The 243,793-nt window shown below is 40.1% G+C and overlaps 12 protein-coding genes and 1 long non-coding RNA gene across 23 annotated transcripts; 4 read left to right on the top strand and 9 right to left on the bottom strand.

Moving 5' to 3' along the window:
- Positions 1-1,723: 1,723 nt before the first annotated feature.
- Positions 1,724-21,060, bottom strand: LOC113158550 (protein FAM53B-like). 2 transcript variants are annotated; one of them, XM_026354525.1, is made up of 6 exons: positions 20,893-21,060; positions 20,326-20,535; positions 11,905-12,174; positions 10,759-10,813; positions 8,283-9,121; positions 1,724-2,914 (listed from the first exon to the last, which is right to left on the bottom strand). In XM_026354525.1, exons 3-6 carry the CDS (start codon positions 11,983-11,985, stop codon positions 2,567-2,569), a joined length of 1,323 nt encoding a protein of 440 aa, XP_026210310.1. In that variant the 5' UTR covers positions 11,986-12,174; positions 20,326-20,535; positions 20,893-21,060; the 3' UTR covers positions 1,724-2,566. The 2 variants fall into 2 exon arrangements, with proteins under 2 accessions (XP_026210310.1, XP_026210309.1); XM_026354524.1 differs by lacking the exon at positions 20,326-20,535.
- Positions 21,061-21,773: 713 nt separating this feature from the next.
- Positions 21,774-27,317, bottom strand: eef1akmt2 (EEF1A lysine methyltransferase 2). Its single transcript, XM_026355049.1, has 6 exons — positions 27,154-27,317; positions 26,755-26,820; positions 26,498-26,612; positions 25,990-26,097; positions 24,386-24,602; positions 21,774-23,643 (listed from the first exon to the last, which is right to left on the bottom strand). The coding sequence occupies exons 1-6, from the start codon at positions 27,261-27,263 to the stop codon at positions 23,546-23,548; spliced, it is 714 nt and encodes a 237-aa protein (XP_026210834.1). The 5' UTR covers positions 27,264-27,317; the 3' UTR covers positions 21,774-23,545.
- A 9-nt stretch (positions 27,318-27,326) lies between these two features.
- On the top strand, positions 27,327-36,372 carry abraxas2 (abraxas 2, BRISC complex subunit). Of its 2 annotated transcripts, none has more exons than XM_026355048.2 (9): positions 27,327-27,443; positions 28,653-28,743; positions 30,110-30,146; positions 30,682-30,748; positions 31,224-31,414; positions 31,956-32,075; positions 32,554-32,638; positions 32,770-32,887; positions 33,081-36,372. In XM_026355048.2, the coding sequence occupies exons 1-9, from the start codon at positions 27,372-27,374 to the stop codon at positions 33,656-33,658; spliced, it is 1,359 nt and encodes a 452-aa protein (XP_026210833.1). In that variant the 5' UTR covers positions 27,327-27,371; the 3' UTR covers positions 33,659-36,372. The 2 variants fall into 2 exon arrangements, with proteins under 2 accessions (XP_026210833.1, XP_026210832.1); XM_026355047.2 differs by having other exon boundaries at positions 31,953-32,075.
- Positions 36,373-37,138: 766 nt separating this feature from the next.
- On the top strand, positions 37,139-53,676 carry zranb1b (zinc finger, RAN-binding domain containing 1b). The gene is made up of 10 exons (XM_026355448.1): positions 37,139-37,511; positions 38,621-39,687; positions 43,840-44,027; positions 45,108-45,261; positions 46,144-46,215; positions 47,438-47,636; positions 48,270-48,390; positions 48,774-48,903; positions 50,550-50,779; positions 51,814-53,676. Exons 2-10 carry the CDS (start codon positions 38,715-38,717, stop codon positions 52,030-52,032), a joined length of 2,286 nt encoding a protein of 761 aa, XP_026211233.1. The 5' UTR covers positions 37,139-37,511; positions 38,621-38,714; the 3' UTR covers positions 52,033-53,676.
- On the bottom strand, positions 50,724-55,770 carry LOC113159002. The gene is made up of 3 exons (XR_003298594.1): positions 55,493-55,770; positions 51,782-51,994; positions 50,724-50,811 (listed from the first exon to the last, which is right to left on the bottom strand). It is a non-coding gene; the product is annotated as an uncharacterized LOC113159002 (long non-coding RNA).
- Positions 55,771-55,955: 185 nt separating this feature from the next.
- On the bottom strand, positions 55,956-110,246 carry ctbp2a (C-terminal binding protein 2a). Of its 4 annotated transcripts, none has more exons than XM_026356466.1 (10): positions 109,960-110,246; positions 91,874-92,030; positions 64,876-65,030; positions 62,552-62,696; positions 61,573-61,779; positions 60,816-61,030; positions 59,479-59,609; positions 59,253-59,380; positions 59,050-59,173; positions 55,956-57,722 (listed from the first exon to the last, which is right to left on the bottom strand). In XM_026356466.1, exons 2-10 carry the CDS (start codon positions 91,929-91,931, stop codon positions 57,554-57,556), a joined length of 1,332 nt encoding a protein of 443 aa, XP_026212251.1. In that variant the 5' UTR covers positions 91,932-92,030; positions 109,960-110,246; the 3' UTR covers positions 55,956-57,553. The 4 variants fall into 4 exon arrangements, with proteins under 4 accessions (XP_026212251.1, XP_026212252.1, XP_026212250.1 ...); XM_026356467.1 differs by having other exon boundaries at positions 110,074-110,246; XM_026356465.1 differs by lacking the exons at positions 91,874-92,030; positions 109,960-110,246 and adding an exon at positions 81,388-83,629.
- Positions 110,247-117,693: 7,447 nt separating this feature from the next.
- Positions 117,694-119,079, bottom strand: tex36 (testis expressed 36). Of its 3 annotated transcripts, XR_003298618.1 has the most exons (5): positions 118,873-119,079; positions 118,649-118,789; positions 118,486-118,560; positions 117,993-118,398; positions 117,694-117,894 (listed from the first exon to the last, which is right to left on the bottom strand). XR_003298618.1 is itself a non-coding variant. In XM_026356017.1 (4 exons), exons 1-4 carry the CDS (start codon positions 118,921-118,923, stop codon positions 118,087-118,089), a joined length of 579 nt encoding a protein of 192 aa, XP_026211802.1. In that variant the 5' UTR covers positions 118,924-119,079; the 3' UTR covers positions 117,694-118,086. The 3 variants fall into 3 exon arrangements, 2 of the variants coding, with proteins under 2 accessions (XP_026211802.1, XP_026211804.1); XM_026356017.1 differs by having other exon boundaries at positions 117,694-118,398; XM_026356019.1 differs by having other exon boundaries at positions 117,694-118,398; positions 118,486-118,557.
- A 140-nt stretch (positions 119,080-119,219) lies between these two features.
- On the bottom strand, positions 119,220-122,002 carry si:ch1073-143l10.2 (autophagy-related protein 16). Its single transcript, XM_026354311.1, has 7 exons — positions 121,915-122,002; positions 121,761-121,824; positions 121,581-121,665; positions 121,194-121,267; positions 120,145-120,396; positions 119,959-120,038; positions 119,220-119,780 (listed from the first exon to the last, which is right to left on the bottom strand). The coding sequence occupies exons 1-7, from the start codon at positions 122,000-122,002 to the stop codon at positions 119,701-119,703; spliced, it is 723 nt and encodes a 240-aa protein (XP_026210096.1). The 3' UTR covers positions 119,220-119,700.
- Positions 122,003-122,751: 749 nt separating this feature from the next.
- Positions 122,752-132,626, top strand: edrf1 (erythroid differentiation regulatory factor 1). Its single transcript, XM_026356445.1, is given in 27 exon segments — positions 122,752-122,889; positions 123,018-123,222; positions 123,980-124,188; positions 124,876-124,942; positions 125,028-125,153; positions 125,309-125,433; positions 125,533-125,680; positions 125,862-125,969; positions 126,074-126,195; positions 126,553-126,664; positions 126,872-127,019; positions 127,124-127,235; positions 127,420-127,531; positions 127,824-128,102; positions 128,231-128,302; positions 128,413-128,560; positions 128,680-128,871; positions 129,191-129,391; positions 129,569-129,787; positions 129,994-130,046; positions 130,048-130,221; positions 130,401-130,559; positions 130,655-130,804; positions 130,983-131,136; positions 131,275-131,390; positions 131,489-131,661; positions 131,761-132,626. Coding segments are annotated over 26 exon segments (3,747 nt in total). The 5' UTR covers positions 122,752-122,889; positions 123,018-123,117; the 3' UTR covers positions 131,924-132,626.
- A 425-nt stretch (positions 132,627-133,051) lies between these two features.
- Positions 133,052-138,299, bottom strand: dhx32b (DEAH (Asp-Glu-Ala-His) box polypeptide 32b). The gene is made up of 11 exons (XM_026355964.1): positions 138,018-138,299; positions 137,672-137,865; positions 136,707-137,082; positions 136,388-136,624; positions 136,122-136,215; positions 135,884-136,033; positions 134,924-135,115; positions 134,659-134,799; positions 134,372-134,562; positions 134,055-134,245; positions 133,052-133,487 (listed from the first exon to the last, which is right to left on the bottom strand). The coding sequence occupies exons 1-11, from the start codon at positions 138,297-138,299 to the stop codon at positions 133,313-133,315; spliced, it is 2,223 nt and encodes a 740-aa protein (XP_026211749.1). The 3' UTR covers positions 133,052-133,312.
- Positions 138,300-139,293: 994 nt separating this feature from the next.
- On the bottom strand, positions 139,294-202,109 carry adam12 (ADAM metallopeptidase domain 12). Its single transcript, XM_026354735.1, has 23 exons — positions 201,607-202,109; positions 192,455-192,576; positions 190,423-190,496; positions 173,521-173,599; positions 171,129-171,205; positions 170,151-170,340; positions 169,258-169,323; positions 168,399-168,470; positions 167,891-168,060; positions 167,274-167,358; positions 165,023-165,171; positions 157,296-157,473; positions 154,807-154,896; positions 153,814-154,009; positions 153,605-153,713; positions 152,920-153,118; positions 151,488-151,565; positions 148,760-148,868; positions 148,255-148,393; positions 147,392-147,500; positions 145,777-146,028; positions 141,633-141,808; positions 139,294-141,285 (listed from the first exon to the last, which is right to left on the bottom strand). The coding sequence occupies exons 1-23, from the start codon at positions 201,716-201,718 to the stop codon at positions 141,234-141,236; spliced, it is 2,883 nt and encodes a 960-aa protein (XP_026210520.1). The 5' UTR covers positions 201,719-202,109; the 3' UTR covers positions 139,294-141,233.
- A 3,370-nt stretch (positions 202,110-205,479) lies between these two features.
- LOC113158666 lies at positions 205,480-219,161 on the bottom strand. Of its 4 annotated transcripts, none has more exons than XM_026354739.1 (10): positions 218,893-219,161; positions 218,622-218,811; positions 216,071-216,083; positions 215,242-215,327; positions 213,296-214,364; positions 211,523-211,695; positions 210,314-210,494; positions 208,683-208,746; positions 208,038-208,137; positions 205,480-206,151 (listed from the first exon to the last, which is right to left on the bottom strand). In XM_026354739.1, the coding sequence occupies exons 4-10, from the start codon at positions 215,299-215,301 to the stop codon at positions 206,122-206,124; spliced, it is 1,677 nt and encodes a 558-aa protein (XP_026210524.1). In that variant the 5' UTR covers positions 215,302-215,327; positions 216,071-216,083; positions 218,622-218,811; positions 218,893-219,161; the 3' UTR covers positions 205,480-206,121. The 4 variants fall into 4 exon arrangements, with proteins under 4 accessions (XP_026210524.1, XP_026210521.1, XP_026210522.1 ...); XM_026354736.1 differs by having other exon boundaries at positions 216,071-216,131; positions 218,893-219,160; XM_026354737.1 differs by having other exon boundaries at positions 216,071-216,131; positions 218,622-219,160.
- A 19,605-nt stretch (positions 219,162-238,766) lies between these two features.
- LOC113158180 (indoleamine 2,3-dioxygenase 2-like) lies at positions 238,767-242,975 on the top strand. The gene is made up of 10 exons (XM_026353903.1): positions 238,767-238,932; positions 239,722-239,817; positions 239,961-240,080; positions 240,530-240,648; positions 240,741-240,755; positions 240,876-240,975; positions 241,145-241,262; positions 241,374-241,425; positions 241,679-241,827; positions 241,965-242,975. Exons 1-10 carry the CDS (start codon positions 238,843-238,845, stop codon positions 242,333-242,335), a joined length of 1,230 nt encoding a protein of 409 aa, XP_026209688.1. The 5' UTR covers positions 238,767-238,842; the 3' UTR covers positions 242,336-242,975.
- Positions 242,976-243,793: the final 818 nt, after the last annotated feature.

Raw genomic sequence — 243,793 nt, 5'->3', positions numbered from 1 at the left:
CATTTTTTTCTTCAAACAACAAAAATAGCAACCACACACACACTTTTTCAACCAGGAAAGGCTACGATGAAGCTTAGAGGCCTCGAGCTTATCACTGTTTCATATGAACATGAAGAAGCATTCTTCTGATGTTAAGATGGGCAAGGCATTATTCCCAGTCAGTTGAGCATAAACACTAGATTACGTCTCAAAAGGCTGACGAAAAAGATCATTCTGACCTCCTCTGAAGTTCTCAAAGTATAGTTCAAGTGATTTTGCTGACAGAGTGAAACCCAGTTTTCTTTGAAAATGCTGCCAATGTTTTCTCTCATGTAATCAAGTGTGAGCAGTCCAGGCTGCTGTAAATTTGTGTAACTTGGCCTTTCCTGTCTCCCTTTATCCAATGCCCACATTTGTGAGGCGTAACTACAATGCTCTCTATTTATAGTGCTTTTACTTCAGATATTAACTCTCTCTCTCTGGCTTACTCTGCCACTTCCTGCCAGAGAGGAAACATTTGTATGTGTTTGTGTGTGCGTGGCTTACTGACCTTTGGGAGAAGCGAGAAACCAGACTACTGTTGATAGCAACAGGATTTTGTGTTTCCAGCCTTTTGTGCCACGTCGAAGAAGAGAGGTGTGAACACATCAGACCCTTTCAACAGCCTGTTTTTGTTTTCCCATCCTCTAAATTTAAGCCATCTGCATTCTCTTTATCATTTTGTCCCCATTGTAGCAACATCCAGAGACAGAGACAAACTCTCACCCACTGGGAACGAAAAAGAAGATCATAGTTACTACAGTTTTCCGGGCTAGGTGACAGGTTTTCTGCACATCACACTCCGTATCCATTTCAGTGCCTTTGAATGAGAGTGTGTGTTTAGTATGTGCGTGTGTAAAACAACACCTCTGAGCTGAGATGTCGGAGTTCACCTCCCTTCAAGGCTATGATCGAAGGAAAAGCTTCAACTGGCTGGAACGTCCTGTTTTGGACGTAAACACCGTTATGCAGCCAAGGTTTTCCTCTCTCGTGTTGGAAAAAACAATCTGCCCTATCACTTTATTTTAGTCCTCAACCCCTCCGGTGGCCAATAACAATGACGACGCAAGCTTTAATTCAGCTTTAAAGAGAGACGTCTATAGATGAAAGTCTTAGAAAAGGCAGGCAGGTGGTGCAAGTTTGTTTCAGCAACTTGGATAGAAATTAGAGAGACATGATAGGAAATCCCGGGGAGGAACAAACTTGCCCGGCCAACGTGTCTGTCTGCCTCACAGTTCCAGGGACATTTTCTCCTGACATCACCTCCTCGGGTCAATGGGTTACGAGCCAGGGATATTCCATGTCTAGACTTCCTGCCATTTTGTTTGGGCCTGGTGAGCAGCATAAAGGCGTTACACAGATACAGTATTTACCCAACTGGCTCAAAATAATAAAGAGAGATCCAAATAGATTAGGTAAGCCCTTAAAAGAAAACAGTGAATTTATTTGGTCCCTAAAGAAATTACATCAAAAAAGATCTATGGACATTCAAAACAATGAAGTTTGAATGACTGAGCTTCAATAAAATGGTTCTGAAATGTGATGCAGGAAGTGAGTGTGGGTGAGTGAGTACAACTTCTAAAGAGTATCTGGAAACTTTGCAGGTTATTCAGACTTTTGATCTGCCAAAGTGAAAATCTGTCTTGCACAGCAATACTACTTGAAACTATAAAGCATTCATTGAGCTGAAATAAAACCAGACGAATGAGAGCAGGATATAAATTTATTTCATGTCCATTCTGTTAGAAGAAAGTATTCTTGCTCCTTCACAAACAGTTACTTAGAAAAATATACATTGATATTAGAACTGAAAACTTGAGATTCAGTGTTTAATTCAAATATACAATTTGCATATTAAGAAACTACAAAAAAAAACAACTGGTCAGAAATGGTGGCTTCGATTGAAGCTAGTTTCTGGAACAGAACAGTGAGAGTAAGCATTCAAAAGAAGGCACTGCCATTTTCTGAACTCCTTGTAAAGCTTATTGAGCCTACATTCAGCACAAAAAAAAAAATAAAAAAAAAAATCAGATTTTCATGTGTGCACAAAAGATGAAGAGGAAGGTCAAGTCTGTGAAAATGATACCTCTTCCTGCTGCACCCCATCCTTAACGCCCCCACTTTGAAAAACAAACTTGAGCTAAATACAGAAGAGCCCAGCTACTGCTACAGTACTACAAACCTAAGGTTAGCCAACTTTGGAAAGGTCATCAGGTTGAAAACACAACGGGGGCTGGGAAGTTTCCTAAAACTAACCCTCACTTTCCCCAATCCTGAGTTAAGCTGAATACCCAATTTAAAAAGAGCATCTAAGGTCACTGATCTTTGATTCAAACAGTAAGAACGTTCAAGGCAAATGTGTCATTATGAAGCCATTAACAACATACTTAACCCATCTTTAAACACTTTCTTTGTCTTGCCTACATTTTCCCTTTCATATTTGACAAAGAAACTTATTTCTTTTCCCTCACAGCTCTTCCTATTAGCCATCATTTGGTACATCTATGTCCAATAACCTTGCACAACAGTCCAGCATCCTCCAAAATGTTCAGTTTCTTTCAATCTGGTCAAGATCCAGCTCCCCTCCGAGCTGGAAAATGTCCCTCTGTGCCCCACAATCACCCTTCCAGAGGGTGTGTTTACCACCCATGATTCCTACAGGAGATCCAGGCCGCGAGTCCATGCTACAGGCTGAGTCACTGTCAAGCTCTTCATAGGACGAATCCTGTTCCTCATCATCTCCTGGCACTTGCTGCTGTGAGTCCAATCCCAGTTCAGACACAGCAGTGACGTCTGATTCTGCTTGGCTATGGAGGGACGGTGGGGGCAGGCTTGATTGGCAGCCCTCTGTGGCTAAGAATCCAGGGCAGCTCAAGCTCTGAAAAGTCTGAAGGTTCTGAATAAAAGAGAGAAAGAGGAAATGTTCACATTTTCACATTAACTAATGATGTTACAGGAAAACAAAAAAAAAAAAAAAAAGAGGGTTTGTGATTTTGAGTTTAGGGATTTCCAGAATGCCAGTTTGTTTTGTTGGTTTGGGCAGTCAAAGGCTGACCTTCCCTTTCATTGAAGGCATGTGAACACATAAACATGCAAGCACATAAATACATGCACAAGTCATGAAAGAATGCACACAGAACTCTAAACAAAACACTAAAATGAGTTACCAGCCACAAAGGTATCGTGTTTCAAACTGTGTTCTAGGCCTATTTACCACTGTGGAAGCCACTGCGAAACACACACATCATGATGAAGATGACCCAACACAGTACAACAGAGGACAATCCCTATTTAAGCCCATTTTATTCAGTTACGTTTTGTAATTCTGCGCTGCTGAGGATATATGTACATCTACACGTGGTTGGGTTTCTGCACTAAATGTGATGAACTCACAATTTATTTTGTGGTTTACCTTTGTGCTCTCTTTCCACCCCGAATTCCCCTCTACAACAAAGAAAGGCAGCCGTGCAGTGCAGTGAAGGGGTTAATGATCTCTCGAGTGCCCCAGCAGCAGATGTTGGAGGCACTGAGGTGAATAGAGATGAGGTTCTCTCTATAGAGCCTTGTCTTACATGACAGACACCTCTAATGTTCTCTAGCATGTGTTAGGACATTGCTTTTCCTGTTACAATGAGGTGGGAGTCTCCTTTTCTTTAGAATCACTTTAGTAGGCTCACTTTTTCTCCCCCCCCATGTCCTGATTTAGCGCCGTCCAAAAGCAAAGTATACCACAGGATTCTGGCTGTCTGACTTAAAGGTCTGCTCTCTTTTGCTGGATTAACTTTATATGTAGGCTGCCCAAACACAGGAGACTTCATCTGCAAGTGCTTGTGGTGATCATGTGAGGAATGGGAGGCCTTTGCTGTAGCTACCCCATTGGAGTGGAAAAGGGGATTTCTGAGCCCTCACTCTCTCGGTACCACCCCCCTGTATTACCCCACTACTAATTGTCACAGCAGAGAGGGAGATGAAAGGAAGCAAGAAAAGTGGGGGCCACAATATGCTTTCTATAAAATCTACCGAGTCTGACTGAGATGACGGTGGGTGTGGTGGCTGGCTGGGAGAGCAGGATTAGATTTCTGGTGTGTACCCAGCTTTGTCTGTGCATTTTCTTCCATTTGATTTGCTCATTCTGATTTGCCTTACAGAATTATATGCAAAAACATATAGAACAAATCCCCATTGAGCAGCACTAGATAACAGTGGAGAGAAAAAACTCCCTTTAACAGAAGAAACTTGCAGCAGATCCAGGCTCAGGGAAAGAAAAGAACGAGCAAGAGACAAACACTGGGCTTGAACGTGGGCCAGAAACTGCACACTGGAAACAGCTCTGAGGCTGGGCATACCTGCCCTACCCTAAGGAAGAATCACAACTAAAGCAGACAGAAGACACAAAGTAAATGATGTGCAATGGTGGCAGAAGAGCTCAGCAATTGAAGGGAGGTCCCCCAGCAGTGTAAGTCATACAGCAACATAAATAGGAAATCCTCAGAGTCTCATGAGCCAGCTCTGACTACAAGTTTTCAAGTAGGAAAGTTTTGAGCCTAGTCACCTGGGACCCTGCGTCCTTATATGAGGATCTCACATTTTAGGCAAATGCATGTGAAACCAAAGTTTAGGCCCTAAAAGGCCAGTCTTAAAAAGCAGAAAAGACCTCCTTCTTGCCAATGCTACTCTATTCCTTTAACCTGTTAAATACATTTTTTATTATCCTAAGTGAGACATAAAGTCATAAAAAAATGATTATTCTGTACACATAATAGTCAGTATCTGTTGTTATGCAGAAACCATGATCAACACAACCAGAACTTCCACTGTAAAGGCATTATCTACAACATGAGTCTGAAAGGCAGCTGCTGTGGGAGAAACACAAGCCAAGAGGTTAGGCAAATATCCTCCTGATAATTAGGGCAAACAACAAACAACACACTGCTAAATACCATGGCAAAGGTCCTGCAGTGCACTTGTCTAAAAACATACAGACCTAAATAAGCAAACATACACAGAAAGAACTATACAAAAGTTTGCAGGTACTTCACAATGCACTATGTACAGATTCCAAATGAGAGTATATTACTTAAGATTAGCTTCTTTGCTGATAAACAACATCCTGCGACACAGTGCTCTGAAGAAGACCTCTTACAGCAAACAACTGTAAAACTAAAGAGAGGGCAGAGGTGCAAGCAAAGACAGAAGTTAACCCATTCCTGTCAGCCAGACTACAGACTCCTTTCATTAGTATTAGCATTCATGGAAATGCCTGGAGGCAAGATGAAGAAGATAATTACTGTATGTTTGGTTAGGTTTAAGCAAAGGTTGAATAAGCAAATGTAATATATGTGAGTGCATGCTGGCGTTTGGTGATGCTTTACACAGTACCTTCGGGACAAGTCAGAACATGTTTTTATACGTCATACATGGTGAACACCACGCCTGAAGACGCCTACCTAGGTGCTCCCACAACCCTGCGGGGCTTGATGCTCAGCTATGATCACCATTCGTGCCATCCCACGAAAGGAGACAGATGGAGAGGGGAGGGGATGAGCGGAGTGCTCGAACGTGGGCCAGTAGGAAGATATTAATAGAGAGGAGTGAGGAGTGTGTCTGCCAGCTTCCCTGCAGAAATAATACCTCCTTTCTTCACACTGCTATTTCTCTTCTGAATGCACAGGCAATCAAACACACACTTTCAAGCACTTGCTCAACACACCCCCTTTTTACCACCTCTACTGTTACCACAACTAACCCAAAGATACTCTAATTTTTCTTCAAGTGTAGTTGTCGACCAGGACTACTTGGCAGACTTAAAACAATAAAACTGGTTCCTCAAAAGCAAACCATAAACTAAGTCGACAATCATTCAGCAAGTGACCTAGAATCAAGAGGTGACATTCCCAGTCTGACAGCATGCTACGCCCACAGTGCAGAGGAAAAAACAAAGAAGGGCCAAAGTGGTAGGGCAGCCAGGGATAAAAATGAGACAGTGGACAGAAGAGTGTACAGATACACACGGCTGATGGAGGATATTCAAGGAATTATGGGGGTGGCTGCACGTAAATCCCTACGGTAGTCGAGTTATAGCTGATTAGCATGACATGCATCCCTAGAATTCACACCCGCCTTCATTGACGCGGTTGAAGAATCTAGAGGCCAAATTACACCATGTTCCACTGACAACACACACTGGAGACTTGTTAAATACTGAGCCTCACAAACCTCAACCCCCCAAAAAATTGCACCAGACTTAATAACAAAAAACTTGTGCATTTAATGTCCAGAAAACCTAAGCATAAACTTGTAAGTAATCCTACAAATGTCACTGAAGTACACAGATTGCCCTGAAAAATATGCAGGGCAATAATTTTTTTCTTACCTGAAGTTCACACAGTATTACTCAATCACAAACCTGTAAAATGGACTGGGGAAGGTGGCAGTTGTGTGTAGGTGGGATAAGAATAAACAGCTCTCAACTAGACTCCTAGACATTGCTTTTTACCCTGTGACTAAAAATGGTCGCTAAAAATTACAGTGATCTGACATCTAATGAGCCCTAAAACAGTCATGAGCCAACAGTCAAATGGTAGAAATATGATGTGATTAAGCCATTTAAATCTGTAGTGCAGGAAGTTTGAGGTTATTTCATTTAGCCTGACATAGTATAGCCCTGCTTGTATGTGCTTCAGGACAGAGTAGAGGAAGCCTTCAACCAATGTTGTCATTGACAACAACATTCGTATCAAAATAAGTTTGAGATGGCTAGGAAGAGAAAGAGAAGTGAAAGATGAAGCATTTGCTTTGTTACTGCATGCAGTCATGCAAGTCTTGTGAAAAACAAGAAAAACTAAAGAGAAAAATAAAAACTGAGGTGAAAATCAATGGCTGCTGGCTCTGGTAATGACTGAGAACAGATTCTATGTTTACAATTATGTGCAGAAGTGTGTAGACTGCGCGTTTAAGCATTCCTGCAGACACAGGTCACATAAAACTGACCCCATGTGTGAGTTTCTGCATCTGAGCATGTGTGCGTGATCACAGTGCTTGATTTTCCTGTCTTAGCAGCTGGCATGACTAGAGGAAACATGTTTGCTAGGCTCCATTACCAAAGCCTTGTTGATCCAACCCTGGTCCTGAGGGTGACTGGCTGGGAACATGACTCTTTGGGAACAGGAAGGGAGGGCATAGGAATAAATTGATGGGACTTTCTAATCAGAGAACAGGAAAAGGACAATATATCTGTGATAGGAGGTATGATGATGGAGGATTTTCGTGGATTGTATGTGTGGGGATGAATAATCCAAGCTCTGAGTCATCACATCATATCTGAGAACAGGTTAGCTTTGCCATCAGTGGCTGCTGCTGATGCTATACATTGAGCTACTATGCAGAATGTCGACAACTTTCAAATGAATAATGCAGAACAATGTGACACAATAATCAAATGAAGATTTTTCTGGTCTATGCAAAAACATCACATCACTGCCAAGAATCAAAACAGCATGTGTCATTAAAATATTTCTACGGTTCTATTTTGGGTCTGGTTTTGCCCAGGGGTCATTTATACTCTCTGGCTGTTCCACTCTGACCTTACATATGAACAAACAAGTTGTCATTGGAAAAAAGTTGTGTGCATCCAAATCTGTCTAACTGCTTGATGGTAGAAACAGGGACACAAGAAAGGGATGAAGCAGGACAGTGACTGCAGGAGGGAAATACAGGGCAGGGGTTGCAGAGAGGAAGCAAATGAACGATGAGGGGTCCAACCTTTGGAAGGGCTGTTTACCCAACAGAATAAATGAAATGATAAACCGGAGCTGGGCCTGCTAGAGCGTGGCACTAGGCAGCGTGACCGAACATGAGGAATGCTTCTTTGGAAGCACCACTCCCTAGTAGAGGGAGGTCTGAAATCACTTAGCCCTAAAGGCTCAGACTGACGACCCAGAAAACTTAATTCATTTTGATTTAATTCAATGCCTGATCAGACTCAGGGATAGACAGGACCGGTTATATTTGAGGATGTCTTGACCTTCCCCTTAGTCTAAGAACAAAAAAGCATTTGTCTGTGTTGTGTGTTTGGACCAGAATTAAATTAAAAGGACATATTTCAGCATTAAAGCCAAACTAAAAATGAACTGATGCTGGTTAATGCTCATTGAACACAGTGATTCTAAACTCTGTGAAATGGGTCAAATTATAATATTACACATGATTGTAAGTGTGTGTTCTTGTCTGTGCGTGCCAACCTGTGTTCAGCAATTCCAACTAACCTGAGTCATCTTTGCCAGGTCCAGGGAGGGCCGCTGCTCCTGGACATCTTCCTGTCTCCTGCGCTTCATACCAATCTTTTTGTCATTTAGCACACAGGGCTGGGACCTGCTTCGAGACAGACAGCCAGTACCTCCGGCTCTCTGGCCAGCTCGCCTTCCCATTTCTGGGGTGGACTCTGGAGAGCTGTCCTCCAACGCCTCTTCACTCTGGAACTCTGGTAGGCTGATCTGCTCATGGGAGAGGGAGAGAGGTCTGAGGAAGTGGTGATGGGAGGAGTGGTGATGTGAGGGAGGAGAGGTAGGGGACACTGGAGAGGCAGTGAACTCCGGGTGGAGAGGCAGTCGCTGGTTAAAGAATGGCAGGTCCAGGGCTCCATCTGAAGGAATGCTGGAGCGCGAGGGCAAACTGAAACTCGAGCTACGTTGCATGGTTGGAAAATGGCCCCCAGAGAAACCCACTCCTCCTCTGACACTTCCTCCACTGTGACACCTTCGTTTCTCCACCGTTGTCCATACTCGAGAGCCTTGGGGCCTCCAAGATGAGCGGAACCCGCTGAATTCATCAGATAATGATAAGGAGCGACACTGACGCTTGCTCGGGGGTGCTGTAGGGGCTTGGCTGGTGGCTGTAGTGGTGTAGTGTGAGGTGGCAGATGTGTTGTGGGGGCTGGCCATGCCACTGCCACCGATGCTGAGATCCCTTATCAGACTGGTGATTGCTTGAGTGCTCCCTGGTTCAGGCATTGCATCCCACAGGCTCTCCAGACTGGCACCAGACTGGCAGTGAGCTCTCTGCTGGATGGCACAGCTTCGCCCCAGGTCCAGCCACCTATCCGCCTCTGCAACATTGAAAACACCCATTCTCACACTCATTGATCATAGCTGCAGCTTTTATGTCCCTGTGCAGCTAGCTTAAGGAAAGGTAATAATATCTGAAAAGAACAACTAAACTAAACCTTAACACAACAACAAAAAGAAGCAGAAATAAGCTTAAGGCATGATGGAATGGTTACTGTAAGGACAAGCTGTGTGAAAGAAAAAAGGAGGTTATTGTCTGCTAACTGCAGTTGCAAAGTATTTAACTAAGAAGAAACTGAACAGACACTTAAGGTCATTTAGGGGTGTAAACCACAAATGGCAGCAGAAAATCATGAGCTTTGATGCATTAAAAAGACAGCAGCAGTTCTTTGTCTAATGGAGGAAAAGATTAACCCTAAAGCATACAACACAGCTGCAATTCAAACCAGTGCCGAAGAAGTTGACTGCGTTTAAAAAAAACAAAAACAAAAAAAAACAAAACAAAACAAAAAAATTGTTAGCCTTTCTTTTTGCGTGGTTTAGTTTCTGCCAGTGTGACTAAACAAGATCACTATGTGCTACAGTATGCAATTATTTTTTGGCTGTTCCTTCACTCCAAGACTTGTCAGGCCACATAATGTTACGGACGTTGTTTTTGAGGGATGCAGAAAACAAACAACTAAAGGAAACCACATTCCTCACTATTAAAACCTGGACCTGCACGAATTCAAAGCCAACAAACATAAACTGCATAATATGATAAGACTCAGCCAGGGCAACTGTTGGCAAGTCACTCCCATTAGTCAAGTGGTTAGTAAGATATGCTTTGGAAAGCAGTATGACTTGCCAGCTGTCTCACCACCGGCACAAGAGTCCATCACACAGCTGTGGGAGATAATACACCTACAGTAAAGTGCCATAGTGGAGTGAGCTACTAAGCCAAGTGGTTAAGTTGTGAATCTATTGAAGCTTTTGGCAAGAAAGACCCTTTACTGATCCAAATCCTGGCCTTTGGCGATGCTTCTTCCTAATTTTGGCATGATCTCTCACAGACTGGTGGACGGAAATCATTGTTTTGGGAGGACAAACAATGTACGGGGGCTACAGTGACGACCTGACAGGAATGTTAGGAAAACAACTTGACAAAGGGAGAAAGAGATGAACTTCAAAAGCCCACCCTTTGAAACCAAGAGACAAAGCGTTGGTTGTACTAACAAGACGTACAAGACAATGTGAATGTCAACATTAACTGTGGACACAGTAAACCGCACTCCTGCCTGTGACATCACCATCACCTCTTAAAAAGAGAAATAAAACAGTGAGGTGGTCACTGGGGTTTGTATTTACTGTAGCATAGTGGGTAATTACTGCAACACTAACAGAGCCAAAGGGAAATTGTTGACATAAGCAACAACATATTCAATTGCAGTTCACTCCCAGGAGAGTGGTGTGCAACGTAGTGTTGCGGCAGGTGCACCCTGAGCATGAGAGGGGGGTGACTGACAAACGGCGAAAGGGAGAAGTGAGACACCAAGAGCAGTAGAGGGGATAAACAATGAGACAGTTACAGCAGGAGGGGTCATTGACCTTGATGGTTCAACTTAAAAAGAGATTCAACTGGAAATGCTTAACTTTGGTGAACAGGAGGGAAAAAGATTTTTGATTTCAGATAACTTACCCACAGTCGCACAGGAGAAGAGGGTGGTCCCTCTGCTCATGGTGTGGAGCTCACGCTGTAAAGGACAGAAAGAGAAGCAGGCAAACAGTCAGGGAGAAAGAAAAAGTGGAAAAGTCCCTTTGTTTGTCCTCATGGTGCAATCATTAGGTGAAAAAAGTCTGTACATTTAATTAAGAGCAACTCAAAGTGTAAAATGAGTATATGGCAAATACGTAACAACATGACACTGCAACGTCGATACGAAATCTGTTGTTACAGGTTTTCAATGCGTTTTCTACTTTTTACTTTTATATGAAACATGTTCTTCATATAAAACTCAGACTTGGTTCAATATTTAGGCTACATTTAAGTTGTACGATGATGGCACCTTACACACCACACCTCTTTTGTGATGTAGTTAGTTTATAAGCACAAAGGTTATTTAGGGAGTGTAAAAACTATTTTGTGTTTGCATGCTTATCTTCTAATTGGACACTTATCCCTCTCTCACAGTTCATTTCTTACGACAGGGTGGAAGCTGTCTGCACTAAGGACAAAAGGAAAATGTCACAATACATTGCTCTGGTTCACCTCAAGCTGGTTATTACCACAGCAAATAAATGTTTTCCCAAGATACGAGGTAAAGAGTTCAAAATAAAGGCTATGTTGCAGAAGACCAACAACACAATTACACTAAACATCTCAGGCCTTTAACTGAAGAATAAGAAGGTAATATTAAACCACGTAAAAACAATGAAGCGGTGCAAAAATCCTCACGTATTAACTGACTTAGTTTCCAGCTAAGATCTGCAGTAGGTAATGTTGAAAACTCTCGTCCTTTATGGAAGCTTCTATACATTTTAACCACTTATCTGCTCTGTTTGTTTAAGAAAATGAAAAGACTAAAAAACGCATTACTCACCAGCAGCACCATCAGTTTACTTGATTGTGGCCTGTTATGCTTACCCAAATTGTACAAGTAAGCACTGTACGTGACTGCAGGTAGCATCTGGGGCATGCATCATGCACTGATGTAACTCAATCACTGACCTACTCATTTTGCTGATTAATGCCTCGCACATGGAGCACAGTGCAGAGCCTTGACTGCAACAATAGTTAACAACCGGTTTGTTTTGTTAGAGACTCAAAAGGATAAACCTTTCTCACCAGCTGTCTCTGGATGTTCTTGGAGCTTACATCATTGACACCCTTCTTCTTTTCCAGTGTTTTCGAGAAAATGATCACCATGGTAGCACGCAGCCCTGCTCCAGTCTGTTCAGGTGCAGATGAAGGTCACGGGGTGCCATCTTACACGTGGGCGGAGGGCACATAGTGCGTTTGTGCGAAACGAACACACGGTTGATGACCTCCCATCTGTAGAGCCGATCTCAAGTCCTGATGATGGTGGAGGTAGGAGGGTGTCTCTCACACCGAACCCTGTGTCGACAGAAATGTGATCCGGGCAAAGAAAAAAACAAATAAATACTCATTGAGGTTTCTTGTGAGGTTTATATTTAGGACACAGTGTTATCTCAAAACAACAAACATTACAACACAGATTTTCCACTGGGCCCTCTACATCTACGGGTACAAAGGTTAGAGAAAAAAACAAAAATCCAGCTCTACCAGTTCTTTCTTTTTATATTTGAAAGGTTTACTACAATAATACATCTTAATCTATGTGAAGATAACACAGTGTAAGGCTCAGGTGACCCACTAGGTTTTCTTTGAGGTAGGAGTTTGATGCCTAGCAGATCACCTTTTAAAAACAAGCATTACTTGGATATGTAAAGATTATACATTCTTCAATGAGAGAGACAAGAGAATTTTTACTTTAACACACTTCTGGTCTCCATTCTGAAAACATGTTTGAATCAAATTGCTGAGCTGTTCTGTGTTCACAACTGGGGTTCACCAGTGGGTTCAGTTTTACCAGCAGAAACCAGATGAACGGCATCATTTCAAAGTTGATTTCTGTCTTTGCATTTACTGTACACTTGTAATAACTAAACAACTCCTATACACGCCCATAACACTAGTGCATTGCTGCCATATGCCAAATTGTTTGCATATCCTTGTGAATAATGATACACTGTGCATATAAATTAATCCACAGAGCTTAAGGGAATATTACTATGATGTGACAGAAAGAAAGGTTCAGCTAATCCAGGGGAGAAGAATCCCTCACATCACATCACATCACATGACTACAGATGTGGGTAGAATAACATATGGAGCTGTGGTTTCCTTGTTGACTGCACACACCAGCACATGGTAAAGAGTTACATGTAAGACCAATGGTCCATATGCTTTTATCTGACAAACATGTCTTGTCGTGTCTGCTCTTCTCAGCTTTTTTTAATAGTACTTAATGCATGAGAAAGATCTAGGTTAATGACGGGCAGGTTCAGTTACGCTTACTTTATCCTTAGTATGGGAAAAAATAAAAGTTGACATAGCTACAGTGACCTTGGTCTTGAGCTTCTCTCCTTCATTAGCTAACCACCAAAGACACCGACAGCATCCAATTAGTGAGTACGAGCATGATTCAGATCCCCCAATCAACTGTTGGCTAATGACAGCTTTCTGCTGTGGAGCAACACTTGAGGCTAATGGATCTTCCAGACCTAATATGTTTTCCAGCCCGTGTAACATGTGGTTTCATGTTAAGTAAGGGTTGTTGCACTTATGCAACATGCTTTAAAAGAAATAGATGCAAAAGCACAGTGGGTATTAAAAGACTTGTGGGATGTCAAAAAGGGACACATAATAAAAGCAGAAGACTGGGAGGTTGTTGATAATGGGATTTAATAAAGCAATTGTATCTCAGTGTAGTAATGTTTTGTTACTTTACTGTGTCATCTCCATCACTTCTCTCTTCTCAAGCCTCATGACTGTATGAAGACTATAAATGTTTCATGTAGGCCTGCCTCAAACCAACTGCAAGCATATGACTCCCATTATCTCCATTTATGCCGGAGACTCAGTGGAGCACAACTGGGCCTCTGCAGGCAAGTGGCACTAGTACTGGTAGGAGTCAGAGGAGAAGGGAATGGTCTTCTAGATCAGTTATGCAGATTACTTTACCGATTAGGGCTGACACTGAGTAATGGGAACAGTAGTGTAACAGCATTTGTGTGTGTGTGTGTGTGTGTGTGTGTGTGTGTGGGGAGTGGCAAAAGAAGCATGATGGTCATTTGTGTAGGTTGTTACAGTGAGCTGTTTGACTAATGCAGTTAGGAAGTGTGACATGTTCCTACGGGGTGAAACAGCACATCAACAGTGAGAATGAGAAGTGTGCATGTGTGTTTGTACATGTGTGTCTGTTTATGCTAACCTGCACTTGTGTGCATGTATACTATAGTGAATGGCAAGTGGGGTCATGGGAGAGGGCAGACCGAGTGTGAATTCAACCCCAGAGCTATGCTTACTTAATGAACCGACTCCTCATGATGGGAAAACCAGGGCTTAATGGGTAGAGCACTGTAGAGCACTTGTGTCAAGCTTCTACTGATCAGATCTGACTTTCACCATTTGAAAATATTTTGACCGGTTGTCATACTAAAAAAAAAAAAGAAAAAGAAGAAGAGCTTGGTTTGCCGGACATCCCACCTACAGTACTAATGTGACAAGTGAAACTCGCTTACACACAGACCATTTCCTTTGTGTGTTAAATAAATGTATGATCACAGGACCAGGTTTACATCCTTTCCTCACTACATGTCAATATCTAATAACGCATCACAGCTGCCATGTTTTTCCAGTTTGAAAATGAACAAAAAAGTGGTCAGATATAGAACTGGCTACCAATACTGTAGTGTCCTGCAGTCTACTTTCAATACATCCCACAACAACAACAACAACAACAACAACAACAACAACAACAACAACAACAACAGCAACAATGCCAAATTTCTACTAGACCTTGCATGGCAAGAAGAAGATTTAGCCATGTTATTTATGCAATGTTATGTCACATCTAGTCTGTGCAATTGTGAAGCCCACATCACATTTGATTAGAAACAAACTGAGGGAAAGAAATAAAACATTCTGTATCTAAATGTCCACAGGGGCCTAAAATCTAGTGGTAATTCTAGCTAAGATTTGTGTGCGCTGGGGTGCAGACAGCCGCTCTTGGCTCACAATAGCCAATGACTCAGGAGGGCACTAGAAAGGGCAGCTAAGATAATATGGCTCTTTGCCCAGGCTGTGATTTGTACAGGCAGATGAATAGAAGCCTATTTGGGGCCCCCTAAAGATCTGTGACGGGGTGTTTGGTGTCTATCACCAATTGGCTCTGGTCACCGCATACTTGTGCGGAGCGCGTCTGGTGTCAAGACTTTGATCAGTGGCTGGGACCTGAAAGAAACCAACTCATTTCATACTAATGAAATTAGGACCAAACAAACATACTTCACTGGTGGTGCAAGTGAAAATCCCTGTGTATGTCAGATTTGTTTTTTAAAATTTTTAATTTAAGTTTATCCCTAACATCTATTTATTTTAAAGAGAAACTGACAAAATGAAGCTGAATGGTGACATCTTTTTTATAACACATCACAAGTTGTAGTAAGGGTTTAATACAAATAAGAGCCCTTTTGTGGACACAGGGATTTTTAAATTCAGGGTGAACACACAGCCACCTCTCTCTCTCTCCAATATAATGCAGTCAAGGTTGTAAAATGGTCCTAGGGAGGTCAAGACATACCACCGAATCCTCTGGCCATCACCCTAGTACCCACTTGCAGAGGAACGCTGGCCAACATCACTAGATCTTAAGAAGTGCATTAATAATGAAGTGCTCATTCAGTCAAACTTCATGCGCTGTCAGGTTCTAGGCTTGTTCAGCTGATTGTTCGAAAGGAAAGACTCCGACCATCAATCTGTGCACCAACTACTAAAAGAACAATATAAAAAGATTGCTTAATTTCTTACTTTGGAATAGGTGTGGTTATCTATCCAACAGGTCTGAAGTGAAAACAGAAGCAGCCATCACTCACAACAGTCAACCTGAAAGTCCAGTTGACACTGGCGTTTTTCTCACTGCAAGGGTGGCACGAAGTCACACTAGCATAACACACACACACACATAAAAACACACTTCCCTTTGCATTATACGGGTTCTGCTTCCCTTGTGGTCACATGCTGCTGCTGAATTGGGTGTGGAGCGCACAGACTTCATTACTAAATACATGCAGACAGAAAAACCCAACTGATTAATCATTGTGACACTAAGTTAACTTCACATGTGCTCCCGTGCTGACCCACCTTCTGCTTTCAAAGAAGAAACACAATAAACTAGTGCAACAAATACAACCACATATATTAACATTAGGATTTACTGCAAGTAAACTGCATAATGCGAGAGAGTGAGAGCAACTAAGAAAAGTACAATGGTTAATGTAAAATATCTAGACACACTGAGGATTGAAAGTTCCCCCCTGAGTAAAGACTCATCAACTCAGTAAGATGTTGCTGCAGGACAGTTTCTGTCCGACTTCCTTCATATAACAGTTTCTAAGCAAGTACACTGTTTGAGGGAATGTAATGGGTAGCCATAGCAACCAAACAAAAAACAAAGGTTAACAGTGACAACTGGTGATTTCAAAAGGCAGGCATCACCCTGGTCGTAAAGAACAATATCGTCATTGCTTTATCAGTGAGTGTGTTTGTTATAGGAAGCTGAACCACTGAACACGGCCAGCTGACTAAGCTGCAGCACGAAACTCGCAAAAACAACAGCTTCTCTATTCATGCAGCCTCAAATTTATTCAAGGTCGACCCCTGTGTCTCCGACCAGGACTTACTTGGGTGAGAACTTAAGAAGCTTGACAGGCACAGGATCAGGTGTATCAGTTTGAGTAAAGGAAGGTATGGGGCCCCTTACCCCATGGGGTGACCCTCACATGCCAAGATTCTCTATACATCAGGCACCCCCAGTAATTACACTGCCCCCCGTCAATCCTTTCCTTTCCGCCTGTGGCTTCGTCTATTATCCTGTGAGCGCCTGTTCTGTTCTGTGCACAGTAACCAGAGCCCTATGTCATCAAGAATACATTACATGGGAGCCTCCAGTGCTGCAGCAATCCCCTGCAATTGCTCAGCTTAATAAGGGGGATGACTCCTATGCTGTATAAGCAAGTGATGTTATGCAGGTGTCGCTACCAATAAAGTGACATAACTGCTATTACATAATACCATCACATTTTTGGAAAGGTATTAGGGTTGTGCTGGGTGTGTGTGGGTGGAAAAATGTCAGAAAGAAAACCGAGTAGCTTTCCATGGTTCCATTTATTCATTCACCAGTGGCTCAGCTCACCAATGGACAACGACTGCTCGCCAACACACAAACTGCTCTATTGCAATTCTAGGGTTAGATCTTCATCTGCACCATCCTAAATCTACTTCCAGACACTGTAATGAATCAGCAGATCTGCTGCCAGTGAGCTAATTGGTTGCAAATCTTGCTGATTTCTGGTGTTCAGTCTGATGCTGTTGTTTGGAATGACCTGCAGGTGTAAAACACGCTGACAGATTCAAACCCAACTCTTAAAAACCAATTAGAATATTTCATTGAGGCCTACGGCTGGAAGTTATGACATATGTCGCCATGATAATTGGCCATCTCTGTGCAAGCAGGATTGTCAGGACACACTAGCTTTGTTCTCAAGCCTAGGCTTGCACAAAGAAACACTTTTAGAGGATGTAGCACATTGAGTATCAAACCTGTCTGAGGAAAAGCTATTATGGACAACTGTCAGAGTCCTATACCTTGGGGCAGAAGCTGGATATTGTTGTTACAACTGCAGATAATAGGTTCTAAATATACTGCAAAACAAATTTGGCACTGTGCCGAGCACTAACCCAAGTTTTCATTTCTCTTTTTTGCCCCACTTGGGGGAGTTTTTCCACCACACAGAATCTACAGAAACTCTTCCCAACACATGATTCACACAAGAGCTATGTAATAGCTGACATTTTGAGGAGAAGCCAAGACTAAGCAGCTGAGAAAAATAAACAAAATACCAACCACTGACATTCACAACTGAGGTGTTATGAAGACATAAAGGCAACAAAAGACAAAAACAGACATTAGCTCACCTAGTTTGTGGAAGACAGAAAGAACACAGGCTATATATGCAGCTCTTTAATACCATCACATATGACAAATGAAGACAAACAAAATGAGTTAAGTGCTTTCTATGTTTTTTTCAGTAAAGGTACATAGTCACTTGAGTCAAAAAGCCACACAACTATTTTATAGAATAATGTCCATCTAATATAGGTAATTAAGAGTAAGCTTAAAAACAAAGCACTTTAGTATAATTCAGTAGAGTTCAACATGTCCATACATCTCAACCCACAGGTGTGCAGCATTTTCAAATAGGTATGTCTGATAAACTACAAACTGAGATGTGAGATGTGTTTAATGGAGCAGTGCTATTCTATCCCAGAATGCCTTCCATTTCAAAGTAGAGTTTGGTGGCTGTCTTGGGGGGTTGGGGGAGTGCTTCTCTGGTGTATGTGAGAAAGCCTCTTTTCTTTTCTTTTTAGCTGCAGGTCTTTGGCTCTGTGGGCGTCAAGACGCCAGACTAACAAATCTATCATGTTAATGAGGGAGGAAGATACAAACCGAGGAATAACAGCAGCAAATATACTATTTGTTTTTAACTCCCCGAAGCCGTAGTTAGGTTTCAGTGGGTGTGAAGCAGCAACAGCTCTGACTGTAGATCACAGAAAAGAAAGGGAAGCTTCTGAAATGAATAGACTATAACACAGAGACACAGCCAGGCATGGCTAACAATCTTTTTCTGGTAGCTTTGCATAATGCCTCAGGCCAGAGGGCGAGTGAAAGGAGGCGACCCACAGTATTAGAGAAACGAAAACATAAATAACAGAGAAATACATGCAAGTAATGATGCTGAAATATACAGAAAAGAAATAATAGAAACTGACAGGAAAAGGGAAAGTGGCAGCATGTGTGTGTGTGTGTGTTGGCTGAATGAGAGTTGTACACACAGACGGAGAATAGACCAGTGGCTTGCTCACTACACAGGCCCACAGCTGCCCACTGAATGGAGCCCTAATAGGGCCTTTTGCATGCAACACAAAGACGTTGCAAATGTGTGCGTCTTCAGCACACACTGAAGCGAAGAGCGATCCCCTTTAAAAACCCACCGGCCTTAATTGCGTCCATAAATTATGCCTATAGTATGCTGAAAGCAATTCTACACACTAACAATATCCAAAATGTTGTCAAGTACAATTACAGTGCATCAACTTGTGCTGCACTAAAACGATTGAAAAGAAAAAGTGATTACTGGCACCAGTGATGAGAATGTGTTACTAGCTCGTTTAATGTGCTACATTTCCAGATTAAATAATGTTGCTAAATTTTGCATTTCAAAGTTCATATAAACACAACTGCATGCTGGATTTGATAAAACATGTTTATGTTGATCTGTCAAAAGCCACAGTTATTGTAGTTCCTTAAGTAATGGCACCAGTATAAAAAAAAAAAATCTACCTGATGAATTAAATAATAATCAACAGTACAGTAAAAATCACATATGCAGATCAGAAATGCTTGGAAAAGTTATCTGTGAGACGAACCAGTATTTCTAAAGGCGCTCTTATCAGCATCTCCTTTGGATGACACCAGAACTGACATATGATTAAATCTTTGCCCAGCTCTTTGTTTCATATCCAAACTGAACTTTAGCTACACCTCACATTTTTGAGAGGGTTTCAAGAGAAGGACTCTTAATTCAACTGCTGACATTTCCTGTTTAGATTCTAACCAAACTAGCCAGCCAGCCAGCCCGCCCGGCGAGTCAAGGGCAGCCGCTGCTATGGTGGCATCAAGAAACATTTCCAGGGATTTTCAATTCGAGTGCCCTAGTATCAAACCAGTTCTTCATGGTTGTGTGTTTATGTATCCACAAAGACCAACCAACGGCCGTGAGATATCAGAAAGGGCGAAACAAGCACCAAAAAACAAAACGGAAATTACACAGACAATAAGTTTTAGTGCTTTGCTGCCTCTGTGCCCCACATTTGTGACCAAGTGGTTTTCATACTGAAATAAGGAGGCAATAAAGGAAAATGATTATGAACCCTGTCCTGTGATTAGCACAGCCGCCAATACGTTTATGGCTTTATTCACTTGACAATACATGGTCCCCATATGCCTGCATGTAATGAGTTTATTTTAAGTGTTCTCACCACCTCTTATCAGTGTGGGTAAGCTCAGTTTCAATTTCATTAATGCGTCATTTTGTAAATTTAGTGTATGTCTAAGCAGAATCGTTTGGACTCAGAGACGCAGCCTCTGTAGCCAAGGATGAGTAATTTTTGTATAAGACGTTAAACAGAAACAAAATTGAGAAAGACCCACGTGGCTCACAGTTTCAACCTTTTAAGCATTTACCACGAAAACAACTTTTTTTCCTGACAAACTCTGATCTGCAAAGCACAGAATTAGCTATTACAGATCACTGTGTCAAGAGGAAACAAACCCTTCATGTGTGGTGGAGATTGGTGAGAGATATGAAACCAGCCCTTATGACTCAAAACACTCAAACTTACAATCTCTTCTTTGAGATTGTGGTGAGGAGCCGTGTGTCAATAGGAGCTGCAGAGCAACCACACTGCCTCTCCACCTACAGGTCCTGTCTGTGACAACAGCCTGAGCTTCATTGCCACGGTTGATAGCTGGAGGGGAGTTTTGTGGCTTATACAGCTTGTGTGCAGCACCTCTACAGCAGATACATTCAATGCAGAGAAAACTTGGTCAGCCTGGGGGAGCAAACAAACATCACATTCAGATGCTGGGACTCACTTGCAAAAGCCACTGCATCTGATTCAGTCCAGATCTGCTGTAGCCAACTAAGCTGATTTTTTAATAGGTGACATCCACAAAGAGTGCCACAATAACACAAACTGCACTTTTCTTGTGTCTAATCTCGATGATCTATAAAAGAAAGAGTTTTCTTTGTGCTCCAACGCAACCTAACGATGTTGTCATCTACAGTTTGAGGCAAAGAGGAAACCCCAGCATGAGCAGACAAAGTAAACTCCAGAGCAGTGCGAGAAGAAACACGATGATGCATGGCTGCTACAACAATCACGTATCTTTAACAAATGCCCTACTACCTGGCCTGTGGAGGCTCTTTCGGAGGTTAGGTCATCTTCAACAAAAGGGGAGGCAGGGGAAAAAATAAAAATAAATCATGAAAGTTTCTCACGGCTGTAACAGCCGCCGGGTCAGCGTCTCCAGCGCAGGACTGAGCAAACTGCGTGCAGCCGAGGGATCGCTGCTGATTTCAGCCTTCAGCGGTGATTGGAACTATATCCGCGTTCAGACCAACCACGCAGACGGGGGGGTGGTGCACAGCAAGAGGGACCGGCTAGAAAACGTGTTCATCAGTAGAAATACCTGATTACTGCACAGCATTATCTGTAATAATTAGTTAAATCTATATAAACAAAACTCCACAATTGCATGTCCTCATACAGGCTTACAGTTTTATTTACAACACACAATCCACCCCTTGCGATTTGGTACATTCCTGCAGTGGTCCTCCCAGGCATTTACAACACTCATGCTTCTACTTTGTGTTACTATGTTCTTCATTGACGTTAAAGAAGTAGGTGTCAGCATCTCAGTATCATCAGAGGGAAAGTTACAGCTACACCAGTTGTCGGAAAGTTACCCACAGCCCCCTTGCTTGTTTCCTTTTGTGCTAGAAAAAAAAGTGAAAACCTGGCAGAAATGCTTTGAAATGCTTCCCCACTTCCACATTGGCCCACATGCCATGGGAAACTATCCTTGTACATGGTGGAGTAATTCAATCAGTCCACAAAAATCCTATTAGGAGACCTTCAAACCTGTTTCCAGGGAGATGTAGGAGGAAAAAAACATAAATATTTGCAGTATCACACATGAGAGGTTAAAATGAAAGCATGGCATTCATGCCGGTAGGGCAGCCAGTGGGCTATGGCATTAAGCCTAAACCCTTATAGGTTTATATTATGAGTGGAATAAAAGTGTAGCTTCAAACATGTGCCAGCGAAAAGCAGCGAAAGTGCTGATGGTAGTAAATGCACTGTACAGCTCAGTTTCACAGTTCTATGTTTTATTTTACCCCGTGGTGGAGGATAATGAAATGCTTTAACAGATTACACAAAAAAGACTGTAAGAAAGTGTAACTTCCTGAAAAGATCTTTTAGAGCACAGGGTGTGCTTAGTAATCATGCTCAAGGTACATCCACTGTTTCAAAACAACAAAGAGACGGAGTACTAGCAGTAATTCACAGTACGTCACTGTGAACAGTGTCTAACTAATGTTATATATCATTAACTTCAGGGCTCCTATCATTATGTAACTTTGTAAGCTCTTTACAAACAGTATGTTTAAAGCAACAATCTAAAAGAAAAGATATTTATGAATGGCAACCCCTGTAAGTGCAGGATCTGGTGTTAGGAATGATGCTTTGTGGACAAACTGACAATGGAAAAACACACATATATATTTGAGACAGCAAAAGTGAATGCTGATGATATTCCACTGAGGTGGAGCTCAATGACTGTTTAACTTCATGGGAAAACCTGTGTGAGTGTGGGCATAATGTGCACATCCAGGCAGGATATCCAGACTGCCTTGTAAAATTCCAGGCAGTAATTCTTGTAAAGCTTGCATGTGTTTACCCAACAGCGTGCCTCAACATCGATGGCTCCCATTGGGCCGCTGGCCCAGCTTGCAATTAGGATCCAGAGTTTTGCAGTTATTAATGATGCCATTGAGAAAGGAAATGGCAGACAAGGTTCTCTGCTGACAGATGACATGGCCTTTTGTTTATTCATTATGTCAGAAGTTCTTAATCATGGTCACTGGGACCCCAAGCGCTGCTGGATTCCAGTTTAGCCAATTAGGGCTGGGGCTATTTATCACACAAAATATGGATGCAATTAAATACCTGGTAAGACTGAACAGTGGATGTCAAACCTGTGGGTCAGGGTCCCCTGCAAAGTCACTTGCGGAGATATGTGACTCGTGGAACAGAGGAAATCATCTGTACAAACATATATTTTCCTTTTAAGAAACACAGAATACACTTGGCCAGAATGCCTGTGCTAAATAATCCCACCAAAGAAAAACATACTCATTGTGGGGCTTACTTTAACACAAACAAACTCAAGGAACAATCAAGTGTCAGTGGGTGAAAGGTGAAGAGTTCACATACAAAGGCCTTTTAATGCCACAAGACACGGGAAGTAAAATTAAATCAAGGACTGGACCTACCTTGTCTAAGTCGGAGGTATAATGTTTCTATTGTGAACACAGCAAATCTTCTAAAATCAAATTGTGTTACACCCCAATCAGTTGTTTGTGTTATTCAGCCTTAAATATTTGTCAAGCTAATTTTAAACACCTCTACTTTATTATTAATTTGCAATGACAGATTAGAGCTTTGTTTGGAATCCACAGGGAGGACAGGAGTTAGTATGTATTACAACAGTTTGAAAGCAAAGGTCTATTTCACCTAACTACCTTAACAGGAGTACTGTTAACTGAGCACCATGTTTGAGCAGAAGTCAGTACAACAAAACAAAAATTGACTTATTGCAGGACAGTTAACCCACCTAACTGTATGCCTGCTTTAATACACAGTTTTATATATATATAAAAAAAAAGCATACAACATAACCAGGTGTTTAATACAAATATCTTAATGTACGCTAATAAAAAACACTACACTACAAAAAAAAAAAAAAAAAAAAAGACAACCATGGTGAAGCTGTGAATTAAGTTACTCGCTTGAAGATGAGTGCTGACACACTGTTGCCCGTCTTGCCTCCAAATTGGAAACTGGGTGTAGGCAATTCCTGTACAAACTCAAATCCTGTGAAACAACAGACAGGATTTGCAGGTTAAGAAATAAGCATTAATCTATCTACCAGAACAGCAATATCCAGACTTGAACACAGATGTCTACTACTTTTCTTGTGGACTATGGCTACCGAGGGGTTGGGAGGAAAAACTATGAGTCAAGAAATATCCATTCACCATCTGTGCTGCTTCCTGGGGCGCAGCAAAGACAATCTGTCAGTGTAACAGATGAGCTCTCATGGCCCTTTGGCCCCCTGCAGGCTCCCCAGAGTGACTACACTAAGACAAGTGTCAGGTAATGGAAATTTTGACTTTACTAGCCTGTTGTTGCCTGCTGCTTAACAACCTGCCAGGTAACTGCTAAAGCTGTGGAATTGTGTCTATGTTTTGGCCAATGGTCGCACAAAAAAACACAAATACAAATGTTAGATGTTAGGGAGACAATTATAAATCACACTGATGCACACTTTAAAGAGCAACATGTCCTTCCCAGTGTTTTAACTCCTTTGTAATATGACAACATAAGGAAAGACAGATTTTAAATACCAATGCATCATCTAATCACTGACAACATGAAAAAAAAAAAAGATTATTTGGCTCAGACTGCTTTTACATTAAGGATTATTATGAATAGTTACTACCATGTTACAGCATTCCCTGACAACTTGCAAGCAGTTCATAAGCAGCTCTCTAATAAAAAAAATGAACAAAGATCAATCAGACACTCAATAGTTGATTGCAGTATTCCCTCTCACCTTCGTTAAATCTTTCTAGTAGCTGCGTTTTTGTCCAGTTACAGGAAGTGATTGCAAAAAATCCTTTGTCCTTCAGAGCACCTTTTAGAGCTTGGACATAAAGTTTTTTGCCCTCCTCTGTGTTTGTTGGGTTTAGACTTATTGCATCAAATGTTCCCTTGTCGATGCAGACATCAAAATCCTTTAGCTCCCCTTGACATTTTAAGAAATCCATCTCCTAAAATAAAGAAATAAGATGTTAAGGATACGTTCATCTGTGGATCAGTTCAAATGCAATATACAATATGGTGCCTACTGTTTAGCCTGAGTCTTTAGCTGTAAAATGCATAGCATATAACTGCAGGAGAAATCTTTCAACCAAAATGAATTGTGTTTTACCTCAGTGGTTCACTTTAAAACTAAATTGCAACTGCTGACATGACGGTGGTTAATGCTATTGAGGTTGCTGACCTATCATACCACAAGTGAAAGAACCCCTTTATCTAGTCAAGGGGCAGAACAGCCGATCTCTGGGGCGAGCTCAAAGGCCACATGTGCACAAACCACAGGTCACAAAATTTGTGAAATTTATGAAGGGGGATCAGCACAAATGTACTGGACACAGAATGTCTATTTATTGTTGAAACTGACCTGAGTTAAATTCAAGTGTGAGTCTGTAAAATGGAAAAACTGTGAAGATATTGAAAGAATGTATGAAGAGGAAGTGTTAAAGAAGGACTAGACAGTGACTAATGTGAACAGAGATGGGGCCTGACATAGTTTCAGAGAAAGAATTATCTTTGACATAAACGGTACTTTAACCATGTGTCCCCCTCACTTCAGACTACATATGCACACAGCATGGACACATTCACACAAATTCTGTAGTATTTAAGATGCCAAAATACCATTAATCTCTCAAATATACACACTCATACACCCACTGTGCTCCCCCCGTCTAGCTAAGGTCAATATTGACTTCAATGGTCGACTTTTTGCCAAAGCAAAGCACACACCATCACAGATGTGTGTGTGTGTGTGTGTGTGTGTGTGTGGTGTGATGTATATAACATACATCTGTAATATACTCTCAGGAAAAAAAAAACAATCACCTTTCTTAAACACTGTTCAGTATTTATAGTATATAAATATAGTTTTTCTTGAATACATATATGTTAGCAGCTGTGTTAATTCCTTGCAATACATTTGAGGGTTGAGTTGGGTTCATCTGAATGGTGGGCAGACCTCCATCACTTCCAGGGCCTTCTTCCCATCCATCTCTGCCACATGGCAAACACAGGAGAGTTTCCTCTAACCTTCCCAGGCCCAGACTGGCTCACAGTATGATGAAAGCTACACTGCATCATTTGTATATAGCAATGAAGGGAATTCATTTTATATCAACAGCTCATTTGTGCACATTGAACCCACTAGATACACTAAAATACTTATGAAGCACTTATGTCAAATAACTCCTAGATTTTGCAGAAAATGTTCATTATCATTGTTACCATTAGGGACATTCAAATAGTATACCACTAGTTATTCCATAATCCAAAATATCCAAATACCCTAATAGTATTTACTACAAACCCCACAAATGTTTAAATGGCAAAATAACTTACCTTAACACTGACATCGGCCAAGCCCTCTGCCTGCAGAACATTCTTGGCTAATTCTACAGACGCTGGAGAATAATCTATTCCCATCAGATTCTTGTAGCCATGATTAGCCTTGAAACAAAAAACACAGAGAATAAGCTTTGTTATGTTTGTCAACTATTTAAGAAATATTTGTGATAATTTCTTACAAAGTTCATCTCTGTAACCCTTGTTGTCACTTACAAATTAGTAAACAAAACATTTCCATTTAACCCAGAGTGGTAGTTATGCAGACTGTATTTGATTCTCTTTTTTCCTTTAATATGGAGGTCAAAGTAATTCAGCTTCTAGCATTATAACATTTGAAAAACACAACATCGAGCATCTGGTTTATGCTGGATAATTCACAAGCCTTCTGTGATTCGTGAACGAACCATTTAAGAACACTCACGTAGCCATGATAGCAAAATATAATAATTTTATATAATAGTAATTTAATAGTCATCATAATTCATTTTTACTCTGTTCACACCAGTTCAACTAAAAAGGCCCCATTTCCAGTGCCAATGTCCAGAATGGCAGCATCTTCTGGGATTTTAGCTTTATCCATCCATCGCAGCACACGGCTCATGCTTTCCTCACCAAACCTTACAACACAGAAACATACAAACTTCAAAAACATGACAGAACGTTTCTTGTTCACATTTTTGGAGGGCAAATAACACTTGCAATAAAAAAATAGAAAGGAAAGTGACCATGCAATTTCAAGTCTATACTCTGCCTGATTACCATATCTCACCAACATCCCCAATGTCTTTGAATGTCTCAAGTTCTTTTTGGTATGCATCTTCCCAGCTGCAGAAAACAATGCATACCACACATGTCACTGACATCAAGTTAAGCACAAATGGTACATAGTTAAATTAGAAACTGGACATGGGGTAGGTAACAACAGTGCACATAAAATGAATAACACCCTTGTTAGATTCTATCAAAAAGCATCACATCAACGTGCATTTAGCAAAATCTGGGACTGTAATAGTCCGAGCGATTAAGACATAAAGCCTTAAAAAAGTTTTGAATGAGTTAACGTTAGCATTTCAGTTAGCGATGCTAATAGTAGCAGTCTAAGGAAAACAACCTGTCCAGCCATCATATTTCATAATAAAAGCGAAACAAAACACTTACTATTCTTTCGTTCCCAGTTTTGACGGCCGAAAATCGCTGTCTGCATATCTGTCTTCCTCAGGTTCTGACACATTTCCACTGCCATGTGTACTTTCTGTGGCGTCCTCCATGCTGGAAGAGGCTGTCAGGTTTTTGCCAACAGTTCCCACAATACATTGCGTTAGAGGAGCGTGCTTGCGACCGCGGGGGACAACGGGATTGATAGGGATGTTTCCATCATGGCGGCGTCCATTTCAGGTTATACTTTTAGTTCTGTGTGTTATCACAGCGCTAACAGCAACTCCGATCATGTAAGTATTCAACATGACGTTGACAGACTAATGTGCAGTGGTTGTTTACGTGTGCATAACTAGGCAATGTGTCTGATCATTTAATATCGTCATTAGTTTGTGTTGTTTTCCAGTGTCATCATCCTGTTGCTGGCTAGCTAGTTTTGGTTCCGTCTATTTACCGGCAGTTATTATTTAATTACAGTGTGTAGCTACAGCAAATTAAAGACAAGACTAGTAAATTTTAAATTATGTTACGTGTTACAGCTGCTCACGTGTTTAACATTAAGCTGTAACATTAGCTTTAAAAAAAAAAAGCCGACTATACAAATATGAGAACCGTTAGCATGTTAGCTAAGCTACCAAGTCAAGTGACTTCCGTGTGTCTGTGTCTCTAATATCCACAGTAACCCATACCTGCTATGTGATAGCAGTTTGGCATGTCTTTAAAATGTAACACCAATTCAGTGTTTTTTATAAAAAAAATATGCAAATAAGCTCATTTTGTTTTCCCGTTTCCGTATTCCTAACGTTAGATTATTTCTGTTAGCCACCTAGCTAATCTTAGTTGCTTTTAAGTCAGTAACGTTGACATCAAACAAAACAACAACAAATAACCAAATGACGAGCATGCATGTTTCTTTTTGGGTTTGGTTTTGTAGAGGCGCAATCACAGAAATGTTTTGTTATCATGGCAAACAAACTTTTCATACAGGAGTTAATGCAAAGTAAGCTAACTCTGTTTACATCTCTTCCTTCTTCATAAAACTTCAGCAGTCAAATTGGCCAGGTGCATAGTCACTACAGGTTTTTCTGCATTCCTAAGATAATCAGAAAGAGCAAGGCAGGGCTGTTGTCACTTCTCTGTGAAGTAAATTGATTTGTTCCCAGAAGAAAAAGTTGAATAGTTATTAAACTGAATGAATGCCTTATTGTGATTCAGTGACTCACATACTTTAGTGTTACACAGAATTAAATACAAACCTCTTGCATAACATTATTAATCTGACAGGTCTTTATAGGTGGATGTTTTGTTTTTGGTTTATTTTACAAGCAGTTGAAAAATTAAAAATTATAATCAAACACTCAGATTTTACAAGATGTAACTGGAATAAGTTTGGCAATTTGTTTATAAATTGTGTTTAGATTTATGTTTAATTGGTAATGGAGCGATTGTTTCAGGTCTACATAAATGGCCTAACCAGAGTTTTGTTGAAATAATTTGCATAGGAGGGCTTCCTAGTAGGAGAAGTAAGGCAAGAAGAGACTGTCAGCATCAGTGACACACAGATCAGCAGTGCAGAATTGCTCCAGATAGTAGGTAAGTCCAGAAACAGACAAAACCACAATGTTGTGCTATCTTTCCATTTGTTACAGCAGCCTTTAGTGAAAGTTGAGAAATTCAAAATTTAATTTTAGCTGAATTCCATTTTGCTTTTTTAGTTTCAGGGTTCTTGTATTGTTAATAGTATCTCATTGGCACAGCTTCCTGGGTCCATGATATTCAAAACCGTGGAGCCACCATTAATGCTGTTGCTAATGCTTTTTCGACACTGAAGTGTCTAAATGTGTCCTACTGTGAAAAAGCCCTTTTACAGTTTGGTTCTCTCACACCTTTTTTAAAAGGCACGGCACTACACGTAATACTGGTTCTTTTAAAGACGCCTACACTCATGGTCTGCCCACATGTATAATTATTTAACATATTAACTTATTCGTCTGTCCCTCTCTCCTCTGTTAATTTTATTGCTTATCTATAAAGGACAACTTTTACCATTGTACTTTGTACATAGCTACCACCCAGAATTAACCAGCCTTAACCTGAGGGAGGAAAGGTTTAATCAGACACATGTTTTAGCCCCTGCACAGGTGTGCATGGCCATATATAATATACCGTAAACAAACTGTTCATGTTGAAAAGATCGAATAAATAGCATAATGATAGGAATCTGTATTAAATTTCATCGTACTTAAATGTGGCCATAAAAATATACACAATGGATTATATGTACTTCCGTATTTGAATTTCTCCTCTGCTGTTTTAGTCCTAATAGGAGAAATGTGCTTTGATGTAAACTAGAACTCCAACCTTCCCCACAGTCCAAATACATTAGTTAGGTGATTCTAAGATGCCCACAGGTTTGAATGTGTTTGGATTTCTGTCTCTGTATGTCAGCCCTGTGATAGACTGTTGATCTGTCCAGGGTGTAAACTGGTTCTTAATGGCAATTGGCATAAGCTCTGGCAGCCCAGAAGACGTGATTAGGATAATGAATAGATGAAAGGATGGAATTGGAAAAGAAATGAGCACTCATCCCTATGTGTCTGTTGACTCACTGACCTATGGTGATGATCTATGGTAATGACCTCTTTTTAAAGTGGAGTAAGAGTTTTCTTGATATGTTGTAGTAAAATTAAACAAAAACAAATTTTAATTTAATGTGGTAATCAGCAACAGGACCATTTCTGCTTGTGAGTTTAGAGCTTCTGTTTTTGGGCTGAAATAATAGCCCAAAATATCTTTTTGGATATGCTGACATTACAGATATCTTAATAAATATAAAGAATACCTCAGGTTGGGAATGTCAGTTGTGGGGCTTTTATGTTTCATGATTAGATTATCTCTTTAAACATTTGCACAAATAATGTTATATACCTGAAATATTTGTCACTTTTTTCCCCAACAGAAATCCACAACCATGATCCTTGTGCACAGTTGTTTAGGTAAGATATTAACTTTTTAATCTTAACAAGCTATGATTTTCATATGGTGATTGTCTATACCCAAGAGATCTAATGTGGCTAAAATGTCACCACATATAAAACTGCAGAACATCATCAGCCAACATCTTTGGTCATGATTGTTAAATTAAGGAAAATCTGACATAAAATAATATTGTACAACATGCATAGGAAGACACAGGTTCAGTAGGACTTAATTGTTGCTAGGTAGATATTTATTGAATATGTTGTTGCTAAGATCTGTGAGCCTTTATCATTGTTGTTGTTTTGCCCTTAATAAAAAACGTGCCTCTCTGCAGAGTAGAATCTAATATCATAGTTTTAAATCACTATTAATGTACCACCAATTGAAATGGATACCTGGTATACCTCATCCATTTAAAATACTCTGAATTAATTTGACACTGGACAGCAGGTGGCCCCATATGACAAGATTGAGTAATAGAAGTAGGTTAAGGCAGAGGCAGAGCAGGGGCATGATACATCAAACTTACTTGTTTCTTCTCCCTCTCATCAGCTTTTATGACTACGCAGGCAAAGTCAATGAAGAAAATCTCAACAGCATTCTTAAAGATAGGCGGAAAGTGAGTGATTTTTTTCTTCTTCTTTTTTTTTTTTTATTGCTATTTAAACATATAGTACATTGCTGCTTAAATACTATAAAATGTTGTTGATGCCCTCTTACTATTTTTAAACCAAGGCTTCACTAAAAGGATTAATTACATTAATTAAGGCATTAAGGGATTGATTTTAATTAAAATGTAACCTTGTGGAAGTTACCCTCAAAGTCCTGATTTCAGCAATTTTTGCATAAATCATAGCCTGACAAAACAAACTGTACATATGTAACAACATGAAGAATGGTATGCTTTCTCACAGAAGCATTTCAAATAGCTATGCATGTTAAAAAATGATTGGACAGTACAGTACATATTGTGTTTTGGTCACTCATATACGTACAGACATATAGACATATATGTCATCCTAAATTGTGTTAGATTACTGAGACTTCATGGGATGAAATGCATTTTAAAAAGATTAGTCTCTTCCATTGTGCAGAAGGTCATTGGATGGTATCGGTTCCGAAGGAACACGCAGCAGCAGATGTCGTTCAGAGAACAGATCATCCACAAACAGCTGACTCAACTGCTTGGTGTGCCCGACCTCGTCTTCCTTCTTTTTAGCTTCATCTCCACCGCCAATAGTTCCACACATGCACTGGAGTATGTGCTCTTCAGACCTAACCGCAAGTAATAACAACCACACACAGTCATGTCGAACTACTCTTGGGTCAAAACATATTTGCTGTTCTACAGTTTTTTGCTTTCTTAGAGAGAGGTCTTACTTTGTCTAAGTTGCTGTTGGACAATCATGTTCAAATGTGATAAATTCTGTTGACTTTTAGGTTTTGTGAAAAAGAAAACACTGGGATCTGGAATTGTTTTCTGATATGTAACTGGTATCAAAATAAAAATACCTGATTGCATATTTTACACGTACAAAAAGAAAGTAAAGAATTATATTGCATATTAACATATATAATTGTTAAAAACATATCATATCATTATCAATACTCACAAAATACTGTAATGGTATCTACAGAGATTATTTTCTCCCATTTTTTTTTATCCAATTCACTTTAAAAAGTGGGATTTGTAAAAGCAAAAGTTTGTATTTATGTTGCAAAAAACTGAATTTGGTATACTGCTTAAATTTAAGCAGAAGTATTAATTTACTATCTGATTTATTGTATAATGTTTTCAGTGCTAACTGGTCATTTCTACTCAGTAGGTACAACCAGAGAATCACCCTCTCAATCCCTAATCTTGGCAACACAAGCCAGCAGGAATACAAAGTGTCCTCAGTGCCCAACACCTCACTCAACTACGCCAAGGTCATCAAAGAGCATGGGTAAGGTTAGAAATTTTTTGCACTACACCACTGCAACTGCTAATTCCCATTTTTGGCTGAGAAAAGATTTAGACAGCCACAAGTATCCTCTTATATTGTACAGTATGTGTGGAGTTGCAGCAGCCACCTGTTTTCATCTGACAAAATACAAGACAGCTTCACCTTGAAAGCATAACACATGGGTGTCAGCAACGCTCAGACACTGCTGGGGCTTTAGCCAGAGCTGTTTGTCCAGCTTCTGATAAGATCACTCTGTTTTCATCTCAATTCATTCAGCTGAAATCTTTCTGTGAAAGCTAGTGGAATACGTTAAATTTAGCTTTGATATACGTAGAATACATTCATAGTTTAACCACTACAAACCTTTACTGCCCTGATGCCTTTGTGATGTATGATCTTAAATAACAAGTTGGGTGAGCTTATACATTGTCATTGTTTGATATATCTTGGATATATCTATTGGTAAATATCTTTCCAGGGCTGAATTCTTTGACAAAGATGGTGTGATGAAGGATATTCGAACAATTTTCCAAGTCTACAGTGCATTACAAGATAAAATGCAGGTGAGTTGGATGATGGATGGCTAGTGGAGTTTTTCTAAGATATGTAGTGAATTTGTTTGCTCACTGAATGAATGGGGAAAAGTCTTTGACTTTGTTTTCTAGGTTTAAGTTTTTGTTTTCCTTGGTTATAGGCTGTGTGCGGCGAGGTAGAACAAAGTGAACGTGTGAAGGAGAAATTTCAAGAGGATGTGAACCAACTCAAACAACAAATCGCCCTCAGGAAACGCAAGACAGCAGAAGAGGAGAGAAGTATGTGTTTTGGACTTTATAAGCTGGACTTTTGTATTAAATCACAGACGTGTTAGCTTGAAAATTTTAAAACATAAATTTAAAACATAAGTCTACAGCAAAAAGGGAATAAATGTGACATTGGAACAGGTTCAACAAGCTTCACCCTGGAACATTGTCCATTTTACCACATAAACCTTTCTTTGTTTCACAGGGCTCCGTGAGGCCCAAAATGCAGACTCCCATTCCACTCCAGAGGAGAATACAGAACCTCCAGAGGCTTCCCTTCTGTCCAGGATAACTTTCCACACACCCTCTGCTCCAGAGCGGCCCAGTACCTCACCTAACCCACCATCTTATACTGATCTCTTGTCCCAGGATGACTCACTGCTCTCCTCTTCTTCCCCACCTACCAGTGCTGCTCTGCTGCCCCGACCCCAAGCTGTGGGCTCTCCAGGACACCCAACACCTGGGTCCCTGGGGATGGGGTTAGGCCTTGGGCTAAGCCTGGGCCTGAGTACCAACTCCAATCCTGTTACCACTCCCAGCACCCCATACCTTGGCAATGGTGATGGATCAAGCTCTGACTCATTAGATAGACAAGCTGCAGGGCAGGAAGATGATGAAGAGGATGATGAGGACGATGATGATGAAGATGGGGACAGTAGCGAGTATGAGAACTTAGTGAGTGAAACTGCTCATCTGCCAATGGTCTCTGCTGGCATTTTAGCTCAAGGCCGACCTGCTGCCCTCAGTCCTGATGGGGACGCTCGTGGCTCACAAAACACATAGAAACATGCCACAGGGTGTGTAAGGGACACAAATAAGTGACACACCTTGAGAGGTGGGCATCTCAAGCAATCAAAGATAGACACATATAGACAAAAGAAGTGCCAGTCCTGAAAGTGAAAGGCATGCACAGATGGTGTCCCGCTGTGTGTATTTCCTCTTGTCTTAGTCTGATCTCCATTTTAAGGGGAAACCTTGCTAGGCTCTGCAAGCATAACTGGTATGTCTCACTGAGGTGGAAAAAATAATTTGTTTTAATTTTTTCTTTTTAGAACTTGGTCTGTCCAAGTCCTGAATTGTGGGTTTTGTCTGGTTTCAGGTTTGGAACTGGGTATTACAACACAGATCATGCCAACTGATTGGCTGGCTCCTTTAAAGACAAGCCCTCTTTCCCGCTTTTTGCTGTAACCTTTGGTTTCACGTTTGCATCACCAAGTCTGAGCACCCACTCTTGCATTACCTCTTGCACTATTTTTTTTCTTTGCCTTCTTTTAAACAAACTATCAAAGAAAAGCAAACAAAATATTGTGCGGCCTTCAAACAATTTTTAAAGGAAGTAGGCAAAGGGTTGTAAACTTTATTTTTTAATTTGGAAAAAATATATATACCATATGTAATTAGAATTTCATGCACATTTTTCTTATTTGATTTTAGACTTAAATAGCATTTTCATTCATGTTTCAGTTATTAATTAATCATACAAGTTGCCTAATTAGATGATGACGAATAGAGTCCAAACAGAATTTTCTCTGCCACTTCTATAATGGGTGCTTTATATATACATACCTATATAAATATATATATTTTGTCAGATTACCAGTTAATCTAATTTGATTGACAAGAATGTCAATGTCTAGTTCTTCTTGGTTAACACTGAAATTATATGCGCTTTGCTGCACTTAACAAATTTAAGATTTCTTTATTGTGCTATACCAATGCTGTCATATTGTGCCACTTGAGTAGTCGTCTTTGACCACCCTGAGCCAAACTCAGCTCAGCATCTGCGTGTTGTGTGGGGGTTCACAGGGCAAACACAATGTACTGTAGTTTTATTAACCAGATTCTTAAGGTTCCCTTCTGCTGCTGCTGCAACACTGAGAGCTACTATAGAAAAACTGCATCTGTCTATTCTTATTAATATAAAAACCTGGCTGCTACTTACACTTCACAGTGCTGGTTGTCTCTAATACTACTGACCGTGATCATATAACCACTTCAAGCTCACTTCTCACTGACTTGTTCTCTATTAAAGTCATAATGGAAGGCTGACACCTCCTGTAGTGTGTGAATTGTAACCATTGGAAAAAGAGCAAGTGATCACCTTCCTGTCTTGGCATAGTTGGCAGCAGACCTCGTGTTCTGACCTGGTTGGTTCAGTGTTATGTGTTTCAACCCGGATAATGTGATGAAAACATCATGACCTTGCTTCAGTATACAGTGCCTTTCACTCAGGGCAGTTTCTGTCTGTACACAGATCTCTCTTGAGGGGTACAATTCTAACAGACTGTGTTTTGATTGCAATAATCGACTTTAAGCCTTTTTTGTTTTCCTGGAGCTACATGTCTCCCATTCCACAATGTTATGTTTTATCTACCTGAAAAAAATATTTCCTGCTTCCTTAAGTTAAATTTGCCTGCTTTATTATTTAAAACTGGAAGCATACCTGTAAAGTCAGTGGCAGTCTGTTTAGTAATCAAATGTCCAGCAAGGCGACGTTGGTATGATTAGCATAACTGACATGCAGATGGCTTTTTAACACATCTGGTCCATTTGAAGACAAATGACTGAGGTATGGATTGATTGGTTACTGTAGGACCCCCCCCCTCCTTGCGTGAACCAGTAAATTCCTGACACTTGTGTTGAGCATGGATAGACATCTGCACTGTACATGGAGGATGTCTAAAATAGTGATCAGCAGGTGGCACACATTTGGAAAAGAATGATGTGATGAGAGATGATTTGCCTGTGAACAACCTTAGCTTTATTTACACAATCTGTTTGCATGTTGTGTTTTCTGCCTTAGGGTCATTTCACTTGCCCTATTTTGCAATGCCAGTGCATCACTGATCAGGATCTGGCACTCCAAATGTTACTTAATAATCACCCAGAGTAACACAATCATAATGTTAAAAGAAGTGACTAAATCAGTTTGTTAGGAGTATGGTTTTCTTCGAGTACTGGAACAATATATGAACATAAATAATGAATGTATAGTAGGGTAAGGGATGGGGCTTGCATTTAAACTGCACTTACTGTATAAGCTTGTCTCTGAGTGTTATGGTGGTATAGAGCAGCAGTTGTCAATGTCGGCCCTCACTCTTGATCCTGGTCCTCTGCTTCTAGACGATTGCTTTTATTTCTTTCTGGCATGCCCATATGTAATCCTGACCTCTTAGTAGCCAGAATGGAAACCGGCAGAGCTCTGGAATTGAGAACCATTGGTAGAAAGCGTGAGACAATTAACATCCTATACCTTTAATTCCCCCACATTATACACATACTGTACTTACCATATGGGGTGGCCCTTCCCTTCCCTCCTAGTATGGGTCATTGCAACATGAACACCTCCCTGAAGCACAATGTTCAGTGCACAGCTTTGAGCTTCTCAGCTTTATCTGAGTTTGTGTACTTGATGAAAGTAGACCAAGGACTTGCTTGGTTTGGCACAGATAATGTGGTTCTTAAATGGGGATAATAAACGAGACATGCATATGTGATATGATGTGCTTTTGCTTTCTTCTTACAGTAAATGAAATGGTATTTAAACTGTGTTTTTTTCCATGCTTAAAAATATATAGGGTTACATTAATACTCATTTTGAGCTAAACCTGTTACATGACAGTACAGTTATTCTATATTCAGAGTCTTCTAAAGTGGAAGACTCAACCATACATTTATTTTGCATGTGTATCTATGCGCAGCGCATACTAGAGCTTGTCTCATGTAATTGGAGCAGGACAGACTTTCCTTTATAGAGTTACATCTATGCATACATGTTCGCTTCCGAAACAAATGGCTTGGAAAGGTATTAATCATGGTGCAAATTCAGTGTCGGCTCGGGGGTGTGTGGCCGCGCGTCGATGATAATGATAATTTAGCGGCTGATAAGTGTTGCTCAAGATGTCATGCATGACTGCAGCCTGCTTGCTGCAGTATTTTTACGGTGACATCATCTTCTTATCCATTTTTTGAGGGGGATACCACGTGGTTGCTTGTCAGAGATGCAACAAATTGCAATGCAAGAATTAAAAACAAAACATTATCCACAGGAACTAAGTCGCCGTTGACTGAAAGAAACGAACATATTAAGCACAGTTGTCGCTATGATTAATTTGACATTCACAGCCTGTTTTGGTTTCACGGAGCCTTTTAACAGTTGGAGTGAGAAGCGTAGAAGCTGATTGGTCGGTGTCAGGGGGATACACAGAAATGAGCCAATCAGAAGGCTCGGCTGGTTCAGGTGGTACAGCCCAGCCTGCCTCTGACTGTACACGGCCCCACAGCTCTCTGCTCCCTCGTAGTTTATTTTTTAGCCCAGCCTCGGTCGCTTCCTTTCCCCTGAGCCGCCATTACAGCCCGTCAGCTTGACGTTTGGAAAACAGGACAAGGATAAAAAAAATGATTTAAAGCGTCAAAGAAGCCGGGCGAGGGACGGGACTAGGGGGGTTCTTGCACCGTGGCACATATGGACCTTCTGCCAAGGGAACGGCGCCCCGGAGAAGTAAATATGCGGCTGGAGTCGACCAAGTGAGAGAAGGTCTGATTGGAGTGGGTTTCTCTGGTCTGGGGGGAGAACTCCGGGAAGCTCCATTTGTTTGGCTTCATCGGGGAACAGAGGAGTGTAAACACAGCAAAGGTAGGAGTTTCACCGTTAACTAGCGGGCTGTCTTGTAGAGTCGATTACGGGCCTCGCAAACCGTTAACGTCTTGTTAGCGAACAGCTAGCTAGGCTGAGTGAACGTCGCTAGCTTAGTTGCCATGAAACTGCTACGATAACTAATAGCTAGGTGCCTCGGTGGATCTGTTAATGCGCGTTAAGGTTAAAATAGCTAGTTTGTTTGCTAACGTTAGTTAAGTAATGATAGCTATGCAAATAGAGTCGAGACGAGTGGACTGCTTATTTGAATTAGTCATTTTCTATTATAATGTTATGCATGAAAACATGCACGGTTTGCTATTAAAGCTACAAGTCCACCAGTTGAACGTGAGGACGATGGTTCCCTGTCTGCACAACCTGCAGCTTGTTGGGGGGGAGATCGTGTCTCGTCAATGTGTTGAATTTCTCACGCCGTGTTGGTAAACTTGGAGGCGTGGTGTACACACAGCACCACCGACTCTTCTCTGACCTGCTGAGTGAGCTAATGTTAACTTTATTTTATCTCTAGTAAATAATGTTCTGAGTGCAACAGGACCACACGTGTTGTAGGATGTTGAGTTGAATATGTGGTTAATAGGCTTTAGGGCGAATTCAATTTCAGTGCATCAGTAAGTGTCTTAACCGGTCATGCGCCTCCCTGCTGGGTGTCTGCTTTCATCTGCCCTTGTCTCTTGTTACCCAGCTCGGTTGTAGGGCACATTTGCATGGTGTGTATAACTCGCTCACTGTATGTGTTAGCCAGTGTCGGTTTTAATAGGAGCGTGAAATGCAGTTCGCTGTGTCTTGGCACTTTACTTTGTGGGTTTCCAAACACTGCTGCCCTGGATTTTTTCCACCTGCAAATTAGTATCCGATCAAAAGCAGGCAGTGCCGTGGATGTTTCCTGAAGTGTTTTCTAGTAAAAGCTGGGCGGTTTGTTTGTCTTGGTGTTTTAATTCTTCCACAAGTGTTTGGCTTTGAGTAGTTAGATATTTTGGCTTGTCTTTTTGTCATGTAGTGTAGTCAAGTTCAGGATGTTTATTGGCATAACATGAAAACGTTTCCAAAAAAGTGTGCTAAAATTTCCTGTATGTTTCTTTGTACCTTAGTGTACTGCTTGCTGTGTGATCTCCTTGAGAGTGGATCTGCCGAGCTGAGAGCCCCTCTGAACGGCAGGAAGCCTCCCTCAGTGGTGGAGCGACGATGACCGAGCTGGCTGCCAAGTGGGCCTGTGAATACTGCACATACGAGAACTGGCCGTCAGCCATCAAGTGTACCATGTGCCGCGCTCAGAGGCCCAGTGGGGGTGCTATCATTACTGAGGAGCCCTTTAAGAGCAGTCCTGCCCTGGATGCCAGTCTGCACCAGTGGGACCCTGCAGGTCTCAGCAACAGTCCATCGCAGGGGGGCTCCACCTTACTTATTTGTCCAGACTCCAGTGCCCGACCCCGTGTCCGTGTTGCTGATGTACCTGAGACTAGTACCAAGTGGTCGTGCCACATGTGCACCTACCTGAACTGGCCTCGGGCTATCCGTTGCACTCAATGCCTGTGTCAGAGGCTGCAGGCTCAACAACAACAGCATGGGCGACATGCACCCCATCAAGGACATCTCACTCAGCAACCACGCAGCCCCACAGAATCACCCCAGACCTCAGGCTCTGGATGCCAGCCTGCTCCCCCAGTCACCACTACAGACCCCTGTGAGGAATATAATGACCGTAACAGGCTCAACACTCATGCACGGCACTGGACCTGCAATGCGTGCACTTATGAAAACTGGGCTAAGGCTCTAAAGTGTGTGGTGTGCGACCACCCCAGGCCAAATAGTCTGCTAGCTGAACCCATTGAACTGGCATCAGAACCTGAGAGCCAACAACCTTCCTCAACACTTAATGAACAGGACCGGGACAACAGGAGGGGTGTTGTGGGGCATGTGGTTGGGCAAGGAGTTGGGAGTGTGGTAGGTGGGCTGGGAGGTTGCAGTAGTAGCCAAAGGAGGTCTCCTCCAACCTCAAAACGGGAGTCAGAGGTGAACATGGACTTTCAGAGGATTGAACTGGCATCAGGGGCTGGGATTGGGAGCAAAGAGGAACTGGAGGTGGATTTCAAAAAACTGAAGCAGATTAAGAACAGGATGAGAAGGATCGATTGGCTTTTCCTCAATGCCTGTGTTGGTAAGTTTCATGAAAAAGAGTTTTACTGAATTATATTCAACTTGTTCTCCTTGTTTTGTTCTATTATAAGGTGGGTAATGAGCCAGCAGAATGATGTGAGACAGTCCAATATGGTGAAATTGGATTTCCCTAATTTTGTGAGACTGTTTTTTCGATCTGCAAGGTCATTAGTTGCAGTCTAGTGTATACAGTGGCAAGAAAAAGTATGTGAAATACATTTAAAAAAAAAAAACCATAAAACATGATCTGACCTATTATTATTTACAAATATTATGTGCCTAAAATAATAACACACACACACAAAAAAAAATAATCTGATCATCCATGTCTTTGTTTGTTTCTTTCTTTATCATGTGATGAGAACAACCATAAAAACCTCATAGGGCTACTGGAAAAAGTAAAAAATGTCAACCCTTGGAATTAATAACTAGTGGACTCCAGATATGATAGCACCTGACTCCCGTTACCTCTATGAGGCTTTTATGGTTATTCTCAATAAAGACGTGAAAGATAAAAATGTTTTAGGTGTTATGATTTTAGGCAGACCATATTTGTTAATAGTCTTGACTAAGATGAAGATCCGATCACATTTTATGACAAATTAAATCAGAAAACCATGAAATTCCGAAAGGTTCACATACTTTTTTTGCCCCTGTATAGCCAAAAGCAGGTGATTCAGTCATATTCTGATGCTGATAAATTGTATATGCTTACAAATGGAATAGAAATCCTCCGAATCCAGCTAGTGTAAAACTTCCCTACACAAGCAGCAAGTGTTCAGCCACCCACACTGTAGACTGGTGAATGTAGAGTGGGAGAGAGGATGGACATTTGAAGAACAACTAGCGATTGCTTTTATTCTCACTCTTTCTCCTTCTTTTGCCATGGCTATGTACACCCACACAACCTGCACGCTTTTTCCCTATCTGTCTCTTTGGCAGGTTTTTAATGCAAATTTGACAAAAGCAAGTTAATCTTTGGGTCTCAATGTGAGAAACATCAGCAGAGGCAGTTTTCTTGTGGTTCACACAGGCTCACTCTCTAACTGGATCTGATATGTTGAATTGTGTCTATGCACCTTATCCCCTTGGGGGCAAGTCAGAGTGTCTGATGTGAGTGGGTGTGATTTCATAGCATCAGAAATTTCTTTTAAGATTCAGTAGTCTCTTGAAGAACATTAAACAAAACCTAAGCCTAAAATCACTCCCTATTTTTTAAATTAATTATATATTTTGGGAAAGGATATGTATGCAGATAATTTCATTATTGACTTGCTGACATCGGTCAAGTCCCTCAATTAATACTGTGGATTAATTGTTTAGGTCTGGGACCAAGAAACTAAAACCAAATAAATATTCACTGATGATGACAGCCATTAAATATTCATATCTGAGGAGGTGAAATAAAAAGAGAACTTGATAGATGATTGATGATTAATCAGTTATTAATTATCGCAGCTCTAAAAATTTTGGGTTTTGGAATTCTTTGCCCCCAGGTATTACTATTACTTTACATCTCAGGAGTAAAAACAAAACATTGCTCATGTTGACACAGATGGCACAGTCACGCAAGATGATGATTCACATGTATTATAAATAAATACATTTTTGTAGTATGGATAACCTGAGGCCAACCCGCTAAACACAGCTAATACTGCTTACATATGTATTTGGTGTGATGTTATTTAGGCCAAACACTGACATGTTGATTGCCTCTTTCATCCTGCAGCAATTTATTTCACAAATCACTAATTGCATTAGGAAAGGGAGAGAGTTTATTATTATGCACTTGCCACTCCTGAAAGTACAGACTCTGGGCTTATGTGTCCACAAGTTAAGTAACTATAATGAGTGCAATAACTGTTTTTGATAGGCAATCATTTTTACAAGAGTAATTTGTATTAGAAAAGCAGTGTGTTTCCAGCAACCTGGAACCTTGCTTACGAACTGAGAAATGTCCCAGGCAAGTTGTCAGTTCCTTACAGTGATAACAGAGATATCACAGTCACTCATACTGCAAAGAATAACTTTATGTAGTTCAAAGTCTCCAGTACTCCTGACTTAGGAATGTGAAAGGAAATAGGATCATGGTCTGGGAAGTCCATGTGAACACAGGGGGAATGTGCAAACACCAAACAAACCCATGTAGGCTACTACATTCTGTAAGTTGAGATCTCGAACTAGAGCTGAGTGATACAAGACAGAAAATCCTATACCAGAATTTTCAACATCTGGCTTTATGTAACCCAGTAGTTAAACATTATATGTCAAAAGGCTTACAGTAGATTTTATTACTCAGAACCATAATTTATAATAATGCTTTCCTGAAGTCAGTCTGCAACATAAATTTTGCAGACAAATTTGTTAAATGCTTCAGCTAGTGTTTATAAAAATAACAAAAGAACGTTTAAGTCAACACATAAAAAAGACACATAGAAAATAATTTTAAAGATCTACACATAGTTTTATAAGGACTTGGGGTGTATATTAGTTGAATAGTTTAGTTACATTTCATTATAGTGACATTTGTGCTAATAGCAGGAATATTTTATTAAAATGTCTAATATCACAGATGTGACATGCAATTGTTAACAAGTGTTAACTCTTTGATGTGTAAACCGTCAAAAAACAGTGGAAATGCACCTTTGTAGTTTAGATGTCCCTTTTAAAAATAATTTTGTCCAACAAACACTACTGTCCAACTAAAATCCAATTATATTTAAGGTAAAAATGAAAACAATTAACCATTTATTCTAGAAAACAGTCTGATCTATATTGATGCCGAAAGGATCTGTTAGAGCAGAAAAAGCACGGGGGTAACTAATACCCTGGCTCTAGTTCATTCACTACATGTCAGTGAGCCAACACACACAATATACACACAAAGAAAATTGCATTTAATTATCTTTCATATTAGTGACACTGTCCTCGATATCACATGAAAATGTCTGACATGAAATTGACATATTATTTTATTATGATAATTTATGTTCCTGTAAATATATAAATCCCAGAAGATTGTTTGTCTTATGATTGCAAATGAACTTTAAACCCTTTTGTTTTGGAGTGTTTTGTGGAAAGTGGTTGTGATCTCGCTCTGTCACACTGCGCTGCTATTGTGTAGTTTCTCCCCTCATCTCACAGTGCTAGCCAGCTCCACATGGCACAGCGAGTCCTTCCACCCACTCCATGTCTCTCTCTCGGTCTCACTCACACAAAGATTGTGCAGCTGAGCATTGTGTGTGGTCCTTTGACGTGAGAACAAAAGCTCAACAGTGTTTAATGCTGCCAAACGTACGAGAGGATAGAATGGGCTTTCACTGTATATGCTAGAAATGGAAAGAGAAATATAGTGAAGCTTTGCCATAATTACACACTTCAGTTTAGTCTCATTCAGCACCTAATAACTTTGACTTAGTCTCATGGTGTTTGATCATAGTAACAGTGGCTGTCATTAATGCTGCTCACAGTCAAGTCTTACAACCATTCATATTTAATTTAGTCGACTTTTATTAGTTTGCTGTGATTTAGGTCTTTGACTAAAAAGGCCCTCATTCTCATCTTCAGCTCATCTTTTTTTTACTCCTTATATAAAAACACAGAACTGGTTTATGATTGAAAATTGGTTCATGTCCAAGCAAGTCGATCGTTGAATATAAAATATTAGTGCTTTGTACCCAACAAATGAAATACAAGCAAACACCTGCATCTGTGTGATCTAACACATCCTTCAGCCCTCATGCTAAGATATAAGACTGAAGATTAAAAGGGGGAAAATTCACTGACAGATTACAGCGACCTCCTATTGTCTTTTCCCCTTGACTTCAAAGTCGGTCAGGTCTTGAAGCTGTTACAGCTGCAACAGAGATAAAGCGCGTTATGATCTGTTTTCTGGTTTTTGGTTGAGCACAGAATGTCCTCCGGCCAAGGTTGTCCTTAACTTATTTTTTTATCCATTGTGCACAGTCATGATGTGATTTTTAACCCCAGTGATGTTTGCCAGTTTCCACTGATTTGTCCACAGAATCATTTAAGGTCAATGGCACAAACAAAATGTGATGAACTTCTGTTGCATATCCATAAAAATGTTAACTTTCAAAAGTATCAAAACTGATACTATTTAGTAATCTGACCTCTTCTCTTTGTCTTGAAGGTGTGGTCGAAGGTGACTTGGCAGCAGTAGAAGCCTACAAGTCATCAGGAGGAGACATTGCACGACAACTAACATCAGACGAGGTGCGCCTATTAAATCGGCCCTCAGCATTTGATGACGGCTTCACACTGGTTCACCTAGCCATCCGCTTCCAGAGGCAGGATATGCTGGCTGTGTTACTCGAGGAGGTCAGTAGAGACAGCCAACAGATTGATAATCTTTCAGAAATCACCTGGTTAACCAAAGTTTAAAATGTTGAGTATTATGATTTTGGGTAATGTCATATGCAGGGCACCACAAGCCAAACTCTATTACTTGCTTCAGAAACAAATGTGATTTATATGTTAATTATTTGAGGTGATCAATGAGGAGATCAAAAAAGCATAACAATGTGAGGGTGGAAATTACACCCTGAATTATGTGATCAGTGTGATGCATGTTCGAGTCGGAGATGATGGAGCTTTTCTTGTAAAGTCTTTTAATCTCAACATCCAGTGAGATCAGCCAGGAAGCATCGTAGGGTCAAAGGGTTTGTACAGAGGAAAGAAGAGAAGAGTTTACCCACACACACACTAAACTCTGCTTGCTTTTTGTCACAAATTTCTTTAAATCAGATGAGTCAATGTGTCTGTTTGCAAAATTTGTAATCATTTATGGTAATGATTTTCATATTTGGTGTTTTCTTAAAAAAAATCATTTCCCGGTGTGCCTCTGTAACAAGGAGCGCCAGTGAGCAAGTGTGTGTGCGCAGTTTGAGTGTACTGAGGGTTATTGTAGCTCACTTGCCATCAGCACAGTGATCCCAGATTATCCGTACACACAAGTCTCCTCCCACACTCAGCCACTGTCCCAGTTTCTTTTCTGAGGTTAGTGAAAAACCACTGGATCATGCCCCAAAAACAGAAACCACAGAAGCATTTCTTTTTTGCTTAATCAGAGGCAGTGTTAGATTAGATTCGTGAAAGTAAAATTCACACAGATCAGAGTCACCTAACTAAACACACAGTAACAGCTTTTGTAAATAATATACTTCCATCTATGCTAGAAAAGGGACTTCACTTAGTGGTACACTGTCCCTACTACAGCGCACATGTGCAAAACTCAAATTCACATTCTGCAGCCAAAATGCAGTGTGGACACTGTAAATCTTTTGTGGTTCTACGTGAAAGACAACTTTCTGCGATTGTTGAAAGATGCTCTTTATCATACACTTTTTATACACTGTAGAATGATTTTAATTCCTTCTCTTTATCGTCTCCTCTCTGTAGGTGTCCCAACAGGCAGCTAAATGTATTCCAGCCATGGTGTGTCCTGAGTTGACGGAGCAGATCCGTCGTGAGGTAGCAGCCTCCCTTCACCAGCGTAAAGGAGATTTCACCTGTTATTTCCTCACTGACTTGGTGACCTTCACCCTGCCTGCAGGTCAGTGCTTCATCAGCAAAGAAATATGACGTACGATAGTTTGGACGGTTCACTTAAATTTATAAATGTGTATATATATAAAACACAGATGATATCAGGGTATACTTTGTGGTATGAATTAGAGGACCTTACAACTCTGTAGCTGAAGAAATGCAGTCTAGCCATCCCCGCTGAATTGCTGTGTGTGTGATAGAATACTTTTTTGTTTACTTGTGGCATGTGAAACTGCTTGTTTGGATGCTGAGGGGACATAATGCTTTGGTTGTCGTTTTCCATCTGCCAGAAGACGAAGGCTACATGTGGCTCACTGTTTGAGTATTGTTCTTGCATACAGAGTATACCAAAGCATTAACGATGCATCTTCCTTGTACATAACAAAACTATATTTAGCATTTTTGCCACTGTCTCCTTGTAAAATATCATGCATTTAGAGCTACTTCCATTTCTTTTCATTGTGTGGATTCTCTATTATGGTGTAGTCTGTTGCTATAGCTAAGCTGAGGATTTTTGTTGTTCATGACAATTCAGATCTTGGCTTCTGGCTACTATAGAAGGCCATTCTGTTCAGTTCCACAAAGTCAATACATTCATTTATTTTTGCTAAAGAATGAGCTGCTGTGTTGACAAGAGCTCAGAGAATGCAGTGAAAGCCAGTGTCTATTGTGGAAAAAAACAAAACATGGTGGCTTTGGTTTAAATGAGGCACAACAGAAAAATGTTCTAGTTGGCCTTTTCAGTTATTTCTGTATTATGTACAAAAAATGTGGCTAAAACTAAGACTTGACTTTCCCTGCACTTGCAATACTGATCAGCGCATCAGTTAGCCAAGTTAGTCATGTAAATTCATATGTTATTATATTTATTGATTTTTTTCTGTTTCAGACATTGAAGATTTACCCCCAGCAGTTCAGGAAAAACTGTTTGATGAGGTGCTGGACAGAGACGTACAGAAAGGTGAAGTAAAATCTATCATTTGCAGGACTTGCGTAGCTTTGAATGAGAGAGAGATAAATCTGATCCACAAACAATAGTGGTCTTGCAAACAAAAGAAGCCCCCAACCCCACACCCACCCACAAACTGTAAGGTATAACATGCATACTGCCAAATTTGGGCAGTGTTAAATTACTAGCATTTTTCCTCTTTCTGACAGTGTTTAGCCTGCTTGCTTGTCACTCTGCCAGGAGGTCTGTCTTTATCGTGTGTACCAGTTGCCTGCCCTAATCAGCCTAATTGAGTTTTAGGGATTTCTTTGATCCTCACTGAATGATTATCCTTCCTCTCAGCCCATACACTCACAAATGCAAACACACATTTAAAAGGCATTATTTGCCTGTTAAATGCTTTGCAAGTCTTAACTCCTATTTATTAGTGTTTCCTCGGCCCAGTATGACAAATATTAGACACCATAGTGTAGGTATAGAAAGACTCAAAACCCTTATTTATTTTAAAGGTGCATGGTTTGAACAAATGTTTATTTGAATACATTTCAATTTAATAGTATAAAACTAAACTATTTAGATGTTTTTTTTTCTCCAATCAATCATACAAATGACTAAATAAATCAGTTTGACAGCTAAACAGCAAGAAACAGGGCACAGAGACAAGCAATGTAGTTAACAGATTTCAATTGATCTATCAATGGAATGTATTATTTATACACTTAAATATTACTACTACTGGTACAAACATATTGATGATAAATATAGTAGTAATAATAATAATAATAATAATAATAATAATAATAGTGTAATTACCGTGTATACAGTCGGTAGAACTGACTAAAGAGTCAAGTTTGGCTTCAAAGCCTTCAACCGACTTCCAAGTTAAATTTAAAAAACATCACACTGATGTTAAGCTACTGTAAAGATTGGGGAAAAATAAAACCTGTGTGCAGATATATGTACATGTTATGTCATTCAATGTCATTTTTACACCTGTGAGTAGTCATTAGCACTCTCCAAAACAGTCCTTTCAAATGCCATCACCTGTCTTGCAACTTGGAAAAAATACACCATGGCCTCCAATACAACCCTAACCCTGACACTGTTACATTCCTTGGTACATTGTGTTCTCTCTGAGGCCAATAATTACATTGACATTTAGGAGGAAATGGTTAGTCCCAGTGAAAGGCTTTGCAGAAATACAGCACTTAGTCTTTTCTCCCCTTTTGTTCAGAACTTGAAGAGGAGTCTCCCATCATCAACTGGTCCCTGGAGCTCGGCACTAGGTTGGACAGTCGTCTCTATGCGCTGTGGAACCGCACGGCCGGGGACTGTCTGCTTGACTCCGTGCTGCAAGCTACATGGGGCATCTATGACAAGGACTCAGTGCTCCGCAAGACCCTCCATGATAGCCTGCACGACTGTTCTCACTGGTAAGGCTCAGAGTATAGGAATACAGATTACAGTGTGTTCTACTGTACATCATTTTAACTTGCTTTACTTACCAGCTGACACCGTAAGTTTGGCAAACAGGGTGATTGTACTGCATTTTTGTATAAATATCCCACAGACTATATTCACAGATATGGCAATGGTAGTGGTATGGATATGGTATGGTAAGGTTATGTTAGTAACAAATCATCCTTATCTCCTTCATGTTTATCCTTATGCTTTAATCATTTGTGAAATGTTTACAAAACGTGAACAGGATGAGTTTTAGTGCCTTATTTAAGGTCACACTAAAACGGCTAAGACTTGACTTTTAACAGTCTCAAGTTACATTTTGTTTTCTTTTAGCATTGCACAACTATGTTCAGAGGTTGGGATATGTACCTGCAGTCTAACATTTGGACGTAAGGCTGATTTTCGACTATTTCTAAGAGACTGCAGGTTTTTCAGTGAGAAAATTAGTATTTCATAATTAATTGACATGCCATCCAACCTAAACCACAATAGTGATGGGGAGGAATGCGGTCGAAAGCAGTCACACCTCTGTCTGCACTGAGAGGTCAAATGATGTCATATACAAAACTGTGTGTGTTTACATGTGCGTGTTTGGGATGCAGGTTTTATACGCGCTGGAAGGAGTGGGAGTCATGGTATTCTCAAAGCTTCGGCCTACACTTTTCACTTCGGGAAGAACAGTGGCAAGAGGACTGGGCTTTCATCCTCTCCCTGGCTAGTCAGGTATGTGCACATGAAAGCAAAGGGATAGTAATATAGAGGACATGAGCTTGATGTGTTTACAGTTTGACAGTAATGATTTATGAAGTATTCAAGAAACTTTACTGCTCCTGTCACACTATACTTAACATGTAATGCTATTTGAGAGTGCATCCAGGCTGTTATGAGCAGAACTCTGCTTGTCACTCCTCAATGTGACCTCATAGAATAATTATATGGGTGGCTTGTTATTATATCTTATTACAGCTGCCTGTGAAATTATAATAATATTTGTAACATAGTAACTTGGTAGAGGGAATGTAAAGCATTGAGGAATCCTTGCTTTTGTAGTTTCACCAGCCCTTGCCTTTATAACTTTTTTCCCTTTGTGTTGTTTTTCTTTACAGCCGGGGTCCAGCTTGGAGCAGACCCACATTTTTGTTCTTGCACACATACTTCGAAGGCCTATTATTGTTTACGGAGTGAAGTATTACAAAAGTTTCCGTGGTGAAACACTTGGGTACACCCGTTTTCAAGGTGAGCTGACTAGTTGACTGTTTTGGTCAAATTCTGATAAATGTGTAGCTCTGTTCCAGTGGGTGTAGGAGGACTAGACTTCCTTTGTGAAATAGCTCCAGCCTAGTGTCTGCATAGCTGACATAGCTGACATAACTGCCCCTCTGATGAATCAGTAATTGCTATTTGTGATAGGTAGCACTCTAGTGTGTTTCATATAAGGGTTATTTTAGTACTGTGTGACTTAATAACATTTACAACATAACAAAACACCACCTCTGTCTTAGGGGTACATTTAGAAGTGTACTGTGATGCAGGAAAATGTTCCACTCTCACATCCAGATACATTTGAACATATGTAAGCCATCAGAGCCCAGACACTCCTATAAGCATGGAAAGTAGGGCCCACCTTTACAGCGGGCAATAAAAGCCGTCTGGATTCAGTTTGCCTGCTGAGCGATGCTGTACAGGGGATGATGAAAGTGCTCTGTAATGGCCAACTGCTTGTGGTTAAGCTTGCCTGATGGCTCAGTGATTTACTGTTGTCAGGAGCCAATGCAAAACACACAGAAGGAGGCGTGTATATGGGTGCCTATAGAGAGGGGAGGAGAGCTCGGCTTAAGTGGTGACCATATGAACCCAGTAAAAACACAGTGGTTACTTGGAGAAGAGAGTAGCTAAACAGATGCCTGTCAACTGTGGTGTCAGTTACACACAAAGGTGAGAGAAATGCTTTGTGTATTGCAAAAATAATCTTGACAGTGTGTTAGGATGTTCCCAGTGGTGGAATGTAACTAAGGACATTTATTCAAGTACTGTGCTTTTTTAAATGCAAAAATATAATTGGTTTATCAAATATGATTCATTGTTTATTGCATTTATGCACATTAGTATATAAAAATACGCACACGGGGCCGATTCTACTACGTAGTGAGCTCTTTTAATGTAGATACATGTAATTTCCATACCGATATATACATATAGGACTTTTATGCACTTAATATTTTCAATGCATTTATTGGTATGAGAAATTACATTGTGATAATGCTACATTTAAAAAAAAATTAAATGGTCTAATGTTATATATTTCTTATAGCCACTCTTAAATTTCCTCTAAATTGTCTTTTACTGTCATTTAACAATAGTCATTTCATGATCATTGCATGAAGATAAGAACATTTATAACAGACATCCAGCTAGAGCTAATCCAAAGGTTGATTTTTGTTCACTTTCAATTCAATTCAATTTTATTTGTATAGCGCTTTTTACAATTGACATTGTCGCAAAGCAGCTTTACACAACCAAAGAACACTTTGAGAGTTTAGTTTAGAGTCATTGGTAATTCATACTAATTAAGCTGATACTAATCATGCTACATTGCGAGGGATTAGACAATGATGACAAGATTAAATAATTTAAAGGTTTGTGATGAAGATGGCCATTAAAATTAATTCAGAGAACTTAAATTAATCATAATTTAAAAAATTAATTAATAACACTTAATGTAATCTTGATATTTGTTATAATTTGACCAATGTTATATCTGTAAAATTGTTTTTAAATAGGTTGCACAACCAAGATGGTCACATAATAGTGAACATCTCTTCCCTTATTTACATTCATGGAGTGTTATTAAAACTAATTCTCTCTGTGTCCTCTCCTTCTAGGTGTGTACTTGCCCCTTTTGTGGGAGCAGAGTTTCTGCTGGAAGAGCCCTATTGCACTGGGCTACACACGGGGCCACTTCTCAGCACTGGTGGCCATGGAGAATGACGGCTTTGACAATCGTGGCGCAGGCGCCAATCTCAACACAGACGATGACGTGACCGTTACATTCCTGCCGCTGGTCGACAGTGAGAGGAAGCTGCTTCACATTCACTTCCTCTCAGCGCAGGAAGTAAGGAGCTTACTTGCTTTGTCTGTTGATTTCTGTTGGACATACAAGAAATCACTTTTATGTTTATGTTACAAGTTTGACACTTTGTCAGAAACTATTGTGCCAGCCTTAGTTTAAGACACTTCAGACTTACAGTGAGTTCACAAAGTATTCAGACCGCTTTTGCTTTTTTCAGTGTTTTAATGTTGCAGTCTGATACTACATCTCATTAAGTGAATTTTAGAAATGTTTGCAACAACACTTGAAATCTAGCTCAGATGTCTCCAATTTCTCCTTTTAAGTGCTGAGTTTCTACACTTAGAATGCACACCATGATCTGGAAAGGCACCCACCTCTCCGTAGAAGGCTTCACAGCTGACAATGTGTAGTATATCAGAAACCAAAAGCCATGAGGTCAGAGAAACTGCCTGCAGAGCTCAGAGACAGGATTATTGCAAGGCACAGACCAGGGGAAGCCTACAAAAAATCTCTGTTGTGCTAATGGTTACAAGAGGGCACCTATGTGTTGATGTACAGGCCCTTCTCCCCTGATTGCTCAGTTTGGCTTTTTTTTAAGAGACAAATGACAGACATTTGAGAATTATGGAGGCCACTGTGCTCTTGAGAACTTTGGGTGCATTCGAAATTTTTGTGTAGCTTTCCCCAGGTCTGTGCCCTGCAATAATTATGTCTCTGAGCTCTGCAGGGAGTTCCTTTGACCTCCAAGTTTTTGATAAAGTATGCATTGCCAGCTGTGAGGCAGGTGTACTCCAATCAAGGTGTAGAAACAGCAGTGATCAAGAGAGACCTGAGCAAAACAAGTGCTGTTGCAAAGGGTCCGATCAAAGGGACCAGTCATTGTGATATTTCAATTCAGTTACTTCATCATTATTGGGTATGCGTGTTGATTATTGATTTTAGTATTGGACTCTAACATAACAAATTTAAAATTTAAATTTAAGTGTTTGAATACTTTCTGTATGTGCTGGACACGATCCTGAATTTAGAATAGTGACATGGTACCTTCTGAATCATTTGTTCCCCTTGTCCATCAGATGGGTAATGAAGAGCAACAGGAGAAGCTGCTGCGGGAGTGGATGGACTGCTGTGTGACAGAGGGCGGCGTTCTGGTGGCTCTTCAGAAAAGCTCCCGCCGCCGCAACCACCCGCTTGTCACCCAGATGGTGGAGAAGTGGCTGGACGGCTACCGGCAGATCCGACCCTGCGCATCTTTGTCTGATGGGGAAGAAGAGGAAGATGATGACGATGAGTGACAAAACTGAAGAGCAGGGAGGTGGTCTGGGGGGTAGGGGGCTGGACTCCTCCCCCCTCCCCTCTCTTGCAATTTGTTTTTTTTTTTTTCTCCTTTATATTTGTTTTTTTCTTTCCTTTCCTGACACGGACAAGCTGTGAAAGCCTTCAGGAGAGGATTGGGAACCACAAACCCCCACCCAACTTTCACCTCTGACAGAAGACACTCTTCTAGCACATGCAGGCACTCAGACATAAAACACATTCAGCACTTCACTCTGACAAACCTGAGACTGACAAACTCCGCTGCTGCGAAACACAGATCTGTGGAGAGAATAAAGGTTTACGAATGCAAATGATCTTTCAATTTGTTGAGTTTCAAATGTAAAGGAAAAAAGGAATCTTTATCCATAGATGTAAATGCATGTGGTTGTTAAAAAAAAGTATAAGGAAATATACCAGCATTGATTCAAATCAACACTTTATATTCGTTCAGTATGAGCACTGACAAAAGCACACTTCCAAATTGATCTTTTTGATGTTTTTTCTTGTTTTCGAATGGGCAGGGACGAAGCCAATGAATATAATTATCTTTAGAAAACCAGAGATTGTGTAATAATAAATGACTTTAATCCTTATTACTAAGCACTGCACATTTATTAAAACATTTCTATATAAATACAGTATCATTGCTTGAATTAAGGTCATATATGAAGCTCTTGAAAAGGGAGATTTTCCCTTTACAAGTCAAATCTACACTCACTAAGGTTTAGCACACAAACATTCATGTTGGTATTTGGTTTACCTTTTTTTCAGACTGACTGAACTGAGAAGGTGTGTGTGTGTGTGTTTTCTTCTCTGAACTTACTCTACATATTTATTGTTTGGAACTTATTTGAGCTAATAAGAGCTTTGTGTATTTTTTTCTTTCCTTTTTGTGTTTTTTTTTTTGTTAATTATACTCAATCTTGATAAAGACATGTTGCACAGAAACACTGTTGCTGTGAGGAAAGAACCAACCGTGACCATCAGTGAAAAGTTTACTTAATTTGTTGCGTGTGATTTTTAGTACCTCATCTGGATGCCTAAAATCTGGTGCTTATTTTTAGGTGGGGGGCGATTGAGGAGACGAGTGTGGGAGTGAGACGCATTCAATGTCGACATGAACCCCGAGTCGCACTTTGTGTCACTGTTGTCACTTACTTCCTCTTTGTCCCTTTATCCTTATAACATCTGTTGTCACGGTCACCCCTGTGGTACATGTCAGTTCACCTTCTCTGTAATGCCTGTTTGTTTTCATTTTGTGAAGCCATCTTTAAGTTTTCGATTAAGATCGTTGTAAGACACTGCAACATATAAAACCAAAGCTGACAGGAAAAAAAAAAAAAGAAAAAAAATCATGAGTTGTCGTTACTTTTTTTGCCGTGAATGTTTGCATTTTGTTTTTCTTGCCATTGCGTACCGTTACCTCTTTCATGTTCATTCAAGTCATACACGTTTTGAGCATCACCTGTATGTTGCTTTGTATTTATGCAATAGTTGCAGTTGTAACTATGATGGTTTGTGGATTTAGACCTGACTTCACTATACAGAGTGTAACGCAAAGAAAAGGCAAATGAGGAAAAAAATAAAAAATAAAGGAAAACCTTTTTGAATGTCAAACTAAATTGTCTCTTGCTTAATATTATTGAGTTTCTTAATCTGTCGGTTATTTAACTTAATTTTTTTTATTATAATGCTTAACACATTTACCTTGACACTAGATTTAAGTCCTTTACTTTAACAGTAAGTAAAACTATGACATTTCTAAAGCACCTTCTTAATTTTACATCCAGGTTTGTACCACCCTCTAGTGGTTTTAAAGCGGGAATTGTTTTAGTACAAGCAGCACACTAAAATGTTCAGTAATGATTCTCTCATTAAGCATCTGTAACTGGTGTATAAATGGTTAACAAATGATTTATAAACTAAAACTGTTTATACAACTTCAAATGATTCTCAGTTCACAAACCTTCATAATAAATGATTTATTTATTTAAAACTTATTGAAGAAATATTTTTAACAAATAACTGCACTAAATAATAGTAAAATAAATAATGTTTATCAAAATGAATTAAAAGTTCATTAAAATAATTCTACAGTTTTCATGGAGATGGCATTTTTCAAATTAATATGTCATTAGCAAATAAATATCTAAATGAAAGTCTAAATATTATAATTATATTTAATCACGCAACATTATGTGAGCTGGGTATGTTATCTCTTTAGTTTGCATCATATACATTAAGGAAGTTTTACAATTACTTTTATTTCATGGCCTGTTTGGACAATATCCAGGGTGCTAATGAGAATCATATTGATGTCACAACTAGAGGAGGTACAACACAAATGCTATGGCAAGGGGGAGCCAGGACAGGTTGGGGGGGAGATATTACCATCATCCCCAAATGATGGTAATTACATTTAAATAAATTAAAGTTAAGTTATTCTATTTCAGTGTATGCATTATATTATATTTAAAACTAAATGCAGGGAGTGTAGAAAAACTCTGAAAATTTAAACAAAAATTATAATATCACTTGAATTATTAACACTTGATATGTTTGAAATCTAATTATTAATTATTTGTTTGATGTAGAATTTATATAATCTGATTTAACCCAGTCATGAGGTCAACAGTGAATAAACCAATTATCTCTGTCCAGACCAAAATGAATTGGTCCAAATAAACAAACATGCTGATTCAATGGTTTAACATTTAGCATCCATCTGCATCATTTTCCGAATGTAACAGCCAAAAAGTAAACATTGACTTCTACTATACTGTATGTCAAGGGGGGAATTAGAGTCTACATGCAGTGAGACTAACTTCAGTTAACTATACCATGATGAGGCACAGGAATGAGTAACACACACACACACACACACACACACACACACACACACACACACACACACACACACACACACACACACACACACACACACACACACACACACACACACACACACCCACACCCACACCCAAAACAAAGACCAAGCACTGAATTTGACATTTGATGCTGCACCTGAAATAACCAACTCAAGCACAGGGTGAACATAGAAACTGCACATAGAAAGACCCCAGACAGCCACAACTTTAAACCAAGGACCAACATTTTCTTTTTACCTCAGTGCCCTGAAAGTTTTATCATTTAGTCTAAGAAAAGATCCGAATAAGGTGAAGAAAGAAGAATGCCACTTATTATTTTTAGCAGCAGGTTTAACACAACATGACGCTGAACTTTTACACAAACTTGTCATCAAACGTTTGCATAGAGAGTTGACTCTGATTTGGTTCATCAGCTGTTCGGTGCAGAAAGTTGTTCATATCAGAGGTCTTTAAACTTTAAACATGCTCCAACACCAACCGGTTATCGGTTTCACTGAAGCATATGAACGCACAAACATAATTTGACTGTTAGTAGATTAGTGTGAGTTACATTTTAAGAAGATATAATGGTCTTTGACGTCCAACGCGTCCACGAATCCCCGTGGAAATAACTGAGAAAACACGTCTAAAAATCGGCACATTTTAAAACATTAAAATGTTCTCCAATGCCAAAGTATACAAGTGACAGTTTTCTTTACATCCAAGGATATATGACAAATATTAACTGCTAATACTTAATTCGGCATATTTTTAATAACTCCAGGTTGCCAATTTTTAAACAAACATCGTCTTTGAACAAGAACAAACAGCCCAAACCATAATTCTGGAGTCAATCCACTTCCTGTTTACAAGCATTATGGGAAATATGTTCCCAAACGCTTCCGGTGTATGTAACACTAAAAAAACACATGACTATTATAATTATGGGCTAAAAAAACTTTGAATATTATTAGGAATTATTTGTAAAAGTAAGTGAAAACAAAATCCCACAAACAGAGCCAATCACGAACCAGAACAGTAAGTTTTATTTATTGTTTCCAGCTGCACTGTATGCTATATTGTTCACCTTGTACAAGAAACAAATACAAACACTCACACTAAAAACCAAACAATCTGCTAGCAGCCGTCTCTTGCTAACGTCACGGGGCTGAAGGGATGGATGTGGCTGCTGTTGTTTCAGAGAGGGCGTGATGCCTCCAAGAGCCACAGCTGGCTTTTATTAGAGGAAACAAAAAATAAAATAAAATAAAATAAAAAAATAAAAAAAACAAGAAAGAAGGAAATATGAGGAGAAGAGAGGGGTGAGGTGTGGGACTGATCACATGAGACTATGATTATAAGAACATACGGCAATACAAAGGCATAAAATTCAATACAAATCTAACAGGACTGAAAACCTTGAACATCAAAAACATACATTTGATATATATAAAAAAAATACCACAATGGAGAAAGAAGTGGAGACATGAAAAGCAATAATCCAGACTTGTTTTTTTGTTTTTTTCCCTTTCCTGTTCAGATTTGGATAGATTTTAAGTTAATCTTTTTACTTTCCTGAGTCAGTAAGAAATTTACTTTTTTTCCTACTTTGCTAGCTGGTGCTGCAATTTATTATAGGTCCTTAAGATGCAAACATACCATGTTTGGGACACTGTTTGGGACAATAACCAAATATTGTAGATACCTCAGTTCAGCAGACTTACAGCAATATTTTACTGAGCTGACACACTCATACTTTACCTAACCATGAATGGTCATTTCTGAAATTTTCTTAACTTTTTTATATTTTTGGTTTAAAGAGTCACTTTTACCTTATAAGACAAAATTTTTCTTCCTGAAGCTGGAAACTGCATTTAACTGCCTCACATCTCATCTCTACATTCAGGAACCATCAGCTACAACGAAAAAAGAAAAAGAAAAAGAGCAAAGACAGTGTCCAGATTTGATTGAGGCCAGATCTGCGAAGGTGTAACTGTAAGTGCATTCATTTTCACACACCAAAGAACAGAAATACAGATATTCACTTGCAACAGAAACACAGATTATAGAATAAACAGAAGAAAAAGAAAACACACACACACACACACACACACACACAAGACATGTTTTCGTTGAAATGGTTGAAATTGTGGGAAAAGGACAGGAAGAGAAGGCTTGAAGAATCCGTGGTCCTTTCAAGCTCTTCCTTTAAACCAGGCAAGGTGAGTCCGCTTTTCCATCCTGCACGTGGGAGTGTCAGCGTGTCCCAGAAGTCAAGTGGAATTCTCCTAAGATATACTCAAAAATAAAGATAAAAACAAGTATCGCTGAAATCAATGAAGAACAAAAAACAGAAATGGAGGGAGAAGAGGTTGCAGATCTTCGGTGCATGAGTTTCGACAGTCAGTCCCATCTCAGTGTGGCAGCACGTGTGTGTTTTAACATCCACTGTCCTCACCTGGGCTTAGTGGTTCCATACAAAAAGTAAAAGTGTGAAACGTTGCCCGGCAGGCAGTCTGCTGGTACTTTCAGATGGCTGAAATCAAACGTAAAGTTGGATGGTTCAGTTGGTCGGTTGCTGGGTTTTAGTTTACAACGGTTTTTAGCCCTCTGCTTGTTTATAGCAGCAGTCCTACGGCTCAGTCATGTGCTCTCTCATGGGGTCGCCATGTTTGGAGGGTTGATTAGGAGAGGTGGCCTGTGACGGATGGGTACCAGGGGGCAGGGTGTGGGCGATGGGCACTCCCCCAGGCACCAACCCCTCCATAGGTCCAGGAACACCCACCAAAGCAGGAGGGAATCTGAAGATGGAGAGGAGGTGATCAACATGGTAACTGACAGACTCATTTTTTTATTGTATAAAATAACAAATCAAGAGACAGTCTGCTGCTGCTCAGTGGCGATAGCTACAGTATAGTGTACACTACTGTGTGACAATCAAAATTAGAGTAGAAGAAATACAGAAGCAACACATTTAATCTGAACATTGAGCAATTCAGATTACATTTCTTGAGATATAAACTTTTCATGTACAAATAAACTCATTAAGCATCATGTAAGCAGAAATGGCAAGGCAAGGAGAGCAGCATGGAGGCAATAAATGGGAAGGGGTGTAGAGGAGGATTTTAAACAATCATTCACCTAGATAAAAAAATATTATCTCTCACCTCCCCCTCTGGCATTTAACGGTTCAGATAGCATCCATAGTGGATGTCAGTGTATTTTTTTTATGTTTCATGGTATTGAGAAATAATTGCTGAAGCTGAAAGGAAAGCTCTTACTGCAAATACAACATCTGATAATATCACAGGCTCATTAGTAACAAGGGTTTAGGATTCAGTGTCTTCCAGGGATGAATACACCAATCCTGGGCTTCGTGGACAACTTCCCTACCAACTGATCACAACCATCATAAGTTTAGGTTTTTACTTCATAAGCTATGATGTGAGGCTCTCATCCCATTTTTCACTATCCCTAAAAATATAGATCCTTATGCTCACTACAGTTTTTTGCTTATAATGCAGATGAAGGCATATTCTGTAGTTTCTGTAGTTTGTGTCTCAGGGTGGGAGTGGTGGTGGAGGGGGTACTGGGGAAAAATTGATGAGATGCTGGGTAGTGTGGGAGGAGTTACAGGACACATGAGTGAGAAGAAGAAAAAGGCTACAGATTTCAATGGGAACTGTTTTTTTATTATTATTCGTTTGCCTTGGCCGTGAACCAACAGTGGTAACATTCATTTACCTGGTTGAGAATTAGGTATATAATTTGTCCTGCATTCCCCCCGTTGCTATGGCCTGTACCATGGTTTGGTTCACTCGGCTGTGTGAGAGAAGCAGTTCAGTCTGGTTGAAACAATATAGAGACTGAGAAACCAAGTGCCTAAATGTAACAAGGGATAAATTCACTTGGACCACGATCTATGTGTACATATGCCACAAAAAGTGGACCCAGTCTAATGTTGAGATTGAGGTTATCAAAACCAGCACTGTGAAAAACATACATATAAAGATCTTATCTATCCCACCCCCATGTGAAAAACCTCAGTTATTGTAGGTGTTGAGATGACACAGGTGAACTCTGAGCAACATGAGTAGCCTTCTGCGTTCACATAAATCCACCTCCTACCTGTAGGCGGCACCATTGATCTCAGGGTGAACTTGAGGCTGCTGCTGCTCCATCACTCCCCAGGGTGCCGTAGTGACAAAGAACTCTTTGTTGACGCAGTTTCGGAGGCTGTCAGGAATGCGGCCTGTGTTGGGGTAAAATTGAACATCGGTGAGCTGAGAATAAATGTGTGGGAATGTGTGTATTCAAAGGCGTCTCCGTACCAGTAATGGCTCGGCGTATTTCTGTGGCCGCGGCCTCTCTCATTTCCAGTGATGCCTGCTCGCTGTACCAGGCGGTGTGCGGAGTGCAGATCAAATTGGGAGCGTCTTTCAGAGGACCCTGGGAAAAACTACACAACAGCAAATAAGGGAAGAAAAAGAGGAACTGACAGTTAAACAGTGAAGTGAATCAAGGAATAAATTGTGGTGACACTGTGATCGAACACACCCGAAAGGCTCCGACTCATGGACGTCCAAAGCAGCTCCCCGTATCCTGCCCTCTTTCAGGGCCTGAGCCAAAGCCTTCTCATCCACTAGACCTCCCCGTGCCGAGTTGACGAGAAAAGCACCTTGACGCATCTGCACAAAAGCACACGCACACACAGCAGGACAGCATACATTTAAACTCTCTCAATAATAATAATTCCAGCATTCAACATGGTGTTCGTTGGTGCTGTCATTGCATCAATGCTGCGTGGGAAGATTAAAAAAAAGGGGGGGGGCAGAAAGAACCAAATACTTTTCAAATAAAGAATGACAACAGAATAAAAGGCTTTTGAAAGGAGGGGGACATTTAAATGACACTAATCCCTTTATCTTCACAGAAGCTCTTATTCAAGGTATATACCAAACTAGCATGTAAGTGATGATGCAGATGAACATTCATAGACTGAAGCTAATAATTAGTGAAAACATATTCAGTTTTTAAGCAGCTGTCAACTGCACCAGGTGTGCATTGTTCGAATAGTTACAAAAACACTGTAGTTAACAGAAGCTGCAGTGTCAGTTTGTGTCCTCCAGGTGGCAGCAGTGATCTGGGATAAACTCAGATTGTGTGCATTTAGATCAATCTAAATAATAAATCTTTTCCCAGAGAGACATTATGAGGAATAAGCTACCTTAAACCATGTTTAGCTTAGCAGCTGATTCACCGAGGCTGGTTAACTTGCATGCCTGGCTTGGCTGCCCACTTAACTGGCAACGGTGACTTGGCTGGTCAGCAGCATTCCTTGGCTCGTTACTGACTGTTGGCAACTCACAATAGGTGTAGTGTGCTGTTCAGAATGTCCACAAACATACCATGGACTTAAAATACAGAATGTCGAATTACACTGCTGGGAAAATACATATTTACAAAGGGGGAAGCTACATTCATTTTCTAAATACCTGTGTTTTCTAGCACATACTTGTTCTGAGCATCTCACCGCTCATTAAATGATTATATAAACAGCCTGTAATTGGAAATCGCCGACAAAGGAACGCTGGTAGACGAGCAATGCCAGCGGCCATCCAAATCAGCTGCCAGTCTGCTGGGTTAAAGCTGTTCTCCCAACCTCGGGGAATCATTAGCTTGGTGAGGAGACTGTGCAGTCTGCTTTGGAGGGTAATGAAAATGAGCTCCTGCCAGTTGACACACTTAAGCTGTAGGTTGTGACACATTCTTAGACCACGCCATGTGTTTAATGTGAGATGGGAAATCTGTATCCTTTAGTGTCCATCGCCTGATATCACCTCATGCATGAGAAAAATGTACAATTGAGTTCTTCCGCACTAAAGGCCTCCTACCTGTTTGATGGTGAAGTCGTTGATGAGGTGGTGGTTGTGTTCATTCAGGTTGCAGTGCAGGGAGACGCAGTCGCTCTGGTAAAGTAGGTCCTGGAGCGTGTAGACTCGCTGAACGCCCAGCGAGCGCTCCAAGCCGTCCTGGAGGTAGGGGTCGTAGAAGATCACGTTGAAGCCAAACGCCTTGGCCCGCATCGCTACCGCTTGGCCTGTGCGACCTGAAGGAGGTGTAGGATAGAAAATAGATTAAATGTTTGACAGAAAAATGAATCACAACAATTCAGATTATTGAGCTCGTTAGCATGAACATTTAGCTCAACACATCCCATTTTAACCTCATAGAGCAACTAGCATGGTCATATGCTTTTATACATTTTTTATACTAAATTTAATAATTATAATCGTGTACAGTAAGCGGATCATTTGCTTGATGAACTGCTTTGAAAAAGTGAAAATACATTTCACCTCATGGTGTGAAAATGGGCAGGTATAATTTTAATGATCTAAATGTCTCAGTAACGTCCTACTGACTACATACAGTGTTTAATATCAACCAAAACTAGCAATCCACTGCTTAAGGATGACTCCCCACTTTCCCTTGAGTAAAACAATAAACATGTCAAGTTCACACATTCTGAACTTCTGCCTCCAGCCCAAACACCCACGTGTTGCTACAGTATACTTGCATTAACTCTCTACACTCTGAATACCAATGACTAGATGGCATCGTGGCAGTGAGGCCACACTAAAAGGTGCTCACCAAATCCGATGAGGCCAAGCGTCTCTCCTCGGATCCTGGCTGCCCCTGATGCCACCTCACGGATCTGCTCCACGCTCTGGACTCGCGTGCCCTCCCTGAGAGCCTGATACAACCAGGTGTTTCGTCGGTACAGGTTGAGGATGTGACAAAGTGTTGAGTCTGCTGTTTCTTCTACAGCCGCTGAGGGAATATTACACACTGCAATGCCTGGGAAAGGTAAGACGGGAGAGAATCTCAGAAGAAGACACTGAAACAGATGCTAAATGACTAGTAAAAACGAACCGCTTCACAGATTTAATAGTTATAATAGTTGGTTATAATCGCTGGGGCTGTTTTCATTCATCTAATTTATCTGTAGTTTTTTATTTTGCAAAATAATTAGCATGAAACTTATTTTCTTAATGACCTACAAAATAAAAATGCACTGCATATAAAATTGAATTGTGTAGTAGAAGAGCATGATTATAACTGCTAATTATGCAAACCAAAAGAACATTTCTCCAAAAATCCATGTCAGTGTAGTGAAATGCATTAACACAAACAACAATAATTAGGATATCACACAAAATCTTGCTCTCATACCAAACATATGCTGCAGGAACCAAATGGGAATCCGACAGTGTGGTTCATATCTGTTGGAGCATCTGCTCTGCATATGCAATCAGTTTCATTACATATTCTGTTTACATTATGTAATAATTCATGTTACATATGTTGTTTATGTTAAATCAATACAGCCATCAGAGTTTGGTTTGGCTCACATCCAAAGGTGCACTATCCTCATCCATAATGCATCATTTGTTGTTTCTGTTTGGTTATTTCTTAAGTTTTCTCACATGTTAGTGAAAGATTGAAGCATATGGGCAGCTGTGACCTTCCTCATTCATTATTCTCATCAGATCACTGCTGTCTGCTTTTGAACAACATCACTCTTTATATCCATCTTCCTATTTTCCCCGCCTCTGTCCCTCAGTCTCACCGAGCTCGCCGGCAGCCTTGATGTCTATGTTGTCATAGCCGCTGCCGATGCGGATGATGATGCGCAGTGCCTTGAACTTCTCCAGGTCCTCTCTGGTCAGGGTGATGGTGTGGTACATCATGGCTCCTACTGCCTCGTTCAGCACCTGGGGGACATTTGGGAAGAGGAGGCATCATCGTCAGTGTCTTATTAAATCAGTGTTTTCTCAACAGTCATTAGCTGTGGGCAAGATGGAATAAAACAGACAATTTTCATCCTCATCATATTATGATCACAGTGTCGTTATTGCTCTTAATCACTATCGACCCGACACTGATATTCAGATGGAGATTTCATAACTGAATGTATGAGAAACGTATTGTGGTGAAAATGAAAGAGTGCTTTCACCTCATCCCATTTTCCTGGACCTGGAAGTTTATGCCCACTAGTCTTCATCTAAATGCAAATGGACTGTTCATGTGTGCTCTAAAAGATGAGTAGTTGTCTATGTCTTTATAATGAGTGCTTGCCAAAGCTGGTTTTTGTCACAATCCATTAATTCAGCCTGTATGAAAACAAGGTTGGAGTAGATGCAGCAGGCAGGAGTGTAAAATAGACTGACAGCTGCTAAAAAAAAGTACCTGCTGCAGTCACAGCTCATCGTAACAGGTTTAAATTCACAAGCCGCTAACTGAATCAAGCTAACCAAACCAGATTATAATAGTCACGAATTTCCATGCAACACTTTCTTTTTTTTATTGGCAACAGGAAAACAAGCTGCAAGCGACTTTACTTAAAGTGGAAAACATTTGCAAATGGGTTTTGTATAGTGTTAATGGAGGTGACATGCCACATTGCATACACCTTCACATTACTTTGTGCAGGGCTGTTACCTCCAGCAAGGCTTCGTGATTGCTGCAAAGTACAAAACACCAAACAGTGGCGACCTGCTAAAATCTACACCAGTGTAACAGCACATTGACTAAACTTTTAAAAAAAACAAAGAGATTAATTTGTGGTTTTTGAGAAACTATGCAGCAAAATCGTACTGTATACTGGTCTACATCAGTCCAAATCCAGAGCAATCATCAGAGATGTGGGGGGGCAACATTCCCAACACTCCTTTCTTTCTTTCAAAAGTTCCTCTTTGTCAAGGATACTTCTGTATCAGTAAATAGACCGTGAGGGCTTTCTAATAAATATCTTTTCACATGTTCTTGACATAATGATTGCAGGTCATCACTGGCTTCCAGTTGCACTTGCTAGAGCTCACATTCTACAGTTTACACCGATTAAGTGACAAATTCCTTAATCACAGCATCTGCTCATTCCCAGACAGTGCATGCAAGCAGCGTGCTTTTGTTTGCTTGCTTAGTGTGTGTGAGTTTGTTTGTACAGTGGTGTGTGAACAGTGCTTCGCTACAAAAACTTGCAGTGCAGATGTTGGCGAGTGTGTGTGTGTGTCTGTATGTGCGTAGAGTGCCCCATCTGTACCCTCTGCTGTGTAGTTATAGTTGTGGGCTTGCTGCCAACATTTACACTCCCAGATGGGTCCTCTGGACAGAGGTTGCTTGTGATTACGTGAGTGTGTTTATCAACTAGGGAACAAGGGAAGAATTTTAGCAACACGAAGAGAAAAGACCGGAAATCAATTTTTTGTTGTGCATTTCTTCTACTTTAGCCTCCAAATTCATTCATATGGTGAACTTGTCATAAAAGTAAAACTCATTACTTGTAAATGAAGGGGTTTTACAATTCAGTACAAGGAAGCATTTTCACTGGAATGTATATAATAAGGAATAAAACCCCACAGCTTAGATTTTAAAACTGCTCCGGTGTATAGCCAGTAAAATAAGAAATGTTTCACCCACTCTGGCTCAGAACAATTATACCACATTTCTATTACCAGCCTCCTCCTTCTTATTTAACAAAGCCGCACTTGAGCACCCAGTGGGATTAGAGTCAGTGATGAAACCATTATAGTTGAACTGGGAGAGTGTAACAAGCCAGTGGGCTGCAATATTATTAAAACATTACATAGGAGGAAAGGAATGGGATGATTCTTGTGTAATCAACTAAAGCCACATTATTGGAAATAGTTCAAACTATGTCGGGATCCCAGTGTGTGCCTGATTAGAGTTTCTCCAGGTACTGCTTCTACATAGTACTACTACTAATCCTACTACTATAGTAATAATTTATTTAATTCCACTGAGTATATTCAGCACTTTATACAGCACTGTGTGATGTTACAATGTGCCATGTAAATAATAATAATTATTATTAGAATCTAGAGGAGATGCCAATATTTCACTTCTCTCTCCTCTGAAAAGTTATTTTAGTACCTTTTCATGTATCTCCTGTGTGGACTGGGCATCACAGAAAGCCACAGTGGCCAGATCTTTGAGGATGGGCATCTCCACAGTGCAGTCGCGCCCATCCAGCAGCGCCACCAGAGGGCGCGGGTGCATAGGCCCATTCATAATCTGGGGCCGGATACCTGCAGTGAGACAGAGGGAGAAGAGACAGAGTTAATTATTTATGTTGGGCACATACAGACAAGCGTGCTGCAGAAGAAGCAGTAAAATGTGGGAAAGGCACCCAGCAGCAGGAAGTGTTTCTGCTTGGACTGAATGTTTTACCTGTGCGACAAGACAAATCAGTGGCGCGTGCACACACACACACACACACACACACACACACACACACACACACACAGCTACACACACCTGAGCAGGCTCAATACTCTTAAACTGGACTAAGCCACTCTCTGCTTTAGACCATCATCATCTCTCTTACCTGGCAACACATACACGCTGGTGATATGACTACCCCCCACAACACACACACTGTTACCAGGCAACAGGTCCTTTCACCCCATGAGGTCATCACCTCTATTATCCTATCACCATACAGAAACCAGCAGGCCTTCAGCGTGTGCTCATGTGTACAGTTTACCTCCTGCACACACTTAGAAACAGCCTTGTTCAGACGCTGTATTAAATCAGCAGGCTTTCCGTGAGTTAATTCAAACTTGAGGTTGTCTCCAGATTTGTCCTCTTTAAGTGGCTTTCTGCTTTGACACAGTGGCAGTTCGGGGACAAAAATGGCAACAGCTGTCAGAAACTATAAATGCGATGGTATTGATGGACTCTAAGAGTCTTACTTGACTGTCAATTAATGCCAGAGTCTGCCAATTAACCTACTCTCCCTGAAACACATGTGATGTATTCATTAGGTGATAACAAAATAGTGAAACGCCGATATACAAATATGATGGTTTGGACCCAAATTCCACTAAAAAGAGGGAAAAAGAGGGAAAAGACAAGGGAGAAAGAGGTGGGGGGCATCCACACACCACCACTCTGGCTCCCTGCTGCCTGTTGTCATGGTGATTAGAGGATTTGGGCAGGATTATGAAATATTTTATTTAGTGGCATCTGCGCTGGAGAGGACGTCCAAGCCTTCTCGTTCTGTGCCTGTCGTTTTAACTCCTCTAGTTTTTGGGAAGCGAGGACAGCTTGTGACCTGCACACCTACAACATACTAACATAAACACATCAGATACGGATCATGTAAAAACGAGAGGCGCATGTAGATGTAGCAGAGCTTGTGTGTCCATTCTACACCGCTACACTTGTTTCCTGTTGCTGCACAGCTAATCAGCTAATCGAAAAGGTCACATTGATTATTAAACCACATCTTAAGATGCTTCGCACTGAAATGTTTCTCCCTTGTCTGCCACTTAAAAGGCCTTTAAAGCGTTACAACAAATCAGATGGGATGGGAACAGAAAGCAGTTGCGCCATGTGATTCTATCAAGCCACCAAATAAGATGAACAACATTTAGATATTTAGGCAGCAAACTGAGTTCACTACTCGGTCTTGAAGATGAAGAACTGGGATAGGATCGAACTGAGAGAAAGAGAGGACAAGATGACAGTCAGATGATGAGGAGTGTGTTTGTGTCTTCACTGCGTTGCATATTCAGCATCAATCACTTTAAAAATGTGGATGAGCTTTTATAGGGGCACTCTAGCACTTCTCATCTTTTTAGAGAAAGCCTGAGTTACAAACTGGAGGTGGAGGGTTTGAATGAAAGGGGCATTCAGGACATAAGGAGAGATAAAAAAAAAAAAAACCATAAAACTGCATTATGGGGAATGGATTCTCAAGTGGGGTTTTTTTTTTTTTAGCTTGACCCTCACTTAGGACTAAAAGTCAGGATCCCTCCTCATCTTCTGCTTCAGTTTCAAGCAAGAAGGTGGCCGATGTTATTTCTATTGTTGTCTTGCTTTTATGTCTTACATTAGTCTCTGCACTAATTCTAAGGGTTTTCTAACTTCTGTATTAGCCACTTTCTAACTGTATTATATAAAATGCTTCAGGAATGAATAGACTGTTTTAATTAGGAGCATAAATAGACTATAAATATGAGAAAAGGGGCATATGAATAAAAAGGTTAACAGGAATAATGTAGAAGAGACGACCTCTGACTCTGTGTTCCTTTTTCAGAGTATAAGCTGAGAGTCTGTATTATTCTCACTGGAGGGATTCTGTGTGTGTGTGTGTGTGTGTGTGTGTGTGTGTGTGTGTGCGTGTGTTCGTGATTCTGCTCTGGGGAGGAGGAGGACTGCTCGCCAAACACACCTGTGGCTCCACAGCTCTCGCTGCGGCTCCTCATCACACTCCTGCAGAGTTCATTATCACGTCTCAGACTGACTGAGGAGGAAAAAATAAAAAAAAACCCAACAACTCCTTCTATCATCTGAGGGTCACACACAAGGAAAGACACTGCTACTCCAACAGACACAGCGCCGCGCTCGCACGTAAAAAACACACACAGACTCTGAGATGAAAGAAAAGAAAAACAGCAAACACAGAACGCACTTGCTTACACTGAATACACACAAAAACAAGAAGCATCTGGTGGAAGAAGCAGCGTCACTTGTATGAAGTAGGTCAGAACGCTGTTGATTAATTATTTCCTGGTGGCTAATTGCCTTCTCCAGTCTAATAAGACAGCACGTGGCAGCGCATTAACACATGATAATTAACACCTAACAAAGCTGTAAATGAGGATCTCAATGACTTGGATACCTGGTCAGTGATCTGAAGGAACTTACTGGTTTTGGATAGAAGGAACTGAAGCTTCCTTTGGTGACTTAGTCAAGTACAAACCTTTAACTTGTGCATTCTACAAGTTTAGACCTTTCTGCTGGGACAATCACGTGGTGCATTAAAAAAGAAATAAACACGGTCTGCTGGTAAGGTGTCGCTGACTGTTAACCCCATAATAGTCTTTAGTCATTTGTATCAGAGTTAATGAGTTTGAGGGTTTAGTCTCTAGTCTCACCCTGTCAGAAGTTCACTAATGCAGGTTTTTAAATCAATCACAATCATCAATGACAGACTTTAACTGTACAAACAGTGTCAGGAGGGAAAGGCTTTTTAAAAATGGGGCTGAACTCGTGACATGTGGACATTAACTCAATAACTGCAATAAATGAAAATAAAAACATAATTAATACAAAAACATGTGCAGGATGTATTTTTAATACTTTCACGATGCACATCTGACCACAACCAAACATAGTTGGAGTAACAGCTAATGATTCTTTTCAGCATCAATTCATCTGCTGATTATTTGACCGGTAGCCCATAATCCAAATGTTGTTAAAAAAAACTTTATTAAATGTATTAAAGAATACTATGCTGTCGATTAATTAATTGACTAATTGTTGGAGCTCTAAAAGCTAGTTAAAGATGAGCAGTATCACTTATAAAAGGAAGCGCCTACGCGGAAAATAGTGTCTTAGTTTAAATGTGAGAAAGTGTGCTCAGTTGTAGATTATTCTGATTTAAAAAAAAAAAAATTTTTCCACCACTGGCAGTAAAATAACAATATTCCATTTATTTGGTAACAACAGGCTTCAGTAAACTGTTGATTACCATACAGATATTATTGGTACTGGATTCTACAGAGACTCAGAATTAGCCCGCAGCTGCAAAATAACTGTAACAACAGTTATTTCTTAATCTTAAGTAGTAAGAAAATTGGCAACGGTTGCGTTCATGTGTGTTCATTGTAGATTATTAACATGTGAAAATCAAGCACATGTTTACCTCTAATGACAGCATGAAAACAGTTTGGTTTATGTTGACATGATGAATGGGTTATTTCGTAATCGTGACAAAACAGAGCTTGATATATAGAGATTGTGAAATAATTATACCATAATTACAAGAAAACAAACCACTACAACCTACGCCCTCATTTGAATTCAGTCGGCAAGTTATGTGGGGGCTCAAAAAGGACAGCATGCAGTAAAAGTCTTTTCCCAACATTTGTTATGGCACCTACTGCTCAGACACACAATCCATGGGCCAAAATTAAATAATCCCATCTGGCTCTTTATCTTTACTTCACTTAACTCATGTCTTGCCACTTTCTCTCTCCCCTCTCTCTCCACCCCTTCGCTCCTTCCCTCCCTGTTGGGTCGGCACCAGCCTTGGGAGGAAACAAAAGCAAAAGCCAGAACTCTCCCTGTTCCGAGTCCCACCCAACACCAGACTCACGTTTAACTAGGACATTAATGCACCACGGAGCCGTTTTTCAAGTGCCTATTTGCTGGTACGTAAATCGCTGCGTGCAGTAAAAACAACAAAACTAAAGACGGTTTACTCTGGGGTTGGATATTTTGGCTTGTCGTCTTAAATAAAAATACTAATTGCTTGTGCCAATTTCCTGTTATTGTGCCGAAAGTGTTTATCATAGTGCAACAGCAAGCGTTGTCTGTAGGCCAACGACTAATAAAGCAACAAAACCAACAGCGTGTTTGACAGCAGATAGTGTCGGCCAGTGGAGGTCACGCTGTTAGATTCCTCAGGGAAAACTAAGGTTGATATCATCCTTTAGCCAACGCTGATCGCAAACTGGATGATTCTCCAGGAAGTATGAAAACGTCTGGCAGAGCTGGCAACAGCGTGCTGTCAACCACAAATGGATTACAGATGTTGCTAACTAAAAAGTCTTTCTGGATTGTGACAAGCAGGAATAGAAGTCAGCTTTTCAAACGTCAGAGGAAAAAGCAGAACTCATATCGTAGAAATATGTCTCCCCTTAGTGAATACTCTGTGGTGTCTAATTCTCTCATTTGAAAAGGACTGATCCTGGAAAAGTAGCTCAGAAAACTCTGCTGCCAGATGCTGTGAGTCAGAGTTTTCAGAGGGAGAAGGATCATTTCCTAAATAGAGCGCAAACAATCAATGAAAGAAAATAAACCCCCACTCAAACCTGTATTTCTCTCCCTGGTGTCTTTAAATTGGTATTTAATAACACTGGGCTACATCAGTTAGGTTACTTGTTAAGCTCTGTTTCTGACAGATCGTGTGCTCTGGTTTTGTGGTTTCATGGATCTCCAACGTGCCTCGGTCGGTTTACAAAGAGAATTCCACTTGGAAGTTAATGCACTCCCCTTAGATTTAGTTGTGGCTTGTTCCTGAGGTAGTCACACACTTTGAAAAGGTAAATGGTCCACTTTGGGACTGCAGAGTCGTATTAGTTTACCTGCACAGGAGTGATTTCCTGCACAATTACACTGTGTCCTCTGCCATCTCAAATCTCTTTTAATAAACTCCTGAGACAGTTCACCTACACAAGTATCATACATCATACATTTACAACAGATAAATAAAAGGTGACTTATTCTAGCAATGCATTTTCAATCTCACCTTGCCCCTTCTCAACCTAGTTCTCATCTATTTTTCCCCCCTGTGAGTGTGAAAGGTGATGAAATGCTCCTGAATCGCTCAAACGGGGTGTGAAACATGCCATGAACGTCCCCACACCGGTCCCCGCATCAGTGGAACAATAAAATTGCAAAAACAAAAGGAAGTGAGAAAGATTTTCCATGGCATGATGATGTCAGGGCCACAGCGTCGGTCGCAGAGTTCATACTGAGCTTTCAGAGAAAACTACTCCGCAGTTGATGCAGAGCCAAAATGGGCTCAGTGGGCTCAGGACCAACAGCTGGTTCTGGTTACCTAGCAACTCCCTAGCTGGGGGCCTCACTGATGGGACAGTCCCAGAAAAAAGACGAGCGGGGGGGGGGAGCAAGCCTACAACCCAGCAGGCTTTCTTTGTGGCAAGTGCAGCAGTGAGAAAGCAAAAGCTTAATTTCACAATATCAAAACTTGCCCCCAAATGGCCGCACGCCACAGGCCACCCAACCTGGCAACCCAAACATGGAGCGTGAGGTTTGAAGAGCTGCGTCCCAGCATAAGTGGTACAATTAGTGTTTCTCTGCAGCATTTTCCAGGGAGACATCAGGAGCATGCTCGCTGTGAGCCAACATGGCTCAGTGCTGCTCACACACACACACCGACACACAAAGTTTGGCTGCACTTAGCTTCACACACACCCACAGACGATAACCATTAATGATCAGTGATTATCAGCAATGTCAGATTTTGTTAAATAACATGTGCAGGGGCATTCACAGCTCTCAGCACCCGTGCTCCGTACCACTCTACGTCTGTTTTAAAAGCTTTTGCGTATGTCCACCTGCACGTTACTTACAATAAAAAACAGCAATGTTACGCTTTTACAACAGTGCAAACAACAATCTGGCGCCTGTATTCTTGGGAGCGTCTACTTTCTTCAGCATGTTTACAATCCCCTGGCATGCGTAGAAAAGAGGGGAGGTGTAATCTTTTTTTGTATTTTCTTTGGCAAACCTGGCTCCTCCAGGCCCATGCCGGACCCTATCAGCGCCTGGCTACACCGCCACCACCCCAGCCTGTCTCTTCTTCCACTATGTGGACACACAAAGACCTTGTTTGTCCTCCCCTCTGCTTGCCCTCCTCCAAACTTATCACCACCCAAATGCCCAGCCAAGAGGGGGGTGAAGGAGGGACGAGATAAAAGGAATGACAGAAGAAGGGAGTGGAGAAAGACAGGAAAGGATGACGGTGGAAAACATACGCTGACATCAAGGTGTCACAGTTGAGGTCAGTGGTAAACACAACATCACGATATCATGTTTAAATGTCGCTTCTCGTGCTTCACTAGCAAACCCCCCCCCAAAAAAGAGCCAGAGTCCTGAGACAAAAGCAGCTGTCAGTGAAAGATGAACAGCGAACAGAGCACTCCAGCTTTACTGCACATAAGCAAGTGTGTGGTGAGAAACATGACCACACACACACACCATGGACACAAATAAATTAGCAACAAACAAATCTAACACATCACAGAGGTGAATGGTTGGGTTTCAGCTGGGTTTTTTATAATAATAATAATTATTATTATTATTATTATTCTGCCTTGTCCACCTAGCTGCTGCCTGATGACACAACGCTGATCAGAGTTAACTGGAAATGTGGTATTTTTGCTACATTAACACTTCTGCTTCTGGTAATCCGAGGCAACTTGGATCGTATGGTTATTTCTATAAACTGTATTTTATGCTTCAAATTATATTTTTATTCAATATTCACACTGATAAATAACAATAAATATATTTTTTTACATTCTAAGCATCAACATGTGTACTGATAAATACACAAATTAAAAAAAGACCCCAAATACATGTTTTAATCCACAGTACATGCCTAAATAGACTGCGCACACACACACACACACACACACACACACACCATTAACACTCTCACACAAAGCCACTCGTTCGCCCATTCTACTGTGACTTTTTAGCCTCCATAACCACTGATCTAATCGCCCCCTCCCCTCACTGCTCCATGGTTTCAAAACCAAGGAAACACTGACACACTCAGATGGGTGCTTGCCCTCATGTGTGCACACGCACACGCACAATTTTCATGACACACTTCATTGCAAAAACATAAGAGGCTCATTAGCCTTGAAGCATAACACAACTCCCCCCCCCACCCTCCCACCACCCTCTCACTTCTCACCATCACACATGAGCATAAAACCCCAGCATTTTTTTATTATCATTATTATTATTATTACCCTTCATGAGTACATGCACACGCACGCACACGCACACACACATGTGCACAAGACACCGTGAAACATGCTCCTTGCCTGGAAAATGCTGTCGCCACATCCTTCAGATCAGGAGCTGCACATGGCAGAAGAAATGAAGTGAAGAGGGATAAAAAAAAAAAAAGAAGAGGAGAAAGAAAAAGTGGGCGTTGGGGGATTCTCACACTGAATACCCCGGGGGTATCCTCTCCTCTCCTCTCCTCTCCTCTCTACCTCCTCCTCCAGCCTCCCTCTCTCCTTCCTTCCCTCCCTCCCTCTCTCCTGCTGCGCGTTTCCAAAATCAGTCCCTCTTCGTCACCTCACCTCCTGAAGCTCCATTCCTCTTTCTCAGACGGCCGGTACGGCTGAGGGGGCTGAGGGGGCTGACGGGTGCGCAATAAGTACAATTGTCACCCCCTACCCGGTGCAGTTCAAGCAGTTCCTGCAACTCCGTTTAATCTCCACAGAAGATGTCTTTTCGTCTTCCGCCAGCAATGTGCACTTTCTGTCTCCTCAGACCACTTGTATCGTTTCTCCTCAGCCTCCTCTCTCCCTCTTGCTCCGTCTCCCTCGTCGCCCCCTTCACGGCAGGTTTGGGCTTTTCATCCAGACGTCAGGCTCCCTCCGTCAGCCTTTTGTTGCGAGTCAGAGAAAGACAGAGAGAGAGAGAGAGAAGGAGAAGAAGGAGGAGAAGAAGGAGAAGGGGTGGGAGGAAGAGGAGGAAGAGGAGGAGGAGGGAGAGAAAAATGGCAAATACGACCAAAAAAAAAAAAAAAAAGGCTGGAAACAAGCTGGTGCCACAGCGATGGAGGAGAATATGAAAAGAAGAGAGGAGGTTAATAAAAGCGATGAAAGCGACGCAGGAAACAAAATCCTTGAAGAGCACCAGTCGCGGCGAGAGGCGCAGCGCTCCTGGCACATGTGCGTCTCCCTCTCCCGTTCTCGCCGACCTTCCCCTCCGCTCAACATATTTTCCTCCACCCCCCCCACCCGTCCCTGCCTGCCTTTCTGTTTTATTATTTGTGATCTGGCCTTCATGGTCCTTTAAGAGTGCCAGCCCACCCCCCCTGTTTTTTTTTGTTTTTTCCTCCGTGTTGCTCACAAACTCCGCTTCATGATCTCAGTCTGTGATTTCTTATTTCTCATGAGTGGATCGGTTCATCACTTGTTGTACATGCAAAGCCACATAATCAGATGATGACTGGGACATACTGCACAGGACAGGAGCGAATATACATTTAAAAACAGCACAAACACCCGTGAACACTGATTTGAATCCATAATAACGCTGTTGCAACATTGATTCCTAGATATAAAAATAACCATAGATGTCCACACACACACACACACACACACACACACACACACACACACCTGCTACTGAACTCTCTGGAGAGGTGTGTTTCTCTTTCAGTAAATCGTCCTGTGCGCTCTCAGACGCACACTAAGCATCGTCCCCAGTTTTTCTTTCTTCCCGGTGAACTTACAGCAACACTTAGGAAAATCCTTCCAGGAGTCAAACTGATCCTGAGATTTCAAAACAAAGCACGGGAGCAGCAGATTAGTGTGTTTACCACTACACCGGTCTCCACTGAGCCACTTTGTCTCTGACAAACGCCTGAAAAGGATTTTGATGATAAAGGTTAAGAGGTCTAAGTTGCTCCTAAGTAATCATAAGCAGCCACAGCATCTGGTTTGTAGAGGAAACAGGCATGTTTAAAATGTGTTAGAGCTGAAATGAGTTAGTCAATCAATAGTTTGCTGAATTGATGTAGCTTCTCAAAGACAGATTTGTTTCTTTTCATGGTTTTTCGTAATACTAAAGTGAAAATCTTTGGTTTTGGACTGTTGGTTCAACAAAAAAGCAATTTGGGCTAATGTTAAATTAGGCTTGAAAATGTCATCTAAGGAAATTCTGTCCATTTTTCACAAATTACTTATTCTACATAATCAAAATAAATTAATCAGCTAATTTAATTGAGTATTAATATCTTGTGTAATTTAAAAAGCAGAGTGCTGGAAGCGTCCAGCTTCTTGAAATTCACTTGTTATTTGGCTTATATCATTATAAATATTAATATATACACTGGAAGGAAAATAACCTACAATTCCCTAAATATCTAAGGTCAATGCTTAGTCCTATTTGAAATGATCTAAACAGGAGTAAAATAGTAGTTTAAGTATATTTCAGTAGTTACATATAATCTGAAGCATGGTATAAAAACTTAGATGAGATATTAGAAAAAGAACATTGATCAAAATTAGACTTAACACTTTCAAATACCTCCCAGTTATTGGTGTTAATTTAGCACCTGGTGCTAATTTCCATAGTTATCTGACAAACCCTATTTAAGTGGCAGCTTTTCAGTTTTCACTGTCAGTGGTTCTGAAGTGACTGAAACCAGCAGTAGGTTGTCCAGATGAAACCAAAGAGATGACACTATCAACCATAGCAAGAGAAGTTGGTCGTTTCAAATAATAATATTGCATCTTCACAACTTCACAAATTCATACAAGTCCCCCAAGAAGGCTGGAAGACAAAGACAAAGAGAGGACAGGATGATGTGAGGGACGTCAATGGGCTTCAATCAGTTCAACACTGTAGCTGGAAAACGTTGTTGTTCTCTAATTTAGATCATTGTGTTATATGCCATGATAAATAAGTGCTTTGGTTATTTAGTAAAAGACAGTTGTAGTAGGATGGTATCAAACATCCTTGAAATGTGGAGCAATGAAGATTATTTATAATAAAAATCAACTGTTCAGAAACTATTTTAAAGTGTAACCAAACACAAAGGAGTTTTCTAAAGTGCTGATGACAGGACAATGCAGTACATGTAGTGTGGTACGCTGCTGTATTGTGTGTAGAGGAACACATGTATTTACTGTGAGCTCAAAGGAGAGCACTGAGTTTAAAGGGCTCCATTGAGGAGGTTTGGTTACAACATGTAACCAGAGCCCACAAACCATGCCTGGAGTAAAAAAAGCCTCATTCATGAAATCAGAGCGCTGGAGGGAGAAGGGCCTACTGTATAATTTGACCTCTAAAATTCACCATCCCATCTGCCTCCTGTGATCTACACGCTGAGCTGCTGCCAAATGACTGAAGCCCAAACGAGGTTCTGGGGAGAAGAGCAAGAAGAGAGGAGAGGAGAGGAGAGGAGAGGAGAGGAGAGGAGAGGAGAGGAGAGGAGAGGAGAGGAGAGGAGAAGCCGTGCGGGAAAAAATAAACGAGGGAAAGACAGAGATGACACATGCAGCTGCAGGTGGACGACAGATGATCAGAGTTTTTCACAGCACAAAATTCTTATTTGTCATTCGTTCCTCGTCTGTGCGTCGCCCCACCTTTCCAGTGTCTTCACCCTCCTCCTACACCTTTATCTTAATCTGTGACTTGAGCCAACTGGCCTGAATAGAGAGCGACAGGGATGTAAAGAGGATGTGAGTGAGCGAAAGTGGTGGGAGAGAAAGGCGCTGCATATTACACCCATCATGTATGCTGCAGGCTTAGACAAACAGTGTGAACAGGCAACCATGAAAAATGAAGCGCTGAACAAATACAACGACGAGCGCGCATACTGAATTTAACTGTAAGACACCTACTCACCCTGCCGTCACTTTAACTTGCTCAGAAATGTGTTTTTTTCCTAAATTCCTTACAAAAAACTACATTTAGGATCAAAAATGTGAAAATGACTGCTTGAAATCAGTCAAACACACACACACACACACACACACACACACACACACACACTTTTCCCTGTGTGAGACTGAAAACACTGTGAAACACAATCCAATTTAACAACCCCGTATGATCTTGAACACGACTGACATGCCTACTGAGAAATACATAATATTTTCTTGGGGTGCAAATGAGATTCGTCTGCACCTCTAAACATATCTCTCCCTCGCTTTTGTTAAAACACACAGGCCAGCAAAAGTGTCAAGTTCTGCAACTCCCGGGCTCAAACACACACACACACACACACTAATTTTGTATACAGAGAACACGGTCTACCTTGCCTCTTCTTCGGTCGGGCTTAACACCCGTGAAGATTTGATTTTCTCAAAATGAATAATTCAGGGTGACTCCCGGGCTGGCATTGAGGAAAGAGTAGAGGACAATGGAACCAGAGAGACAGTAACAGGACTTCTGATTAGGAGTTTGGTCTTCCAGTTTTTCATTTCATTGCCTTCTTTTCTCTTCGAGATGCAAATGTTTGAGAGTGTGACCTCCTCTGTCTGTCCTTCCCTCACCTCACTGGTTGTTCACACAGCCGGTCATTAATCACTTCGAGTCTCTCTTAAAAGGATGCAGCAACAGAAAGTGCTTTATGCCTACTTGGTCAGACTTTAAGTTCTTTAAGCTCTTTAAGTTCCAGTTTTGTCCGATGGTGCCTGTAAAGTATAATATCTGAATGCTTTATATGCTACTACATGATGTATGGTGTTTCCAAAATAACTTTACTTCTAGACCTAAAGAGAAAATCCTCCATGAGTGTGTGCAATAAAAAGTACAAATTAAATAAATCAGAACTATAAGGAGCACTACGTGGATCCCAAATGAAATGACAGAGCTACCATTTACATAATCCCCCATTTGCACTCCATTCATTTTTGAGATTCACTGCTTCTACAGAAGTCAATCTATTGCTATCTAATCTAAAGTGGCCCTGTGTGCTTTTAATTCCAGTCCTTGGTTTTTCCTGCTCAGTCTTCTTCTCTGTTCTGCTGTCTTTAGTTTGGTCCAATCTCCTCCTATCTTCACTGTCCTCATTTCCTTCATTTTCCTACAGACAGTCTCTGTAACCCACAACCACAGTCGTGAATGAATGTGCTGAGCTGGGTATGACGTTTCTTTAGAGACATATTTCTCTGATTACTTCAAGCCCCCCTCCCCAGTCTCTTACAGAAGAATTGTTTCCTACTAAGACTAATTTTCTATAAAATGGAGGATAAACAAACGAGACCAAAAAGAAGAAAACAGAGAGAGAGAGAGAGAGAGGAACTGGGATCAATTTAAAAAGCAAGGGAGAAAGATAAGAGTAAGTGTGTACTGTACTGCAGTGTCCTGACACAGTGAGAAAAACAGAGACCACAGACTTTATTCACTCATGAGGGAAAAGGAAATCCCTGCTTGATATTAAGAAGAACATCTGGCGGGGAGAGCAACTCTGGACTGTGTCTTTACAGACATCACCACTGCCACCTGCCAACGCCAGTTTGGGCTCACACACACACACACACACACACACACACACACACACACACACACACACACACACACACACACACACACACACACACACACACACACACACTATTCCCTGAGTCTCAGCTGTACTATAGGTTCATCATTTGGCCATCAGCTATTACTATTTAGACTTTTAAATAGTTATAGCTACTAAAGATGCAAATTAGAACAGAAAATATAAAAAAATGAATAAAAGTGCTTTGTAATGGCAATTCTTAATAAAATCATGTGTCATAGTTCCTCAAATAATCCAAAAATGAGCGTGTACTATCAGCTTTCTAGAAAAAAACTTGCTGATCATTTATAAAGATTCAACCAGAATAAACAGTACTTCTACTTCTAGGAAGGAAACCAAGACTGAATTTCACAGACTGAAACAATAGAGGCTGTGTGTATCCTTGCTCTGACAACATCCCTTTTTAATCCAGTGGTTGCATCACTTAAGGTCATTGCATTGATAACCTAACCACTCAAAATATAATAACTATAAAATATATTACTGTACGCAAGAGAGCAACAAGATTAATGCCAAAGTTTGACTCCCACAAAGTCTATAAGCAAGATTTGACAGCTTGCCTCACGTCCACAGCGAGTCCAAGGTTGACTGACAGCTGTCAATGACCTGATTCCCCTCCCCCACCCGACAAGCCATGAACATCTATCAGCAGTAGGATGACAGTGAGTCTTTTTCACTCCCTCTCTCTCTTCCTTAATCCCTCACTCAGTGTAACAACTGCCCATCGCTTTGACCTGGACCCTGTGAATACATAATCTGCCATTTCCAAAACTAGCATGCCACAACCCTCCCCCATCATCATCATGCCAGGCCAGAGCAAATAAGGAAACTGCAGCTAGTGTGTCACGCAGAGGAGAAACGCCCTGAGGTGGCATCAGGTCACCCAGAGTGAGTCAACTGGCAGGAGCTTACACACTCCACAGGATGCAAGAAAAGAAGTTTAAATTTGGGACATGTCACATATGGGACGGGGAGATGGGGAGTGAATCATCATCTCATAAAGGCATGGTCTTCCTCAAGGGTTTTTCACAAAGCATGCTAAGTTTACACAGTTCGGAGGGAAATTCTTAATGATTAGTGGCCTCACTGCTCAACTAATGCATTGTCTGAGGCAGTCAGACTATCAGGTGGTATCATACACTCAAAACTAATTGGAGTTTAAAGATTGCAAAATGTTACTACAATATAATGTTCACAGTATCAATATGCGAGCTTAGCTGAAGCTCTGATTATAACTTTATTTCGTTGGCACTAAAATAATGTCTCCCTTTGAAAATTTGCAAGCAAAGCATCCTAATTTTTATTTTATTCCCTTCTGTTCCTAATATAAATCTGACTAAGTCATATTTCCTTCTTGATGCAGTAGCTCAGCCAGCCATTTTGTAAAAGAAAAAACAAAAAGGTAACGAGTGAATGTGCAGTGTTTTCTGACAATAGAACAACCCTTTAACCAGAAGCAAATCTGCCCACAATTACCACCAAAATGCATGTTGCCTAGCAACATACAATTTAGGAATATGCTTTCAGAGCAGCTTTGCATTTGTGTCCATTAACACATGAAATTACCAAACCAACAAATGTCAGCCACATGCAAATAAGGTCTACTCTGCTGACTGTGAGTGTACTAACAATTTGATGTATGTGTATGCGGCAGACTTGAAGAAGCCCTTTCCAAAGCGTGTGTCCATCTGTGTTAAGAACAGCAGCAGCCTGTTTTGACAGCCAAGCAGTGGGGATCTTTTAATATTTGCTCTCTTGGGCCTACAAAACACAGAGATGACAAGAAAACTGTCTCAGTTAAACCATTTGTTCCCAGTGTGCTTTGGCTCCCATTAAAGTACATTTCAACTGGCTATGTGCTGTGTAGTTGATAGAGTCTCACAGGAAGCCAGGAGGCTGGTCTGAACAGAATTAGAGTATCTGTGGATTAGTGCAGCAGTGGAAATGGAGGATCTGAAGGATTAAACCCCCCTGTTCTCATTACAACCTGCACAGTGAAAATGACACAATCACACATCGGCCATCAGCATTGTAATTCGATTTTATCTGTCCAGTGATGCTGCTACTCAGCCTCTAGTGAGTGTGTGCTGGTGGAGAAATAATTCCTTATTGCCTAAAATGTCTCAGTTTTACTTTGAGCAAGCCATGGCTGTGAACCATAGTCCAGATAATTAATTTTATTTAGCAGCTTTTATCAGGCTGAATTAAAGATCTAACATGGGCATTGTTCTAAATAAATCATTCAGGTGATTCACTGAATTTCATTTTGAACTGGAATCACACCATGAATTCAAGAAACTCACAAGTTTACATGTAGTCTGATCCCAATGAGCAAATCTGTTCAAGAAAAACTAGATAAAGCAAATAGCTATTTCATGCAGGATTGTTTTGTCTGTGTGCCTAGCTTTTCCAGGCTACTCCTATGCACCCCTATTATCATAATGCAATAAGAGATTGAAATTTACAACAACAGGGGCTTTAGAACTGTGAGTAGATGGTGCATGGCAGAGCAGAAGGGCTTCATCAAAAACAGCTGTAGTTACAATGCTACCACATCTGACGAATTACATACAACTAATGACCCACAAACACCACAATCATAATGCAACTTTCTAAATGCTGCATATCTGAGGCAGATTACAAGATTTTTAAAAAGTGGCCTAGCCTTTTTGCTGCAATACAGCTGATAAGAGCTAAATAAGAAGAAAATTCTTTGCGAACAGCCTCACGTATTATACACAGATGTGCATTATTGCAAACTAATACAGACATGGCTTACCTCATTTTCCATGCAGTTTAAACTACTGCATACAGTTTCTGACTTTCCTGGAAGCCTTAAATGTGAACTATTGATACGTGAATGCAGGCTGTGCATAGTTGCATAAATTTAGTAGTTACCAAAATGGGTACTGACAGCTCTGAAATCCTCTATATTTCACCTCATCAATGTCAATATGACTGTATAAGGAATTCTTATAAATCTTGCTGTCATAGAAATAAGCAAATAAGAAAGCAGATCAAGAGTATCATTTTAGGATCATAGCAAATGCAGAAATCCAAACTAGGACAGGGAATGGATTTCCATAGTAGCAAAAGCCATCCTTTCATGATATTAATTCATAATCCTGACAGTAGTTTTGGATAGATAGTAGGCAGTAGCATTTAAATTTCACTCCACTGGTCTAAATAAAAAAGCACATCAATTATGTATTGCTGATGCAATGCAGACAAATGGGATAAAATTATTTTATAATATATGTTCTATTAATGCTTATTAATAGAGGTAATGTTAATAGAACTTAAGTTGAAGCACTATATATTACACATCAATAGTACCTCACTTAATACCCAGTTGATGTTTCTTTAGCCAAAAGGCTCTAACAAAAATGGTGAAAGCATGATATGATTCTTAAGAATGCAGCAACACTGATATGTGGAGTTATGAGAGAAATAAGAAATGGTTTCTTAAGTAAACCATGCAAAAAGAAACATACTCATAGCACATGAAACAGCAAATGTATCAAGAGATCAGACAAACAACAGATGATAAAGATGGATGGAGAGAGAGAAATAAAATGTACTTGTATCTGGAGACGCCATAGTGGATACGATGACTGGTGGACCTGTGCGTCGACTTAGCTTCTGGTTAGCAGCCATGGCACTATGTCCTTGAATGGGTGCTCCCACTGGGACGAGTGCATTGTCTGAAGCAGGTCCCACACCCTTACGCATCAATTGAGGACTGGGGTGAGGACTATGCATGGGTGACAGTGGCATTAAGTTCCTGTCCCGCTTCATCAGCTCCATGGGTACTGTATAATTGGTAGAGTATGCTTTTGGTACCTGCTGAGGCGGCTGCGGTAAAGCTGGCAGGGACACAGGCATCTGCTGTGGAATACCTGGTACAGAGTGAATAGATCCTGGTATGGCAGGCATTGACCCAGTCATCTGCTGTGGCATTATCTGCATACCATGTATGGGCAGGCCTGAAACTGTCATTCCAGAAGAGTAGGCCGACATGGGTCTTGACTGGACAGGCATAATGGCCCCAGCATATGGTCCCGGGGAGCGAGGTGGTTGGCCTGGGTAACCACCAGAGGCCTCAAGAAGGTGATGAGAGGGGGCACTGCTCGGCCTCCTACCCATTACTTCTCCCATCCTTCCAGAAATAGTCTGCATTGCTCCAGGAGTTGGTGGGGGAATAAGCTGGGGGTCCACAGTTAAAGCCTGTGGGGGATGTGGTGGGTGGTGGTGTGGCTGCTGGTGGTAGATGTCTGACCGATGGCTAAAGCTGTTAGAGCGGCCTCGCATGGGTGTCTGAGGTTGGGAGAGGACTGCTGGAGCCTCAACAGGGCGCTTGCAGTTGTGGACTAAGCGAGACAGAACACGAGCTTGCCCAAGGTTGGGGGCAACGGTGCGGACATCGTTCTCTTCCATAACAGCCAGCATGCTAGTAGAGTCAAATCCCTGCTGGATAAGTGAAGAAATTGTGCTCTCAGAAAGGCCCTCATTTCTCAGCAGGGCAAGGAATTCAGGATCAACTGTCTTCTTGGGGTCCACAGGCAAAGGGGTCTGTGGGACAGTCGGGGGAGGAGCAGGAAGAGGAGCTGAAAGTGGAGTGGTTGGGGGAGGAGGGACAGCCTGTACAGGAGCAGGTATGACCGGTGCTGCTGCGGCAGTTGCTGCAGTCTGGACTTGGGCAGGTACAACAGGAAGTGGAGCTGCCATAGAAAGGTTAGGGTCAGAGACAGGCATGGCAGGTGGGGGCGGCAGGGACTGTTGTTGCAAATGCTGCTGCAGCGGTTCTTGCTGAAGTTGTTGTTGTTGTTGTATTTGTTGTTGTTGAAGCTGTTGCTGTTGTAACTGTTGCTGTATTTGTTGTTGCTGAAGTTGTTGCTGCTGTAACTGCTGCTGCATTTGTTGTTGCTGTTGTAATTGTTGCTGCTGAATTTGCTGTTGGTGTTGCAACTGCTGCTGTTGTTGGATGGTGTAAGGTGAAGCCGTCTCTTGTCTCATAATCACACCTTGACTGGCAGGATCTATTACTAGACAGGTTGCAGCCTGTTGCTGTGGATCTAGTGGACGGCCATTGACATCAGTATAGACAGACTGACTGGTGAGAGGTGGCGGCTCACTGGCATACCGAGGCTCCATACTATAGTGAGCAGGAGATGGGTCTCGTGAGGGTATACGCTGTTGGCCATCTGGCATTATCTTGGCACCAGGTTCCCTATAACCTCGATTTAATTCATGAGTCGTGGGAGGAGGAGGTAGAGGTGATGAAGGAGCCTGAGGTCCTGCTCTGCTTCCCTGACCTTGATCCCATGCAGCACGAGGGCCAGGTGAAAACCCATAATGAGAGCCTGACCTACTCAGAGGATGACCATGAGGCGGCAGAGGCTGGTTTTCTGGCCGGTAAAAGCTCTCAGGTGGCCGGGGAGTCACGGCAGGGTCATGGGAATAGTAATCCTGATGTGGAATGGATCCTCTATGAGCCATCGGCACTCGATCGTAGTAGTTTAGATCTGGCACAGAGCCCTTCCTCAGCCCCCGCGGGTCGTGCCGCTCTGGGTAAGCCTGCCCGTAGAGAGAGTCTTGGTAGGAATATGGGTCGCGTTTCAAATCCAGGTCAGGGGGACGCACTCCTGGTGGAGGTTCGTACCAACCTGCTCCCTCTCCGTATGACAGAGAACTCCGTCGGCCCGCTACTCTTGCTTGCTGCTCGTAGACACTCTCAGCCCTGTCCCACTGACCCTCATTCCCTCCTAATGTATCCCAACTGTGGGAGCGACCAAGGCTCAATTGTTTGTTAGGGACAAGCATTGATAAAAAAAAGCCAAGAAAGCATTAACAGAGACACAAAACAGAAAAAACTTTCCCCTTTTAGCAGAGTTCGTTAAAGTCCTCTTTCAAGTCCAGTGGCATCAAAAAGTGAAGCACACAGGCGGGAGGGAAACAAGCAGAAAGGTAGATGAAGCAGGGTCTACCGTTTCACCTCATCTCAGGTTGTAATATTGTAAGTCCGTCCTATCAGGTGACTCCCCCTTTGGCAGTCCTTGAATAATTAATCTTTGGTCATGCTGCCTTGTTGTGCACGAGGAAAGAGGACACCACACATAAACACATCACACCAAACCACGCAAACACAGTCCACTGCAGAGGTATCAACGAGAGGAGGGGATAGGTTGGGTTATAGGTTGGGATGGGTAGGGGCTTGTACTAATCCAATAGGATTTATCGTTCCCTTCTCTGGGACATTTTACTCACTCTGCTGATTGCGGGATGAGGGATTACATCTAAATAAAGCCTGTTTAATTCCACTTCCCACTGTGACGTCATGTGAACCAGATTCAAGCATATCTGGTGATGGTGATGGTGATGACGATGATGATGGTGATGACAATAATGCCAATGATTAAGAGTCAACCTCCAAACCTATCACCTTCTCCTGAGTCACCTACCTGAAGCTGTTGCTGATGGGCTGTCGTCAACAGGTTTCAGTTTTTAGCTTGCCAGATTCACAGAGCAGGGAGGGGAGGCCATGCAAGGCGCACAGCTTCAGTGAATATAAATGAAATACAGTTCTCTCAGCTAAGTCTCATGCGCTGTCAGTAAACATCAAATCCACTCTGATTGGACACTAATCCTCCAGGCCCCATGCTTGCAGCAGATCCACCACGCAACTGCTGCCCAACTCACTCTGAAATGTCCTTGATGCCTCCATGACACCCACTGTCACTGCCCCACTCCTCTCGATTCGACATCACTCAGACCTGCTGTCTGTATTTTAACTAGAGGACATTGAATATTACAGAACACAGATTGCATTGAGATTGCAGAGCGCATAATGAAATCCAACTGCAATGTTTGTTCCCCCAGCGCTTGTCATTTCAAACAATGATGCAATTTATTATCAATATTACTGCATCTCTTGTTGAGTGTATACATGTAATAAATCCATCACTTGCACAGAAACAACCTCAGTATTGTTTCATTTGATAATTTATATTACTAGATAAAATCCAACCTTATGCATCTTACAGGCTGGCTCTGTCCCAAAGCTTGTCTGATCTCCTCTACTCAGAGAGGCTTCATAATCTGGATTTGCCCCTTTGTAGGGAAAAGTGAAACACAGGGGGGAGTGCGTTGTGTTTGCATCTCAGTATGTGTGTGTGGTAAGGGGGAGGGTTCTTTTTGTAGAAGCAGATAATCCAAAGCACCTACAACCTTTGCCTTGCAAAAACACTATGCTTGCTGAGCTGCAGCACAACAGGAGCTCATTCCACTTCATTCAAATATGTCACAGTTAAAAAAGCTCTTTGCAATAATGCTGAAATATTTCATATGGTGCACTGGCCATGACCCATACATGAGGTAATTAATGCTTTAAAATAATCATTTAGTTTAACCCACTTGATGTTTGATATATGGTTCTAAGATTGTACCTGTCTAGTGGCCTGCAAGTCTCACCTCATGTCAATGTGGCTGAAACCTGATCCTCTCTATAGAGGATCCTTGTTTATTAATGCATGAAAACAGATGTAAGGTGAGGAAGCATCCTTTTCCAACCAAATCTAATCTCACAGCTACAGTAAACATCGCTAAAGGTAGTTATACATATTTTAGACCGGGTGGAAAGTCTTAACATTAGCATTTTGAAAAAATGTTCCTGAATATTGCAGCCTGCCTGTGGAAGCTGCACAGGAATGTCCGTTGTCAGCCCTAATATCTTGCTTAATAATAGTTGTGTAATTAAAGCAGGAAGAGACGAGCGAGGGAGCGGAGTAGTCTGCTGTTGGCTCAAGACGACATGAGAAAGGCTGATGACAGTGGCTCCAAGACCACTTGAGCAGATGACTGAAAACCTCTTTTGGTAAGGTCAGAAGAACATTAGTCAGCTTCATCTTAAAAGAAAATTCAAATTGGAACGAAGCAAGCCGTCAGAGAGATTGAAAACCATATGAAATATTAAATCAAATCTAAGAGTAGGAAGTAAAACAGTCAGGGTTTTGCTGTAATTTCAGATACTTCATCACCTAAAGGTGAACAGAGGGGTTAACCAAGGAGGCCTTGAATTTTGAATTAACACAGTACACAAACTGCTTCTCTAGATGTAAATGACCGTTCATTTTTCAAAGGTAAGGTAGCATCTCTTTCTAAGTGAGACTCTAAACTGCTGCTTAGATTTAATCACTAAAATGTTTTTTTATCTTCCTGCTAATGTATTTACACAGGGTTAGGGTTACAGCCTTATAGAGCTTATGTGTGATCCCTTGGCATCTTTCCTCAAACTCGTCCACTCCTCTCATTACTTCTTCTACTCCAGTCTTCATGAGACTTTGGCTGCAGAACAGATCACACAGCCCGTAAAGTCAACCTCAAACACAGAGACAGGGGCAGAGGTGTGTACTCAGGGTTTGCAGATCTAATCCCGACAGGAAAGTAAATCACAGACTTCTGTTTGTCTCAAACTAAATAATGTTTGACTTTCAAATTTTAATGTTCCTCCATTTGCTATACTTACCAGACTGTGCATGCAACGCCAGAAACGCTGTAACAGAGGGATTTAGGAATTAAGCTGGGGATTTTAGAACAAATATAATACTACCACAGCAGCTTATAAAGACTTTACATTCAATAAAACTTCACTGGAGAAATGTGTAAATTGACTAAAACATATAGAAACCTCAAGTAAATTAAATCTACCGTATGAGTGTAATTGTGTAGTTCAGGGTTCTTTAAGCTTTAATAAAGTTTTTTCCTTTTTATTTTATTTTTTTTACAGAACAGGCATAGTACTAAGGAGCAAGTAACAAGACAGACGTGATGTACAACTGTCAGCTCTGTCGGCTCTGTGGCTAATCTGTCACACAAGATGTTTGCCATTGTTTAATAAACACTTGGCATCTCCGTGTCACTCAGCCCTCTCAAGTCTCTGCCTCCACATTAATATTGCAGCTAAATCAGCAGGAGAACCGGAGGTGGTTCACTGTGTGTGTGTGTGTGTGTGTGTGTGTGTGTGTGTGTGTGTGTGTGTACACAACCTGATTACATTGTGTGGACTAATTTTTCTTTCAATACCATTGCTATTTGGACTTTTTCCAGTTTTTACAACCTAAAGTATTTTTGTAAGGGTTAACGCTTGGTTTAGATTAAAGGGTAGAAGTAGGTTGAGGTTAGTGAGTCTCTCTGCATGCATATGTGCACTCGTTAGCTTGTTTTAACACTGTAAAATGCGTGCTTTACCAAATGCAGCAAGCACAGGGTTCACATACAACAAGCCCATTAAGACATTTGCTGTCTCATATCACCCCCTCCATGTATCCACCCACCCACACAGCTTGCACCATCCTGGATCCCCACTCGCACTGCGACCCCGCTCTGACGTGCAGCACAGACAGCAGAAGCCACGGTGCTTCGTTATTGTCTCCTTTCATTCACGCACGCAAACTGCCACTGAAGCCTTGGCCTTGGTCCGACGTGCATACATGAATAAAAATCACACGCTAACTCAAAGTGAATACTGCAGTGCAACAGAAATAAAAACACACTGTCTCTTAAAGTGTGACATGACACATACTCAAGGCATGATTTGAATGTTAAACACACTTTGGTTTATGCATGAGCCTCAGGCAGGACACATTAACTGGAAATGGGATTACAATGCCAGGGCCACAGCAAAGAATTATGCTGTCAGATCAATTGTAATGCAAACAGAGCAGACGTTATGTACATGGCTGCCTTATATGTGATTGTAGTGGAACATTTGTTTTTGAAAGCATCTCCACAGGCACTAAATGGAGTATAAAGTAGGGGTCAATAGCAATGAAGCTAGTACTTATAGTACCTAATGATAATCATATATGTACTTGGCCCACACATACCCCCAAATTTCCTCCGTGTCAGCTATACTACGACGAGAACCCTCTACCCACAATCCACCTCCTTTGGGTGTATACCATCACCCATCTCTCCAACCCATCTTTCATCCAGTCTCCAGCCTGATCCACAGAAGCCACAGGTCATTATAATACTTACTATTGTAGCTGAGGGGTTCAGTTTGAAATGTTATTTTTCCAGGAACTCTTTCAACTTTTCAATAACCACGAAGCTACATTCCAGTACAAACAAACGCAAATGAAGATGTAAGAAAGAGAAAAGTGTATCAGAAAATCCCATTGGAACTGTGTCCAAGAGGCAGTCACTACAATAACGCAACGAGACGTTCCAGTTTGCTTCACATCATCACTGGAATTTCCTTCCAACAACAACACTTTCCACCATTTTTATATCTGCTCTTTTCCATTCTCCTTCCCCCAGTTCTCCATGCCCCTCCCTGCCTCTCCACAGAGCCTGTAAAGGGGTCTTGGTTTTTGGTGAGGAGCCCGGAACAAGCCCGAGGGGGGGTCAGACTCAGACACCGCTCCGATGACTTCATACCAGAGCTGGATGCCAGAGTGTGGAGAGGGCTGGGGGAGATAAAGGGGAGGGATGAGAGTAGAGAGGTGGATGCAGTAGATGTGAGTCTGAGCTCCCCCCATACACCCTGCAGGGGATGGATGGCGTGAGGACACCCCCACCCTTTTCCTCCACAGCCTCCCTGGTTGACCCCTCTTTTTAATATGAACAATAAAAAAAAAAAGCTCTGTTAAATGTGAGAATATGAATAATTCAGATATAAAACTCGATGGTGTTTTAGCCTGACTGGCCACATTATTATTTACTTCACTGTTAAAACATTTTCCCTGTTGCACACAAGACAAAACAAGACACATTATCGAGCATTACCATGTTTATTTAACTGCCAACTAAAACACTTGGATTCGCCCTGACAAATTCCACTACCCCACCTTGTGGTGTTTGCATTCAAGCACAGATTCACGACTTGTAAATCAACATTCAGGGACATGCTGTCACTGCGACCTAGTTCACGTCGCAATGCCGCAAACATCCCATCTCTGCCCGGATCAGTCAGTTAGCTCTGGCTAAACGGCAATGGCAAAGACTTGCGCTGCTGCCCAAGCCAATGCATGCTGGGTACACAGATGGAGCAGACAGAAGGAGACACGGAGAGAGAGAGAGAGAGAGAGCGAGCGAGTTAGAGAGCGATAGAGAAAGAAAAGGGGGGAATGAGAGGTGGAGTATGGGAACTGATGCTCACAACAGATGTTTGCCACAGTTCCCTTATTGCAGCTACTCTCTTTTTGGCACTTTATCAAACCCACAACAGAAGGAGCAGTTGTACCATATACATCTGAAAGCTGATATCTAAACTAAACAATGTGTTTCGACTTAATAAAGAAATAAGTGTAGCCATTTGTATTAACAATTAAAACCTACGTTAGTAATTAAAAAAAATCTAAGTCCTCTATTTCTCAGCATTTTATTAAAGTCAAAAAGCATCAAGTGCAGCCTCTTTACCTAATTTGATTATTGATTATTAATTAATAAAGAAAAGGCCAAGCACTCTCTGTTTTCAGCTCTTTTTTTACTTTACTATGTTATAATTTGAATATCTTTAAGTTTTGGGTTGTTAGTTGGTCAGAACCAGGAATGTCAGGATGTCACCTTGGGCTCTGGGAAATTGGGACGAGCATGTTTGTGACAGACTGGACAATTAATAGATTAATTAAAAACAGATAGACAGGAGATGAAGCCCCAGTTTCGACCCCGTGTATCTAATCTGCAAACAATAACAAAAGAAATCCAACATGAAAGCAAAGGACAGTGACTCACATCAGATATGCTCAACGGAAAAACATCCACTGTTCCGGTAAAATCTACATTCCAGCACCGTGACTTCTTTTGATGGGAGCAAACAGCCACACTTGATCAGGCATTTCGAATTCGATTTAGGCCACAGGCACGGCTCAGTTAGGCCACTCATCACAATGAGTAAAGATGTAATCAATGCACTCCGCTGTGAAACAAGTATTGGATTGACACAGTTATCCAGAGAAGATAAATGGAGATTAGGGAGGCTTCTCTCACTGTCTTGCCAAATGCAGCCCACGACGGCAACACAGTCACAATCACTCCATAATGTTCTTGTTTTTGTCAATACACATTATATCAACTTTGATTTCTATTTCACGCCTCAGTCCCAACACTCTGTTTATAGATAATAGTGGGTGGCTTTGACATTATGGTGCAGAACACCCCATGCCTCTGGTTTTGAAATACCCTTTTTATATGATTGAGCAGATTTAACGCTACCATGAAAATGGCATGATTCACCACCCTCTGATCTTTTAACTTCCTCAATATGAATCACCCTCTTCTTCACATTTTTTAAAAGCAAGCTGGAGTGACTAACTGCAACAGAAAAAAAATTTTTAAAATTCACCCTCCATCTTTGGAATGACTTCATTGTTGATAAGCAGAGGAGACATGGACACTGCTCAACATGTCTGTGGGACAAATGGAGCAGATCAGAAACAACTGCTGCAATGTTTATTGCCATTTTAAGCAGTACACAGTTATTCTTCTTGTGTAAAAAAGAGCAAAAGCAAGCAGGCTTGGTGGTTTGGAGACGTTTGACATGCTACATGTGGCTCTCATTCTGAGGCTGGAAAACTGCTTCATTTAGGAATCTGGTACATTGTGTTTCTCAATCGCCGTGGGACTTTACTTAGAAATGAGGAAAGACTAATGCTGATGCTTGATATAGAATTTTAATATAAAGTAATTTAACATTACTTAGAAAATCCTATAGGTTCATTTACAGGGAGCTGACGTGACACTGCAACATACTACTGTTGTAAATGTTCTTTTACAAATGAAACTCACTGTATTCAGGATGCTGGAGTGATTTTTATAATAATACTGTCACTAGTTTGATAGACAAGCCCCGTTGAGTGACAGGCTTTGAGAACAGAGCAGTGTTTTAGACAGCAGACATTGTGAACATGGGAGAAAACACTCACGGTCATCAAACAGGAGCTTGAACCGAACAAACTATGTTGTATGACTTTAAAGACAGTCCAAAACATCTGTAGCAGTTTTGAATAGCCACACTCTGGCCACTTTGGATAGTCTCTCCAAAGGCGACAATTGTGGTGTGCACACAAAGACCGACAAAAGTAGTCATTTGAATAATTAAAAAAAGAGAGAAGATCAAATACAGGACTCTCGCTGAAAACACACCTGTCAAATTGCTATGTGAAGTGGGCTTGAATGTTGCATTGTGAGTTTCAAAAATGGTACAACAATCGCCAGACAAAGCTCCTTCAATATGTTTAACTTAATCAGAATCACAAAGGGCTTCAATTCAAATCAGAGCTGCTGCAGAAGTACAGATAGAAATGTGTTTCACTTTTTCAGATAATGAAGGAAACCACAGATGAGAGATCACAATGAGTTAAAGAAGCTTGAAGAACAACAGCTAGTGTTTATACCCATTACTGATCAGAGATGACAATAGAATAACTTTGCACCACAAGCTCTTGAAATGTCTTTACCTGGTTCTTAAATGCAAACAGACACAGACGCACAGACACATATAAATGCACATAAGCACACAAATCAATCCCATTACTCACAATAATCAAGCCCAGGACTCAGATGAGTGCTTCACTTTATTATAAAACTCCCTTCGTCATCTCTCTATCACTCTGGAAACATCGAACTCAAGTCTCATTCAGTCATCAACCCACACACACACACACACTCTCACTCTTTCGCTCTCCCTAAAAAGCCTTGAAAGCTGAAGTTTGGAGCCTTGGCTCGTCCCAAGGCTCCCTTTTGACACACGCAAACACACTTATGCAAACGATCCCACTGGCTTTTCACTGAATTTGCAGAGGGAGGCTGAAAAGCTTAAATACTGGTGGTAACTTAATTTCCATATAACAGTGGAAGGAATCTTTTTCTGGCAACAACATAAACCTGTGGAACTAACGACTACACACACTCAAAGTTACACACAAAGACACCAGCATCCTATATGCTAAACAATCAGCTTCCACTGACATGCACACATGTAGCCAGCATCTCAAATTTACATCTACATAAAAAGCAGAAAGACAAAAAAAAAAAAAAAAAGAGAAGGTAGAGAGTGTTTCTCACCCTCACAGATCCTGTCCAGCCGCTGGCGTTTCACTTTATGTTTGTCGACTAGAGCCATTCTGTTGCAGCTTGAAATGCTCTTTTCCCTCTTGATTTTCTATCCACGTCTCTTCCACAAAATCTCCAATCCAGAAGTTAGCTAGCCGATGTTTTACACCTGAAATTCAAGAAAGCGTGGATAGTGAGTTAGTCTGCTAGTGATGCAGATTCAGTGCATACAAAATACAAAATAGTTTGTCGCTCTAGGACAGAGACAATGTCAAAACTTAATTCTGTTTTCATGATTTATAAAAGGATGTGGAAAATATTTAACATAACTACCGCCACATGTGTACATGTGCAGACCTTTGGCAGGTCAAACTTAAAAGATGCTGTAAAAACTATAGCAAGAAAAAGGACATGTCACAGGTGAATTATGTAAATTATAAACAAAGGAATGTGCACTCAGTGCAAAACCGGATAAAATGCAGAGTTAGTGGTTTCAGTGGGGCATCTTTTAGGTAGATCTTGTGCAACTGTTTTAATTATGTGGTAGAAAGGACCAAGGAGTTGTGGCCTTAATACAAATGGCTTTTAACTTCATGTTCATCTGGAAGCTGAGAAACTTAACAACAGGCACTCACATCTGTATAACCTTATACTAGTCATGATTTCTTGGAAGTGCATCAGAAGAAACACAAAAATTATCATGTGAGGGGAATCAACACAATGCATCTGCCTCAAAACATGGGCAGAGTCACTGAACTGTCTTTAAAAAAAATAAATCTGACATGTGCCTCTCAGAGAGGCGACTCTCCACTAGAGGGAGCCTTAACTCATACAGCTCTATTTATTTAATTTAATGAGGAAATGTCACTTGTGCAACTAGAGCCTTCCAAAATGAGTGGAGCACAGTGAAAACAGACAAACACACAGTGAGTGAGTAAGTGAGGCGCTTTACTAATCATTTATGTTCAGTGACTGATTTTCCTCTAAAGAGCAATCTTATAATTGGCTCCTGTTGAGGCCTGAGGGACATGGCACAGTTTTTTTTTTTTTTTTTGGGGGAGGGGAAAGGCAGACATGGAGAGAGACAGACAGAGGAAGGCACAAGAATGCACACACACACAAAGACACACAATATGAAAAGCATAAATGTAGGTTTGCATGCGCACACACACACATACACACACACTAAGGCCAGGGAGTCACACAAAGGAATGTGGGTCAGTTAGTCAGCAGATGGGAGGAGGTTGTATCAGCAGAATAAAAAAACATAAAAGGGGGTTGGTGGGAGGCAAAGTACTAGAAAAACATCGTCTAACCGGATGAATACAGTGTGACACCATCCTCCTACATTTTAACTTAACTCTTGCATTTATAACTCTACTTCTGTTTCTTTCCACACTCGCCTCTAGGCCCAATCCTAGAGAGCTGCACTGTTACAACAGCTCTCACTTGACTATTTATATGATGATATATTGATATTTGCTCTGCAGCTGCAATTATAGCTGTTGCATTTTGGTGGGGTGGACGACAGACTAAGCAATAAAGCTGAATAATGAATTTATGTTGTTTGGGTATTTTCCAAACCGAGGAAGAAGGAGGGGAGGTGGTGCATTGCAGCTAAGTGAATTTAAAAGAAACACAACTGTACAAGTGGTGTTAGATTCCACACACATTCAACATACAACAAAAAGTATGTGAACCTTTTGGAATTTCATAGTTTTCTGCATTAGTTTGTCATAAAATGTGATCTGATCTTCATCTAAGTCAAGAGCATTAACAAATACAATGTGCCTAGTAGTTCATGTCTTTATTGAGAACAACATAAAAACCTTATAGTGTGAGTGGAAAAAGTATATGAACCCTTGGTAATTACCTCAAAAAAGATAATTTCCATTGTTAACATAAATTAAGAAAATTAGTTTGTAGGTGTGGACTAGAACTACTTTAACGGACAAAAAACACTCTAACCTTTTGATTTTTTTTGTGTACAAGAAGAATATGCTTATGTGAGCCATACCTCACCTAAAGGAGCTTTCAGAGGATCTACGATCAAACATTTATGATTTCAAGTTCAAACTATATTGAACTATTTGAAAAGAACACAAAACACTACATCTGGCATAAAAAGGGCACAGCATGAAAACATCATCCCAACTCTGGGCCTACTTTGATGTGTCAGGGCCTGGCCAGCTTGCAGTGATTAGGAGGGGAAGATGAATTCCCAAGTGCATCAAAAAATTCTTCAGCATAATGTGAGAATGTCTGTACGTCAGCTGAAACTCAACAGTAGAAGTTGAGTGATGAAACAGGACAATGGCTCAAAAACACACAAAAGAATGGCTTCAGAAAAAACTCAATCCACCTTTTGGAGTGGCCAAGTCGGAGCCCAGACGTCAAACTAATAGAGATGCTATGGAACAACTTAAAGAGTGTTGTGTTATGTTTTTATGGTAAAGACATGAAAGAATCCTCAGAATTTTTTAATTTAATACTCTTGACTTAGATGAAGATCAGATCACATTTTATTACAAATTTATACAGAAAACCACGAAATTCCCTGTTCACATACTTTTTCTTGCCACTGAATGTCTTTATCTAACACTGACAGAAACACTGTGCGGTTTTCTTTTCAACACTGGTCAGCTGTGCTTCAGCTTCCCTCCTCCACAAGGTAAGTCTTCCTGCCAAAGAGCTGAGGAGCCCACATGTGGGAGTCAGAGAAGTAATTGAGCAAGAGGAAAAGCAGGAAACAGTCAGTCAAAGATGGGGGAGTCACCGCTGTGGCTATGAATAAACCCGAGGAGACATGCAGGGGCATCTCTGACTCTGTGCCACGGAGCAGTAACAGTACAGGTCATGAGTGCATCTGGCCATTTAGTCATCATTGATATAGCCTTCACTTCACTGACAACTGCCTCAGAGCACAAGCAGTGATATAGTTGGCTTTAGGGCACAGGCGCCTGCAAAGCAATTTCTCAAAATCAAGCACAAGAACACATGGTGGTTGTACAATTCAACGACAGCAATGTAAAGATGCTTATTAGAAGGATCCTAAACATGTTACTAAAAAAGTGTAGTTTAAAAAATACATTATGCTTTCTGATAAACCACTAAGAATATTAACACCTAGAGTCGTGTCAAATGTGACATCTCATTACTCCTCACTGGTGGTCTCAGCTGATGGCATAGCAAACCCTGCTGCATTGAAACAGGCTGCTCAGCAGTTTGACAGCTACATTTTACCAATAAGCCAAAGTTATGTTCTGCACAGCTTCATTTCCATAAACTAATTGCAGAGACTTGACTCATGTAAGTAAGAGTCAACTCCACTAGATGTGTTGAAAAGTCAACAACAACTTTGAGCAGTGCTCTCTGCCAGAGGAGTGCCAGACAGGAAGTACAGTTATCCTGCAGCCCTTTGCACCACTGCTGCAGGATTGTTACTTGGCTAAGTGCTGTTACGTAACTTAACAATGAGGGGATTGACCTGAGAGAATATATGTGCTCAGTGCTGGAGGAGAGGAAGAGAAACAGAGGAGAAAGTCACACAGAGACATGCACACTAAACGCAAGTGCAAACCACAGAAATACTCAACTCCAGAGACGCTGTCTCAGTGTAGAGAGGGCAGGCTCTCTGCTCGGCACACACACACTGTTACTTGTGGCAGGGTAGTCATGTTCGCCGGTTCCCTGACAAGTCTGGTAACGTAACAAAGTCAGCTTATGACCATAGCTACTGTTGTCTGATCTGACGAGTGATGCAAACCTCACAATATTCTTGGTAATACAAGATTTCTTTTTGTCTTTTGATGTACCAGGGCTTTGACTTTGTGCTCTGAGAAAAGCATGTATTATACCAGTATGTGAGACTTGACTTAGCTATAACACCGAGTACACAGTGTAATTCTATGAATTCTCTAATTATATTTTGCCGTTGCGCTTGGATGCACTTCATGCACAGTTTAAATCTGTGCTGTGACTATATCTTGCAGAATGCTGTAACAACTGATTGAAAACATTTCTTGGTGCTGCGTATGGATATTAATGCTACTACATAATAGGTCCATTAATTTGTCCTGTAGCCTCCTGTGTTATGAGTGCAGCCTGTCATTCCTGTTTTACATGTGCCCAGTCTTAGTGCTTGTATTTTCTTGCACATCAGTGTAACTAGCATAATTACAGTGTAAAGTTTAAATAGTACAAGTTCAAATTGAAAATAAGAATGGGGAAAAAATATGCTTTAAATGACTTTGAACACGGTATGGTTGCGTGGTGCCAGTCTCGTGACTATTTCATAAACTGCTGATCTGCTGGGATTTTAACTCACAACCATCTCTAGAGTTTAGAGTGGTAGCAGTAGTTCGAGTAGCTTGGATCTGACAGAAAAGTCAAAGTTATTCAAATAACCACTCCTTTTAAGAAATCATAATAAAGTTTATCTTAACTTATCGTTACATAAGGTTCACGGATTTAACGCCGACAAATCTGCAGCAACAATGTAATGCTATGATGTCAATATGGACCAAAACCTCCAAGGAATGTTTCCAGCACCTTGTTGAATGACGGGGATCATTCAATAAGGCTATCAAATGTCTATTACTATCAAATGTCAGTGAGTATATAAGAGTACATGCTTGTTCCAGTTTCTCCAGTGGCCACTAAAATAAAAGTTTGAGGATAAGGTTTATGGTAATGGACGCACAGTGTGAAGTAAAGCTACAGCTTTGACTTCCTCATAACGTGTGTTTGACTGAAATATTTGTGGAGGCATTTACTACAACAACTTTTCACCTTGAAAAAAGAACATCTCGCTCTCTCCTTTTTTAAAAATCCTCACCCGGGCCAACAAGGGCTACTTGTAGGAGATGCTGTTTCAATAGACACCAGCTGCAGGAAAATCTCATTTACACAGCATATCACTGGACAGGGATACCTTCCAGTCAACATTTTGAGTACAAAATTGTGTAGCAGCTACCTAAACCTAAAGTGACTGCTTAACAGTCTATAATTTATGTCCCTGAAAAGTGCAAGATGGCAGAAAAAGAAGAGGCAGAGCGGAGAAGGTGGCTAAGGTTTCTCTTCTCTCATTAATCCGATAGCGAGGGCTCAGAGGGGCACGTAAAGCTGTCGCTCACACTGCTGATTTACACCTTCCTCCTCCATGCCAGCCTTTTTCTTCCTCCAGACCTCCCTGTCTAAATACACCAGTTAGTGACAATTATGGCTATGTCCATCCGTACCTCTCCATGTATCCTTTTACCTGCTTTTGCATGTCTTGTCACCCTCTAGAATATACCGTCCTTTTCATTCCCTATTTTTTCTTTACAGTGCTTTTCTCTAAACCACTCTCTTTTCCTCTCTCCCTCCTACATCTTTCTCTCCTCTCAACTCTAAACAAAATGAGACTTCAGCAGTACTAACTGCTGACCTGGGCTAATGCACAATTTTGTAATAATGTCTATTCATTTAAGTCACCCAGGAAATGCATAATGGTGACATTATTGTGCACGGCAGCCTGTTGGCCTAACCCACTGAGGCTTTTGGCGTGGCCTGCATTCACCCTCTCTCCAGCTCCTTACATCTAATGAACTAAAACAAAGTCTGGTATAAAAGTCCTCTGGATAATGGGCAATTTATTTATTTTTTTACAGCACAGACCAACAAAGGCTAGAAGAATACATGTTTGAATTACATTTTTAAATCATGTCTCTAAATTATACTGGACGTTTTGCCCCTGTTTATCCGACAGGCTACACACTGAACACATAGAGCACGGTGCAAAAGTCTTAGGTCACCATTAGATTTGTTGTTTTAGCAATGCTATTATCACCGTACGTGTATTTCTTAGTATCTTTATTAGAATACAACTAAAACATATAGGAAATGTGTACACAGTATGAAAGCTTAAACATATAATATATAAATATGAATATTTATATATTATATATATCTAATATATATATATATATAAACTACAACCTCTGTAGGCTAAAGTGACAAATGTTGATTGTGACCTCTGTAGAGGAATACAGAGAGATCAAGGACAAGAATAAGAGTGGAGTTTCAAAATCTGATGAGAGTTTCTTCCTTGAAAGAGCAGAAGATGTGCTGCAAGGACCTGGTTCAGCAGCTGGCAGCGTCATCTGCCAAGGTGATGCTGCCGTAGTCCAAAGAAGCTTGATCGGGAGTAGTTTTTGTGGAAGGATAGCACTCAAGAAGCCGCTTTTTGTGTTTCTAGTTGCTCTAATGTAAAAAGTGAGAAATAAATATATATGGCCACCATCGCACTGCTAAAAAACTAATCTACTGGTAGCCTAAGACTACACATCACTGTATTTACTTAACTTACTGAGCACCCATTGATATAAAAGCACAAAACACACAAGCAATCATTCCAAAACCTGTGGTACTTAAGCTGACAGCTAAAAGACTATGTCCAAGATGCTTTTATTGTGGTAATAAATGTCTTTTCCACTTTCCTGTTCCCATTTTAGATGACTTTAATGACCTCAGACCATTTTCTCTGAGGGGTAAAGAAGTACTGAGAGCTTAACAACAGAGACATGAACAGCACACTAAGGTGAAGACTGAACTAACTTCTCTTCAAGGTCATAAGGTAGAAAGCAAGAAAGCATGTTCAGGACACCACATGATGTTTGCTGTTATGTACACAAGGTTGGTTAACAGATAAGTCCCGGAGGCTGCATGGAAGAAATAAAAAAAAAAACTAGATGTCTTAGTAACAAGAAGAGGTTGAGTTTCTCTCAACTTATAATCAATGAATTCTTCATAAGTCACAAAGAGAAGATAAATAAATGAATAATGCACAGTAAAGTGCTACGTGACTGCATTGGACCTCAGGATGACTAGAAACCACTTTGTGGAAGCTAATGGGAATCTAAATTAACAATAAAAAAAAGCATGATTTGCAATGTCACGGTTATAGCTCATATTTCATTTGCAAAAAACTCAAGTGTTGCTCCAGGAGTGGTAAATTATAGTTTACAGACTGTGGGAAACTGTAAGCAGTTGTTGTCTTCAGCATCTCACCTTGTCTTTCTCAGCTCTTTATCACCTTTCCGTTCCTCAGCAAACACCTCATTAGCACAAGGCTGGAGCAAAAACAGTCAGTGTGTCTATTATGATTTAGCTCAGGTCTAAACAATTTAGCTCCACTTACCCAAAATATCCAACCTCGTGCTCACTGGTTTCATACACCTCTCTAGAGTGAAATGCATAAAACCATTTTACTGTAACATAATAAAAACCCAAAGCAAAGAGTGACAAAAGAGGGGAGCATAAAAAAAAAAAAGCAATTATATTTTAGGGCTATGGAATGATTATCCATCAGGGAGATGGCCCTTCAAATTATTCTTTAAGAAAAAAATGAAATGAAAAAAATGAATGCATTGGAACAGGGCCAATCTTGTAAAAACTCCTTCAACCAATAATAAATTAATACATTTATTTATAGAGCACTTTTCTAAATATGTATTACAATGCTTCACATAAGAAACAAAAAAAAAACAACAACAAAAAAACACAGGTAACCCAACAAATCCAATAGCTGATGGAGGAACGAAGAGTCAGGAGTAAATTTAATATTTTCAAAGAAACACAGAGCATGACTAATGAAGAGATATTACAAAAAGGTCTGTTTCTGGGTCCAAAGAGCAGAGTTAGCGTTGGTGGAAGCAAACACACGAGGAGGAGGAAGACAGATAACCACACATAACTCCTGCTCCATGTGATCGTCATCACTGTCAAGAGTTTACAGCTAAATGTATTAGAATGATGCTCATCAGGTACAAGTTTACTGAGAAAAATCTAGTTTCCACACAGTACATAATTATAAATCATTTCCACAAAATCCCATCAGAATAGTTTTAGTCTAATTAGATACACTTGTACATTTTTGTGTTCAGGTTAGCCAAGTGCCAGTTTTAATTGTTGAACCCGATGATCTGTCTTTTCCCACCAATTAACAACTGAGCATCTGATGCATATGCAACAACTGTAAAAGCAATTAAACCACAAATTAACTGTGGAGATTAGTTCGCCATGTGAGTGCAAACACTCATTTTGAATGAGATTTTGGTTCCCACTGTTACATTTCTACAAGAGCTAAATCATGATACACACCAAGAGAGCATCTTGAACCCTTACGTATCAGGCTACTTCAACTCATAGCTCACGTCAACACAAACATTTGTATATTTTTATTCAGCACAGAGTTTTAAAATATATTCATCTACTAATTATGTAAAGCAATTTAACCCATGGATCACTACTAGGTTTTGAAGGGGGGCACATTTGCACAGTTGGACTGGGTGGGTGGGTGTGTTGCCTAAAGTAGTCTAAATTATGCATTAATAGCTTTTCCATATCATCACCAGATACACAGTGTCACGGACAGTGTGTAACCATTATGATAGTCGGGTTTTCCTACAGCTCAGCCTGTATAAACTCAAAATTAACTCCCTACTACCACACAGTTCCTACAAATGACTACAATAGGACAAAATTCACTAAGTAGGCTGTGAGCTGAACATCTTGGAGTATCGTATCAAGGTCGCTCGAATGGTGTAAGCCATCTGGGCTGCTAGGAGAAGCCGCTGCACTGACAACAAAAGGCCAGCTGATCAGGTATGGTAGTAATCTGCCCATCACCACACGACACAAACATCTTGTTAGGTTCTCTGACAGCAAAAAACAGTAAGTAGACTGCAAAGTAGCTGAGTAAATGGGGTTAAGGAAAGGCCAAGCTTGCCCAAGAGGCCGATTCCCCGTGAGCTGAACGCCACTGACCTAGATTAATACCAACCACAGCAGCGCCAGGACTATTAACACACGCCGGTTTCCTGTATCCTGCCTTTCTGTCTGCGTGTGAAATGATTCCATCTGTCAGTCTCAGCTGGGTTGTGAGAACACTGCTGAACACTGCTGCCCACACACACAGACAGACAGACACCAAAAAAAAAAAAATCCACACATGTCGGCTGGGAACTGGGGCCAAGGTGGGTGTCTGGCTGCATCCAGCCTCTAGAGATGGGAGAGTTGGGGCGTGGGGGGTCCTGAAAAACTGTACCACATGAAAGGCTCAAGGATGGGGAGTGAGATACGAGATAGTGACTGTGGTTGTGATGGTGCACAGCAAATCATCACACAACACACTCTTCATTTAAGAGACTATATAATTACAGCTATGAACACAAACTGCTCAGAACATTTTGTGTCGCTGCAACCTGAAAAGACCTCTTTTCAATGACGGCACATTTTGTCTCTCCAGCCCAACTTTTATGAGTGCCAGGCTTGTGATAGTCTTTTTTTTTTTGGCCTCTATGGTGAAATTATAGCTTGCTCAAAATAAGGCAAATTTATGTATGTGTTGCGTTTATGTTCCTATGTCTGTGTGTCGTCCTGTTTTTATGTGTATATGTTCACACCAGGCATGTTTCCCCGACCAAGGACAGTAGCTAGTATTCAATAGATATCTAACTGGAGAAACAGAGAGCCAGCACACCCTTCAGCCACCTGTGAGCAAGAGCACACAGAGATGAATCAGAGAAAAAAAATGAAACAAGACAAGGGCACAGACAGATTAGGAGACACAACTGATATTCAGAAGAAAAAGAGCTTAGCTGTGGAGGAAAAAAATAAAGGAGAGAAAGGTCAAGGATGAGGTTTATCCAAGGGAAAAGACACAGACAAGTGGGTGAAAAGTGGAACAAAAAGCTATGTTATGTGAGTTATTTGAGATATTTCAGTAGTTCAAACTTCCCCTGAGGCTGAAAAGACCAGAAAACATATAACCTCGGTTCAAGTTTATCATCATTTCATCTTGCTCTGTATGGTGAAATGAAAACACTTCCCCTCATGGCGCGCTGAAGATCAAAACAAAAAAGACAAGCCCCATAAGAGCATAAAACTAATAAAAAATGTGCAGTATTAACAATACCAACATAAAGTGACTCGTGCACACATTCATACACTATTCTTCTTGATACATCGACCTCATTGAGTGCATGTCGGAACAGGATGATACGTACTTCTGACTTTCTTCACATTCAAATTTGGCTATGCTGTTTTTTTCTCTAAGCGACAAGTTTAAAGTATGGCTGTAAAACATAGACCTTCATGCACGAAAAATCCCTGACAAGGCGATTCCAATGAACTGTAGCTCTGGCATCGTACTAATGCACTCTCCTATCTCCTGATGGCACAAAACATTACTAGAAAAATGTTCACCTTAGGTCAAAAGATGTAGGAAGCAAGATAAATAAAAAGCAGCTTGCACTTTTAGTTTGGGAACAAAATCCTGTTCAGTAAAGTACATTCATATATATATATATATATATATTATAGTATAGCTCTGCTTCATATGCCAGATGTGCATTACAAAGAATATAAAAAATGTTTTGCAGCATACAAATGGATAATGCTTTTAAAAAGCATCTCTTAAAATCCTGGGGACACCTGATTTCTAAACTCACACATGGTCCCGAGAGGAATATTCACAGAGGACTGAGTAGGAGGGACTGAGAGTCTGTGGCTTCTCTCGAGCTCAGTGAAACATTAACCCACAGTAAATCCTTTTTGTTCGGGATCAGGAATCAAACATTTCCATATGGGTGAAAATCAAACACGTCTTTGTGCGAACAAGCTGACGAGTTAAAAAGCCAACCATCCCACTGAGCTTCTCAGCAGCAAAGAAACTAAGAATTAGCCTCGGGCCTGCCAAACATTGGTAGCATCCATATTCATAATGGAGATAGCTGAAGTGATAATGCTCCATCACTCAGCTACGCCGCTCACTTTTTCAACATTTCCATAACTGCAAGCAACGAGTTGATAATATGCCACTTTTCACCACAGATGAGTGATGAGAAGCCCAATTACGGCGCTCTCAGTTTAGCTCTCTTTACGGCAACAAGTAGATAACCGCTTTTGTGTGATATTGTGCAGGCATGTGTGCGCACGTGTGTGTGTGAGTGCTGGTGCACCGTCTCAGCAACCACGCCGATGTCCGCTTTTCACTTAAATCAAAGAGGAGTGCAGTACCTCACTTAACAGCGAGGTTTACATGTCAAATGGTTTCATGGACATCTGCCAGGTTTATGAATTTGAAAATTTGCCAGTATTTAAGTAAAGAGGCTGACGGATGTATAAAAGTTTTAAAATGCAGTATAAGGACAGACTTCTGGAATAAAAAAAAAATAAAGGTTGGATAGTCACAAGAGCAATAACCACAGTTAACACTGAAATTAATTTGTCCAGCTAGTATAATCACCACAATCACTCGATTCACTTGCAGAGGAAATGAGTCTGGGAAATCTTCCACATGCGGATTTGTAAGCTGACTTATAGAGAGAACAAAAAACTGAAGAGCTCACAATAACGGAAGCTATTAAATGTGTCTCATTAGCTGTTTAAAGGTTCTCCGCAAAACTTAATTGGTTTGCTGACAGTAATGACACAAGCTAACTTTAATAAACGTATTTAGCTCAGAGAGCTCTTTTTTTTTTTTTTTTAAAGCAAACAATGCACAATCCAGAGAACAAAGTAGCAGAGACAAGCAGGAGTAGTTTACTACTTTACTAAACCCCAGGGGTGGTTCTAGACTCTTTTCAGGGGGGCTTCTCCCCCTCTGTCTGTCACCCTATAAAGGTTTAATTATCTAACCATCAAAATTTATTGAAAGTATAAATATATAGTATAAAAAGAAATCCAGCACATGTCATTTAAAACCTCTTTGCTATTCGTATTCTGCCCTCCCTGAGTGTGGGCATCCAGTTTGGCTGATAGGTGAACAGTTTCCCAAATGAGAGACAGGAGTTGCCAGTATCATATCACATATCAAAATTGATATTGATTTGCCATGATGTGAGTGGAATAGCCTATTAGCTCAATGCTAATAGATAATGGAATTCCCTATTAACACGTTAGACAGTGGATTAGTGATGTTACACAGTAATGAAATCCTAGAACCGCACCTGCTAAACCACGTAGTTCCTGTGATCCTCCACAAACAAATATTATAATCACTCTACAACAACCAAAAAAGAACAAGAATACTTTTATTAACTATACACAAAGTCTTATCTAATCACATCATCAACTGTGTCGTCTCCAGACAATGTAAAACCTACAGAGCAGAGCAAACAGGACAATAAGACCAAATACTCCACAAGTAGGTCAAAGTCCATGGAAATCCATGGCACTTGTGGCTGATCACTGCTAACAAACAGCTCATAATAAACCAAGGACCTGAAACCTTACTACAGAGCTGCCTAGCCAGAACCCGAGGGGCCCTCGTACTCTGCCGCACAGCATCAGCAAGCTTGTAAAACAAGCTGTTAAACTTTATCTGCATCATAACCACTGCGATAATGCACCACAGATGCCAGAATTTCAAAAACAGATTTCCCTGAGGGTTTTTTTTTTTTTCTGGATATAAGCCAATTCTCCATGCTCGTGTGTTGGGACGATCTCCATGCTACCATAAAGAAAGAATGTGATCATTTAAATAATAATAATAAAAAAAAACGCACTCCATGATCAGTTAATAAAGTAAGCTGATGCACCTTCCATGGCCATTAGAAGTAGCACACAGACAGTGTGGCTGTATACTGAAAATATACATACTGCAGTACTTCAGATTGAAACATCCTATTAGGCCGCACATTCACAGACCCATTAGCATTTAAATATGCAAGAGCTGTGCTCCTTTCAAAATGCCATTTTTACTCTGCAGCAAGGAGAGTTCTCCAGTTGTCATAAACAACTTTTTTTTTTTTTTTTTATTCAAGGACCTTTTCAAATGTCAGGGCCAATCAAACACAACACGACAGGTCTCTGGGTGGAGAAAAAAAAAACAGCTCAGGGCAGAGAAGAAAAGCGGACTTATCATGCATATTCATGTGGTTGGAAGGTTCAATGACTGCTGTCTCTGAGAATTGTGAGCAGTGGCAAAACAGTTTGTGTGGTAAGAGACAGCCGAAGAAAAAAAAAACCCTAATCTTTTAACTCTTTTCTCTCCCTCACCATGTCCAAATGTCAATGTCGCAGGTCCACAATGGCCAAAGCTCTGTGTGCCCACAAGTCCCAAAACCCCAACTTCAACTGCTTTTTTTTACCCCTTTTCTCTCGGTCAGCAAATTCAGGCAGAAAAGTTTTCTCTGTGAAGTGGTGCTCAGCAGAATGGCAAACAAACAGAGCCATCTCTCCGCTGGCCGGGCCCCGCTTCAGCATTTTAGACATCTCTTTCAGTTTACAGCTTGCCTAACATCAGCAGGATGGATCCTCCTGACACAAGTCTATGTCAGCTGGACTGGAAGTGAGGCTCTGCCGAGACACAATGGGACCCTTCCTCCTCCTCCTCCTCCTCCTCCTCATGCCACCTCTCTCCTGAGATGCTTAGAGTGGAGAGCAATTCGGTAGGAAGGAAAATAAAGAGGAAATAAAACACAATACACTTGCTTGTACTTTCTGTGTGTGTGTTTATGAGTAATCCTCTTCAGGAAACTTCAGCATTAGTGAGTTGCACGGCCCACTGGTATCTTCCTCTCTATCTGCTTCTGTCGTTCTCTCCCCTCCACTTCCTGCCTCTCTTCATTTGTCTCTGTCTCTTCTCTCTGGCTTCAGCAAGGCACAGTCATCCACGAGGACATTATTAGCTGTCAGCATTAACAACCAGCGTAGCAGTAACAGCAGCAGCAGCAGACACGGTTTTATAACAATGCTCACAGAAAGCCTCTCCTCTGCCCCAGCGAGAGGAGCAGGCAGTCAGGACAGCCTGCTGCGTGCAGATGGTGCTTTGTCTCTGCTAGATCCTGCAAAAATGACACGCGGACACAAACACGAGCGCACATGCACATGCACACACAGTTGGAAGATAGTGCCACTAGTCACTCCTGAATCTCTGTGGTGTGCATGAAAGTTAATGGCAGGTGTTTAAAGCTCTGGCTATGCCAAGCGAAGGAGGGGAGGTGAGTGGGAGGAGATCAACTCACCCCCCCCCCCGCTGGCAAACACATACACACACTTTTCCATGCTGGAAAGACAGCGTATTACATCGCTGTTAGATCTCAAAGCTGCACCCCTTCATCCATCCTCATCCTCCCCCTCCTCACTCCATTTATCATGTCGATGCATGTAGTTGAAAGCAATTAGGACTTCTTTGGAGGAAAATAGCCAGTCATTAAGGAGGAGCGGGGACTCCACAGTGTGATGCTTTACGCCAGGTGGGAGGCTATTAGACAGCCAAGTGGTGTGAGCAACTCCCCTGATCATAAATACAGGAAACAGCAAACCTTCTCCAATGCCCCCCCACTGCTGCCAAGAGCCTTCCTACAATCATATAATGAGTTGTTAATTTAGAGACATGCTCTTTAATGCATCTGCAACAAACCGCATCCACACTCACCATACTGTAAGCTATGGTCATTAAAACCAGTGTCCTTGTTCACAGCAGACCTTTTTGCACAGGCGTCCCTGGTGATGTTCTATTCAAGTGTCCCCATAAACCATGACAGTGTGACAACATGAACAATACCAGGACCTTAAAACAGAAGCAGTTAAATAGATTTCAGTAATGATTTATTTCATTATTTACACCCATGCTTTTCCTACTGTGATATCTTAAAATGTGTTCACTTAAAAAAAGAAAGTATTCTCATTAATAATGTACAAATATCATAGCTTTAACTCCTCAATCTGAACACTAACACTAACATGTCTATAGTTATAGCACAATCAGTTGCAAAACTGAAGTTGATCAAGGGCAGATCATAGGTTTCTACACCAGCTGGAAGATCATATGTACACAGTCACAGTCATTAAACATTAAACACTAGCATCATGCAGCACTGGTCACAAACAATATGCAAAATAATGAAGCAGCATAAACAACACAATAAGTGCAACTTATCAGTTAATCACTTTGGATCCAATGTTTAAGATTTGGCAACAGTGACTGTATATGATTTTGCAGTTTCGTGTTTGTTTCAATTAAAAAGTTTAATGTGTTCAAACACAACAGTGGAGTATAATTTGTTTTGTTTCCAGCCACTGTGCCAGCTGAACTGGGAGTGACTATTAAATACATTATGCTGAACTGGCAAAACTTACAAACAAGCTTGGAGGATGCCAGAGTGGCAGGAGTGAGCTACAGCAAAAACAGCTGTGAGAGTATGAAGCTTGACGTTGGCTGCATTTACAGTAAGGGCAGATGATTGGGGAGGTGTCTATAGCCGTACTGTATGTACTACTGTATGTCAGCAGCAGACAAGCCAGCACCCCCACCCCGCACAAACACAAGAACACAGAGACTCTGTCTCTTTTATGCACATTGGGTAAACAGGCCTTATCAGTGAAGAGAACCAGACACCTGCTGCTGTCTTGTACAGTCCACATCCCTTCTCCCAAACTATCCAACCACAAACAAAAAGGAGAGAGACACAACAGAACATGTTAGAACAAGCAAGAAGCAGGTGCTGAAAACTGGCGTGTAACAATTAACACATTTTAAGATGCTCTCCGAGAACCAACCTGCATGAGATACAGCACAAAAAAAATGAATAAAGAAACAACTGAAGTACAACTGTCTCCTCATGATTGTAGCAGTTCTCAATTTGCAAAGTGCACCACAGCACAGCATAATCTTTTACAACATCAAAGTCTCAATGCAATCCGAGAATTAAGTTTTAAGATCTCTAAAGATCTGTGCAACAGAAATTCAGCAAATAACAAAGAACAATGTTTTGCATTCATAAATTCTATCATGAGACTGTGAAACTTTTAAGAGCCAAACTAATTGGCTAAAGTTAAATGAGCGTCTTTTTTTTTTTTTTAAACCTCTAAACAAGAGATGCTAAAACTGAGATTTTACTCCATAAAAGATTCATTGCCGTCATGTCAAAACACTTGCAACATAAATCCAAAATCCTCCACGCTCTGTGATTTTGCAAAGCAGAGTAAAATCAGCCTGTTCGTTTTTCGTCCCTGTGCAGATGGCACAGTGTAATTTCACACCCATTACCTCCACTTCACAATGCATAGCACAATCACATGACAGTAAAATCCTCTCAAACCAACTCCTGTGGGAACTTTTAGAAGCCGTTAGTGGCCTGGCCATTATGGGAATTCTCAGAAGAGTTCACAAGAGCTATTTCAGCGGCGTCCAAATTACTGTGTTAAATGGAGTATTAGGCTCTGAGAATATGATTAACCAATTGTAATTGCTGTGCTTCTGTGACTTCAAAACAAGCAGGCAATGCATGATCCTCTGTTTTTTTTTTTTTTGTCCTGTTGCTGTGCTTCTAGCTTGTCCCCTCTGTAAAGTAATCATATGTTTAAAAAAAAAAACAAAGAGGCATAGCAGCAACGCGAGGAAGTCGTCTCACAGAATAAACACAGCATGTATTATCTGTCCAAAGATGCCAGATGAGTGACTGGTGAGCAAACTGAGAGACGGCACCTGTGCTTTCAGAATACCATCGTCTCTTCCTGCTTCAGCACACTCGCTGCCCAGGCTCGTCTCTTCGCTATCCAACGTGTTACAATTCAACGGAAACACACAAATGAGTCCCTGCACAAGCATGTTGTACAGTAGATCAGCCGTGTACGACAGTGCTCTCTACAAGCACAAATCATGTTCATAATCACAGTACACTGACTCCGCCAGTCACAAGGGGATATCTGCTGAGGCAAATGAGACTCCTGATTTCCAACACACACACACACACACACACATTAGCACTGATCGCTACCATCAAGCACAGCGCATGACAAATGTTATCATAAATATTAAAGCGCTACATTTGCATTTTCTTGGCATTTTCCTTCTTTAAAGATGAATCAGAAAAGCCTGAGAGGAGTTGCCGTGATGCCGCCTGTCACGCGTTTGCCTTGAGAGGCCGGCTTTCACATGTGAACACGAGCAGGCCACAAAGCTGCGAGAGGAAGTTCAACTCCCAACAGAGTTAGAGGCGGCACATGAGGGGAGGGGATAGCGAGGGGCAAACAGGGAGGGCCAGAGATGCAGGTGGAAGTGGAGGAGCTGAGAAAAAGGAAACCCCAGAATGGTAACCAGTTGTATCTGTTGCATCACCACTAACTGATGTATGTTTAGGGTAAACACGCTGTCTGTAATCTCACAGCAGATCACCAGAGATCATCAGATGTTTCAAACGTGCTGTTTGCGAATGCAAACGTTGAGCCATCTCTGGAGGGGTGCGGGCCACGGCCTGCATATCATTAGCAAAGGCCTTTTCTCTGCAGAGAGGCTCCACTCTTAAGTTCTACTGCCTGTTGTGACAATGCCCACAGGGGGAGAGCAGATGTCCGTTGCCAGCAGCACATCTGCATAGCCTCAATCCCCACCCCTTCAGTGGCCAGACAATGGAGCCACCCTCCTCCTCCTCCTCCTCCTCCTCCACTTGAAGCCTTCTTCTTTCACTGGAGCCTCCAAATGCAGTAAAAAAAAAAAAATGAGGAGGGAGAGAGGAGAGAGAGAGAGAGAGTTGCCTTTTGTAAAGCAGAGCCCACTGCGCCTGTCAAAACTCTGAAATGCAAGTATTCTGTGTAAAAAGTGAGCAGGTGCTGGTGGTGGTGGTGGTGGTGTGGGGGGGGGCTGATTGGGTCACTCATTAAGCAGTTCATTGATTAATAGACTTCACATGACTAGTTCCAACTGGATTTGTTTGTTATCCTGCCAAGAGACTGTTCAAATCTACACTTGAACCAAACTTTGGATCAAACTCGCATCAAAGTAGCTCAATACTGTTCACGATTACGCGCGTATTTTTAAATAATTACTCCACAAATCGCTCCGGATCGATGTTAATTGGATGTTTAATACGCTCCCCATTAGCCTATTATTGCCCCAGCTCATTAGGAAACGGACTAAAGCCTGTTCCCACATCCCTGTGAAGTGGAGTATCGGCTCACGTCTACACCCACCCTCCCTCGTCCCTCCTCGCTGATGGCGCAGGGACACATGGACGGCGACGCGAGTCCAGCTTTCGGAGCCACACACCGAAACATTTCACAGCAGCTTTTTTTTTTTTTTTTTTCCACTGAATAATCTTGAATCCTACCTCGAGTGGATGCTCACTGAGAGTTCAAACGCCGGGTTTGGGGGCTCCACAAATAGCATCGCAGGCTACGCATTTCAAATTCGCTTGTTATCTCGGGTATAGATAATGATCCACCTTTAGATGACATCCAAACTTAATCCTGGACGCAGCGGGGACAGTCTCCGGCGCCGGGAAGCGGCGGCTGCTGTCGCTTTTCACGGGGGGGGGGAAGTAGCCTCGGCTCTCGGTTCTCCGGCTGTTTACTCACACGCTTCATAAACACTCCTATTCTTTTCCTCCTGCCAGAATTGAGAGGTGTGTATCAGTTTGCTTTTCCTTTTTTTTTTTTTGAGTGAGGCGGAGCCTTTGCCCACTTCTTCCTCACACACACACACACACACACACACACACGCTGAGATGAGACGCTTCTTGCAGTTGATGGAGATGGGACAGTGGGAATTTTCGAGAAAGGCGATGTGTGATAGTGATACCTGTCCTGTCCTCTCATCTCCTCCTCCACCCTCTGTCTGTGGTTTTCTTTGAGCTGATCCGATGCAATAGGATTTGTTGCAACATGTGATTTTAGGAAAACGAGTCAGATTAAGGTTTTAAGTCTGTTTTCAAGGTGGTTTTGGTTTCTGTAATCAGAATATATTAGAATATAATATTTTTCCTTTCAGGGCTGGGGGTGCTTGAGTGCACACCTCTTTCTATTCAATTAAAGCTTGATAATCATAAATGCAACTATCAGCTTATCAACTCCATCAAGTTACTACAGCCTGCTCGTCTATAAAGTGTGTGTGTGTGTGTGTGGCCTGTGAATTTGCTTGTTTGGTGTGACTAACAGTCAGAAACCCTAAATATAGGCCTATTTAACATGCGGTCCTATAACAAAGAACATCTCACTTTTCAGAAGCTGAAGATTTGTGCTTGAGAATAGCAAAGACATTCAGCCTAATAAATTATTATCAAAATAGCTGATGATTAATTTCTATAAATCCACTAATCTGTAGGATAAATACTGCTCCAAATGCACAGCACATTGGCTGGAAGTGAAATAATCTTATTATTAATTTAAAAGCCATAAATCAAGTTACTGCAGCATCGAGTATCTAATGTAACCATAGTAGTTTCAATACAAGTAATAAACTACAGTGAAATATAAAATATTAAAAATATCAATTATAATCAATTATAGGCCACAAAACAAAGGTGCTTACAGGGAGGGGGGAAATGTTACTAGCTAGTGTTAGAATTACACTAAAAGCTTTCTGGGAAAAACAGAAACGGCACAAAAACCAAATCCTTCACGATAAATAAAATTAAAGACGCTCGTGAAAGACTCGAGGGTGCACACCGCAGGTTCTCACAACACTGTAACCTTGGTTTTGTTCATTTCCATGTAGATTCACCAGAACTCTCTTCTCAAATCAATTTTCCAGCTTTTTAGCTATAACCTCTGCCGTCTCTCTGCTAAAAATGTTTACAGCGATTGTGGTGTTATAACAGACATGTCTGACCTACGTGTAGCATTTCAACATGCCCATGAACTCATGTCTTTGCCTGATCTTTGATATTTAATAATAATAATAATGTCATACTTTGTTGTTGGGACAGCTGCAGTAGATGACGGTGTTTTGTGCAAGGACATCTCAACATGTAGGCACGAGGATCCAGGAGTCGAACCACTGACCCTGAGCTTTATAGACAACTGCTCTGCCAACTAAGCTACATGCCACCTGTGAAGGACTAGGGAAGTTGTTAAAAGTAATAGAAATATTAAATAGATTTTCTATTTCATTTTGCAGAATTATTTGCAAGCAGCACAACAAAGACTCTATTTGAAAGCTTTTTTAGTTACACTTCACAGCTCTCTACTGTATTCTTGAACTGGCTAACAGCTATTCCAACCATCTCAAGAGGGAAATTGCATCCTGCATTTGGAAGTTACATGTCCTGGGCATTTTACAGGCTGATTGCAATATTTTATAGACTACCTATGAATGAAAAAAGATTTAGTGAATGATGAATGGAAGATTTTTTAATGGCACCCAGAAAGAAACTACCAGTATTTAGACATTTTACAGGAATGGTCAATATTTCTTAGAGAGAGGTATAGTTGTGTTGGGCGGGACATGACAGCCACTATGTGAAATCTTGTCTACAGTCCTGCCTGTAATTGTTCCTCTTGTATAAACAGACATACACAAATCCTGTGGATAGATTCCACGTTCAACTGCATGCTCACTCGGTTCATTCCTCTGCGCCGTGCCACAGGTGCTGATAGCAGCAACTGCAGCTGCGCCTTGATGTCATGCTTAAAACATGCAATCTGTTTTCCTTCCTTTCTAGTTTCCGTCTCAGCAGTAGAATAGTGGTGCACCCTGCATTCATTCGTACAGTAGTAGTGGCCATATAACAAGGCACAGATGGCAGAGAGCATCTTTGGATTTCCCGGTCACTTCGTTCTCTGGGTAGTTTTCCAACCCTTCCAGTGTTGCAGTGTTTGAATGGAGCTTTCCACAAAGGCAAAGGAAATCACCACAAGCACTACATAAATCATTTACATAGGCTGCCCTCTACTCTGTGGCTTTCTGTAGCATCTGCACCATCTACCCTCTGTGTGTGGTCCTAGGCCTGGGGGTTCTTGGCCGAAGAGCATCTTTCCCTGTGGTCATTTTGTCTCCAGCACAATGTACCACTGGGCATGAACCCAAATACTCCAAAGACCAACACCAGCCAACAGGAGACACCAGAACAGAAGCATATGTTTGCAATGGCAGAGGAGGGGATGGATCACAAGAAGACAAAGAGATAGAGGTTTCAAAGGAGACTGTGAGGTTGTAGATGTAAATCAAAACTTTTTATTAGATGTAGGCTTTTGTTTTGCATAAATAAGACAGCAAGGACACGGGACATCACATCCACATCAAAATAACAGAAAATGGAGTCACATGACTAAAGCTCTGTTCATTATTAATTTCTTCATCACAATATAGTATAATATTATGATTTACTTTTGTTGATTCGGTGATGACAGTCAACACACACACACACACACACACACACACACACCTCTAATCTGTTCGCTGTACAGTGGGTATTTGAGAGGATCAGTAATGTGCGACTGTATATTTCTGCAGAGAGACATTATTTCTTCCCTCAATTCCTCCTGGCAGAGATCTGAGTGTTTGGCCTTTTTAAAATGCAAAGCGATTCTTCTACTCCAGAGAGTGAACGGGAGGTTCATGATTGTGCTACTAAATTTTCGGGACTTAATGCAGTAACTCACGGAGAGGGAGAGCTGCTCTGCACCTGCTGAAGTCTTGACTTGGTTATGGGGATACAATAACACCTCTAAGGGTTATGTTAATCTTTAAAGACGAGGTTATTCTTATGCTGCTCTTCTCTTCGCCTCATTTGAATGAATTTTTCACTGCAACCTTGAATCATTTTCTCATGCTTACATTAACTTAATGCATAGTATTTCCAATTTCTGGGTTCCTGCATGCTTCCTATAACCCCTAGGTCTTTTGCTTTGCAGTCACACTGTGAATATACCCTCGCTGGCCACTTTATTAGGTACACCTGTGCAATCTAATGCAATCCAACACAGTGGCTCTTCTACTTTTACAAGGATATTAAGAGGTGTTTCTAATGTTTTGGCCACCGTAGGGCACCTTGTAAATGTAGAAGTCATGGCAGAGCTGCTGTGTTGTGTATTTTATACATTCAGTCAATCCACTTGACTCCAACTGTTATTCCATAAAACAATCTGCTGCTGTTCGGGGTAATCTTGTGTAAATCACCGTGGATAACCCAGCTACCCATGTGGTGACATCAGCTATGATTGTAGATTAACATTTCACATCATTTCTCCTTCCTGGGAAAGGGAAGTGCGGCTAAATTAACATCAACACGGCCACCAGAACACTTCTCATCGTCATTATCAGCAACTAAATGGTAAACTGAGAATTTAACAACTTATGACACACTCTATATGTGGGATTTTGTAATGAGCAGCTCATGGAAGCGTAATTTACATTTGATAATAATGTCAGATTGTTATGAGTTTGCCATTGTACTATACAGCTTATACCTCCTCCGCACAAGTGTACATACAGTTTAGCAGTAGACTGTCTTTTAACACTGCTTTTCAGATGGCACAATAGAATTCTAGCTAAGTCACACAATATCAGTCTGACCACATTCACATCTAATTATATTCCACCACATTGAGACCTTTGACACGTTCACAGCAGCCTTTACGAGACACTGGGACGCTTTCGTAGCTTTATTTATATCTATGCCTCCAATAGTATGCAAATGAGAGAGAGAGAAAGACCCCTTTGACTATAGACTACGTGTGAAAGCAGATAATTAAACTTGCTGTGAGATCTCTGGGTGTTTTTGTTTCCTGCTACGGCAGGAAATAGAATATTGTGAAAGTTTATGAGATGTTCAAACAGTTTCCAAGGCCGACTACATAATCCTATGACACTATACGTAATGAGCTAAAAGCACAAAGTTATACAGTCACATCTGTAAACATCAGCAGTGTAAACCATCTATAGCACAGAAACGACCACCTGGAGGAAACGGAATTGAATGAGCGACAGTGTAAAGAAGCATATTCTGCGGTGTGTGTGGTCCTTATCTGGAAATTGAAATAGATGTATTCATTTTACCCAATTAGATTTGAAAGCTGTAATGGTGAGGTTATGAAGGATGAGAACAGACGGAACTAAGACGTGGAGCTTCTTAAGTAGTGATGAAATACTTGGTAATACTGTACAAAAGTAGTAAAGCAAACCGAGCCACTGTTTGAGCTTGGAAGTGAGTATCTGGGCAGAGGATAGAAGTGTCGCCTCTGAATTGTTGTGTCTTACTGCAAGTTTACAAAGAAATGTTAGATCAGAAATCTAAAAGACTGATTCTGCTAAAAAAGGAAGAGGAAAGACAAATTAAACCAAGTAACACAAGTTTACTCTTTACTGTACAGTAGTAACATCCAACAACTTTGCGTACAAATGACACTGTCTGGAATACAATTTTCTACATCATAATTATGCATGATAAATTCATCCAAAGCTGGAGAAACTATTTTCTTGTTCTAGCTGAGCTTTGTTTACAACAAGCCTAATGTAATTATACTCACCACCTACACAGAAATTAGCATGCACACTGTGTCGGAGGGTTGAAAAATACATGAACCAATGTGATTTAGTACAAGGAGGGGTCTGATCTTCTGAGGCAGGATTTCTGCAGCACTGCTTGTTGCCACGATGCAAGGCCAGAGGACCTCACAGCTGCAACATGGGAGGCACGTCTGAGCAGGACTGCAGCTAACAAGCTCTGGAGTACTCAATTTTTGCATACATGTGCAGTGCAAAGACACACCCGGAGAGCCTTTTAGCCGAGCTCTAGCTGGGTAGCGCTTATCTCCACTGAACAAACTCCTCAAGTGATGGGAATGTTCTCAGGATGTTATCGTGTCCTCTGTGGAAATAAGATAGCCGGCCACCTTTATCACCACCCTCACACTCTCGAGGGCCCCTGACCGTTACAGGAAAGGACCACTGGGCTGCCAGGGGACAGTAACCAACTGGCTGCCTGTAAAAGGAGACAGTCAGGGAATTGGAAGTATTGGAAAGTGAAGTGACTGACAGGAGATTGGAGGAAACTTATAGTTAGGTGGTTTAACCCTGTAGACTGTTTCAGACTTCACAGTCGGACAGGATGCTGAATGTTTGAACAAGATAAAATGTAATGCAGAAGAAGAAGTCATGCTGTGAGCCTTGACATCTTATTAAAATGATACAGAGGAGATGGAGAATCCAAAGAATTAGGACAAACTGCACATTACTTATGATTGGCAAAAGAATAAACAAGAAAAAATATATAGATATTGAGATATGTGATTTAAGTGCAGCATCTCCATGGCAACTCTCCTTTTAAGTCACGTCTTTAATGAATAGGTAATGGACAAAATGCAAAATGCACAACTTCATAGCCGGAGAACAGGCGAGAAAACTGACGGGAGAGAGAGAGCAAATAAAAAAAAAAAAAAGAAAAAAGGTAGATATTTGTTTGACAAAACGTGATTTTGCTGTGCACACAACAGCGTATGTCAAAACAGCACGGCAGCCTTTTTGAAAAGAGAGAACACACACACACACACACACACACACACACATATGCCACGATGCAGCAACAGCAACACAAATCTTCCTTCTGTTGCTGTTATTTTGACTGTCTGGCAAATCCACCTCTTGTTTCCAAAGCTTTTTTTCCCCCCTCTAACAGGTGCAAAACCTCTCAACTCAACACATCAAAGAGACACACATGCACCTGCGAATAAATCACAGCAAATGGTAAGAATCCAGGGGCCTCCTAACACCAAAGAGGTAGGATTCAAAGTGTCTGATTTAATATTCATGAAGTGCACGGCTTTGGTGGTTGAATGCTTGTTTACTGAGATGCGTCTTTTGTCCTTGGGAGAAGGTTTCGTATTCCACCAAGCAACTGTATTTACATACACTTGCAATTCGCCTCTACATGATATAACACATATCTTTCCCAACGCTGCACATACAGTATACACACACACACACACACACACACACACTGACTTATGATTGACGCACCACTTCAGTATTAAAAGCCTTACTGCTATTCTGACGCCGCTAATGAGAGTTTCCGATTATGAAGTGTGGCTTCTGTGCGGAGGAGTTGTTCAAGTTGTGGCAAGTCCAAAGGGAGGTGTAGTCTGCAAACTGCACCCGCAGGGACAGAAGTGGCAGACAACCAGCTGAGACCAGACAGAACCAACTGTCAAACACAAATCTCCGATGTTTTTGTCTTTTTCCAGTAATAAATACTTTTTCACCCCCATTGTCAACACTACTCTTTTAGCTTGCTGTAGATACTGTATGATATAACAAGCAGAAATGTTTCATGACTATCTGCTCTGAGCATCTGTTGCAGCTAGATGACAAAGATAGGCCCAGAGCTGATATCCTTTTATTTTCATCTGTGCACCTGTTGTCTTCTATTTCATCCAAGGTATAGTCATTACAAACTCCTCGCCCTGCAGCTCGGTGTCAGTCGTGCACCTGCATTCAAGGATCACATTTGTTTTTTTTTCCTTTTTTTTTTTTTAATTTGGCAGTGATGTGTGAAATAATCTCAAAGCAAAAATCACAAAAGGCCTGCGGTCCCAGATGGATGTTTCACAGCCTTCTTGTCTTTCTGTATAAATGTGTGAGATCTACTTCACCTTTTAAAAGTGAAACAAACTCCTACAAGGTCGGTGCCGTATGTGGAATCAGCTAATTACCACAGCTGAAAGAAAGCTGGTGAGAGAAGCCCATCTCCCTGACGGGTACTTATAGAAAGAAGGCAGCTGGTCATAACGTACTCTGGAGAAAACATCAGCTATTGGAGAGAGTGGTTAGGGATACTCTTCACTTAAGTGCTTTTCTCTGAGCAGTGTTCTCTGTCATTCGCTCCCACGCTTCCTCCTCTCTTGTAGGAGTGGTATGTGTACACACACACACACACACACACACACACACACACACACCTATCCTTTTCATCACCGGGGATGAAACAAACTCTTGCATTATGGCTCAAATCAAGCTTAATTTATTTCACATGCTCTAGTTTAATGTCTTCATGTTGATATGAGTTGAATAAAAATAGCTGGATTCTTTTCTAATCATCCCACCCTCCCCCCCACCACATTTCCTCTCACAGACCATGCACATTACACAGGGGTTTTTGGTTATTACATTTCTCACACAACTCTGCTTTTGAAACAGCACTTGTGCATCTTGTGGACTAAATGTTAACACACAGAGACCTGCTGCCCTCTGCTGGGAAATCTGCACACTACAAAGAGTCTGTGCAGGGAGCTTGAATCTCTGCTTGAGGTTAGTGGCTCCAGGCTACGACCTGTCATGTCAGTCAGAGATAATGCTGATAAATCATTCTGATAATTTCAAGTATGAATAAATACAACTTAATGTTAAGCATTAAAGTGGGAATGCTACCTGGTGTTTGGACTTCACTCCTTTAATTGAGCAGGACCTCTTTCTGTACTATACCCTCAGTGATGCCATCTAGTGCCTTACATGTATGCATCTATTAGGGCTTGGAAAGGTTGGTAGCTGCCAACACTTGCAGAGTCTCTGAGAGGGCAGAGTCGTGTCGTCCAAACCACATAAATTGCTCCCCTGTCTGTGCCAAAGCTGCCTCTGCAGACTTCTGCTTGTGGTTGCGGGGGAACCGCCTGGTGCTGGCTGGAACATGAACTGCCTGCTTCACCTTAAAGTCAGTCTGGTAGGCTGTGAAGTTCCCTTTGCTCTCTTCAGTGGTGCCGTCAGCTCCATCGTGACACAGGCAGAAGTGGGAGTTGTGCTGCCTTCGATCATCAAGACACTTCTTGCGTCCCACACCCTGAAAAACACCAACGTGAAGATGTGGTCGTAACGTGGTGACAGAGCCGAACATTACATAATGACCTCGATTTCACCTCATACTCACACAAGTGAAGACAGCAATGTCTTCCTTTAAGGCATACTTGTTATCGAGGTCTGACGACAGATAAGTTCTGGTCTTCTGTGAAAACATCAGTGGAGAAACTCATTGTGGGAGGACAGTGTGACACAACTGAACACAGTGGAACTGTTTCTTACACTATACACACCTGCTCAGTTTTCCTTTTAGGATAGCGCTCAAAGTTCAAAGCCTGAGGCAAAGATGAATTAATCTGAGTCAGCATGATTTCAGTGCTGGTACACATCTCACGAGTCCTTGTCTCATTTTCTGGTAAAACTTCATGAGCAAACTGTGAAGAACATAACGTCTTGTTCAGGCTTGAATGTTATGAATTGCATTGATTTAATTATAAGATAAAAATCAAGTCCTCACCCATTTTCCATCATTGTTCATGGACGAATACCTCTTTCCACCTTTTACCATTTTAATTGAGTCTGAGACGTTCACCGAGTCCACTGACTGATTTCACTGATACACCACAACCACTGTCCAACCTAACAACTAATGCAAACACTGGCAACTATGGAAACATCCAGCACACAAGCTGACATCTGATCTCAACTTGCCATAGAGACATGGAACTGGAATTCTGAGAGTAATAAACACATTTTAAATATAATATTGTATAAATACAACACTTCAAATCAAACTAAAGAAATCATTCTATTGTGGGATTGTTCCTGCAACAAAAACAAAAAAAAAAATGAATATAGGCAACTTTATTTCGAAGAAAACACTTAATCAAGAATGACATGCACACATATATTTATAAATATACACAACTCACATTATCACCAGGTGTCGTTAGAATAAAAAGTGTTATTTAAAAAGTGTAAAAAAATAGAAATGAAGCTTCCAGTTCCAGGTTATTTATCTCTTTTCAATGAGTTTATGAAATAGGAATGGCTGACATGTCCTCCTTGACAAATAAACTGATAAAAATTGGAACAGGCACCAATACAAAGCTCTGGCCGAATAAAATCACCAACTCCTGCAATTGAACTGATGTCAATCAGATGAGCAGAGGATGTTTCATACAGTGAAGGTGAAAAAATTATGAGTTTAGTTAAAGCGGTAAATGTGCTGTGGAAAAAAGTCTAACTTCAATAGTATATTTAAAAGATATGGTGGATCAGTCCATTTAAATGAAAGATTCAATCATGGTAATTATTCAGGCCACTGCACAGTATGGTGCTGCCTTCAGGGTCCTGTGAGAATATTAGACTCCGGCCACAGGTGAGATATGTGGTGTTCCTGTGTACTTATTGTGCGATTGATTCCTGAGGACAAAATAAAAAGCAAATTAAATGTTGTAGGTTACATTTAACAGCACAAATGGATTTTTTCTGATTCTTGTTACACATTTTTATATAAGTAGGATTTTTAATGCAGGATGTTTACTTGTCATGTTTTGACAGATTCGCTGATTTTTACTCTGAATGACTGATTCTGTTTTACCACTTTCCAATATAGGAGCGTGCTCTTTTCCCATTTCCTTATGGAGGTGCTTCTTCAGCTGTTTGGCCAGACGTTGCCACCTGGTGAAAAACAGTAGTAACTGACAACATCAAATCTCCAGAACTGTAGTTATGTTGCCATTTTTAGCATTGTCTTGTCATCCAGAACACCTATTACTTGTTTTACCTTTCCTGTATGTCGTTGTACTCGTTCAGCCTGTCTGCTTCCTCCCTCTTCTCCTCCATCCATCGCTGCAACAGTTCTTCTCTCTCTCTTGAAGCCCGAGCCAGCTCTTCCTTTAGTCTTCTCTGCTCCACGCGTAGAGCTCCCAACTCTTTAGACTGACACTCTATCGTGAACTCAAACTCATCGAGGGTCGCCTTCAGGCTGTTACTTCCTTTAGCCAGAGTAAGGGCCTCTTGACGATACTGGGACACACTGAAACAACCAAGTAATCACATAGTGGTGTAATCGACCTCTGAACACCTCTTTGAAGAAGCTACTTTACACTTTGTGATGTTGGATTTAAGGCCACAAATCACACTTTTCCCTTTTAAGGTTTAAGGGTTAAAACAAATCCTTAAACGAGTATATCTCTGCAACACCTTCGGTGTCATAGTAAAGAGAGACCTTTACTCAACTAGTGATTAGTGCATTGTTCACACTGTGTTTGCTTCTCAGGGTCATTCAATTGGGGGCTTTAGGGCTCAAAGGGTTAAATACTGAAACAATAAAGTATGGTTATATATAAAACATGTAGTTTGTCAGTGACACATTTACACTGTCTACACTACAAAACAGTCAGAATCATTTTCTTTGACAGTTTAACTCATAGCAGCTGTAATTCTTGGTTGTTGGACAGATTTGTTCTACGTTTCCACTTTAAAACAACATCAGATGCTGTGAACATGTCACTGACTCATCTTAAAATTTAAAATGGACCTAGTTCACAGAAAGTCTTGCTGCTGAATATTAGCTCCTTTTGTCCTACATCGTTGCAGTTTTATATTTTAATAGGACTCATTCCTCAGAAAACTCTAGGACCATAACACCAACATCTCACGACAGTGCACAAACAACAAACATGAGTAAGTAGGCTATTACAAGTAGTATTATGTGACCCAACATCCAATATCCATGTATCTCTTGTATTATGCAGTTTTCTCAATGGAAAGCAGTCAGTCCCCACCGAGTACTATTGTACTGACAGTGCTGTGTTGAAAACTTGAAATTACCGTGTCTGCCAGTGTTGCAGCTCAGCCTCTTTCACATAAAGGACGGCGGTCAGGTCAGAGACAGTCTGGGACAGCTGGGGACACAAGAAGCTAAGTATGACTAAATGCTGAGTGGATGTATAGATGGATGGATGGATGGATGATGGCAGGATTGTAATCATTCAAAATGTCAACACAAGAAGACAGTCTAGATTAGTTTCAGTCCCTGGTGTAACCTAATTATTTCCACAGGACTGGTTATTCATACATGGTCAAATTCACTCAAAGCTATCTATAAATGTCAATCAAAGTATCAGACTTAAGACATGCAACATATATTTGCTTTGAAAGGTCTTTCCCATAGCTGGAGACTGTGTTTATCAGGACAATACTGTTCATTTAACTCACCTTTTCTGCCAGGTGTTCACTCTCTCTCAGTTGGAGCTGAAGAAGTCTGGTGGTTTTCAGAGCTTCCACTCCACCTTGTTCCAAACTGAAAATGAAAACCAGTATACTGCTCTAACATAAAGTCATGATATGGGTCATCTAGATTAATAAAGGACGAAATGCAATTAAGCTTTTTCTAACCTCTTAGACTGATCATCTTCCAAAAACTGTTTGCGTATTTCAAAGCGCTCCTCCAGCTGAGACACTGAGGGGAAATCAGACAGAGCAGAACAATGAGAACATCATCGACAGCTGCTGTTCAGTGTGAGGTGAGAAAGGAAAATACTCAACTCACAGTGGGAGAAAACGCCAACAAAGGGAAGTTTCTCAGTTTGGTCTCTTTGTTGAAGTCGAGCGCACACGTGATTCCTCCAGCTCGCCATTAGAAATATATAGATGTACATATATATATATATATATATATATATAAAAACGCCACGTTTCACGCCAAGTTCCCAAAATGTTCCCAAAAGCGGATTGGATACGTTTTCTACTTTCACTCTGATTGAGGAGAAGCCGAAGACGAACTGATCAGCTGATCAGTGAAAATCACCAAGTCAGGAATAAGCTGCTGGTTTGACAACATCAACTCGATCCCACCCCCTTGTATTATATTACATTATATTATATTATATTATATTATATTATATTATATTATATTATATTATATTATATTATATTATATTATATTATGTTCACAGTCACAAATAGTAGGTTTTTTATTGTTAAGGTTAAGTAATTCAAATGCTATATCAAATGCACTTTATATTTATATTTTATATTGAATACAAGTTTCATAAATGTTATCTAGTAATACGATACTTTATTTGTGTTTTATTTAAACGGGTTAATTTAAGTTAAAGTCAAAATAAAACTTGGTGCAGTAAATTTCAAAATAAAATACACGGAACAGAACAGAAGCTACTCAACTTTTCTAGAAACTGCACCCGTCGCTAAGTACTTCCGGTTCATTTGTTCTTCTGTACAACTCGCTGCAGCTAAAAGACTTTCCGCGACCTAATTTAAATATTTAAAAATACGCTAAATTGCATGAAATTGATTGTGCTGTCGTTTATTTATACCTTTGCAGAATAATAACGATTACAGAAATAAGAAAGACGAGGGGTTGACTTTATGAAACAGGAAGTAGTTCCCTGCTTGGTCTCTGTGCCAACAGACTGATGGACAGAGGAGAAGCTGCAGGGCTATTTAACTGGTTCAGTAATGGCTAAGTGTTAACAAGGTTAACACAAAAACAGTGGCCTCTCATGTAAGTATCGGTTAGTTTTAGTTACTTTAACTTTTTTACAAAGCTACCGGTCACCGTTGGTCTTCGAGAAGCTAGCCTGTCAAGCTAGCAGCTGACATTTGTAACTTTATGCCTCTCTTATTTCCTAGCTAATGTACTCATCACCCGTCACTGTCCAGATCATGGATAGACCGCCTTATTGTTAAGAAATCGTCAGTGTTCGCTGGATCACGACGTACTGTGTCCAGTATGAGTGGATCTGCTGCGGACAGGGAGCCTGGGATCCCCTTGGAAAATGGAAAGGAAGAAGCCAGTGGTCCTAACATTACCTGTGCTGGAGATAACAGCAAACATGTAAGTAACCAGACTGAGCTGAGCACAGAAAGAAACTACAACAGTGATTCTAGATGTATAAACATGGTGTATTTATTATAAAGCATAACTGTCTTTGCTATACACCAGTGAACTACACTTGTTTTTGATTGATTGCTGTCACATGGAGTCACATAAAATACTCATGACAACTGTTGAGCAGCCAAGGATTCATGTAATTGTTGTTGTTGGACTCCTATTGAAATCCGCTGTACTTAGCTGCTTCGTTAATTCTTTATATATCCAGATACCAGCCAATGTTAAAGAGCTGAATCAGTTATTTAAGAGAAATTGAAGTGACAACACAACATGTCAGGTAACTAGTTAACTAGTTTAAGTCAAAAACAGTTTATGTCAATAGTTTAATGATGCCAGATACTCAAATGTCAATTTCAAGAGTGCGACTTTCAGCTGTACTAAATTTAGCATCATCTTATCTGAATGGTGAATCTGGGACATTTTCCACTATTTGCTGACACATTCAACTCTCAGCAATGAATAGGTTGGACCTGCAGAGTAGATATGTACTACGTAATGAACAAGTTGATTATTTTACTTAAAGTACAAATTAAAAATGATGTTAGAATTTATATGGAGTAAGCCTTGTATAGTATTATCAGACTTATAAACCATGATCATTACCTGATATTATTTGGCTAAGGGAACTCTTAAATAATAACCTCAATGAGTGTTTTCTGCTCGACCTCACTAGGTTATGTTATAATGCTTTATTTTGTAGGACCCAACTGTATGCACAGGAAACACTGAAATAAAGAGCCGTGCTGTGGTCAAGTACTCTGCTGCCCCACCTCCGACCAGCTATGCCCTGCTGCAAGAGAAGACAGACCTGAAGCTGCCTCCTGCCAACTGGCTGAGAGAAAACCCTCAGCTGGGCAGCGCTGGTACCACTATATTAGGGTCCAGCAGCAAGAGCAAGCCCTTTTCCAGGTATAATATCATGTAAAATACTGTATGGTACGATTACTAATGAATTAACTAACTGTTGTAGTTTGTGGTGATGTTGAATTGTATTTTGTATTGCATTACACTGACAGCTATTTAAAATATTTCATGCACCACATTTGTACCAAAAATGCAGAATTCACTATTAGAAACAGCTGTAGTTAGTTTGATAAATCAAGGTGTAATTTAGTGTCAATGGTCACCTGTTTAATACAAGGTCAAACTTTGTATTAGAAGTTGAAAGCATCATGCTGTGTTCTGCTTAAGTGGGCAGATGGCCCCTGTTGCAGGCCTAAATACATGAAGACTAGATTACTATGATCTGGCCTGTATGCAATAGGCACAGTACATAATGGACTTGATGCTTTCTGCCTTTTTACACCAATGCTATAAAATGGGTTGGAAATAAAGTTTAATACTGTGCAGACACCACTAATGACAACTGTTGGATAACTTCTCACTGCATATCTTAAAGTGCTAATGACCTCAATCAGCTGCATTTATACAGTGGTTATCAGTGGATAAATCATAGATACTGACTCATTTGTATTCATTATTATTTCACTTATTTGCTAGTGATTATTGGTACATTATTATTAATTCTGACCCCAATATACAGTACATTACCACGTGTAAACACCCTGTAGTCATTAAGTTCCTTTTCTTTTGTAGTTTCGGGATGGCCTATGACTTCATTGACTGCATCGGTGATGATGTTGATGTGGTGTCAGATTCTGAGGTTTGTCAAGCTGCTGCAAAGATAACATGTCTGTTTTTGCTTCACACATACAGCTGTTGTTAACACTGTTTTTTGTCACATTTAGAACATCAAGAAGCTTTTAAAGATTCCCTACAGTAAGTCTCACGTCAGTATGGCAGTTCACCGCGTGGGGAGGACCCTGCTTTTGGATGAACTAGACATTCAGGAGCTCTTCATGAGGTCTTCTCAGGTACAGCAGTCTCAGGCCTTTAGTGTTGTGCTCATAAATACAACTTACACTTTGCTATTATCTTACCTTTGTACCAATAGATATTTTTTCATGACAATAATGTTTAAGCATGTGGTTTAAATGATTGTTTACTCCGTGCAATGTTTTCATTAAAGACTGGAGATTGGACATGGCTTAAAGAGTTTTACCAAAGGCTAATAGATCAGAAGTGGCAGAGAAAAAAGAAGAGTAAAGAGCACTGGTATCAGAAAGCAATACTGTCGAAGTTCCTCTACTACAGGTGAGTGCTTGTTACTTGAATTATGAAAAAAACAAAAAACAAAAACAAATCAGTTAGGTCACACTTCATTATTTGACTCCACCCTTGTGTTTGTTACAGTATAAATGGTAATGGGGCTGCAGAACCTGTACCAGACAACCTGAATGAAGGAGAGGAGGAGAATGGCGGAGAGCAGTTTAGCTCTTCATGGCCTACCGCCTTTAACAGCACACCACCTGACGCAGAAGAATCACATGCTTCCAAACAGGTACAAGAAATATAAATCAAATGTTTGACAATGAAAAGTTGTGATGTAATTGTTTAGAGATGTGAAGAGATGAGTTTCTGTGTTTAGTGAGATGAAATGGATGAGTTACCAGTGTTTTTATAATTAGTGTGTTGGGGGGGTTTGGTTTGCACTGACAGTATTTCTATTAATAAATGTGCAGGAAAGTGTTTCCGTTGACAGCAAGTTTGCTCTGGGCCAGGTGACGTCTGTACAGAACGTACAAGAGCAAAACCTCCTTAAGCTCTTTGACGAAGGCGAGAACAGTCAGGTAATACAAGCTTATACCATTTGTCAAGGATGTGTCACTTAAGTTTTCAGCTTATGTCTAATAAATATACACTTAAATACACTTTGATGTCACCTGTTTGACAGGGCCTGAGAAACGACTTTGTGCGAAACATCATGTGGACGTTTGAAGATATTCACATGTTGGTTGGGTCAAATATGCCTATTTTTGGAGGTGGACGCTATCCTGCTGTCAGTCTGAGACTCCGGTCAGAATTTTAATGCATTTACTCCAAGTTAGGATGTGATGTCATTTAAAGAGATAAGAGAAATGTATTCTTGTAATTCTAATTGTATCACTTGTCTTACTTTCCCTCTTCTGTGCTCTTATGTTAGCAAGATAAGGTGCTCATTAAACTATACATGATAGTATAGAACATGAAGGGTGACATTCAGTATGTCTGTGCACAGCGATTATGAATAGTAAAACTTGGTATTAGGTCAGTTTTAAATTTAATTTGTGAACTCAACAGATGAACTAGAAATTACATTTTAGATGCTACAATCACATTGGATTTTGACTTCCTTATTTTCTTGATCTAACATCTCAGGTTTTTTTTTTTCAGTGACAACAATAAACCAATCAACATTCTGACAGGTATTGACTATTGGCTCGACAATCTGATGTGCAATGTCCCAGAACTTGTCATGTGTTTTCACGTCAATGGAATTGTTCAGGTAAGTTACTGTTAGCAGTAGTCCAGTATTACACAAAGTAGTATAATTATTATTTGTACAGTGATTGCAGTTGTTAGTCTTCACCGTAGAAAATCAATTTTAGTTTCTGTATTGTTGTTTTTTCTTTATGGCAGCAATATTTTCAGCTTTTATGGTGAAAATGTGGTGATACATTTCTTCATTTTGCCTTAATGTGTTTTCCCACAGAAATATGAGATGATAAAAACAGAAGAAATCCCTCATCTAGAAAACTCAACTTTCTCCACAAGGGTGGTGAAAGACATCGCCCAAAATATCCTCTCCTTCCTCAAGTCCAACTGCACCAAAGAGGGTCACACCTACTGGCTTTTCAAAGGTAGCAAATAAGTGAACAGGATTTTTCTTAACTAAATCTGTACTATAGTATTTTTCTTATGTGTCTAGGTTGATGTTTTGAAATATTATTTCTTAAATCCATAGCTAGTGGGAGCGACATTGTGAAGCTCTATGATCTTACAACTCTGTGTGAAGAGGCTGAAGAAGAAAAATGTCAAAATCCATTCACTCTTCCTGTGGCTGTTTTACTTTACAAGTAAGTGTCTCAGGGGAAAAACTCAGGGCTGGAGTGTATTCATGATTTATGTTTCAAGAAGTTAAAGAGTAATACATTAGAGTTAATTATTGTTGGCAAAACAAGTTACATAGTAAGTCAGATAAAATTAGCAATGATAGTGAGCTTAGCTGTAATGAGTTGTCTTTTCTGTTTTGTGAGGCAGAGTGGCAAGCAACTTGATGCTGAAGGCGAGGCAAAACAGAAAGCCTTATGGAACAATCAGAACTCTGCTCTTAAACTGTGTCAAACTTCTGGATCAGGAGAGGCATCCTCAGGTAAGAAGAAATCAATCAGTGATATGAAAGACTTGGAACAAGACAAGATGATGTGCAACAAAAGTTTTCAGCTGGATTGAAACCCACATCCTGTATTTAAAGGATGAATTACCAAATAAAACCATTAACAAACTAGTACCTATGTTCAAAATGAATGATTATATGTCAGTCATCAATCAGATCATGATCTTGCAGTGAAAAAGAAAGTTAAAAAGTGAAACTCCTTAAATCTGTTTTAGATTTGATTGAACTTGACTTCAACTCTAACCTTCTCCATCCCCCGTCTGTTCAGATCATTGCATCAGCCCACTACATGCTGTCGGAGTTGTTCCAGCTCGACGAGCCTCCAGAGGAAGATGGAGAGGAGTCACTCCGGGCTGGTGGCTCAGAGGACAGCTACAGCGATGAAGACAGGGAGGAGGAAGAGGAGGATCTGATAGAGGACAGTGATGAGAATGGCTCCTACGCTAACTGCTCCAGCCCACAGAATGACAGTAAAGCTGTGGCTGTGATCCGCTCGGTAGGGGAGTTGTCGGTCCCAGAGAAATACACATCCACCCATCAGATTAGAGTGAGTGCCACTCTAAAGGTCTTTTCTACCTTTTATTCTTCACCAACCACAGGGGAGAGAGTTGAGTATAGTAATACATACAGTATGTTGTGTTAAACAGAAAAACATAATCTTCCCTTTCCCCGCAGCCAAGTTGTACTTTCCCTGTATCTCAAGACAAAGAGGAGAGATGCAGACATGTCCTGAGCTACGTATTAAAGGCGAGTCTCTGCATGCTGTTTGTTTAGTCTACAGACAATACTAATAACATGTTGTGTCCCAAGAAATCCATCATTTATCGTATTAATAAGTGCTGCAATACACCACACAGGGGCTGAAGGCAGTTGATGGCAGCCTTAAAAAGGAGAGTGATCTCCCAGCTGCAGACCCTAATATACCCATTCCTCTTCAATATGAGGACAGAAGTACAATGGGAGCATGTGCTGCTGAGAAAGGCATATCTCTTCTTCTTGAAAGAGGTTAGTCGAGTCCTGAGGAAAGTGCTATAATAAAATAATACTACAATAAAACAGGAACATACACTACATACAAGTCACATCTGGTCTTCCAATATGTGTGTGTGTGTGTGTTTCACCAGCGGGACCAGTGCAGGCAGATCAGAAGCACCCGACACGCTCGGGGATGATCCCTGGCTCATGGCAGCACCGCATGAAGCTTCAGCTCTTCCTCAAAGCCTCCAAGGCCTACTACGTCCTGTCTGATGCAGCCACTAACTTGTTGAAGTATGGTCGAGCCTTGCGCTACATCAAGCTCTCTCTGCAGTGCTACGGTAAGATTTTGTAACTCATCATGTTACAGTATTTTTTTTATGACTGTGGCTGTTTTATCGTTTTGTAATTAAATCAAAAGACAACAACATAATGAAACAACCTGCTGTTTTTAAAAACATCAGGGACTTGCATCACTCTCTGCCTGAAACTGTTCTAAAACTTTGACTAGACATTCACCATACTCTAAACTCACAACACATAGAGTGCCTGGAACAACACAGCTAATTATAGTTACGTAAACATTTTGTGAGGCGGTACAACAACATATTTACTTCTCTTTCCCCTCCCTCTTTCTTTTTCTCCTTCTGTTTCATCCAGATGCCTATTGCTCAGTGAGTGGTACACTGAACCCACAGGTACTGCAGTTTCACAGCCAGTGTTTGTCTCTGTGTGGGGACATCCAGCTGATGTTGGCTCAGAATGCCAGCAACAGAGCAGCTTACCTGGAGGAATACAGTTACCAGACCAAAGAAGACCAGGAGATCCTGCACAGCCTGCACAGAGAGAGCAGCTGCCAGGGTCAGTCAGTAAAGACGGTCACAAAAAGGCCACCTTTCAAATCGGATGCATTAAATAATTAGAGTTAGAAAACACAACACTCATCTGTTTCAGTTCCTTAATAACGTTGACAAGAAAGTTTTATTTTAAAGTGCTTTCTTTATTTCTTGTCTCATCTTTTTGCTCTGTTTTCTCTAGCCTTCAACATGGCAACAGACTTGGCCATGGACCCAGAGTACCAGCTGTTTGTCAGCAGTAAATGCTACGAGGCAGCGTATGAACTGCTTGTGTCTGAGGCTTTGAAAGATCAAGCCCCGGATCAGCTGGCTCAGGTGCACAAGAGGCTGGGGAACATCCGCAACGAGATGGGAGTCTACTATATGAACCAGTCTGCAGCCATGCAGACTGAGAACGAAGGTACACTCGATAGTAACTAGTATAATTTAGCACACAGCAGTTGTTTCATTGAACTCAAATGTGGATTTTTCAAAATGTGTAGTCAAGATATATCGGAGTAATTTTCTTTACAGCATAAAAAGGGTTATGGTTAAAAAGGAAAATCAGTGGATCAGTAAGGACAGACTATAAAGTGTCTAACTGGCTTTCTTCTTCTCCCCCTGCAGTAAAGAAGTCTGTGTCCACAGCAGAGCAGGAGATGTGGAAAAAGAGTTTTGCCTTTCTTTGAAAAAGGCATGAAGGACTTTGAAGCCATTGGGGATAACACCAACACGGCCTTGCTGCTGTGTAATACTGGCCGGCTGATGAGAATCTGTGCACAGGCCCACTGTGCCGTCTCAGAAGACCAGTGCAGAGGAGAGTTCTCACCTGAAGAGGCCCTCTACTATAACAAGGTGCCATGTCAACGCCTTTATATCTTAAGTTCGGCACTGGGTATTCACACTGAAGCAATAGAAAATGATCCATTTGAATCTTGTTAATCTACGTCTGTTTATCCATATTTTTACTCTGCTGTATATTTACCCTTCTGCTCTTGATTTATACATCTTTTTAAATCAAATTTTGCCTTCAGGCCATAGATTACTACTTGAGGGCTATGAAGTCACTGGCGAGTCGAGAGAGCCACCCAGCTGTGTGGGACAGTGTAAACTGGGAGCTGTCCACTACCTATTTCACCCTGGCCACACTTCTGCAGGACTATGCTCCATTGTCCAGGAAAGCCCAGGAGCAGGTGGGACTAAATACTGTCACATTTCACAAATGGAGTAATTGACAAACTCACTGATGAACAGCATTTAGATGATCCATCCGTGTGTGTTTTTCCAGATTGAGCGGGAAGTGACTGACGCAATGATGAAGTCCCTGAAGTACTGTGACCTGCAGACTGAGTCGGCCCGTCAGCCGCTGTACCAGTATAGAGCTGCCACCATCCACCACCGCCTGGCCTCTATGTATCACAGCTGCTTCCGCAACCAAGTACGGCATCGGTAGACAATACCAAAAATCCTTCAAGTTTTTAAAATGTGCTTTACACTAAAAGAAAAAACAACTGTAACAGATTAACTGGTGATTGGATGTCTGTATTTAATGCTTCCACTAGCATAATAACAAACTCTGAAGGATGTCTGCGTTTCTGGCTCTAATTGTGTGACAGGTGGGGGATGAACACTTGAGGAAGCAGCATCGGAGCCTGGCAGAGCTTCACTACAACAGGGCTGTCTCTTTATTCATCAGCCTCAAAGATGCACCCTGTGAGCTGCTCCGAACGCTTCTGGAGAGGGTGGCCTTTGCAGAGTTTACTATGGCAGGCGAGTAACTATTCATCATGTTGAATGGTGCCACGTTGCATCTGTAATGTTTTGTCAGGAGAGAAGGATTGAACTGTAGAAGATGGCATTTCTGTCTGTAGCCTCTTACAGTAACTCTAACATATTGTGTTTCCACAGGTCAGAGCAGCAGCGTAGCAAAGCTGAAGAGCCTGACCGGAGCTCTAGAGATCATGACAGACACTCGCTATGCCTTCAAGCTGATTCACAAAGAGCTGCAGGAGGAGCAGATAGAGGTGCTGTTCAGAGCAACATATCAGAATGCACTCTCTCATGCTTATTCATCTTTGCAGAGCACCCACAATATCTTTTCCTTTCACTTCTCATGTTGCAGTTGAGTGGACCAGACCAAGCTGAATCAGCAGAGACGTCTGATGTGGCCACCGACCCTACGTCAGGATTAAACCTCGAGGAAGTAATAAAGTTAATTGGCGTGTTTGAGCCGAGTTTCTCCTTCCTGTTGCTGCAGATCATCAAACTGTTGACGACTATGAAGCGGAAACCTAGGTGAGAATCTACAGTAACGATCCTTACTGTATGTTTAGCTGTATGTGCATGTGATTTCCTATACAGCTTCACTTCTCAATCCTGCCGTGTTTATTATAGCAAAAAGGACGAGGAGCTGCTGAAAACCTACAAGAACGTCTACTCCAAGCTGCTGCGAGCTGAGAAAAATGCGCCTCTCATCAGCCGAGTCAAGCTCTACATGGAGCTCCTGCAGCAGCTGACCACAGAAACAGAAGGTGATGACGCAGGTACAAATTCATGATAATGTCATAAACCATGACAAAGAAGACTTTAGTCTGCTCTCTGTACCTCACTGGACATCCAAGCTACATTGTGAGGAAGACTTTTTACTATCTTGATTCATAGACACTTTACTTTGGATTACAGTTTCAAAGCTAATTTCACCTCCTGCGCCTTTAAAACAAAGTAAAATATTTCTAAGGATTTGAATTGTACATTTTTGTGAAAAGAGCTATTAATTCATAAGGTGTTATACTGCTTAAGCAGTCATGTGTCACAAACTGTAAAAAAAAAAAAAAAACTCCTCTGTGTAGGATTTGTTGCTGACTGTACCAAATATCACCTGGATTCTTTAATTTTTCTACAAACAAAAATATACAATAAAACAACCACATTTCAAAAATGGGAATAATCTTGTGACTTCTACACATTGTGGGTTCAAAAGGTAATTTGAGCAGTAATTCAGAAATATAAATATGTAGTAATGGATGTTTCTGATCATCGGCAATACCAACAATGCTGTGAATGAAGTAGGGGAAAAGCATGATTAGACAAGTTGAAATAAGTTTAAATGTGTGGTTTTCCAAAATAACGGTGTGCAATAGTTTGCTAACATTTAGCGCAAACTCAGAGCCTAGTTTGTTCACATTTATATGTATAAATGTGACTTTATATTAGAATAATTTGCTGTGACATGAAAATAAAAACACATTTTTTATATTTTGCATCGTGTATTGTTGTCAGCTTGTGTTCTATCTTAAATTCTCCCCCTAAGGAAACGTCTTTTACAGGTGTTTTGATCCAATCTTTAAATAACACAGACAGTTATGTTTGATCTCTACTAGCCTGTCATTTCAGTTGATTTATCCTGATATTCAAACTTTTTCTCAAACCATATTTTTCACAGCTAGTTTTCTTTGAAAAAGGCATTTCACAGTAAAACACTTTGATATGTTTTTTGTAGCCTGTGGGTTCTGGGATTGGTTTGCAGCCCAGGTCACCAAAGAGGGGACATGATGGTTTTAATATGGTGTCAGTGAAGTGGGTCACCCCACTGTTTACTGAACTGCATCCACACCAGATGGAGCTGCAGCCAGATCCGAACTGTGGCTGCACCTCATTAATCAACTGGACCCTCTGTGCTGCAGGTGACTGACAGTTACTGAAGGGAACTGGTGTGAAGAGGACAAGCAAGATGTGGAGCAACAGAATTAAACACTTCAGCAGCTTCATAAATTAGTGCACGGTGTGTAACTCATCAGACAGAAGCCCAGAACATGATATTGTGACAAATTTGACAGATGAAACCAAACAAATTAAATTATACAACTGTTTCTATACAACATAGTGCAACACTGCCAACTGGTTATTTCATCACTAATGCTGGGAACACTGGGTCAGACTCAGTCGCTCACTGTATGATACAGCGGTCGTAGGTCTGGTCGTCCTGTGGTTCCTCTCGGGAGGTTGGAGGTTTCTCCTCTTGGTAATGAGTGGCTCCATGGTTTAAAATGTTCTGGAGGATTTCTTTGCTCTCACTCTGTGGAAGGTTATAGTAGAAATATTGTGGTGCCATCTGAATAAACCTAGTAGGGGAGAAGACAATGTCAAAAACTCACTCTGTGCTTGTAATGCAACTGTTACAAATTCAATTTAAATCTACAAGCTTATGTTCAACTCGGCTTAGTTGTGAATGACACCCCGCGTTGTTGGAGAGAAGACTCACGGAGCAGCAGCGCCTCACATTATTTGAACTGCAATGAAAAGATTCACACTCTTCAGGATGTGGAGCCTAAGAGAGCATGACAAAGGCTGCAGAGCTTCCTCCTCCTCCATTAAGCTGCCGCTCCACATTCACAGGCATCTGTACAATTCGTAATCCCTTCTCTAACTAGCTGATCCTAGAGAGCAGGATTATGATACCTCCCCCCACCACAACCACCATAACTACTTTCTGCTGAACTGGGTCTTTACATCTGATTCAACAGAGAAAATGTGTTTGTCTGATAACCCTGAAGCCTGGAGTACTAGGTGATTTTAAAGAATGCATTCTAGTTTCCAACACTGTGTGTGGTCAAGTTAGTGAATGTAAAATGAGAATACATTTTAAAAAAACATACAAGTAATAAAATATTTACAAATCTAGGACTTACTCCTCTGGTGTTATACGGGTGACGGTGCGGAGGCAGTTGTCCTCTGTAAAGGAGTGCTCATGGAACAGCAACCACTCCGGCAGGCCCAGTTTGGGGCTCTTTGCACCGTAGCCAGACAGAGGATGAATCTGTGCAACATGTTTATGGGTCAAAATGAAGTAGTTCCCTGATTCGTCCACATCTCGCGCCACCTGGAAATCAAAGTCAGATGGATTTAATACTTACGTACAAGCAATAGCATCTAAATATATGAATGTATCTGTTAGTATGTAATAAGTTATACCAACAGACAACAATAGAAGATTTTCTTATCTGACCTGCATGAAGAAACCTGCCAGCAGGGCTCTCTTAATGTTGAGGGTGTTGCTTCGCGAGCCAAAGGCGGGCAGAGAGACGGGTAGTTCGATCCTCTTCAGAGTGTCGGTCAGCTCAGTGCGAAGAGCGTCGGCCATCAACAGAGCAGAGTGGTTCATGGAGAAATCCTGACACCACTTCTCTACATTACACACTAACATGAGAACAAGACAAAACATGTCCTTTAATATCACTGTCTTAAGGCAAACTTGTTTTATGCTCTCTCTTGTTTTATGCTCTCTCAACTCACATGGATTCTGCTGGCACTGTTTGAAGGCTTTGTAGATATTGATAAGTGTGAAGTGGTCTCCCTCTGGGTGCTGGAACTTCATATGACTCTGGGTTGCCTCTGGCCTCAGGTCCACAGAAGGAACCATGAAGCAAGTTGGTGCTACAAATGAGTGGATGATGTTTAGAGTAAACGTTTGCTGCACCTGATAAGAAACATGTTTGTGTACATGTACACTATGAAGTCTTGTATATAATGAGTTTATTCCAGTAGCAGTACATGTTACCTGTTAGCATGGCGGCAATGATGACCACCTCGCTGACACAGTCAAACTCACAGGAGGCGAGCAGAGTCTTGGCCAATTGGGGCTCCAAGGGGAACTCAGACATGATAATGCCCATCTCAGACAGATTGCCATCATTATCCAGAGCTGCTAGGTAGTCCAGCTCCTCCAAAGCCTGCATCAGGCCTTCAGGATCTGCATTAAGAAGATGTTTTAATTGTAAAACTAGTTTTTCGTAATGTTAAAACTTGGTAGAAAAGGATACTGGAAACCACTCAACTACAGAGAATGAAACACACATCATTAGGATATAAACAGGGAAACTCTTAATTACAGACAAAAACACATTAACTACCACTGTTATGAATTATCTGTTTTCATGTTGACTAAACTGTAATTGAAAGTGGTGACCCACTGGGATGATCAGCACACAGGCACCCTGGTGGGCATGCTCAGATTGAAAAAGCAGCAGATTGGGATTTTATAATCCTCATCAACATCTGCCATGCATCACTATGCAAAATAAAAACTCGCTACAAATGAGATTTTCCATCCTATCTGTTGAACAAACATGTTTTTCAGATGAACATTACGGTGACACAGAGATGCACAGAAGTAGAGACAGTGAGAGGGAAGGATCTGCACCCCCACACACTAACCCTGGTATGACTGTGCTCTAATCAACAAATGGGAGTGTGTGTGTCTGTGTGTGTTAGTGGGGGTGAATAAATCCGGGGAACAAAAGCACATGGAAACAGGTCAGCTCTAAAAGGATGCTCTAACAGGAGCTGTCAGTTCAGCTGAGGCACGGCTCACTGCCCCCCAATAAAAAAAAGTTCCCGTCTGTTGAAACAAAAGTGAACTCAGCTGACCGACTGACTCAACCCAAAATTCATGTAAAATTTAGGCCACAACAGGGAATTGGGGTCAAAACAAACTCTCTGTGTTTACTGGAAATCTCACCTGGTCTGTCGATAAAGTCACAGTGTCCCAGTCCAGCGATCTCCATCCTCTTCAGGAAGAGCACAGTGGAAGTGATGTCAGACTCTACAATATGTGGGCGTGCGTCAGCAGGAAGCTTTCTGTCCTCTGGGTAAAGACAAAAACACTTGCCTGGAGGATAGAAAGATCTTTTTAAGCTATAATAGCAGCAGGGAATCAGCAGCCAAAGACTCAGTGTTGTAACGGTTTAACTTCTCACCTGTTGGACCCGCCAGCTGTCTGCGACTCTCAGCTTGGCCGACACTGATTGGCTGAATGATGACAGAATTTGTTCGGATTCTGGGATTGTAAACCTGCAACATCAACACAGTGATTATTTACATTGGTCAGATGTGAACATTGTGAACAATACAATATGTAATAACAGTCTTTCAACCCTACACTTGCAACATTAAAATGTTTACTTCACTAACCATCAAATAAGTCAAGTGTTCAATGAATACCAACATATAAGGATCAACTTACACATCTTTTTTCAAGCCCAGCATCAATAACAAAACATATTGAGCTAACAGCCCAGAAGAAATCCTCATTTGGGCTGGATGTGAGGAATACTCTGCGCGTCCGACCGGACTCCTCCTCCCCAAGGACCGGTAAGCTCCCAAGCTGACCAGGGTGCACAGCAACAGGCAGGAGCTCCCCAAGATCAGGGGGTAAGTTTTGCCCTTCATGACACAGGATGTCACAAGCCAAATCTATCTCCTGGAAAACAGTGAACATGGACCAAAGTCAAAAGGAGGACATTGTTTTTTAGACTTATCAATCAGGCGGTTCTGCTTTTTACCTGCGTTGTCACCAGAAACACAACCACATCTCCTCTTTCTTCAGACTGGTGGAGCTCCAGCACCAGGTGGAGAGCAGAGCAGAAGTAGCCATCACCTGTGCCGCTGTACACTACCTCCCCTCTACCAGGGTTCTCCAGGCGAATCACAGGCACCGCCGACCCGGAGAAATGTGCCAGCTGCTTGGCTGGAGGCTCAACAGCAGTGAGGAGGACCACACGGAGCGCGGGCCTCTGCAGGGCGATGTCCTTCAGCAAACCCTGGAGTACATCAGTACTTACGGTCCTCTGGTGGGCCTGGTCCACGACTATCACACCATAGCGCTCAAGCAAAGGGTCTGACATCATCTCCCTCAGCAGCATGTTATCGGTGCAGTACCTGTGGTGGATAATAAAGGGATGCTTGACATTAATGCACACGGCCACTTGACACATTCTTTATTCAAATGCATAAAAGTCTTAAATAAATCCTCAGTTTCTTTTTAAATCGTAAGCCTCTAGGCTGAAAGAGTGGAGCAATATATTCAAGAAATCCATTCAACACCCGTCAGAACGGCATACTAATGAAAGCCACTTTATCTACACTTCAGCTTTGCTCCTATTAGTGTAATTTACTCTGATTATTAGTCTGGGGAGTGGATCCTTTAGTACTTGCTGGCTGCCTGTTTATCTTGGCTCCCTCTCCTCAACCTGCTGAGTTTCTTTGTTCCCTTGCTGACTTATGAGGGACCCACATGGGGGAGTGTGACATATGGGCAGACAGGGAGCCGGGCAGCTGTGGAGAAGCCCCTGAAAAGAGCCCCCCTCAAGCCTTTTGTTCACTTCCCTCTTGAGAATGAGAACAGGCGGGCTGATTTAGCTGTGTGTGACTACGCATTATTGTAACTCAACATGAGGAGAGAAAGAATCGGTGAGAGAAACACCGGCTATCTCTGCGTTGGAAAGTAGGAAGTGCTGCTGTAGCGTACCTGAGAACTGTGTCATCAGCGCAGCATGTCTCCAAAGGGATGCTGTACCCGACTTCATGGCCAATGTTGACATCCATCTCATCAGCTACTCTCAAAGAGAGATCGATTGCCTGTTGTGCATGTGTCTCGGTACAAACCACCACGCCGTGGAGGAACTGGACTGACAGGCAGAATTCAGCACACCACTGGGGAATCTGTTTGGAAACAAAAGTGTGATAAGTTGTTTACATCAAAGGTGCCTCCCCCCTCCCCGATAAGTGGATAGTAAGAGGGTTTCAACATTTGCAAGTAACAGACTTAAATCTTCTGAAGTATGAATGAAATGTACAATATTTTCCTCACTCACTTGAGAACTCCTCCCAGTTTTTGCTGAACCACTGACAACTACAAACTGAGTTTTGGCCAAAGTGTCCATGAATTCACATTTAGCTTTCCACACGGGCAGCTCTTTCCTTTCTTCCAGCAGTTTGTAATACCTGGAGGAATAAGGCAGTCCATCAAACGCATTGATTTCCAGAATGTCATCATGTTCTTTGTCTCCTCGACTTGAAGCTTCTGTGTCTGAACAACACAGGGGTTTTCCCTCAAAATAGTCCTCTGCAGTTAAACTGGTGCAGTCGTGCGCCATCACAAGTGAGCTCCTGGTCTGTCTGGTTTAAACTTCATTTACAAATCCACAGGAATGATGTCTGGAAACCTCCAGCTCTCAGTAAACTGTTGGACAGCACCGCCTCTGCCAGTGAAGCCAAATGAAAGGCTCTCTAGGCGGCCAGCCCAGTATTGTCATGTGGCTGCTAATCCCATAGAAGTGCAGTCATTAACAGATGACACACACACACTCTGACATAATGCATTCTCCAGCCCCCTACCTTAACCTTTACTGTCACAGGCTTAACTTTAAGCAAGTTCTACCCTAAACTATAAAATTAAGTCTTTGCCCTTAAACACGCTCATCAAAGATCTGTCAAAAAATGAGCACCGGTCACAATGTGTAGCCACACAAATCTACCAAAAGACAACAAAAAGAGAAAAATGTCCACCGGGAACAGAAATATAAAATAAAATCTTCTTTAACAAATGTGGCTTTGTGGATTAAATCTTATTGTTTTGCTCAAAGAAGAATTTAGAGGTCAGATGTTTTTTCTGGTTTAGTTTTTATTCCTAGTAATGATCTTAGCTGATCCTTTAATCTTGAGGAAGCATGGTAAAGGAAGACAAAGCTGTAGAGGCCCTTCAATTGTTGTAATGACCACTGTTGCCTGACAGGTGGCAGCGTTACACAACTAGCACAAGAGACCCTCAGTGTGGAATAAGAAAACAAATAAGTGGGACATCTCATACAGCAAATCACTGACGTGTCCTCTTGATGCATTTATTGTATTATCTGTGTCATTGTCAAACAGCAAATCACTATTTATTAGTTGCTGCTTATTAGAGGAAAATGTGAACAAGGCATCTTAGTTTGCTTGTTTTCTTTCATTGTGTATTCAATAGTGTTGTGGTGTGTTGGGACTTTTTCCTTGTTTTCATTTTGCACACTCTTCCTCTCTAAACCAGTGTAGTCAGTTTATTATTTATGTTCATCATATGTTGCAAATTCTTCACCCTATGAACCCGTGTTTTTCTTTTTAACAGATTTGGTTTAAACAACCCAAAACAATTTGTTATAAAACAATCATAAGGGAATTTATTTGGCTCCAACGTCATCCATAAAATCTCTCAGTTTAAGTGATATCCTGAAACATTTGTCTCTGGTCTTACATGTATAGGTTAAAATGTTCAAAAGTGTGTTTTCACCATGTAAGTGAGACTGTGGCACAGCCTCGAAGCAGTTCTTGTATCACTGTGCTTGCAAAAAAGAAAAAAGAAAACAAACAAACAAACAAACAAACAAACAAACAAAAACCAGCAATGATACCGGACATACAGTATTTACACTTTACAATGGCTTTTAAACATGTTACAGTTATGCAAATCAACACAGTACATTTACGATTTACAAATGACATAAACATTTAACGACCAATCCACACAGCACTGACAATTTTTTTCCAGCAGAGAACAGTTCATCTGTCTGTCAAACACATCTGCACATTTCCAAAATGAGAAAAGCGTTACTTGCTCTCTTAAGTACACAAATACAAGGCAGGTGTGCAGGGCCTTACCAATTTCAATCATTCTGCAGTGGTAGTGAAGGGACAGGCACTGCATTTGGATCCACTGCAAATACAAAATGCATGATCCAAAGTGAACACTGACACGGGAAAAAACAACTGCGCTATTAAGTATTTAACAGTTGAAGTCCCTCCTTGTGTAACAGCAAGTCGACAACAAATAACATCAAGGAATGTGCCTAACTCAAAGTGCAACGCCAAGCTCTCAACATAATGAACAATGCTGTGAATGCTCGAGTCAAGTCCAAATGGAATGTTAAGAAGGCAAAAACTCAAATCAAACAAATAGACGGGACAGATATGGTGAAACATCGCGTTGGACGCGGCTGAGGAGAGGCTTGGAAAGCTCACAGCGCTGAAGTCATCGTGCCTGGCTTGTGCAGCGTTAATGCTAAACATACAAACACCAGAGTTAATGTTGAATTATTGGGTGTTGGTGTAATTCTCTGGAACACAATCAACCTGTCAAATCTGTTGAGACTCCGCAGCGTTTGCCAGCATTGGGAGAACATGCTGAGCGTCCAACACACGCCCCGAGCAGTGTGTCAGAGCCAGTTGAAAATGTGTGAAAAGCGAGTTTTTGTTGTTTGTACTTTTCCCCAAAAGAGGACTTATAAGGAAATAACAGAGCTTGACTGTGATACTTGTTTAAAATGAGCAAATCAGATTAATCCCACAATAAAATGAGTCTTTAACATGAGTGAGTTCAGCTGTTTTAGTCTGGCTTTGTGATGATGCATCTACAAAACTTCTCAGTTCTTCCTCTGCGTTTAAGAAAAAAATTAAATAAATAAAAAAGATCTGATTAATATCTATTTTTCAGCTCCGTGGCGGCATGGGTATAAAAGATGCATTTGGTATTGAATAGTTTGTAAAAATATGAAAAACTAAATAAAAAGCACTGCCCTATGGCCCAACTTGCTGGGTTGTGCTCCAGTCCAAAGTCCAAAAACAACTTTTTTGCACTTCTATGATTCAACTGGTTATAAAAACAACATCATATCATATATTTCAGCATTTCATTTGAGAAAAAAAAAAAGATAAAATCACTAAAGGATTTACACAAACATCCTAAATAACCATGTGCCTTTCTTTTCTGATCTCTTCCGTGGGGAAAATCACTCTTGATCAGTGCTCTGTGCACAAACTGTCAATACTCAAGTTAAATAGTTAAATAGATAAAGTTCAGTGGTACCTGAGCGAGGACAACAAAGCACCTTTTAGAGGCGAAACACTGTGGTGTGATGTTAGCCCCCTTTCATTTGAAACTGAGTGACACTTTCAATTTTTGAAAGGTCTCTGAGTCTCTGTAATTAGTGCAAATCAAGACAAAAGAAAAAAATCTCCATCTGCTGTCAGGAGATTTGCTCGTCCATGACCAATAGAGCTCAGCAGTCCTGTTGAGTTTTTGGTGGTCTGTAGGGCAACACTGGTGCAGGTCTGAAATGTAAACACAAACATGAGCACACGTAACTGCACGTTCCCATTCAACAACGTGTGCACAACTGAATAACACTGGCTTACTGTCAAGCTTACAGCCATATAGACATAGTTCAACATGGAGCATTATTACTGTAAATGCACATCTTGTTTGCTTCATGACAAGCAGTGTAATTAATGTATTAAATGTTAGCTCCTTCCTCAATTACCATGAGTGAATAAAACTGTGATATTTATGTAGCAGACAGCCAAGTTTGAATGTTGAAAAGCTGTCACTTTAGCAGACAGATGATGTCGGCAATGTGAACAAAGCGTTACAAAGACATGACTCCTGACATGTGACTGACCTGCTAGGTAAAGGGATGGAGGGTGGAGGCCTGGGCACAGTGGGTATAGGTATGGGGAGAGGTCCAGTTCCTGGGATGTGAACCCCTGTTGCTGTGAGACTGTGACCAAACCGAGTTCTCCTCCCTATTGGGTCTGCTGGCAAGGGTTTCTGGGGTGGACTGGGCTTCTCTAAGTCCTGAAGAAGAAGACAAAATTCAAAATCAGCCCTTCAGGTCAATATCCTCAATATTCTAACATTAATTGTAAAGAGCAACACAATGCAAATTATTTAGCTGAATGGAAACCTGAATAATACAACATGTCACCTTCTACCTCTCTTTAAATATGGATTAGCTGTGTAAAAGCTATCAGGAGACAAAAGCAGACACGTCTCACTAGAGGGCACTGTGTTATCAGTATCTTCTTTGAATTCCCACAGCTAACATGAGATGAATTCCAACCCTCCTGCTCCACGTCTCCACCACCTCGGTGGCAGTGCTGTGTGAGTGTAGAAGGTTATCAGAACGAGGTGCCATCATGTGTTACTAATCTACAGTGAGGAGGCGAGGCACTGATAAACATCTGCTACCAGATGCCTGGCTACCATCAAACATTCACGCAGTTCAGTCTATGCACAAAATGTCCACACACACCCACAAACGCCACAACACACACTCAGAGGAATACATGGACAAACCAAAAGTAATATGCACACAGAAGGAAAACAAGTTTTTCACATCATGCATGGATAAGACTTAGAGAGGTGGAAGGTTTAAAACATTCATGAATCTGGCCAAGACGTGGATGAGTTTGTCACATCAACATACAGAGTGAGTGTTCACTGCTGTGTGAGTCAGAAGGTTCAAACATAAGGTTTCACCTCAGCAGAACTTTGCACGAAGGACATTTACATAGACACGAGGGTAATGAAATATGCTGGCTTATTATCAGATTCAATTATTTGTGTTTTTTTCTATGGTCGCAGTACTGTTTCTTGTCAAAAGTTTGTAGATATAGGCAAAGTTAGATGCTCTTCTGGCTGCAATAATTGGTATCAAATCTTTGCAGCCAGGTCTCAAAATCATAATGAGTGCAGGTTGCGCCAGCAGATGTACCTTCATCAGTAATCAGATGTGGACGTAGTGTTAAGAAGTTCATGTACTTTGTTCGGGTGCCCACATACTGGCCATATAGTGCATGTCAACGTGTTGCTAAATAAGTGAAGCAAATATAAAAGTAAGGGCTGCAACTTGTGATCATTTTCAATGCTCATTAAGCTGCTGTTTATTTATCATCTTGGACTGCAAAATGTCAGAAAATAGCTAAAATCCCAACAAAAATATTCACAAGATCCACTATCAACTATGACAGAGCACAGAGAAAACCAGTAATGATGCACATCTGAGTAGTCGGAACAAGAGAAGTTTCAGCACTGTGGCCTTAAAGCTTTAAATGTCATAACGTTCTAACTTCGACTAATATACAGCAATCGTACTGGAAAGACCTAGTCCTACTACAGAATCACTTGCAGACAGTAAAAGGTGGATGACATAAGAAATAACTATTTATTATATGATTTCCTTTAACTAAGATGTGCACAAACAACTACTAACAGAGAAAAAAATAACTTTTGCACAGCAGAAAGCTCTTCAGATGTGGTTAAATAAGAACTGTTCTGATGCTTTAACAAGACTGAACTCTAGCACTTCAGGTCTGTGTTACTCTGAATCAGCATCACAGCCCCATGTGGACACTCTTACTTGCTGAGTTTAGCGTAATAAAACATACACAGCAGGGGATTCCTGTGATCCCATTAGAAGAATCTGTGTGAATATTAAGTGAAACTAACAGCATTTCACAGACTAATATGAATTCGGAATCCTGTATGTAAAACTTATGGACGGTTCAGCTTCAGTGAACAATAACATCCTCTCGTGAAGGAAGCAAAATCAGGCTGTTTTTCAAATGAGTGCACAGAGGAAAACAAAGATGTAAATGGCCAGATGCATCCACTCAAATGCAGGAATAATCCAGGTCCCATGTGTATTATAATGCAGCTCTTGGCAGAAAACCTCACATTGTAACTGCGGCCTTGGTGGTGTTCACATGTCTTAATTCAAAATGAAGGATTGCACCATCCTCTGTGGCCTGAAGAAGATCTATGAGCCTTGGGCTTACAAGCACCTTTCAAAACCCACAGGAGGAACTGAAAAATGTGCGGTCGTCTGACCAAAAACAAAGCTATTTTTCTACGTTCCTAAAAAGACGACATCTGGAAAGGCATGATTTCCGCTCCTCAGCATGTGATGCTACAGTGTATTTTTTTGCAGAACACCTGAACAGGGTTATAGCTTATTTGCTTCACATTTATTTTGGCTCTACAGGTATCTGATATGTATTTTTCCTTCGGCTGAACAAGGCAATAACAAGCAGGTCTCAGCTTCCACACTGTTTTCTTTTTATTTACTGCCTCATTGTAATAAATGCAGGCTAGAGTTTATTCCTCTTCCAACATATCTACATTAATGGGGTGCAGTCAGCGTGCAGGCATAAGACAGCCCGTGAAAAAGTCTTTTAAAATAAGACACGTTGGCACAGACAGCAGGGGAGGTTGTGTCAAGTATTACAATGATCTTGTAATACACTTTCTCTGTGAGGATTGATGTCCTGTATGTCCTTGCTGGCCTGTTATTAAATCTCGCCTGAATCCTTTCTGACCTACATGTGCTGTATCTGCTCGTTCCATCTGTTTCATTACAGCAAAATGAGCTGGTAGATATTAGCAGGTAACAAGGTTTCATTGTTTTGGCAGGCCAGGAGCAGCCTATTTATAAAGCAAGCAGTGGCATTTCAGCCAAAGTGCGTCTTTGGTTGGAACATGTTCATAGTAATCAAAGGTGATACGCTGGGCACCACAAAACCAGACAGACCTAGATGTGATGCCAGTTTCTCACATCCTGTAAAAATACCTAATTATACCAGTATAATAATAATAATAATAATAATAATAATAATAATAATAATAATAACCTGAAGATTGTACTTACAGTAGTGGAGGTAAAGTTACTTTCCAGCATTGTTGATGTTTAACATTGGAGGTATAAAAATAGGATCTCTATATTATTCCCTCCATGTCTTCACATCTGTGATAATGTTCTATTCTTTATCTAACAGAGAAAAAGTGTAATATCATAACGCTAATGTCCTTTTTTATGCACATCGGCTAATTTTCCATGCCCCCTGCTGTGGCTCACAGAGTGCCAACATCCAGTACAACTCCCCTTGCTGCGCTGGTACACCAACGGAACAGGATTTGGATCCGCCACGGAAGCAGACAGATGGATTTACTATCTCTCCTGAATCCAATAAGGCTGGCTCAGCACAAAGCAGTGCCTTACTCAGGAGTTGGGTCACACAGAGGGAAACAGATTGAATTATGCTGTCGATATGTGGGCAAGCAAACCGACTGCAGTGTAGAAATACAATGAGTTCAGGTATCCAGAACTTTGCTACTTTTAAAAATGACCACACAGATGGCTGTGCAAGTTTTAGGTCATTAACTACAATTTGCATATATTTTACATAAGTGCTGAGCATTTTAAAAACCTTTTATTTCATTCTACTAATTTCTTTCAATATGGTCTAAAAATCACAGATTTTATATTTGCTTGAGATAGATAATCCATCATAGTGAGCATTTCTTTTGCTTTATTTGTTGTTAGTTAGAGTTTAAAACTCTCCTTAAATGTCAACTAAGAAATTTATCTGAGAAATTATATTCGCCTGGTGTTAATCTGATTTCCAAAAAACGCATCTCTTCTCTTGGAAAACAAAAACAAAAATACTAAAATGACTGCTTCCAAAGTCATGAATGAACTTTCAATCTCAAATTGTGAGCCAGCATGGATGAGAAGTCTTTGTTTTCATAAAAATGGAAATTGCATTGTCTACAATTCAAGGAGTACAGAGTATTAAAATATTAATTGGCTATACTGTACAGTATATATGGTCCAGTAAAGTTGTGGACTACAACAATAAATAATCATTTTGAACTACAAGACAATTTATGTCCAAGAAAAAGTTTGCAGAGTTTAGCAATTTTAACATGCAATGATCTAAATGTGTTTTAAAGAAAACATTAAATGGACGTTTTTACAAACCAACCTGGTCTACTCTGTATATCGACTGCTGGCGAGGCAGACTGAGAAAAGGTGGCACTCGAGGGGGTGACAGCGACGTGTGAGGAGGCAGGACCCTGTGGTGGCCCGGGAGGGGAGGCAGGGTGGGCTGGCCCACACTCAGAGACACCGGCATCGGCTGGCTGATGTGCAGGGGCTGATAGAGGGGCAGTCTGCGCAAGCTGTGAGAGTGGAAGTTGTGCGGAGGGAGAAGAGGCTCTGCGCTCAGGAGAGACGGCTGAAAAGAGGATGAGAGGAAGATATTTTCACTAACTCCATCATTTATGTGTTGTCAGTTATGATAATAGCACAGTAGGTCTTTGTCTGATCTGATCTGATCTATCCAAGTGTACCAATAAGTCATAATAACAATAAGTTGGAATGAACAACAGGACACTGAACTAAAGCAGCTCAAAGGAAAATATCCAAGTGAATCTAAGAACTTTATGAACCTGGCTGCTCATTGTGTTGTTGTGTGTGTCTTGGACCCATGAAAACTTCTCTGTAATTTGAAGGACTTGAGTAATGTTTGCTGAAAAGCTTTCATATATTTCAGGCATAAAAAGTAAAATCCACTTCAGTCATAAAGCTCTCATTAGTGTGAAAGAGCTGATGTCAGAGTCAGTCATAAAACTGGGAAACAACATTATTTGATATGACGTTCTGAGATTGTTAAAACAGAGCCTCACCACATGTCCTGACCAGATGTTACCCCTCTGCTCCAGAAAAAAACAAAATCACCTAAAATGGCTAAGATGGATTTGGCCACTGGACAACCCCCCCACACACACACACACAAACACACAAGCACACACACAAGCAATGCAGATGCATTCATAGAGAAGCTGCTGTGATGCTGAGTGACATCTGGATATCGGTAATTGGCTGAAGTGGTCTCTATAACTAGAATGGACAGGCCTTTTCAAAAAATCACTCTAGCGGACAGTACTCTACTAAATACTGTATAACTCTATAGACTTCTAAACTCAATTACAATACTGGATTTTTATCCACATTTGCAGTTCAAACACAGATCAGATCCACATACACTTATGCATATAAATGCCTGTACCTGCCTGGTTTGTCATAACCATATAAATGATAGATAATCTCCCTCTGTGCTTCTCATTTCCAACAAATAAATCAAAGTTTATTTTCTTCCTCTGTTGAAATGAATAAACTCTGCTCCATTCAAATACAAAAAAAAAAATTAAAAAGGGTTCGAATCACAACATCCAAAGTCTCTTTTAAATCAAGCAATCACTCAATTGAAGTTTTTCTGCCTCCCATCAACAGTAGCATCTCGATTAATATTTCTTCAAGAGAGATATAATGAGGCTGAATTAATTACCAGGCTTGCCGTCATCTTGTTTTGCCATCTAAAGGCATGACAGTTCGAAACTGAGGCTTGACTATAGCTTGGTGAGGGCATCTAATAAAGTATTATTAGAAAATAAATCAATCTGCCTGTGACAGAAACGAGAACACAAAAGAAGAATAGTAAAGGTATAGGTGTGTATAAATGTACACTACACAGTCATACACACATCTGTAAAGTCGTTTGACAGATGCAGTGACATAAATGGTAGTGAGGGCCTCACCTTATAAATGTTGGCTCCAGGGGGTTTGGGCGGAGGTTTGCGTTGAGGTGTGGGCCTGTATGTGGACTGAGTCCTGATGGGGCTTGTTGGCCTGTTGGACTCCACAGATCTAGGAGCACAACAAAAGTACTTATTGACTGTCAAAAAGCATTTTCTCAGCTTCTCGCTGTGAGTGATGGGGTTTCAGATGAACACACAATGTTCTGCCAACACTGGAAGGGTCTGGGTTATTTCTAATGACAGATTTATGTTTGTGTGTCTGTGTTTTTGCTCAGTGGTTTGAAGTAGGATTGGAAAGAGATGACACATTTCTGTGTACCGTTCAGAGCGTAGGCACATTTTTGGGTTTACACTGTTTACGTTGCCAGGCCACTGTCAATCGAAAGTGATCGAACAACCTCACCTTAATCCTCATGAAAGTGAGGTTACTTTTTTCTTTTACAGTATATGTTATGTTATCACTAATAATAATTGTGAGGAGTGAGTTTCTTGGCAAGAACTACAGAATTTGGTACTGCTTACGGAAAATGTCTCAATGTACATTTACCCCTAACAATATAATGTCGAAATTTAAAATGTGGTGCTTGTATTTACATTTGGATCATAAATTGTACCTTGAAACAGTAACCAGCACATTTATGCACAGTATTTGAGAAATGTATGCAGTCAAAGAAGTTAAAAGAGCAAAAAATATCTCTTTTCTATACAAAAAAGCATTAACCTTCTATGTTAAATGTTTTCTACAGGCACCCAGGTGAGCCAAATTCAAATATCTCAAGGTGTCTTTTCTGCTATAAGCTCTCAAAATGTCACCTAGATTTAACCTCACGGCTTGTGTTTTGTTTTTCGTGGAATGCCGTTACCTGAGTTTCTCCAAAGTGCTCTTCCTGTTTGTGAAGAGGAGGTGTAGCAGAGTCTTCCTCTTCAGAAAGACGAGTACTGTTCCTATCAGAAGGCTGAGCAGGGTAACCAGGATTGCCACAGTAATGGCCACACTGTCGGCTGTTGCCATATATGACAACACGCACATTAATACACACACACGCACATCTACAGCACAGAACAACAACAGAACATAATGCAAAGACCATTACAGCTAGGCCATGGTCAGCGGCACAGTTTGTCTGATCATTTCTGCTGTTTACTCTAGGGGCAAAAATTAATTTTCTTTCTCCATTAAAATCAAACAATAATGCATTGCTGGGTAAATGGGGAGCTGTGTCGTTACACTGTTCTCCACACATCACTCTGTGAATGAGATGTATCAGTTGCAGCTGGTGCTGCTTTGTATTATTGCTTAATTCTGGGTTAGTGCTGTTGTCATTGTGTCTACATGTGTGAGGACAGAAATTAAATAGTCCATGCTACCTGCCAGTCTCATTGGCCCGCTGTCAATGCTCCCCCCGAAACCTGCTTTCTCACAGAACGGAGGAGCCCAGTGTGCTTCACAATGACAGTTCTTCTTGTTGTTGCACACCTGCAAACAAAGTTAGTTTTACTCTATAAAGCACTGATACATCAACATTTGTATTACTAACAGCTAACCTTCAGATGTAAATGATGCATTCTCCTCTACCCTAACAAGGTCAGAAGTGACATGGTTTATTTTTTAAAAATAAACCGTTCTCATTCAGTTAGTCTTTTAACATGAGAAGACACTGACTGTGAATGCATGCGTTTGTGTCATAATAGATAAAACATGTGCAGGGGAGAGTACATCTTGTAAAGCCTTAGATTTCCAGTCCAGGAGTCTGATCCAGGAGGATTCCCTTGTGAGGTAAGGTGGTCCAGCTGTCAGTTGGAAGGAGGATGGAGGAAAGAGGGAGTTGCAAAGGGAATTGTGCAGCTGTGGGGGATTTACATTTAGCACAGACGTACAGTCTAGTGTCTTCCCTGCCCCCAGGCGACGGACACTCCTTCGCACTGGGTGACGGGGTTAAGAGGCACTTGGGGGCTAAAAAGAAGTTTTAGATTTGGAGACGTTTTATGTGTGCATGGTGGGCATTGACTCTTATATAATATGAGCAATCACTACCAGAAATTGAATCAGAGGGAAATGGTAACATTTCTCATCTCTTATCGCCCTATGTAATTCAAACCTAAAAAATCCTGTTAAACTGAAGATGCAAATTAAAAACAAGTATGGAGGAACAGATGACATTCACAGTATGTAGTGGAAATGAAATCCATTATTAAGTCTGTCAATGGATTTCTCATGTATTTAAAAGGTTCACAGTGTGGTAATGCAATCACACACTGAATGTAACAGCTGCATTTTCTTATCAGTGCATTTAATAGATGATAAAAAGTAATTGTTCATATTTTAACCTTGAGCTGGTTATATCTCATTAGATATCTGGTGCATATGAAGGACAGAAAAGCAAAATCATGCTTTTTGCTTGCTTAATAAATAAAAATATAGACACCAGTGTACCTGCATGCAGTCAATACATGCCGTGACTTAGGTTGCTTTCACACCTACAGGATTTAGTTCGATTAAATCGCACTCAAGTTCGTTTTCCCTCTTGGTTCGGTTCGTTTTGTCCGGTGTGAACACGGTAATCGCACTCGAGTGCGCACCAAAACAACCGCACCGAGACCCCCAAAACGAGGTGGTCTCAATCCGCATCATCTAGCGAACTCTGGTGCGGTCCTCCTGGTGGGAACGCGTACCGAACCAAAACGGGACCAAACGCGATGAATCTCATGATTTGAGGACTTTGGGTAGTGTGTAGATTCACATTTCTTTCGTTTGTCCAACAAAAACATGCAGCCTGATTAATGGAGGACAAATGTGGAGACGTGAGGAGGTGAAGTGTCTCACAGACACAGGTCTGATGACTCTGCAAGCGATGTAACGTAATAAACAATAATGAACGGGATGATCGATCTGCATTAACATTTATAGTTAAAAATAATCTCCCTACTGTCACACAAACGTACAGTAGAACAAGACTTTATCTTCTTCCTATTATTATGTATTTACTTATTATTTCCAGCGGCAGAAACAATCTGACCAATAAACGGAGAGGACGTTCTCACGTAGTTTGAAGTGACGTGTTCTGGTTCGTTTGGATTTTTACTCAGTGTGAAACGAAACCGAACCGAAGAGAAACGGATACAAAGTTACAAAGTCATCAACTGATTCGGACCAAAGCAAACGAATTAAGGTGGGAAAGCGACCAAAGTCAGTTGGCGTGTAGACAAGTAATAATCTTTAAACTCTTGCAGTGAATTCAGAAAATTACTACTTTTTCAGTCAGGTCTCGTACTGTGCGAGGTGTTGGAGAATGCTAAATTGATTTAGCAGATATTTCAGCAGAAGGGAAGATGTAGCTCAAGCCCATGCGTTTAATGGGAAACTGTTCTTCTATAACTCTAATTTTCTTGCACTTATGTGCAGACTGTTGCAATAGTGAATCTACCGGCTTTTCTGTTATTTTTTTTATTGACAGGCTAATTTGCTCCAAGGATGTTAGGTCAGTTATACGATGATGAGAAAAGTTTAATTTACAATTCAAGAATATTAGATTTGATTTCACATTTTATACGACCTATCTGCCATAAATAGCCATGATTAACAGTAAAGATTAGATTTTACTGTAAACTAATGTGGCCTCCGGTGAGTGTATGATTCACACAATCAAACAACTAAGTAAATAAAACACTGAAGTACACTCTGCTGCATAATTTATAAGTGAGAAAGGTGAATATAAATTCCTGGTAGAAGTGTTACTTTTATACAGCAACAGTGCTACTGTTGTGGTCGCCTTCTGCAGTGCTGTGCTGTATCTTTTCTCTCTGTATTGTCAGAAGATGATAGACAACACTTTAAGTAGGCCATAAATGCTGTTGTTAACTGGGATTGATTTAACCTCAGTTGCATAATGAAGATTGATTGTACAGAATGGGAGCAGCTGCCATATCTCACATGCTACACTGTAAATACACTGTTCTTCTGTTACTGTTTGTAATTAAAAGTCAAAAAGTGACTAAATAGATAAAGACAGACTCCTTACAGAATGTAACACTGTTTCCCAGGCTATGGTGCATAATTTAACACTAAATATCGAGCTAATAGGTACTTTGCACTCACCCCACGTCCATTGCACTTCCCAGAGCACTCAAGCACACCAAAGACACTGACATTCTGGCACTGGCGATTTAGACAGACCTATAAGGGGAAGAGCATCAAGCATTTTTAGGAGGTAAAAAGTTAGAAAGCCAACGAAAAGGAAAACTAACAAGATTAGAAAAGGAGAATTGTGTTCTACCGTTCCACAGCACAGTAGGTTTACTACTCAAATACATTGAAAATACATAATGACCAGTATAGATGGTTGGTGGACATGTACCAGATTGAACTAGCTGAAAGACACAGATCCTTAATGTAGTTCAGGTGAATAAGCAAGAGGCACATTGTGCTGTGTATCCTCTAGAACTAACAAAGAAGCCACACTGGAAAAAGCCAGCTGTTGCTTTTATGTAGAAAATAAGGCCTACATTAGGCAAAGCAGTTTTTAGCTCTAATCTTCCCCAAATTGCCACTGTTGTGTGGGACATGTGCTGCCAATCTATGTCCTGATTGGCATAGAAAACAGAAAACCTCTTTGAGAAGAACAAAGGCCCATGATAAAGACCCACCTTCAGGCCTTCAACATTTCATGTGTGGAGCTAACTCATGATTTGGGAGACTGTAGCCAGGAGAGAGGTTGATATGGCAGACAGCCATTTTGCACACAAAAGATGCTCAAAGGGACACAAAGGCTTTTTTGCACCAAGAGCAAGTCCACTAAGGTAACACATTTCAACCACACAGGCAGGGCTCTGGCCTCTCACACCAGCTGAATATAATAACACTGTTTTCTGTCATGGCGCGGACACAACTTGATATCACGAACTCAACATAATTCTTAAATATTACAGGGAATGTAACGTGCAGATATATTTTTATTCATCTATCAAGAGAGACCGAGAAGTGCTAGACTTTGGAGATCTCAGACAATAGGTTTCACTCAACAACATCATCGTCATCATAATCATCAGGTATCATAATAAAAAGTAAAGAGGTCAGAGGGTGCCACAAATTTTGCATTACTGCGTGTCTCAGTAGCAAAGATGATATTCAAAGTCTGCACTGGTGCTTTGTGCTTTAAAAATGTATGGTTATCCACTTTATCAACATACTGATATGAAACAAAAGACAAAGGTGCTGACACAGGTCACAACACCCTCATATCATTTGCTCTCACAACCAGTTTGCCATTAATGTAGAACTGAGAACAGAGCTGTACTTTATTATTCTATATGTTTCAAGAGGGCAACTTGACTTGAGGGCAAAGAGAGAACTTGTACATACATTGTGAACAAAGATGAAGACAAAAAAGCAAGGATGACCTTAGGATGATAGATAGATTTTGGGTTCTATAAAATACTTAGCCACATGTACTTTAATACTGTATTGACCTAATTCTGACTCATAATATTCATTCTATATTACTGTTTAAAGATACACTGTGATTACCCACCATGCCATCTCCACACTTTGTTCCAGCCAGAACCAGTCCAGGGTCCGGCATGTCGTCACCCAGGTAAACATGTGTTCCCCGACACAGAATGCGCCCTCCCTCTTGCAGCGGGATGTTGGTTTCAATGGAAACAGCATTTGTTCCAATCACTGGCCGGTTGGCTCCTCCCTGACACTGAATTTTACCACACTTTGCATCCCTGCATACAACACACATGGAGACACATGTGTGCACTCAAACATAAAAAAAACATATAATAAAACACTTTATTTAAAACAAACAAACAAAAAAAAACCCAACATAAAACACAAATGCCTGCCAATCCGAGAGAAAGATAACTAAGAGTAGAGAAAGATGAAAGTCTGCTGAGAGCTGCAGCTCTTCAGTCCTCCGGTCATTAAAGCAATTACATAAATTAACAAAGAGCTTAATTCAACCAAGGGGGGAAGATCTTTAGAACAATTAGGCAACAAGAATAGCATGAAATGATTCATGAATACTTTCTTAGACCGTAATTAGCTCCTATCTTTCTCAAATTACATTTTCATCCATGTAAACTTCTGTTTGAAGATCATGTCATATTCCACAACGTAATGATGATTGCTAATGACAGCACTTAAGCTAATCAGTTGTGTTTGTAATTTCTCGGTACCTCTACTACATCAGTGCAGCTGCACAGTCTTACCTTGTGTCACACTTGGCAAAAGAGCCTTTGGAGTCCTTCCCACAATTCCCGTAAGGATCCCCTGCAGAGTTGACTCTCTCAAAGCAGATTCCTGGGGCAGGCTTTGCTCCTGTAGCCAAAGACAAACACAATCATCAAAATGAAGGAAAGATTCCCGTAGTCTATAAAATTATACACAGAGTCTAACTTATTTGCAGCCATTGATTTACCTGGCCCCCACAGTGTGATGCATTGTTGCTCATGATTCTGGCAGATGCCATTGTAGCAGTAGCCATCAGTGTTGTAGCAGGCGTGGCCATCATGCAGATAAACATTGGCTGGGCAGTGAGGGTTGGCACCAGTACAGAACTCTGGCAAGTCACAAGAGTTACTGGACTCTCGACATAGGGTGCCAGCTGGTTTGAGCTGTAAACACACACAATGCAATACAGTACAGTAAGCACTTTCAGCCATAGAATCTGTAACATTACCAAATTCATCAATCTGTGGGCTTTGTACATGTTCTGTTACAATATGTCTTCATTCATTGGTTCAGTATCTTGTCCAGGGACATGTAGCCATGTGGCCACGAGGAAATGGGAATCGATCCACTGACCCAGTGGACCGCACCACGAACTAATCTACAGCCTGCCTCCACATGTAAAACTTTTTACAGTGCCAATGTCTCAGGCTGTCTCGTGCAATGAACTCAAAACTTGTGTAAAGCCTGGGAACAGACTAATTTATGTTAAAATGGAGGTCTGAGCAGAACCATGTATAAGGACACAATGAGCAGACTCATCCAATTTAATCATCTTCAACAAATGTTTCTTTTCAAAGAGGAGACACGTCTGAGAAAATTTCCATGTCAAAGCAAAAACCACTAATAACTAGGTGGAGGTAAACTCTATGCAATCCAACTTTCTTTGGACTGAAACCTGCCTACGGAGATAAAATATACAAAATTGAAATTAAATTACCTAAAATTTTAAATTAAATACGAGGGCAGGCTATTAAGAGTCTCTTAATAACATACCCCAACAAACAGTTTCAGAAAGTTTTAGGCCTTGTACTTGAGTTTGTAATCTTTAGATTACAGGTTTGAAAATACAGTTTTAGAGATTTTCCAGCTATTATAATAGTACAATTGTACTTAAATTGGGAAAAGGAGAAGTAGAAGGGAATGCATGAGGCAGACACACATTGCACATTAAAATCCTTACCCTGCAGTCTTCACAGCACTGTCCGTGGGCACACACAGCATCTCCCTTGAGGGTGCATGTGGTGGCGTTGCAGCATGGGTTCATACATTCCTGGGATAAGGGGAAGAAAACAACAGTTAACAACATGTGAACAAAAGGAGTGCTCTGGGAAAACTGCTGCTGGGTCCTGTCAGATCATTTTCAGGTCAGGGGGACACGTTTCCTGTCTGGGGATTCCCATCTAACTTACTCTGACCTTTGAGTCTTTGAGTGGAGAACTTAACTGAAGCTTGTGTAAAGGGGGGCTTGTTTAATGCATTGAACCATGCGGGAGCCTTCAGCCAGAGAAGCAAAAGATAGAAATCAGGTGTAGCAGTTGGGAGAGGGTGTGTTAAGTTGATTTAGATAACAGAAAGATGTGGCAGAGTTGACTCTTATGGTATCGTGGGCAGGAGCAGGAGTGGGATTTGAAAGCCCTTAAGAGATGGAGATTGTAGCCATTTCACCACAATGACAAGATCAGCCAGCTGCTGGCAGAAAACGACAAGAGGAGAGAAGTTGAAATGGAAGTAATGCAGGAAAAGACTTCAGGGATGTGTTGCAAAGTTTATCTCTTATTAGATGCCAAAACACATCAGCTTTATTTTAAAAGTAGTGTCACGCATCCCACTATCATGCAGAAAAAAAACAACTCCCACTATCATTTATCTTCTCTCAGCGAGCTTGTTTTTCTTGTGGGTAAGGTAATGACAAGATGTGTTGAAGGCTGGGAACTGGATACAGCTGGACGTCTAATTTTCAGGTGATGTGTGGTTTTATGAGTTTGGCTGTTTACTGCTTTGCCCTGACGTAGGCTTATTGTTTAGAAGTAAGAGAAAAGTGTGCTTTCATCTCTCTGTGTAAGTGGGTCAGCACACCAAACAAGCAGACCCTCTACTGTGACATCATGAAAGTTACAGAGGGGCAAGCTGGCAGAAATGGGAGTTGGCAAAGTTAAGTTATACAGTTGATTCATTGTTGGTCAAACACAATTACTCTGGTAAAACACTACCTACAGTTGCCTCGAGATGATGGAGCATAATCAAAACAATACTTAACTAAAGAATCAAACACACGGTTGAGTCAGTCAGATTTTAAGCATTAGTTCACTGAAACTATCAAACAAACAAAAACTGTATTATACCCAAAAAGTAAAGTTTCCCATATTCCCAGTTGGCAATGCACAAAGTTTTGATAAATAAACTTTTCTCTTCTCTGTCTCATTCAGATCATGTTAGGCTAATTTCACCAGTCAAAATGACAAACATCACCAACAGCAGATCATGTCAGCTATCGATAATGAACATTATTTTGGAAATTGCCTAAATAAAACTTGACTGTTGTTTGATTGATGTACTTTCTGCAAGTTGGTGTTGGTTTACAGTACTTGTCAAATATCTTTTGTAAAGGAAAATAAACAATTCAACAATTAAACACTTGCTCACAATTGCATTAGGACCCCCAGCACTTGGCCTAATTAACTTACAAAAAACAAGGTGTAAAATACAGGTGGCTACAAATGGTATTTAAATCAATCAGATACAAATTTAATCAACATTTCATATCTTGTGCTGATTTAGGTTCTAACTAAATGCTGTAAATGTAGCAACATGGCATCAATACAATTTCTTTTTTTTACATTTTTGGCCTTTCCACACGTCATTCTCACATCACTTCCCAAAAAGCCCTGTGATGTGTTTCAACAAAAACAAAGCATGCATGGGTGGATACGATGCATTGGAGTGTGTCCAGTTATTTGGGTGGCACAGCCAAAGAAACCTTACCTCAGCTTTAACCCAATTACACTTTCTGGCTTTTTTTTGTCACAAAGTTGGACAGTGGTTTGATTAATGGGCCTTCACCAAGCATATAAAATCAACATGGGCGTCTGTCAGAACTCTGTTCAGCACATGTGGGAAACAAGGTGTGATGTAAATAAAGCACTTATATCGGAGGCCTTGGGTGGTTTCCTGAGCTTTTTGTTGCACAGCAGGTTTGAGTACAATGCCAATGTCAAGGAAATGTTTAAAGTTTTGTTGTTTGTTTTGTTGTGGTTTATTCCACAGCTGGGTGAGCTGGTTCTGTATGATAGTTTGCAAGAGATTTACTATTGCTTTCTTTGGACATGGTTTTAGCAGAGAAATGGCAGCTTACAAAAGTGCATATCTGGTCATTTTTTTCAAAAAACGTATTTCTAACCAGTCTCTCCTTACTTTTGAATACTAGTATCTTGGCTTAAAGGAGATTATTACCGTGAATGTAAATGAAAAACCTGAAAGAATCTGGAAAAAATCTATCTACCAATAGATTTTTTCAAATTCACATTAATTACACTTCACAGAATCTTTATTCACCAAAGACTGGTCTGTTTCCTATTGTCATAAATAAAACTTTAGTACAGCTACAGTGCTGGAGAGAAATTCACTCCACTGGAGCAGATAAGGATGAAGGCATTTGCACTCAAACTTTACCTCCAGCTCTCCGCAGTCACACTCTTCGCCCTCCTCAACATAGCCATTGCCGCACTTCTGCCCACCGTAGAGCACCTTGACCTCAGGCATGTTGTACAGACACATGCCCACACCTTTATCCAGACTGGCTGCAAGGTCCTTTCTACTGCATGTACTGAACACTGTAGGGAATGGATACCTACAAGATGAATGGGAGAACAGAGTTAACTCAAATGAAGGTATGAAGAGACACATCTATACATCCATCCATTCATTCATTCTCTTACCTGCCTATCCCAGCTATCAGTATTAGTAAATCCACAAATTTACAAGACACAGAAATAAGTGCTACTTTATGTGCTTTTATTGTTCTGAAACCAAAATCATCAAGAAAAGTGGCCTTGGCCATTCTGCTGAGACAGAATACAGACAGAGCTCTCAATGAAACCTGGTTAATCTGGGCATTCAAGAGGCCTTACCGTACAACACACATTAACTGCCTACTCCCATTGTATGAGGCTCCAGTTCAATTGATTTTCAATCCTACTCAATATATAAATGGGACATCTAATGTCCATAGAAAGATTTTTGTCCTGCGGCTGCATTTTCAACAGGGACATCCTAGCTAGAGCAGGACAATTTAAACAACTGACCGGAGGGATGTTCAGTGTGCACATATGTGTATGTGGAAACCTTGATAAAATAGCAAGCCCAAAACCATATAATTTCTAGGGCATTAATTTCACTCCCTGGTATGGCTTACCTGAAGTGCTGACTAATGTCTAATTTAGTGAGGAAAGAAATTGGATTTTGTATTGAAAATGAGAAAATGTTATGACTTTAAAGATAAAACTCTGTGATATGCCAATAACAGCTGTGAAGCCAGAGGGAATGGTCTCCCTGCTACAGTGAGCTTCTGTGAATCTATGAACCGAGGACCAGAAATAAATAGGCAGAAACAAAGAGACAGAGAGCAAAAAAACAAAAATAATGTGAAGGCAAGTAGGAGAGGGAAAACAGAATTATACAGAGTGGTGACAAGGACAGACCACAAGAGAGAAAAACAGCTATAAAGTGAAAAAGAAAGGAATAAAATCATGGAGGACAAAAAAAATTTGGTTGTGGCCAGGCATCTAGGATCCACAGGACAAGCTGCAGTACATAGACAGTGCACGGCAGTAACATGACCAAACCTTCACCTCATGCTTGTCACCTAATACACAAGATGACACAGCAGAAACCAGGATTTGGGGTGTAAAATGAGTATCACACAGCTCACACAGGCATGGTGGGACAGTAGTCTAGCGTCAACACAAGAACGTGGAGGAAGTGGGGTGGCAGCGAGCTTTGGTTAGCAGACAGGATTGGCAGACATACTGTAGCACATAGAGAGGCAGCTGGCATTGGTTGCTTGAAAAGCTTGACTTCAGACAGAAACATGTCATACACATACTTATGCAGTGATAGAGTGACTGAGGTCTTCAAAAGCAACGGGGCGTGGAGACCGTCTGCAAAGCTTGGGGCTTGACAGGCCAGATTTGTGAAAACTCAACATTACACAGAATTTGTTTGTGAAGCCTAGTGCTGGGCAGAGGTGGGGGGAGGGATGTGTGATGCTTTGCCTTTGCCTAAGGGGGATTTGGCTGCTGCAGTTGCATGGATATTACACTGCTGTTAGTTGACTATAGTGAAGCTCCTCCTGAGGGGACTTGAGATAACGGTGGAGGCATTCAGTGGTAAAGAAATCTGTTTGTGTTTCTCCAAAGGAACACAGATTTCCCAAGAACACAGAAAACATCCTCTTCTAACAGCTACCCTTGGGTGAAACCATTGCGGTCACTTCTTTCAGACTGTCCACCTTTGAGTCCTTTGAATGTCGGCTGCTTTCATCTCTCGCTGACCAAAAGCCAATGTGTCTCAGTCTGCTCCCATAATCCACTTGAGTCTTTTCTACTGCAATACATAGTGGGAAAAGGAACTATGCTTCCTTGTGCATTGGAACCATGAACCTAAATCAAAAACAGACACACTGTACAGATCAAACTACAGCACAGAACAAGCCAAGCCCCTTGTAAATAGCAGGGGGTTGTCACTGATAAAAAAACACAAGCATGCTTCAAGAACTGCAGAGGTGGATGGAATATGCATGTGGGTCTGTTCTCAATACTCTGGCCTTAATTGTACAGTCTGTATTGATATGTTTTTCAGTATGAGATTTCTTTAGTGAGGACAATCTGTCTTTTTTGGATCAAATTAGACTGACATGGAAAGTATTAGCATTCCGCAGGCTGCGCATGTATGATAAAAACCAACATGAACTCAGGGCCTTTAACCATCGCTACGAACAGCCATGCTTTGCCTGAAGCAATAGCAAAGGGGGCATATGCTACTTCCCGTTCATAAACTACAGTGGACCAAAACACATCACCATCAGCTATCCAAGCATGACCATCATAATATGCTGTGCAGCTGCCCATTGTTCTTAAGTTATAAAATAAGAGTTGAATACTGAATAACAGAAACTGAGCAGCTATACCAACGGCGTACACTGTTCAGACAAAGGCAAGCAGAAAATGCACATTAAAAGACAGAATTCGTTGTGGTGTTTTTGTTCCACTGGCTGAATGTCTGACTTTTAGGAGGACGGAAATTAATTTATTTGAACAGGGGAAGACAAACAACAATGTACAACTATGTACTTTGTTGTTTTGTTGATTTGCTGCAGTGAAAACCACACATTCAGCATCACAACAATCACGTTTTGGGAATGTAACAAACGAGATGAGTTCAGTCAAAAGAAAAATACAAACACCTGTCATGAGAAATAATCAAAACTGTGTGGCAGGAAATTGTGTCTTCACGCATGACCCCATCTCTTATTGCGAGAAGCTGGATGAAAATGTTTTATACAGTCAGTGGTTTTCAATAAATCCCATAGAAAGACATCATAAATCAGCATTAAATTATGTAGGAACAGCTGCAAGGTGCTCACATGACTCTGCAATAGACTCGTGTTGAAGGCATGTATTATCACAGCTGAGACCACATGACTGCTCTGCTGTCCAGGAAATTAACCGAGCAGAGAGTATAAGTTTCCCTGGATAATATTAGCTTAAAGCCCAGCACCCTCTCCAGGTGGAGTTTTCTGGGTGGAAGCAAATTGGCTGAATAGTTATACAAAATCTAATTAGTTCTTCGCCTTTTGGCTGTTGTTGCTGTATGAAAAGTAAATATGATATCCACATTGTGAAAAACAATACGCTGTTAAAGAAATTTTTCATTGACTACGGTTAAGGTGTGAAAGGAAAACATATGCTTACAGTATACAAAGAGGGGGTGGCGCTTCACTACATGTTTTATAATGATAACCTGTTTCCTCATACAATGGACTTACACTGGAAAACTTAAATGTGAGATGTTGAATAAAAACATAATTGCAAGCAGCTGTCCATAAAAAAAGTTCAACAAAACAATATGAAAAGGAAGAAAAACTCACAGCAAGCTGCCACCAACTTTTCTTCTATTATATACAAGGGATTCACCCTTGACCCTCAGGGTCAAAGCCTACCATGTGCTCCGGTTGGTAGAGGATAAGCTGGATCGAAACAAAGCTTTCAAAAATACACAACTTCTAACAATGCATTAACAATTCAATGTCAGTTACTTCTGACTTTAACATTTTATCTCCAGGAACATATGTGCTAACATGAGTGTATCAGTGTCTACTGCAGAACTGTTTTACGCACAAATTATATAAGTCAGTTTTCACTGATATGTGCAATATGACTAACAGATCCATTTATCAACTACTACACTGGCTTGAAAGTAATTATTTAAAGGTTGGGGGACTCAAGAGACAGATTATAAAAAAGAAGGTGAAAACTGAAGTATCAGAGGTTGCGATATCCTAGATTTGACATTTTGGTTTCCCTTCAGCGGCCATGGTGAACTAGAGGCGTGATGTTCACTAAGGTGGGAAGCTGAGATAAAGCATGTGTATTTTCACATTTTAATATATCAATTGAAACCTAATTCTTACTGACATCTTACTTTTAGTAGAAAAAGGAAGCAAAAGAAAAACAAATATCTAAATAGCAAAATTTAAAAGCCAATACCTATCCAACGAACGAACGCTTTTGTGGGCTACCTGACTGATATCTATTGCTCTCTAAGCTGCACTACAGACTGACATGCATTTAGGCCAAGTTAAGCAGGAGAGACATGTCTGACCTTTCAGCAAATGTTAGGCTGCAATTCTGGCAGGGCCCTGTGGTGATTAAATAGCAGAAGGAAAATCTAAACAAGCTAAATTTACTGAAAACATTTGTGCACTAGCAACCTAACTAGCTTTCTCCCTCTCCATGGCAGTATGTCTTCAGAAAAAGACATTGTGTATCCTCTTACCTCACTTGCACTCTGTCATTTAGACATGGAAATAAAAAGAGCCACAAGCTCTCTCATATTGTCTTGACAAAGTATTCACCTCTTTGGCCTCGAAGTCCAACCACAGCTCCCTGCTGTGCCTCACCTTTCTTCCCTTTTTACACATACAGACACAGGAAAGTACTGTTGAGCTTTCTCCCCTCGTTCATATGATGCAACTCTTAGCTCAACTTCTAAGACATACCCACTTCAAAATGTCCACATAAACTCTGTTCCTCTCCTCTGTCCCTCAAATTTTCACTCGTTGTTATGACACAAATCTCTGTGGCTAGTACACCTGACACAGACGTCCATGAGTACCTAAATAATTCCTTCCTTGTCATCTTTCTCCTGTTTGTCTCTCTTTGTGTTTCTCTTCCTGCTTTACCACTGAGGGAGATAAAAGACAAATAAAACCACTGCTTCCTCGCTCTGCCTGTCTATCCAGGCATAAAGCACCTCTCTGCGGATCTCTCTCAGTGTGCCATGGCCCTGATTGCAGCTGGCAGCGTCACTGATAATCACGTCATTTAGATGCAGCCTGTCCTCTCCTCCATTAGCAAGTCTAAGCTGAGAGTATCCCAAACACACAGTCAAACGAGCTACACTGCTTTACAATGATGTGTTTAACATTCTGTAGGCATCGGGCTGAGGGTCAAAAGAGGTTGCTAAAAAAAAGAAAAGAAAAAAAAAAAGAGAACTAGATCTGTGTTGGAGGAAATAAGTTCTAGATTGTTTTTTGAAATTATTGGTTTTGTCAACAGGAACCTATGAATTCAGGCTGATAGTTCACAAAATTCATTTTGGGAGATAACTAGCTAGTCTCCAGTTTAAACTTGGGCAGGTTTATAAATTTCACCTTTCAAGATTGCTCAGAAACTCTGGTATCCACTATCTTATCTGTTAGGTTTCTGGCCACCCGATCAACATAAGCCCAATATTCACTCTCTTACTGCTCTAATTTTGGGTCTCCACCATGTGCTGTTGTAAGTTATAGAGATATGAAACTATGGTCCTGGAGGCCACTTAATGAAAAACTTTGTTATATTTTTGAATTTTTAAAGTAATTTTACTGTAATGTATTTTAAAGGACAATCCTCTCAGTTTAGGTTTCTTAACTGCATTAATCAATGTTTATTATACAGTTAAAATATTAGTAATTAAACAGGGAAATACTAAAACTTGGAGTCAGTGTATCAACTCAAAATTGCCAGGCAAAACGTCACCTCTGTGAATGGACTTTTGCTGCACACTTTACTTAGCAGATGAGCGAGTTTCAGAATGAAAGGTCACTGATCACCTTTCTCAACTATTAATGTGCCAAATTTCATAGTTATGTAGCGGAGAGTGTTGAGAAAGAGAGACTGCTTCATTAACCTATTCTGGTACAAAGACTTCAATAACACCGTGACTCATTCTAACCCATATAGACCAGGTAGTCATTTTCCTAAATTCTCTTCATGACATCATTAAATATCTTTGGCTAATGACAAGCTAAAATAAAGTCATAATGTCAGTTCACTGAGAGCATTTTTAAAACTGCACTGCATAAATCCAGTGATGTTCAGTGTGCATTATGGATTTTTTCCTCTGAAGTAAATGTTGTAGTATGAGAACAGAAGGATGAGCTCAGTGTTGCTAGCGGCTGTACAAACAAGCACAGATTTTGACAGCCTGCCTCTACCCTTTTTCTATTTGTCTACTAAAAGGTCATTCATTCTGGTACATACATACTATTTATTTTTTAGCAGATTTTGTGGCATTTTGAAGGATGTACTCCGACAGCACCTGTGGTGTTTTTCTGTCCTTTTTCATTTATAAGCACAAGAGAAAATGGCTTTTATCTACTTTTAATGGCAGTTTTTAAAGACAATAGTCACAAACAGTTCTGACAAATCACAGGACAAGGATTGATTCTAATAAATCTCATGTATATCGCTAATTGGTCTTGAGCTTCTCAGATCACAGCTCATCGTTAATGAAAGTCTCAGCAACACACACATCTGTTTCTACTTTTCTGTGCACTGAGCTTGCTCTCATCTACTTGCACTATTATTTGGCAGGAGGACGTACTGTATATACTGTACACTGAAATAGGTATTGGTTGCTACAATCACTCTTCCTGTTCATACTGGCAATTAGTATTAGTATTGCTGTCACTTAGTTCTGCTTTCACTGAAGCAAAATTAAGCTGAATTTCTGAATCTAATTCGGAGGCTTACAATTATCGACTAGATGACCATGCACAGTTCAAACCTGAACACTTTGATAACCAAGTTTCAATCAAGTTTTAAAAGAGTTGGCAAATGATCATATTCTCTAAATTGGACAAATACCCATTAATATACACAAACACAAACCCCACAGTAATATTATAAATGTGTGGGACAGATGTCTCAAGGCTTGATGTTGGTATGCGGCAGGTGTTTTGAAAACTCAATGAAAATACATGAATGATAATAGCATCTGCGTTTTTCAGCCTTTTGTCTCTTTCTTCCTCACAGTGTTGTGGAATCTATTCTGACCACCACCTCATCTATGGCTGGCGGGACTCACCATCAGACAAACCAGAGTGGCACCAGACCAAGGGTGAAATCTGGTATTGTGTTCAGGGTTCGTCTTATCTGCTTGCTGTTTACTAACAGTCACCGAGTCCATCACTTGCAGCAACACTGTTATCTCAGTGACCCAGGCAACACGAGTAGAATGCTAGAACAGCTGCTTTATTCTCAGGCCAAAGTGTGAGTGTGTGTCTGCGTGCATTTGTGTGTGTGTGTGTGTGTGTGTGTGTGTGTGTTAAAGCCCACTCTCATGCATAAACAAGAAGCACCATATACAGATGAAAATGATCCAACCTGTGCACCCAGTGGAGCTTAATTACTCTTTTTTTTGTCTGTTCATGTGCAAAACAAGCCACTAATTTATTCACAAAAGTTATGCTGATAAACATTTTAATCCCATAGCTAAGGGGAAACAAGGCTTTGAAAGGGTAACTGTTTCACGGCTCCAAACCAATGTACCCACAACAAAGCTGAACAAAGTAAATCTGAGCTAATGTTTTAAAATCTGAAGCTACTGTTGCCGTTTTTTCCAGCAAAAATTTTACTGGCGTGAACAGTAAACAGCTAAATGCTAAAAACAAACACAACCTAATTACTTTTTGGTGTTGTGGACATTTAATTTCAATTTTTCTACAAAATGTCTCAACCAGTTCAGCAGCTTAAGCATTTGTATTACACTCTTCTTAAGTTGTAATCACGAAGCTTGGTTATTATAATCTCTTTAAGGCCAAGTGTTTTATATGAAAAGGATCTCCATAATCTCACCCTGTGGAGGGGGTCATGATGCAGCCTCCACGATCAGCAGTCATCCTGCAGCCACAGCCACGCTCCGGGGTGTCATGGTTCATGCCAAAATTGTGTCCCAACTCATGTGCCAATGTCACGGCTGCACCCAGTGGGTTCTCAGAGTGATCCTACAGTGGGGGAAAAAACGAGCATGTCACATCATTACACATGCTAATTATGTGTTATATTACATGTTTGTCACTATGTGTTTAGCAGTCAAAGTAACTTGAGTAGACTTTGATTAAAAAACAAGCCGAGCTGAAGTGAAAAAAATAAATAAAGAAAATAAAATAAAGAAAAAAAAAATGAAAAAGAAAGAAAAAAGAAAATCCAAAGTTCAAAGAAGAGAATTTTTAAGCTGCAGACTCTCAAAACAGTTCAGTAACTGTCCCATGTCCCTCATCCTTCTTCAATTACTCATTCTGCTCATGGAGGTCTGAACTCCATTACCCCTGCAGACCCAATCACACCCGCTGTCGGTGGAGACAGCTTCTGCATGAAGCTCCACAAAACTACTGCTGTATGACTCAATACTGCATTGATAAGCGAGACAACAGCCCTTCATGAAGCAGACAGTGACAGAGAATGACGAGAGAGAGTGCTAGAACTTTCTCTATAGAGAGAGACGTAAGGAGTCTGAAGGGTGGAACAACATTAATATGGTATACATGTATGGCAAGGTAATAATTTTATAAAATTTGATTTAAATTAATTATTCCAATAAATTGTGAATATAAATATTAAATTGAGTGGCAGTGCCCATGAATACTGAATAGAAGTGATATAAAAGAAAATTAAGAAAAGAAAATGCTTGTATGTAAATCCTTAACAACGTTCAGGATTAGCTTTTCTTCATCTTACTGCGCTTTTCAAACATATTCTCTTCATTGACATGAGAAAATCACATGCTTGCTTTGAAGGCAAAGAGATACGTCCAAGTTGGGGGCAAGTTGAGCTATTTTCTGCCCTGATTATAGAGCAGCATGGTGGGGAGATGCACCCTGCCTTTTGACAGGAAGGATGGGAAAACTTTCATCTGCTTCTGTCATGTTTATCACTGTGTCTGTTGTGGGTAATTTACTCTTAAGTGCTTCCTCACAAAAAATAAAAATAAAAAAATAAATAAATAAAGGGAAGAAGAAGAATCAGCAGAAAAGGAAGAAGCCACAGTCATTACATGGAAGCTGCTGAGTCACTGTTGTGATGTGAGAATTTGATAGTGTTGGTTACCACCACAAAATGCTCTTATGGTCCTTCTGATATCATTTCTAGCCATGTGAAAACATAACTTCCAGATAAGAATATCCTATAAAAAGTGGTTATTGTTAGCTGTCACACTTTTACACTTATAAGGTGCCCATGTGAGTTTATAGGACAACATGAATATCATCAACATCTAAACATTAAGAACGAATGGACATTACTAAGGATTTGAGGCCGATGAACACATGGTAGTGTCTCGGTTGACAAGTGGTTCATCTCATCTGCCCGCCCTGTAACTGGTTACATGGTTCTTTAATCTCAGCCCAAACCATCTGCCATCTTTAAGTAATGGGCAGGACAAACATCTGGTAAAGCCTCACCACTGCCTCAGCCAGAAGAAAACATATCTATTAATGGGGGAGACACATCTGGGCTGGGATATGATGGCGCTGGGCTGGTAACCACTTTGTGATTTGGCATGGGTGTTAAGTGCTACAGCAAGCAGAGAAGCCCAATAGGCAGGTAATTTACTTTGTCTAATAATTTAGTGTACGGGTGATCTCCAGTTGAGTGTAGAAGATGTGCTTTGATTTAAATGTGTGCCCTGTAAAAGTCGGCATAAACAATTTATCATATCTCATAAAAATGTAAATGTGTTTTTGTTTAAATGCTGTGGCCTTACCTCTGTGCTCACCGTGCCTTTTAGAGATGTCACAGGAAAGCCTTACCACGATGTGTGTATGTGCATGCTCCTTCTGAGCGTACATATTTAACATATTGTTTTGTGGTAATGATGAAAGCATGAATATTTATATAATTATGTTTAAAAGCGTGACTTCTTGCCACTTCTTGCCAGATCTGACTTCTTGCCCCTTCAGCAAACAATAAACACCTTTTCTGTGTAAATCATGTGTAGGCAGCATTAGCCTGCTTAATCAGAACAATGTCCACATTGATACAATCAGGTTACACAGAGGAAAAAGAGGGTGGAGGCATGGTAGGAGCGGTGAGAGCTTTTTATACTCACCATGACAATGCCTCCAGACTGCTCAACTGTGCACATGCTCATGATGGGCGCCATGCCAATGGTGGTGCCCTGGAAATAAACCCCACTGAAGCAGGGTGGAGAAGGTAAGATCATACAGGATTTTTCAACATGTATGTATAAAGTTTGTATTTATTACAGCAGCTGTTTCTAAAGAATGTAAAAGACATACTGTAAGTTGATCTTCTACAATTTTAAGATCAAGTGTTGTGACTTATTTGGTAATACAGTATTATACTGTAACTAACAATAACAATCACACTGCATTCAAATACTGTATATAGTGTATACATTAAGTAGTATGTTATATTCTAAAAGTATCCCACCTGCTATGGCTCAAATGAATTGAAATTTATTAAAGATTATTATTACTATTTAAAATATTTGCTTGGCCTTTGAGCCTTAGAACCTGAGAGTGGAGAGGCAAACGGGAAACATGGGGACAAAGAGAGAGAGTGACAAACACGCATACACATATTTGTGAGCTGATTTACAGCAGTGAAATTAATGGAAAACAATGGATAATGGAATCTGTGTAAAAAACCTCTGGAACATGGTGATCTACTCTTGTAATATCAAAATATTAAAAGTATTTCCACCTTATGAGCTGAGCATTGTCGTGAGGTTTCTGGGGCAACAATTTCACTTTTCTCCAGTCTAGAAACTCGTGCAGCGTAGTGAAGGGATCCTGGGTGATGGGACATTTATCAGAGTCACTCCACACCTCTAAACCCACCAAGGCCACCCGGATGTTCAGGGCTCTGTAGAACTAGATGGCAGCATGTTGATAAGAGAGACAGAGTTATATTACATCAATGACCAAAACACCTTCAAACCTGTGTGGGACATAAATGTTTTTCATTCTTTCATTCTTTCATCTCTTCCATGTCTTCATCCATGCTCCCCTTAAGTAAATCCATCTGCCAACTGTATCTGTGAGCTACAGATCCACAGCTCTGGCAGAGGTTTCAGACAGACTAAAGGCAGCTGTTTTAGTAGGACATTAATATATCACACAGTCATCCCATTAATCTCTGCTGCCAGCAATATTTCTATTTTAAAAAAAGTGATTTATCCCTCCTGTGCAAAGGGGACAGAATGTTTTACCTTGTCCACGTAATTGGCAATCTCTGCAAGTCTCTGTTTCACCTTCTCCAAGTCCTTCCCCTGTTTCTGATACTGAAAAAAATTACATGTAATCAGTGGTAGAAATGACAACATTTTCCCCCACGTGTGGTTGTTTTGCATGACGACACAAATGCTACTGTAGTTACAGTTATTTTGAGGACAAAATACACATGAAACAACACAGAACACCTACAAAGGCAATATTATGTAGGAATGAAATGCCTGAAATATTCACAGGAAATAGGTTTTCTTGTGTGTTAGGTAGGTTGTCAAGCTGTGACCATCTGGATGTAGAAAAATCTCCCAGTGTTAGAGAGACGAATGGCACAACCGCAGGGAGCAGGTATATTGGCAGATATGACAAGCTTTGGATCGAAACTGCAGCAAAGTCAGACCCTCTATTTCCTCCCTACTGAGTATCCACCTGCATTGGCACTGGACTTCAAGTCTGAGCCTGACAACATCTCTGATCCCATTTTCTTTTTTTTCCCATTTCCTCTCTTTCTATTTGGATCAGTGGCATTAGTTGAGGGTTTGCCAGGAGGAAAACCCACAATGAGCTTATGGGAGAGTCTTCTGTATCCACACTGCCTTTTCCTGTTTACTGTCTGGGGAATCGTTCAGCACTTCCTGTCAAAATAAACCTACTGCCACCAGACCACACGGCTTGTTGCACACTGACCTAATTCTGCAGCTCCGGTGGGACCTGCTCCGCTGTTACTACAGAGTATCCTGCTTTTTTTATGCTTACAGTAAAACATTGAAGACTGTGTCTTTAGTGTGTTGTTTCTGTTGTTCTTACACAAAATTTATGAATGGAAGCAAGGCAGCTTCATACCTCTCTGTTGTCTGCAACAATGATCAGCTCAACATATTTGGTTGTCTTCTGAGCATGTCTTTTATGCTGAGGTAAAAAGAGAGATGTTGCATGTTAGAAATGTATCACGACTAGCAAAAAAAAATCTGTACTACTCTACTACTTTCTATAATTGGGTTTTTGTTAAAAAAAGGTTTATTTATATTTGTTTATCAAATCTGCTTCTATATAATGCGTTACCTTTGAACAGAGAGAGGCTTCTATGCTAATTAGCTGTAAAGTCATATTTACAGTAGCATACAGTCATGGGAGAGCTATCAATCATTTCATCTCATTCTTGGCAAGGCAGTAAATAAAGAAGTTGCAACTAAACCACCTGCAATTTTATCTACTTTCACAGCATCACAGAAGTCACAGCCATATTCAGTGATCCTTAGTGTCTCATCCATTAATGCAGAATTGATGCATTTGTAGAATCCCAAAGCCCAGATAAAACTCAGAGGGTCATTAAGTACTGTATGTTGGTGAGTTTTACTTCCTGACCGAAATGGAGATTTTAATGCTTGGGAATAGGGGCAGATGGATGTCGCACCTGCTCAATGCAAATCACTGGCCAAACTTTCTGCATGGGCCCTTGGATAAAATTAGTAAAGCCTAAGGCAACAACCTCAGAGAACTTATCTGAATTAGTCTGCTTGCCAATATGTTGGCCTTTGATAAAATGCCCATTTATCTTGTATCAATTCAATTTTAGTCATAAAATTACCCTTTGCAAACATCTAACAATTAAATACTGAACTACTAAATGTGTAACAATATACAGTACAGTAGATTTTGAACTATGACAGTCTGGTTCTATTATAAGCTTTATGAGAAAAACAAACAAACAAAAAAATATATAATACTAATCTCACCCTTGCATGGAAGGATTGGAAAGGGCTTTTGATATGGCTTTCAGGGACAACAGATGACGTGTTGAAGTCGTGGCCACAGGCTCCTGGGGTCAGTCTGAGTTCTTCCACTCTGTAGATGAAGTGGGCTCCTGTGTCATGGCCAGACACTGGCTCAATGATGAATGTCTTGTTTTCAAGTGCAATGAAGCCTCTGCAGAGATAGCAGAACAATTCTGAAAACAAAGCTTCAAAGCATGAGCAACCTCTCAGATGCAGAATTTGATTAAATGTAGCTCTTTCTAGTAGAATTTGTGAGTTAGCCCTCAGCCCACTTTTACTGAAGTCAAGTAAAACTTGCAATTTTTTTCCTTTAACAGCTGGGCCAAGCCGCACAGAGCTTCTAACACGTGCCTCATGGCTTTATGCACAAAAACTCTTCAACATTCACAAATTAGTTCAATATTAATGAAAGCAGCAGAAGCACCTTTACATGTACTTACAATACAAATAAATTCCCCCCTCTCCCATTTCAGATCAAGAAAATTTAGCCCAAAATTTGTCTGTCATTAGCTGTTATTTCCTTGATACAAGGTCGTCAAGGAAAACTAAACATTTTCCGTTTTTAATAATGTTTCCTTGGTGTTTAATTAAGCAGAAGATGACACGCTGTATCGTAAGACTTGACTGATGCCGAATTCTCAAATGTGCCAAATGTGTCTGGTCATTAAAAACAGCAAGATGCCAATTACAGCCAAAATGACTACAGATATTTACTGGATGCGTCTGTGGACAAAGACAATGAGGTGTGACATTTCCTATTGCCTGCGAGTCACACACTAACTTACTGACAACATGTTTAAAGGGCTTAGGAGCAATGGGCCGCTGTGAAGAGAGATTTAAGTAAATATGGTGGAGTACTAACGATTGTACTGGCAAATAGCACTTAAAGGGCAGCATGTAAAAGTAGCTTGAATACAAAATGATGGTCATGTGTCTCACCGAAGGCCTGAGCACGCGCTGAGAGTGACATCAGAGTTTGGATGTGCCTGCACTTCCCCATGATAGTAGCAGTTATTCTAAAAAAGATGTGAAAAGAGCCTTTACGTACTGGAGATGAAAACATTTTATGCAAAGAAAGCTTCACCCACAGGATAATGTCATTAAAAATGTATTGTATGAAAAAAATAAATAAATCAAAAGCTGGTTGCCACATTGCTGTAGCAGTAGCTCTTAACCTGACATCAAAGAAGCAAAGAAGGGCAAGATACAATGCAACTGTGCTGATGCTATTCTAAGTTATGTTCATTTCAATTAGCATGCTCTGTAGAACAGTTTTTCCTCCTATCCCTCTCAGTACAATCAGCCCCTTTGAAATTAATGCAACCTACACAGTTGAAGGGAGAATCTGGAAAACTGATAGGGATGGGAGGTGACAGTAGTATGGTAATTGTTTTTTCCTTCATTATTCCACCAGACTAGTCTAGTAGGAGGAAAAGAGGACATTTAAAGCTCCTCAGTCACAGTGAAAACACTATGCACAGTGAGAGCAAAGGAAGTGATCCTCGTTAAGTGAGAAAATAGACCTTAAGCAGCACTCCAGTCATGTCATTAGGCAACACTGAACTACATAAAGAAATATTTTGGGGTTAGATTTCTGCAAAAAACGAAATAACGCCTCGAAAAACCCAACTTATTTTTTTAACAAGTTACTGAAGCAGATGGTGATGGAATCAAGATTCACTACATTAAGTATTAAAATAGAGCAACTACAAAGGCTCTGTGCTTAGGCTATGCTTGACCTAGATTAGTTCACCTTTCATAAAAGAAAACATCAGCAGCAATAGTGATTGTCTTTCTCAGTTAACCTCAATGGGTCTGTGACTTATATATATAGCTATTTGCATTTAAAGTTAAATATTCAGTTAGTTGGAAGATTTCCTAAAGCAACAAAAACAGAGAAAATATAAAAATTAAATACACCTTGGTTAGCTTCCTAATCTTTTTAGGCTATCTTTAATTTACCCTTAAGAATCTTTTAGTTTAGAAAAATCATTACACACTATACAACACACTGTATTGCTCTCACAATTCTTTAAAGCTATGCAATATCTAAATTAAGTGAATACTCTAGTTTTTATTTCTTATTGCAAAATATAAACTTTTAGAATTTCCCCAAAAAAAAAGAAAGAAAGTTTTGGGCTTTGGGCAATCCTACCCTTGTATGCTAGAGGAGCAGCAGAAACATTTATATATTTTCACAGATTCTTCTGTCTTATCTGTTGATTCCTAGAATGGCAGCATTTATTTACAGAGCATGTCTTTCTACTGATCCCTGATTAACACATGGCTGATTCCTTAGTTCAGTGACAGCAGGTACTGAAATTGTGCAACTGTGTGAAGCTTATCTTAGACAATACAGTATTTGACAGTCTGACGCAATGATTGTAACATCCTCCCACTCAAAATTAAAGGTGAGAGACAGAATGTGTGGAAAACACTGTTTGAATAACTGTGAGGGAAATAGACCTGCCAGTCATCCCTGAATTACCAAATATTTTTATTCCACGCTGCAAGCGACATGTCAAACTGTCCTCACTACCACTCAGTTAAACATTGAATTTAATCTAACTTAGTCCCAAAAGGCCAAGAGACTGTTAACTATGTTAAAAAGAGGGAAAAGGAGCATATTTCAAAGTCATAAAGCAGGTGTCTGCAATACCACAGAAATCTCATCTCTCCTCCACAATGGCTGCCAGTAACACCTATCTGTTGCCATGCAAACATTTTCTATCAAACCGACTTGACCTAAAATATCTTATATCATAAAAATATCATAAAATCAATTCGACTTGGATTTTATTTTATGGGCCACATAAACTAATTTTTTAACTATTCAAGTACCAATCACAAAGAGTGCCCTTGAAAAATACCACAAATTTAAAATGAAATGAACATCAGTCTTTGGCTTTGCTTTACACAGTTTGTTTACTCATACAGTAAAATAAAATGGGTAGTTGGGAATAGATCAACTGATAAAAAGCGATTCCATAAAAATATCCTGATAGAAACGTTGGCTTAAATTCAGCCCGCATAAAACACAGCTTATCATAAAGTAGGCCAGAGGGGGCATGGGCTGCTCAGCAACAGCTATGGGCTTTCAAATACACATGCACACTGTAGTGAGAAAAACATCTAAACAATAAAACTAATCTAATTTAATATTAGCTAATTTTTATATGCTGAAAATGCATGAGTATAGATTATCATATGCAATACTGACACTTAATAAGAAACAACTAGGTCAGGGTCAGTTATTACAGAATGTCTGCAGAGCTGCACGCTGCATGTGAACCTGAACATAAAGGCCAAAGGCACCTGAGTGCCACCGTACCGTAAAGTTGTGAGCACCAGTGACTGCACTTCCATCCTCCTGGTAATGTGTCTCGGTGTAATGGCTTGCAAAAAGACCCCTAAGAGCAGGACAAAAAAAGAAAACAGACACATCAAACACATGTTGTGCACCTGAAGATTATATATATATATATATATATATATATATATATATATATATATATATATATATATATATATATATATATATTTATTTTTTTTTTAAAGCTGCTTAAGTCAACCCTTGGTGGACTTTTTATGTAGATTCTGTGTTGCTTGTAAGGATTTGGTTGTTAATGTCGACAAACTGCTTAGCATTCTGATGCATAGAGATTTGACTTTCTGTGCATTTATTAGGTGATTTGTTCATGTCCTTGAGTCCCCTGGCATTCAGCACGACTGAGTAGAATCCCTGCTGAGGTAATTATTTTGTGGATGTGCATGTCTGTGCATACGTGTGTGTATTTGTGGACACATTTGAAACTGTGTGTCAGTTTGTGTGTGTGCGTTTTCCTCCTCAGGCCATGAGCAGATGGACACAGTGAGCACCACCCCAAGCATTGGCAAAGGAGCAGTAGGAACACCCATCCTTTGCAGCTGCATAATCACACTGACATAAGGTAGGCATGTGTGTGACTACATATGTGTGTGTGTGGTGTGTGTGTCTGTATAGCTATCATTGTGAGGACCATCAAGACGTTTTAACTTTAATTTAGAGTGAGTACATTTTTACAAAGTGAGGTGTTTAAAGAACAATTTTGGGGATGAGGCTAGGTTTTGTTCTTAGGGTTACAATTAGGTTTTGATTAGGGTTAGGGTAAAGTTTAGGGTGAGGCAGTTATCTGTGATGGTAAGGGTTTGGGTAAGGCAGAAATGTGACAATTACTTCACCAATTCGACATGATTTAAGATTCGTCTCCAACTAAGTGGTTCCTGCATATACATGTATGAAAGGTAAAGCAAGGTTATGTTTATGTTTAAAGTTTATGTCATCTTGCTAAAGACACAACTCAAAACAAAAAGTTGCACTTTTTCTAAAAACAAAACAGAAATCACAAAGACAGAAGGAGAGATCTAGAGGACTTTAAAACTGGAACACAGTGTTTGTTCAAATCTTTCATGTCTCGCAATGCTGTCCCATCCTACAGCTTACATTTCCCCGAAATAGAGACTGGATCAAGCCAATATTTCATTTTCTTTTACACTTTAGGATCATTTAACATCTTATTTATGCATTTAAAGTATTTTTTTTCATGACCTGTTTAAAAAAGATCAATCCTCTTTAGCTCAGGCCTGACCACATTTAACTTCATTAAATACTTATTATCGCTTTAATGTGCCTTATCATGCCATAAGCAAGCTCTAAACCAAATCTGATAAGCGAGCACCCAGTAATCACTTTAAAGAGCTCGGTATGTCTCATTAAAAATGGATGACACATCGCGGAGTAGCAACCAGTATGCTTAATAGAAAATCCCCAAATATGTATCTGCTTTACTTGCAAAAGCAGTGTTTAAAAAGTAAAACTGATAAACAGACACCCACATCACTCTGTGCTGGTTTTGTTGAAAGGAAAGCAAATTCAAAATGCTCTAATAGAGGATGTTTTTTGCAATAAAGATGGGATTTGGGTCATGTGAGTGGTAATGCCGAGTAAATGCTCCCGTGCTGTATTCTGGTGGCACGCTTGGGAAAGTCAGCTTATGGCAGTGTGGCCCTGGTACTACGACACGTACTGTTCTAAAGCTGCGGGTTTTACATGATGGAATCTGTCTGTAATCAACTCCTTGGCAAGAGTACATAGCATTTATGAGGCCGTGGATGTTTACTGCATGTTTGAAGAGAGTTTCCTCTGCCCTCACTGGTCACCTTTTAGCTCTGTGCTGTGGAACTGTGTATCTTATTCATCTGAAAATAACCCTGATGATTCCAGATTCCAGTACAGAGAACTACATCTGTGTCTGACTACACCCCTTTAAATACCGGTCTTGGTTTTACATTCTCCCAAGAGTATGTGTATTCATTATAAAAATATGAATTTGACATTTTCACTGAGAGCAGATAGAGAATGTTATCTTCATCTGAAATATGTCAGTCGTGCTTTTCCACTAAACTCCACCAGTGAAGAAGAATCAGAGTGCAGTTTCTCTGAATACCAGCGGACTTTGATGTGATTATACCTTATTATACCTTTGCACCAACTGCCCCCCTTCATCTCTATTTTTGTCAAGAGGAACACACAGCCAATCAAATACAATTTTGATGCAGAGCAGCAGAATTATTCTGAAAATCACCACAGTTCTCTCCAGAAATTTAGCATGAATTCTTCAAGTGGTGCTTTGAATTTTCATTGAGTATGATTTAAGAGCTAGACTGTAAAATTTATGAATGGGACATGTCTTCATTCCACTTAAAGATGATTGTCTAAGCCTCAAACTGCCACTTGTAGAATAAGTTGTAGCATCTTTTTTGAAGAACTGCTAGTAAGTGTGCACCTATGCTATTTCACTTACAATTTTTCTTTTTCAAAAACGTTACATAAACCTTCTATAATTGCCTCAGTCAATAACAATTGATTCAATGTTCTCAAGTGTGTGTTGCAATTCATCAGACACAGTCATCTAATTAATGATTTACTAATAGTTGCCCAGGTTAATTGTGATTAATAAGAGGCTTGTTAATAGCACCTTAGGGAAGTAGAAATACTGTTGTTTGTCTTGAAAAATAATCTGCAATCTCTTCATTCAGCATCTTATAAATTGCAGAATGAATTTCATGTCTTTGACAATTAATTTACTGCATGGTTACTATTTGAAAAAGGCATTCAAGTAGATCTAAATCACAGCACACCCACAGTTATGTACTGTTGGAGTCTTAGATGATGTTTTCTTTCCATCTTTTGGCATTAGTGGATTGCTGACATATATATTGTGAACGGCTGCTAGATATATAGCTAGCACAATACACCGACCATATAGTCAAGGACACAGAAGAACTCATTACAGCAGGCCATACAAAATCTCTCTCCCTTTTTTGGGGGCATAAAACTCTCAGTTTTGACTATGTGTCATATCTGAGATGATGGCAGATATAATGGTTATTGTTGCTCCACTAAAGCTGCTTTGATGAGTTATATTTGAAAAGGACAAATCAAGCCTAGCAGACAGATAATTGCTATAGTCGATGAAGCCGAATCTTGATTTAACTCATTTTGTTTACATTAATCAGTGTTTATAATACCATCCTTTTCTCGGGCATCCAGAGAATACAATGTCCCGTGCAAATTTAAAGCACTGACTCTCATTTACATATATGTAATTCCATGCCTCATGTAATAATTTACCATTACACAAAACCCCTTGAGCACGAAACCATTCGAGAGAAATGTGGCTCCTCTTTCAGTTTCTCTGCTTCCTTTGAAGAGTACTAACTTCAGTGATTTCTTTTAATCTGCTCCCCCCACAAGCCTAACCCTAAGCCTTCCTATAGCCGCTACTTTTGGTACTGTATCCCTAACTTGAAAAAGAGCAGACTGCTACAGAATAAGACAGAGATGAAGAAGAGAGGATGAACTAAAGAGGTGTGGCTGACAAGTCTAATTCTATTTCCACATACAGCTGTGTTCCAAATTGATTTACATACAGCTCAGTGTCCCTGCAGCTTACGCTTGGCTGTGTTGAGTGCACTGGAGTGTACAAAGCTAGGAAAAATAAAAAAAAAGGGGAGAGACATGGATAAGAGTGGGAGGAGAGAGAAAAACACAAAAATCCCTTAACTTCAGAATTGTGCCTTCCATCTCTATACTTGTCTGCCTTTGTGAAAAAAGTACTCCTGCACATTTGAGATTCTCATTTCTTCTGAAACAAGGTGGCTTGAAGAAATTTAGGCACAGGAGAGCTTTGATCTAACAAGCTCAAAATGACAATGCTAACATGCTGATTTTGAGGAAGTACTTAGTGGCTCCCCTGGGCTGTCACTGAGCTAAACATGCTAACACATCTCAATTGTAGAGCTGAAGTGATTAGTTGATAAATCAATTAGTTGATTGGCAGAAAAATAATTATTTCGCCTCCCACTGATTTGACAAACTGCAACATAATGCTCCTCGCACACTTATGAAGAAATATGTTCATTGGAATGTCTAATATTCTGGATGTGTAGATTAGAAACTAAGCATTTAGTTAATCCAATGCTCTACTTTGCCATTTGCTCACAACCAAGAAAAAAAAAAAAACAGTTATACTGTTGCTTCAGCGCTAATTGCAATGTTTCACACCTAAAGTTGCACATGCTTTCATTAGTAGTACAAAAAGGTTTAGGGCTTGACTCTACAACTTCTTTTATAACTGCATCTTTGCATCTTTACCAAAACTCTGTTTTCAATTCTAAAGAGACCCCATGCTCATAAAACACAGTACCAGTAGAAAGTAATAAGTAGTAAAAAAGAACAAATATCTAGAAATATAGCGAGGAGATCATGGTGTCACAAAGTTAGAAAGCATCTCACACACACAAAAAAAATGTCGACAAACTGCACAGCCTCACATTAAACAGTAGATATCTGTCAGTATTTTATGGTGTTTGTCCTATATTATAATGAAAGCTCATTTCATTCAAAAAAGAGTGGTACAGTCCAGTAAAGAAAGCCACACTATGTCATCAACATTATCCAAGTGTCTCCTTGTAGAGGACTGCTGTTTCCTACCAGTCTAACCAGGTGAAATATTATGTGACCTCACTGTTGATTACTATCTAGGTCTCTTTCTGTCAAGCCCTATACATTATTTTTCACAGCAACACTTCATAGCATATCTAAGAAATCATATGGTCAGCGATGAAACTGAGGAAAAGCATTTGTGTTTTCCCATGAATATCTGCGGGAGGTGTATGACAGAGACAGCCTCTCCTAATGTATCCTTTGCCTCTGCTTTATAGTGTAGGGAGCCTTGTTTCTCCCTCTGTGGTTTGTTTTACTGATGTGTTGACTACACTCGCCTTGGGCACCACATCAAACACACAGAGAGCCGTGAACCCAGAGGGACACAGACAGAGAATGTGGTTTGAATGAATACACTCTCTCGATGACTTAACGGCAAAAGGCAGGTTTTCATTTCTATCTGAACCCAATGTTAACAATAAAGTGGACAGAAGTAATATCACTCTTACTCTCCACTGCAACTTGTATATTGTAGACCCGATCACTTATAGTCTGAGTCACTGCTACATTTCTATCTACAAGGCCATTCTGTGTCTTTAATCTCTAAAAACAACTTGGTAGGACAGAATATTTATTGTGCTGGGATTTTGCTTCTTTCTTGCTTTTCCCAATGATGAGAATGCAATTTTAGAAGAATTGTCATTATCTGGACCTCTGCACAATCCTTTAATATGCTCTCTATGTGACTTCTAACTAATCAAAGAAGGATCTTGACTCATTAAAAAGCTATCTTTGCTTTGATCAGTCAATATTTAAATAGGCTTGGCCCATTAGCCTGTTTGTTTAATATTGGTTTGCTGTCTGCTGAAGCGTTAATATTGGGAAATTTTAGTCTTCTCTCTCATTAACGTGCCTTTTTAGCCACAGCCAGTTGGTTGTTCCATCAATGTGGTCCAGACTGAGAAATCTTGACTGGTATAGTATGAAATTTTGTGCAGACATTTGTCTGGCCAAGAGGATCTATTGTAATGAATTTGGTGATCCCTTGACATTTCATTTTGTGCCGCTAGCTGATATCAATATTTTTCAATTCTTCACTGACAAAACATCCACATTTATTTGATGGAATGGTACAGAATTTGGTCCAGTGACAATTCTCAGACAGATGAATTCAACTTTGACTTTGAGTGACTTCACTTTCACTGAATTTTAATCTTAACTAAGTAGGTTTAGTTTTTCTAGTATTAGAAAAATAATAGATGAGCCAATAGATTCATCAGTTGATTGCTGTTGTCAACAAAATGACTAAATATTGGCAAAAATTACCTAATATAACTTAAATGAGCTCAAAAGATCCATGTTCTAAAGTTAACAATGGCAATGATATTCAAATATTTACTTATTTGAAGCTTTAGTATTCTTGAAATCGACTTCTCAAAATATCCTGTACATGAATTCAGGCCAGGTATTAAATTATCTCTGGGTACAGTCAGCTGCTATAGTGGGGACTCAACCTGTCCATCCTTTTGCAAAATTAGCTACTGGCATTTGTATCTTTTCCAAACACTGCACCCCTGAGACTGTTTATTGTAATTAATGCACCAGGCTTTCATATTTAACATTAGACTGTGAAATATGTGGCTTTATTACTGTAACTAAGCAGCACAGAGTATTTCTAGGAACTGAATGATGAAGGCTCAAACTCCGAATGCCTGGAGGCAACTACTAACACCACCACCACCACCACCAAAGAGCAGTGAATCATAAACCCTTTGTATTCTAAGATGTTAAACATATCTTGATAAAAGAGCACTGGATCTCAACTCTGAAACACACATTTCACAGAGCCTTATGCAAGCACTGAAAACACTCAAATTGAAATGAGAAAAAAAACAACAGTTTTAATTTAACCCTAAGCTAATCGAAAACCTAGCACATCATTCCTGAATAATCATCAAATGGATAAATCTTTTAAAATGTACCTTGTGCACTATTTGTCTAAAGGCTGATTATTTGCTTGTGTGCCAAAGAGATTACAAAAGGCCATTTAGCCTCCACTAATGTTCTTCTGCATACTGAAACTGATATATGGATAACAGGTTTGTGCAATAGCACCAAATCTTCATTAAAAAGTTGTGAGGAAGAAGCATTCTAAACAAATGTCTTTTTGTATGCCTGCCCAGTACCGAGATGAACTGTCTTTGCTTTTGCTGCTTCAATATTCCCATCCATAACCAGATACACACTGGAACTAATGGGTGACTAGGGATCTTCAAGGGAGGTGGTCTATTATTATTCATTGAAAACGAATAAACAAATGCATAAATGTTAATGTCAGAGGGTTCCTATCTGTCCAATTAATCTATGGAGGCTCCCCTGGGCAGCCTCATTGTTCAGCCATACTTTTTTGTCTTCAGGGCAAATATGCAATTAAGAACTGAGAAGAAAAAAATATTAAAGATGTTTTTGTCTTTCATTTTTCTTCTCGTGCCTTTTAATATTGTCTTCCTCTGGCACTGCCTTCCCTCATGCAAAAAACATTAAATAACTGGTGCATACACATATGAATAAGCCCCTGCTCTCCTACACCCACGCCCATCCATGCCATCCACATGTGTTTCCAAAAATTCTAAAAGCCAACTTGAAATTTCAAGCTGTAGGGAGCACCTGGGCTACATAAAACAACTGCTTTAATATAACACGTCGTTGTTCCACTGACTGCACACATCCTAGACCATAAGCTCTCCAGTTCCGGGCTTCATGAAGCATTCTTCCTCCCTCTTAAAAAATGTCTCACGTCATTAAACCCTCTTTACACTTCCATGGATGCTGGCTGATTCTCCAATAAGATAATAGCACACAATCTGTCATTCTTCACCCCATTACCTTGCAAACATGGTGGAGATGAAAACTTTCACTTTGCAATGATGTATCGTTTTAACATAAGGATCAGGGTGAGAAATCTGTCAGTGATGCTGATGCAGTGTAACATGAGTCATCACGGTTCGTGGATACTGAGCAGGAGATGTCAATTACTGGACAGACTACGGGTGGCAAAACAACAAAGTGCTTCTGAGTTAATCAGTACCGTGATTTTAGGTTCCTGCTGTAAGACTTTTCTCTGATAGCAGGTTTCTAAAATACAATACTACACATTTATTCAACTGTTAACCCCAGAATCACAGGGTCAGTGGTCAATAAGCTTCTACAAAAGAATTCTAAGAAAAATGGCACCAATCTTTAAGAGTATGCTCAGATGGTGTGGGCTGCACAGGTCACAGTATATATGAAATGTCTGATGTCAAACTAACCTTCAAGCTTCATTATGATTAAATTGTGTGTTATGTGGTAATAATTCTTTCTGGTGGTAATAACACAATTAGAGATCATATGCTACAACTATTTTAAGTTACCAGATATCAGCAAGTACTGAAGAGTACAGAAACACACATAAAGTATCAATATAATTAAAACTAAACTAAACTAAACAAAGACTAAAAACTGCAAGACACACTACGTGACTGCATTTTTTCTATAAGAAAAAATTCCCACTGTCTTCTGGTATTTTTACACACAGCCCATGGAAATCTTATGTTATCTTTATTGTGTTGCTATCCCCGTGTTGTCAAGTTCAACATGGACCCAGTAAAGCAAAAACTTCCCCTTGATCAGTGATGTCACATGATGCACTTCCTCTCTACCTTGTTTGCTACAACACATCTGGAATTATTGTGAACATGAACTTCCTCTTGTGTGTATGTGTGTACAGAGCTACATGGTGTGTGCATAGATGCATTTTTAATGAATGTAAACACTCATGAACTCTTTAACAGGATGCATGAAACCTGTTACTATATAATATGTATGCATGGTGACAATGTATGTGTTTATTACTTCATATTTAGTTGAAACACGTGATTTTAGAGGCACGAAGTCATCACAATGGATGAAATGATGCAGACAAGTGTCTTTAGCTTTAATCCTTATTTAATTCCTATAATCTGTATCTTATATCACCTGTATGCTGTGATGACATGTTGAACAATATTACTGGCATTAACTATATCAGATAAACACCAGTGAAAGAATGGAACAGCTGCTGTGCTGTGTTGTCTCAGGCAGAACACTCTCACTTTATTTCTCATGGGGCCACTACAAATGACCCATTCTCTCTGCCGCACTGAGATATAGAGGAAGATGGGAATCACACACACAGTGATTTCTACTTTGAAAAGGATTTCTCATTAAAGCTTTTATATCAAACTTTTATGAGTAAGGGTTTAGGGAGGTTGTGTGTGAAACACGATTACTATACACTCTACTGCAGACTGATTTCCTGGCCTGGCAACTGCAATTTATGACAAAGTGTGCGCTAATGGCTGTATGACGTCGTAGAAAATGTATGAAAGTGCATTATAAAGCACAGTTCATGCATGCACTTTATTATCTTGAGAAATCTATCTAGGCACATAAAGGTAATGTAATCAGTCATGCACCATACTCTCTGGGATGTGTTTACTGCTGATGTAGATGCATTATGTCAAGAATAAATATGGCTATTATGCATCGTCAACGGCTGTAGCCCCACAACACCATATCCAAAACTCCAACGCAGATAATAGATTTTCTGCTCACCAATACCAAGGCACTAGTTCATTCCAATGACGCCATTCTGAGTATGTCACAGAGTCAAGTAAAAGAAGAGCTGCAGCCTTTTAAGGAGTTTGTGAATACGGCTGCAAATGCATCACCTCTGTTCTCTTTCTTGGAGGCTATTGCTATTGGCTTCACATGTAAAGGTAACAGCAGTTGAACACATGAGCTGTTCCACTTGTTGTGTATGTTTCCTTGTTTGAGTGACAAATTAACACATCCTCTAATGCTACAGGCCTCTAAAATAGGTCTGCAGTAATGAATAATTGCATGATTTCATTTATTTTAGTACGGCATTACAGCATTTTTGTATTTAACTGTTCCTTAGAATTAGCATTTATGGAAATATACTAACTGCAACAAACCCGCTTTTGTCAAATTATTCAATATGCTTGACTGTAGTCTGCACTCCAACTTCCATTTAAGGTAGGTCTAATCTAACATGTTCTTATAACAAACTACTTACAGCTTCATAAATATGTGAATAACATCATGCAGACATTTTATTATACAGCCAATGTACGTGAATAAACTTGGTCAAAAACTTTGCGTCTTTCCACTGATCTTCCCCAGAGATCTCCTAGTCTGGAAAATCAATCACACTTTTAGGGAACAAGTCAGGCAAAGAGAGAAAGTGAATTTAAGATAGGGAGGGAATTAAAGAGAAAACGAAGACTATAAGAAAGAGTGAGACTTTGAGCTAGCTTGGCTCTGACGCTTGGCCCTGATCCCACCGGTCAAACAACTCCCACTCTAATCTTTTCCCTGTGCAACACCTAAGACTGCAGTCTCTTTTTTGTTATTGTCCTTCAAGACTGGGCAACTTTCCCCAAGGGCACTCTGCATTATCCACACAGTCTTTAGCCAACTAATTAAAGATGGCGGAAGGCAAAATGCAATCACTATGTGCTCTTTGCTTACAACAGCAATGTCATCAGAGAAAGAGGTAAATATCACAATCAGATCAATATTTAAACAGACAAGATGTGTGTTCTGTACACATGCACACAGTGTGAAAGGATAGTTGAAGTATTCTGCTAAAGTATTCTGTTTCTCAAACTGACACTGACAAACAGGCAGCAGCAGGTAAAGGACTGATAGCCACTGCAGTTGACCTCTTCCAAACTCTTGTGTTACATTGGTAGAGGATTTCATTTTAGGTACCCCTGAGATCATGAAATATGATCCAGGAAGGATGATTACTGTAGATCCCTGAGTTTAAAATATTATGACAGATAACACAGAAAAACACCAAATCTCTGCACAGTAATCAACAATAACTCTGGAAAGTCATCACAGCAGAGTTTGTTCTCACTGTCACAATTGCTGGATAAACAATGGAAACGTTACAAGGTCACAAAATGTCACAAAGTACTCAGCTTACAAAGTACTTATGAAACACAAGAAAAATCATTTAGATCCAGCCTCTTTCTGAATCTTTCTATTTTATATGCAGCGGCAGTACCTCAGTTGGTGGAGCCCTGTAGGAGCAGATATGCACTGTCTGGCAGCTGTCCAACCACAATTTCCCCAAGGGATTCAGTAAAGTATGTCATTATTATTATTATTCATATCATGCAAATCAAATGGTTACTCATATCGTGTGATAGCTTTTCAAACAACCCTGATAATACTACAGTAAAATTAAAATAGTCTGACATAGATAGTCTGTAAAATTCTCTCTGATGCAGTGCAGGGCAATATAATACACAATACAATTGCACAATTTGTCATTACATTCTGACAGATCCTGACTGACTGTTGGAGACAATTAATAATCATGAATAATGAATGAAGTTACTGCTGTTGTGGCACCTGCAGAAATGTGCACAGAAACCCTTGAGATGTTCATATGAATCTTTTTACTCAGTGATGGCTGCAGTTTCCTTTCACATTTCCTGGCAGTTGTAATAAACTCACAGGAAATAATTTCATTGTTTTTTTTTTCCATAATTGCATTGCTAAAACCAACAAACAAAACTTTACTGGTAAACCTGGAATACACGTGGTATGAGGAGGCATTATTGGTGAGTGTCATATACTGCAGGCTGTGTTTTGATCATAGTAAAAGTAGATTTTGATAATCATTTCAGTTTGTAATAGCTGTGAAAATGTAGAACAAAGTGAATGAAGGAAAGGTTCAACCTACAGGAAAGGTAGGTTTTTGGTGAATGGGTGTGCCTCAGGGACCAACACTGATAATGAAATGCAGAGAAAGGTTAATGTTTAAATGCTGTCCAGAAGTCTGATTAATCAATAGGTCTGGACTGTGTTCATATTCTTATGACCTGAGAAATGTGTTATTTAAATTTGCGAATAATAAATAAAGTATTGCTAATGAAAAATATAAAACAGACAGCAAATGTTTACATTTATTTAATATAGTTCACAGACCAGTTATGTTGTTTGTTGCTGCATCATGCTGCATGCAAAACTAAGCTAATGGCAGACTTCCTTTCAATGAAGGCCTAAGTTGCATGTTCTCCTTTCTGCATTGTGGATACAGCATCCAGTGTGTGAAAATATAAAGTATACCGTAATATACCGTTTTCTATGACCTATTGTCTTGTGACACTAATTTCCATGGAGTACTTATTAAAGCATAGTGCAGCAAAAGAGCTAATAGAAACACCTTGCTTATAGGTGACTGGTGTTTAACCTTGTAATAATGCATGAATTAATTGCGACAGGCAGAACAAAATGCCTTGGCATCTAAAGGAAAGTCACACAGAGAATTGGCACCAAAGTCTAAAGTCTACATGTGTTGGCAACAAACAGCACCCTGATGTCCAATGTTTCCCACTGGTGGCTTTGACAGGACTCAGGTTGCATGGTGACAGAAGAGCTGCTCAGTGGAAAAACAGGCATGCATGTGGAGAGTGTGGGAGGAAGGGACAGGAAAAGAGAGCAAGAGATGCCTGGATACAGACAGAGAAACAGCGAGACATGTGACGGGAAGAGACCATCACAATAACATCATCACAACTGTGCAGGAACAGGGAAGTGGGAGTGATGGAAGACTGGTACGAGAGGCAGCAGAGGAAGAAGTAGACTGCCAAAGTGTTGCTCATGAAGGTTGCTGCTTCTCAACATCCAACATTAATCTATTTCCTGACCTCATTCGAGCCATTACATGGCTTCATCATTAGTTACACATATAAAAAAATCATTTTACAACCTTAATTAGGCACCTAAGTTGACAGCCCAGTTTTCTCCCCATAAACAACACCATTGAATCTATTATATGCTCCTGACAGATCCAATTAAAGTGCAAAGAAAACCTGTGATCTCTATTTGTCTGACCTGAGACTATCCTCATTTAAAAGAGTGGGAAATAATATACCTAGTTTATGATACCACACACTGAGGGAGAGCTTAGCATTGTCAGAAATGAAGTGCATCTTCTTTTCCACATAAGAAACACAAAGTATATTGCTATAAGAATTTTTTTTTTGTCAAAAACATAATGATGATGTTTACATGTGGCCATGTTTCTGAAGGGTTCTTTCCTCTTTTCTTTCCTGCCACAAAAGAATGAAAGGAAATGTTCTCACAGGGAAATGCAGGGTCCTGTGCAGAGCGTATGAGTATGAACACATTCAGCTTATTGTGTTCCAAGAAGAGCTGATAAAAAGGCATTTTAATAAGAAAAGCATAGTTGAACAAGATCTGTGACTGACAATGACAACATGCTTGTATGCTTTAAAGACAACTATATTCAGCAATGGTAGCACAGGTGTCAAAATAAGGATATTAGACCATTAAAAAGCATATCAGGAAGAGATGTATCAAACTTTTTTTGGTGCTGTCTAAATTGTACCCATGTCACAGATTATTGAAAACTATATTGTACGGCAAAGTTGGCATCAAATATTTGGCCAGCTCTTCACTCTTGTTGTTCTTTCTATGATAGTTTCTGATTCTAATCAAAAATGTGGCAGTTTTTGTCTGTGGAGCTCTGGCCTAAATGCAGCTGAAAGAGAGGCCGTGAAACTTAGGTGGTTTGGTTAGATGCACTTGGCTCTGTGCCGACTGATGCAATGTCATTATGGCACACAGAATTGAAATCACCTTGCTGCAATAAACTTGACATTGCTCTGTTTCATTTTTATTCATTTATTTTAGAGACTGAGCAGATGATTCCACAGAGGAAACAAAGAACAGAACATGGAGTTTGGGCCCCATTAACAACTGAAAAAATATTTCTGGATCTCAAAAGAAAAAAAAAAAGGATCTATATGGTGTCTAATGTTAGCCAATATAAAAGTTCAGGTATTATTATTATTTATTAATATTAAACTCTGTTAATGAATTCATTGTTTTGTGATTTCCTGAGATACAGATAGTGTTTTTTAAATAAAAAAAAAGAATTACAGCACTAGTATTAAATAATTTCAAATAGTCACCCATAAAAACTACAAATTGGACTCAGTCGTACATCTTTGCCACTTTCTCTCACTCTCACTCTGTTTCTCTCTCTCTCTCTCTCTCTCTCACACTCTCACACACACACACACACACACACCTCGATCACTGAGACATTGCTATTGAAGTCTTTAATCAAGACTAATGTGGAATGTCCCATACGACCACCATTAATCATTTGAAGCTGGCCAACTGTGCAATTTATCAATGCTATACATCAGAGCAGCTGCTGCTGGCACATGCCTGTGTGTCTGTCCAGCTCTGTTTGCTGGAGAGACTACAAACTGTAAAATGCAGCAAACCCTAAAAATTGCATATGACCCTACTGACAAACCTATTGGTAAAAACATGCACGTTTTCAACAATGCTAACATAACTTCTATTATAGCAAAACAATTGGAAACTGGAAAACACATGGGTGATAGGCCAATTAAAGAAACTCCTAAATGTACTGCTTCGGTACAGAGCTGACAAAAGCCAAAATCACACCTAACACAGTGCAGGAGAAACATTAATGGACACAAACACCATAACACTGAACTGAGCTTTGCAGAGTTCATTTTATGACCACGGTGATAAAGGCACTTAAGCTGCCATTAAGGTGGCACAATTTGTGTGGAATACAGGGGCGGCAGCCTGTTCACTGCTAATACCATATTGTTTTTATTCAGAGAGTTTGATCCCAGTGGCTGGCAAGGACACAACACAGGTCACTACAGCCCTGGGAAATCAAATTCAGTCCAAAGTGAACCATTTGTGAAATGAACACAATAGGTGCACAAAAACAAAGTCACTCTTTACTTTGAGTTTTTGTGTACAATACTTGTAAAAGCACTTCCTCACACATACACACAGCAACAAGAGATCCCCACTGATTTCTCTTCTCAGTAGATCTGTACTTCTCATGCTCTAGCCAAGTTTTCCTGGGACAGGGCCAGCAGCTAACAAACAGCAGTTTATTAATTGGATCTGGTAGCATGTTTATACTGGTGAGGAGCAAGATCATTTCACACTGGCCTTGGAACAGGTGTGCTCTACAGTGGTGCCAAATGAGTAAACTGCGCAAGCTCAGCAGATTCAAGCTAAGTTTCCATAGCTCAGTACAAAGAGGCTCAATCTACATACATTCACATCTAAGACACGTTCTGGTTGGTTGTTTTTTTTCTTGATTCTGCATTTTTCCATTTAAATCTCCAATTCTTTCACCCTTGTTTGCCCCAGGCAGCATTAGATTTAATAACTCCTCTTCTGTATTGACTCTGTGTTCCTCACCTGCAAAGATTCTTGTTAGAAAAGTAATGCTTACACTGAGATAAATATTCAAACAGAGGCTAATTTGGAGCATTACTATATGAAATTAGTAAAATAGATATGGCATGTTTTATGTATATTCCTTGTAATAATTTTTTTATTGCTGTAAGGTAGTTACATTACACTATAGCAGGCATATGCTGAGCTAATGTTCAAAACACATCAAAGCTAATCATAATTTTTAAATGTCTAAAAATATTTAAAATGTGAATGTCTTTCATTAAAACACAAACCTACTGTTTATCTCACATTAGACATTAAGAGTGGTATTACAATAAACAATATGATATGGAGAATATGCAGTGAAGATATTCATAGTATGTATCACCAAGTGATGAAGCACTTGCGCACCACTTCTCTGAAGTTCTGCTTTTATTAAATCTGCCCTTTAGCGTCCACATTTTGTTCTTACTGAAGGTAAAAAACTGGCATTCAAACACTAAAAAGAAGCAAGCTTACGCTGTCTCAGCTATATAGGGTTGGTTTAGTTTGAAGGATGTAATGTACATGTTCACTGTAGGTGCACATTATCGATGCTGTGTTCCCAGAATATAAACCTTAAGGCATTGTTAACATTTTCCTATGACTAGTCCTCATTTTTCCTTGTGCCCCAGACTGAATGGATGCAGCCTCGACAAAACAGACACACATAGAGGTCAGAGACCACCTGTTCCGATTTGGCTGAACTGGTGAAGCGATATCAGAGGACACATCTGTTCTGACAGGGAACAGGCCAGATGGAAATGGTAGCATGCTCCCAAGCCTCAGGCTGGTGACGGATGACTCGCAGCTGATACTAAGATCACCGGATGTCACAAGGAGAACAGGGAATGTAGGGCCCAGTCAAGACAGTTTTTGTGCAAGACATTATATTTATAGGAATTTTTAGTTTGCTGGCAAACTTGGTGAATTTTGGAAATAATGGCTGGGTGTGTATTTTGAGTTATGGAGACTGGAAACTAGACAGAGGGAGCCGTGTTTAGTGAGTTATTTCTTGAGCTGCTAACAATACAGACAATTTGTTGAAAAAGCCTCTTTATATCTTCCTCTATATTTGCAACAGAGAGAAGAAACAAGTCAATACTAGTAGTTTTTCGTTTTCCATCTACAAGGCTATCTGAAATTCTCAGCAGCCCGATTTGTGTTTGTTCTAGAGTAACCTGTGATGGAGGTCTGACCAGTTGCGAACCAAGTCCATCAGTGCAATGTCAATAACTGTATCCCTAAGCAGCAGGATAAAATATTATGTCTCCACACCCTGTGAATAACAAACATTGGCAGAAACAAGAACTAAGTCTGCAATGCCGTCATTGTTGAGATCATACATTTCCCTCAGTATATAACCTGGCCTTTACACCCACTTTTTATCTGGCTTTACAGCAAACATTCCTCTCTATATGAAACGGTCTGTGCATGAGTATGTGTGTGTATCTACATATTTATGAACTCCACATGATCCCCACCCCTTGTTTTAACAATTCACTGTGTTATTGTCTGCAGTGTGGAAGGGAGTGGAGAGATGAGCGGAGAGAAAAAGCTAAGGAGGGGAGGACAAGCGTGTCCTTAGAGCTGTCTTCTGCCTTATTCTTTATCAGCTTTCATCCTTCGACCTTTCACAGAGACTGAACCATAAAAGAGTCCAATCACTAGGGGAAATATTATTTTCCCCTTCCTTGAATATACTATATCATATCCCAGACCCATACAACTCCTCCACTTGCATATGTAACTACATCCAGCCAAAGCTGGGTGTGTGGGTTTATGTATTGGCTCTGTGTCTGATTAAAATAATAAATCTAGTCTCCTCTCTCATGGTGCTCACAATGAGTGAGGAAAAAGAATGAGAGGAAAACTCACTCATTCTTCTCTAGCAACAGGACCAGCTGTTCACCTTCCACACGTACCAGCACCTGGAGTGACGCAGGGTAACTCTGAAACACAAAAAAATGACAGAACTGTTGAGATTGTGCCCGGATCTCCCACATCCTGTCTGTGGATCAGCACTTGTATGAAGCTTCACCTTTTTGACACACAGGCGGTATACAAGTCAGGATATGGCAAGGCACAATAGGAACAGGAAGAAAGCTTCCATATCCTACACTTCCTAAATCTGTGCAAGACACAAAAGTAGGCACAAAGGACTAGTTTCACAATGTAAGTTTTCTACTCATGCTGTCTACACATACCATTTGCAATGTTAAACGGTATATGGTCAGCTTTGTTTTTGCAACATCCATTCAATATTTTCATATTAAATGAAAATATAATGGTAAAAACCTATTCAAATATTATAGATAAGAATGCTTAATAATGCATAAGAAAAATATTTAATTTCCTAATGTATTACTTAAGTTCAATATTTGTAAGGATTTAAGATTTGTAACTTAGAATATTATACAACATTTATTTAACAGAAAAGCTTTCAGTCTGAGAACAATAATAATGACTATGTGTTTTGAGTTTTTTGCTGTCACTGATTTATTGTTTCAAGAACCTGGGAAAGGAAGGTGACACAGGAGATTTTACTCACAATGTCAAACGTCATTAATCCTAAATCAAATCTTAAAATGACAACTTCCCAAGAAATCGTTTTAGGATGACTTAACACAAGTAATATTGCAGTTATCAGTATAAGGCAGTGCCCTTGCAGCAACACTGTGTGTTCTAGGGAAAAAAAGCAAAAGAAACTTTTTTTAATTTATTTTTTTAATCCAAATAGAAAATGTTAAATGTGCATACTGAGGAACAGACATAAATCTGCATATCATCACTTGATATTTCTGACACACTCTGTTCTTTTGACATGTTTATGTGTCTGCTGACTGATGTCTTTAGGCCAACACATTTTATTTGCTAGTCAGTGTCTACTCTAAGTGTGGAGAGCTAATGGTACCTGTCAAGCAAAGACAGTACTGTAAATAATGACTTAATAACCTCCTATGGCCACACAAGAGTAACTATCTAAATCTGGGAGGTTGTACTGCACTCACCAGCTGCCCTATCGGTCACTTTAATTTGAGTAGTGTCGGCTTATAGATAGCCTACTGCAAAACTACTGCATTTCTTCAACAAAAAACGCCTTGCGTCAGCATTCACAGGAGATTAAACTTATCTGATATAACTGAAAACAGGGTGCATAATTAACTCCATAAAGCTACCATTTTAATTTCCCTCATGTCGACGTGGTGTGTGATAAACAATTTGTGTAATTAGCATCACTGCCCTTCTCTTACTGACTGATTTTGAGAGATGAGCATAAGGATGGAAAAAACAACACTCTCAGATGACGACTTCCCTGTACCAAGAAAAAAAAAAAGTTTGATTGCTTGGGGAGTTCTGAACTCCTCCGCATTTCCCTCCCCTGGAAAACTTGCTTTAAGCTGTAGAGTTGGAGGCTGAATTTCAAACATTTCCACTTCCATCAGTAGTTAGTAGGTGGGACAGACCGAGTCCTACAGAGTCATAAAAGGGTTGATATGAATAGAAATGGAGTGTGCTGTATCTTTTAATCTGAGCTATATTTTGTAGTAAAGGAAAGAAATGACACAATGTGTTACAAAGCTGCCTCACATTCCTGACTATTTCTCACAGTGTCAGGTTTATGGTCTGCTGACTTGTCATACTGATGAAAGGCTGACAAGTTTAAGAAATAATTTCATCGTGTTCAATAAACAGAAGACGACAAAAGATGGAGTTAAAGACCGGACTTTTCAGTGAAGATGGGAAGCATGCAACATGTAAAAGCACCATCTACTGTGGTTAGGTTAAACAAAAAGCCAGACATCAGTTCTAGACTGAAGTTTTTAAAGCAGACTTGCATCAGCCAAGCCGTCATTTGAGCCACCTCATTAGCATTAAGCTAGTGCTACTAAGTGACATAGAGTATTACCCCAGCTCTAAGATGGATCAGAGGTCTCTTCTCCTCGCCCTTCAGCAGCAGAGGTATAGTGGTCCTGTAGTGCTTAGGTTTGATTCCTTCCCCTTGTTGTTTAGCCTTGTCTGGTCTAGCTCCTGTGAAAAGATCATCAGTGCACATTAACTTGACTTGAAATGATAAAATGTAATATCACACTACAATCACCGCAAATGTCTATACAGTAGATTTTGTTACATTTTTATTAAAGCAGACAAAGAGGTTAAAACATAGGTCAACAGTGCTCTGTAGTACCCTGAATAATTCAAGCACACCAATAGTTTTCCAGGCTGAAAGAAAAACTGCAACAATAGCAAGGAAGTCTCAGACACATGATGCTGCACTATTAAATATTGTGGACTGCGATGCTGGGAAAGAGTATAAGCTCGCCCCTGTTCCTGTGAGATGGGCTGTCCCCCAAAGGCCCTCTGCAATAGGACCACTGCCACATACACAGCATCAATAATAGATGCTCTCACACAGTATATGAGGAACTCACCCTTTACAATATTTCTAGACTGGAACAGAGTTAAAAAAAACAACTGGCAGGATAAAATTGTCTTTTTTTTATCTTTTCCTCTTTCACTTCAGTGAAACTGGCACTGCAGTTTGCTGCTTGTCTGTCTTGCTTCCTCTTTTCCACAATCTCTCTTAAACATATCAGTTTCCCTTGTTTTAAAGTCATACTGAAGTGAAATCAGCAAAGTTAGAAGCCAATTATTCTAATTAGCTCTTAAAAACTGTTCATCTGGGAGTCAAGCAGTACAGGATGTAAAGTATATATAGCATAGGAGGAAGAAATATAATAAACTGGATCAGTGGCTTCAAGCAGAATGTGGGAATTATAGTCACAATTCCCTCTGCTCTCAGTGTGCAGACAACTGAGGCTGTCCCCAACTCTCCCACGGCCTCACTGAGCATGTCTGTATTGTAGCAGGCCCAGCAGGTTTCCTGTGAAGCCCAATAAATGTTACAAACCCAGAAGGAAGCTGTGGAGATGGAGAGGGAGTGTTTGAGGGGAGGGGAGAGGTTGTTTGAGGTTTCACAGTTTCACCAGAAAATAACTCAGAGCATGTGCTGTGTCTCTATTAATGTACGTCTAAGGTTCAGGCCTTCTCCCTCATGTCTGCATGTGGCAAGTAAAGGACCTGGATGTCACACAGGGTACAACAAGAGCTCATAAGTACAGTGAGTACCAATACTACTAAAAACTACCTGACATATTTTGTTTACTCATCCCAGCTTGAGACGTCTTCATTTCAAGCAATTCAGCCACAACTCCTGCAAATTCAACAGTTTCTCGCTAATTCAAACAGACTGTAATGATGTTTGGCCTGTGCTCTCAGTGTGGTCCAGCGTCTCTATTTATCTATAGTGTGTAATAAGCTAACAAGGACACAAAAGGGACCTCCTATATTTAATGGGGTATCTGAACATTTGCAGACAGTAGGTTGTTGATTTTAGTGGTGCATGAAAACCACGTTAGACAGACGGAGCAGCATGACTGAGACCACGGGCTGTGGCTAGAGTGTCATTAAAAAGGAACTATAAAAGGAAAGTCAGGCAGACGTCTTGCTAATAAAACACTTAGTAGACATTGTATCTTCCAAATCATTTATATCTCTCAGATATTGAATTGAGCAGCCGAAAGTTTGAGATGTGCTCAAAACAAACTGCTTTTGAAGACATGTTGCCCAACCACACCTGAACGCACAGGTTTATTGCTGTTCTGTGAGACAATCCTTCGAAATGCAGTGAAAGCCTTCTGTCATAGCAGGGGGGTGAGACACAATGAACTGCACTCATTTTAGCTTCTTTCCTCAAAAGGCATTCGTGTTGTTACATTTGTTTGTTCACATGGAAAGTGATAGAATCGGTGCAAAAAAAACACCACAAAGACGTGCATGAGAAGTTTAATGTCTGCCAATTTTCATACATCTGATGAGTCTCTGCATGAAATGGACATGCTCATTAGGTTGCTAAAAATCCAGGGGCAGACACTGTTCAGTGACCAGTGGCCCCCTTAATGTGTGAATGAATGTGTGTGTGCACTGTGTGTGTGCAAGAGAGCTACATACTGTATGATTTCCTGTCAAGGTTTTTGTGTATACTAGCCCTCAGTATTAGCTTGCGTAAAGATTAAAATTTGGATGCAGCATTTACCATTGCTCCCCAAAAAAGAAGCATTCCCTTCAAACAGCAAAGAAATATGACATTCATGATCATTCTCATGGGCTTTATCCTCTTTGGAAACCTTTGAAATTCAAACTAAAACTGGGTTAATCCCATATGTTTTCTGGAGAGTATCTTGATTGCTAAGCCAATCACAGTTGTATCCCCATATTGGACACAAGGGAGAATCAGCTGCGGGTCATACATCTAAAAAACACAAGTTCTGTTTGGCAGCCAAAAACATCTTTCCCCCACTCGCTCTTTAAATAGCCTTGCCAACCAAATTTCTTAAAGCTAACTCGATTTTGATGATCCAACAAGGCAGATTTTTTTTTCTGCCCAGAGTAATGAGCTGCATTACTCATTAACTGGTAGGTAATGTGAATTCAAACAGGGGTTGATGTCCACTTTATGCAGCAGGGAAGTGACACAGCCAGAAACACAAACAAAAGACTGCCTGGAAACAGGACAAAATCATCCTCATTACGTGCACTTAGGACGTCACCTGCTGCATCTGAGAGATTTCCTGATGACTTTCACGTTAATTTATTTAGAGTAGAGGTTGTAAATGCAAAGTACATACCGTATATGTGGCATTATGAGTGTTCATTTTAGTGTACAATATATTAGAAACAGGATACATAGGTAATACTGTATCTGCTAAGTCAGCGCTGTTATCAGACTCGTTCAATTGGCAGATGAAGGACATACTGTATCTTCATCTACAGGCAAGGTTAAGAGAGAGTTAACATCACAGTGGGAGTTTAGAATAACTAGTCATACTAATGAAAAATTAATGACACCTAATTAATGAGCCATATAATGAAATTGTGAAATACTTGAAATCAATGTCAGAATCAGACTGTTTATGTTAACTTTTGGAACAGACCTCTAATAATAGTGGATCATGGGATAAGAACTCTGATTAAGGATTCAATGGCCAAGATCTTTATATTCAGTATCTGCACAGCTGCTACAAGACCAACGCTCCCAGAATCTAATCAAACCTCTGTGGCGTGTCTGTGAATGCCCTCAAAAGCTGATTCTTGTGTAAATCTTTAGTAAAGGAATCATGCCAAAGATGGCCGTGGCATGATTACACTTTGAAAAAACGCATTTTGGCCACACTGGCAAGCAACACACAGTAGTGCTGAATTCAGCTGTTGCAATTTAATTTAATGGAAATTTTGCTTAAACCCTGGACCATTTCCGAGAGTGCCTACTGTATTGATCATCCATATTGATAAAAAACTAAAATAACAACATTAGGAGCCAAGCTAAAACCACTGCCTGGGTGTGAGATAGGTGTTAACATCAGTGTGAACAGGCTTGTTGTCTTTTTTTTTTCCTCTGTATGCTTAGCTGGCCTTGTGACCTCTTTGGGGCCTTTTCCATCATCCACATTTTATTTATGAGATGTCTACTGCGCAGATAAACTATGAAATGGGTTCTTTTATGCATAGTCAAAATCAAAAAAGGGTTTATAACTGTACTTCCAATGAGGAACAACATCATAAACTTTTGATTCAGGGAAAAGGGCTGAGACACACAGAAGACATCCAGAGCTGTTTGCAAAAGTAGATAATGTGACTGTTCTTTCACTGCCTCCAAAAATCCTTCTTCCCATCAACTCCCTCATCACTCACTTTCCTGTGTGGTGACACAGTGGAGTCATTAGCGCTAAAGTTGAGAAGGTGTTAATCCTGGATGTGGGACCACCCCAGATCCATTCCAAACAGACCAGCCCATTATTGGCCTGATAGAGTAAACTGCACGGTCAACCACTCACAGTGAAATAATAGTAATAGGAGATTTCTCAGGGTGGGTTAGTGAGATTTGCTTGTGTGTTCTGTTATCATTCTGTGGGAGCAAGAGTGGAAAAGACAATTCCCATCTTGTCCAGCACAGATTGGGGCACTATGTCTCAGAGGGGGTAGGGATTACAGCTTGGAGAATTTGTGGATTAACAGGAATTTATCACACATGCTGAGTCACCTAACAACCATTTGTGATGGGGAGATGGGGTCAACAAATGTGAACCTTCAGCCATGCTCGCAGCATAACTATTTGAATGGAAATATCTGCCACTACTATCACAACAAGTAGCGGAGGGATTGCTGTGGAATTATGCATAGGCATTCATGAATGAGGAAATCATAATCTTGAGATTTAGGGTTTTGTAAATTCTTCATTACTTTCGGTTATGATTGAACGACTGCAAGCAGCTTCACAGAGTCGCTAGCAGGACTGTAAACATTTGGTCTGATTCTTCTTTATTTCTTAAATGAATCCAAAATACAGAACAATAAATTTCTTCAATATATATAAAATTCATACAAAACCCACAAACAGCAAAGTAAAGTTGTATTTTCCTGAATTTTGCAAAACATGCCAGAATGGATATTTTAGTACCAACACACATACAAGGTTCAAGAGGTCCCAAATTGCTGCATACAAAGAACAACCAAACTCTGCCTCACAGGTCTGCCTTTACAAAGGTTGTTCACTTCCTATAATATTCTCCCAAAACAGTTTATATTCTTTCCATCAAAAGCTTTCACAAGCCATAAAGGCTGATGGTACAGGGCATGGCAAGATTCCAATCAACAACATCTCACAGTAAATACACTGACACTGAGGTGTGATGACCTTTCTGTTGTGAAATTATTGATGCAGGGAGACCTGGCGGTTCAGCCTGCTGTGTAACTCAGAGTCTCAAACCCATATGATGTTGCTGCACCAGTCCTTTTTCCCCTCTTTCTCTTATCTAAGCGACACCTACTATATCTTAAGAAGAAAACTAAGCTAACAAGAAAATGTGTACTATGTAATTCAAGGTTTACCAGCCTCTGTAAACCAGTGTCCCTATTTCTACTTCTTTAGCCACTTCATTTTAAATGTGTGCACCTCTCGCAAATCCAATATTTTAGTCTGCATTCTAACATAAATATCAACAGCTTGCTGCTCACAGTTAGGTTGTGAGTGCAGTGACATGGAGTTCTTTTCCTACGCTACAGCTATTCATTTTTCCTCTCTTCTCCTCTTTGCTTTATAAAAAAGTCATATTTTTTTCTCCATTTCTTAGAAAATTGTCCCACTAAATTTGTGAGCGTCACAGGAAGTATGACACATACAATCACTGTGGTAAATGGATGACGGAGAGGCAGGTGACACTCCACCTGTCTCTAAGTCTTCTGTGATTCTCTAAAGGCTGATAGAGATGGGGGTGGGGGGGTGCACCCACCCTCATCTATCACACCTGTGACTGACTGCTAACTGACAGGGCTCTGTGGGTGATGGCCTGCACCACAGATTCACAATACACCCTCAATTGTTCCCTTACTCATGGCATCCGGAATGGCTTAGAGCATTATGCCATTTATAACTTTCCAGTTAGTTTATCAGATTATCACACAACATTATGTATCTCTGAGTTGTGTATGCCATCGGTTTGTGTGTTAAGTTGCCATCTCATATCATCAACTTGCATATTATACGTCTCTGTGATCCAGTCATCCTTAGGCAGATCAGCACACACTAAAGCACACTGATGGCTATAATGACAAATGATGCTTAACAGAGGGAGATGTTTCTAACAGTGTCTGTCATTCCCTTGTGGCCAACAAATCAATTCCAGGCTGTCCTCAAAATGTCAAACGGCAGCAAACCCAAGAGTATGAAAGACAGATCAGGGTGATTTCCTAAACTGTTATAGCAGAAGCAGAATTTTAAGCCCAGCCCTATGTTCCATCACAAGCAGGAGGGTGAAAATGTGGTGGGTCCCAAGAAAACGTGTTGATAGGTTCCTGATACTTCCCAGAAACCACTGGGCAAGTGTGTGATTAGGGTGCTCAGGGCAGGTTTTATTCCTCTTCACCAGTCTGTTTAGATAATACAGATATTCTAATCTTTCTAATTAATTCTGTCTGATGCTGTGGTCTGACCAGATGATACCCTCAAATCTAATCCAGGTCATTTGCTTCTGTCTCTAATTATTTATTGAGTTTCCTCTGCCTAGGAAAGAAAAAAAAAAACAAAAACCATCAGACCCCTAGAAAACCAGTTAATATGCAGAGGAGAGACAAAAGAGAGAGGCAGACAGAAAAGCCACAGACGGAGCAATTCATCAAAGATTTGTAAACAAAGTCTGCTCTGGCCCTTATGGGACTTCTCTTATTTCTCCTGTAAAGGCTCACAAGGCTCTGAAAGATAATAATACTTCATTTAAAAATAGAATTTCTTTTCGAATTATTAACAATTATTTTGGAAGTTAATGAGCAGACAGTAATACCAAAATTGGTCTAATTACTTTTTGTAAAAGTAATTGTACAAAAACAGGATGAACAAACCTTTCAACCTTTCCTTCCACATTTTAGGCAACAGGAGACAATTTATTAATATGACTAAGTGACCTGTTGTATAGCATATGTGTGGATGCTGCAATGGCACAAAATCAGTAAAATCTGTTGTGTGTGTAAAGTGTGTTTAGCAGTTTTTGAAGGAAATTAAATATGGATTTGTTCAATGAAAACCACCTGTTTACTTTTTCACAGCTTTCACTTGTTGATTTTTTTCTCTAAATAGACTCAGTTGGGTAATATTACTGGCATCTTTGCCAGGATATATTCATCACGACACTTTGAAAACCCCTCTTATTATCAGATGCATTGCAAACTTGAATGACTGCTAAGACACCTTTTGGACTCGGTCCAAGTCACCGTTTATTGGCTCAAGTAGAAGTGGAGGACTGAGATACAGCCAGCTCTGGTCCATTTAATGTTTTTCATTGAGCAGCACTCGTGCTAGCTTTAGGCAAGTGTCAGCCCATGGACTTGGCCCAAGTTTGGCTGATTCTGGCAGAGCATTCATCATAATTCTAGCTAAAGTCAGGGCAACCAGTTGTGCCGAATTTGGGCCACTGGCTCACAAGCAACTTGTCTTTATTGCAGCTGAACACCTAATATGATGTTCAACTGTAAGAATTCATATTTGACTAATGTTTCCAAGTAGTTTATTAACTGAAAATTCGCCAATAAGTCGCTCCACTAAAAAAACAAAAAGCACTATGTGTGAAGGCATGGTCACATTCAGACACAGAAAAGACTTGTTTGGGTTTGAGGATGATTATGGTTTGAGTTTGAAATAACTCATTAAATAAACTTTGTAATGGTTAAATGAAATCGGCATAGCTGCCTCTAGGGAACAGGAACATCTTGTTAATGCATCCACTCAGACCTCTACACTGGCTCTACACCACCACCCGACGAATTCCTCCTATGCTACCACTGAACCAAAGTCCTAATTCCTACAGACGACAGAGGGATTTGTCACCTACTGTAAATGTAAATGTGTTGTTTTGGGGCATTTGCTGAAAAGACAGATGTCATTTATCTTGAAAGGAAAGTCTCAAGTTAGACCATGATAAATGGAGATCAGCTGTCATGCCCATTTTTAAACCATGTGTTTTTGTTCTTTCTGCTGTACTGCACATGCTACATTTACTGTATTTTTGGATTATGTCATACCAGTCGACCTGCATGTGGTATGGTTTCATGTTAAATAAATGCCCATATTATAATAATTAAACAAAGGTTTCTGAATATATGAAATGAAAAATAAATAATCTATTTTCAATTAGATGAAGCAATCTTTAATGAGAACTGATGGAGAGTCTAGCTCCAGGAAAATGCCTCTGCCACCCACCATAATAAAGACACTGCGTGAGCTCCACCAAGGTGTAGTGAGGCCATAACAAGCATTTCAGAGAGAAGCTGAAGTCAATATCCAGCTGACATCAAAGAGCTTATACACACGTCCCAATTTCAATACTCATACTATCCCCTTTATTACTATTATTTTTACTTCCTGCATTCATATATTGGCTAAGCCAGTGAGTGAGAACTTTAATGACCTCACATTGACATGATGCGTGGGGTAAACATCTTAGAAAATACATCTTACTACCTCTCTGCCTGCATGGGCAATTTCAGAGAGGCTTTGCTATAATTTCTGTGGTACTGTTAATGATGCACCCTGGAGCTTTGTGTTTGTTATCACAAATTCTATAATAATAAACAGTATTATCTGCATCCACTGTCTAAGAAAATCTGTAGTCGTCCATTGTATTTAACTTTATCTGACTGAAATGCACTTAAATTATTAAATCATTACACTAAACTATATTTTTACCACATTTTTTTATCTTCTCTTCCCAGGACATGCAATGTTGTTTTTTCTGTATATTTTGAGTTGGTTTCAGTGTTATGTTTTTAATGGACTTTGCTGGGTCTTCTCTTGCCAATGCGGGCAATTCTCTAAACATATGGTTTGTTTTCTACACACAGCTACAAACATCTGCAATTTGGCACATGCTATGTCCTATACTGTACGCCCAATATCCGGGCATCACTGGCTTTAGCATTCAGCAGATTAAATTTAGCAGCTGAGTAAAAATAACATCCTGTTTGGTTTATGTTTACGACGTAAAGATAAAGCTGTATCCTCCTGGATGTTGAACTCATTCGTCCATCCCGACAGCGGTCTGACTTCCCTTTATTGTTCTGTCTGAGCTGAAAGATGGGTGTAAATAAAAAAAAAAAAAGAAACGAAGCAAACTCTCTTTGCCTTGTGGCTGCCCCATGTGTGAGGTGAACTGTATGACTATGAAAAAAGCTTTAACAGGAGACATGTCACAAATAGTGTCTAACAATAGACATTTTCTGTGTGCTTGTGTGAAAATGAAAAATTTGTACATCAGCACACTGAGATGTGTATAAACTGCATGAACTGTTACTACAAGGTTACTCTGCCATATAAATAGCCCCTTACACTGTGTGTATTCTGATCCAACACTAGAAAAATCATATTGTGTTGAAGTTCAAGGTCTGCAGCACCACATGAAAATGAGCTAGTGCACTAATTGCAGACATGTTAAGGGCTATGATGTATTTACTCACCCTCTTGCGTGCTGTAAACCGTATTGTCAGCATTTTCTGTTGCCTTACACAGGTACCAGACGTGGAGAGCGAAGATCAGAAAGGCAAAGTTCCTCCGCCTCCAGGTTTTCATGATGCCCGGGCTCCGTGGGTATAACCGGGGGGGGGGGAAAGCGCTCCGGTCGGGCTGCGTTATTTATGCAGCACGACCAGACACTTCACACAGGTGACGGGGTTGGAGATCCAGGTCACGGCGGTCCACAGCAGTGCGGCGAGGGGCTCCAAAGACTCCAGCGAGATGCGGCAGGCTGTCAGTCCGACACCGAAGCTGTCAAAAACTTTTCCTCACTACGCCAGGCGTTTGGTGGGCAGCGAGGCGGGATATACGCACAAACACATGTGCTGTCAAAATGTTTAGTTAGGGTTTTTTTTTAAAAACAATCGGTGCTGCCCGTGTGATAGTGGCGGAGCACGGAGGGACAGAAAAGGCAGAAGGAGAGGATGTTGGAGGGTGGTGGAGCGGACTGCCATCCTCTCTCGTACTGAGCAGCCACACTTTGCCATGTGCGCTTCAGACTCTGCTGGGTCCTAAACCCGGACACATGCATTTAAAAACACTTCACTAATGTGTGGTAGGAAGATGTGTCTAAATGTAAGACAAGACGCTTCAACCATGTGCTGTGACAGTACAGCTGTTAAAAGGGTCAAACAAACAAACAAACAAACAAACAAACAAACAGCACAATGTCCCGACAAAATGGCGACATAACGTTAGCTACCTGTCCGGAGAAGCGTTGTGACGTTATTTAGCATGAAAGGTAATGATGGAATAAGACGGTTAGATAAAGATAGCACTATTAAAGATGTAACTCACTGCTGCACAGCGGCTGGAAAAATAGTGTTTTGATTTCTTCTATAAATTTTATAAATGAAATGCCAGAAGGGGCTCCGTGTTAGCTAGCGAATGTCTGTTTTAGAGAGTTAGCCGGTTAGCTGTTAAGTAGCTAGCTTAACTTTTCAAAACAACTTTATTGAAAGAACAAAAACATTACAGAACAAAGAAATATAGGACAAGTAAACTATAGTTGTCAAAACAAATAAGACCAAATTATATGCAAATGTATAAATAATACATTTAAAAGTCTAAAAATATGTAAATAGATATACTGTAAATGTAGAATTGTGCACAATATTTCTTTGCAGGACAGATGTTTGTATGACATTGCAACATACAATTATAGGTTTTTCGCAGTACAAACAAATATTTATATTAAATATTTGTAGCCCTCATCTCCACTGCTGTAATACATTGCCCGCCCAAAAAAAGTCACACTCTAATATTTGGTCATTCAGGATATTCATTCTTTGGGAACATAACGTTGCGGAACTGGACCTGAAAAACTGCAGCAACCCCAGATCATAGCACTGCCCCCACAGGCTTGTACTGTAGGCACTAGGCATGATGGGTGCATCACTTCATCCGCCTCTTCTTACCCTGAAGCCCCCATCAGTCAGGAACAGGGTAAATCTAGACTCATCTGACCACATCACCTTCTTCCATTGCTCCAGAGTCCAATCTTTATGCTCCATAGCAAATTGAAGCCATTTTTCCCGATTAGCCTCACTGACAAGTGGTTTTCCTAAGGCTACACAGCTGTTTAGTCCCAAACCCTTGAGTTCCCTTTGTATTGTGGGTGTGGAAATGCTCTTACTTTTACTATTAAACATAGTACAGTTCTACTGTTTTTCTACAATTTGATTTCACCAAACATTTAAGTGAGCGTCAATAAGGATATTTTAAGAATTTTTCCGACCACATTTCTTCCTTGAAGATGATAGTTCCCCACTATCCTTTCGGCTTTTAAAAATGCATTCGACAGGTCTTAATTCCAATTTTAGTAATCTCAGCAATCTCCTAAAATGCTTTCTTTGCTTGATGCATGAAATAATTTGACCCTTCTGAAACAGATTAACATCTTTTCCACAGCCACAGGATGCGTTTTCTGACGTTTAAGAAATGAGAAGCTACTCACTGCATCAGTTAGGGCTAAATAACTTGTTGTCAGCTGAAAAATAATGATCCATGTAGTAATTATCCAGTGGGAGGCTATTTGCTTAGTTAAATCCAGGTGGTAATTTTTTAGTGGGGGGGGGGGGGGGGATGGGCACTGTATGCTGTATTGTTTTTAATGTAGTAGTAGGTCCACATTACATAAAGATGATCAAACATAAACGCATAAGACAAACAAAAAAAGTGTGATAAACACTCTGATAAGGTGTGTAAAATGAAATCTAACTTCACATTTAAATAAAATATTATACTGTTGGAAAAAGTCCACTAACGATTTCTGTGGGACTACATTTGAAAGAAAGCTGAGTGTGTTTATGCTATGCTTAAATTTGATTGTCAGGAGTAATGGGTAATATTTAGATTAAATAAAATAACTTCATGTTTCAATTCTCCAATGAATATTATATGTTGTAAAAGCTAATCAGCAATCACTAGGGAGTCGTCCATCATTTTGAAATACTGCTGGGATCATCATGTCATCATTTTCTTTTTTCAGACACAAACACACAGATGTACACACACAAAGTGTCATCACTGTGGCCCCATCTGTGTTTTGTGCAGGCTACCTGGTCTGGTCTACTATAATCTTTCTTAGTGTGTGTATGCTGCTGGCAAAAAAGTCACAGATGTCTCTGTGCAGGCATCAGTTCACCACATATCTCCTCAGAGGCTACAAACTGCAAAGAAAATGAAAAAAAAGCATTGCTTTGCCTGAGCTGACGTCTATTGAGTTATGTCCTTAAAATCCCACAGTGTGACATTTTCATTTCCTTTCTGAAGAGTTTTACTAAAATGTATACCCTTACATTTTATGTTTTGCCATTGCTTTTTGTATCTGTTTATGCTGAGATTCCTCAATGAAACTATTTGTACTGATGTTACAGTCACGACCGTAGAACATAAAACCCGAGCTAGAAAGAGATGGCCATGTGGATAGTGAAATGAATTTGTGTTTCCTTTCTAAGACACACACATCAGCCTTGCCCTCAGGGCATCTGAGTCAGTTGAGGCAATAGGGAAGCCAGTCAAGAGCACATAGTTCACATTATGAGATAGCAATGTGACACACAGACACATGATGCTTCAGAGGGAGAGGCTGACTGACAGGAGCCCTTCTCCTTGTATACACCTGCCTGTCAGTCTGTGCTCATCGTCTGGAACCAGGCTACATGGCAGGAGAGCACCTCCTCCATGTGGATCACCCTGGGCCTCACTGGTAACATAGGTATCAGTGAAGTAATTTACTACACATGTTGCAGATGAGTTACAATGGATCAAACTAGAATGCAACACAGAGTACATTTTACATGGTTCATTACTTTTTATTCTGTAAGAAAATAAAATCAAGAACCAGAATAACTCCGTTTTTAAAATACTGCAATCCCCTCACCAAAAGGCTGCCACAACATTATGTTTATATAGTGTGTTTGCCTGAGACCTGTGGCACATGTCCTTCCCCTGCTCTCACCTCATCGCAGCAGGCTCTTTTTAAATGCCACAGAGATGTCAGTCACCTTTACAGGCTATATGTGGACTGTGGTCCCAAGCTGTGCTCAGAATTCTCCTCTCTTATTACAATGTCATCTTTGGTTTGGAGCTCTGCGACAAAAGCCCCTTTCACGGGCGCTGTGTGTCTCCTGAGTTCGATTAGCTTGGAATTCCAACGTTCCGGATGGGAGGTTCCAGAGGCCCGGAGGCAGACGTAAAGCCAATGACGAAACGTGGTTCTCACAAACACCTCTGGTGCTATACCAATGACAGAGTCAAGGTGCTTGCTCAAAGCACTGAAACTCAATTTCCTGTAAAATGACACTGCTTCAACATACAATGTCCTTGGAATGCTTTTATTTCCTTCTGAGATATATGAGACACGTTACAGAAAAAATTACATATACTGTAATGAGTTATAGGGAAAGGAATGAGAAAAATTATATGATTAATCGGTGTTGCACCTAATCACTAGGTATAAAGCAGTTCATTTCATGTTTTAATATTTCAAATGTCAAACCAATTCTTAATTATTAGTTTGTAGCTGGTGGGTGAGAAGGTTGGGCTTTGTCAATATCTGCACATTACAACTAAACTTGCAGGTTTCCCAGTTTTAATAAGCCTTAACGTCTGCAATTACAGGCCTAATATTAATAATCACCATATCAGTGGTTGCTTACTAGAAGTATTAGCAAAGAAAAAGTTATTTCATATCACTGTATGGTAATATTTTCTATTTGCTTGTTGACACTATCAACAAAATCTTATTTTCTAGTTTTTCAATCAGGTTGTAAAGGGCAAATATGAAAAGGGTCATTTAACACCAAGGGAGTGTGATTGAGACAAAAACATATGCACAGGTATGGAAGAAGTATTTGCATAGAGTATTAACAGTTGCACTGAATTCAAAGTCGCCTTTAATATACTGAACGTAGAAGTTAGAAGAATAATAGTGAATGATATCTGTTTGCTTTTGGTTATCTTTGCAGGATCTGGTCCAGGAGTCTCTGCAAAACAAGAAAAACAACAATAGAGCCAGCAACACAAAAACAGATCAAAAACACATCTATCTGTACTCAGACCTCCCTTTCCTCAATCTTTTAAGAGCAGCTCTGCATCACACAAGAGCGACTCCCAATGCTAAATTGGCTTTCACTTCCATCAGCCTCACCCCTGAGGTGGCCAAGCCCAGGTAGGGAGAATAATTCTAGCTTGCTATCTGACCAGACACCCGCTATGCAATCAGCCACCTCTTCCAGTACTACCCAAAAGCTGGAATCTCATTTCAGCCAAGGTTCAGAACCACCCACATCCTACCCCTTATATCAGACCGCACTGTGAGTTGTCTCTGTGCTGCACCTCTGTGTGTGTGTGTGTGTGTGTGGGAGACTTTCTGACAAAAATGAGACCTCTAAAACGCACATGACTCAGTGTTTATCGGGGCGGACACTCTCCTTTTCACCCAATCTCACTGCGGTTGAGCCCAACTAATAACTTTATTTGAGAGGTGTCAAGGTCGCGCTGCCTTCGAACCAGCCGTGCCTGTTCCATTTCCACAAGGAATAAAATATGTTACGAAGCCATTTGACGTTTAGTTTTACTCATTAATTGCTGGATGTTTCAGTAAACCACATGACACTGATTTAATGTAGATTTGTGTTTTCTTGAAAATGAAAGTTGTTGGAGGCCCGAGGCGAAACATTTTGCATACGATACATTTCTCATGATGTCCCAGTTTACATAAACAGTGGCAAATGAGAGAAAAACCAATCATCTTTGGATCATCTTGGAAAACATCTTGATAAGGATACTCATCAGACACCATGATTGTGTAATTATCCGGAAGAGATTGAAGGCATCTCTTCACATTTTTCACATTTCACCTGACTGACAGTGAATTCATTGTTGCGGTTAGGTTATAATGGGAGAGTGAGTGAAGGTTCAACCACATGTGAAGCAGTCTGACAGCGCATGTCCTAAATATATCATTCATGACGTAGCTACTGCCTGTTAACAGGCCATATGCATCATGTCAGCAGGGTCTAAAATCAGTAACAATAACTTTACAGTAAGGTTTGGTTTGTATAGTGACGAAGGTCAAACTCACAGTGGTAAAAACTGTGAAATGGGCTGAGTTGTGATGTTCTATGGGTTTAGTTTTGACATGAATGATAAGAAGGTTTTTTTTTCTCATTTGATTTTAAGGAAAACCCGAGCTACTCCAAATTAATACATTTCAAATTAAACCCAAGAGGCAAACGAAATCACTCAATTGTTCATGGACATTTTCTTCAGTAATAGTCCAGCATGACAAATGACTTTAGCAGTTAAACAGTGACCTCTGCTGGATGATGATCAAACATGTTTTCACTCTTACATCTTAGGTTTAAACCTTGGGTTTACGTCCTCATTATGCATAATGAGCATGTAATCTAGATTGAATTTATGACAACTCTGTTAACATAAAGGTGATCAATATTTGCACCACATATTTGTTGTCTTTAGGTGTATTATTGTGGGTATTTGTCCTTCAGATCTTTTCAGTTGTTAGATTTTGCTGTTTTATAGAGTCATAAATTAAACCAGTCAAATCCCAAACACATTTTTAACATAAAACTGTGAAACTTTACTGCCCGTGGACTATGTATTGTTGTTCACCACTAAAAATGTAATATAGTTAGAAAATTAAAATAAAATAAAATATTGTGACTAACTCAAAACAAGCATGCAGATCTTTGTGGCATGAGATGATTTTATAAAACAGTTATAACGTGTTGTATGTGTTTTTTGTTCTGTTAAATTAACTATACAGTTTGACACAGTTGGCAATTCTCATGTACTGTAATCAATGCTTTGAAGTAGTTTTTATACTAAAAATACATCCCAGCTGTACCTTTTTAAAGACTTCTGCTCGCAATCTGTTGGTTTGTGATACAGCTTTCTTTTTCTCCTCCTCTTTTTTCTTTGTCACCTCCGGCAGCTTGTTGTAAATCCTACAGACACAAAAAGGCATATTCATACAGGGCAGGGGAATATGGGATCAGAAGTAAGGGGGTGGCTGAGCTATGCTAGTGGACTGGCATCCCAGAAACAAGGTATTATCTAGTGAGAACGTAGCTGGGAAAAAACCTGGATCCACTGATAAACAGGTCTCACACAGACTCCTTTTTCACTCCCACAACTACAACCAATTTGTTAAGAGATCCTCCAAGTCAGATAGTGTCGCGTTTGAAAAAAATTACAACGGGCAGTCATCATCTGATCAGGTGTGCCTTTCCAGATAAGGAAAGAAAAAAAGAAAGCGATAAGGCATGCAGAGGGTAGCTCACATCGCCTGTCAACGTGTTCGGGCATCAAACATCTATTGTATGCATACAGTATGTGGGTGTGTGAATATGCACTGCACAGTGTTTGTACACAACCTGCATGCACGGCAGATGAAACAAACAAGCTTGATAGATCATGCTGTATGAAAAAACAAAGAGCGAGGAGAGACAGAGTGACATCTTCTGATGTGACTTTGGTCTGGAGAACTCACCGTCTGGACCTCAGCTGCATCTCTCTGCCGGATATAGACCTCTCTCTAGGCTTGAAAAGGTTATCTAGGACACACACACACACGCACACACGAATAACAAATAATAATTAACATGCTAATGAATCCTGAATATGTAAATGGACACTGAGGGCTGTGCATGATCTCTCTTTTTTCAGACAGTTACACACTTATAAATTATATAATTTTATATTTACACACACACACACACAGAGAACCTATATATACTGATTATTGTGTCTCATCTTATTGAGTCTGCCATGACCTTGCAAAACTCAGTTGGAGTGCACCTATTATTCAAACTAGTGTGCCTGCCTACTTTGTTAATGTTTTTCTAAAGAGTTGAGCAGTCGGGTGTCAAGTACAGCAGGACGTACTGCAAAGAAAAACATGCTGGTATAATCAGAAACTCTCCCCAAACACACTATAGAGAATTAAGCAGTCGAGTTAAAACTGCTTATGCGACGTGTGCTCACATCAGTTGAACAACACCTTGTCAGAGATTGTAAGTCTGACAGCTTCAGTATAAGAGGAAGAAAAACAAGACTCTGGCTGAATATATAACAGCACTTGCAGCATAAAAATCATAATCTACACATTTATGATTGTCAAACCATATCACAACACAAAAATAAATACCCACTGATGCAGAAGCACAGATGTGGATGTAACAATATTCTTTTGCTCCTCAGATATATTCTATGAAGCTTTTACATTTGTACTGACAGTGATCGAATTAAGGCATCCTTGTGCCTTGTGGGATAACATTCCTGACAAATGCTTTTTGACACATTTCTTTGCAGAATGCCTGTTAAAGCAGCCTTTCTGCATATCATCTCATTTTATGATTCCAAGTGATTTAATAGTATATATTTCTGATATGCTTGTTATAAATGCTGGCTGTTTACTTTTTGACCTGTTTTGACTGAAGTAGAAAAGGAAAAAAAACATTTTAAGGATAATTATATTCTACGTTTTTGTTGTCAGTTTGTGTATATTTTCCTTGCACACAGAGCTTTGGATGAAACATTCATCTGCACTACTAGATATTGACCAGCAGAGAGCAAAGTTGGATAAATGCCACTGCACTTTCATGAGAATAATAAAATTGCCATGTCTTCCCCAGACCCGCTGAGATTGTTGCATTTAAAATTAATTAGGCGAGAAACAGTCTATAGTTCCTCCAAATGACCAAATGATGAATTTGTTTCTTTCAGAAGTGACAACAACATAGTAAAGATGGCAAATTAATCGAACAGAAGATGAGGATGTGATTTGGTGTGATCCCAGGCAGAACAATCTCTGCTGTAGACTGTGAATTTTTCACTGTGGTCACTCTGGGGCAGTATCACACTTCCACCTCATGACTCATCTACTATCGCATGACTTACAGTGCTGCTGGTGTGAGAAGTGAAACAGTATCTATTATGGTATAGGATGTCTGACAAAATCCACTTACAGTAATGCCTTATTTTAGTACTTAAAATCTAGAAGTTGAGTCATGGCAACAAGCACAGTAGCTCTTGGCCACCTCTACTTTAGACCTGAAAAAAAAAAAGAAGTCCAGTTGCCATTATTCAATTTTCAGTATAAGTCAGAGTTATTTAGCTTACCGCTAAGTGGATCCGGTGTGGTGCAGTTCCTCTTTTGTCTGCCTCGATCCTCCCCGAGGCCGTGCACCAAGTCTGGATTGGAGTCCTGCAGGGCTCTCCTTCTCCTGGCCCTCTGTTCCAGTCTCCTCACCCGACTCTGAGATCGGCTGATGAAGTCTGGCCTGAAGAGCTTCAAAGCCTCCTGAAGTGGGGAGAGGGGTATATATACAGTAAGCTGCTGCAATACAGTACAACCCAAAGACACTAATCCTAAGGAAAGAGGAAAAAAATCTCCAATGGGTTAGAGTCTATTCTGAAAATATCCTTAATCTGTTACTTAACCTTGGAGAATCCTTTTCACAGCCTTGTAATAGCTGGGAGGTGTAGGCAACATGGTAATATTATGCACAGCTTTTGTGTGGATAAAGGTAAGAAAGCTTTACTCACAGGGGGAATCTGAATCCTTTAGAAGCCCCCTAAACCTTACTGGATCTTTACACCTCACAACACTGAGATAAAACTTATTAAATTAACTGAATGGAACGAAAAACTGAAGTAAAATTTTGAAGAGGGAAGGGAAAAAAGAAAAATGTAGAATTATTAAAGATTTTTGTCTGGTCTTCTCTACTTGGGAGAGGCTATGTCAAACACTAATTAAATCAAAAAATCTCCCCAAGTGTAAAAAAAAACCCTTCAAGAGATGCTTCTGCTGTTGCGAAAAGGTTTTTTTCCAACTGTAAACACACTGTGTGAGAAAACTGAAATAGTCTAATATTTTATCCCCAGGGTTTTATTCACATTCACAGCAATTTTCCACATGTGATTATGAACCTTGTGCAGTTACACTTTGTGTGATACTAAAACAGCCTTTTGTGGTGTTTTTGACTCTTACTTAAATTACTTTTACATTGTCAGTCTTGGTTCTGTACTTTGTGCATCCTCAGTGGCTCCACTGATAATTTTTTTTGATACTGATTGAAAGCAGAGAAAGTAAAAATTAAAAAAATTCATTCCCAATTGGAGCTATCTATCTATCTATCTATCTATCTATCTATCTATCTATCTATCTATCTATCTATCTATCTATCTATCTATCTATCTATCTATCTATCTATCTATCTATCTATATCGCTCAAGCTCAAGACAAGTTTGCTTTAGAACATATTTTCTTTTTCCTAGTAGTATATTTCCTACAAGACAAGATATACAACTGTACAGCATGAGTCCTACTTTAAGGCTGAGAATCCTGGGTGTCCCATCCAAAGAGTCAGCCTTTAATTGGGAGAGATTATAACAGGATTCATCCATAGCGGAGACTTTTTGAAGTTCTGTGGAAAGGGCAGGTTCTTCGTGTCCCTGTGTCTTGTCGCTCGCTGCCTTCTTCCCCCATGTTCCGCAGTCAGCTTGAGAGAGACAGAGACAAGTGAAATGACTGTGAAATTTAATTTGGCAAGTCACATCATTGTGAAATGGATTGGATTGCAGAGAGCAAGATCATTTACACAGGCTAACCTTCACAAGAAAGAATTATTTGAATTAGAATTGTGATTTGCACTATCTTATGTATTTTGCTAGTGTTTGATGTTACATGAAAGATATACTGCTGCACACACACAACCCTCTCCACACATAGATAGAATAAAACCCCCCAAAAAGCAGAAGGAACATGAGTGTGGCCCATGAATAATGTAAAAGATGACAGTGCTGCAACACTGCACCTGTAACCTCATTCGTCTACTATTTGTAGGATATGTATCTCCAGTGAATGCCTCTGCCATTATCATGTGGCATGTACATGTACATCAAGACACAATAAATGTCGCTGATCAAGCTTTCTCTGCTGGGTCTTCTTCATTTTTTCCATTTTAGCTAAATTAACCTAAATTTAAAAGAAAAAGTAGGCAAAGAAGCGATGGGATCGTGCAGAAAATAAATGTTGTAATGAAGAGATTGAGTTATTTAATAATTAACTGCAGTAGTGCATTTTCTTGAGGCAGTCCATGTATCAAGGAAGGCAGGCACGCCTCTGAATTTGCTCCAGGCAGTGACATCACATTTGTAGTCTTTTCTGGGTGTAACATCTGCTACAGTACTGTACATGCCTTGGTGAATGTAAGGTACACTGTACTGTACTGTATATTTTGTTTAGCATCTTCAGGTTCACTGAAATATCAATAAATTAAATCAACTTGCCATTGCTGCCAGTCTCTCCCTCAAATTTAAAGAAATCATTCAACTAGACCATTTCTTGGTAAATCGCAGTGACTGTGAAATGAAATATAATAATAAAACATTCTATATATTGTGTATTATAAGTGCTGCAATGCAGATTTTGATGCCTTTGCATCAATCCAGCATACTTCTGGATGACCAAACGTGCAAAATCTTATTTGTGTTGGCCAAAATGCCAGCTACCGTGTGCTGCTTTGGAGCTGGAATGTAGTGTTAGATACCATGTAAGTGCAATGAAACAAAATTCTCCTCAGCTGCCTCTTCAGATTACATTTCTTAAAACACCTTTCATATGACCTTGATCTTATCCAAACATATACAGCACGAGATCCCAAGAAAGATTCTTCAAAATCATGCAAATGCAGTCTATGTTTAGATTTCGCAACCCATTGTTAACATATGCAGTATCCGCTGCTAACTTTAGATTTTATGTAGAAGTGTTGGGAGTCAGAGGAGGATAACTGAAAGTGTTTGTTCTTTATTTAAATCGGCTGTTTTATGGAGTGTGTGTGTGTTTTAGTTGGGATTTATTTTAAACAAAGTTAATAGAAAATAGGGTGTGGGTCTATTAACAATGCATGAGTTATGAATCAAAAGGTGAAATGCAGAATGAAAAACATTAGAATTTTTCATCACCTTAGCGTCACATTCAGCTTGCTGTTACAACTCAGGAATATGATCTTATCTACAATAACTTCCGTGGGATATTCAGATCAATTGGTATGGATAGTTGAGATTTTGACCTCTGAAGGAAGGTGATTAAATTCATACCTGGGCCAATATTGAAAGTGTGCTGCTGGTGTCTGAAATTGTTCCGGGTAGGCAAAGTTGCCTCATCTGCATTCCCCTTCTGCCTCCCAGTCTTTGTGTTTGAGGGGCTTGGCCCTCTGAATGACAATAATCCCCAAGTACTGCTGTGGCGCTGTGTGTCTGAATCATCAGACTTGCTGTTAACACCATGAGCGGGTGCTATTTGCTCGACCTTGCAGCCCTGCTGCTTTATTAGAAGGCTTCTGCTGTGACCCAAACTACTCCCTTGGCCATTGCGTTTGTCAGTACCCAACATGGCCACTCTGGGTCTCTGGTAACCCTCATTAATTTTTGCAGATTTCTTGTCTGTAGAGAATCTGCAGCAGGGTGAGACACCAAAGCGAAGAGAAAAGGTGGTCGTGTATAAAGTGGGTTGACCTGCTCTTCTTCTCTCCAGATCCACAAGGGAAATGGAAAGTGACTTGTCCAAAAACACAACAGACCTACTGGACCTCAGAGGAACCTCATGGTGGATACAAGACCTGTAGAATGGCCGGGATGAGCCACCAATCACATCTTGCCTGTCACGCTCTGTGAGGCACAGTCCATTTTGTCCTTTCCTCTTTTCTGGATCTCTCGCTGTCGGCCCATCAGCTGGTGGTTTGTTCTGTCTGAACCCATTTGGAATCTCGCTGGTAGGATTTTGTCTGCACATATCTAGGTGGCAGCTTGAAACACGCATTTCACTTGTGAATACTGATAAGGCTTCTTTCCCAAATGCTTCTGGTAGTTTTGGTGACGCTGCCACAGGGTGTTTTGGAGCAGATGGGCTCTTGGAGGTTGCGAGTGATGGCACGACCTTCCGGGCTGCAATGGTAATTGAAGAAAATGCCGTTTTTGGATTTCTTCCCACCACATCTGGAACACTTGCAGTCCTGAACAGGTTGTGAGCTCCACTGTCTGCAGTCTGAGAGTAGGCGGACTGTGTTATTGCTCTACAAGACAAACTCTGCTTCTCCTCCTGCCCCCGCCACACACCCCATGACAGGACATTCCTGTGCAGTGAAGCAGCGATATCCTCACTTGAGGCCTATGAAAAGACGAAGAAAAACCTTTTAGCACACTCAAAAATCTGTAACTCAAATAAAACATTTACAGAATCACTGCAAATACAAATGCTTAGAGGAACTGATAACTATAACCATTCTCCTGCTTGAGTTGTTCCTTGATATGCTGATCGTTGCCATGACAATGTGTAACTTAATGGGCAGCACTCGGGGACAAATTAGTTCAGACATTTAAAATGCACAATCCAGGTTTGTCATTCTCATTGTCATCCTCTCTCTACTCTCAAAAAAAAAAAAAAGAATAAATACTAAAAATTGAAACACAGATTAGATACTAGAATAATTATACCTACTTTCTCACTATTTTTGTACCCAGGATTCCTTGTTAGCATTTTTCATTTCACACCGTTTGAAGAGCAAACAATAAAAACAGCTTGTACAAACAAGCTTTTGTGTCCCAAGACTCAAATAGCAAGCCAGTTTTACACAAGTATAATTTGGCTTAATTAATAATTTTGTTCCCTGCCTGAATGTTATTGTAGAGTAGAGTGATGTGCAAATGTGAAAATATTATCCAATTAGATAAGAGATCAAACATCATCCGATTATGGAAAACATTTAGTTACATATTCAGTTTTTATTGTTTAGTTGATAATATTACACGGAAACAGATTTGTACCTCAAATGTCCATAACAACAGGGATTGTTAAAATATTCTTTTGTTTTTGTTTTTGTTTTATTTCCTGCAGGCAAAACAATTTGCATTGGAAGTTAAAAACAGCAGAAGTACACTCACAGTTCTGCAGCATGTTTACTTACTACTTGCAGAAACAGTGTTTAGTAACTTTCCAGGTCATGAAGACCTTCGGTAAACTTGTAAGCATGCCCAGAGCTGTTTACCTCATTGATGTTAGGTGTCGATAGACTTGGGAATCTCTGACTGTGGAAACCCACCGACATCGACCAGCTGTCTCCTAGTTTTTCATCTGTCAGTTTACAACAGAAAAATGAATACAATGTACACAGCAGCAATTTCAGGCTGCACACACATCTTACATAAAATGAAAAGGAAACCTTCTCCAAAGGCATAAGCTATATTCACAATTATCAGACTTACCAGCTCATCACAAAAGTACACCTAACCTGTCAGTGAAATAGCTTTTCTGCTAACACTTCAATATTACATTATTCACTTCGCTTTATCATCCCATCATTTATTCTGTGCTCAGAGCCATGTTCATTCCCACCTATCAGCACCCAAAAGAAAAATCTATCTCACATGGCTTTCTGCTCCTCTGCTCAGCTGATGATGACTCTACTTACATGGTTATCAGCCTTGCTTGCATGGCACATTTCAGATAATTCCTTAAAGCCAAACAATAGCTGCAGTGTTTAAGCCTTTTGTTTCAGAAATGGGGGGTTATCGTCTCATTTTATTCACCTCTCAGGATAATACATTTTTTAAAATCATGATACACCAAATACAGTGTTTTCAATTCAGTCGCTACAAAGCCCAGTTTCGCTATTACAGTCAAAATGATTTACATTATAACAAATAGAGGCATATTTACCCTTTTAAATAAATATGCCAAGCTTGTAGAGCTTTCATTCAATTATACTGCACAATGTCATAGTAAGAAGCTGCAAATTGAAGCCATGTTATTGGCCTGTTAGATTTTTTGCATGAATGGCACCATGCACATAATACAAGCAAAGTAATTATGTTTACCTGGTGTGTTCCACTTTGAAGTAAGTCACATGGGATGAGAACGCAAGCTTGAACAACAACACTGAAATAGAAATTTAGACAATCACAGCTTCACCCCATATTTTCTTTGATTTGTTTTTTGATCAGCAAGCAGGTGTAATTGGAGGCAAGAAAAAAAACATCTTTTCTAAAAGTTGCAATAGCAGGAAGGAAAACATCGAATGGGAAAATTAAGCAACATCAAAGATGTATACTATACTATAAACTAAACAATGCTCTTAAATTCAGTTAAGTTGCTTTCTATTTTTATTATACTTATTCATACCTTCTAAAATATGTTATGTTCATAAAATCAACCCATTGTTAAAGAATAAATCAGTGGTTTATAACCACTTTGACTCTTGATAAGTTACAAAACAGTCCTTTTCTAACCTTTTGTAAATAGTCACTTCAAGAACACCAAAGATTTGAAGTAAATTGAAAACAGGTTTATGTATCAGAACCTCCCATTAATCACCTTACATTACCGTGTTGGCCATATAGAATAAATATGGGCACCACAAAGTGGCCAAAGTGGAATAAAGCTTCTTATTAACCATAACAACAGCAATGGAAAGGATGACGTCAGACATGTGTTCATGACAAAAATGATAAATGCTAACTTCTAACTGTGGAAACTTCGACGTTTGGTTGGGATTAGGAACAAAGACAGCAAGGTCAGGGTCAGGCACAAAACATTAAGGGTTAGGTTAAGTGAAATCATCAAATGCATACTGAAGAACCTATAATACGTATTTCATGATTGCCACACACTGTAGGAGCCAACCTCTGTCCTCTGAGGGTCAGGCATTTAGTTGATCCATTTAACCATCCTATCCTCCTACATCCTCCTCACTGACTTTTTACCTAACATACTGCACCATCGCTCTGTGAGCATCAAATTCAAATATTGACACATCTGGGTTATTACTTCAGTTGCTTGACCTTCCCCAAAGGGGTACCTTTGATTTATGTATGACATGCTAAAGTAGCTGACAAAGTGTCACCATGTGACACTATGGGATGTTGTTGAAAATCAGGTCTTGAGGACTTCGTCCACTTCTGCATTTGGCTGGACGACATGTTAGGTCGTAAAACTGAGTGGGCGAGTTGAGAAACATTACTGAGCAAGTTGGGCAACAATAATGCAGATACTTCTAAGTAACAAATGTGTTGTTCATATCTGACATGGTATTAAGCAGTTTTCCTGTATAACAATCACAGTTTCCACTTTTAAAACTAACAGGAAACAACCTCTGAACCTTTCTACACCACCATCATCAGAAAATTGAATGAGACAATCCTTGTTTGAAGGCCAGTGTCCTTTCCTTAACCTACAGAATCTACATTATACCACTGTAATGTATACGTTTAGTAATATTTTATTCTCATCACATTATCAAGATGTCCCACGAAAAGACAACAATCGAGAATGAAGTACATTCTGTGGTCATAGAACTTCACTGTTATTTAAAAACTATGACACTGCTGTACACCCCTGCTGTAAATACTCACTATTTCAAATGCGACAAGATTTAGTTGTGACTGTTTCTTTAAAGAAGTGAGCAGGGTTTGTTCTTGGCTGATGTGACCATATGCTTATTGTTGCATGCATGGAATCCAGTGATTGAGTAAACCTTTGTGTTCAAGACAGAGCCAGAAACAGGGAGGGAGGCCGTGAGATGGTTAGGAAGGAGACGGGCTGTGCAGAGCTGTGGGTATGTAAGAGATAAACCCATCAGCACAGCCGGTCTTAAAATTAGGCTCTCTGAGGGAACTCTTGGACAAAACGCTCGTTTTCAGACGTGTCATACAGTATGTGCTGATATTAGCTTACTGACTGTCATGGACTAGCTACTCTCATTATCTCAGCCTTTTGCTTAATCCACACAGTGTCTCTTTCATTTCTCTGAACGCTGTTCTTTGTAACATTATTTTGCAGTTTTATGGTCTCAAATTGGCCTCTTGTATGATAAATATTTACCTTTTGTGTAGAGAATACAGGTGTTATTGGTCAGTGAATTGTGGATTATTAGGACAACAAACATGATAAATAATATACATGCACCTTGTGTTATGAGCTGCAGCACTAACATACTGGTTTTTGTATTGAAGCAATTTGTTAGACAAGTCAAGCGCACTGTAATGGTCCTGACTGTGGGTCACTGGAATGTTGTCACATGGGATATAATGTGTTGGTATTCACAGTAGGAAACCATAGTCACCTCAAATGTTATTTGTAGATATTGAACATTCATGTCCAACTAGAACAACAAGAACAGACCATCACCGCTCTGTAAAATTATCAAATAACCACCTACCAGGGCTGAAAACTCGCTTGGTTTTGGTACATTGCATAACATCTTAATAACTTTTTTTGATCTATCTTTGCCATGTGCTAGAAATATTTCATTATCCCTTGAAAATACAAGTTTGATAGTGTTTCTGTTAAAAGCAAACAGAGAGAAAACAAAAGCAAAGTTCTAAAAACCACCATCCAAACCTGAATGCACATAATATGGACCCTTCTCACCTGATGCAGCTGTATCAAAGCCAAGACATCAACTGTTGTTCCGCTCTTTGAACTAGATATATCCCCTTTTTCTCTGCAGAGGCTACAGCATGATCTCTTCTGCACTCAGGAGTATAAGAGATCTGTGCAGTCAGCAGGTAGAAGAGTGCTCTGTGTTCTTCACTCAAGCCCCAGTCAAACGTCCCCTCAGCTGACAGGAGATTAAGGAGTGCAACTCTTTAGCTGAGTCACTATGTTTATACAAATAACATTGTGAGCTTATGTTAGTCACCTGAGGCCTAAGAACTGAATATGCTCTTCAGTTGTGAGACGCGTTGTTGACGAGTCTGTGTCCTTGCTCGAACTGTCACAGTCATGACACAGGTGGACACACATCACTGGATCTCCATATTTCTCAGTGAATTCTTTCTCTACACCCGGCTACGATTTAGTTGCGCTGGTTACAAAACAACCTGCAGGGACTTCTGCTGCTTCCAGTAGAACCCTAGGCTTTATCCATATGAACGGGCCCTCCAGGCTACGAGCGCAGTGAAGCTAACTACCCTTCTTCTTCTCCTTCATCCCCAGGACTCAGGCTCAGGTATCAGAACAGGTGACTAGCTCTCAGGTTTCAGGTCTTGCATAATAAGTCCCCACTGCACAAGTTATTAATGGAGTCGGAGGCTCTCAACAGCTACTCTTGCAGCGAAGAAAATGTATATATGTGGCTAAAATAAAAATATAACTTGAATTCTTTTCCAGTGCTTTCTCAACGTAACACATTCCAAAGATATTTTTCCAAAGCGTCTTTGAAAACACACATATTGTACATCTTCCCAGAACAGGCAGATCTGGATGTGGACAAAAGAATAAAAGAAGTAAAGGAAAAACTATAAATAAATGTCTAGGTAGGGTACAGCACTGAAGGTGCTGAATATTCAACTTATTATTTCTCCCCTTAGAAAACACAGCCAAAGTAGGGTAGCATTAAAAAACACAGTAAAGTACAGTTAGTTTACACTTTTGGAGTGATAAATTACCCAGTAACTCAACGAAACAGGAAGAACAGTGAGGTATATTTCTCTCTTGACAGTACTCATGACCCAGTGGTTACGCTGATATGAATGCTGAATGAAGCAAGGTGATGATCAATGACCTATGTATACCTTCAGCTATGAGGAGGCACTATTAAAAAGCAGTATGGTGGGTATACTCAGTGATCATTTTAAACTGATGCAGAGTGGATGAAATGTTTTTCTATTCATCATGAATTGTAAGCTAGTTGCTTTACTGTTTAGAGCCAAGTATGTTTTCTCTATCTGTATTATCTGTATGCCAGTTTCTTTTACATACAGTAAACTCAAAATGTGTCGCCTACAGACACTGATGTATTTCTTTTTAATAACAAATATAAAATGAGTTACCTATGTAGAAATCTGCTGCTAGGAATTTTATTTACTGACTAAAGATAAATAAATAGATTAGTGCTAACACTAACAAAGTGTAGCAGGTAAAATATGCTTCCTCACTTAAGAATTACTGACAATGATGTGTTAAACAAATAAGCAGTTCCAGAACTTACATTTCACTTATCACTTAGTTAATAAAAATGTACATATTAAATGCAGTACTACCCTTATTAGATTTTTTTTTGCCTTATTATATTCCATTGTTGCAAAAACTGGCTTCTTCAGCGTTTCTGTCATTCGGAAATATGTAGTTTGAAACCTTTTCCTGCTTTATAGCTTTGCTATATAACCCACCAGTTAGTTCTCTGAAGAAAACTGCACGACTGTGTCCGGCTTCACTGCACTGTGCTGAGCTAGGTCTTTTGAAGTCATCCTTGTGCCTCTTCAGTTTAAACCTTTTTTTTATTTTATTCCTATTTAAAATTTTGCTATGGATGGGTGCACGCTACAAGAACAAGATGAAATAAAGACAAAAAGTTGCAGGTTCGCTCAAATATTCAGTTTGAAAGCTCGGAGAAAGTACCTGAGAAAAACTGTGAAATGGGGTTTTCCCACCATGCCTCAGGATATGTGCAGGGGAGCCTATTCTGAGCTAATCTTATTAAAATTCTCATGTTGTACAGTATGTCCACACTAGATCTTCCAGCAAAGTCTCTTTTCGTTTGATTTACACTGTTTCAAGTTTCGAGGGGATTTCTGCAATCAATAGTGTGCTCTTATATGCAATGTTTTTTTCATTAGACAAAATGAATTTTTCTACATCACAATTCACTGTTATCTTCCCTCAGGTATTTCTGTTCTTGTCACTTAAAGCATGATCCTGTCATCAGATGATAATGATAACACAAAGGTGGAATAGCAAGATTAAATATGTAGCATCATCTGACATCACTGTATTCATATGGAGAACGTTTCAAATGCTTTTAAAATGATCCTGCTTGTCACAAAGGTTTTTAACAATCTGCTGCTTTGTTAGAATCTAACATGTGCAGCTTTTAAAGTTGTACATTTCTGTACACAAGTAAAAGGTAGAAATCTTTTAGTAGGTACTTTACATCCAAACCACATCCACTATAAGGAAAGAATTTGTGAAATCCACACAGTCAAATTGCATGTTTGTCTTTTTTAAGTACAGTGCAGGTGAAGTTTTGCTTGTTTTATACTCTTACGATGTCGGCTTCCCTGAATTCAGTTTCAAAATGAACAGTTTCTCATTTTTATTGCTGAGTCAAGGTTATTCATAAATTTATCAGCCTGCCTCTTACCTTACTGATCGGCAGTGATAATGCGTAACACAGGGAACCGCATTTTTCTGTTTTGTTTCTAACCCAATTCAGTGTATTCTTCATGTTCCTGTGAGACACAGACAGTAAACACTCTGGGAAAAGGAGAGATCAGAGAGTTTCTGGTGCTTGAAATGTACCACTTTTGCAGTCTATTGCTTGTCAGTGATTAATTCACCACAAAACTGGATGTGTGTGTGTGCAAATATGTGTTTGAGAGACAGTTGTCCAGGGATGGGTTGTTTTTGTGGACGTGGTGTTGGTGTGACATAAAAACTAATCTATAACATAATATGTTCATATATTCATTTATTCATGCATTTATTGTCTGTTCAGCTTCAGTTTTCCCACTATTCCTTTATTTGGGAGACTTGAATACCACCAAAGTAACATAAATGTGAAGATTCTCAGGTCCAGGTGAAGTTATCTGGAAGTTAAGTCATGGCAACTAGACATCTAAGTAGCTTCTTCAGATGATAGTTGGTTGGAGCCCACAAATTTGTACTCCAGGTTTGGTTTCACTCCACCCCTTGGCCTAAAAAGGCTCATCAGGTGAAACAAAGGATGGGGGGGAGTTAATAGTTACACCTCTGCCAACCCCTCTTAACACCTAAAATTGGTCGTTAAGTGTGTCCAACCGGGTGCAGGTGTGAATTGGACCTGATCTTTTTGGGGATGGATGAAAGGACAGCATGATAAATAGAAGACAGGTTGTGTCTAAGTTCGTCACCGCTGTTGAGTGATGGGGGTGTTGATTTGCATGTGCTAGGCTTCTCTCACCCCTCTCTCAAACCACTTGTCCTCTTTGTCCAATACGTGAACGTCACTGTCCTTGAACGAGTCTCCTTTGTCCTTAAGACATTCAGGGGTCTTGAGAGCTGTCTTCAGATCCCTGTCTTCCTTCATTTGGGCTTCTGTGGAGGTGGGGATGTTTTGCGCTCTATGATTCAGGGTCATGATGACTCCTAGTTTGTGCTGTAGTGGGTGACGTGAATCAAACAACAGATACAGTACTGGTCAGTGTGGGGGGTTTCCTGTCAAATGATTCAACCTAACAAGAGGGAAGTCCTGTTGCAGTGTCTAGACTTCCTGACTTATTTATCCTGAATGTTGTGAATGATTGAATTACATAAAAGGTGATTTAGAAAGAGTAATACTGAACAGGAAGTGTAGTGCAGAGGTAACAAAAAATGAGGATACTTGAAGACACATGAGACAAGCATCTCTCTACAAATGACATCTTTAGAGGAGGCAGATGGATTAAAAAACTTGATTTCACAATCAATTGTGCAATTAGGGTGGAATAAATGTAAAGACAGTGATGTGGAGGCCAGTAGCCCAAGAACTGCATTTTGTGCATGAAAGTCATGGATTTTTATGAAATCAAGTGTTTTAAGAAAACCACAACCTTTATAACCAGTAGTACATGCTCATAGCAAAAACACCTAAAAACCAAAACGAACTCCTAGTGACAGAATTCAAATGAGTTTAGCCTGCAAGTCACATACAATACAGTTCATTTTTGTTTCAATAATATTTGTTTACAGAGCAATATTGATAAATGTTGTCCTGATAATGCCCTTTGGGACATTTACAGACATCTTTTATAACAAGGTGCAAAGGATGTTTAAATGATGTGAAAATATGCTGCAGATGTGAATCTATGAGCACCGTGCACTATATTACATGATTTTCTATTATGGTTAGAAACAGGCCTTCATCCAAATGTCGTTTGCAACTGCAGTCTTGAAAGGACTGGAAAAAATATACTGGATTGGACATCTTGATTTTTTTTTTTTTTTAAGATTAAATTGTAAACCGGATAAGATACATTTAATGACTTGGGGAAAAAAGGTTATTAATGCTCTCACATCAAAAGCTCTGTGTGGGGGAGAGTTTAGTATTAAATTACAGCCATTGTATAGCTAATACCAAGGTGCTGCTTTTCTCAAATTACAGGCATAGATTAGAGAGCCACCTTTTACTTTACGTTTTGTATAAAGCATATTCAATTAAAATTCTATTTCAATGCCTGATCATATAAGTGTTTAAACTATTCTAAAAGACTTTATTAGCTTTCAGTTAAAGCAAGTCAGACATCAATGAACTTTGAACCTTGTTAATCACACAAAAAGTGTATTCCTCAGATCATGATTTGAGTGATTCTGCTGTTTTGTACTATTTAAGCTGGTGAGGGTGTGTATAAATTCAGTAGAGGCCAGAGAATCGATCCTTGCAGTTCTCCTCATGTCATTGTGGTCTGTGGTCACAGTATTCATTTTTATCATTTGAAACGGTGTCGAGAGCAATCTCAGTATACTCTGGTGTGTTGAAGTACAGAATATAAAAACTATTAAGAGATCCATACAGAAAGTCCTTCTGGAGCATGTGCAACTGCACAAACCCCTAATTTGAAATAGTAATTTAATGGATTTTTGTTTATGCATAACAATAGTAGGTGGAATATTATCATAGTGCAGTAATTAATAAGAACATTTAGTAGACACTTTCATTCAAAGCAGCTTATAAGGTACTAGGCAAAGAGGAACTTGCCTAAGGATCTCTACTGGAGGAAGGGAGGGCGGCGATGTTACCACTACACTATCCAGCGGATGAAAGTTTCCTTTTCACCAAATGACACTGACTAAAAACAAAACACAAATGACAAACATCCTTACATCCTTGGCAACTCTGTTGGCACTGACACTGTCTGGAGGAGTTTGCAGAAGTGGAGTCAAGTTGCTTTATGATACAGCTACTGAATCATCTTCCAAAAAAAAAAAAAAAAAGTGTCTTCACTGAAACAACTCGTGAGCAGCAAGTGAATATAGATAGAATAGAAATAAAAAAAAAACATTCTGACAGTATTACATCATTGCTAACAAAAAAAAAGAGAAAACTAAGTTGTGCATCAACAACCAGAAATACACAAATAAATGTAACTGCACAAACTACACCAACTAAATTGCACAATTTCCAAATGCTAACTTATACCAGAGCTTTCTCGCCTTGTTCGGTGGTTTCTTTCTGTGATAACCAAAACAATCATTACAGTAATTCCATGTCATACTAGTACTAATACCAGTAACAGGAAGGTGACTGAGTTGCTCTTGTGACATGGAGGACGTTACATAAGATTTCATGAGCTGGCTAAAACACTTATCAGCTCGCTGCTGAGACCAGATGCAGTCATACTTTCTGACGTTAGCACTTCACTGCAGCCAAAGTAATACAGAGATATTGTTTGAGGTTCACTACATGATTTTATACACCTGTATCCTAAAATGATTCAAATTTAAAACTATGTTATGTTTTCTGTTAAAATAATGAGGAGCCATTGATGTGACATAATGTAAATGTCAAGCTGGACATACTGAGCGGATCAGGGTCGACTATTTCGACATTAAACTCGGTGCTTGTTTGTCTGTGGATATAACTCCTGTTTCCTGCTGCATGCAGACTTTAGATAACATGCTGCTGCTGTAATTTTACTGTAAGTTATACTTCTTTTAGTCCCTATTAGTGTGAATAATTGTCTTGCATTTTGTTTAGTCTCCAGGTTATTTTATTTTTGTCTTTAATTCTGCTATCTTGAGACGACACACACCATCATCATACCTTTCACTTAAGTTCCACCACATATTTTAAATTACAAAACTGGAAAACTAATAACATACTAATAACAATAAGCCAGACAAGGCTAAAGGTAGCGTACTTTGTACAAGGAAATATACTACAGTAGTTCAATTACAGCAGCTGAAAAAGCCTAAGTTTAACTTTACAAACAACAGGGCTAATGCCATCTTGTACTCAGCTTCTTACTTTTTAAGCCAGCATTTCTATATAATTCAATTCAATTCAGTTAAACAAACTCAGGTATTTAACCAGTGCTACAGTAATTGCTTTAACTCAGCAGATTAGACACAGCACACATCGCCGTATCTGCAGTGAGTCGAGCGGCTGTTGTTAACACAGATAAAAAGCGTGACACTGTGAGCGGCTGTCACGCCAGCTCAAATCACAGGGTATATGTGTGCTTGAATTGGCTTGACGGAGGCTGCTTGTTACACTACTCACCTGTGACAGTCACGCTTACAGCGTGTGGGAGGGGGGCTCTTCACAAACACTTCAGCCCTGGCAGTTCTCTGGTTTGTTGTCAGTTTTTTAAAAAAAAATTTCCGTAACTACTACTACTACTTTTTTTTAGGTATTACAGCAATAAAATGATACTGCGGTGATATTGCACATCAACAGTTGTTGTTTTTTGTCTTTTTCACAATATCTGTTCATTTCCTTTGTCACATGCAGCATGTACTATTGCTTCATGAAGTTCAACTCTCTCACAAACAACAGTACTTATTGCTGTAAAGCTCCATTCCAGCACATTCACCGAAACAAACATGAAATGTTCAAAACCTAATCGCTCATATTTCCGATAGGCATGTGGAGGATATTCATCACATTTTCGAGATATTGTTCTAACTAGTGAAATGTCAGACCTTCAGATCGGGAACATAACCCCAGTGGCAGAAGTAATTACACTGAAGATATAAGGGAGGAAGGAGAACTCATAATCAGTTTGTCAGCCCTAATAAGACCTTGCTCCTGCTGAGAAGAAGTAATCTACTGGAAACTGATTTGACTGATGAACCTCCAAAAAAACTACTAAGCCAGTGAATCCATCATATTATACAGAACATTATCCTCATGCTATTATAGCGAGCACAAGGGAGGAAAATAATGAATTACATTTACTCTTGTTACTATTTACCAAATAGTACATTTTTGTGTACTTCTACCTGTTTCCAGAATTAAAAAAAAAAGTAATTTTACTTTTACCTAAGCATGGTTATTTTTAAGTTCAAATCTTGAACATGAATATGGATAAAAGCAAACAGTTAAAGTGTGTGTGCACACCTGGTGGTCTAGAGCTTGATATAAGTTTTCTTTATTAAACTTGAGCTAACGTTACGCACATATCAGAGACGTTGCCTTAGCCATTAGATCATAGTGAACAACTCGTCTGGTATAAATCTGGAAGTTAGGTCTCTGGTTTCTTCCACATTATCATTTATCACTTTCTGTCCAGTGTTGACTGTGTACATGAATCATCTACATCTGCATTCATACGACTGAGAAATGTGGAGTGGACTTCAAGGGTTCACTGTAATGTCGATGGCCAGATGAAAACAGTTTTACACAGAATAGCATCATAGTAATTGATTCCCATAGCCCCTGTATTAATTAAAACATTAAGAAACTCTACATTCTATATTGTGGCTATGATGAGAATCTGCTAATCATAATTGCTTAAACCTCGTAATGTAGGGCACAGTGACAGAGACTTTACAAATGAAAACATAGTTGAATCTGCTGTGTGACATGATAAACATGCAGCAAAGACACCATCTGTCCATATGGTTGGCAATTACATTACACTTCCAGCTCTATAATGGTGATTGAGTGAGAGGGAGCAATAGGGAGATACACTGTGCATGACTGCTAAGTGTTCCCTGTGTCAATATATTTTTATATTATATGATCATCCTCTGGAGCCTTTCACTGGCATGGAAAACTTTAAAGTGTTTGAGCTCACTTCTTGACAAAGTGCCTCACATTAATATTGTCTATGCAGGAGTACAGAGAAGTCTGTTGTGGACGCACAGCGTTGAAAGACATGCTTTTAGAGAATGAGGCTCATTAGAATGAAAGTATCGTGATGCAAATCGTGACAATTGTTTTGCACAGGGAACAGTTGCCCCTGCCCTGGCAGTGTTACACAGGATGGCCATCTGCAGCCCACGTGTCAGAGAGCAGCAGCCAACTTGGTGGCCCATAATTGGTAAGGGAGAAAGGCTAGTGCAGAAGCCAGGGTCTAAACCTAGTGAAATCAATTTGCAAGAGCTGGACTAACAAAACAGCCATGAACACATTGGTGTACATGTGCACACACACCCACAAATTCACAGTATGTGAGCACATTTACATATCCCCCATGTTTTCTACAGTATATGGGAGAACGATTTAGATAGATTCACTGACTGTGAAGGTCTCTGAGTTATTCACGGCCTGAAGGGGGGCATCATTCTTTTGCGTTTCACTGCACCATTTGCTTCTATTTAACATCACTCATGTGAGGTAATGACAAATGTAAATATGTAAGGAGAGACGAGGAAACATTACTGTGGCAGGCCTGTTGACTTGTTGTCTTTATGTGTATTTGCAGTAAAATGCTACGTAAAATTATTTTGCTGAGAAACATTTACATTAAGCATTTATTTTCTGCTCAGAATATTAAACAACAAAGATAAGTAACTGCTTTCCCGTGTCATGTCAAACTGGACTCATGTTTTATTCAAGGTGATTTTTCTGAACGCAAACAGTCAGTTTGTTGGTTGACATTCACACTACACAGGGAATATTCTTCTACACCGCAGTGTGAAATGACAATACAGTCCCAAAATATCCCGAAACAAACACAGCCAGACAAACACAGACATGGGCACACAAAGTAAAAGCTATCACACACTGAATGACAGACAATCTGTCAAAACGTCTGTATGTCTCATTTGTCTGGGAATTAAAACAGGAAGACAGCTGAGGAATCTCAGACAGCAATCTATTCCTCAGACAATATGCTTCCACCACTTGCACGAGCCAAATTATTATGTACAGCCTGCTGTCAGCACAGAACGTATGAATAAATTCATATGAATGCTTTGGACTGCATGAAGTGCAAGAATCAACTTCCATGCGTGAATTTGTGGTTATTGATTCACAGATGAGAATGATTTTCTGTATCATCACTGATCAAATCACAAGGCAAAACATATGGATACTGAAACATTTAGTATTTATGATTGTTTGTTTCTTATCTTTTCTTTTTATCCTAATAAATCTTTATATTTTTTTTACTAAACTTTAAATTTGCTGTTGCTATTAGAATGGCCTGTATGTCAAACTGGAACGTCTATTGTTTTGAAAATCTTTGATTACATCTTGTGCAGCTTTTTCCCTAGATTGGTGTCACTAGCCATTAGTGTTGATTAATGCTACCTGTCTGGCAGCACTGCTAGCCTGATGCTCAGCAGACAGACTACACTGTCTGGTCCAGTGCAGCTCCAGGAGGCATCATGTTGGAGTTTGTGGAAGTGGCTTCCAGGGACCAGTGCTGAAAGGCAAAACAGTGATCCCAGACAGACGGCTTTCATCATCCAACAGCTCAAGGCTGTTGTATCCTCAAAAAAACAACAACTACAACAGCAAAAAAACAGCAACAACAAAGGAACAGCTTGCACATTAAGTGATACCTGCTGGTCAGTAAGTACTGGCTCTGGCTCTGTTACTTGTGTGGGAATTGTGGTTTAAATAAAGGAGTCTCTCTTGTGTTACTGAGGTATTTTCTTTGCCATTACTTCTCTGCAGCGCGAATGAATAACAGTCAAATAAAATAAAATAAAAAAAAACCTACACCAAAGAAAGTTTGTCCAGAATGAAATCTGATCTGGGCCAACAGATAATATTCAGTGTGAGGATTTTTATTTTTCTTATGTTTTCTTTCAAGGTCATTAAATGTTTTATTGTAATTGGTAAAGATTTACCAAAAAACTGATTTCTTATTTTGTGTAGCACAAATATCTAGTGACATGTAGTTGAAGTAATTGATTTAATCATGCATTTTACATTTGATACTTTATAAGAATTTATTGTTTCACCTTGTGAAACTGTGTGTGTTTGCATCTTACATGTGATGAGATGTCTTGTTTCCAGTAGTAAATCAACTGTTTCAAGCTGACTTTTATTAGGGCTGCTAAAGAATTGGAATAGATTGGAAGCCTTTAGCAGTGCTTTTGTGTTATTTATGCTGAAGCTGGGTACATTTTTGAAAGCCAGCCAAAAATCTTGTGTGATGTTTACTTTATCTCAGTCAGCAGCCATTAGATGCAGTACAATACGTTTGAAGCACACAGAGAAAAAAACTTATTTATCACCTGCTGGATTACAATCAATGCAACACTGCGGCTTCTGGATGCATTAATCATATACTGTTTGCACATCAGGGAGTTTTTTCAAGGGCAACTTTTAAGTCTGCATTTATCCCCTGTTACATGATATGACTGCTGAGGTGCAATTTTATACATGAAAGAAAAGTTCAGCATTTATCACAAGGTTTTAAGCCTTTTCTTTTCTTTGTGTGTGCGGAGAATTTAAAAACATTTGTAGTTGATATCGCCATAAATAAATATGATATACATTTAGATCCACATTTACATTACAGCATTCCAATAAGAGATGCAGGCTTACTGTGGACTCTGAAGTTAAATTCAAGGCATGAATGAAGACAACTAACCCCATATTCGTGGTGTCAGGGTCAAGTGATATTACAGAAACGGTTGTACAAAGATGATGCAAAGGTCAAAAACTAACAGCTTTATGCCATAACCATTCTTGACAAAATGCACCAGCACAGATGATGGCTCGGCCAAGAGGAGTTTACCTCCCTTAGTAATAGCATGCTGATTATCCATTTAAAAATGTGTGTTAGCTCTGGACAGGTTGAACTAAATGAGATGGCATGACCCTCAAGATCTAACAAAGGAGAACATAATCGTAAAGCATCTTTACATTTTGTCCCTTGTGCACTATTCTAGGTTTTAATTATCATTTAAAGTTGTGTATATGAGATGAGCTGCTGACAACATAACTGACCTCTTAACCACATGTGAGCCTGAGGGCAGTTTGAAACCCTTCTGTGTGTTCTTGTCAGTGGTTCTGATGGATTATTAATAATATATTGTGCTTTTTATGCTGTATTGCATTACAGTGTGTCACACTGGTCCATGTATTCCACAACCTGTAAGTCTTGTCTTGGGGGGTTCCTGATGTTTTAAAAGCTTGAAAAACTTATTGCATACTAAGCACAAGCGACTTATAAGAAATGCTGTGTTAGCTGAACAGAATCACACGTCTTTTTACGTTCAACGTGAACTTCAGGAGCTTTTGGTGGTGGCAACATTGTCATTTCATCGGCACGTGATGCTACTGCCTCATTAAAAGCTTATTGGACTAGAAAGGCCGCAAGAACAGAGATTATCTGATAACTCTGATGCAAATGAGAGTAGAATAGACTTCTGGATGACTAACCCTGTGTGCTTGGACTAGCAATGCACTAAACACACTTGAACACATATTGAACTGAAGACAGGCTCAGAACTGAAAGTTGGACTGTATGACCGGTGATGTGTTTAGTGACTGACTGACTACTTCCAGTGTTGCCCCCAGCTTTAGGGTGCCTGGCAGTTCAGTTAAAATATGGCTGCAGTTCAGCAGGGGCAGAAAGGGGATGCGTTCTCTGTCTATCCTTGCATCAGGTCTTTACTAATACAGACAGAGACAGACAGACAACCTGCTGGAGCACAGAATAGAAACCACACAACCCCGCTGACTCATTTTTTACCTTGGAAAAATGACCAGCCCATGTCTGTGTCTCTTTGGAATTGGATGATGGGGAGGGTAGCTTAGTTTTCTCAGTCTTTGTGTGTGTGTGTGTGAGGGACCAAGCAGGCAGGCAAGAGGAAACACAGGTAGGTTAAAAAAAGGGGGGTTTATTTATTCAAAAATTTGAACGATAATTCACTAAACTTATATAAGAATTCTCTGCAAACAAAACAAACTCAACTTAACTCAGGCAAAGTTAACTAAGCAATATTAACTTCAACTGAACAGAGTCACTAACAGAGACCAACTGACCTGACAAAATGAACACACGGGGAATATTTATAATGGCTGATCAGACCATATATGACACCCAGGGGGTAACTAAAAAACAAATACTACTCTACTCTAACATGCTCCCCAACATCCCCATCTGGATTCCCCCTCGGAGGTGGTAGACAATGGTACATTCTGATGAGGCTCTTTCTGTATAAAATAGCTCTGTTTCCAGGGCTGCATCCTTTGCCCCGGCCTGAGAGGATGACTGTCCAGCAGCAGCAGCAGCAGCAGCAGCAGCAGCAGCAGCAGCAGCAGCAGCAACTAGCAGTGGCAGCCTCAGCACTGGTAACTCAAAGAAATATATATTAACACAGGCAAGAATTATCAAACAAACATAATTAAACAAACATAAGTTAAACATAACTAAAGTTGCGCACTACAGATAGAAACTAATGTCCTGTACTATAAAGTATATTAAATAATGTATTCCTTCCCTAATTTATAAACTTCATGTGGTGGTTAAAGCCAACATAATTTAAAGAAAATAAAGTAAATATAAATCCAAACCAAGGTGTCCAATCCAAAAGGATTACCCATAGTTCAGTTGGGTGGGAGCAAGTGCGGCCATCAAAGTGTGACAGTGTGTGTGTGTGTGTGTGTGGATGCCACACCTGTATCTGTGTATGTGTGTGTTCCTCCTCGTGTGGTAAAATGAGGAAGCTGTAAAAATTGTTGACAGTTATTATAAATGCTTTTTTTTTTTAAATCAAACACATGGAAGGTATGACCCGTATGTTAAAGGCATGAGCAGAGGCAGAACATATTGTGTACTGTCGTATCTCATACATGACAACTTCAGGAGATATGCCACGGCGACTGACAAATTGGCTGTCACAACTAGTCATACTTTTCATTGTTCTACAGCGTATTCGCAAACTTCGAAAAGTGTCTGCAAAATAATAACATTTTAAAGGTCTCACAAGAAAATAATGTAATGAATAGTTAATGAATAATGCAATAACATTTTTAATGTTTAATGATTGGCCTAGAGCCTCAGATTATTTTAGATTCTTATTTAAAAAATGTACATTATTGATGATACGTAACTGCAAACAACAAGATCCAGAAGTGCAGTAGTTTGAAGTGTAAGACTAATGTTTCTACTAATGTTTAATGTGTTTTTTCAGAGCATGATGTATTAGCCCCAGTATTTTAATATCATATCATCTATAGTGTATCTATAAAGTTCAAAGTTAAGAAAGTTTAAATGAGTTTGCCACAGCCATTGAACTTTTCAACCAATGTTTGGAGCAAGCTAGCTAGAGTTGGTCAAATCACCCAAAAATGTGTCATTTCAGCCAGTTAAATTGCTGATAGCTAAAAATGTATTATATTATTTATGTATTATAACCCAACATTCACAACAAGTATAGATGCAGCTCTTTAGGGTGATTACTATTAGGTTTTTCCCATCTCTGCTCATGCACTGAAGAAAGACAATGAAAGTCAATGCTCACCTGTGTAGGCCCCACCTAACATGAGAACCGATCAAAGGAACCTGCCATTTCGAGGGCTTCGCCTACTGACAGGGCTTTTGATACATAACCAATGTTCTATTTCTCATAGGCTTAGCCCTCAAAACATATTGCTATTTATCCACACCCCAATAAATGAATGAAATAAGAACACAAAATGAGAGAGGGAAGTCGGAGCTAGTTCTGCTCAGGACCAGCCTTAAAAAACAACAACGCCCATTCCTGGGTAGATGACACATAGCGTGGTGGGAAGACAGAACCCTTGACACCAAGCAATCACACTTAAGAAAAGTTTAAGAAAAACAAGGCTCACTCAGGCAAAACTGGTGTGACAAATTATCTGACTAGGGCAGGAGTAAGCAACCCTGTTCCTAGACAGCCGCAGCCCTGCTTGTTTTCCAACCATGTCTGCACCTACAGCTTCAAATTGGCTGAATACACCTGATCCAAGTAATCAGCATTGGGAAGAGCAGAGATAGTGGGAAAAGCAGGACTGTGGCTCTCTAGGACCAGTGTTACCTACCCCTGGACTAGGGCCCGCACTATGCCTAATGGGTGTGTCCTAGTAGGCTCACTGACATACAGTAATTCTGAGGAGGAGAACAGACTCGTCCAACTCTGGTTGAAATGTTTTTTATAAAAATATACAAAGTCATATAATTAATGAGTTATTGAAGTTAATTCACTCTCAATACAGTGGTGTTTTTTTTTTTTACTTGAAATATAATGCAGAACAAAAAAGAACAAAACTCTAATTTGACCTGGTATGTCTCCAATTAAGCTTCCCTCTGAAAAGGCTGATCTTTGAATTTGAGGTTGTAGTTCTCATAGGCATTCTCAAAGTTCAAAGATCTTGAAAAGTTAGCCCATTATTAGAGCAGCTTGGGGATTTTGGATAGTGGCTGGATAGTGTAGCTGTAATATTGTTCCATGTGCCAGACTGTGGTCTACCTCCAGCAGGGGTCCTTAGGCGAGACCTCCTAACACTTACCCTGCCTGCCTTTGTACCTTGTACCTCACTGTAATATGCTTTGGATAATCACGTCTGCTAAAGGTAAATGTACATTTTACTGGAATTGAATGGGCTACAAGAAAACTTGTGTATGCCAGGAAAGCATGTGCTAGGTTTCTGTTAATGAGCCCCTGTTCAATAGGTATGGTACAGCACTACACGCATTCACATAAGTGGAGCAATATGTAGTAAGCTGCTGTGAGTCTGACTTTGTTATTAGCCCATCTGCGGTTAAATAAAAACCAGAATTAGACAACATTTGAAAAAAAAAAATCCCCAAGAATAGCACTGTCAGAAATAAACAAGCTCATGTTTAACACTTGGATGGTGCATCCTTTGTCACATTTCAGATTAAACACATCCTTAACCTTAATTTCATTGCTCAGTTTGCCTGAAGCCAGGATGACTGTACACAAGGCATTGTACTGAAATAATACATAATGCAATTAGCAAAATTCACCATGAAATGACAAACTATTTGAGAATTAAACCAGTAGTTCATGTTTAAATAAATTGGACAATTACATTACTGTACACTTGCACAGGACAATTAGTAACATCAGATTTCATTGAAATCATATGAGGAAATTAAGTAATTTTGATGGACTTTATTGCACAGAGATGAGAAATCACACACATTCTGTACATTGCCTGCTGCCTTTGTAAGAAAGACGTGACTTTTTACACGTGTGCTTAGATTCAATTCCCAAAGTCCAAGATATGTTGACTATGGAGAAAAGATCAAAAACTTTTCTTAATTAGTTGAAAAAAGAATCTGCCCAAAAGTAAGCCCACAACCAAAGGGGGGGGGGGGTGTTAAAAAATGAATATACCAAACTTGTGCCAATACATTCATCAATCTAATGGACATTTTCACAACAATAGATTCTTGAGCAACTGTGTGGTTCAACCACCTGTCCTGGTGTTCCCAGATTTCTCCCATCCATTTATTCTTTATACAAATGGATGAGACAAGTAGCTATGAGGCACAATGTCAGCATTAGACAAAAAAATCACCTTAATTCAGTTTTACCAGTTTAATACCACTCTGGCAGTTTGTCCAGAGTGTTGGTAGATGTTGAAAGGCTGATGAGTGAGTGCACAGAAGAGATGTCTCCTATAATATATTGGGGGTGACTGCTCAGGCAACAGAAACACTGCCAGCATTGTGGTCAGTAGCCAGCTCTGCCAGGAGTCTGCCTGATGATGCCGATATCACAGTTGTCTCGTTAATACCAGCCCAGATAAAGCAGGATCAGAAAGACAACGCACATACTGGCCCAGTTTTGCAGTGTAAGCTGTCTGGAGTGAGTACCTTGACTGGGAAGATTTGGGAAACTGCAGAGACAGCCCACAGGATAAAACAACACAAAACAAAAAAACTGGTGTCGTATGACAAGCAGGAATCTGCAATAACAATGTAGCTATGGTAAATAACCAGATGGGGCACCACTGAAAGAAAAGTATCTTTAGGCCTTTTATACAGAACCATTGTGGTGAGAAGGTGGCCCCTGCTTTAGGACGCCTCTGCCTATTTACACTAGACTTAAAAAAGCTTCCCAAGAAGCACTCCACTGTTCATTTTACACAAGTAGCAGCAAATAGGTATTAGTGGTATAACATTTAACAGTGATGTGCTTTTGCATATTATAGACATGATTTGCATTCAGATGCAGTTGAAATGTGTCAATATAAGAAGGGTATAAAGTATTATGGTCACAGGTCCGGTTACCTGCAGCAATGTGTGGGTGATAAGAAGCTGAATGAAAAATGATTGGTGCATGCAATAGTACAAGTTTACTAGTTCCCTTTTTTTTTAATCTAACTCTGTAAATCAGCTGCTGCAGTTGAACTTCTTGTAATCTATACGCAGATAAAGAAAGCAACATTTTTCTTACGCAGGCCAGGATTGCTATGATGTGCAGCCCTGGAGTAGGAAGTATGAGAATGAGACAGTGGGCTGGTTAAGCAATGGTACACATTTTGATGGGCTGTTTCACCAAAAACAGAAAAAAAACCTACAATAAATCTATCCTTTGTGAATCTCTCCAATTCTCCAACGAGAGTGTTGTATCTGACCACATAATACATGGCTCACAGGATCATTAACTGATGACTATGTAGGAGAACTGTGCTTGAGTTTGAATCATGTTGTAAATGCTGTTTCCCCTCCGATGTATATCAAAGCAGATCCCAGCAGAAACAACCCCAATTTAGTTTCTCCAAAATGGACACCCCTTACCCCCAACACCTGATGCTGCGTTTGGTATTTCAGACAGAATAGTGAGACATTAAGGGATATTTAATGACCTGTGCTTGACTGAAAGCTGCAGATGCAATTATGTTGCCTGCAAAACATATTTCTAAGAACAATTTAGTTGTATAAAAACGTAAGTTTTAGTAGACAGGGTTAAACATATGGTATATACTTATACACGTTTATGTTGATAGAAATACTTCCCTTTTCAGACTTTTTGTATTACTGTGATTTGCTCTAAAACTAGAAGATAATAAATACTTCCCCCAACCTGTAAATCTCATTATTAGAAATACTGCAACTAACACTCAAGGGAGTGTAAAGATGGAAAGTATGTCTCTGATTGTTTCTCTTCCCATCAGTAGCTATGCCAGTTGGACATTATGTTTCGCCTTGAGGCATTGAGAATGTGGAAGACGAAAGAAAACAAGTTAGGGAGTGTCAGACAGTGAGCAAGAAATGGGGAGAGGCAGTGATTTGTGACAGAAACTACATATCTATATCTGTAGGATGAACCTCAAATCCAAACTCTGCTGGTATCCCCCTTTCCCACCTTCAGACTGTACAGATGCTGTCCTGATTTTGAGTTCCTTTTGCCAATTCATCCACTTCTCCCCTTGCAGAGTAAATTTGCTGTCCTTTAACACCCCATGTGTGTGATGACTTGGTAAGTGGTCTCAAAATTCATTTGAGCGCCACAGTTTTCATCCCTCTTGCTCCTCTCTCTTTCCTTCAGGTTTTTCCTGTCGCTTTGATGGGTTAAATGGTTTGAGAGATTGCTGGCAGTGGCAGTAAAGCATGCTGTGAATTGGAGGCAGAAACTGGGGGCACTCATAATGATGGGAGGAGGCGATTGCTCTGCTAATGTTTCTGTGATGCAGCCGTTTGAAGTGGCTCGGATATGCGTCTAAACTCTTGACCTGATCAAATCTGATAGAAATAACTCAGTGCCTCCCACCGACAGAGAACAAAGGAGCCTATAAAACAGTCACATGTATGAAACTATGAAGCCCATGGTACTGTTAGAGCCACAAAATAGACAACCTGCTGTGCTTATAAGCACAATAAAGAGCTGGTCTTAGATTATTCATAGCTACATCCCGAGGGACTATCAGCTGTTTTTTTTTTTTTTTTTTAAATCTACTCTCATTTGCCAGTCCATCCTTGCCTTTAGTTGCCCTGAATCATGCCTGTTCAAAGTTGCGTGCTTCCTGATGCATTCCTTTCCTGTCCTTTCTGCAGTTTACCTTTAAGCATGTCCTCTCAATAACTACTTCTAGGCATTTCAGCACTCAGTTGTGTCTCCAAGCCCTTGAGACAGACTTGTTTTACACCCTGACAGAAAGTGCTGAAGTGAATCTACACATGACTGCAAAGGACATTTTGGATCTTTGACATTTGTTAGATTTTGAGGAAATGGCAGCACATCACAAGATGTTCCTCCTCATCCCTCTAGTTGTGTTTCTTATTTTCTACATTTTCTCATATGCTGGCCCTGCTTTGCTTTAGACTGCTGTTGCTTTGCTTCAATAGGGCTGTGATACAATATACTTAGACCAAACCCACACATACAGTACACATTAAGTCTTTTTCTGTCCTAATGAATTAAATTCTGAGATTCATTTGCTTTGTTTCTCATTGTTTGTCTTAGTTTGCATTGATGCATAAAGCAAGGAAACTAGCACAGGAAGCTCAAAGGCTCACAGTGGATACACAGCCTTGGTCAACATTACAAATATTCACTTGGCATCTAAATCTACTCCACTTGGCCTTGATTGATGCAGTGGAGTTCATATAATACATGCATTTCAAAACAGAGAAAGCACAAAATGTGAAACAACAAACGTTACTGGAGAAAAAACAAATCATGGTCTAGAACATCAGTGAGAGTACATAAAAGTTAGCAGTTTAGTTTTTCATTTGAGCTGTACTGCAAAGAAATCACATTAAGATGTCATAGCAGAACAAGCCAAACTACTTGGAAAGGATTCTACAGAAATTTTTCCCCCAGTACTAATGAATGCTTTAGCGCAGCACTTCCACCATGACAGAACAAGAATATTAAGTGCTTTTGTGAAATTATGGGTGTTTGATGGATTTAGAGAAAGAACATATAAAACTCTTAAGGACTGGAACCAAACCAAGAGAATTACAACCAAATTTGATGCACAACTGCTAATTTGACTGCTATCATCATTGACTCCAATACAATAACATAATTAGCTTATAACAGCACCTATTTTGACTTAACAATACCAATTGCATATTCCTCAAAAAAATCTGTCAAATCTAGATTATATACTAACATCTGTTGAAACTTGTTCTTTAAATGTTTGTTTAAATTACATTATTTGATAATTGCCTCACCCTAAGCTAACCCTGACTAAAAACTAATTCTAACCCTAACCATAAAACCTATGCCTAATCCCAAAATTGATCTTTCAACACCTCCTCACTTTTTAAAAATGTTCTCAGTCCAAAGGTTAAAAATTCATGCTAGTCCTCACAATGAACAACAGAAAGTGGTGAAGAATTAATATAGTGTTTTTTTCTGCAGAGAGTCTGGAACAAACATCAAGTGTATCATTAAACATTTTGTTTTTCACCTCAATAACCAACTAACATACTATATAACCGCAGTCATCTGAACACCATATTTTACGTATGTCCAGCAGCATGTTGCAACCTCTATATGAACGTCCGTTACATGTGATGGTAGTTTGTTAAAATAGCTGTCAAAAAATTACATCCTTTAAAACTGCTTACATAACAAAAAGGGATTTTTTTACGTGGAGAGTAAACCTCTCACCTCTCACACTATCTGATTGGCTCGCTTCTGTTTCGAGTCTGCATAAAAAGGGATGTGAGCAATGTTTTGAAACAGGCTCAGACCAAGTGGAACAACTGATAGCTGCGTGTCATACACACAGAGAAATTCTCTTCACCAAACTAGTGCAGTGCAAGGCAAACATATGGAGAACAACAGGAGAGAAACGCTGCAAGCAGATTATGATGCATTTGATGTTTCTGAGGAGGTGGGATTTCTCCTCGAAGATCCACTGGTAAGTTTCATTGTCATCTTGTTTTTCATCAAACATACATTTTTATTTGTGCCTGTCTTATAATAACATGACATAACAGCAACATACTGTACTGACAGAGACGTTTACTCCTTAAATAGTGAATTGACATTGTCTAATAACTTTTTCAGAAGCACACGTGTGCTCCTGGGCTGAACAGATAATTCTGTTTGTTTTTGAGTTATAGAAGATCATTGATCATTGACAGCCTGTGTTTTCACATGTTTATTGAGCCATTCACATGACTGAGCCTGTTCACTGAGCGGCGCTAGACATTAAATAGTTCAATATAGTTGAAATTCCACATTTTGATGTTCTTGTTACACAAACTCTTGCACATCTTAGAAGACATTTGATTAAATAATTTAGTGCATATGGCTGAAATTTAACAGTTTGTACAATAGAAAAATAACTTCTGTTATCTACCAGTTACTCATGTTAGAAAAGTTGCAGCACTGATATTAATAATAGAATTTTAAGATAAGGAATTAAAAATCTGCATTATATAACTTGTCTGTTGACACAGTCATTTGCTATCTAGGCATTCTCTGCTTCCTGTTTGGCTAATTCTCTCAGTTTCATACTGCTTCCTTTTTAAATTACTTTGAAATTACTACTCAGTCTCTGATGGATGGCACCAGTCATTTCCTGACATGTAGGTCAGGCACTGTGACGAACATGAGCTGATTATGTTACTGATTACATGAAAATCCCCCATGCAAATGAAACTATCAAAATCAATGAGTAACTCATTGTATTCTTGTCATCTAGACTGACCTTCCAGACTATTATCGGGTGTGGATGGACCTGGCAAATAATCTCACACATCTGATAGAGACGCATAAACTACGGGATCTGGTTCATAAGGTGCGAATGAGCGAAGCCTTCACAATGTAAACAATGTACAATCAGAGTTTTGATTTAAGTTTAATTGTGAAAGCCTTGGTGTTGTTCACTGTTGAAAAATAAAAACACTTTTATTTATTTGCACTGTATCTGTCATAATCCAGATGCCAGTCCTGAGTCCCCATCTCCTGAACAATCATCGGGAGCTCAGGCTGGCTCACCTGGCGCTGGGGTTCATCAGCATGGGATATGTATGGCAGGAAGGACAACATTCACCTGCTCAGGTAAAACACTGCAGAGCAATGAAGTGTGGGATGGTCAGAAATGTCAGTGTTGTACTGGCAACTTGACATATAGTATTACACAAAGCTAGGTCTACAGTCAGGCCAGCTGTTCTGTGAGGCTTTATTTAGGCAAAGCTAAGCTCACGCCACTAGCGTACTGTGTGTCATCATGATTATCTGCATTCAACTTGTAAATGTGATTAATTAGCACTGACACGAATGACAGCTAATGGAAATGCTGTATTTGCCATAAGTTGCACTGTAAAAAATGGAAATTTTTGACCTAATGATGTCACTAGAATAAAAGTTAAGGTGCTTTTTAAAGGGAAGTAAAAACATTCTGAGTGAAGCTGAATCAACAGACAAGCTTTCCAATCCCTAGATACATGTCGTCAGTGTACATATCTAGAAAGAAACACTATATTTATTTTAACTTTACTATTTCACAGGTTCTCCCAAAAGCCCTGGCCTTGCCCTACTGGCTGGTCTCTCGCAGGCTCGGACTTCCACCCATCCTTACCTATGCTGATTCAGTTTTAGCCAACTGGAAATTAATGGATCCCGAAGGGTGAGTAATGTTCTTTTGCATCTTCAAAACATTAAAAAAATTAAATATTTCTGTCTCAACTGACTTGTCTTTTTTATTCATTTTCATTTTAGGGATATGGAAATTGGGTGAGTAGAAGCAAAATCAAAGCCTTCCATTTTTTTTTTTTAGTTTCTCAGTTACGTGTTTGCAAGATTATCACAGTCTGACATTTATGTGACGATTCACTCGTATATTTTCAAAAAAAGGAACCTGGACTTGATATTTTCCTTCCCCGGCGGTGAGAGTTGCAGGGGATTTTTTATTGTCTCGCTGCTGGTCGAGATGGCCGCCAGTTCAGGCTTAACGGTTAGTAATGTTTGCTTGCTCTTCCTCTTTTGTTTTAACTCTTTCTATGCCACTTCCTAATGCTGTCCTTACACTGTGACCTTTCATTTTTTGCGTGTGTCCTATCCAAGTGTGTGGCTTTGCCTCCCTGTCAGCTAGTGATAGATATTAAAATTTCAACTCTTACCAGGGGGTTCTGGAGGTGATGCAGGCTATGAAAATCTCTGACCTCATCAGCATACAGAAAGGTCTCGTCAAAGTAACTCAGTCTTTGAAGAAGATGAAGGAGACTTTCAAACTCATGCATAGTAAGTTTAAATTAAATCTCATCCAATCTGAATTTAATTGATTTATATGCTGTGCTTTTTGTGAAGACAAGGAAATTCTGGATAATTAAAATAACTTAAATTTCTTTTTAGAACATGTCGACCCAAACGAGTTTCATGGAACATTGAGAATTTTTGTCTCAGGGTGAGTTTCAGTAACATTACATTGTCCTGCACCCAGAAGTTATTAAGGCTTTAAATACATATCTCCTCTGAAGATTTATCTTAGTCCAAGGCTTGGGTGTCAAACTCAATCGCACAGGGGGCCAAAACTTAAAGCACACTTTAGGTCGGGTCATTAAAAAAAAGATATATAAAATTTTCTTGCGGTCTTGAATTTGACACATGTGGTCTAAGGTGTCAAAATGTCCTTCTGCCTTTTCATCGAACTTTTTTAGGTGGCGAGATAACCCCATGCTTCCGAACGGCCTGTTATATGAAGGTGTGAGCAATGAGCCAATTTTGTTATCGGGGGGAAGTGCAGCTCAGAGTTCAGCCATTCAGTGCTTTGATGCTCTGCTGTGTGTCCAACATGAGGATGAGACAGGTAAAAGTGTTTCTCCTTCAACCTCTGACCCCATCAAATCCTATTCTAATGTCTGAATCACACTGTTTGTGCAGTCTGTGGATTGCTCTGACTGACGGCTGCTGTTGTCTGTCTCTTTATTGATTCACCTTTACTAGGAGGCTACCTGACACGTATGAGGGATTACATGCCTCCTGCCCACCGCCAGCTGATAGAAACTCTGTCTGTCCTACCAACTCTGCGAGACTTCATCCTGTCCCACTCAAGCGCTGATCTCTGCCAGGCCTACAACTCATGTGTCTCAGCCATGGTGGAGTTACGGAACTACCACCTCAATACTGTGACCAAGTACATCATTGTTCCTGGTAACAACCCCCGCACCACAGGCTGCCCGTTGAGAGGCGTGGGCACTGCGCTTAACGCCACAGGGACCGGCGGATCCAACCTCATGGCCTTCCTCAAGAGTGTTCGTAACAACACACAAAATGCACTTATCGTAGAGAGACCATTAATGCAAAGAGAAATGTAATTTATAGAATAGATATGCACACACCTTTCTATGCACAAAGCTCTTAAATTTAGTACACAGATGCTGAGTGTGGGTTACCCAAATGCAAACTTAGGGATTCAATTAGAGAAAGAGACCTTTTTCACATTTGAGAAGCTTATTTCTCATAAAGGGAAAAAGCTATGAATAGTTATGCATGTAAAAAAAAAAGAAAAGAAATAAAACCTAATGAGGTTGACTGGCTACCTGAAACATAAAACACTTTATAAATGTCCTTTAAATTTACTAAACAATTGCACTTTACATCGACACAATACTTAATACAGAAGTTATTAATGTTTTAAACATTTATCTATTCAATATGATTTGTGCTATAAAGATGGACTATGTTTAGTGTTAGGCTATTTATTATGGTGTAATTTGTTTCCATAAACAAATGTATACTTTGCAAAATGTAAGTGTCTTTGTGCACCTTTAAATATTTAAATACATCATTTTGCTTTGCTTTGTAATATTGTTTGAAATAATATTTATATAAATATTGTATTTTCAGCAATACAGCTTTTGATCAGGCTGTTCGTGACTTGACCTTTTAAAACTATATAGAGAAATGTAGATATAACACTATATTTATATCTATATTTAATGCCAAACATTAACAAAAGGCATGTATCCAAAATGCATTTGAACAATAAACTAATTTGATTATTGTACAAAAAACTGGAGCATGTTCGTTCTTGAAAAAGATGATGGTGGCTGGGGAGAGTGGGAAACAGACAACCAATGGGGAATAATAAAGGCAGGAAAAATGAAACACTGGTAAAAAAACAAAAAACAAAAATCAGAAACAGCTGAGGACCATTAACGAGACGGACACGGTGCAGGGATTGATGCGAGTTCAGGTCACTTAGTTTGATGGACTGAAACACCCACTGCCTATCTAGTCTGGACTTGAAGGTTGCATATCGTCCTGCTATTGAGCACTAATCACATTAGAAGAGAGAAGAGGGAGCTCCACTGCACTGCTGCTGAGCCCTGGTCATGGTCCAACTCTGCCTCACTAAACCTCAAAACATAAATAATGTGGTTTGTTTGACACCGTGTGAATGCAGCTCAGGCTGGAACTGCACCCAGCGCTGGTACTTGTCTGCCGTTACGTTGCCTCTAGCACAGGGACAGAGGAGCACACCAAATCAACAGTTGAAAATGTTTTAATTGTAATGTAGAAACAGTAGAAAAAGGCATAATATTGCACATAATCACTAAATTGCACTTTCTCAAGGTACAGATCTTTGCATGGATATTTGTGACCTGAATAATGTTAATCTACTGCTTAATCTAACGATGGGAGACGTCCTGACATTTCTGGGACATTTAACAGTACCATAATCTATATACAGTACAAGCTGCTGTTTCAGTTCAGTAAAAAATTCAATAAATACCTGCTTTCTAACAATGTGAAAGTTCAGTGTCACTGCT

The sequence above is a fragment of the Anabas testudineus genome, chromosome 15, assembly GCF_900324465.2.
Source record: "Anabas testudineus chromosome 15, fAnaTes1.2, whole genome shotgun sequence".
Classification (NCBI taxonomy): Eukaryota; Metazoa; Chordata; class Actinopteri; order Anabantiformes; family Anabantidae; genus Anabas; species Anabas testudineus.
Note: the sequence above shows the minus strand (reverse complement) of the source record. Positions and strands in the feature narration are given on the sequence as shown.

Excerpts from the sequence above, each read along its gene's own strand:
- LOC113158550 (XM_026354525.1), bottom strand. The coding sequence starts at position 11,985 with ATGGTGATCATTTTCTCGAAAACACTGGAAAAGAAGAAGGGTGTCAAT. Across the intron at positions 10,814-11,904 it reads AGAACATCCAGAGACAGCTG|CGTGAGCTCCACACCATGAG; the intron begins GTGAGAAAGGTT and ends TGTCCTTTACAG. Across the intron at positions 2,915-8,282 it reads ACCTGGCAAAGATGACTCAG|AACCTTCAGACTTTTCAGAG; the intron begins GTTAGTTGGAAT and ends TCTTTTATTCAG.
- eef1akmt2 (XM_026355049.1), bottom strand. The coding sequence starts at position 27,263 with ATGGAGGACGCCACAGAAAGTACACATGGCAGTGGAAATGTGTCAGAA. Across the intron at positions 26,821-27,153 it reads AAACTGGGAACGAAAGAATA|CTGGGAAGATGCATACCAAA; the intron begins GTAAGTGTTTTG and ends TGTTTTCTGCAG. Across the intron at positions 26,613-26,754 it reads GGGGATGTTGGTGAGATATG|GTTTGGTGAGGAAAGCATGA; the intron begins GTAATCAGGCAG and ends CTGTGTTGTAAG.
- abraxas2 (XM_026355047.2), top strand. The coding sequence starts at position 27,372 with ATGGCGGCGTCCATTTCAGGTTATACTTTTAGTTCTGTGTGTTATCAC. Across the intron at positions 31,415-31,952 it reads CTCTTCAGACCTAACCGCAA|TAGGTACAACCAGAGAATCA; the intron begins GTAATAACAACC and ends ATTTCTACTCAG. Across the intron at positions 32,076-32,553 it reads AAGGTCATCAAAGAGCATGG|GGCTGAATTCTTTGACAAAG; the intron begins GTAAGGTTAGAA and ends ATATCTTTCCAG.
- zranb1b (XM_026355448.1), top strand. The coding sequence starts at position 38,715 with ATGACCGAGCTGGCTGCCAAGTGGGCCTGTGAATACTGCACATACGAG. Across the intron at positions 39,688-43,839 it reads TTTCCTCAATGCCTGTGTTG|GTGTGGTCGAAGGTGACTTG; the intron begins GTAAGTTTCATG and ends TTTGTCTTGAAG. Across the intron at positions 46,216-47,437 it reads GGACAGAGACGTACAGAAAG|AACTTGAAGAGGAGTCTCCC; the intron begins GTGAAGTAAAAT and ends CCTTTTGTTCAG.
- ctbp2a (XM_026356465.1), bottom strand. The coding sequence starts at position 83,629 with ATGCTTGTCCCTAACAAACAATTGAGCCTTGGTCGCTCCCACAGTTGG. Across the intron at positions 62,697-64,875 it reads CACAGGAGATACATGAAAAG|GTGCTGAACGAGGCAGTAGG; the intron begins GTACTAAAATAA and ends AATGTCCCCCAG. Across the intron at positions 61,780-62,551 it reads CAAGGCTGCCGGCGAGCTCG|GCATTGCAGTGTGTAATATT; the intron begins GTGAGACTGAGG and ends TACCTTTCCCAG.
- tex36 (XM_026356017.1), bottom strand. The coding sequence starts at position 118,923 with ATGGTAAAAGGTGGAAAGAGGTATTCGTCCATGAACAATGATGGAAAA. Across the intron at positions 118,561-118,648 it reads CTAAAAGGAAAACTGAGCAG|AAGACCAGAACTTATCTGTC; the intron begins GTGTGTATAGTG and ends ATGTTTTCACAG. Across the intron at positions 118,399-118,485 it reads ACATTGCTGTCTTCACTTGT|GGTGTGGGACGCAAGAAGTG; the intron begins GTGAGTATGAGG and ends GGTGTTTTTCAG.
- si:ch1073-143l10.2 (XM_026354311.1), bottom strand. The coding sequence starts at position 122,002 with ATGGCGAGCTGGAGGAATCACGTGTGCGCTCGACTTCAACAAAGAGAC. Across the intron at positions 121,825-121,914 it reads TGTTGGCGTTTTCTCCCACT|TGTCTCAGCTGGAGGAGCGC; the intron begins GTGAGTTGAGTA and ends ATTTCCCCTCAG. Across the intron at positions 120,039-120,144 it reads TACAACGACATACAGGAAAG|GTGGCAACGTCTGGCCAAAC; the intron begins GTAAAACAAGTA and ends GTTTTTCACCAG.
- dhx32b (XM_026355964.1), bottom strand. The coding sequence starts at position 138,299 with ATGGCGCACGACTGCACCAGTTTAACTGCAGAGGACTATTTTGAGGGA. Across the intron at positions 137,083-137,671 it reads GCTGATGACACAGTTCTCAG|GTACTGCACCGATAACATGC; the intron begins GTACGCTACAGC and ends TATCCACCACAG. Across the intron at positions 136,034-136,121 it reads ACAGCTGGCGGGTCCAACAG|GCAAGTGTTTTTGTCTTTAC; the intron begins GTGAGAAGTTAA and ends TCTATCCTCCAG.
- adam12 (XM_026354735.1), bottom strand. The coding sequence starts at position 201,718 with ATGAAAACCTGGAGGCGGAGGAACTTTGCCTTTCTGATCTTCGCTCTC. Across the intron at positions 148,394-148,759 it reads CGGGCCAATGAGACTGGCAG|CCGACAGTGTGGCCATTACT; the intron begins GTAGCATGGACT and ends ATATGGCAACAG. Across the intron at positions 141,809-145,776 it reads CGATATACAGAGTAGACCAG|GACTTAGAGAAGCCCAGTCC; the intron begins GTTGGTTTGTAA and ends CTTCTTCTTCAG.
- LOC113158666 (XM_026354739.1), bottom strand. The coding sequence starts at position 215,301 with ATGTCGGTGGGTTTCCACAGTCAGAGATTCCCAAGTCTATCGACACCT. Across the intron at positions 214,365-215,241 it reads CGACACCTAACATCAATGAG|GCCTCAAGTGAGGATATCGC; the intron begins GTAAACAGCTCT and ends GTCTTTTCATAG. Across the intron at positions 206,152-208,037 it reads GAGCAGAAGTCTTTAAAAAG|AGACTCCTGGACCAGATCCT; the intron begins GTACAGCTGGGA and ends CTTGTTTTGCAG.
- LOC113158180 (XM_026353903.1), top strand. The coding sequence starts at position 238,843 with ATGGAGAACAACAGGAGAGAAACGCTGCAAGCAGATTATGATGCATTT. Across the intron at positions 241,426-241,678 it reads TTGAGAATTTTTGTCTCAGG|GTGGCGAGATAACCCCATGC; the intron begins GTGAGTTTCAGT and ends GAACTTTTTTAG. Across the intron at positions 241,828-241,964 it reads CCAACATGAGGATGAGACAG|GAGGCTACCTGACACGTATG; the intron begins GTAAAAGTGTTT and ends CACCTTTACTAG.